Below are 288,358 nucleotides of genomic sequence, written 5' to 3' on the forward strand. Positions count from 1 at the left end.
TTTTTTTTTTTAACATCTTTATTGGGGTATAATTGCTTTACAATGGTGTGTTAGTTTCTGCTTTATAACAAAGTGAATCAGTCATACATAAACATATGTTCCCATATGTCTTCCCTGTTGCGTCTCCCTCCCTCCCACCCTCCCCATCCCACCCCTCCAGGCTGTCACAAAGCACCGAGCCAATATCCCTGTGCCATGTGGCTGCTTCCCACTAGCTATCTACCTTACTGCGTTTGTTAGTGTGTATATGCCCATGACTCTCTCTCGCCCTGTCACAGCTCACCCTTCCCCCTCCCCATAACCTCAAGTCCGTTCTCTAGGAGGTCTGCACCTTTATTCCTGCTTTACCCCTAGGTTCTTCATGACATTTTTTTCTTAAATTCCATATATATGTGTTAGCATACGGTATTTGTCTTTTTCTTTCTGACTTACTTCACTCTGTATGACAGACTCTAGGTCTATCCACCTCATTACAAATAGCTCAATTTCGTTTCTTTTTATGGCTGAGTAATATTCCATTGTATATATGTGCCACATCTTCTTTATCCATTCATCCGATGACGGGCACTTAGGTTGTTTCCATCTCCGGGCTATTGTAAATAGAGCTGCAATGAACATTTTGGTACATGACTCTTTTTGAATTTTGGTTTTCTCAGGGTATATGCCCAGTAGTGGGATTGCTGGGTCATATGGTAGTTCTATTTGTAGTTTTTTAAGGAACCTCCATACTGTTCTCCATAGTGGCTGAACCAATTCACATTCCCACCAGCAGTGCAAGAGTGTTCCCTTTTCTCCACACCCTCTCCAGCATTTATTGTTTCTAGATTTTTTGATGATGGCCATTCTGACTGGTGTGAGATGATATCTCATTGTAGTTTTGATTTGCATTTCTCTAATGATTAGTGATGTTGAGCATTCTTTCATGTGTTTGTTGGCAGGCTGCATATCTTCTTTGGAGAAATGTCTATTTAGGTCTTCTGCCCATTTTTGGATTGGGTTGTTTGTTTTCTTGTTATTGAGCTGCATGAGCTGCTTGTAAATTTTGGAGATTAATCCTTTGTCGGTTGCTTCATTTGCAAATATTTTCTCCCATTCTGAGGGTTGTCTTTTGGTCTTGTTTACGGTTTCCTTTGCTGTGCAAAAGCTTTGAAGTTTCATTAGGTCCCATTTGTTTATTTTTGTTTTTATTTCCATTACTCTAGGAGGTGGGTCAGAAAGGATCTTGCTTTGATTTATGTCATAGAGTGTTCTGCCTATGTTTTCCTCTAAGAGTTTGATAGTTTCTGGCCTTACATTTAGGTCTTTAATCCATTTTGAGCTTATTTTTGTGTATGGTGTTAGAGAGTGATCTAATCTCATACTTTTACATGTACCTGTCCAGTCTTCCCAGCACCACTTATTGAAGAGGGTGTCCTTTCTCCATTGTACATTACTGCCACCTTTATCAAAGATAAGGTGTCCATATGTGCATGGGTTTATCTCTGGGCTTTCTATCCTGTTCCATTGATCTATCTTTCTGTTTTTGTGCCAGTACCATACTGTCTTGATGACTGTAGCTTTGTAGTATAGTCTGAAGTCAGGGAGCCTGATTCCTCCAGTTCCTTCTTTCGTTCTCAAGATTGCTTTGGCTATTCGGGGTCTTTTGTGTTTCCATACAAATTGTGAAAGTTTTTGTTCTAGTTCTGTGAAAAATGCCAGTGGTAGTTTGATAGGGATTGCATTGAATCTATAGATTGCTTTGGGTAGTAGAGTCATTTTCACAATGTTGATTCTTCCAATCCAAGAACATGGTATATCTCTCCATCTATTTATATCATCTTTAGTTTCTTTCATCAGTGTCTTATAATTTTCTGCATACAGGTCTTTTGTCTCCTTAGGTAGGTTTATTCCTAGATATTTTATTCTTTTTGTTGCAATGGTAAATGGGAGTGTTTTCTTGATTTCACTTTCAGATTTTTCATCATTAGTATATAGGAATGCCAGAGATTTCTGTGCATTAATTTTGTATCCTGCCACTTTACCAAATTCATTGATTAGCTCTAGTAGTTTTCTGGTAGCATCTTTAGGGTTCTCTATGTATAGGATCATGTCATCTGCAAACAGTGACAGCTTTACTTCTTCTTTTCCAATTTGGATTCCTTTTATTTCCTTTTCTTCTCTGATTGCTGTGGCTAAAACTTCCAAAACAATGTTGAATAAGAGTGGTGAGAGTGGGCAACCTTGTCTTGTTCCTGATCTTAGTGGAAATGCTTTCAGTTTTTCACCATTGAGGATGATGTTTGCTGTGGGCTTGTCATATATGGCCTTTATTATGTTGTAGAAAGTTCCCTCTATGCCTACTTTCTGCAGGGTTTTTATCATAAATGGGTGTTGAATTTTGTCAAAAGCTTTCTCTGCATCTATTGAGATGATCATATGGTTTTTCTCCTTCAATTTGTTAATATGGTTTATCACATTGATAGATTTGCGTATATTGAAGAATCCTTGCATTCCTGGAATAAACCCCACTTGATCATGGTGTATGATCCTTTTAATGTGCTGTTGGATTCTGTTTGCTAGTATTTTGTTGAGGATTTTTGCATCTATGTTCATCAGTGATATTGGCCTGTAGTTTTCTTTCTTTGTGACATCCTTGTCTGGTTTTGATATCAAGGTGATGGTGGCCTCGTAGAAGGAGTTAGGGAGTGGTCCTCCCTCTGCTATATTTTGGAAGAGTTTGAGAAGGATAGGTGTTAGCTCTTCTCTAAATGTTTGATAGAATTCGCCTGTGAAGCCATCTGGTCCTGGGCTTTTCTTTGTTGGAAGAGTTTTAATCACAGTTTCAATTTCAGTGCTTGTGATTGGTCTGTTCATATTTTCTATTTCTTCCTGATTCAGTCTTGGCAGGTTGTGCATTTCTAAGAATTTGTCCATTTCTTCCAGATTGTCCATTTTATTGGCATAGAGTTGCTTGTAGTAATCTCTCATGATCTCTTTTATCTCTGCAGTGTCAGTTGTTACCTCTCCTTTTTCATTTCTAATTCTATTGATTTGAGTCTTCTCCCTTTTTTTCTTGATGAGTCTGGCTAGTGGTTTATCTATTTTGTTTATCTTCTCAAAGAACCAGCTTTTAGTTTTATTGATCTTTGCTATTGTTTCCTTCATTTCTTTTTCATTTATTTCTGATCTGATTTTTATGATTTCTTTCCTTCTGCTAGCTTTGGGGTTTTTTGTTCTTCTTTCTCTAATTGCTTGAGGTGCAAGGTTAGGTTGTTTATTTGAGATGTTTCCTGCTTCTTAAGGTGGGCTTGTATTGCTATAAACTTCCCCCTTAGAACTGCTTTTGCTGCATCCCACAGGTTTTGGGTCGTTGTGTCTCCATTGTCATTTGTTTCTAGGTATTTTTTGATTTCCTCTTTGATTTCTTCAGTGATCTCTTCATTATTAAGTAGTGTATTGTTTAGCCTCCATGTGTTTGTATTTTTTACAGATCTTTTCCTGTAATTGATATCTAGTCTCATGGCGTTGTGGTCAGAAAAGATACTTGATACAATTTCAATTTTCTTAAATTTCCCAAGGCTTGATTTGTGACCTAAGATATGATCTATCCTGGAGAATGTTCCATGAGCACTTGAGAAAAATGTGTATTCTGTTGTTTTTGGATGGAGTGTCCTATAAATATCAATTAAGTCCATCTTGTTTAATGTATCTTTTAAAGCTTGTGTTTCCTTATTTATTTTCATTTTGGATGATCTGTCCATGGGTGAAAGTGGGGTGTTTAAGTCCCCTACTATGAATGTGTTACTGTCGATTTCCCCTTTTATGGCTGTTAGTATTTGCCTTATGTATTGAGGTGCTCCTATGTTGGGTGCATAAATATTTACAATTGTTATATCTTCTTCTTGGATCGATCCCTTGATCATTATGTAGTGTCCTTCTTTGTCTCTTTTAATAGTCCTTATTTTAAAGTCTATTTTGTCTGATATGAGAATTGCTACTCCAGCTTTCTTTTGGCTTCCATTTGCATGGAATATCTTTTTCCATCCCCTTACTTTCAGTCTGTATGTGTCTCTAGGTCTGAAGTGGGTCTCTTGTAGACAGCATATATAAGGGTCTTGTTTTTGTATCCATTCAGCTAATCTGTGTCTTTTGGTGGGAGCATTTAGTCCATTTACATTTAAGGTAATTATCGATATGTATGTTCCTATTCCCATTTTCTAAATTGTTTTGGGTTCGTTATTATAGGTCTTTTCCTTCTCTTGTGTTTCTTGCCTAGAGAAGATCCTTTAGCATTTGTTGTAAAGCTGGTTTGGTGGTGCTGAACTCTCTCAGCTTTTGCTTGTCTGTAAAGGTTTTAATTTCTCCATCAAATCTGAATGAGATCCTTGCTGGGTAGAGTAGTCTTGGCTGCATGTTTTTCTCCTTCATCACTTTCAGTATGTCCTGCCACTCCCTTCTGGCTTGTAGGGTTTCTGCTGAGAGATCAGCTGTTAACCTTATGGGGATTCCCTTATGTGTTATTTGTTGTTTTTCCCTTGCTGCTTTTAATATGCTTTCTTTGTATTTAATTTTTGACAGTTTGATTAATATGTGTCTTGGCTATTTCTCCTTGTATTTATCTTGTATGGGACTCTCTGTGCTTCCTGGACTTGATTAACTATTTCCTTTCCCATATTAGGGAAGTTTTCAACTATAATCTCTTCAAATATTTTCTCAGTCCCTTTCTTTTTCTCTTCTTCTTCTGGAACCCCTATAATTCGAATGTTGGTGTGTTTAATGTTGTCCCAGAGGTCTCTGAGACTGTCCTCAGTTCTTTTCATTCTTTTTTCTTTATTCTGCTCTGCAGTAGTTATTTCCACTATTTTATCTTCCAGGTCACTTATCCGTTCTTCTGCCTCAGTTATTCTGCTATTGATCCCATCTAGAGTACTTTTAATTTCATTTATTGTGTTGTTCATCGTTGCTTGTTTCATCTTTAGTTCTTCTAGGTCCTTGTTAACTGATTCTTGCATTTTGTCCAATCTATTGTCCATTCTATCTCCAAGATTTCGGATCAACCTTACTATCATTATTCTGAATTCTCTTTCAGGTAGACTGCCTATTTCCTCTTCATTTGTTAGGTCTGGTGCATTTTTATCTTGCTCCTTTATCTGCTGTGTGTTTTTCTGTCTTCTCATTTTGCTTATCTTACTGTGTTTGGGGTCTCCTTTTTGCAGGCTGCAGGTTTGTGGTTCCTCCTGTTTTTGATGTCTGTCTCTAGTGGCTAAGGTTGGTTCAGTGGGTTGTGTAGGCTTCCTGGTGGAGGGGGCTAGTGCCTGTGTTGTGGTGGATGAGGCTGGATCTTGTCTCTCTAGTGGGCAGGTTCACGTCTGGTGGTGTGTTTGGGGGTGTCTGTGGCCTTATTATGATTTTAGGCAGCCTCTCTGCTAATGGGTGGGGTTGTGTTCCTGTTTTGCTAGTTGTTTGGCATAGGTTTTCCAGCACTGTGGCTTGCTGGTCGTTGAGTGAAGCTGGGTGCTGGTGTTAAGATGGAGGTCTCTGGGAGATTTTCGCCGTTTGATATTATGTGGAGCTGGGAGGTCTCTTGTTGATCAGTGTCCTGAAGTTGGCTCTCCTACCTCAGAGGCAGAGCCCTGCCTCCTGGCTGGAGCACCAAAAGCTTTTCATCCACAGGCTCAGGATAAAAGGGAGAAAAAGTAGAGGGAATTAGTAGAAGTATGAGGAAAGAAAGAAGGAAAGGAAGGTAGGAAGGAAGGAAGAAAGAAAGAAAGAAGCAAAGAAGGAAAGAAGGCAAGAAGGAAAGAAAGGAGGGAGGGAGGGAGGGAGGGAGGAAGGAAGGAGGGAAAGAAGGAAAAAAGACAGAAAGAAAGAAGATACAGTAAAAATAAAATACAGTATAATAAAGTTATTGAATTAAAAACTTCTTATTTAGAAAAAAAAAAAAAAAGGGACGGAAAGAACCTAGGACAAATGTTGGAAGCAAAGCTATACAGACAAAATCTTACACAGAAGCATACACATACACCCTCACTAAAAGAGGTAAATGGGGAAAAATCCTAAATCTTGCTGTCAGAGACCACCTCCTCAATTTGGGATGATTCGTTGTCTAAAGGAGGGAAGGAAGGACGGAAAGAAAGAAAGAAAGAACGAAGGTAAAGTATAATAAGGTTATTAAAATTAATTATTAAGAAAAAAAATTTAAAAAAAAAAACATGGACGGATAGAACCCTAGGACAAATGGTGGAAGCAAGACTATACAGACAAGATCTCACACAGAAGCATACACATACACATTCACAAAAAGAGGAAAGGGGAAAAAATCATAGATCTTGCTCCTAAAGTCCACTTCCTTAATTGGGGATGATTGGTTGTCTATTCAGGTATTCCACAGATGCAGGGTACATCAAGTTGATTGTGGAGCTTTAATCCGCTGCTTCTGAGGCTGCTGGAAGGGATTTCCCTTTCTCTTCTTTGTTCTCACAGCTCCCAGGGCTAAGCTTTGGATTTGGCCCTGCCACTGCGTGTAGATCGCTGGAGGGCGTCTGTTTTTTGCTCAGACAGGATGGGGTTAAAAGAGCCGCTGATTGGGGGCTCTGTCGCACTCAGGCCGGCGGGGACGGAGGGGCACAGAGTGCGGGGCGGGCCTGCGGTGGCAAAGGCCGGCGTGACTTTGCACCAGCCTGAGGCGCGCTGTGCGCTCTCCCGGGGAAGTTGTCCCTGGATCCCGGGAACCCGGCAGTGGCGGGCTGCACAGGCTCCGCGGAAGAGGGGTGTGGAGAGTGACCTGTGCTCGCACACAGGCCCCTTGGTGGCGGCAGCAGCAGCCTTAACGTCTCCCGCCCGCCTCTGGGGTCCGCGCTTTTAGCCGCGGCTTGCGCCCGTCTCTGGAGTCCGCGCCCTCAGCCGCGGCTCGCGCCCGTCTCTGGATTCCGCGCTTTCAGCCGCGGCTCGCGCCCGTCTCTGGATTCCGCGCTTTCAGCCGCGGCTCGCGCCCGTCTCTGGGGTCCGCGCTTTCAGCCGCGGCTCGCGCCCGTCTCTGGGGTTCGCGCTTTTAGCCGCGGCTCGCGCCCGTCTCTGAAGTTCCTTTAAGCAGCGTTCTTAAACCCCTCTCCTCACGCCCCAGGAAACAAAGAGGGAAGGAAAAGTCTCCTGCCTCTTCTGCTGGTGCAGGCTTTTCCCCGGACTCCCTCCCGGCTAGCTGTGGTGCACTAACCCCTTCAGGCTATGTTCAAGCCGCCAACCCCAGTCCTCTCCCTGCGCTCCGGCCTCAGCTCTCAGCCCCGCTCGCCCCGGCGGGTGAGCAGACAAGCCTCTCGGGCTGGTGAGTGCCGGTCGGCACCGATCCTCTGTGCGGGAATCTCCCCGCTTTGCCCTCCGCACCCGTTGCTGTGCACTCCGCAGCTTCGAAGCTCCCCCCTCCGCCTCCCGCAGTCTCCGCCCACGAAGGGGCTTCCTAGAGTGTGGAAACTTTTCCTCCTTCACAGCTCCCTCCCACTGGTGCAGGTGCCGTCCCTATTCTTTTGTCTCTGTTTTTTCTTTTGCCCTACCCAGGTACGTGGGGAGTTTCTTGCCTTTTGGGAGGTCTGAGGTCTTCTGCCAGCCTTCAGTAGGTGTTCTGTAGGAGTTGTTCCACGTGTAGATGTATTTCTGGTGTATCTGTGGGGAGGAAGGTGATCTCCGCGTCTTACTCTTCCGCCATCTTCCGCCTTCTCGGTACATGACTCTTTGAATTTTGGTTTTCTCAGGGTATATGCCCAGTAGTGGGATTGCTGGGTTGTATGGTAGTTTTAGTTTTAAGTTTTTGAAGGAACCTCCATACTGTTCTCTATAGTGGCTGTATCAATTTACATTCCTACCAAAAGTGCAAGAGGGTTACCTCTTCTCCACACCCTCTCCAGCCTTTATTATTTGTAGATTTTTGATGATGGCCATTGTGACTGGTGTGAGATGTTATCTCATTGCAGTTTTGATTTACATTTCTGTAATGATTAATGTTGTTAAGCATTGTTTCATTTGTTTGTTGGCAATCTGTATATCTTCTTTGGAGAAATCTCTGTTTAGGTCTTCTGCCCATTTTGGATTGGGTTGGTTTTTTTTTTGATATTGAGCTGCATATGTTGCTTGTATGTTTTGGAGATTAATCCTTTGTCAGTTGCTTCATTTGCAAATATTTTCTCCCATTCTGAGGGCTGTCTTTTTGTCTTGTTTATGTATAGTATTATGTCTTCTGCAAACAGTGATAGTTTTATCTCTTCCTTTCCAATTGGGATTCCTTTTATTACTTTTCCTTGATTGATTACTCTGGCTATGACTTCCAGTACTATGTTGAATAAAAGTGGTGAGAATAGGCATCCTTTTCTTCTTCCTGATCTTAGAAGAAATGCTTTCAGGTTTTCACCATTGAGTATGTTAGCTGTGAGCTTGTAATACATGGCTGTTTCTTATGTGGAGGTATGTTCCTTATATACACACATGTTAATAGTTTTATCATAAATGGAGATTGAAACTTGTCAAAATTTTTCATTTATTTCTGCTCTGATTTTTATGATTTCTTTCTTTCTAGTAAATTTGGGTCTTCTTTTATACTTCATTTAGATGTAAGGTTAGGTTGATTATTTGAGTTTAATTTTTTCTTGTTTCCTGACATAGGCTTTTATTGCTATAAACTTCCTTCTTAGAACATCTTTTCTGCATCACATATATTTTGGATTATTGTGTTTTTCTTTTAATTTGTCTCCAGGTATTTTTGAATTTCTTCTTTGGTTTCTTCAGTGATCCACTTGTTGTTTAGTGACATATTGTTTATCCTCCACTTGTTCATGGTTTTGTGTTTCTTTTTTTTTTTCTTGTGGTTGATTTCTAGTCTCATAATATTGTGGTCAGAAAAATATGCTTGATATGATTTCAGCTTTCTTAAATTTACTGAGATATGTTTTGTGACCTAGCAAGTGATCTATCCTGGAGAATGTTCCATGTGCACTTGAAAAGAACATATATTCCGCTGACTTTGGATGGAATACTCCCTCTCTCTGTCTCTGTCTCTGTCTCCCTCTGTATATATACACATATATATATATAAATGACATCTGGTATATGTTGTTTAAGTCAGTGTTTCCTTATTGATTTTCTCTCTGGATGATCTCTCCATTGATGTAAGTATTAATGTACCCTATTATTATTGTGTTCCTGTCAGTTTCTCCCTTTATGTCTGTTAATATTTGCTTTACATATTTACATGCTCCTATGTTGCATGCATATATACTTAAAATCGTATATTATTCCTGGATTTAACCCTTAATCATTATGTAATATTCTCCTTTGTCTCTTGTTACAGTCTTTGTTTTAAAGTCTATTTAATCTAACATAAGTATTGCTACCTTGGCTTTCTTTTCTTTTCCTTTTGCATGCAATACATTTTTTTTCCATCCCCTCACTTTCAGGTGGTGTGTTTCTTAAGATCTTAAGTGAGTTCCTTATAGACAGTATATATATACATATATGAGATTGGTTTTTGTATCCAGTCTGCTACTCTATGTCTGTTGATTGGAGAACTTATTTCATTTAACTTAAAGTGATTGTTGATAGGTATGTACTTGTTGCAGTTTTGTTCATTGATTTTTGTAATTTTTATAATTCCTTTTTGTTCCTTTCTTCATCTTTTGTTCTTTTCCCTTGAGATTTTATGACTCTCTCTAGTGTTATGCTTGGTTTCCCTATTCTTTTGTTTGTGAGTGTAGTACAGATATTCTAAAAATATTTATTTATTTATTTATTTATTTATTTATTTATTTATTTTGGCTGTGCTGAGTCTTAGTTGCGGTACACGGGATCTTCATTTTGGCATGTGTGCTTTTTAGTTGTGGCATGAGGACTTATAGTTGCAGCATGCATGCGGGATCTAGTTCCCTGACCAAGGATCAAACCCGGGCCCCCTGCATTGGGAGCATGGAGTCTTACCCACTGAACCACCAGGGAAATCCCTATTGTAGATTTTTGGTTTGTGCTTAACATGAGGTTAATATATAGCAATATATATGTATATGTATTATTTTAATTTGCAGATCTGTTAACAACTCTGCATTTTTACTCTCCCCTCACATGTTTGCTCTTTTTTGACATGATATTTTAAATCTTTTTTGTATCTCCCTTAACTACTTATTGTGGATATAGATGAATTTACTGCTTTTGTCTTTTAACTTTCCTACTTTATACATGGTTGAGTTACTATCTTTACTGTATATTTGCTGTTATAAATGAGATTTTTTTCCTTTTGTAATTTCCATGTTTCTATTTGTGGCCTTTTCTTTTTCACTTAGAGAAGTCCCTTTAACATCTCTTGTAAAATTGGTTTGGTGGTGCAAACTCTTTTAGCTTTTGATTGTCTGTAAAACTTTTGATCTCTCCCTCAAATCTAAATGAAAGTCTTGCTGGGTAGAGTATTCTTGGTTGTAGGTTTTTCCCTTTCATCACTTTAAATATATTGTGTCACTCCCTTCTGGCCTGCAGAATTTCTGCTGAAAAGTCAGCTGATAGCCTTATGTGAGTTCCCTTTTACATAACTTGTTGTTTTTCCCTTGCTACATTAAATATTCTCTCTCTTCAATTTTTGTCATTTTGTTTACAATTCGTCTTGGTGTGTTTCTCTTTGGGTTTATCCTATTTGGGACTCTATGTGCTTCCAGGAATTGAGTGTCTGTTTCCTTTCTCAGGTTATGGAAGTTTACAACTATTATACCTTCAAATGTGTTCTCTGCCCATTTTTCTCTCTCCTCCTTCTGGGATCCCTATGACATGAATGTTAGTACTCTTGATGCTGTCTCAGAGGTCTCTTAAACTGTCCTTATTTCTTTTTATAATTGTTTTTGTTTGTCTGTTCAGCTCTAGCTATTTCAACTACTCTGCCTTCTAGCTTGCTGATTCATTCCTCTGTATCATCTAGTCTCTTGATTCCTTCTAGAGTATTTTTTATTTCACTTATTTTATTCTTCATTTCTGGTTCTCCTTTATATATTTTAACTCTTTGTTTAAAACTTCTAACTTTTCACAATTTTCATCCAATCTTCTTCTGAGTTCTTTGAACATCTTTACAATAATTGCATTGAACTTTTTATCTGATGTATTGCCTATCTCCACTTCATTTAGTTCTTCTTCTGAGGTCTTATTGTGTTTCTTCATTTGGAACATATACCTCTGCCACCTAATTTTGCTTAATTTGCTGTTTTTATTTCTATGTATTTGGTAGGTTAATTATGTTTCTCATCCTTTGATAAGTGGTCTTTTGTAGGATACATGTTATGCATACCAGCAGTATACTTGCCTCTGGTTGCCAGAGCTTTATTCTCTAGTGGTGTCCCCTAATTGGGCTATGTGGGTCCTGCTGTTGTGGTGAACTAGCAACTGTGGGTTTTCTGGTAGTCATGGCTAGACCCTGGTCCAGTTGGTTGCCTGGAAATGCCCTGTGTAGGGACTGCTGACCACTAGTGAGTGGGGCTGTGTCACGAAGCTGCTGGCTGTGGGGCCCCAGGGAGTCCTGGGTCTAGTGCTTCCCCACTGGTGGGTGGAAACAGATTCTGGAGTGAGTGGTTTGGGGTTAGGATCCCAGCATCTAGTGCTGGACTTTTGCTGGGTGGGGATGGTTCCTGACACAGGTGGCTGCAGTGTGTGGGGTGTCCCCAAAGTTGGTGTTTGTCCACTGGTGAATGAGACTGGATCCTGGGGTAGCTGGCTGAGTAGTCCAAGGTGTGTCACAGCTGGTGTCAGCCTGCTGGTGGGCAGCGCCCTGGGCCAGGAGGTCCAAGGTTAGTGCTGGCTCACTGGTTGGTTGAGCTGCATTCCTGGGTCTCTGGCTACTTGACCCTTAGTTTTCCAGAACTGGTCTTGGGCCACTGCTGTGGGGCCATTACTGATACAGTGGCTGTGGAGCCTGGGTGTCCCAGGGCTGGTGCTCGCCTGATGGTGTGTAAGCTGGGTCCTGATATGTCAGTCTGTGGGGCTGCAGTGGTCCTGGGGCTGGTGTCTGTCAGATGGTAGGTAGGATTGGAGCCAAGCAGATCCTGGAGCTGGTTGCTGCCCATTAGTGGGTGAAGCCATGTACTGAGGCTAGTGTTAGTTCACTGGTGGGTAGAGCTAGTCCTAGTGTTTCTGGCTTCAGGTGCCTGGGAGTCCCAGATTGGGTGTTTTGGTCCACTAGTGTGTGGGGCTGGGACCCACAGGGTCCTGGGGCAGATACCTATTTACTGGCTGATAAGGCAGGTCCTAGGGCTAATGCCATCCCTTTGGTGGGTGGAACTGAATCCCAACATCTTTGGTTGTAGGGCCCTGGGGATCCTTGGGCTAGTGCTGGTGCACTGGTGTGTGGGGATAATTCCTGGGCTCTGGTGGAAAGGGCTGGGTCCTGTAGCAACTGTGGGTTAGGGGGATCTTAAAGTAGCAGGCCTGCTGGTGGGTGGAGTTGTGTCTCCACCCACCTGGTTGCTTGACCTGAGGTGTCCCAGTACTGGTGCCAAAGACTGGTGGGAAATAATGTCATTTGCAGCAACATAGATGGACCTAGAGATTATCATACTAAGTGAAGCAAGTCAGACAGAGAGAAACAAATATCATATGATATCACATATATGTGCAATCTAAAAATATATATACAAATGAACTTATTTACAAAACAGAAACAGGCTCACAGACTTTGAAAACAAACTTATGGTTACCAAAGGAAAAATGTGGGAGGGGAGGGATAAATTAAGAATTTAGGGTTAACATATATACACTACTATATATAAAATAGATAATCAACAAAGACCTACTGTATAGCATGGGGAACTCTACTCAATTCTGTAATAGCCTATATGGGAAAAGAATTTTTAAAAATGTATATATGTATATGTATAACTGAATCATTTTGCTGTACACCTGAAACTGACACACTATTGTAAATCCACTATACTCCAACATAAAATAAAAACTAAAGTAAAAAAAATTAATTAAAAAAGGCTTTGTGAAACGTGTGGGAAAAAATAAAAGACTGGTGGGCAGGCCTGGGTCCAAGTGTTAATAAGCTAGAGGGAAGATTCCAAAACAGGGCTTGCCAGCATCAGTGTCCACATGGTAGTCCAACCTCTCAAAACTGGATGCTGCCAGTGTCTGTTTCTAGGGTGAGCTCCAGTTGTCTCTTGCCTTTCTGAGAGACCTCTAAAGTGGTCTGACCAAAGTTTCTTTCAAATTACTGCTTCTGCCATGCATCCTGGAACATGTGAGATTTTGTGTGTGTCCTTTAACAGTGAAGTATCTATTTACCACAGCCCTTTGGCTCTCCTGAAATTAAGTCCTGGTGGCCTTCATAACCAAATGTTTGGAATTTCTCTTTCCACCGTAGGACTTCCTGGCTGTGGAGCCCAATGTGGGATTTGGGATACTCACTCCTTGGGGTGAAACTCTGCAACTGTAATTATCCTCCTGTTTGTGGGTTGCCAACTTGGGTTACAGTCTTTACTATACAGTGTCTCTGTCCCTTCTACCCATCTCATTGTGGTTCCTTCTTTATATATTTAGTAGCAGAAGATCTTTTCTGTTATTCTTCCAGTTTTTCTCATCAACTGTTGCTTTGTTAATAGTTGTAATTTTGGTGTGCTCATGGGAGGAGGTGAGCTCTAGCCCTTCCTATTCTGCCATCTTGTTTACCCACCTTTATCTCTCTTTTAATAGTCATTGCATACATATTTTTCATCTCTTTGTTTCTTTGTGCTGTATTCTAGAAAATTTCTTCTGACCTATCTTCAAGTCTACTAAGGGCATCTTCAACTATGCCAAATATGTTTGAAATTAATCCACTGATTTTAAACATTTCTGATATTGCATACATTTTTTCCTACCAGAGTTCTACCTGTCGTGCTTTCAAATATCTAGGTCATTTAAAAAGATCTCATTCTTTGTAGCATTTTATTTTGTTAGCATAAGTTATAATATTTGTTTTATAGTCTGTCTAATAAATTAAATATTTGAAGAATTTGTCTGTTTTTGTTTGTTGCCTATTATTTTTGTTGGTCCTATTTCTTGGTACTTTCTTTTCTTACATGTGTGTTTATTTTTGAATGGGCGATGCTTTTTGTTCTTGAAAATTAGTCCTAAGGATTTGAGGTCTAGAGCAAAATTCCTTCCTCCCAAGAGGATTTATGGTTACTTCCATCATGTGCCTAAGGATACAAAACTCAGGATCACTTTATACTATAATAACAGCCTGAGATTTTTGGACCCACTTTGGTGATGTGAATTTAGGCTATAAATTTACAGGAGTGCTAACTTGTATTTATAACTTCTCAGGGATGCCCTCTAACAAACCTTGTCAACCTGCTCACCTGGGTACCAAGGGAAAAAAATTTGTGTTCCTCTGGGGAGTGGGTAATAGGTTAATGTCTAGGGAACTTTTACTCTCAAAGCATAGATTTTTGGAATTCGGATTTTTATTTGGAAATGGTTTTCACATTAGACCCTATAAAATAGGGAAATGCTGGAGTTCTATCTCTCTTAGAAGCTCAAGTTCATCAGAGAAGTCAAATCCCTCAGAGAAAAAAATAATTTCAGTGTTTTACTTTCTTTTCTGGGTTCTCACTGTGAATATATTTAGGCCTTTTAATTCCTTATTATCTTGCTGCTCCTTAATACTTTTAAGATTTTTGAAATGTATTTTATTTAAGCACTTTGAGAGAGTATTTCAAGGATTCTTAGCTTTCAAAATAACATAGCTTATCATCCACCTCATCTAACTCTATATTAACTCTGTATCTAAATATATATTGAATCATATAACCTATAATTCACTATTGTAATACTTACTTCTTATAAAGTCAACTACCAAATACTGACTTTAAGAAAATATAGGAAAGTAATGTCTCTTGACTGTTTCAAACCACAGCTTTATCCTCTTGAGGTCTTCATCCAAGTTTGATTAAAGTGACACTTGCTCCTTTTAAAATCTCTCTGAATATTATCTCAAGGTGTTAAGGACCCCTCAGATCCATTCTCTTCAAAGCAATTTGTGTGATCTTCCAAAATCTAATTTCTAATCATGTCATTACTCTGCTTGTAACCCATTAATGCCTTCTCATTGCTCTTTGGATAAAATTCAAATTAATAATTGACCATGGCCTTCCAAGACATGCATGACCTCAGAATTAGGTTGTCTCTTTTCTACCACCTCTCCATTTTACTTGCCATGTTCCAGGCACTTCCCTTTTCTCTATGGAAATGTCTTTTTTGTCTTAGGGTCATCACAAATACTATTTCCTTTGCTGCCTGTAGCAATTTCCTCCTCCTTCATCTGACTAATTCCGATTTATCCCTTAGGTCTCAGCTAAAATGTCACTTCACCAGAGAAGCCTTCCTTCACTACTCCAATCTGAATTATATCTACAATTACATGTTTTCATGTAACTGTGTAATTTTCCTTCATCAAACACAATTAAATAATTCTTTAGATAATAGTTTAATGTCTATCTTGTCTGCCAATCTATATGTTTCTTGATGTTAGGAACTCGGATTTTTATTCATGAGTAAATTCAGATCAACTTGATTGTTCAATTTATTGCACATCACCTTATCTGTGATTACTCCCTTTCATAGGATAATACTGAAATTGTTCATAGTAAGTTTTAGACTCCATTTGTTAGAATTCTCTTAACTCCTCTGAACTCAGCCAGAGCAAGAAGCTACATTGACAGCATAATCTCAGTGCACCTTGGTGATTTGATTCTCTCCACTCATAAAGAAAATAATTTGTACTTTTGCTTTGTAGTTATAATTTTTTTTTGCAGTAAGGAGCAGTTCTTATAAAAGTCTTAGCTTTGATATTGATATCTGAAACTTCCACAAACTGTTGCAGGAAAAAAGTTTTCCACAAACATTTTGGAAAAACCTGTTTCTCTTACACCATGTAATGTATATTGAATACTATTTCTGAAGAGCAGCACAGGTAGCTTCATGACAACAAGACTCTATTACTGGGAGTTGGGGCAAAGATGGCAGAGTAGAAAGACACTAAGCTCATCTCCTCACATGAAAACACCAAAATAATAACTATCAGTTGAACAACGATCCATGAAAAAGACTGGAAACTACCAGAAAACATCTATAAATAAAGACATAAAGAAGGAACAACATCAAGATGGGTAGAAGGGGTGGAATTGCAATATGGTCAAGTTCCAAAACACCAAGTGAAAATATAAAAAAATAATTACACTGCAGATCTTTGGGGGAAGATGACAGAAGAGTAACATGCAGAGATCACCTTCCTCCCCACAGATACACCAGAAATAGATCCACACGTGGAACACCTCCTACAGAACACCTACTGAACGCTGGCAGAACACCTCAGACCTCCCAAAAGGCAAGAAACTCCCCATGTACCTGGGCAGGAAAAAAGAATAAACAGAGACAAAAGAATAGTGATGGGACCTGCACCAGTGGGAGGGAGCCGTGAAGGAGGAAAGGTTTCCACACACTACGAAGCCCCTTCATGGGCACAGACTGTAGGTGGCAAATGGGGGAAGCTTCAGAGCCATGGAGGAGAGCACAGCAACAGGGGTGCGGAGGGAAGAGTGGAGATTCCCTCACAGAGGATCGGTGCTGAACAGCACTCACCAGCCCGAGAGGCTGGTCTGCTCACAAGCTGGGGGGTCAGGGCTGGGAGCTGAGGCTCGGGCTTTGGTCAGAGGGCAGGGAGAGGATTGTGGTTGGCAGCAGGAACACAGCCTGCAGGGGGTTAGTGCACCACAGCTCCCCAGGAGGGAGTCTGGGGAAAAGACTGGACATGCCAAAGAGGCAAGAGACGTTTTCTTCCCTCTTTGTTTCCTGGTGTACAAGGAGAGGGGATTAAGAGCACTGCTTAAAGGAGCTCCAGACATGGGCGTGAGCCACGGCTAACAGCGCACACCCCAGAGACGGGCATGAGACGCTAAGGCTGCTGCTGCTGCCACCAAGAAGCATGTGTGTGAGCACAGGATACTATCCACACAACCCTTCTGGGGATCCTGTGCAGCCCGCCACTGCCAGGGTCCTGGGATCCAGTTACAAATTCCCCAGGAGAACACAGGGTGTACCTCAGGCTGCTGCAATGTCGCGCCGGGCTCTGCTGCCGCAGGTTCACCCCGCATCCGCACACCTCCCTCTCCCGGGCCTGAGTAAGCCAGAGTCCCTGAAATAGCTGCTCCTTTAACCCCGCCTTGTCTGAGTGAAGAGCAGATGCCTTCCAGCGACCTACACGCAGAGGCAGGGCCAAATCCAAAGCTGAGCCCCAGTGAGCTGTGAGAACAAAGAAGAGAAAAGGAAATCTCCCCCAGCAGCCTCAGAAGCAGTGATTATAGCTCCACAATCAACTTGATGTACCCTGCAGCTGTGGAATACATGAATAGACAACGAATGATCCCAAATTGAGGAGGTGAATTTTGAGAGCAAGATTTATTATGTTTTCCAGTTTTCCTCTATTTGTGAGTGTTTATGTGTATGCTTCTATGTGAGAATTTGTCCGTATAGCTTTGCTTTCACCATTTCTCCTAGGGTTCTATCCGTCCGTTTTTTCTTTTTTTTTTTTTTTTGCTGTTGATTTTTTTTAAAAAAATTTTCTTAATAAAGATTTTTTTCTATTTTAATAACTTTATTTTATTTTACTACTTTATTTTATCTTCTTTCTTTCATTCATTCTTTCCTTCCTTCCATCCTTCCTTCCTTCCTTTTCTTTCTTTCTTTCTTTCTTTCTTTCTTTCTTTCTTTCTTTCTTTCTTTCTTTCTTTCTCTTTCTTTCTTTCTTTCTTTCTTTCTTTCTTTCTTTCTTTCTTTCTACTTTTTCTCCCTTTTATTCTAAGCCATGTGTATGAAAGGGCCTTGGTGCTGCAACCAGGAGTCAGTACAGTGACTCTGAGGTGGGAGAGCCAAATTCAGGACACTGGCCCACAAGAGACCTCCCAGCTCCACATAAAATCAAATGTCGAAAATCTTCCAGAGATCTCCATCTCAACACCAGCACCCAGTTTCACTCAACGACCAGCAAGCTACAGTGCTGGACACCCTCTGCCAAACAACAAGCAAGAGAGGAACACAACACCACCCTTTAGAAGAGAGGTTGCCTAAAATAATAATGAGCCCACAGACACCCCAAAACACACCAATATTCATGGACCTGCCCACCACAAAGGCAATACCTAGCAGCACCCACCAGAACACAGGCACTAGTCCCCTCCACCAAGAACCCTACACAACCCACTGAACCAACTTTAGCCACTAGGGACAGACACCAAAAACAATGGGAACTACGAACCTGCAGCCTGCAAAAAGGAGACCCCAAACACAGTAAGATAAGCAAAGTGAGAAGACAGAAAAACACACAGCAAATGAAGGAGCAAGATAAAAACACACCAGACCCAAAAAATGAAGAGGAAATAGGTAGTCTACCTGAGAAAGAATTCAGAATAATGATACTAAAGATGATCCAAAATGTTGGAAATATAATAGACAGAATGCAAGAAACATTTAACAAGGACCTATAAGAACTAAAGAGGAAACTAGCAATGATGAACAGCACAATAAATGAAATTAAAAATATTCTAGAAGAGATCAATAGCAGAATAACTGAGGCAGAAGAACGGATAAGTGACCTGGAAGATAAAATAGTGGAAATAACAACTGCAGAGCAGAATAAAGAAAAAAGAATGAAAAGAACTGAGGAGAGTCTCAGAGACTTCTGGGACATCATTAAACGCACCAACATTTGAATTATAAGGGTGCCAGAAGAAGAAGAGAAAAATAAAGGGACTGAGAAAATATTTGAAGAGATTAGAGTTGAAAACTTCCCTAATATGGGAAAGGAAATAGTTAATCAAGTCCAGGAAGCACAGAGAGTCCCATACGGGAAAAATCCAAGGAGACACATGCCAAGACACATATTAATAAAACTGTCAAAAGTTAAATACAAAGGAAACATATTAAAAGCTGCAAGGGAAAAACAACAAATAACACACAAGGGAATCCCCATAAGGTTAACAGCTGATCTTTCGGCAGAAACTCTGCAAGCCAGAAGGGACTGGCAGGACATATTTAAAGTGATGAAGGAGAAAAACCTGCAACCAAGATTACTCTACCCAGCAAGGATCTCATTCAGATTTGTTGGAGAAATTAAAACCTTTACAGACAAGCAACAGCTGAAGAGTTCAGCACCACCAAAGCAGCTTTACATCAAATGCTACAGGAACTTCTCTAGGCAGGAAACATAAGAGAAGGAAAAGCCCTACAATATCAAACCCAAAACAATTAAGAAAATGGGAATAGGAACATACATATCGATAATTACCTTAATTGTAAAAGGATTAAATGCTCCCACCAAAAGACACAGAATGCGGAATTGATAAAAAAGTCTCATATATATGCTCTCTACAAGAGACTCACCTCAGACCTAGAGACACATATAGACTGAAAGTAAGGGGATGAAAAAAGATATTCCATGCAAATGGAAACCAAAAGAAAGCTGGAGTAGCAATTCTCAAATCAGACAAAATAGACTTTAAAATAAAGGCTATTAGAAGAGACAAAGAAGAACACTACATTATGATCAAGTGATTGAACCAAGAAAAAGATATAACAATTGTAAATATTTATACACCCAACACAGGAGTACCTCAATACATAAGGAAAATGCTAACAGCCATGAAAGGGAAAATCGACAGTAACACACTCATAATAAGGGACTTTAACACCCCACTTTCACCAATGGACAGATCATCCAAAATGAAATTAAATAAGGGAACACAAGCTTTAAAAGATACATTAAACAAGAGGGACTTAATTGATATTCATAGAATATTCCATCCAAAAACAACAGAATACACATTTTTCTCAACTGCTCATGGAACATTTTCCAAGATAGATCGTATCTTGGGTCACAAATCAAGCCTTGGCAAATTTAAGAAAATTGAAATAGTATCAAGTATCTTTTCTGAGCACAACGTTATGAGACTAGATATCAATTACAGGAAAATATCTGTAAAAAATACAAACACATGGAGGCTAAACAATACACTACTTAATAATAAAGTGATCACTGAAGAAATCAAACAGGAAATCAAAAAAATACCTAGAAACAAATGACAATGGAGACACTACAACCCAAAACTTATGGGATGCAGCAAAAGCAGTTCTAAGAGGGAAGTATGTAGCAATACAAGCCTACCTTAAGAAACAGGAAACATCTCAAGTAAACAAACTAAACTTGCACCTAAATCAATTAGAAAGAGAAGGACAAAAAAAATGCAAAGTTAGCAGAAGGAAAGAAATCATAAAGATTAGATAAAATTAGAAATAAAAGAAAAAGAAATGAAGGAAACAATAGCAAAGATCCAGAAAAATAAAATCTGGCTCTTTGAGAAGATAAACAAAATTGATAAACCATTAGCCAGACCCATCAAGAAAAAAAGGGAGAAGACTCAAATCAATAGAATTAGAAATGCAAAAGGAGAAGTAACAACTGGCACTGCAGAAACACAAAAGATCATGAGAGATTACTACAAGCAACTCTATGCCAATAAAAGGGACAACTTGGGAGAAATGGACAAATTCTTAGAAATGCACAACCTGCCAAGACTGAAACAGGAAGAAATAGAAAATATGATCAGACCAATCACAAGCACTGAAATTGAAAATGTGATTAAAAATCTTCCAACAAACAAAAGCCCAGTACCAGATGGCTTCACAGGAGAATTCTATCAAACATTTAGAGAAGAGCTAACGCCTATCCTTCTCAAACTCTTCCAAAATGTAGCAGAGGGAGGAACACTCCCAAACTCATTCTACGAGGCCACCAACACCTGATACAAAACCAGAAAAGGATGTTACAAAGAAAGAAAACTACAGGCCAATATCACTGATGAAAATAGATGCAGAAATCCTCAACAAAATACTAGCCAACAGAATCCAACAGCACATTAGAAGAATCATACACCATGATCAAGTGGGGTTTATTCCAGGAATGCAAGTATTCTTCAATATACGAAAATCAATTAACGTGATACACCATATTAACAAATTGAAGGAGAAAAACCTTAAGATATTCTCAATAGATGCAGAGAAAGTTTTCGACAGATTCAACACCCATTTATGTTAAAAACCCTGCAGAAAGTAGGCGTAGAGGGAACTTTCTACAACATAATAAAGGCCATATATGACAAACCCACAGCCAACATCGTCCTCAATGGTGAAAAACTGAAAGCATTTCCATTAAGATCAGGAACAAGGCAAGGTTACCCACTCTCACCAATATTATTCAACATAGTTTGGAAGTTTTAGCCACAGCAATCAGAGAAGAAAAGGAAATAAAAGGAATCAAAATCGAATAAGAAGAAGTAAAGCTGTCACTGTTTGCAGACGACATGATACTATACATAGAGAATCCTAAAGATGTTACCAGAAAACTACTAGAGCTAATCAATGAATTAAGTGAAGTATCAAGATACAAAATTAATACAAAATTAATGCACAGAAATCTCTGGCATTTCTATACACTAATGATGAAAATCTGAAAGTGAAATGAAGAAAACACTCCCACTTACCATTGCAACAAAAAGAATAAAATATCTAGGAATAAACCTACCTAAGGAGACAAAAGACCTCTATGCGGAAAATTATAAGATACTGATTAAAGAAATTAAAGATGATAGAAATAGATGAAGAGATATACCATGTTCTTGGATAGGAAGAATCAACATTGTAGAAATGACTCTACTTCCCAAAGCAATCTACAGATTCAATGCAATCCCTATCAAACTACCACTGGCATTTTTACAGAACTAGAACAAAAAAAAATACAAAATTTGTATGGAAACACAAAAGGCCCCAAATAGCCAAAGCAAACTTGAGAACGAAAAATGGAGCTGGAGGAATCAGGCTCCCTGACTTCAGACTATACTACAAAGCTACAGTAATCATGAGAGTATGGTACTGGCACAGAAACAGAAATATAGATCAATGGAACAGGATAGAAAGCCAGGGGTAAACCCACGCACATGTGGTCACCTTATCTTTGATAAAGAATGTACAGTGGAGAAAGGACAACCCCTTCAATAAGTGGTGCTGGGAAAACTGGACAGGTACATGTAAAAGTATGAGATTAGATCACTCCCTAAAACCATACACAAAAATAAGCACAAAATGGATTAAAGACCTAAATGTAAGACCAGAAGTTATCCAACTCTTAGAGGAAAACATAGGCAGAACACTCTATGACATAAATCACAGCAAGATTCTTTGTGACCCACCTCCTAGCGAAATGGAAATAAAAACAGAGATAAACAAATGGGACTAATGAAACTTCAAAGCTTTTGCACAGCAAAGGAAGCCATAAACAAGACCAAAATACAACCCTCAGAATGGGAGAAAATATTTGCAAATGAGGCAACTGACAAAGCATTAATCTCCAAAATTTACAAGCAGTTCATGCAGCTCAATAACAAAAAAACAAACAACCCAATCAAAAAATCGGCAGAAGACCTAAATAGACATTTCTCCAAAGAAGATATGCAGCCTGCCAACAAACACATGAAAGAATGCTCAGCATCATTAATCATTAGAGAAATGCAAATCAAATCTACAATGAGATATCATCTCACACCAGTCAGAATGGCCATCATCAAAAAATCTAGAAACAATAAATGCTGGAGAGGATGTGGAGAAAAGGGAACACTCTTGCACTGCTGGTGGGAATGTGAATTGGTACAGGCACTATGGAGAACCGTATGGTGGTTTTTTAAACAACTACAAATAGAACTACCATATTACCCAGCTATCCCTCTACTGGGCATATACCCTGAGAAATCCATAATTCAAAAATAATCATGTACCAAAATGTTCATTGCAGCTCTATTTACAATAGCCCGGAGATGGAAACAACCTAAGTGCCCATCATCAGATGAATGGATAAAGAAGATGTGGCACATATATACAATGGAATATTACTCAGCCATAAAAAGAAACAAAACTGATCTATTTGTAATGAGGTGGATGGACCTAGAGTTTGTCATACACAGTGAAGTAAGTCAGAAAGAGAAAAACAAACACTGTATGCTAACACATATATATGGAATTTAAGAAAAAAAAGTCATGAAGAACCTAGATGTAAGACAGGAATAAAGACATAGACCTACTAGAGAACGGGCTTGAGGATATGGGGAGGGGGAAGTGTAAGCTGTGACAAAGCAAGAGAGTGTACACTACCAAACATAAAATCGATGGCTGGTGGGATGCAGGTGTGTAGCACAGGGAGATCAGCTCTGTGATTTTTGACCACCTGTCGGGGTGGGATAGGGAGGGTGGGAGGGAGGGTGACCCAAGAGGGAAGAGATATGGGAGAATATTTATATGTTTAACTGATTCACTTTGTTATAAAGCAGAGGCTAACACACCATTGTAGAACAATTATACTCCAATAAAGATGTAAAAACAATAAAAATAATTAAAAAATAATAATTACATTGCAGAGCTTCTCCAACAGGAATGAGACCTCCAAGCCCCACATCAGGCTCCCCAGTATGGTGGTCTTGAACTAGGAAGATGAGCCCCCAGAGCATTTGGCTTTGTAGACTAGTGGGGCTTAATTTTGTGAGCCCCACAGGATTTGGGGGAATAGAGTCTTCACTCTTAAAGGGTGTACACAAAATTTCACATGTATTGGGACCCAGATCAAAAGTAGGAATCTGATTGGAGCCTGGTCCAGACCTACCTGCTGGTCTTGGATTTTCCTGGAGTGGCAGTGGGTGGCTGCTGCTCACCCTGGGGACATAGACACTAGTGGCATACAGTCTTGGGAGCTTTCTACCACAGGGATGCTGGTGTTGGTGGCTGCCATTTTGGAATCCTCTATCTAGCTCTTTTTCACTAAGACCTAGCCTTACCCAACAGACTGTAGGTGCCAGTGCTGGTATACCTCAGGACATGGAACTAACTGTGTGGGGACACAGTCCCATCCATCATCAGACAAGTTGCCTAAAGACCTCTTGAACCCACAGCTGTCTCTTGACATACCTTTAGACATGGCCCTGCACAACAGAGGGCATAGGACACAGATCCACCCATCAGTGGGCAGGCACCAGCTCCAGAATCCCCTGGGACTCCACCCTACCCTCCAGAAAGCTTTGTCTAGCCTCTGGATCAGCCTTACCCAACAGGGAGCAGACAAAAGACACAAGAAAACCACTTTCTTACTGTCTGTGGATACAGCCTGACTATAGAAGACCAGACCCTGCCCTGAGACCAACTGGACCCTGGTCCTGCCCATTAGCAGGCCAAAACAAGCTTCAGGGTATCCTGAACCCTATACCCAAATATGTCAGGAATCAGCCTCCTCATCAGCAACCTGAAACCAGCTATGTAATGTCTGAGCCCTGCAGCCAGACTCTAGGACCTGGCTTTGCCTGACTGTAGTGCAGGGCTAACCCCAGGACCTGGATTCACCCACCAATGGTGGGAGAGAGCTCCAGAGTCTCCACAACCCTGACTCCACTGACCAGTGAGCCAGTGTAAGCCCCAGGACACCCTGGCCTTACTCAGTCAGCCACATTGTGACCCAGTACCACCAAATAGTAGCTGCAAACCCCACACAAGGCAGGGCCTGGCAACCAACCAGACCATTGGCCTCCAAGCCAACCAGACTGCCCACGTAGTCAGCAAACCATAACAGAAGGACAAAGTGACCTTATTACAGAGAACCCCTCTAATGATGCCCACTCTCACCACTTTTAGTCATAATAGTTTTGTAAGTCCTAGCCACAGCAATCAGAGAAGAAAAAGAAATCCAAATTGGAAATGAAGAAGTAAAACCATCATTGTTTGCAGATGACATGATACTATACATAGAAAATCCTAAGGAAATCGCCAGAAATCTATTAGAACCATCAATGAATTCAGTAGTTTCAGGATACAAAATTAATATAAAGAAATACGTTGCATCTCTATACACTAAGAATGAACAGAAAGAGAAATTAAGGAAACAATCACATTTACCATTGCATAAAAAATAATAAATACCTAGGTATAAACCTACTAAGGAGGTAAAAGAACCATACTTGTAAAACTAGAAGACAACAGTGAAAGAAATAGAAGACAACACAAACAGATGGAAAGATATATCATGTTTTTGGATTGGAAGAATTAATATTGTGAAAATGACCATATAACCCAAGGCAATTTAAAAATTCAACGCAATCCCTATCAAAATACCAATGGCATTTTTTTTTTACAGAACTAGAACAAATAATCTTAAAATTTGTGCTGAACCACAAAAGACCCCAAATAGCCAAAACAATCTTGAGAAGGAAAAACAGAGCTAGAGGAATCACACACCTTGATTTTAGGTTATACTACAAAGCTAAAGTAATCAAAGTACGTTACTGGCACAAAAACAGACATATAGATGAGTGGAACAGAATAATGAACCCAGAAATAAACCCATGCACTTATGGTCAATTAATCTATGACTAAAAAGCAAGAATATACAATGGAAAAAAAAGATATTCTCTTTAATAAGTGGTGCTGGGAACAAGGGACAGATACATGTAAAAGAATGAAGTTAGAATATTCTCTAACACCATATACAAAAATAAACTCTAAATTGTTTAAAAACCTAAATGTAAGACCAGAAACCATGAAGCTCCTAGTAGAAAAAAATAGACAAAACTTTATTTGACATAGATTACAGCAATATCTTCTGGTTCAGTCTCCTAAAGCAAAATAAATTAAAGCAAAAATAAACAAATGGGACCTAATTAAACTTAAAAGTTTTGCACCATGAAGGAAACCATCGATGGAACGAAAAAACAATTTACAGAATGGGAGAAAGTATTTGCAAATGATATGACGAATAATGGATTAATATCAAAAAATATACAAAGCTCATACAACTCAACATAAAAAAAAGAATTTAAAAATGGGCAGAAGACTTGAATAGACATTTCTCCAAAGTAGACATACAGATGGCGAATAGGCATATTAAAAGATGCTCAACATCACTAATCATCAGGGAAATGCAAATCAAAACCACAATGAGATATCACCTCACACCTATTAGAAAGGCTATTACCAAAAAGACAAGAAGTAACATGTTGGTGAGGATGTGGAGAAAAGTGAACCCATGTACACAGTTGTTGGGAATGTGAATTAATGTAGCCACTGTTGAAAACATTATGGAGGTTTCTCATAAACTAAAAATAGAAATACCATATGACCCAGCAATTCCACTCCTGCATATATATCTGAAAAAATCCACTAATTCGAAAAGATACATGCACCCCAATGTTCATAGCAGAACTGTTTACAATTGCCAAGATATGGAAGCATCCTAAGTGTCCATCAGCAGATGAATGGATAAAGAAGATGTAGTATAGATACACAATGGAATACTACTCTGCCATAAAAATAATGAAATTTTGCCATTTGAAGCAACATGGATGGACTTGGAGGGTATTATTCCAAGTGAAATAACTCAGACAGAAAGACAAATACTGTATGATAAAATTTATATGTGGAGGGCTTCCCTGGTGGCACAGTGGTTGAGAGTCCACCTGCCGATGCAGGGGACATGGGTTTGTGCCCCGGTTCGGGAAGATCCCACATGCCGTGGAGCGGCTAGGCCCGTGAGCCATGGCCGCTGAGCCTGCGCGTCCAGAGCCTGTGCTCCGCAATGGGAGAGGCCACAACAGTGAGAGGCCCACTTACCGCAAAAAAAAAACAAAAAAAAAAAAAAAACAACTTATATGTGGAATCTAAAAAATACAACAAACTGCAGGATATATCAAAAAAGAAACAGACTCACAGATATGGAGAACAAACTACTGGTTACCAGTGGGGAGAGGGAAGGGAGGAAAGGCAATATAGAGGAAGGAGATTAGGAGGTACAAACTATTATGTATAAAATAAGCTACTAGGGTATATTTTATGATACAGGGAATATAAACAATATTTTATAGTAATTATAAGTGACGTATAACCTTTCAAAATTATGAATCACTATACTGTATACTTGTAACATATAATACTGTACATCTACTATACTTCAATAAAAGTCTACCTCTGAACAATTTAAACTTTCACCTGTCCCAGGCATTTAGATGTTTAAATACTCTAGTTTAGAGCTTCTCAAACTAACTCTGTTGAAGAATCATTTTTATTTTTAATACCCAATCTGTGATAAAAGTATAATTTTATTAAATAGAATAAAATGTTACTGAAAATGTGAAATTAAAAAAGCAAATATATATAAAATTCAAACCCACTGGTCACATTTGAATGTTGCAGCAATGTCGTTTCTATAAATATTTCTAAATGCTTTTTCTTTATTTCTATCTTTATCTTGCCATTGATCATTTCAAAAACCAGTTTCAGTCCTCAGACACTTAATGAGTAACATTGATAGAATGCAATGATCAGTGCTTCTCAAATTTGTGTGCATGTGAGATACCTGGGGATCTTGTTATATACAGGTTCTAATAGTTCTAGAATTGGGTCTGAGATTTGGCAGTTCTAGCAAGTTACCAGGTGGAATCTATAGAGCTAGTTTGTAAACCACTATTCAGCCATAAATCATTAGGCAATAAGTTCCTTGTGGGAAATGATTGTGTATACTAATTTCTATATCCTCAGTATCCATCACGATACCAGCCACAGAGGAGGTGTTTAAGAAATGTTTGTTTCATAAAGAAGTGATCCACTAGATTTTCCACTTCCATGTATCCATCGACTTTTTTTATTTAAAAAAATATATATCCTTAACCATTTGATTATGAGAGTAGGAAGGGGAGAAGATTCTTTTTTCAAATATCCAATCTATTGTAAAGATATGCTTTTGTAAAATACATTAAAATTAATTGCTAGAAAAATAACATTAAAAAATAAATGATACATGAAATTAAAGTCCATATTTGGATGTTGCAAAGATGTCCAATTCCATTCTATCACTTACTCTAAATTTATGGAGATGTCTCAAGAAACAGATCGGTTGAATCTACATGGTCCACTGCCACACTGATTCTACAACATTAATGAGGATGGTGTTTCTTATAATAGGTAAAGGATTCATTGTTTTCAGTGTTCTTTTAATTCAAGTACCACTTTGAATAGATGTTGCTGGAATTTTCTATCTTATTTGTGGCTTTTTTTTTCTTTCACTGAGCTGAACACATTAACTGGTTTAACTTGTGAAGCTAGTTATACATGCAGAATAGAATGAGTAGGATGGGGTCTGAGCAACTAGGCAGCAAAGCTCCATAAAAGCTTCTCTGGGTATTGTCTTAATAATTTCAATAAGACATTATCTTTTAGGCATGGCATTTTACCAAGTTTGTGACTCATACAACTGTCATCAATTTTTTCTCTGTTTTATATCTACTTTAGCTTGGCAAATTGTGACATAGTTGTTCTGGCAAAAGAAATTTCAAAAAGCTTATAAAAGGACTTGGAGTCTTCTCCAGCTTCAAATAATTCTGTCAAAATCTGATTTGATGTGTGCCACACAAATGAAACTGCTCTTTGAATTATAACAAATGGCTTTTAAAATTAGGTGGGAGAAGGTTTGTATTCAACTGGTCATGTAAGAACTCATCAGTGATTTAAATGACAATGTTTGTTGCTTGCATACTTGCTGGAGGTGTTCTTTAAAAATATCCATGTGTCCTTGATGCCATGGGACTCCTCTATACAGCTTTCCTTTTGGAGCCTGTGCATTTTTGCTTATCAGGACACTACGGAAACCAACAAAAGACCTAGAGGATCCAGAGTGTCAACAAAAAAAAAGGAGCTTTAGACTTCCTTAGCGGACCATCAGGGATTTGCCTATTGGTATCTGAATCAATCAATATCACTTTTGATCCTTGTGACATTTATGCTATTGTTGTATATCTCTTTTCTGTAAATTCATCACTCAAGTGTCCAATTCTTTCTTTATCACTTTATTTTTGGTAAATGTTGACTACTTTAGGGAATGTTAGGTATAGTAGTAAGGTAGTCATAGAAATTATAATGATGTGTATGTCCTTTTCAGATTATTTCAAATCTGCCTACCCCCAAGTAGATGTAAGATCCAGGAAGGCAGGGATCTTGCCTTTTTTGGTTATTGCTGCAATTTCAGCATCTAGAACAGTGTCTGGCTCATAGAGGATGCTTAATAAGTATTTGTTGAATAAAAGTTCAATTATTATTTCAAGCACTACACTCAAAAATATAGACACAATTAATTGATATCTATAACTGTATCTCAAGATAAATAGACAGAAATAGAAAAACAAATCATGTAGTCTGTCTTTTTAATCTTGCTGAACTTAAAGAACATTAAAAAAATAAAGAGAAGCTAGTCAACACATGCTTTTAAAAACATGTTCACTTACATCTAATATGTTACCTTTCTTACTAATCTTTAATAAGTCACTCATAGCTTAATCTAACTCTGGTTTAGCCACATATTACATTACAATACACTTTTCCCCAACCCATTCTGAGGATTATCTTAGAGCCAAATCTTTCCTGTCGCTGGTGGTACACGTCTAAAACTTATCTCAGGTCTATTTGGGAAGAAGGGCCCTCCACTACCAGTAGTGGGTTACTTAGAACAAATTATTTTCAGAATTCTCTGTTTCATAGCATTAACTGAAGTAGACCTTAATATTACAATGGGAAAACGAAAGGCACCAAAAGTACCTGTGACATATTTTATTCCCACTTACATCCCCACTGCTAATCACAAAGACATTTTCTATCTAGTCTTCTCTCAAAAAAGATCACTATCTTCTCCCTTCTCAAAGCAATCTCTACTTGCAATTAGTTAATAGTGGTTAGCAATATCCTGGCAGCTTATAATTTCTACTGTTTGTCATGGATGCACACTGCTTTCTAAAATGATATTTATTGCCATAGAACAATCCACCTTGAACAGAAATCTGAAATATCAGTGACCTTACTGCTTTCCTTCCTTCCTCACTTTGCAACAGCCACAGTAACCTCATTGCTGTCCCCTAGAACATCCCAGGAACATTCAGGTCTTCCTTTCGTAAAATGGGAGATAAAACATGGTCACCTATGCCAAGAATTTTAAAATGTAGCCATGAGGCCATTAAAGAAGTGAACCTTACACATATCTTCACCAGGTGGAACCATGAACTTTTGAACTAGGCCAAACCACAAATATTCCAAGGACTCTGCAAGAACACCTGCAGCTTGTCATGGTAAGGGACTTTTACCTCCCTTTAGTGGTAGCCTTAGCACTTAATCATGTTTAGCCAAGACTAGCTTCAATTAAAATTCTTTGTAATACAAATTTCCCTTCTTTGTCTTTAAAACCCCTGACTTTTTTTTTAACATCTTCATTGGAGTATAATTGCTTTACACTGGTGTGTGTTTCTGCATTATAACAACATGAATCAGCTATACATATACATATATCCCCATATCTCCTCCCTCTTGTATCTGCCTCACACCCTCTCTATCTAACCCGTCTAGGTGGTCATGAAGCACCGAGATGGTCTCCCTGTGCAAAGTGGCTGCTTCCAACTAGCTATCTATTTTACATTTGATAGTATATAAATGTCTATGTCACTCTCTCCCGTCATCCCAGCTTACCCTTACCCGTCCCCTTGTCCTCAAGTCCATTTTCTACATCTACATCTTTATTCCTGTCCTGCTTCAAGGTTCTTCAGAATCTTTTTTTTAGATTCCATATATATGTGTTAGCATATCGTATTTGTTTTTCTCTTTCTGACTTACTTCACTCTGTATGACAGACTCTAGGTCCATCCACCTCACTGCAAATAACTCAATTTTGTTTCTTTTTATCATTGAGCAATATTCTATTGTATATATGTGCCACACCTTCTTTATCCATTCATCTGTTCATGGACACTTATGTTACTTCCATATCCTGGCTATTGTAAATAGAGCCACACTGAACATTGTGGCACATGACTCTTTTTGAATTATGGTTTTCTCAGGGTGTATGACCAGTAGTGAGATTGCTGGGTTGTATGGTAGTTCTATTTTTAGTTTTTTAAGGAACCTCCCTATTGTTTTCCATAGTGGCTGTATCAATTCTCATTCCCACCAGCAGTGCAAGAGGGTTCCCTTTTCTCCACACCCTCTCCAGAATTTATTGTTTCTAGATTTTTTTGAAGATGGCCATTCTGACTGGTGTGAGGTGATACCTCATTGTAGTTTTGATTTGCATTTCTCTAATGATTAGTGATGTTGAATATCGTTTCTTGTGTTTGTTGGCAATCTGTATATTGTCTTTGGAGAAATGTCTATTTAGGTCTTCTGCCCATTTTTGTATTGGGTTGTTTGTTTTTTTGATATTGAGCTGTATGAACTTCCTGTATATATTGGAGATTAATCCTTTGTCAGTTGCTTCATTTGAAAATATTTTCTTTCATTCTGAGGGTTGTCTTTTCATCTTGTTTATGGTTTCCTTTGCTGTGCAAAAGCTTTTAAGTTTCCTTAGGTCCAATTTTGTTTATTTTTGTTTTTACTTCCATTTCTCTAGGAGGTAAGTCAAAAAGTATCTTGTTGTGATTTATGTCATAAAGTGTTCTGCCTACGTTTTCCTCTAAGAGTTTGATAGTGTCTGGACTTACATTTAAGTCTTTAATCCATTTTGAGTTTATTTTTGTATATGGTGTTTGGGAGTGTTCTAATTTCATTCTTTTACATGTAGCTGTCCAGTTTTCCCAGCACCACTATTGAAGAGGCTGTCTTTCCTCCATTGTATATTCTTGCCTTCTTTATCAAAGTTAAGGTGACCATATGTGTGTGGGTTTATCTCTGGGCTTTCTATCCTGTTCCAGTGATCTATATTTCTATTTTTGTGCCACTACCATACTGTCTTGATTGCTGTAGCTTTGTAGTGTATTCTGAAATGAGGGAGCCTGATTCCTCTAGCTCAGGTTTTCTTTCTCAAGATCACTTTGGCTATTTGAGGTCTTTTGTGTTTCCATACAAATTGTGATTTTTTTGTTGTTGTTGCTGTTCTAGTTCTGTGAAAAGTGCCATTGGTAGTTTGATAAGGATTGCATTGAATCTGTAGATGGCTTTGGGTAGTATATTCATTTTCACAATGTTGATCCTTCCAATCCAAGAACATGGTATATCTCTCAATCCAAGAACATGGTATATCTCTCCATCTGTTTTTATCATCTGGAATTTTTTTCATCAGTGTCTTATAGTTTTCTGAATACAGGTCTTTTGTCTCGTCAGGTAGGTTCTCCTAGGTATTTTATTATCTCTTTTTGCAATGGTAAATGGGAGTGTTTCCTTGATTTCTCTTTCAGATTTTTCATCATTAGTGTATTGGAATGCAAGAGATTTCTGTGCATTAATTTTAAATCTTGTTAATTTACCAAATTCATTGATTAGCTCTACTAGTTTTCTGGTAGCATCTTTAGGATTCTCTATATATAGTATCATGTCATCTGCAAACAGTCGCTGTTTTACTTCTTCTTTTCCAATTTGGATTCCTTTTATTTCTTTTTCTTCTCTGATTGCTGTGGCTAAAACTTCCAAAACTATGTTGAATAATAGTGGTGAGGGTGGGCAACCTTGTTTTGTTCCTGGTCTTAGTGGAAATGGTTTCAGTTTTTTACCACTGAGGATGATGTTAGCTGTTTGTTTGTCATATATGGCCTTTACTACATTGAGTTAAGTTCCCTCTATGCCTACTTTCTGGAGGGTTTTTTTTTAATCATAAATGGGTGTTGAATTTTGTCAAAAGCTTTCTCTGCATCTATTGAGATGGTCATATAGTTTTCCTCCTTCAATTTGTTAATATGGTTTATCATATTGATTGATTTGCGTATATTAAAGAATCCTTGCATTCCTAGCATAAACACCATTTGATCATGTTGTATGATCCTTTTAATGTGCCGTTGGATTCTGTTTCCTAGTATTTTCTTGAGGATTTTTGCATTTATGTTCATCAGTGATATTGGTCTTTTTCTTTTTTTGTGGCATCTTTGTCTGGTTTTGGTATCAGGGTGATGGTGGCCTTGTAGAGTGAGTTTGGGAGTGTTTCTCCCTCTGCTATATTTTGGAAGATTTTGAGAAGGATATGTGTTAGCTGTTCTCTAAATTTTTGATAGAATTTGCCTGTGAATCCATCTGGTCCTGGTTAAAAGCCCCTGACTTTTAATCCCTAGTGGGACACTGTTTGGATTGCTACCCATATTTATGTGCCCTGCATTGCAATTCCTTAATTGCAAATAAATGCTGTTTGCTTTATTATTGCCTGCTAGGTTTATGTAGGTTGACAAACATGGAGTCAGGGGTAGGACCTGAAGCGATCTCATTGCTTCATAATGGGTGTCTCCTGGAATTGGGTGTGGTAGCCATAGAGCCTTTTGTACTCAATGTTTTCTTGAAACTACCATCTCGACTATGAGTCCTCCTAGGCTCAAACCTCCTTTCTTTTGGCTGAGGTCTCAGTCACTAGCTTTCTTTGGGGTCAGGTGGGCAGTTGCACTGTGAGATGATTATTTCAAAGTGCCAGCTCATGGCTAGGCCACTGGAGGGGTTTTCCTACTACTGAATCCTCTTATTTCTTGGCGTGCTTCTTTAATTGTGGGATTGTCCTCTTCTAAGTTCCACTGAGAGTGTTATCCTACTTTGGGGACCAGAACTGGTTTTATGTTTAAAAACTATGTCTACCTTCATCTTGTACACTTCTTTCTTGATGTACTAATAACATAAAAGATGATTTAAATTTACAGTGGCCACAATGGAGCTCTCTGGAAGTCTCTAAACTTATTTTTCTGTGCAATAAACTTGAAAACTATGGCACTAAGCAAATTGAATAGGACAGTTACTTTAATTGGTACTTAGAGACCCCTAAATGAGTCCAGGACTTCGAAATCTGTTCCCTCCAAGATGCAAATTCTAAACTTTCTGAAAAGATTGCTCAATTACAAAAGACTTATAACTCTTCTCTGTCCCCCCCTCCTGCTCCTCAAGTCTGTCCCCAGTATTTCCTTCTTTATCCTTCCCTTCCTAACTCTCTCTTTCTCCCAAAGGCCCTGGGGTTCCCCTTGAACCTCCAGCCTCAACCTCTTCCATTTAGCCAGTTCAAATTCATCCCTTTAAATTGAAGTCCAATAATGAAGGCACCCTTTTAAATGTAACGTACACATCTTGGACTAATGCAGAATTGTGAGCTATAACCAAAGAATCTCCCAAGGTTACTGAGAATCCTCACCATTTCTCAGAGGAAGTTAACATTGTATTTTCCTGATTTTATCAATTAGTCCACAAGCTACTGGGAGGGAGGAGGTCAGACCCAACATTGGATGACTAAAGACGCCTGGAGTCATCCTTTAGAGGATCTTTAATGGATCATGCCAGCTAACAAATCTAAAGCCTAAGAAAGAGAAAAAAAAAATCTTATATGAAGCCATCCCTTGGACCTTCCCAAAACCTATTGATTCGAATCAAATCCAAGCATGCATTCAAAGGACTGATGAACTTATGCATGATTATTACAACAGAGTTGAAATTGTTTTTAAGGAAAACTCTGGACTCACTTTAGTCACAGAGTCCACTAAGGTGGTCTTTAAACCCATATTCATAAATGTCCTAGATGAAGATCTCACAATTCTAGTAAAGTGAGTACAACTTAATTGAGAAACCAGAGAAGCTCCTGATTTGGTTAATCTGGCAAACCAATTGGCCTGGGCTATTCAAAATTCAAATAAACACAAGGCCACTAAAATCATGAATTTACAGCTTCAACAGCTATCAGCTTCTTCCCAGAGGCTTCAATAAACTAAATCAAAGCCTTCAAACTCTAAAAATGCTTTCCATTTTTGTGAGAAAACTGGTCATTGGAAAAAGGAGTGTCTTAATCTAAAACACTTTAAAAATTCTCCCACGTTAAGCCTTCAGATCCTGTTATGTACTGAGGCTGCTCCAAGGACAAACAGGGTTTTTTTCTGATTCTTTCCATTAATTATCTGGGAGAAACATTCTTCATGATTGGAAATGATCTTATTACCATCTTAACTGGTACTTGAGCCACACTTTCCATGCTCAACCACAGCACCTTCAAACAACCATTTCCTCAGAGTACTGAGAAAATTCAAATGGTGGGAGTATCTAATAAATCCTTTATAGCTTAAGAGTCCCTTCTCTTACCTTTCCAATTGGACCCCTGCCAGAAAAACCATTCCTTCTTATTGGTCAGTTCTGCTTCTGTCAACTTACTGGGATGAAACATTTTAGGAAAAAAAAAAGAAAAAATATATACATACATATATCACGCTGCCATTGCTTTTTTCAAAAGGGGGAAATTATCCTTAAAATTTATTTAACTCCCTCAACAATTGATGGCATTCCAAACTCCTCAACCTTATTAGCAGGTTTTGCAGTTAATACTAGCTTGGAAGCTTGGAAGATAACATAAATATAAAACACCTCAAAGAAGTCCCTGAGAAACTCTGGGCAATGTCCACAATTGACATTGGGTGGATTCATTCATCTCTCCCAATTGGAATTCAAATTGACCTTGATATGCCTTTTCCTAAAGTTAAAAAACATCCTTTAAAACCTGAGGCCTTAGCAGGAATTAAAACAATCATAGAGGAATATAAGACACAAAACCTCATAGTTTTTTGCTCTAGCCCTTGTGATACACCCATTCTCTCTATTAAGAAACCTCATGGAAGAGGATGGAGATTTGTCCAAGATTTGAGGACTATTAAAAACAGTTTCATCCCTTGTCATCCAGTTGTCCTTAATCCTCATACTCCTTTATGGTAATACCAATAGAGAATAATTTTTTTCACTGCAATAGACCTCCGTAGCATCCTTTTCACAGACCCTAATAGCAGATTTAGCAGATGTCATTTTTCCACATGGGTCGATCCTTTTACAATATGTTGATGAACTTCTCTGCTCCTCTTCCAAGGAAGCAAATGAGCAAGAGAGCATCCAGCTCCTCAAGCTGTTAACAACTAAAGATCAGAAAGTCTCTAAATAGAAATTACAACTTATTCAAATGCAGGTCAAATACCAAGGACAGCTGATCTTAAATCAAAGACTCCTTTTAGACCCTAATAAGATACAAAATGTCTCAAATTTCCCTTGACCAAAGACAAAAAAAAACTTTGAGGATTTTGGGGTCTGGCCAGGTACTGTAAGAACTGGATACCTAAATTTTCCTTAATTGCCTAGCCTCTATACTTTGCTCAAAGCTGAAACACCAGATTCCTTAGATTGGGAAGAAAATACCTTTATGACTTTCTAGAAACTGAAAAGTGGACTTCTCAGTTCCCTTGCTTTATGACATCCTAATAATCAGCTTGGCTTTTTCTTCTTAGTGTACAAAAGGAAGGAGAAGGCCTTAGGAGTGCTTACTCAAAAGAATAGAGGTCAACACTGCTTCCTTGCCTATTATACTCAACAATCAGACCCTGTAGCCTGAGGTCTTCCTCCATGAATGAGAGCTATTTTAGCAGCAGCAGTCCTTACAAAGTCAACTGAGGAAATAGTTGTGGCTCTCCAGTCATCATTCATGTTCCACATTCAGTAGAAACCTTGCTCGATTCTCATCCCACTCAACATCTTTCTGTAAGCTGTCTTACCTTTTCTGAAATGTTACTAACTTCTCCGCATATAACCCTTTCCCACTGCAACAACCTCAACCCTGCAAAGCCTTCACCATTTACCTGATGATGAAACTTCTCATGGCTGTTTGTCCCTCACTGATCACTTATTAATTTCTAGATCTGAATTACAATAAACCTCTATTGCTAATGCTGAGATTTCATGGTTTACTGAGGTTTTTTATTTGAAAAGTGACAAAGGAAAACACTGATCAGATATACAATCACCTCCTCCTTTGAAATAATTGAGGCAGCTCTGCTGAACCACTACTTCAGCCCAACAGGCAGAACTCCATTCTTTAACTAGAGCTTCCACCATAGCAGAAGGTAAAACTGCAAATATCTATACAGATAGCTGCTATGCCTTTGGGGTAGTTCATGACTTCGGCATACTTTGGAAACAAAGAGGATTCTTGTCCGCAGGAGGAAACCAGATTAAGAATGAAAATTGGGTCAATAAGTCATTGGAATTGGTCCAATTTCCATCTGCTCTAGTCATCATCAAGGTGCATGGGTATTCAAAACTAAATTCAGATGAAATCAAAGGAAACAATTTGGTTGACAAGGACAGCTGCCTTATGAGCCACCGAACCTGAAATTCTTACAGCAAATTTTGATTGTATTCTAAAAGAGGATCTAACGAAAATGTTCAAAGGTGTCCAATTTTAAGGCACTGCATAAAGAAAAGTTTTGTTGGGATGATAATGGCTGTATCTTTAGCCCATTAAATAATGGTATGGCCCAAATGGAAGACATGTCTTGCCAGAGTCCACAAAAAATTTCTGATGGAAATGACTCATCAGATGATCCACTGGGCAGCAAAAAAAAATTGTAAATTTCATGAAACAATATTGGCAGGAAAATATTTCTAAGGCCGCCAAGGAGGCACAATTAACTTGTGTTGAATGTCCTAAATACAACCCAGGGAAAACTATCCAAACTTCCCCTGGACATTTTGACTTCCTAGTTTAAAGGGCCTTTAGATGTATGGCAAATGGATTTTATCCAGTTGCCTCCTTTCCAAGGCTATAAATTAGTTTTTGTTATGGTTTGCATGTTTTATCACTGGATTGAAGCATTCCCTTGCCAACATGTTACCACTTTGACAGTTGCAAAATATTATTTAAAAATTCATACCCACTTGGGATGTGCCCTCAGAACTGCATAGTGACTGGGGAACACATTTTACTGATCATGTTACAAAATAGGTTTGTGAGGGTTGGCCTATTCTACAAAATTTTCAATGTGCTTATTACCCTCAGTCCTCTGGACTTTTGGAAAAAATAATAGCATTATTAATACTCAATTGGTAAAAGTTATGGAGACCTTGAAATTAGTTTGGGCTGAGGCACTTCTTCTTGTCCTTCTGAATTTAAGAGCTACCATGCTTGAGAAGCACAAGCTATCACCATTTGAAATTATTACTGACTGATTTATGCATTTGGCTTTCTCTGCTCCTGGTATTCTACTAACTAGAGGAGACATGCTTCAGTATTCAAAGGACCAATGAGAATGTTGCATAAAAAACATACCCTGGTAGAACAGCCTTTCCACTGTTGTGCTCTTAGGAGATAAGGACAACAAAAATCAAAATCTACAACCAGGTGATTTTGTCTGCTGAGAATGACATTTTAAAAAAGATTCTTTACAACATATTTGGAAGGGACCATATCAGGTACTCTTTTCTAAAATTGAAATGTAGTTTATGGACAGTATCATATCAGTTACTCTTTACTAATCCTTCTGTTGAAAAACTTAAAAGGGTTTATTCTTGAATCCATGTTTCTCATTTAAATAATTTTCTAATACCCAATTGAACTTCTTAATGGACTAGAGAATTAAAATTAAAATGAACTAAGAAGTGAAGCAAAGAGCATCTGATGCTGACAACTTTCTCGAGACTCAGGACCAGGTCGGTATATATATATATATATATATATATATATATATATATATACACCATGCTAACTTCATTACTGATCCTTTTCATAATAGATCTGCTATATTGCACTGATGCATTTACTGAGTTTAATACAATAGTCTTGCTAGGGAAGGTCCACTCATTTGACTGGTGGTTTCAGAATATCACTTAATGATTTCCTTTTATTATGTACAAGATGGTGATGAGTCAGCATTTTATTGAATTACATTTAATCTTGACTCAAAATTTTACATTTCCTGAGGGTACTTCTTTTGGTAAATGTAAAGGTAATGTTCTAGTAAACGATTCGCAAACTGTAGCACATGAGAAACATCTGTCTTAGTGCTGGATATGTCTCCAAAGACCACAATCACCCAGCTCTAAGGAGCCCCTAGTTACCCCCGTCACCAATTTCTTCTTGGTTCCCAATGTTATGGTAAATTTTAGGCACCCAGCCCTTAAAACTACCCTACATAATAAAACTGTTTGATTTGGTAGCTCCACTTTGCTTTTGGTTGACACCACCACAGAACGTTTCTCTAAAATCCTACTCCTCTAACATTCCAAGCATCTGGGTCTTCCCACTTTTTCCTTTGCCTCCTGCATCATGGAAGTGGTTGACAAAAAAACTGTAAGAAATGAGATCTGACCCATCCATGTCAAGCTTTTTTTGCACCAGGACCAGATGATTGTCAACTGGCAACTTAAAGGCCTTTAATGGCTGTACTGATCCTTGGCCATAATTTCATACCTAGCAATGAAACTGTGAATAACCACACTCTTGGCAGGATACTATGTGCTCCTTTCAGGTACACTTTTGTATGTGTTACAGAGGGAACTGTGGGCTTATGAATGTCTAGACCTTGTATATGACAGGACACTGCTTTTGGGGATACCATAGCATTCCATTTCAAGTTTTTGTTAAAGAAAATATTCTAGCTGAAATCTTATATAGGCCTAGGAGAAAATTGGTGGCTCTCTTTTTACACCCTATCTACTTTCCATTGCTTATCATTGCCAAAGGATTTGTTCCTTATATTGGTGAAATCCATAAGGACCTGTTGATAAAGAATTTATCTCTACCCATAACTAAAGTAGCAAATTCGATCACTTTAGACTTGGGTCAACAACAACAATCCCTGGATTCCCTAGAGAGAGTCATATCAGATAATTGAATAGTGCTCAGTTATCTCCTTATACAACTGTGTGGTATCTGTGCCATAGCCAACACCTGCTGTGCCTGGAGCAACAGTTCTGGTGAAATTGCATTAGAACACATGAAGAAAGAAATATTGCCCAAGACCTTTTTGGACCAATGTTTTGGATGGCACCCTCTGGTCCACTACTGACGTTTTTGGCTGGCTTCCTTCTATAGGGACTTAGATAAGGATTACAAATATTGCTCATGAATGTTATTGGAATTTTGCTATGTGTGCTCGTATTTAAACTTTTCATGGTACTTCTTACTCTGATCTACTCTAAAACTTCTACAAACACCAAGATTAACAGATTCAAATGATAGATGGAGCTTATCCAACTGAACTTTCAGGTAAATAGATTAAATTCCTGGATGAGGAGACTACCTGAGTCATTACCTGAATGCCTCATTGTTCCTCAAATGTGGCCTAACCTGTATGACACAGACTTCTTGAAATAACCATTAGAGATTTAAAATATCCCCAGCTGTGGATTGCAACTTTCTGGGACTGCTTCATCTCAGTAATGTGGGACATGACTTTCTGGGACAAATCATTCCCAGCGATGTTAGACAAAGTTAATCTATAAGTTGATCAGGGATATTTTCAGAGAAAGATCTTGATCAAATGGGGAAATGTAAAATGTGGAAATATTAATAAAATGGAGTCACCTATTTCAAGAGGTTTTAAAATCGAGCCAGGAGGCCATTACAAAGGCAAACCTTACACAGGTCCTCACCGGGTAAGACCATGAACTTTTGAATGGAGTCAAGCCACAAATATCCCAAGAACTCTTCAAGAACACATGCAACACAATAATGAACTTTTACCTCCCTCTAGTGATAGCCTTAGCACTTAATCATGGTTAGCCAAGACTAGCTTCTGCTTCCAACTCCAATTAAAATATTTGTAATGCAAACTTCTCTTCATTGTCTTTAAAAGCCCCTGATATTTACACCTAAGTGGGACCCTGTTTAGACTGCTACCCACATCTGTATGTCCCAAATTATAATTCTTTGGTTTCAAGTAAATGTTCTTTGCTTGATTATTGCCTCCTAGGTTTATATAGATTGACGTATGCCTTATTTTTCTTAGTACTTATCACCATCTGTCACACTATAGATTTTACTTATTCATTTATTGTCTGCATCCTCCCACTATTTTTAATTTAACAAACACCTATATTGCTCATTATGTTCTTTATTTCACAAACATTTACTCTTTAATTATTATAATCATTGTGGAAGGTAGGTACTATTAATGTATCTAATTTGCTCTTTTCTATTCTTTTCTTCACTTCTATTTCATATATTTCTGCTCTGATCTTTATGATTTCTTTCCTTCTGCTAACTTAAAAGCTGATTCATTGAAAGGATAAACAAACTTGACAAACCTTTAGCCAGACTCATTAAGAAAAAATGGGAGAGGGCTCAAATCAATAAAATTAGAAATGAAAAACTAGAAGTTACAAAAGACACCACAATACAAAGGATCATAAGAGACTACTACAAGCAACGATATGTCAATAAAATGGACAACCTGGAAGAAATGGACAAATTCTTAGAAAGGTACAATCTCCCAAGACTGAAACAGGAAGAAATACAAATATGAACAGACCAATCACAATTATGGAAATTGAAACTGTGATTTTAAAAATCCCAACAGACAAAAGTTGGGAACCAGACGGCTTCACAGGCAAATTCTGTCAAACATTTAGTAAAGAGTTAACACCTATATTTCTGAAACTATACCAAAAACTTGCAGAGGAAGGAACACTCCTAATCCTACTCTATGAGGCCACCATCATCCTGATACCAAAACCAGACAAAAATACCACAAATAAAAGAAAATTCCAGGCCAATATCGCTGATTAATACAGATGCAAGAATCCTCAAGAAAATACCAGCAATCAAATCCAACAACAAATTAAAAGGATCATACACCATGATCAAGTGGGATTTAACCCAGGATTGCAAGGATTTTGCAATACCTGCAAGTAAATCAGTGTGATATACCATATTAACAAATTGAAGAATAAAAACCATATGATCATCTCAATAGATGCAGAAAAAGCTTTTGACAAAATTCAGCACCCATTTATCATAAACAAAAAAAAATCTCCAGAAAATGGGCATAGAGGGAACCTACCTCAACATAATGAAGGCCACATATGACAAACCTACAGCTAACATGAAACTCAACAGTGAAAGGCTGAAAGAATTTCCTTTAAGAACAGGAACAAGACATGGATGTCCACTCTTTCCACTTTTATGCAACATAGTTTTGGAAGTCCTAATCACAGCAATCAGAGAAGAAAAATAAATAAAATAAATCCAAATTGGAAAAGAAGTAAAACTTCACTGTTTGCAGATGGCACGATAATATACATAGAAAATTCTAAAGATGCTACCAGAAATCTACTAGAGCTCATCAATGAATTCGGTAAAGTTACGGATACAAAATCCATACACAGAAATCTGTTGCACTTCTATACAATAACAATGAAGGATCAGAAAGAGAAATTAAAGAAACAATCACATTTACCATTGCATCAAAAAGAATAAAATACCTAGGAATAAACCTACCTGTGGAGACAAAAGACCTCTACTCTAAATATGAGAGCTACCATACAATCCAGCAATCTCACTCCTGGACATATATCCAGAGAAAACCATGGTTTGAAAGGATACATGCACCCCAATGTTCGCTGCAGCACTGTTTACAATAGCCAAGACATGGAAAAAATCTAAATGTTAATCGACAGAGGAATGGGTAAAGAAGATGTGGTATATATATACAGTGGAATATTACTCAGCCATTAAAAAGAATGAAATAATGCCATTTGCAGCAACATGGATGGATGTGGAAATTAAATGAAATAAGTCAGAGAGAGAAAGACAAATATATGATATCGCTTATATGTGGAACCTAAAAAATGATACAAATTAAATTATTTACAAAATGGAAACAGACTTAGAGAATGAACTTTTGGTTACTGGGGGGAAGTGTGGGGGGGAGGAATATATTGGGAGTTTGGGTTTGACACGTACACACTACTATATTTAAAATAGATAACCAACAAGAACCTACTGTGTAGTACAGGGAACTCTGCTCAATATTCTATGATAAGTGGAGTATTCCCAGTAGTGAGAAAAGTGTCTGGTTCATGGTAGAGTCTCAATAAATATTTGTTAAATAGATTAATGTATTTGTTTGAGGGTTAAGACATAAGCAACTGTTTCTTTATACACCCTGGAGTTTCTCTTGGTAGCTTGAAAAGATGGTATTTATCAGCTACTTCATGGAATTTATCAAGTGCTAACAGAGAGAGGTCCATTGATAGGGACTGACGCTTTGGAAACATTCAGTGAGTTGCACAACAGTATAGTGTTTTTCAGTGCTCATCAAAGTGTGTGATGAGGTTCTTAAGAGGGCCCTTAAAGTTGTGAAAGGAACTATATAGAGAGTGAAGTGAGGTTATGGTTCTGAGCCCACAAATTCTTCTGCAAAAAAATATTTATGCTTGTATTTGTTCTTTTTTTATCTTTGGATTTTGCTAAGGATTTTATTTGAACAAAGAAATAAAAATTTTTGAAAACTATTTTTACAGTGGAAAGAACACTGCCTGGTGTCAGGAGACCTGGGATCCAGTTATGTTTCCTCTCGCTTACAGGCTATGACTCTTTCCCGGCCTTCTTCAATGGGTTACTGTGAAAATCAAACAAGATGACTCAAACAAATATATTTTGGTATGCACTGGACTGGCTCTACTGTGGGAAGAATAGGTGGTCCCCTATCTAGTCGAGTTAGGGAACCCCTAATAACTCATCCTGCCACTAAATAAAATATTTTCCCATTAGTCTTCCACAATGCCTGTAATTCTCAACATCCAATTTAGTACTTTTGACTGAATTCTTCAAAATGCTCCTGCTAATATATTCCAAGCGAGAAATTAATCAACCACCACCAATTAACACCCTAGTATAGAATCATTTATCAGATTAGCAAATCATATTCCCTAACAGAAAGTTCCTAAAGAAATGAGAAACTGGAATGGCATATATCAAGGAAAGAGAAGAGGAAAGAAGGGCTTTGAGGGAGCAAAAATAATAATCCTTCATATTATTTTACTTCTTTACAGTTTCCAAGTAATTTTCACATCTTCCATCTATTTTATATTGACAAGTATACAGAGAAGATATATTTATGCCAATTTTACAGATAATGAAATTGAGGCTCAGGAAAATCAATCTGACCTGTACTAAACTACACATTTACCTTGAAATGTCCTCTCTCTAATGCATATATGACTCACAACTCATTTTTCTCAATCCATCTCAGTTTATACTTTTCCTCTAAAGAACATTCTTTAGTCCCTATAGACTTGATAAGACACTCTCTTCCAGAACATAGCCAAGTGAAATGTTATTGTGATTTCCTGTTCACTTGATTGTTTATACTACTAGATTTCCAGCAGGCTTGATGGAAGAAAACCTGTGTATCTTGCTCACTGTTGTTTTCTTTGTGCCTAAATTAAGGCCTGGCACATATATAGTACTTGTTCAGCAGATATTTACTGAATAAATAAATGGTTGATAAATGTTCACAGGCAATAGTCTATGCTATTGAGTGGAAGTTAGGCCCTGGCAGACCTTGGCAACCATTCAAAAAGGAATAAGTGATCTTTGGATAAAACTATCTCAAATCCTACAAGTTGTTCAAAGGTAATGCCATTTTCCTTTTCTAAAGGCCAACTTTCATATTCTTTCTAAAGAACTCCAATTTAAAAAAAATCACTTATACTTCATACTTGTCACAACTAAAATCAAGTAGATTGATGTTGTATGGTAGCTCAGTTTCAGAAATCATTTTGTTTTTCTGTTTTCTTCCACTGCTCCTTTTCATATAGGGACTAGATTTTATTTCAATTTTTGAAAATGTGTGATATTAGTAAAAATTAATTTACTCAGTTAATAGTCTTAGAAGCTACTCAGACAGATAAAATGTACCTCAAATACATTCTTGATTTCTTTATTAAAACTCAATTTTTAAAGTATAATACAAATTTAAATCTACCCTATCACTATCCTATTGATCAGCAGATATATTTATTTTTTATTATTTAAAAATTTTATTGGAGTATAGTTGCTTTCCAATGTTGTATTAGTTTCTACTGTACAACAAAGTGAGCTACATGTATACATATATTCTCTTTATTTCCCATTTATTTCACCACAGAGCATTGAATAGAGTTACCTATGCTTTACAGTATGTTTTCATTAGTTATCAATTTTATACATAGTATAAATAGTGTATATTTGTCAATCTCCATTTCCCAATTCATCCCAAACCCCCCTTTCCCCTTGGTAGCCATACGTTTGTTCTCTACATCTGTGCCTCTATTTCTACTTTGCAAATAAGATCATCTATACAATTTTTTTAGATTCCACATATGTGCTTTAATACACGATATTTGTTTTTCTCTTTCTGACTTACTTCTCTCTGTATGACAGTCTCTAGGTCCATCCACGTCTCTACAAATGACCCAATTTCATTCCTTTATGAGGCTGAGTAATATTCCATTGTATATATGTACCACATCTTCTCTATCTATTCATTTGCCAATGGACATTTAAGTTGCTTCACTGTCCTGGCCATTGTAAATAGTTCTGCAATGAACATTAGGGTGCATGTGTCTTTTTGAATTATGATTCTCTCTGAGTATATGCCCAGCAGTGGGATTGCTGCATCATATGGTAGTTCTATTTTTAGTTTTTTTTTTTTTTTAAGGAACCTCCATAGTGGTTGTATCAATTTACATTCCCAGCAACAATTCAAGAGGGTTCCCTTTTTTCCACACTCTCTCCAGAATTTATTGTTTGTACACAGTTTGATGATGGCCATTCTGACTGGTGTGAGATAATACCTCATGGTAGTTTTGATTTGCATTTCTCTAATAATTAGTGATGTTAAGCATTTTTTCATGTGCCTCATCTGTAGGTTTTCTTTGGAGAAATTTCTATTTAGGTCTTCCACGCATTTTTTTGATTGCATTGTTTGTTTGTTTGTTTTGATATTGAGCTGCATGAGCTTTTCATATATTTTGGAGATTTGTTGTCAGTTCCTTTGGTTGCAAATATTTTCCCCCATTATGAGGGTTTTCTTTACATCTTCTTTATGGTTTCCTTGCTGTGCAAAAGCTTTGAAGTTTAATTAGGTCCCATTTGCTTATTTTTGTTTTTATTTTCATTACTCCAGGAAGTAGGTCACAAAAGATCTTGCTGTGAATTATGTCAAAAAGTGTTCTGCCTATGTTTTCCTCTAAGAATTTTATAGTGTCTGGCCTTACATTTAGGTCTTTAATCCATTTTTAGTTCCTTTTTGTGTATGGTGTTCGGGAGTGTTCTAATTTCTTTTTTTTACATGTAGCTGTCCAGTTTTCCCAGCACCACATATTGAAGAGACTGTCTTTTCTCCATTGTAAATCCTTGCTTCCTTTGTCATAGCTTAGTTGACCATAGGTATGTGAGTTTATCTTGGAGTTTTCTATCCTGTTCCATTGATCTATACTTCTGTTTTTGTGCCAGTACAATGCTCTCTTATTTACTATAGCTTTGCAGTATATTCTGAAGTCTGGGAGCCTGATTCCTCCAGCTCTGTTTTTCTTTCTCAAGATTGCTTTGGCTATTCGGGGTCTTTTGCATTTCCATACAAACTGTAAAATTTTTGTTCTTTTTCTATGAAAAATGCCATTGGTAATTTGATAGGGATTGCATTGAATCTGTAGATTGCTTTGAGTAGTAGAATCACTTTTACAATATTGATTCTTCTAATACAAGAACATGGTATATCTCTGTATCTGTTTGTGTCATCTTTTATTTCTTTCATCAGTGTGCAGAAGTTTTCTGAGTACAGGTCTTTTGCCTCCCTAGGAAGGTTTATTACTAGGTATTTTTGTTGCAATGGTAAATGGGATTGTTTCCTTAATTTGTCTTTCTGATTTTTTCTTTCTTAGTGTATAGAAATGCAAGAGATTTCTGTGTATTAATATTGCATCCTGCGACTTTACTAAATTCATTGATGAGCTCTAGTAGTTTTCTCATGTTATCTTCAAACAGAGAGAGTTTTACTTCTTTTGCAATTTGGACTTTTTAAATTTCTTTTTTCTTCTCTGATTGCCATGGTTAGGACTTCCAAAACTATGTTGAATAATGGTGGCAACAGTGGGCACCTTTGTCTTGCTCCTGATCTTAGAGGAAATGCTTTCACTTTTTCACAATTGAGAATAATGTTTCCTGTGGGTTTGTCATATATGGCCTTTTTTTTTTTTTTTTTTTTTCGTTACACAGACCCTTCACTGTTGTGGTCTCACTGTGCAGGCTCAGTGGCCATGGCTCATGGGCCTAGCCGCTCCGCAGTATGTGGGATCTTCGCAGACCGGGGCACGAACCCATGTCCCCTGCATCTCAACCACTGCATCACCAGGGAAGCCCCAATATATGTCCTTCTTTATGTTGAAGTTGTTTCCTTCTTTTGCACTTCATGGAGAGTTTTTATCATAAATGGTGTTGAATTTTGCCTAAATGTTTTTCTGCAACTATTGAGATTATCATATGGTTTTTATTCTTCAATTTGTTAATATGGTGTACCACATTGATTGATTTGTGTATATTAAATATTCCTTGCATCTCTGGGATAAATTCCACTTGGTCATGGTGTATGACCCTGTTAATATGTTGTAGGATTTGGTTTGTTAGTATTTTGTTGAGAATTTCTGTGTCTAAGTTCATCAGTCATATTGTCCTGTAATTTTCTTTCTTTTCTTTCTTTTTTTTTTTTTGGTGATATCTTTGTCTGGTTTTGGTATCAGAGTGATGGTGGCCTCATAGAATGAGTTTGAGAAGGATAGGTGTTAGTTCTCAAAATGTTTCATAGAATTCACCTGTGAGGCCATCTGGTCCTGGACTTTTGTTTGTTAGAAGATTTTTAATCACAGTTTCAAATTCATTACTTGGGATGGGTCTGTTCATATTTTCTATTTCTTCCTGGTTCAGGCTTGGAAGGTTGTACTGTTCTAAGAATTTGTCCATTTCTTTCAGGTTGTCCATTTTAATGGTATATAGTTGCTTGTAGTAGTCTCTTATGATCCTTTGTATTTCTGTGGTGTCAGTTGTAACTTTTCCATTTTCATTTCTAATTTTATGGATTTGAGTCCTCTCCATTTTTTTTTTCTTCATGAGTCTGGCTAAAGGTTTATCAATTTTGTTTATCTTCTCAAAGATCCAGCTTTCATTTTTATTGATATTTGCTATTGTTTTCTTCATTTCTTTTTCATTTATTTCTGCTCTGATCTTTATGATTTCCTTCCTTCTACTAACTTTGTTTTTTTTTGTTGTTGTTGTTCTTCTTCTTCTTCTTTCTGTAATTGCTTTACTTGTAAGGTAAATTTGTTTATTTGAGATTTTTCTTGTTTCTTGAGGTAGGATTGTATTGCTATAAACTTCCCTCTTAGAACTGCTTTTGCTGCATCTCATAGGTTTTGGGTCACCGAGATTTCATTGTCTTTTGTTTCTAGGTATTTTTTGATTTCCTCTTTGATTCTTCAGTGATATCTTTTTTTATTTAGTGGCATACTGTTTAACTTCCATGTGTTTGTGTTTTTTTACAGCTTTTTTCCCTCTCTGGAATTGATTATCAATCTCATAGCTTTGTGGTTGGAAAGTTGTTTGATATGATTTCAATTTTTTAAAATTTACCAAGACTTCATTTGTGCCACAAAATATAATCTATCCTGAGGAATGTTCCATGTGCACTTGAGAAGAAAATGTATTCTGCTGCTTTCACATGGAATGTCCTATAAATATCAGTTAAGTCTATCTGGTATAATGTGTCATTTAAGGCTTCTGTTTCTTTATTAATTGCCTGTCTCAGTGATCTATCCATTGGTGTAAGTGGAGTGTTAAAATCTTTCTCCATTATCATTTTAGTGCTGATTTCCCCTTTTATGGCTGTTAGCATTTGACTTAATTATTCAGGTGCTCCTATGTTGGGTCCATAAATATGTACAATTGTTATATCTTCTTCTTGGATTGATCCCTTGATCATTATGCAGTGTCCTTCCTTGTCTCTTGTAATAGTCTTTATTTTAAAGTCTATTTTGTCTGATATGAGAATTGCTACTCCAGCTTTCTTTTTATTTCCCTTTGCATGGAATATCTTTTTCCATCCTCTCACTTTCAATCTGTATACATCCCTAGGTCTGAAGTTGGTCTCTTGTAGACTGCATATATATGGGCCCTATTTTTGTATACATTTAACCAGTCTGTGTCTTTTGGTTGGAACACTTAATCCATTTACATTTCAAGTAATTATCAATATGTATGTTCCTATTACCATTTCTTTAATTGTTTTGGGTTTTTTAATAGGTCTTTTTCTTCTTTTCTGTTTGCTTCCTAGAGAACATCCTTTAGCATTTGTTGTAAGGCTGGTATTGTGGTGCTTAATTCTCTTAGTTTTTGCTTGTATGTAAAGCTTTTGATTTCTCCATTGAATCTGAATGAAATCCTTGCTGGGTATACTTATCTTGGTTGTAGGTTTTTCCCTTTAATCAGTTTAAAATTATCCTGCCACACCCTCCTTGCCTGCAGAATTTCTGCTGATACATCAGCTGATAACCTAATTAAATTTCCATTGTGTGTTATTTGTTGCTTTTCTCTTGCGGATTTTAATATTTTTTCTTTGTGCTTAATTTTTGTTAGTTTGATTAATATGTGTCTCAGTGTATTTCTCCTTACGTTTATCTTATATGGGACTCTCTGTGCTTCCTGGACTTGATTATTTTCTTTCCCATATAAAGGAAGTTTTCAACTATAATCTCTTCAAATATTTTCTCAGACCCTTTCTTTTTCTCTTCTTCTCTGGGACCCCTATAATTCGAATGTTGGTGTGTTTAATGTTGTTTCAGAGTTCTATGAGTCTGTCCTTATTTCTTTTCATTCATTTATCTTTATTATGCTCTGTAGCAGTTATTTCCACCATTCTATCTTCCAGGTCACTTATCAGTTCATCTGCCTCAATTATTCGGTTTTTGATTCCTTCTAGTGTATTTTTGACTTCAGTTATTGTGTTCTTCATCACTGTTTTGTGGTTCTTTAGTTCTTCTAGGTCCTGGTTAAAATTTTTCTTGCCTTTTTTCAATCTGTGTTTCCATTGAATTTCTGAGATTTTGGATCATCTTTACTATCATTATTCTGAATTATTTTTCTGGGTAGACTGCCCATTTCTTCTTCATTTTTTTTTATTTTGAGTTTTTACCTTGTTCCTTCATCTACAACATATTTCTTTGTCTTCTCATTTTGTCTAACGTACTGTGTCTTATGTCTCCTTTCCACAGGTTGCAGGTTCATAGTTCCTCTTGCTTCTGGTGTCTGACCCTGGTGTGTGAGGATGGACCAGTGGCTTGTGTAGGCTTACAGTTGTGTGGGACTGGTGCCTGCATTCTGGTCATTAGAGCTTGATCTTGATGGGCACTGCCATGTAAGATGGTGTGTTTTGGTGTGTCATAAGCTTAATAGGAGTTTAGACAGCTTGTCTGCTGATGGATGGCTTTGTGTTCCTGCCTTGTTTGCTGTTTGGCAATAAGGCATCCAGCACTGGAGCTTGCAGGAGTTTGGGTGGAGTTCATTCTTGCATTTGAGATAGAGACGTCTGGGAGAACTCTCATTGAAAAATATTACCTGGGGCCAGGAATTCTCTGGAGGTCCAATGTCTTAGACTCTGTGCTCCCACGCTAGAGGCTCAGGCCCAACCTCCAGCCGGGTACTTAGACCCTGCAATTCACACGTCATGGCACAATAGAGGGAAAAAAGAGAGAGATAAAAACAAACCAAGAAACAAAGCCCGAGACAGATAGCAAGCACAGAAACAAACAAACGGCAATAAAAAAAGCCCCAGACAAATGGTAGAAGCAAAAACAAACCAACAAAAACAAACAAAGGAACACACACACAAAAGAAACAAAATCAAAACCAAAGAACACAAAAAACAAGAGAACAACCAGAAAAGCAAAAGAACACAAAAATGAAATCAAAGAATTAGAAATAAAACTGAGAAAAACACAAAACAAAACCAAAGCAAACCAAAGAATAAAGCAAAGAAAATGAAACAAACACACAAAAGCGATTAAAAACAGTTTCTCCTTTAACCCTCTCCTGTCTAAGCAAAGAACAGACGTCTTCAGGCGACCTACACGCATAGGCAGTACCAAATCCAAAGCTGAAACCTGGGAGCTGTGCGAACAAAGAAGAGAAAGGGAAATTTCTCCCAGCAGCCCCAGGAGCAGCGGATTAAATCTCCACAATCAACTTGATGTACCCTGAATCTGTGGAATACCTTAAGAGACAAAAAATCATCCCAAATTGAGGAGGTGGACTTTGGGAGCAAGATATATATATATAATTTTTTCTTTTCTCTTTTTGTGAGTGTGCATGCTTCTGTGAGTGGTTAGCTCTGCGTACCTTTGCTACTGCAAACCAGGGTTCTGTCTGTCCATTTTATTTTATTTTTTTTACTTTTTAAAATTTCTTTCTTAAAAATTATTTTTTATTTTCTATTTTAATAACTTTTATTTTATTTTATCTTCTTTCTTTCTTTCTTTCTTTCTTTCTTTTTTTCTTTCTTTCTAATTTTCTCCCTTTTATGTTGAACCGTGTGGATGAAATGTTCTTGGTGCTACAGCCAGGAGTCAGTGCTGTGCCTCAGAGGTGGGAAAGCCAATTTCAGGACACTGGTCAACAAGAGCCCTCACAGCTCCACAAAATACTAAATGGAGAAAAACTCACAGAGAAATCCATCTCAAGGCCAAGAGCCAGCTCCACCCAACGGCCAGCTAACTCTAATGCTGCACACCACATGCCAAACAACTAGCAAGACAGGAACACAACCCCACCCATTAGCAGAGAGGCTTCCTAAACTCATAATAAGGCCACACACACCCCAAAACACACCACCAGACGTGGACCTGCCCACCAGAAAGACAATATCTAGCCTCAACCACCAGAACACAGGCACTACTCCCCTCCATTAGGAAGCTTACACAACCCACTGAACCAACTTTAGCCACTGGGGACAGACACCAATAACAATGGGAAATACGAACCTGCAGGCTGCAAAAAGGAGACCACAAACACAGTAAGTTAAGCAAAATGAGAAGACAGAAAAACACACAACAGATGAAGGACCAAGGTAAAAACCCACCAGACATACAAATGAAGAGGAAAAAGCAGTCTGCCTGAAAAAGAATTCAGAATAATGATAGTAAAGATGATCCAAAATATTGGAAATAGAATCGAGAGAGTCCGAGAAACATTTATCAAGGACATAGAAGAAGTAAAGAGCAAACAATCAATGATGAACAACACAACAAATGAAATAAAAAATTCTCTAGAAGGGATCCACAACAGAATAACTAAGGCAGAAGAACAGAGAAGTAACCTGGAAGATAAAATAGTGGAAATAACTACTGCAGAGCAGAATAAAGAAAAAAGAATGAAAAGAACTGAGGACAGTCTCAGAGACTTCTGGGACAACATTAAACACACCAATGTTCGAATTATAGGGGTCCCAAAAGAAGAAGAGAAAAAGAACGAATGAGAAAATATTTGAAGTGATTATAGATGAAAAATTCCCTAATATGGGAAAGGAAATAGCTAGTCCAGGCCAGGAAGCACAGAGAGTCCCATATAGGATAAATCCAAAGAGAAATACACTGAGACACATATTAATCAAACTATCAAAAATTAAATACAAAGAAAACATATTAAAAGCAGCAAAGGAAGAACAACAAGTAACACACAAGGAAATGCTCATAAGGTTAACAGCTGATCTTTCACCAGAAACTCTGCAAGCCAGAAGGGAGTGGCAGGATATATTTAAAGTGATGGAGGAGAAAAACCCACAATCAAGATTACACTACCCAGCAAGGATCTCATTCAGATTTGATGGAGAAATTAAAACCTTTACAGACAAGCAAAAGCTAAGAGAATTCAGCACCAGCAAACCAGCTTTAAAACAAATGCTAAAGGAACTATTCCAGGCAGGAAACACAAGAGACGGAAAAGACCTATAATAACAAACCCAAAACAATTAAGAAAATGAATATAGGAACATACATATCGATAATTACCTTAAAAGCAAATGGATAAAATACTGAAACCAAAAGTCATACACTTGCTGAATGGATACAAAACCAAGACCATATATATGCTGTCTACAAGAGAACCACATCAGACCTAGGGACTCATACAGACTAAAAGTGAGGGGATGGAAAAAGATATTCCATGCAAATGGAAATCAAATGAAAGCTGAAGTAGCAATTCTCATTTCCAAAAAAAAAAATAGATTTTAAAATAAAGACTATTAAAAGCAACAAAGAAGGACACTACATTATGATCAAGGGATCAATCCAAGAAGAAGATATAACAATTGCAAATTTTTATGTGCCCAACATAGGAGCACCTCAATACATAAGGCAAATACTAACAGCCATAAAAGGGGAAATCGACAGTAACAAAATCAGAGTAGGGGACTTTAACACCCCACTTTCACCAATGGAGAGATCATCCAAGATGAAAATAAATAAGGAAACACAAGCTTTAAATGATACATTAAGCAAGATGGACTTAATTGATCTTTATAAACATTCCATCCAAAAATAACAGAATACACATACTTCTCAAGTGCTCATGAAAAATTTTCCAGGAGAGAACATATCTTGGGTCACAAATCAAAGTTTGCTAAATTTACGAAAATTGAAATCGTATCAAGTATCTTTTTTTAACACAACACTCTGAGACTAGGTATCAATTACAGGAAAGAACCTGTAAAAACTACAAACACATGGAGGCTAAACAACACACTACTTAATAACCAAGAGATCACTGAAGAAATCAAAGAGAAAATCAAAAACTACCTAGAAACAAATGACAATGAAAACACAACCACCCAAAACCTATGGGATGAAGAAAAAGCAGGTCTAAGAGGGAAGTTTATAGCAATAAAATCCTACCTTAAGAAACAAGAAACATCTCAAATAAATAACCTAATCTTGCACCTAAAGAAAATAGAGAAAGAAGAACAAAAAAATCCAAATTTAGCAGAAGGAAAGAAATCATAAAGATTAGATCAGAAATAAATGAAAAAGAACTGAAGGAAACAATAGCAAAGATCAATAAAACTAAAAGCTGGTTCTTTGAGAAGATAAAGAAAATTGATAAACAATGAGCCAGACTCATCAAGAAAAAAAGGGAGAAGACTCAAATCAATAGAATTAGAAATGAAAAAGAAGTAACAATTGACACTGCAGAAATATAAAGAATCATGAGATTACTACAAACAAGTCTATGCCAATAAAATGGAAAACCTGGAAGAAATGGACAAATTCTTAGAAATGCACAACCTTCGGAGACTGAACCAGGAAGAAATAGAAAATATGAACAGACCAGTCACAAACACTGAAATTGAAACTGTATTTAAAATTCTTCTAACACACAAAAGCCAGGGACCAGATAGATTTACAGGAGAATTTTATCAAACATTTAGAGAAGAGCTAACACCTACCCTTCTCAAACTCTTCCAAAATATAGCACAGGGAGAATCACTCCCAAACTCATTCTACAGGGCCACCATCACCCTGATACCAAAACCAGACAAAGATATCACAAAGAAGGAAAACTGCAGGCCAATATCACTGATGAACATAGATGCAAAAATCCTCAACAAAATACTAGCAAACAGAATCCAACAGCACATTAAAAGGATCATACACCATGATTAAGTTAAGTTTATCCCAGGATTGCAAGGATTCATCAATATAGGAAAGTCAATCAATGTGATACACGATATTAACAAATTGAAGGAGAAAATACATATGATCATCTCAATAGATGCAAGAAAGCTTTTGACAAAATTCAACACCCATTTATGATAAAAAACTTGCAAAAAGTAGGCACAGAGGGAACTTTCCTCAACATAATAAAGGTCATATATGACAAACTCACAGACAACATCATCCTCAATGGTGAAAAATTGAAACTATTTCCACTAAGATCAGAAGCAAGACAAGGCTACCCACTCTCACCATTATAATTCAACATAGTTCTGGAAATCTTAGCCACAGCAGTCAGAGAAGAAAAATACATAAAAGGAATCCAAACCAGAAAAGAAGAAGTAAAACTATCACTGTTTGCAGATGACATGATACTATACATAGAGAATCCTAAAGATGCTATCAGAAAACTACTAGAGCTAATCAATGAATTTATTAAAGTAGCAGCATACAAAATTAATGTACAGAAATCTCTGACATGCCTATTCACTAATGATGAAAAATCTGAAAGTGAAATTAAGAAATCACTGCCACTTACCATCACAATGAAAAGAATAAAATGTCTAGGAATAAACCTACCGAAGGAGACAAAAGACCTGTATGCAGAAAATTATAATACACTGATGAAAGATATTAAAGGTGACATAAATAGAGGGAGAGATATACCACGTTCTTGGATTGTAAGACTCAACATTGTGAAAATGATTATACTAACAAAAGCAATCTACAGATTCAATGCAATCTCTATCAAACTACCACTTTCATTTTTCACAGAACTAGAACAAAAAATTTCACAATTTGCATGGAAACACAAAAGACCCCGAATAGCCAAAACAATCCTGAAAACAAAAAACGGAGCTGGAGTAATCAGGCTTCTTGACTTCAGACTATACTACAAAGCTACTGTAAACAAGACAGTATGGTAATGGCACAAAAACAGAAATATAGATCAGTGGAACAGGATAGAAAGCCCAGAGATCAACCCACATACATATGGTCACCTTATCTTTGATAAAGGAGGCAAGAATATGCAGTGGAGAAAAGACAGCCTTTTCAATAATTGGTGCTGGGAAAACTGGACAGGTACAGGTAAAAGTATGAAATTAGAACACTCCCTAACACCATACACAAAAATAAACTCAAAATGGATTAAAGACCTAAATGTAAGGCCAGACACTATCAAACTCTTAGAGGAAAACATAGGCAGAACACTCTATGACATAAATCACAGCAAAATTCTTTTGACCCACCTCCTAGAGAAATGGAAATAAAAACAAAAATAAACAAATGGGACCTAATGGAACTTAAAAGCTTTTGCATAGCAAAGGAAGCCATAAACAAGACCAAAAGACAACCCTCAGAATGGGAGAAAATATTTGCAAATGAAGCAACTGACAAAGGATTAATCTCCAAAATTTACAAGCAGCTCATGCAGCTCAATATCAAAAACACAAACAACCCAATCCAAAAATGGGCAGAAGCCCTAAATAAACATTTCTCTAAAGAAGATATACAGATTGCCAACAAACACCTGAAAGAATGCTCAACATCATTAATCATTAGAGAAATGTAAATCAAAACTACAAATGAATATCATCTCACACTGGTCAGAATGTCCATCATCAAAAAATCTAGAAACCATAAATGCTGTAGAGGGTGTGGAGAAAAGGGAACCGTCTTGCACTGTTGGTGGGAATGTAAATTGATACAGCCACTATGGAGAACAGTATGGAGGTTCCTTATAAATCTACAAATAGAACTACCATATGACCCAGCAATCCCACTACTGGGCATATACACTGAGAAAACCATAATTCAAAATTCATGTACCAAAATGTTCATTGCAGCTCTATTCACAATAGCCAGGACATGGAAGCAATCTAAGTGTCCATCAGCAGATGAATGGATAAAGGAGATGTTGCACATATATACAATGGAATATTACTCAGCCATATAAAGAAATGAAATTGAGTTATTTGTAGTGAGGTGGATGGACCTAAAGTCTGTCATACAGAGTAAGTAAGTCAGAAAGAGAAAAACAAATAGTGTATGCTAACACATATATATGGAATTTAAGGGAAAAAAATGTCACGAAGAACCTAGGGGCAAGACGGGAATAAAGACACAGACCTACTAGAGAATGAACTTGAGGATATGTGGAAGGGGAAAGGTAAGCTATTACAAAGTGGGAGAGTGGCATGGACATATATACACTACCAATCGTAAAATAGATAGCTAGTGGGAAGCCACCGCAAAACACAGGGAGATCAGCTCAGTGCTTTGTGACCACCTAGAGGGGTGGGATAGGGAGAGTGGGACAGAGGGAGGTGCAAGAGGGAAGATATATGGGAACATATGTATATGTATAACTGATTCACTTTGTTATAAAGCAGAAAGTAACACACCATTGTAAAGCAGTTATTCTCCAGTAAAGATGTTAAAAAGAAATGATTTTAAAAATAGATGAGGGCTTCCCTGGTGGCGCAGTGGTTGAGAGTCTGCCTGCTGATGCAGGGGACATGGGTTCGTGTCTCAGTCCAGGAAGATCCCACATGCTGCGGAGCGGCTGGGCCCGTGAGCCATGGCTGCTGAGCCTGCGCGTCTGGAGCCTGTGCTCCGCGACGGGAGAGGCCACAACAGTGAGAGGCCCACATACGGCAAAAAAAAGAAAGATGAAAACAAAACAGAACAAAGAGAAAAAAAGATAAAAACAACATAGAACAAAAAAGAGGATGAAAAGGAAAAAACACAGAACAACGAAAAAGCAAAGTAAAAACAGAAATATAAAAAAATAAAAAATATATATTTAAAACATTTTAAAAAAGTAACAAAACAAAGCAATCCAAAAAACACCCAAAAAAAACTGAATAAAAATAAAATAATAATAATAAAAATGAAAACCAACAACAGAATGAATCAAAACATAATAAAAATCATAGTAATAATCATATTTCCCTGGGTTCTCAGCTGTCATTATCCTTGCCCACTCTGTGAGCCTCAGCTCACCTCCATGTCCCCAGTAGGCTCTCCAGTGCCTCTGGGTTGGTCTCTGGACCCTCTGTGGGCCCTGTGGGGGCAGCTCAGCCTCTGATATGGCCCAATTCCTGCATGTGCTTGCCTCTAAAGTCCTTGGTTGCTAGAGGTAGACCAGTTTAATTTTTGGGAACACTCATTGTCCATTCAGATATTCCATAAATGCAGGGTCTGCCAAACCAATCAAGGGGATTTAATCTGCTACTTGTGCAGCTGATGGAAAGATTTTCATTCCTTTTCCTTTGTCGCCCCACCCCTGGGGCTCAGCTCTGGTTTTAGACACACTTCTGTGTGTGGGCCACCAGCAGAAGTCTGCTCCTACGGCTGTCCTGGAGCACTCAGGTCTGCACCAGTCAGGACAGGGCATGGGGATGGCTCAGCTGTCTGGGTCGTGGGAGCCCCAGCAGTGACAGGTGTGTGGGGAAGCCAGTAGCCACAGATGCAAGAGATCTGGCCCTAGTGGGAGCATTTTCTAGTGCCTAACAGCAGACTTGTGATGGTCAGCCCTGGCGGGGGATTTTTCTAGAGCCCAGCAGCGGGCTAATGAGTGCCAGCCCTGGTGGGCCCTTTCTTAGCACCTGGGGGAAGAGGGACTGGCAGGTGCAGAGAGAGAGCTTGGAATGGAGGCTTCACCCTCTGCATATTGCTGAACAGTGGTGCCTTGTTTCCATGGCAGTCCAGGTTTCCTCCACAGACATTCTCATTTGCGGATTTCCTCCCTCCCATCCCCTCAGGCTGTCTCCTTGTAGACAACAGTAGTCCTCCCCCTGGGTTTGCTCTCCTATCCCCACACTCCAGCTCCCAGCCCTCGTGCACCCTGGTAGACACATGTCCCAGTCGGGAGCACAAAGGGCCATGGCATGGACTTTCTGTGTAGTTCTCACTCTGTCTTGTCTGCCACAGACTGGCTGTTTCACCCTCTTCTGACAGCCTCACTTGCTTCCCTTCTGTCCCAACCAATTTCTCCATTGGTGAAGGGGCTTCCCTGGATGTGGTAACCTCTCCTCTGCTTCAGCTCCCCCCCTGGGGTGCAGATACCATCCCGCTTCCTCTCCTCTTCTTTCTCCCTTCTTTCTTTCATCCTACCCAGTTATGTGTGGATCTTTATAGCTCTTTCCAGTGCCCAAAGTCCACTGCTAGTGTTCAGCCAGTGTTCTCTGAGTATTATTGCATATGTAGCTGTAATCTTTATGCATTTATATAGAGAGATGAACTCCATGTCCCTCTTTTCCTCCACCATCTTGAAAACCGATCAGAGGATATATTTAAATGTTGACCCCTGTAAGAGACATTCTTGAGCTTAATTTTTATTGTTATTACTTTTAACAGCAGATTGAAACTACTACATAACAAAATGTCTTTTGTTCCTTTTTCCCTTTTTTATTGAAGTATAGATGATGGACAATATTTTATAAGTTATAGGTGTACAATATATTGATTCACAATTTTTAAGTTTAGTCTCTATTTAAAGTTATAGAATATTGACTATATTCTCCATGCTGTGTAACATATTTTATACCTAATAGTTTTTTCCTCTTAATCCCTACTCCTGTATTTCCCCTACCTCTTCTCTCTCCCTACTTGGAACCACTAGTTTGTTCTCTGTATCTGTGAGTCAGCTTCTTTTTTGTTATATTTGCTATTTTGTTGTGTTTTTTAGCTTCCACATATAAGTGATATCATACAGTATTTTTCTTTCTCTGTCTATTTCACTTAGCATAATAACCTCTAAGTCCATCCATGTTGCTGTAAATGGCAAAATGTCATCCTTTTTTATGGCTGATTAGTATTCCATTTTTACATATATACCACCTCTTCTTTATCAATTCATTTGTTGATGGGCACTTAGGTTGCTTCCATAACTTGCAAATTGTAAATAATGCTGCTATGAACATTGGGGTGTATGTATCTTTTTGAATTAGAGTTTTTTCAGATATATACCCAGGAGTGGAATTGCTGGGTCATATGGTAGTTCTGTTTTTAGTTTTCAAGAAACCTCCATAATGTTTTCCACAGTGGCTATACCAATTTACAGTCCCAACAACAGTGTGTGAGGTTTCCCTTTTCTCCACATCCTTGCCAGTATGTGGGCTCTTTTTTTTTTTATGATAGCCATTCTGACAGTTGTGAAATTATATCTCATAGTTTGATTTGTCTTTCCCTAATAATTAGTACTTTTGAGCATCTTTATATATGCCTGTTGGTCATCTGCATTTCCTCTTTGGAAAAATGTCTATTGAGATTTTCTGCCCACAGTTAATAGAGTTTTTTTATTTTTTTTATTTTTTTGGTGTTGAGTTGTAAGAACTGTTTATATATCTTGGATATTAACCCCTTAATAGTTATATCATTTGCAAATATTCAGTAGGTTGTCTTTTTATCTTGTTGATGGTTTCCTTAGCTGTGCAAAAGCTTTTACTTTTATTAGGTCTCATTTGTTTTTTAAAAAATTTAGTTCAACATTGTCAAAAGTAATTTTTAATTGGTGATTGTGTTTGGTTAGCAGATTTTATTTTCATATCTTTAATAGGGATTATATATTTTATATGTCTCATAGTGATTATTTCATTTATGAATTACTTTCTATGTTCCTATGTCATTCCTAGTGAAAAGTGAAGTTGGAGAAAAAATCTGGGAAGTTCAGTCCACAAAGAATGATTTTGTTTTAATGACCACATCAAGAAGGGATTTACCTTCTTCCTGTAGATAGTTTTACCCTATTAGTAAAATACAAGTACCACATCTACAGAATGCTGCCAGTGCTCAAGAAAACACTTACATTTTCAGTAGATTAACAAATATTTTAAACTAAAGTATTAAAAACTGATGTCAATAAATAAATTCCTCAACTTCACTCTGAATCTTTCAGATTGTTGCAATTATATAAAATTAAAAGTTCAGATGTTGTACTTACATATATATTCACTTATATTTGATAGTGTTAAATGTATACTATTTAATGCTATCAACAACTCTAAAGATTGGGGGAGAAAGAGTATAAGAATATATTATTCTTTAATGAATAATTATGAAGTAATCCATTGATAGTGAGGAAAAACCAAGAAAGGTTAAATAAAAATGGCAGTACCTGCAGTCTTTCTCAGAGTAGTGTCCTGCAGCTTGGAAGCATTGCTCTTGGGGTGTAAGATTTGATTTTCTGACCTGGGCATTAAATATTCACTTCTAATTGTAGTCTTATGTGATACAAAAATTAATTTGCATTATTAATGATGCACAAAATGTGATGTTTATTCTCTTAAGATTGGTAACAAAGAGAAAAGATTTGTTTTTCTCCTTTGAAAGTAAGTTAGAATAATAAAACTTATTGAATTAACTTCTCAGTAATTACATGTTTCTGACAAGTAGAATATACAAGGTTGTATTGTCTGAAATGGAACTAGGACTACAAAGTTTTCATTTTCAGTCTCAGAGTCTCCAGGGGGAAATCAAAAGGTTTCTGTCTTTCAACAGTTTGGGTGAGATGATATTTTGAGATGTTGAGAGCTGCCAAACTACAAAAACAGTAAAGGAACTCCCCCAAAGAAATTTGTTTTTATCTACACAAGTGTTTCTGCTTGTTTGTTCCTTTATTCTCTTATTGAGTTACAAAAAAAAAAAAAAGTGGAGGAGGGTCTAAGAATATTTGCCATTCTTCTCAGCCAGAAAGGAACAAACTAGTGTTTGTAGTAATCATTCACCAAGCCATGCCTTCCCCAACCTTCTCTTCACATGTAGTTTTACCTGCTTGATGATAGACAACCCAATATGAACCAACCTGAAAACCTAACTTTCATGCAAATAAAAGGGAGATTACTAGAGGACTCACTACTTTAATCTGATGGAATTAATCGCTTCTCCTACCATTCTTTATCTTAAAACTGTTCCTTAGCTCCTTTGAACTGAAAACTGTGGGAAGACATATTTGAGGTGAAAAGAGGTAATATGATTTGGACAGTGATGTCCCATATAAATCCGGTCTATGAGAGGTGAGGTGATTTTTGGTCTTGTTTCCTGAAATGTTAAGTGTAGGAAAGCATTCTGTCCAGCTAATCTTGGGAAATAGGTGCTTTATATGTCCCTTTGAGGAAAAGGCTTAACATGGAAAGAAGGCAGATGTGAGAGGTTCGTTTAAACATTAGCCAAAATCTGGAAAATAGAAGTGAGATAACAGAATAATGAAGTCCTCAAGGAGGCTTGGGATTCCAAGCCTTTGGAGAGCCTAGCCATGAAAATTAGCAACTTGTATTCATTCACTTGTCCTGACTCTAAAATGTTTGTGAGGAAGGTTCCCTTTATTTTTATTTTTTAACTGCTGATTTTGCAATAATTTCAGACTTACACAAAAATATACAAAAGTAGTACTACAAAGAATTCCTGTATATCCTTGACCCAGATTCCCCAAAAGTTAGCAAATTACATAACCACATTACAATTATCAAAATCAGGAAATTAACATTGATACAGCATTCTCATCTACAGACTTTATTGAAATGTTTCTAAGTGTCCCAATAATTTCCTTTTTCTGCTCGAGGAGCTTAGATCACATGATGCACTAATTATCATGTCTGTTCAGTATTCTTTAATCTAGAATAGTTTCTCAGTATGTCTTCATCTTTCATGATCTTGACATGTTTGAAGAGTAAAGGCTATGGAATTCCCCTCATTTTGCATTTGACTAATGTTTCCTAATAACAAAAGTTAGGTTATCCATTTTTGACAAAGATATCACAAAATAATGTTTATTATTTTCTTATTGCATCATATTAGGAGGTCCATGATGTTGGTATGCCTCATTATTGATGGTTAGCTTTCATCATTGAGTTCAGGTGATATCTGCCAAGTTTCTAAAGTGTAAAGTTAATATTTTCTCCTTTGTAATTAATAAGTATTTTTAAAGAGATATTTTGAGGCTATACAAATAACCTGTTTCTCATAGTACATTTACTCACTAATTTTATCACCCGTTGTTAGTTAGCGACTGAAACAATTACTGTGGTGTTTAGCAATGGTACTTTTCTATTTCCATAATTTTCTACAATTGTTTGAATTACATTTTCCCTTATTAATGTATTTATTCAATTGTTTGTTTGTGTTAGTATGGATTCATTTATTCTTATTTTACTCTGTAGATTGTAGTCCATTACTATCATTATATATTTTTGCTAAAGTTTTCCTTTTGGTGGTTGGGAGCTGCTTCAAATTAGATCCTATAAACAGGTCTTAATTTTAGTCATCATATTTTTAGAAAACAAAAAGCTGTTTCATTAAACAATATATACATGGTGGAACTTAGTTTTATTTGGGCTATTTTTAAGTGCCACAAATGAGGAGATGTGATAATCTTAACTTTGAACAAAGCAATTAGATTTCTTGTCTCAGTTTAGCCAGAACCAGTTGTCAGTAAGTTATTTCTCATTCCTTCATCTCAGTGATGTTTTATCAGTAGCAAGAGCATAGGGTAGTTTTAACAGTAAGGGATATTTTGAATATAAAAATCTTTGACTCTTATCTGACAGAAAGAGGTGCTGGTAGTTAGTTGACAGATTTTTTTTCAGTAACTTGATGGGGATGGGAGGCACTTAAAAAGAGTGAGGAAAGGTATTCTTGGAAATTCCTAAGGGAAACAAAGTTGACCAAGAAGTGCACAAGCAAAGCAAGAGGACTTCCAAAAGAAGATTTGTTGTATATCTCTAAAGAAGTGATGGGGTTCTTGGCCTTCTATGGCATGTACATTTCTCTAAATGTTACATCACCTCAAAAAGACAGCATTGATGAAATTCTACTGTTCAAATCAAGAAATGGCTGTAATACTACAAATATACCAACTATTGCTTCACATGCAGAATCAAAGGAAAAGCAACTCTTGGATTCAGGAAAAAAGTATTGATGAATTGCAAAAGTGAGAAAAAACTGAACACTCCTCTACAGGCAAATAAGATTTAAGGCTGGTAGATATAAAGTGAATAGGACTTAAGGTCGATATAAAAATCTCCTTTAAATAATGCTTTGCCAGATTTTTTATGGTGGAATAATTTTACTTACAAATCCTTGTTATATGTACTTCAGTATTTTTCACTCTCACTGCATATATTTCTACATTACACACAAAGTACATTTTCAGAAAAAGTTAAACATACATGAAACATCTGGTATCTTGTGGGAGAAAACCATCATATTATTTGAAGAATTATGTTTTTATTCCAACCAAGATAGTATTGTTTTAATTTATGATTTCTCAACTTTACTTATAACAAAAACAGTCTTTCAAAATATATTTTCTTCACTATTGCATTCAGAGCAACACCTTTTAAAATTATGGCCAAACACAACAAATTGATGTTTAATTGTTATTAAAATTCTTCACACCCAAACAAATAATTCTTCATTGGTTTATATTAAACACACACAATATTTGTAGATTTTCCTTTTTTATCCATTTTAATGACAATATAGACATCAACATCAATTGTTTAAATAAAAAGGTACTGTACAATGTTCTCCTTATATTCCAATGGATGTAACCTATAAGACAGTCACCCATTAGTGTCTCACATCAGTTCATTTCATGAAAGCTAAGATGTTTAATTGAATATTAGTTTTTTTTAATACAGTGCTGGTTTTTGCTAGAGTATAGGGTAACAGAGTCATTAATCAACTTCTTACAGGACATAAAATTAATTTTTCTATTGAGGCAGATGTGACTTTCATGTGCAATCAGATCCTCATTAACAGTATATGGGAAATCTGAAATCATACTTATGCCTATGTGTGATCTCTCACAAAGTGGACTGACCTAATTTAACTTTGAGTTATTTAGAGGGCTATGCAATCCACCCTGAATTTAAAATGAAACCTAAAGGTCTCAATTCTCAAAGCTCTCAAGAAGTTTAATTTAACATAACAAGCACTGTTTCCACTAACTGGTTTCATTTTCAGGTGCCAGTGAAGAGCGTTACGGGAGCAGAAAGTGTACATTTGCCAGGGCTCAAGCCAGTACAAGCCTGGATTTTAATTTGTTCTCAGTTGAAAATTATAATGAATAAATTCATGACAACTTTGTCCAAATGGAAGGATTTTCACATCTGAGTGTCCACAGCATAGTAACCAACTGATCAGCAGTACACGAAAGCTTCAATCTTCATGATGTAAATATCCAAAAGTAGGAGCTCTCATATTATACCAAATCCACCACATATTTCCAGCCTAGTAAACAACATCTGGAGCCAAAGGAAGAGAAGAAAGGGGAGGAATTTGCATCTGACTCAGGCAACTTAAAATAAATGGATAGAAAAAGAGAGAGCAATGGCAAGCTATGTGTGGTCAGCAATGATGGAAATAACAAATGAGCATGTATAGTCACCATTATACACATTTTACACTATCCACTTCCCTTGTGAACCAACATTTCTGTGGATTAGAGCAGCTGCCCATTTTTCAATCAGGATGACTGAGGCATTGTTAAATTTCAACCATTTGTCCAAACATTTTTCATGAGGACTGAGAAATAGAATTGTGCTTCATAGATGGAAATTCCTAGGAAAATTCTGAGAGGGTGGGGAAAGGAGATGTGGAGACTGAAATTACAAAATTTCTACCAGCTGTTCAGTAAGAGTAGTAAGAAACTGGAGTTTTCAGATCTACAGTTACCAATCTTTAGCCCTTTGATCTTGCTCTGCTCCCTTGAAATTTTGAAAGCATTTTAGGACCTTAATATGAAGACCAGAGTAGATTATTTCTAGAATAAAAATGTTTGAGACAGTCCAAATCCTACTTACCCTTCAAAACCAGTTCCAATTCCTTCTCCCTCAAGAAAGACTTTTCCAGGGCACTTTAACCCAAATGCATATGCCTTCTTCCGAACTTCTCTGGAGCCTATTTCCTTTATTACTCATTGTGATACAAGTGATTAATCACATTGCCTTATAGCAATTCACCTTTTCCTAGATTTCTGTTCTTTTGTATTATTTTAGCTTTTCACATGTTTACATATTTTATAGCTCTAGATGATAAGCTCCTTGAGTCTATAGACTTTATCATGCTTCTTAGCATCTCTCCTGATACTTCCCAAATGCCTTTCATATACAGAAGCTCTTAGTATAAGTGTGTTAAGTAATTGGGGATAATCAGGAATTAAGAAAAATGGAAACCACTAAGGAGAAAAATTCCACTGGGAATTCTAAACACTCCATTAATTGATTATAAACTCTATTTTAATCATCCTAATGCTTTTCTTTTCCCCAAATCATATCAATGTCTTAAATATTTACTCTTTGCAATTTAAATGAACTGTTTTATCTCCTAAATGCATTATTACCTGTGTGTGGAGACTGCGGTTATTATTTGGAAAATCCTTAATTCTTTAGGTAGAGAAAATTCTCTAGTCCAAAGCAAAATGTGGGTTTCCCTGGTGGCACAGTGGTTGAGAGTCTGCCAGCCGATGCGGGGGACACGGTTTCGTGCCGCAGTCCGGGAAGATCCCACATGCCGTGGAGCGGCTGAGCCCGTGAGCCATGGCCGCTGAGCCTGTGCGTCCGGAGCCTGTGCTCCGCAGCAGGAGGGGCCACAACAGTGAGAGGCCCGCGTACCACAAAAAAAAAAAAAAAAAAAAAGCAAAATGTATTTTTTGTTTTTAAATAAATTTCTCTTTTCCACAGACAGCTTCATTTGTTAGACCAAGAATATTAAAGACAGAACACAATCCGATGGAGTTCAATGTTCAATAAAAACACTGAACTTGAGTTTAATATTATCCAGCACTTTTAAACTCTTGCTATATGCCAAGTTTGTGTATGCTAAATACTTTACATGTAAAATTCTTTTCATTCTCATTATATCATTGTGAAGATAATTACTGTTATTAATCTCATTTTATAAATTAAAAACTGTGCAAGATTATACAGCTAGAAAATCCTAGAGCTAAGATTTGAATTTCAGTCTGTCTAACCAGAGATACCAAACCCTTAGCTATGTTATCATTCTAGAAAGACAAAACGGAGATCATGTTCACATGTCAGAACATAGCTATCCATGGCCTGATTGAATGAATGATTTTGGACAAGCTCAGAGCAGCAAAGACATGAAGCTAGACCAACCACTAATGGGACACATGGTAGTTGAGGGATTGGGACAGAGGAGACAGACTCACTTATAAGTGTTAAGAAAATCTAGTGTAGAAACAGAATGTGTACCCAAAGGATATGGTCATAGACAACAGGAAGTTCAGGCAAAATAACATTACTTATCTCAGGCTTGCTGTGAGGTATATATAATTTAATACTTTGAAAGTACATAGGCTAGACATTAGAAAATAGTTAGCACTCAATAAATGTTATCCATTTTTATTAGTATTATTATTTAAATCCAACCAATACAGCTAGCAGAGCAGAAAAGGGAATCCAATTTGTTGTGAATTCTAAAGTCCAGGTAATAAAATCAAGAAAATTCTGTGAGTAGCTAGCAAGGTCTCAACTAGTATTCATATGGGATCCAGGGACAAGAACCATAGACTTGAAAGAAGTCTAGAAGAAGTGAATCAGGATTCCAGTTCTAAAAGAACAGGGGCATTAAAACAAGGGTTCACACATAGGAAATGAAAACAAGAGCCCAGGCAATAGTTCAGTTAACAAAACTGGGGCCCAAAAATTGGGATCAGATAAATAGCAAATGATACACGATGAAGCTTTATAGTTCCCTCCGGTCTCTGCCCATGACTGCAATTAGGGATTAGGGCAGGTATGAGTCCATGGGCCAAGCGATTCCTGCTATTAAGAGCAAGGAGATGTAAGGGCTAGGATTCAGACTAACAGCGATAACTTACTTATGGAATTTTTTTCTCCAGTCAGCATTTTTGGACTAACTAGTCCCTATGATCTACCATAGTTTAAACTGAAAATATAAACCTGACACATGTCAGAGGCTGAGTTGACAGAACTACAGTTATTATTCAAGACTACAAAGTGAACACTGGTAATTACAGGGAAGTTCATTGAAGAGCCTGAGAGGGAAGTCCAAGCAGTAGACCAGAAAACTAGCCAAGTATAATGTGTTGGGAGGTCAGGCTGAAGCAGACCAAGGAAGCCAGTCCAACTAGGAGCTAAAAATGTAAGCCAAGCTTGGAGAGTCTTAGGAGACCAGTTCAAACAGGGACTGGAAGATTTGAACCCATACCTGGAGGTAATCGTGTGGGCTTGAAATTTCTAGAGTCAGATTCCATCAAATGGAGCTCAAGTTAGCCAAGAAAGCAGAAAACTTAGTCACAGACTGGTAACAAATTTTACTGATCAAACAAAAACTAAATTCAGAAAGTCAATTTTACCCCCTGAAGTGTTGGACATAGAAGATGCTATTATAAAAATAAAGATCTTGTATCTGACAGATTAAATGATTTTTCTCCAAGGAGCAATGAGAGTTTTCATAAATTTATAAAGAGGCAATCAGCCTTCTTTTCTTTGAGGAGAGAAGCTATCTGATTTAAAAAAAAAAATGAAGAGAAAGAGAAATGGAATCAAGAGTCTGTAGTTCTAATAATTTAATTTTTGCTATAATGCTATGACCTTATGCAAGTCATTTAACCTCTGCTTCCCTGCTATGGAATAAGAATAATAAAACCTGAACACTCACTTCTATTGAAGGATATTATTTAAAATGAAAGAATCTAATATAAGTATCTGATTTTTTAAAAAGTCTAACCATAAATGAAATAAAATATCAGAATGTTGATAATGTTTCAAGCTTTGTGATGAGTACATGAGGAAGGGGTTATTATATCTCTTCTATTTTACAATTATCTATGATACAAGTTTAAACACAAAAGTTCAATTCTCACAGAAAAAAAGAAGGATCATTTCTCCAGTGGCAAAAGATTAACTGAAGTTATGGATATTCTGGAAGAAGTAAGTCAGTGGGAAATAGCCAACCATTCAAAGAGCATCCAATTCCATCTTTCTCAGGGCAGGAGATTTTCCTGCCAAGAACTGCTAAGAGAAGTAAATCCTTTCAACTACAAGGTATCAGTATGACTGAGGTGCATTTCAAAAATTATTAGGGGGAAAATGAAGATGAGCTATGAGCTTCCTTCCATAATTGGATATGCATAACAGTTTTGTCTTAGGCTCAATAGGGAGAGTTCAACTCAGTCACTCTCAATTACAAATCTTTGATTCTAGAATGACATGTAGCTCTCTAGAGACTCATATGCAGCCCTTAAAGAAAGACAGACAATAAAAACTGGATTTTATTATAATTTGTATTGATGCTTTGAATGAGTAATACCATGTCCTTTGGAAATCCCAAAGCACTATTATAAAGTGGAGTAAAATATTTTAAATGCAGATAAACAAATAATGTAGATATCTTTCATTTCTTTTCAGTATATGGTAATGGTTTTCACCTTGAGAAACTCATTGTGTTCAATTTGGGATTCAGATATACATCAATGGGAGACTTATGGCTAAGACTGACATTCTGTCTGCTTTCATAAAGTACTGAAGGTTCTACTGGGAAAAAAGGCTTATCTCAAGGAAAGAGATAGAAAAGGCATAAAATTTTGACTAAGGACAATGAACCAGCATAGGATGAGAGAGACGATTTTATATGCAACAGGTGACTTGTTCAGATTTTCCTCCAGTTAGTCTAAGATGAGGAGTATCTCTGAAGTGTTCTTCCTCACCCACCACCTCCACTTCCTTTGACTTCATATCGCTTCCTCAAGGAAGATTTTTCTGATTTCCTTTCCACTGGTAATGAGGGGGCTATGTTCTACTTTGGTGGGAATAGGACTGAGTTGACGCCCTGCATTCAATTTGTGCTTTTCCTGGAGTTTCTTTTCTGTTCTTTCCGGAGGAGAAGGGCCGAAAAAGGACCATTCCAGGGCGCGGCGCTGGGCTTGCCACATTTGGGAGCGCCGCCTGAAGTTGGGCGCACAGCCTCCCGCCGCCCTGCCGTTGGGCTGGTGGAGGCCGCAGCACTGCTAGGGTTGCATCAGTCCTCCTGTTTGCACTATTTCTTTTTGCGACCATGGCCCCGCCTTAAGTATTTCCAATTGAGAAACAAAACCTCAGGAAACCGAAACTTAACCAGCCGCTCTCGCTTCTGTAATTATGCTTGCTGACCCTCCCCCCCGCAACCGTCCAACCAATCAGACGGCGACTAGTGTCTCTGTTTAAAAGTCAACCAATCGGCGACTATGTTTGTACCGGCCTATAAAAGAGCTGTACTAAACTCCGCCAGGACCTCTTAGCGTCACCGGCAACGAGTGCGCGGAGGTCCAGGTTCGAACCTGCAATAAATGACCCTTGCCGTTTGGCTTTGACTCTCGACTCTGGTGGTCTTGTGGAGGGGCCTCGCGACCTTGGGCATTTCAGTATCACTCTCATAGCACCAGTCTTCTCCACAGTCTTTGTCATACTTGTAATATGGAATTTATTTGTGTATTTCTTTTATTAATGTCTGTCTCCCCCGCTAGTATGTTGCTCCATGAGGGCAGAAACTATGTTAGATACTGTGTCTCCAGTATCTAAAGTAGTGCCTGGTACTTCTCAACATTCATTTAATTAATAAATATGTCAATAAATTTTAGAAGGTAAAAGTTAAAGAAGTAATTTCATTAAAATCCCACTATGTCATTAGAAACTGTAAGGTAATGGCAGTGTATTCAGTAGTAGGGGTAATACTACTGAATTGGCAACATAACCTGAAAACAACATTCAGCATCTTTGACTTCCAGATATCAGCAGACTTAATAAAACCTGGGAAATTAACACCTTGGATGGAGACACTGGTGCCTTAGGCAGTAGACATAATGAACATGAAGTAAATCAAGAGAGAATAAAATTTGAATTCTACGTGGAATCAAGTAAACTAAGTTCATGGATACCAGCATGTCATTCTTCACGTTGTCCATAAGTAGCTGGGAAACAACATTAAAAGTTGAGTTTGTGCTCCTGAAATTGCAGGTGGAGTCATATTCAGAGAATTACAGCTTTATTATCTTTATTATGGCCCTATTTTTTGCCTCCCAACTGGTGGTGTTTTGGAAGCTTGAGTTACAAGTATAAGAAACGTAGTTAGCTATGAAAATGATCAACAGAAATTTGACTGCACTCCTTTAAAAGCAATACTAGTGAATTTAGTTAATTCCTTGACCATATTGTCTTTATTAAGTATTCTGTCTTTATTGACAGAAGTGACATATGTGTTCGTAAGTACTGTGAACCCATAAATATACATGATGTATATGATTGAGTTCACCAGATATTACCAGGATTAATTTGGTACTTGATGTCTGTATGTAGCTCTGGATAGCACATATTTTCTCTGAGCACTCTATTAAGTTTTCTGTGTTACACACTCTTATTTTCAACTAAGAAGCCTAAATCCCATGTTTAAGTCTTATATCCAAGGATTTTGAAGAAAGGAAATAAAGCTTTTGTGCTTTTTCTAAAAATATATTACACTGATACCAACAGGTTAAACATAAGAAGTATAGTGTAACCAATAGGAGGAGCCTGAATTTATGGGATCAGAAAATGGGCAGAAGACCTAAACAGATATTTCTCCAAAGAAGACATACAAATGGATAACAGGCACATGAAAAGATGCTCAACCTCGCTAATGATTAGAGAAATGCAAATCAAAACCACAATGAGGTATCACCTCACGCAGGTCAGAATGGCTATCATCAAAAAGTCTACAAATAATAAATGCTGGAGAGGGTGTGGAGAAAAGGGAACCCTCTTACACTGTTGGTGTGACTGTAAATTGGTGCAGCCACTATGGAAAACAGTATAGAGTTTCCTTAAAAAAACTAAAAATAGAGCTCCCATATGATCCAGCAATCCCAACCCTGGTCATATATGTGGAATAGATGAAAACTCCAATTCGAAAAGATGCATGCACCCCAATGTTCATAGCAGCACTACTTACAATAGCCAAGACATGGAAGCAACTCAAGTGCCCATTAACAGACAACTGGCTTAAGAAGATGTGGTATATATACAATGGAACATTACTCAGCCTTATAAAATAATGAAATATTGCCATTTGCACCAACATGGATGGACCTAGAGAATATTATACTAAGTGAATGAAGTCAGACAGAGAAATACAAATATTATGTGACATCACTTATATGTGGAATCTAAGAAATAATACAAATTAATCTATATACAAAACAGAAACAGACTCGCAGACATAGAAAAAACCTTATGGTTTCCAAAGGAGAAAAGGAGGGGGGGAAGATAAATTAGGAATATGGGATTAACAGATACACACCACTATACATAAAATAGATAAGCAACAAAGATTTACTGTATACCACAGGGAACTATATTTGATATCTTGTAATAACTGATAATGGAAAATAACCTGAATATATATACATATAAATAATCTGAATATATATATATATATCATATATAAATCACTTGCTGTACACCTGAAACTAACAGAGTATTGTAAATCAACTATACTACATTTTAAAAAGTGTTATTGGAAACTGGTCTAATTAATTTTTATTCAGTGATTGTGATTCTAAACTGAACTGACTTATCTTTGTTTCTTTTTCCACAAACTATTTATTTGTGTTGAAAGTTTTAAAAAATTGAGTGTCTTTTATCCTTCAGTGGCTTTATGCTTACTTTTCAAGAATGCTTAGTTGCTTTCAAAGGGCCCAGGGAAAATTTGTAAACTACTTTCTGGGCGACTCATTGTCTTTTATGTTTTAAGGTAAAATTTTAAATTCCTGCTGAATATTTAGCCATCAACAATTTGAGACAGAAATTTACAATAAAACTGATATCTAATTTTAGTGGAGTGATGATCTTTTCCTGAATATTAGATGGAATAATTTTCCCTTCATTTACATTTTAGAAATATAAGATCCAACTTTACAAATTTTTCTGTCTTTGTCTCCAAATTAATAGATTATTGACTAGGAAGTTTCTGGGGAAAACCTAAATAATTTCTTTCAGAGTCATATAACAAATGAAACAACAGCTATCATTCGATTCTGGATTAGAAAATTAATGAGTTTTGAAAATTAATGAGATTAATGAGTAATACTTGTACTTTAAGAATGTCAAAAGGAATTTCATGGTCTCCATTACATTGGAGGTGCCTAATGAGTGAAAACTTCCAAAAGGTATAAGTTCTGTTATTTCAAAATAAGATGAAAAAATGTTTGGTGATGCCTTGGTGTAAGATGTATCAGTAACTCATGCTTTTTAATGTCTATATAGAGAGATGTATACAGAGATAAACATAGATGTGTGTATTTACATACATGTTAGTAAGCACACCTATATTTCCTAGCTCTGTCCACTGAGAGGGTCTAGAAGCAATGGCACTCAAAGTAGTAATAAGCATATTAAGCACCCAGATCTTGGTTTCCAAACATTCCCCAATAAAAGGAGCCAAGGCTCCTTGATGATGTGGTTGATTTCAGGACTGAGGGTAAGGAAAATACAAGATGAGCCTGGAGCATCTTGTGGTCTCATACAGTAAGGAAATGCTCATCAAGTATAATAATAACAACAAAAATGAAGGGCTATGTTAAAAAGACAAGCTGATCTAAAGAGCTCCCAATGACCAAAGCTGGAAGAGTTTGAACAACAAAATAAATAGTGATAACATTAGATTATAACCCAAAGAATAAATATCTATTAAATTCATAGTGATATAAACAAATGATTAGATAAATAAAGGAATGAGGGAAAGATACAACCTTTTTTAAAGAAGTACTTCAATTTTTTTATTGGAGTATAATTGCTTTACAATGGTGTGTTAGTTTCTGCTTTATAACAAAGTGAATCAGCTATACATATACATATATCCCCATATCTCTTCCCTCTTGTGTCTCCCTCCCTCCAAAATGAGAAACACAAAATCACCATCAGAACATCTGAGTAGGAAATATTGTAAATAAGTATTAAAGTTAGTGAGGAAACATTTAAAAGAAACAAGATATTAGCATAACCTCAAAATATTTCTCCAAACATATTTACTAATTACAAAAGGGGAAATAGTCACTTTACAGTGGAGAAACCTGGCTGACATCAACTTAATCATGTGATTAAATTTAACATCACCACTAATAAGACATAGTAACTTCATATACCTACTGATATCATGCACTGAGAATGGCACAATATCATTTCTGTGGCATTCTTGCCCAAAATACATAACCTCAATCTAGTTATAAGAAAACATAACACAATCCCAGATTGAGGAATATTCTTCAAAATATGTGATTAGTACTTCTAGTGATCATCAAGTTTATGAAAAATAAGAAAAGAATGACAAATTATCACAGACCAGAGGAGACTAAGGAGACATGATAATTAAGTACATTATGGAAAGAATCCTGGAACAGATAAATGGAAAAACTGGAAAATCCTAATAAAGTCTGTAATTTAGTAATTTAGTTAAATTACTAATGTTAATGTCTTAGATTTGATGGTTGTAGCAGGGTTATGTAAGATGTCATCATCAGGAGAAGCTGAGTGAAAGATATGCAGCAACTCTCTATAAGCCTAACATTATTTAAATTATTTTTTGAAATGTGAACTACATTTCATTAAAAAAAATATTTTCTCATATCAATAGAATTTTCTCAAGTATTGAAGACTTTGTTGCATTACATTCCTAAAGACAATTTTCTTTTAAAAAATCACAAAGTACATTTTTTGAAAGTCAAAATAAGATTTCCTCTTTTATCATATTTTTTTAAGTATTGCAAAAAAATTTTGTTTTTGTAAAATTAAGAAGAAAAGCTGTTCAAGGCTTTCAAAAACTCTAAACTCAGTACAAATGGAAGGAATAAGTATTCTTTTATGTATCTTATCTCTAATGAGAAATGGAAATATGTCTACCAGCACCACTATGGGCACCACTATGACAAAATAAGCACAGGCTGATTTGTGGCACATTGTATGCTGTGTCATTTTTGCTGCTAGCTTCTACCATTGAAGGCAGATGTTATATGTCCTTAAATTAACCATGCAGGATTCATTGCCATGAACAATGGGGGAGGTCCACACCAAAGAAACACACCAAAGAATCACTATTTGGGCCTGAGCAGTTCTCTAACATCTGTGAAGTACTATCTGAAAGCAAACAGTCCAAATTCTTATTGATTTATCAATTTGATTACTGCCCATCAATCACACTGAAGCTGAAGATTTGTAAGCAGTGGGCACAGGCTATATGTTTTGGGTACATGAAGTTCAATATTAAGATTCCTTTTGCACACAAATTCTCCTCCAGTCTGGATCTATTGCCTGAACTTCCCACCATCATTGGATGATTACTTATTGACATAAAAGTCATGGAATTTTATTTAGGTTAATTTTGTCTGTGATATATATATATAACATATATATAAACATATATATACATGCATATATACATGTATGCATTTACTATGGTAATATATATGGCAAAGATTTTATAGTTTATAAAAGTATATATAAAGCCTATATAAAAATAAAGAATTTACAAATGTCCCAAAGCATATATTTGAATGATTGATCTTCACAAAAATCGGGTATTATTATCTAGGTTTCACAGATAATGAAGCAAAAGATTAAGGAGGTAAGGTGAATTGCTTAAAGCCACATTGTATGAAATTTAACTGGGACAAATGTTCAGGTATTTGGATGACAAGCTTATTACAATGGAACAGAATATGAGAAAATATTTTCAGAGCCCCAACCTTGTACTTTTCCATCTTGAAGTGAACTCAGTTCCTCAAGTAAAGCATGTGAAGAATGACTGATATATGAAGGTAATTTCTCTGAACCAGTGTTAGATAGTTACCAAGTTTAATATCCAGGACTACTTCTTTCCTTCTCTCCTCACTGCCAAAGATATTCTTCACAAGTGACAGAACAAAAGGAAAAAGAGGACTAGGCAAGAAGCTCCTGATCATGCTATTTTTCTTGTCCAAGCTAAAGATAAAAATGCTTTTCCCACAATGCATTTCCTCAACTGAATGCTCATTAGTATTTGTACTATAATTCAAAAAATAATGAGTTATACTGACTTCTGGGAATTCACTGGGAATCCTAAATGTGACCTAAATTTACATTCAATAAAATAATGTACTCTAGAACTCAAACAATTGTCCAGTGAACAAGGTTTTATAGGAAAGCCCTTTGGCACATTGGAGATAATTTATATGTATTTAAATAGCATGTTTTCTTACTACTTACATCATCTACATTATTATTATCCACACATATATTTAGTTCTCAGTAATATAGTTATTTTGTCATTGAACAAGTTTGTAATTGCAAATGCCCAACTAAATCCAAAATGATACTTTTTTCCAGGTAGCTTTGGTTCTGTCCAAATCAAATGTGCTCTGGTTTTACTTTTGAACATATTCAAAAATAGGTTAATCAAATAATAACAACTACCATTTATTAAAAGTTTACTATGTGCTAGGAACTTTATAAATTCTGGTTCAATTGATCTGAGTTGGGGCCTAATTATTTTCAAAACTCCTTAGCTGATTCAGCTGCTTACTGAATGGCTGAGAACCAAGGACCTAATTTATTTAAGGCATGCCTTATTCATGAAGTTTTCTTTAATTATTTTAATTCATATGGCTCAATATCTTTAGAAATAATGGTTTCTTATAGTTGTCCCCATACAATAATGAACTATATTTTAATTGTCTCATGTATATTGATGTGTTCATCCTACCTAGAATATAAGCTTTCTGTGAATAAGAATATTGGCTTACTTTTTTTTCTCTCTCCACCATAGGACTTAGATAACTTACATGCATTAATTTCCTAGTGTGTGCCAGATGCTGTTATAGATGTTTTATTTATGTTATTTTATTTTATTTAATCCATGAGAAATTATGTGAGATAATTATTATTGTCCCCAACTTAAAAAATGAAGATTCTGTGGCTTAGAGTTTAAATAAGTTCACCTAAGGATATACAGAGAGATTCTAGGTCACAGAGAGTTTAAACTAAAATTTCATCTAAGGTTTGTCTGGCTCCAATTCCCAAACCTGCTCTTTGCAGAATAGCATTGATTTTCACCTCTTTTCCTTAGTAGTGGATCCCTTTCTTCAAGAAAATATCTAACACAAAAGACCAATGCATAAAACAGAGAAAAATAGGCCTATTCTGATTCAACAGAGTTGGTGACTCAGACTCCATCCACTTAGCCACACGTTTCCCCTTCCATTCAACTCTTACAACCCACTCTCAAGTTGGTTCTGAAATGATACCTTGGAACCTCCTCAGACACTGAGAAACACAATTCAAAAATAATACCATGCTGTTCCACATACATGGCACATTGTAAGAGCTCAAAAAATATTGACTATATTTAGATGATCACTGCCCTATGGAGAAGTTTAAATGAAGAGCATAGAAGAAAATCTTTATCTTACAAAGGTTAAGGTAAAAAGATAAACAAATGAAAAGGAGTAGAAGATATCAGCTTAAAAAAAAAGAAGTAGGTGAAAGGGAAAGGAAAACATGAGGCTTTTTAGCTCTATAGAGTCAATAATAAATGAAAAATAAGTGGCCTAGCTCCTCTGAAGACCTCTGGGATTGAATCAGTCCTTGGGAGGTTCTAAGCAACTCCAATCACAAATTATTGGCATAGTCAATTATGTCAACAACACTTAGTCATCAAATGTTTTAGAATAAGGTAGAAAAAGTCACTCCAGGTGTTTCTTAGGCTACCAGAAAAGGAAATGGCTAGAACTAGCAGCCATATATATTTCTTTCTGACAACTGCTAGGAGGTCCTGTGTGTACAGATGTACATAGTTTTTCATTTGCCATCAAAAATAACTAACCCTTTTGGCCATGTCAAACAAATGCCCAGTCTAAGTTGCCATTTGAACACATCCTTGACAATATGTGATAGGAGAAACTGATCCAACTTAAACTTTTATCTCTGACAAAGAACACAATAGGCTGAGGAAAATTTTGTAGAGTGCCAGACAAGAGACAGTACTATTGTCAACAGCAAAAAATACCACTTTAGACTAGTCTTGTCTATCACAAACTTTTGGTTTTTCATGATTAGACAAGAACAGGGATATCTAGTTTGGGATTTAGTGTTGTTTTTAGCTCAGAAAATATTAGGTAATTCTCCATTTTAATTCACTCTAATTACTTAATAGATTTAATATGATATTTTCCTAGAGAGATGATTTTCACAAAATATAAACATCAGGACATCAAACAGAGATCCAAAAATGAAGTAGAATGAGTGTTTTTAGATTAAGAGGTTTGTTTTCAAATTAAAGCCTTTGTATGCCATAGCTTTGGCTTAAGGCTTTTATTATGTCATTGTCAGAGTTACAAATACTACATTTTAGCCTAATTAGAGATCTCTCTTTTGGTTTGGATATTAAATTATAAGTTCCACCCTACCTAATGTAAGGCAATAAATTTGTCTTTTCTTGAATTATTCAAAAGCCCTTGGCTTATCTGTAATCATTTATTTAGCATTCTTTATTGAGTGCCTACAGTGTGCTAAGCACTGTTCTACAGCAGATAATTAGACACAACAAAAAATGAGACAGACAAGGTAACTGCTCACAAGAAACTTTTATTTTAAAAAGGCAAGACAGACAATACACAAATAAAATACTCAGATAAACTTCTAGGTCATGATAAATGGCAATAAAAAGGAACAGAGATAGAAAGTTGAAAGCTACTTTGGATTGTCAGAGGAGACTACTGCAAAGAAGTGATATCTGAATAACAAAAGAGCTTTCCAAGTAAAGATCTTGATTAAGAGTAGTCCAGACAAAGGGAAGATAAAGTGCAAAGGCCCTAAGGCAAGAACAAGTTTGATGTGTTTGAGGAAAAACAAGAAGCCTGTATGGTTGGAGTACAGTAACTGAGGGAGAAGGTAGGATGAAATGAGACAGGAGAGGTAGGTAAAGGTTAGATCACTTAGGGACATGATATACTGTTTACATTTCATTATAAAAGCAAAAGACAAAGTGCAGAGTTTAAAAAAAAAAGAAGTGAAAAGTCTTGTTTACAATGTTAAAAGATTGATTGATTCCTTTGTGGGAAAAAAAGAGTATTTTTATGCACTAACAATGAAAGATCAGAGAGGGAGATTAAGGAAACAATCACATTTACCATCACATCAGAAAGAATAAAATACCTAGGAATAAACCAATTTAAGGACACAAAAAACTTGTACTCTGAAAACTATAAGACACTTTTGAAAGAAATCAAAGATAACACAAACAGATGGAAAGATATACCATGTTCATGGATTGGAAGAATCAATAATTTCACAATGACTATACTATCCAAGGCAATCTACAGATTCAGTGAAATCCCTATCAAATTACCTATAACAATTTTCACAGAATTAGAACAAAATATTTCAAAATTTGTAAGGAGGCACAAAAAGAACTGAATAACTAAAGCAATTTTGAGAAAGAAAAATGGAGCTGGAGGAATCAGGCTTCCTGACTTCAGACTATATTACAAAGCCACAGTCATCAAAAAAGAATGGTACTGGCACAAAGAATAACAAAAAATATAGATAAATGGAATAGGATAGAAAGCCCAGAAATAAACCATGCACCTGTGCTCAATTAATCTATTACAAAGGAGGTAAGGATATACAATGGAGAAAGGACAGTCTCTTCAATAAGTGGTGCTGGGAAAACTGGACAGCTACATGTAAAAGAATGAAATTAGAACATTCTCTAACATCACACAAAAATAAACTCAAAATGGATTAAAGTTCTCAATATAAGATCAGATACTATAAAACTCTTAGAGAAAAACTTAGGCAGAATTGTCTTTGACATAAATTGCAGTGATAATTTTTCATTCCATCTCCTAGAGTAATGAAAATAAAAACAAAAATAAACAAATGAGACCTAATGAAACTTAGAAGCTTCTGCACAGCAAATGAAGCCATAAACAAAATGAAAAGACAACCCACAGAATGGGAGAATATATTTGCAAATGAAGCAACCAACAAGGGATTAATCTCCAAAATATACAAACAACTCATGCAGCTCTATGTCAAAAATACAAACAGCCAAATCAAAATATGGACAGAATATCATAATAGATATTTCTCCAAAGAAGACATACAGATGGCCAAAAAGTACATGAAAAGATGCTCAACATCACTAATTATCAGAGAAATGCAAATCAAAACTACAATGAGGTATCACCAGTAAAAATGGTCAACATAAAAAAATCCACAAACAATTAATCCTGGAAAAGATGTGGAGAAAAGTGAACCCTCTTACTCTGTTGGTGGGAATGTAAATTGGTACAGTCACTATGGAGAAGAGTACAGAAGTTCCTTAAAAAACTAAAAATAGAACTACCATATGATCCAGCAATCCCACTCCTGGGCATATATCCAGAGAAAAACATAATCCGAAAAGAATAGCCAAGACATGGAAGCAACCTAAATGTCCATCGACAGAGGAATGGAAAAAGAAGATATGGTACATATATACAATGGAATATTACTCAGCCATAAAAAAGCACGAAATAATGCCATTTGCAGCAACATGGATAGACCTGGAGATGACCATACTAAGTGAAGTAAGTCAGACAGAGAAAGAAAAATATATGATATCACTCATATATGGAATCTAATTTTAAAAATGATACAAATGAACTGACAAAACAGACACTTTTTTACAGATATTGAAAACAACCTATGATTACTACAGGGGAAATGTGGACGGGAGAGATAAATCAGGAGCTTTGGATGAACATACACACACCACTATGTACAAGATAGATAACCAACAAGGACATACTGTATAGAACAGGGAACTCTACTCAATATTCTGTTATGACCTACAATGGAAAAGAATCTAAAAAAGAATGAATATATGTATATGCACAACTGAATCACTTTCCTGTACACCTGTAACTAACACAAAATTGTAAATCAACTGTATATCAATACAATTAAAATTATTTTTAAAAAGACTAGGGGAATAGGATAGAAGTAGGAATACCTCTTTGGAAGCTATTACTGCCATCCTGGAAAGGATGGAGGTAGTCATACAGATGATGACAAGTTTTGAAATTAAAGCAGACTAACACAAACCAAAATTATGCAAATCTGTACAATGGCAAAACAATAGGATGTATTTATTAAGTAAAAAGCCCAATCCAAATTAAATCTTAATATTTATTAAATGCAAGTTATTTAAGTAAAATTATTATTTATCTCCTACTTATTCTAAAAAGGTATGACTTAAGATGCTTTACAATTAAAAATTAAAGATACAATTTTACTACTCTATTGGCAACAGGACAGGATCCAAAAAAATACAGGCAAAATAAAAACTGGATTAAAAATTGTTTGCTGAGGGAAGGGGATCAATATGGTGGAGTAAGAGGACTTACAGCTCACCTCCCCCCACAATCACATCAAAAATACACCCACATGTAGAACAATTTTCATGGAAAACTAACTGGAAACTGGCAAAAGAACTCCTGTACAACCAGTAAAGATCTCCATATAACCTGGTAGGATGGACAAAATGGCATCAGGTCGAGACCTGTGCCCCTAGGAGGGATCCAGAAGGAATAGAAGGTCTATGGGGTAAATCTTTGACCTGGGGAGCTAGCAGGTGAAGCCAAAATAAGCAGCCCAGTTCTGGGGTCCTGCATGGAGACCAGTCCCCTTGTCTGCTGGGAAATCCACTGAGACAGACAAAAGGGCTGAAGAAGCCTAGACTCTACACATGGGGAATATGTGTATGCTGGTTTGCAGACAGAGCTGTACACTGACAGTGGCTGCCTCGCTACACTTCCCAATCCTAAGAAACAAACATCTTGGTCCAGCTCACTCTACACCACAGCCTGGTGTAAGCTCTGGGCAAGGATTCAGTCCAGCTATACAGAGACAGACCAGGGTGCCTGGGGTGTGATCTGGGAGGAGCTGCAGAGACCATTGTCAGTGCACACACAGGGTGGAGCCAAAAGAACATATAGCAGCTAAGCACTGAATCCTAGCAGACAGACCCTGGGAAAGGACACATTTAGCTATGCAGAAATAGCTGGGAGGGCCTGGGGTGTGGTCTGGGTGGGGCGGCAATAGCCATTGTCAGTACCCTGAGGAGTTATGGTTCATCTATCAGGGAGAGTGCCCTGGATCTGCCCACTCCATATTGCAGTTTAGTACTACATCTGGGGCAGAAAGGTCCTGGGAGAAGACTGCCACAGAGGCATCCCCAATCCCAGGTGGCAGCGCAATTACCTCAATTTATGCAGCCTCAACATGTCAAATCCCAGCCCCAGGCTATTCCACACCACAACTTTGCAGTAGGTCTGGTACAAACACCACAGAAAAAGGGACATGACTTTGGGCTGCATCTGAGTGGAACTGTGGACACCTATACAGGTGGCAAATAGGTTCTCTGTGACCACACTGACCTCACATCTTGCAACAATCACCTCCCTTGGGACAGGGCAGGCACTCAAGGGTAATGGAGCCTGATCAAATCTAACCCTCAGGGCTTCTAATTCAACAAATGGAGAGAATACCTTGCCCACAATAGGGCCATGAGAGCCAAAGAAGAGGCCCATCCAACATTCAAAGCAGACTCTGGACACCACAACACCAATCACACTCCTTATCATGCAGATAACAGTCAGCATACTTTGAGGAAAGATGTGGCTGGCATCCAAACTAAAACCAGTCCTTGTATCAAAAATATTGGATTCAGGGCTTCCCTGGTGGTGCAGTGGATGAGAGTCTGCCTGCCGATGCAGGGGACACAGGTTCATGCCCTGGTCCGGGAAGATCCCACATGCTGCAGAGTGACTGGGCCCGTGAGCCATGGCCACTAAGCCTGAACGTCCAGAGCCTGTGCTCCACAACGGGAGAGGCCACAGCAGTGACAGGCCTGCGTACAACAAAATATATATATATATATATATATATATATATATATATATATATATATATATATATATATATATATATATATTGGACTCAGTCTACCCAGGGATGATTCCACATAAATATAGCCCTTTAAGACCACAGTAGACAATTTCTCCTAAATTCATAGAGACAAAGAAAGTTAAATAAAATAAAAAGCAGAGGAACTACTCCCATTTAAAAGAACAAGAGAAATTCCCTGAAAGAATAATGAAACAGAGCCCACCAGTCTACTAGACCCTTAGTTAAAAAATGAGGTAATAAGAATACTAAAGGAATTAAGAAAGATTATTGATAGAAATGCTGATCACTATAACAAAGAACTGGAAACTATAAAGACGAACCAATCAAAAGTAGTCAACTCAATTGCTGAGATAAAATCCAGTCTAGAAGCAATGAATAGCAGAGTAAATAATGCAGAAGAACAAATAAGTGATCTGGAAGATAGAATAATGGAAATCACCCAATTAGAGCAACAGACAGAAAGACAAATGGAAAAAAAAAATGAAAGCAACATATGAGATCTATGTGATAATATAAAGCATACCAACCTATGCATAATAGGGGTTCCAGAAAGAGAAAAGAGAGAGAAGGGGATTGAAAATGTATTTGAAGAAATTATGGCTAAAAAATCCCAAACTTAAAGAAGAAAAGTGATATCCAGGTATAGGAAGCACAGAAGGTCCCAAACAAGATGAAACCAAACAGACCCACATCAAGACATATCATAGTTAAAATTGCAAAAATTTAAGATAGATGATTCTAAAGGTGGAAAGACAAAAACAGTCAGTTACAAAGTCTTCCCCATAAGGTTATCAGCTAATTTCACTGCAGAATCTTTGCAGGCCAGAAAGGAGTGACATGATATATACAAAACCCTGAAAAGGAAAAACCTGCAACATAGGGTGCTATACCAAGTAAGAATATTATTTAGAATAGAAGGAGAGATAAAGGATTTCTCAGACAGGAAAAACTAAAAGAATTCAGCAGTACTAAACCACCCTAAAATAAATATTAAAGAGTCTTCTCTAAATATAAAAGAAACAAGAATTGATAGGAAAGGGAAAAATCACAATATGAAAGACAAATATATTAAAGGATTGAAGGTCACTTAAGCCAGTCAATAGATGTAAAAAATCACAAAAATTTGTAAGAGTGATTATAACAGCAATAAACAGTAAAATGATAAGCATAAAGATATAAAATATGATATCAAAATCACAAAATGTGGGTGAAGAGAGTTTAAAAATGTAGTTCTCTTACACATACAGACTGAAAGTGAAGGTATGGAAAAATATATCATACAAATGGAAATGATAAAAGAGCAGGGGTAGCAATACTCATATGAGACAAAATAAACTTTAAACCAAAGTCCATAAAGACAAAGGTGTGCACTATAAAATGATAAAGGGATCAATACAAGAAGAGGATATTGCAATTGTTAACATATATGCACCTAGTATGGGAGCTCCTGAATTTATAAACAAATAATAACAGACATAAAGGGAGAAATTAACAATAATACAATAATAGGAGGAGAATTTAACACCCAGCCAACATCAATAGGCAGATCATCCAGACAGAAACTTAATAAGTCATAAGAGTTTCTAAATGATACTGTAGACCAGTTGAATCTAATTGATATCTACAGGACACTACATCTCCAAAACACAGAATACACATTCTATTCAAGCAAGCATGGAACATTCTCTGGGTAGACCACATACAAAGTCACAAAACAAGCATCAACAAGTTTAGGAGGACAGAAATTATTTAAAGCACCTTTTCTCACCACAATGGTATGAAACTAGAAATCAACCACAGAAAGAAAAACAGGAAACGAATGAACATATGGAGACTAAACAATATGCTCCTTAGAAATAAATGAGTCAATGATGAAATCAAAGAAGAAATCAAAAATACCTGGAGGCAAATGAATATGAAAACACAGCATTACAAAATTTATGGGATGCACCAAAAGCAGTTCTAAGACAGAAGTTCATAGTGATACAAGCCTTCCTCATGTAACAAGAAAAATCTCAAATAAACACTCTAACCTACCACCTAAAAGAATTAGAAAATAAGAACAAACAAAACTGAAAGACAGTAGAAGGAAGGAAATAATAAAGAACAGAGAAGAAATAAATGAACTACAGATCAGAAAACAATAGAAAAGACCAATAAAATGAAGACCTGGTTTTTTGAAAGATAAACAGAATTGACAAATATCTAGCCAGTCTCACCAAGATGAAAAGAGAGAGGACTCCAACAACATAAGCAATGAAAGACAGTAAATAAGAAAGGATATCACAGAAATGCAAAAAAATAAAATAAGAGAATAATATGAACATTTATATGTTGACAAATTTGACAACCTAGGAAAAATGGACAAGTTTCTAGAAAGAGCCTATCAAAACTGAGTCAAGAAGAAACATAATTTGAACAGACCAATCACCAGAAGTGAAGTAAAATCTGTAATAATAATAATAATAAAAGTATCTGCAAATAAAATTCCAGGACTGGATGGCTTTACTGTGGAATTCTACCAAATATACAAAGAAGAAGTTACACCTATTCTTCTCAAACTATTGCAAAATATGGAAGAGGAGGAAACACTCCCAAACTCTTTCTATGAAGCCACCATCACCCTGATATGAAAACCAGAAAAAGACACTGCAAAAAAAGGCAATTATAGGCTAATATATTTGATGAATAGTAGGAGCTTCAGCATGGTGGAAGAGTAAGACGTGGAGATCACCTTCCTCCCCACAAATACATTAGAAATACATCTACATGTAAAATAACTCCTACAGAACACCTACTGAACACTGGCAGAAGACCTCAGACCTCCCAAAAGGCAAGAAACTCCCCACACACCTGGGTAAGGCAAAAGAAAAAACAGAGACAAAAGAATAGGGATGGGACCTGCACCTCTGGGAGGGAGCTGTGAAGGAGGAAAGGTTTCCACACACTAGCAAGGCCCTTTGCGGGCAGGGACTGTGGGTGGCAGAGGGGGAAGCTTCAGAGCCATGGATGAGAGCACAGCAACAGGGGTGCAGAGGGCAAAGCGGAGAGATTCCCACACAGAGGATCAGTGCCGACCAGCACTCACCAGCCCAAGAGGCTTGTCTGCTCACCCACTGGGACAGATGTGGTATGGGAGCTGAGGCTCGGGCTTCTGGGTCAGATTCCAGGGAGAGGACTGGAGTTGGCTGTGTGAACACAGCCTGAAGGGGGCTAGTGCACCACAGCTATCCAGGAGGGAGTCTGGGAAAAAGTCTGGAGCTGCTGAAGAGGCAAGAGACATTTACTTGCCTCTTTGTTTCCTGGTGCATAAGGAGAGAGAATTAAAAGTGCCGCTTAAAGGAGCTCCAGAGATGGACGAGACACAGCTATCAGCCTGGACCCCAGAGACAGGCATGAGATGCTAAGGCTGCTGTTGCAGCCACCAAGAAGCCTTTGTGCAAGCACAGGTCACTATCCACACCTCTACTCCCAGGAGCCTCTGCAGCCTGCCACTGCGAGGGTCCCATGATCCAGGGAAAACTTCCCTGGGAGAACACACAGTGTGCCTCAAGCTGTTGCAACATCACACTTGGATCTGCTGCTGCAGGCTCGCCCCCATTCCTTACCCCTCCCTCCTCCCAGCCTGAGTGAGAGAGAGCCTCCTAATCAGCTACTCCTTTAACCTCGTCCTGTAAGAGCAGGAACAGAAGCCCTCAGGTGACTCTACACATAGAGGTGGGGCCAAATCCAAAGCTGAAACCCAGGAGCTATGTGAAAAAAGAAGAGAAAGTGAAATTTCTCCCAGCAGCCTCAGGAGCAGCGGATTAAATCCCCACAATCAACTTGATGTACCCTGCATCTGTGGATATCTGAATAGACAATGAATCATCCCAAATTGAGCAGGTGGACTTTGGGAGCAATGATATATATATGTTTTTCCATTTTCACTCTTTGTGAGTGTGTATGTGTATGCTCCTGTGTGTGATTTTGTCTGTATAGCTTTGCTTTTACCATTTGTCCTAGGGTTCTGGCTGTCCACTTTTTTTTTTTTTTTTAGTATACTTTTTAGTGCTTGTTATCATAGGTGGATTTGTTTTTCGGTTTGGTTGCTCTCTTCTTTCTTTCCATTTTTTTTTAGTTTAAAAAATTTATTTAATAATTATTTTTATTTTAATAACTATTTTATTTTATTTTATCTTCTTTCCTTTTTTTCTCACATTTATTCTGTGCAGTGTGTACGACAGGCTCTTGGTGCTGCACCCAGGCATCAGGGCTGTGCCTCTGGCGTGGGAGAGTCAAGTTCAGGACATTGGTCCAACACAGACCACCCAGTTCCACATAATATCAAACAGTGAAATCTCCCAGAGATTTCCATCTCAATGCCAAGACCCAGCTCCACTCAATGACCAGCAAGTATCAGCACTGGACACCCTATGCCAAACAACTAGCAAGACAGGAACACAAAGGCACCCATTAGCAGAGAGGTTGCCTAAAGTCATAAGGTCACAGTCACCCCAAAACACACCACCAGACGTGAAGCTGCCCACCAGAAAGAAAAGATCCAACCTTATCCACCAGAACACAGACACTAGTCCCCTCCACAAGGATGCCTACACAACCCACTGAGGTAACATTAGCCACTGGGGAAGACACCAAAAACAACGGGAACTATGAACCTGCAGTCTGAGAAAACGAGACCCCAAACACAGTAAGTTAAGAAAAATGAGAAGACAGAGAAACACACAGCAGATGAAGGATCAAGGTAAAAAGCCACCAAACGTAACAAATGAAGAGGAAATAGGCAGTCAACCTGAAAAAGAATTCAGAAAAATGATAGTAAAGATGATCCAAAATCTTAGAAATAGAAGGGAGAAAATACAAGAAACATTTAAAAAGGATCTAGAAATAAAGAGCAAACAAACGTGATGAACAACACAATAAATGACATTTAAAATTCTCTAGAGGGGATCAGTAACAGAATATCTGAGGCAGAAGAACGGATAAGTGAGTAACCTGCAAGATAAAATAGTGGAAATAACTACTGCAGAGCAGAGTAAAGAAAAAAGAACGAAAAGAATTGAGGAGAGTCTCAGAGACCTCTGGGACAACATTAAACACACCAGCATTCAAAACATAAGGTTCCCAGGAGAAGAGAAATAAAAGGGGCAGAGAAAATATTTGAAGCGATTACAGTTGAAAACTACCCTAATATGGGAAAGGAAATAGTTAATCAAATCAAGGAAACAGAGTGAGTTCCATACAGGATAAATCCAAGGAGAAACACACCAAGACACATATTAAACAAACTATCAAAAATTAATTACAAAGAAAAAATATTAAAAGGAGAAAGGGAAAAAACAACAAATAACACACAAGGAAATCCCCATAAGGTTAACAGCTGATCTTTCAGCAGAAAATCTGCAAGGTAGAAGGGAGGGGCAGGACCTACTTAAAGTGATGAAGGGGAAAAACCTGCAACCAAGATGACTACCCAGCAAGGATCTCATTCAGATTTGACAGACAAATTAAAAACTTTACAGACAAGCAAAAGCTAAGACAATTCAGCACCACCAAACCAGCTTTACAGCAACTGGTAAAGGAAATTTTCTAGGCAGGAAACAAAAGAGAAGGAAAAGACCTACAATAACAAACCCAAGAAAATTAAGAAAATGGTAACAGGAACATACATATCGATAATTACCTTAAGTGTAAATGGTTAAATCCTGCAACCAAAAGACATAGAATGACAAAATGGATACAAAATCAAGACCTGTATATATGCTGACTACAAGAGACCCACTTCAGACCTAGGGGCACATACAGACTGAAAGTGAGGGGTGTAAAAAGATATTCCATGCAAATGGAAATCAAAAGAAAGCTGGAGTAGCAATTCTCATATCAGACAAAATAAACTTTAAAACAAAGACTATTACAAGAGACAAAGAAGGACACAACATAATGATCAAGGGGTCAATCCAAGAAGAAGATATAACAGTTATAAATATTTATGCACCCAATATAGGAGCACCACAATACATAAGGCAAATACTAACAGCCATAAAAGGGAAAACTGACAGTAACACAATCATAGTAGTGGACATATCACCCCACTTTCACCAATCGATGGATCATGCAAAATGAAAATAAATAAGGCCACAAAAGCTTTAAATGATACATTAAATAAAATGGACTTAACTGATATTTATAGGACATTCCTTCCAAAAACAACAGAACACACTTTCTTCTCAAGGGCTCATGGAACATTTTCCAGGACAGATCATATCTTGAGTTACAAATGAATCCTTGGTAAATTTAAGAAAATTGAAATTGTATCAAGTATCTTTTCCAACCACAACACTATGAGACTAGACATCAATTACAGGAAAAATTCTGTAAAAATACAAATGTATGGATGCTAAACAATACACTACTTAATAATGAAGTGATCACTGAAATAATCAAAGAGGAAATCAAAAAATACATAGAAACAAATGACAATGAAAACACGAGGACCCAAAGCCTATGAGATGCAGCAAAAGCAGTTCTAAGAGGGAAGTTTATAGTAATATAATCCTACCTTAAGAAACAAGAAAGATCTCAAATAAGCAACTTAAACTTACACCTAAAGCAATGAGAGAAAGAGCAAAAATACACCAAAGTTAGCAAAAGGAAAGAACTAATAAAGATCAGATCAGAAACAAATGAAAAAGAAATGAAGGAAATGATAGCAAAGATCAAGAAAACTAAAAGCTGGTTCTTTGAGAAGATAAACAAATTGATAAACCATTTGCCAGACTCATCAAGAAAAGAAGGGAGAAGACTCAAGTCAATAGAATTAGAAATGATGTGAGCCATGGCCGCTGAGCCTGCGCATCTGGAGCCTGTGCTCCACAACGGGAGAGACCACAACGGTGAAAGGCCCGCGTACCGCAAAACAAACAAACAAACAAAGAAATGAAAAAGGAGAAGTAACACCTGACACTACAGAAATACAAAGGATCATGAGGGATTCCTACAAGGAACTGTATGCCAATAAAATGGAAAACCTGGAAGAAATGGACAAATTCTTGGAAATTTACAGCCTTCTGAGACTGAACCAGGAAGAAATAGAAAATATGAACAGACCAATCACAAGCACCAAAATTGAAACTGTGATTAAAAATCTTCCAACAAATAAAAGCTCAGGACCAGATGGCTTCACAGGTGAATTCTATCAAACATTTAAAGAAAAGCTAACACCTACCCTCCTCAAACTCTTCCAAAATATACCAGAGGGAGGAACACTCCCAAACTCATTCTATGAGGCCACCATCACCCTGAAACCAAATCAGACAAAGATGTCAAAAAGAAACAAAACTACAGGCCAATATCACGGATGAATGTAGATGCAAAAATCCTCAACAAAATACTAGCAAACAGAATCCAACAGCACATTAAAAGGATCAAACACCATGATCAAGTGGGGTTTATCCCAGGAACTCAAGGATTCTTCAATATATGCAAATCAACCAACCTTATACACCATATTAACAAACTGAAGGGAAAAAAAACATATGATCATCTCAATAGATACAGAGAAAGCTTTCGACAAAATTCAACACCCATTTATGATAAAAAAGAACACTCCAGAAAGTAGGCATAGAGGGAATTGTCCTCAATATAATAAAGGCCATATATCACAAGCACACAGCCAACGTCTTCTCAATGCTGAAACACTGAATCATTTCCACTAAAATCAGGAACAAGAAAAGTTTGCCCATTCTCACCACTCTTATTCAACATAGTTTTGGAAGTTTTAGCCACAGCAATCAGAAAACAAAAAGAAATAGAAGGAATCCAAATCATAAAAGAAGAAGTAAAGCTGTCACTGTCTGCAGATGACATGAAACTATACACAGAGAGTCCTAAAGATGCTACCAAAAAAGCTAACCAATGAGTTTGGTAAAGTAGCAGGATAAAAAATTAATTCACAGTAATCTCTTGCATTCCTATACACTATCAATGAAAAGTCTGAAAATGAAATCAAGAAAACACTCCCATTTACCACTGTAAAAGAAACAGTAAAATATTTAGGAATAAACCTACCTAAGGAGATGAGACCTGTATGCAGAAAATTATAAGACACTGATGAAAGAAATTAAAGATGATACAAACAAATGGAGAGAGATACCATGTTCCTGGATGGGAAGAATCAACATTGTGAAAATGACTATACTAACCAAAGAAATCCATAGATTGAATGCAATCCCTATCAAACTACCACTGGCATTTTTCACAGAACTAGGACAAAAAAATTTCACAATTTGTATGGAAACAAAAAAGACCCTGAATAGCCAAAGCAATCTTGAGAAAGAAAAATGGAGCTGGAGGACTGGGGCTCCCTGAATTCAGACTATACTACAAAGCTACAGTAATCAAGCCAGTATGGGACTGGCACAAAAAAAGAAATATAGATCAATGGAACAGGATAGAAAGCCCAGAGATAAATCCACACACATATGGTCACCTTATCTTTTTAAAGGAGGCAAGAATATACATTGGAGAAAAGACAGACTCTTCAATAAGTTGTGCTGGGAAACTGGACATCTACATGTAAAAGAATGAAATTAGAACACTCCCTAACACCATATACAAAAATAAACTCAAAATGGATTAAAGACCTAAATGTAAGGCCAGAAACTATCAAACTCTTAGAGGAAAACATAGGCAGAACACTCTATGACATAAATCAGAGCAAGATCCTTTTTACCTCACCTCCTAGAGAAATGGAAATTTAAAAAAAAATGAACAAATGGGTCCTAATGAAACTTCAAAGCTTTAGCACAGCAAAGGAAACCATAACCAAGACTAAAAGACAACGCTCAGAATGGGAGAACATATTTGTCAGTGAAGCAAGTGACAAGGGATTAATCTCAAAATTTACAAGCAGCTCATGCAGCTCAATATCAAAAAAACAAACAACCCAGTCCAAAAATGGGCAGAAGACTTGAACAGATATTTCTCCAAAGAAGATATACAGATTGCCAACAATCACATGAAAGAACGCTCAATCTCTTTAATCATTAGAGAAATGCAAATCAAAACTACAATGAGATATCTTCTCACACTGATCAGAATCACCATCATCAAAAAATCTACAAACAATAAATGTTGGAGAGGGTGTGGAGAAAAGGGAACCCTCTTGCACTGTTGGTGGGAATGTAAACTGGTACAGCCACTACGGAGAACAGTATGGAGCTTCCTTAAAAAACTAAAAATAGAACTACCATATGACCCAGCAATCCCACTACTGGGTATATACCCTGAGAAAACCATAATTCAGAAAGTGTCATGTACCACAATGTTCATTGCAGTTCTATTTACAGTAGCCAGGACATGGAAGCAACCTAAGTGTCCATTGACAGATGAATGGATAAAGAAGATGTGGTACGTGGATATAATTGAATATTACTCAGCCATGAAATGAAACGCAATTGAGTTATTTGTAGTGAGGTGGATGGACCTAGAGTCTGTCATACAGAGTGAAGTAAGTCAGAAAGAGAAAAATAATACATACATACAATACTGTAAGCTAACACATACATATGGAATCTAAAAAACAAAACAAAAAATGGTCATGAAAAACCTAGGGGCAAGACAGGAATAAAGACGCTGACCTACTAGAGAATGGACTGCAAGAGATGGAGATGGGGATGGGGAAGTGTAAGCTGGCACAAAGTGAGAGAGTGGCATGGACATATATACACTACCAAATGTAAAACTGATAGCTAGTGGGAAGCAGCTGAATAGCACAGGGAGATCAGCTCGGTGCTTTGTGACCACCTAGAGTGGTGGGATTGGGATGGTGGGAGAGAGTGAGATGCAAGAGGGAAGAGATATGGGGATATATGTATATGTATAAGTGATTCACTTTGTTATAAAGCAGAAACTAACACAGCATTGTAAAGCAATTATACTTCAATAAAGATGTTAAAATATATGTATATATTTGATGAATATATATGCAAAACCTTCAGCAAAATATTAGCAAACCGAATCTAACAATACATAAAAAGCATCATACACTGTGATCAAGTTGAATTCATTCCAGTGTCTCAAGGATGGTTCAACCTACACAAATCAATGTGATACACACATTAACAAAAGATAAAAACCACATAATCATTTCAATACATGCATAAAAAACATTTGACAAAATTCAACATCCATTCATGATAAAAAAAAAACTCTAATGAAAGTGGGTAGAGTGGAAACATAACTCAACATAATAAACGCCATTTATGACAAACCCAGTGCCGGCATAATACTGAATGGTGAAAAACTGAAAGCCTTCTCACCAAATTCAGGAACAAGACAAAAAGGCCCACTCTAAACAGTTCTATTCACCGTACTATTGGAAGCCCTAGCCACAAATAGGACAAGGAAAAGAAATAAAATATATCCAAATCAGAAGGGAATAGGTAAAACTACCAGTATTTTCAGATGAGATGATACTCTATACAGAGAACCCCAAATTCTCCACACAAAAACAATTAGAACTAGTAAATGAATTCAGCAAGGTAGCAGAATACAACATCAGTATACTGTAATCTATTGCATTTCTTTACATTAATAATGTAATATAAGAAATAGAAAGTTAAAGAAATCCTGTTTAAAGTCTCATCAAAAAGAAGTAAAATACCTAGGAATAAACTTAACCAAGGAGTTGGAAGAATTATACACTAAAACTATAAAACTATAAAAAGGAATTTGAAGATGATTCAAAGAAATAAAAAGACAGCCAATGCTCTTGCATTGGAAGAATTAATATTAAAATGGCCATACTACCCAAAGCTGCATACAGGTTTAATGGAATCACTATCAAAATACCCATGACATTTTTCAGAGAACTAGAACAAATAATCCTAAAATTTATATGGAACCACAAAAGACCCAGAATTGCTTATAAAATCCTTAGGAAAAGGAACAAAGTTGGAAGTATAACCCTTACAGATGTCAAGCTATACTACAAAGTTACAGTAATCAAAACAGCATGGTATTGGCACAGAAACAGACATATAGATCAACGGAACAAAATAGAGAGTCCAGAAATAAACACACACACCTACGGTCAATTAATCTGTGACAAAGAAGGAAAGAATATACAACTGAAAAAAGACAGTCTCTTCAACAAGTGCTGTTGGGAAACCTGGACAGCTACACGTAAATAAATGAAATTAGAAAACTCCTGCACACCATATAAAAAATTCAAAATTGTTTAAAGACCTTAATATAAAATATATTATCATAAAACTCCTAGAAGAGAACATAGGCAAAACAGTATTTGACATAAATTATAGTAATATTTTGGGGATCTGTATCCTAAGGCAAAAGAAATAAAAGCAAAAGTAAATAAATGGCAGCTAATTAAACTTAAAAGCCTTCACACAGCAATAGAAATCATCCACAAAACTAATACACAAACTACAGAATGGCAGAAAATATTTGCAAATGATGCAACCGACAAGGGGTTAATATCCAAAATATGTAAACGTCTCATATAACTCAATATCAAAGAAACAAACAACGCAATTAAAAATGAACAAAGACCTGATATAAATTTTTCCAGAGAAGACATACAGATGGCTGACAGACAGATGAAAAAGCGCTCAACATTGCTAATTATTACATAAATGCAAATCAAAACCACAATGAGGTATCACCACACTCCATTCAGAATGGCTTTCATCAAAAAGTCTACAAATAATAAATGCTGGAAAGGGTGTAGAGAAAAAGGAACACTCTTACACTATTAGTGGTTATGTAAATTGGTGCAGCCACCATGGAAAACAGTATAGAGGTTCCTTAAAAAAAATAAAGTAGAGAGAGCTACCATATGATCCAGCAATCCCACCTCTGGGTATATATCTAGAAAAAGCCCAAACTCTAATTCAGAAAGATACATGTACCCCAATGTTCATTGCAGCAGTGTTTACAATAGCCAAAACATGGCAACAAACCAACTGCCCATAAATATATGATTGGCTTAAGAAGATGTAATACACACACATGCAGACACACACACACACACATATATACAATGGAATATTACTCAGCCATAAAAGAGAATGAAGTATTGTCATTTGCAACAACATGGATGGACCTAGAGAATATTATACTTACTGAAGTAAGTCAGAGAAAGACAAACACTAGGTAATATCACTTATATGAGGAATTTAAAAAATAATACAGATGAATCTATATACAAAACAGAAACAGACTCACAGACACAGAAAATAAACTTATGTTTATCAAAGGGGTGAGGAAGTGGAGGAGAGACAAATTAGGAGTATAGGATTAATAGATACAAACTATTATACATACAATAGATAAGGAAAAAGGATTTACTGTATAGCAGAGGGAATTATATTCAATATCTTGTAATAAACTACAATGGATTATAAGCAGAAAAAAAACCACTAAATTACTATGCTGTATACCTGAAACTAACAGACTGTTGTAAGTCAACTATACTGCAATAAAAAAATTTAAATCAAGAACATGTGAAGAAGTCCTGAAGATGGGGGAAGACTAAGATGCAGAGATCACCTTCCTCCCCACAGATACACCAGAAATACATCTACACGTGGAACAACTCCTACAGAACACCTACTGAACACTGGCAGAAGAACTCAGACCTCCCAAATGGCAAGAAAGTCCCCATGTACCTAGGTAGGGCAAAAGAAAAAAGAATCAACAGAGACAAAAGGATAGGGACGTGACCTGCATCAGTGGGAGGGAGCTGTGAAGGAGGAAAGGTTTCCACACACTACGAAGCCCCTACATGGGCAGAGACTGCGGGTGTCAGAGGGGGAAAGCTTCAGAGCCGCGGAGGAGAGCACAGCAACAGGGGTGCAGAGGGCAAACCGGAGAGATTCCCGCACAGAGGATCGGTGTCGACCGGCACTCACCAGCCCGAGACGCTTGTCTGCTCACCTGCCAGGGAGGGCGGGGCTGGAAGCTGAGGCTCGGGCTTCGGTCGGAGCACAGGGAGACAACTGGGGTTGGCAGCGTGAACACAGCCTGCAGGGGGTTTGTGCACCACAGCTAGCCAGGAGGAAGTCCGGGGAAAAGTCTGGACCTGCCGAAGAGGCAAGAGACTTTTTCTTCCCTTTTTGTTTCCTGGTGCGCGAGGAGAGGGGACTAAGAGTGCTGCTTAAAGGAGCTCCAGAGACGGGCATGAGCCAAGGCTAAAAGCACGGACCCCAGAGACGGGCATGAGACGCTAAGGCTGCTGCTGCTGCCACCAAGAAGCCTGTGTGCGAGCACAGGTCACTATCCACACCCCTCTTCCGGGGAGCCTGTGAAGCCCGCCACTGCCAGGGTCCCGGGATCCAGGAATAACTTCCCCAGGAGAACGCACGGCGCGCCTCAGGCTGGTGCAACGTCTTGGCGGCCGCTGCTGCTGCAGGCTCACACCGCATCCGCACCCCTCCCTCCCCCCGGCCTGAGTGAGCCAGAGCCCCCGAAGCAGCTGCTCCTTTAACCCCATCCTGTCTGAGTGAAGAACAGACGCCCTCCGGCAAACTACACGCAGAGACGGGGCCAAATCCAAAGCTGAGCCCCTGGGAGCTGTGAGAACAAAGAAGAGAAAGGGAAATCTCTCCCAGCAGCCACAGAAGCAGCGGATTAAAGCTCCACAATGAAATTGATGTACCCTACATCTGTGGAATACATGAATAGAAAATGAATCATCCCAAATTGAGGATGTGGACTTTGAGAGCAAGGTTTATTATTTTTTCCCCTTTTCCTCTTTTTGTGAGTGTGTATGTGTATGCTTCTGTGTGAGATTTTGTCTGTATAGCTTTGCTTCCACCATTTGTCCTAGGGTTCTATCCGTCCATTGTTTTTATCTTTTTAAAAACTATTTTTTTCTTAATAATTAGTTTTTATTTTACTAATTTTATTTAATTTTATATTCCTTTTATTTTATTTTCGTTCTTTCTTTCTTTCCTTCTTTCATTCCTTCCCTCCTTCCTTCCTTTCTTCCTTCCTCCCTCCCTCCCTCCCTCCTTTCCCCCTTTCTTTTCTTCTTTGTTTCTTTCTTTCTATCTTTCTTTCCTTCTTTCTTTTTTCTTTCTTTCTTTCTTTCATTCATTCGTTCGTTCCTTCTGTTTTTCTCCCTTTTATTCTGAGCCGTGTGGATGAAAGGCTCTTGTTGTTGCAGCCAGGAGTCAGTGCTGTGCCTCTGAGGTGGGAGAGCCAACTTCAGGACACTGGTCCACAAGAGACCTCCCAACTCCACATAATATCAAATGGCGAAAATCTCCCAGAGATCTCCATCTCAACACCAGCACAGAGCTTCACTCAACGACCAGCAAGCTGCAGTGGGGGACACGCTATGCCAAACAACTAGCAAGACAGGGGCAAAACCACACCAATTAGCAGAGAGGCTGACTAAAATCATAGTAAGTCCACAGATACCCCAAAACACACCACCAGACGTGGGCCTGCCCACCAGAGAGAAAAGATCCAGCTTCATCCACCAGAACACAGGCACTAGTCTCCTCCACCAGGAAGGCTACACAACCCACTGAACTAACTATAGCCATTGGGGAAAGACACCAAAAACAATGGGAACTAAGAACTTGCAGCCTGCAAAAATGAGACCCCAAACACAGTAAGATAAGCAAAATGAGAAGACAGAAAAACACACAGCAGATGAAGGAGCAAGATAAAAATCCACCAGACTTAACAAATGAAGAGGAAATAGGCAGTCTACCAGAAAAATAATTCAGAATAATGATAGTAAAGATGATCCAAAATCTTGGAAATAGAATAGACAAATTGCAAGGAAAAATTAACCAGGATTTAGAAGAACTAAAGAGTAAACAAGCAACAATGAACAACACAATAAATAAAATTAAATATACTCTGGATGGGATCAATAGCAGAATAACTGAGGCAGAAGAGTGGATAAACAACCTGGAAGATAAAATAGTGGAAATAACTACTGCAGAGCAGAATAAAGAAAAGGAAGGAAAAGAACTGAGGACAGTCTCAGGGAACTCTGGGACAACATTAAACGCACCAATATTCGAATTATAGGGGTTCCAGAAGAAGAGAAAAAGAAAGGGACTGAGAAAATATTTGAAGAGTTTATAGTTGAAAACTTCCCTAATACGGGAAAGGAAATACTTAATCAAGTCCAGAAAGCACAGAGTCCCAAACAGGATAAATCCAACAAGAAATACACCAAGACACATATTAATCAAACTGTCAAAAATTAAATACAAAGAAAACATATTAAAAGCATCAAGGGAAAAACAACAAATAACACACAAGGGAATGCCCATAAGGTTAACAGCTGATCTTTCAGCAGAAACTCTGCAAGCCAGAAGGGACTGACAGGACATATTTAAAGTGATGAAGGAGAAAAACCTGCAACCAAGATTACTCTACCCAGCAAGGATCTCATTCAGATTTGATGGAGAAATTAAAACCTTTACAGACAAGCAAAAGCTGAGAGAGTTGAGCACCACCAAACCGGCTTTACAACAAATGCTAAAGGAACTTCTCTAGGCAAGAAACACAAGAGAAGGAAAAGACCTAAAATAACGAACCCAAAACAATTAAGAAAATGGGAATAGGAAGATACATATTGATAATTACCTTAAATGTAAATGGACTAAATGCTCCCACCAAAAGACACAGACTGGCTGAATGATTACAAAAACAAGACCCATATATATGTTGTCTAAAAGAGACCCACATCAGACCTAGAGACACATACAGACTGAAAGTAAGGGGATGGAAAAAGATATTCCATGCAAATGGAAACCAAAAGAAAGCTGGAGTAGCAATTCTCATATCAGACAAAATAGACTTTAAAGATTATTAGAAGAGACAAAGAAGGACACTACATAATGATCAAGGGATCGATCCTAGAAGAAGATATAACAATTGTAAATATTTATGCACCCAACATAGGAGCAACTCAATACATAAGGCAAATACTAACAGCCAAGAAATGGGAAATAGACAGTAACACATTCATATTAGGGAACTTAACACTCCACTTTCACCAATGGACAGATAAGCCAAAATGAAAATAAATAAGGAAGCACAAGCTTTAAATGATACATTAAACAAGATGGACTTAACTGATATTTACAGAACATTCCATCCAAAAACAACAGAATACACATTTTTCTCAAGTGCTCATGGAACATTCCCCAGGATAGAACATACCTTGGGTCATTTATCAAGCCGTGGTAAATTTGAGAAAATTGAAATTGTATCAAGTATCTTTTCCGACCACAACACTATGAGACTGGATATCAATAACAGGAAAAGATCTGTAAAATATACAAACATTTGGAGGCTAAACAATACACTACTTAATAACGAAGTGAACACTGAAGAAATCAAAGAGAAAATGAAAAAAATACCTAGAAACAAATGACAATGGAGACATGATGACCCAAAACCTATGGGATGCAGCAAAAGCAGTTTTAAGAGGGAAGTTTATAGCAATACAATCCTACCTTAAGAAACAGGAAAAATCTCAAATAAACAATCTAACCTTACACCTAAAGCAATTAGAGAAAAAAGAACAAAAAACCTCCACAGTTAGCAGAAGGAAAGAAATCATAAATATCAGATCAGAAATAAATGAAGAAGAAATGAAGGAAATGATAGCAAAAATCAATAAAACTAAAAGATGGTTCTTTGATAAGATAAACAAAATTGATAAACCATTACCCAGACTCATCAAGAAAAAAACGGAGAAGACTCAAATCAGTAGAATTAGAAATGAAAAAGGAGAAGTAACAACCTTCACTGCAGAAAAACAAAAGATCATGAGAGATTACTACAAGCAACTCTATGCCAATAAAATGGACAATGTGGAAGATGTAGACAAATTCTTAGAAATGCACAAGCTGCCAATACTGAATCAGGAAGAAATAGAAAATATGAACAGACCAATCACAAGCACTGAAATTGAAACTGTGATTAAAAGCCTTCCAACAAACAATAGCCCAGGACCAGATTACTTCACAGGCGAACTCTATCAAACATTTAGAGAAGAGTTGACACCTATCCTTCTCAAACTCTTCCAAAATATAGCAGAGGGAGGAACACTCCCAAACTTGTTTTACGAGACCACCATCACCTCAATACCAAAACCAGAGAAGGATGTCACAAAGAAAGAAAACTAGAGGCAACTATCACTGATGAGTATAGATGCAAAAATGCTCAACAAAATACTAACAAACAGAATCCAACAGCACATAAAAAGGATCATACACCATGAACAAGTGTGGTTAATTCCAAGAGTGTGCAAGGATTCTTCAATATACGTAAATCAATCAACGTGATACACAATATTAACAAATTGAAGGAGAAAAACCACATGATCATCTCAATAGATGCAGAGAAAGTTTTTGACAAAATTCAACACCGATTTATGTTAAAAACCTTGCAGAAAGTAGGCATAGAGGGAACTTTCCTCAACATAATAAAGGCCATATATGACAAACCCACAGCCAACATTGTCCTCAATGGTGAAAAACTGAAAGCATTTCCACTAAGATCAGGAACAAGACAAGTTTGCCCACTCTCACCACTCTTATTCAACATAGTTTTGGAGGTTTTAGCCATAGCAATCAGAGAAGAAAAGGAAACAAAAGGAATCCATATCAGAAAAGAAGAAGTAAAGCTGTCACTGTTTGCAGATGAAATGATAATATACATTGAGAATCCTAAAGATGCTACCCGTAAACTACCAGAACTAATCAATGAATTTGGTAAAGTAGCAGAATACAAATTAATGCACAGAAATCTCTGCCATTCCTATACACTGATGATGAAAAATCTGAAAGTGAAATCAAGAAAACACTCCCATTTACCACTGCAATGAAAAGATTAAAATATCTAGGAATATACCTATCTAAGGAGACAAAAGACCTGTATGCAGAAAATTATAAGACACTGATGAAGGAAATTAAAGACGATACAAATAGATGGAGAGATATACCATGTTCTTGGATTCGAAGAATCAACACTGTGAAAACAACTCTACTACCTAAAGAAATCTACAGATTCAATGCATTCCTATCAAACAACCACTGGCATTTTTCACAGAACTAGGACAAAAAAATTCACAATTTTTATGGAAACACAAAAGATCCCGAATAGCCAAAGCAATCTTGAGAATTAAAAATGGAGCTGGAGGAATTAGGCTCCCTGACTTCAGACTATACTGCAAAGCTACAGTAATCAAGACAGTATCATACTGGCACAAAAACAGAAATATAGATCAATGGAACAGGATAGAAAGCCCAGAGATTAATCCACACTCGTATGGTCACATTATCTTTGATAATGGAGGCAGGAATGTACAGTGGAGAAAGGACAGCCTCTTCAATCAGTGGTGCTGGGAAAACGGGACAGGTACATGTAAAAGTATGAGATTAGATCACTCCCTAACACCATACACAGAAATAAGCTCAAAATGGATAAAAGACCTAAATGTAAGGCCAGAGACTATCAAGCTCTTAGAGGGAAACATAGGCAGAACACTCTATGACATAAATCACAGCAAGATCCTTTTTGACCCACCTCCTAGAGAAATGGAAATAAAAACATAAATAAACAAATGGGACCTAATGAAATTTCAAAGCTTTTGCACAGGAAAGGAAACCATAAACAAGACCAAAAAACAACCCTCAGAATGGGAGAAAATATTTGCAAATGCAGCAACTGACAAAGGATTAATCTCCAAAATTTATAATCTGCTCATGTAGCTGAATAACAAAAAAACAAACAACCCAATCCAAAAATGGGCAGAAGACCTAAATAGACATTTCTTCAAAGAAGATATACAGACTGCTAACAAACACATGAAAGTATGCTCAACATCATTAATCATTAGCGAAACGCAAATCAAAACTACAATGAGATATCATCTCACACCAGTCAGAATGGCCATCATCAAAAAATCTAGAAACCATAAATGCTGTAGAGGGTGTGGAGAAAAGGGAACACTCTTGCACTGCTGGTGGGAATGTGAATTGGTACAGCCATATGGAGAACAGTGTGGAGGTTCCTTAAGAAAGTACTAATAGAAATACCATAGGACCCAGCAATCCCTCTACTGGGTATATACCGTGAGAAAACCATAATTCAAAAAGAGTCGTGTACCAAAATGTTCATTGCAGCTCTGTTTACAATAGCTCAGAGATGAAAACAAGCAAAGTGTCCATCATCGGATGAATGGATAAAGAAGATGTGGCACATATATACAATGGAATATTGCTCAGCCATAAAAGGAAATGAAATTGAGCTATTTTTAATGAGGTGGATGGACCTAGAGTCTGTCATACAAAGTGAAGTAAGTCAGAAAGAGAAAGACAAATACCGTATGCTAACACATATATATGCAATTTAAGAAAAAAATAATGTCATGAAGAGCCTATGGGTAAGACAGGAATAAAGACACAGACCTACTAAAGAATGGACTTGAGGATATGGGGAGGGGGAAGGGTAAGCTGTGGCAATGCAAGAGAGTGGCATGGACATATATACACTACAAACATAAAATAGATAGCTAGTGGGAAGCAGCCGCATAGCACAGGGAGATCAGCTCAGTGCTTTGTGACCATCTGTGGGGGGGGGGGGGATTAGGAGGGTGGGAGGGAGAGAGATGCAAGAGGTAAGAGATATGGGAACATATGTATATGTATAACTGATTCAGTTTTTTATAAAGCAGAAACTAACACACCATTGTAAAGCAATTATACTCCAATAAATATGTAAAAAAAAAGAACGTGAGAAATATTTTTTGTTTCAATTGAGCACACATTTTTTTTTCAAACTTCTGTTAGTCATGGGTAATTTATCAGGCAGAATACTATTTATCAGTAGGACTACATTTTACCTCTTCGTGCTAAACTTTAAGACAATGTTTTCTGGTGAGTCTTTATACATAAAGGCAAACTAATAGGTGATGTTAGTTTTATTTTTGGTAGTATTCTTAGTGCAAGTATTTCTTTGTACCTTTTTGGATAAAAACGCTATTGTTACTGAATATGAATGCTGACTCCCTCTCTCATATAATGTATTTCCACAATATCTACTAAAAAGAAAATCTGGTCATATTGTTCAGCTGACCTTTTAATTCTCATGCAGTAACCTTTCCCTTATAATGAACTACTTGTCTTTTTAATATCAGCATAAAATAATAACAGTGATACTATGAATAGCTGTTACTTTTACTAAGCACTTACTAAGGTATGTACCTTATATAGAATAGTAAATGTATTACCTGTATTTTGTAAATGGCAGATTGAAAGTTAGAAATATCAAGTGACTTGAATACAAGGTCACAGTTAATAAGTGATATAACTGGCACCAAAAATCAGGTTTGAAATTTAAATCCGTGATCTTAATAATTCTTGTATCTAGGAGGAGAGCATTTTTAAGATTAGAAAAGTTGGGGTTCTATGAAGTTAGCCAAAGTAAAATGATGATAACCTCTACAGAATCACTTTGCTTTTTGTCCCCACCCACATGTGGATATCTGAGTCAGATGGCTCTACTCTACCTTCTTTAACACTTGTGTTCCATCTGTTTTCAAGGATTACCATGTTTGCCTGGGCCAGTCCCAGTTTTTGTCTCTTGTCCCAGTAAAAGTATTCCATAGGAAACTCTTTCAATCTCACAAGTGGTCAGGTTTGGATATAAGTTACCCGGCCACTTAGATTTGGCCTATAGGAACGCAAGTGGTTATTGGAAATTAAAATAATTTCACCATTTGGACTTTCTCCTACTTAGGTAAGAATGGAATTGCCTGAATAGTTCGGCATCAATTTCTCTCCTGTATCCTTTCCTTTAACAAAATGTTCCTTAAGTATCTCAGAAGAAGGAATAAGGCACAGAAAGAGGGAGGGAGAGGTTAATAAAGATTCACCTTGCTGACACATGTTTGCTGAAGGCTAGAGCCCCAGTTGGATCTCTTGCTGTTAACCTACCTCATCAGCTTCTGCTCCTCTTTATGTTTTGCCTGTACTTTCAAGTACAGTAGTTTTTTCTCCTATTAGGAAATCCTGTTATAAATTTAAACACCAAATTGGAATTCTGCTTCTTGAGCCCTTGTGGATCTTATCATCTTCAGATAGAATCATTTTAATTCACAAGTGGGTTGTAAAGAAAAAAAAAGACATTGTTTAACACAAGGATAATAATGAAAAAATGAATTACTGGCCAGGATACATTTTAGTAAATGGCATTCATTAGGAAGCAGCATGGTCCATGCAGCAGGAGGCAGGCTGCTCTGGAATGTGGGAGATCTGGGATCTAGTCCTGGTGCTACCCTAAACCTGCATGTCCTCTGTCAAGTCACATTCTTGCTATGAGCTTCAGTTTCTCCATCAGTAAAATGAGGGCTTTGGGCTTAGTGATCTCTGAGCTATCCTAAAGTTCAAACTTTGATTTTACTCACAAAAATTCATTCATGTTCATTCTCCAAGTGGAAATTGTGATTTCAAGAGCTTTGTAAATGAACTTGAAATAATTCTATCAGAAATAAAAGTTAGACTGCCTGGCTGAGGGAGGAATGGAGGAGGGATGAGTAAAACCATGCAAACAGTATTACCAGGGACAGATTTATCCCCCTTAAAAGAACAAACTGTTTTCAAGCACTTTTGAAGCATCTATTTACATAGAAATCCATTTACATACACATTTCTGATGACAAGTAATTCTCAATTCATTACACCCGTTCCCAGAGGCCCTATATTGGCAACACTTTTTTACTTTGGTTTGGGTTGCTGTAGCTCCTTGACTGTAATAAAATTACCTTTCAAATATTCTATCATTTTTAATTTAACACTTTTAATTAAAATTATTCAGGTCCCCAATTAGACTGGATTAGCAAGGTTTTGCATTACCACATTTTTGTTCATTAAGATCTGCCAAGGCTCTTGCCATAGAATACCTATCTACAGCTGTGCCCTGGACTTTTCTCCAACTCAGTGAGTCTGAGAAGCACTGTTGCCCCCTGAGTGACTACCGTGCTCGGGCAGCCACATGTACCTAACTGGAAAAGGTCTGCTCCCGTCCTTCTCAAATACTTTCTTCCCTTGGTATCTATTAATCCTTCCTTCCCACCCTGGCTGACTTTATGGGAATCTCTCCTAGACTTTTCTTCTCGTGGGCATGACAGCTGGATTGGAAGGAGCCAGGATACACATGGTAAAAACAATCCAGAAAACCACTGTATCCCCAGAAGGCACCTGGCAAGACTGTCTCAGAATATGGTCCAAGAACTACATTATTTGTACCACCTAAGACACTTGTTTAAAATTCAGATAATTGGAAGCCACTTCTAGAACTATTGAGTTATAATCTTTGGAGATGGTCCCAGGAGGTATATTTTTTAGAAGTTCCTCAGATGATTCTGACACATACTAAATTATGAGACTCACAGTAATTCTGTCACCAGACACAGAATGGCTCACAATGTAACAAAGAAGAAAGAGTATTGGGAAAACCTCTGGGATAGCTAATGCTGGTATTCATTATGGCAAGGTAATCCTCTTAGGACTCACAAAAGCTACAATTATGTCAGTAATAATTGCTTATAATAGATAATATTTATTGAGTACTTACCATGTGCCAGGCATTTTGCTAGGTGCTTTATCATTGTCATCCCAACTAATAACAGGCACCATTTACAGGACTCACTTTATCCTCTATCAGCTTTATCCCACGGAATTCTCTCAACAGTCCTATGAAGTAGGCATTATTGTTATTATTATTATCTTTTTCCAGATGAGAAAACTGAAGCTCAAAGAAGTTAAATGACTCTCTAAATGTTAAGTACCTAGTATAATGGCCAAGGCTGGAAGTAAAGTGTTTTCCTCACTAGGCAGTGACGTTCAGAAAGGCAAGGACAAAGCTTGCTTTAACTGTGAATCTCAATTTCTTCATAACCTGGAGCTTGTACAGAGCAGCGATCTAGCTAGTGTTAAAATAAAATGAGGCTGACTGTCCTTAAATGCAAGGGAGAAGAAGAGGAGATGGGGACCTCAGGAAGACCTAAAACCTCTGAGACCAATTTCTCTCCCTGACCACCGTCCAATAGGCTCAAACACTTTGGTTCTCAGAATCTCTCTCCTACTCTCTCTCCCATTGATTTTGTGATCCCATGTTAATGCCTTTCTTATTTACTTAATGCTTCCATTTGCTGAGAACTTCAGTCTGCATCCTCTATCTGACTCAATTGAGTGATTCTCTCCCCTTACTAATATTATTTCTCCATCCTTTCACCTCCTCCCCCCTCCTGGGAATGTGGAATTAATGTGGTAAAATAACCAAAAGAAGATATTATAGCAAATAAAGAAAAAATATGTTAATCTTCTCCTATATGTACAAAAACCTTTCAAACCTTTAATCCAAAAAGTAACTAATGTTGGGAATTTCAGACACTTTTGTAGCCACTAGCATGAATACATTTAGTCCCAGATGGAAGGGCAAGGGCACTATGTAGATGCATAAACTACACCAATAAATTATTTTTTTTATTGAAGTGTAGTTGAATTACAATATTAGTTTCAGGTGTACAGCACAGTGAATTCGTATTTTTACAGATTATACTTCATTAAAATTTATTACAAGATAATGGCTATAATTCCCTGTGCTATACAATATATTCTTGTTTCTTAACTATTTTATACATAGTAGTTTGTATCTCTTAATCCCATAACCCTAATTTGCCCCTCCCCCTTCCCTCTCCCCTTTGATAACCACTAGTATGCTTTCTATATCTGTGAATCTATTTTTGTTTTGCATATACATTCATCTGCATTATTTTTTAGATCCCACATATAAGTGATATCATGCAGTATTCGTCTTTCTCTCTCTGTCTTATCTCACTGAGCATAATATTCTCTAGGTCCATCCATATTGCTACAAATGGCAGAATTTCATTCTATTTATGGTTGGGTAATATTCCACTATGTAACTATTAACACCTGATTTCTTTCCAAAGTAGAAAGGTTGTCCATATATGAGATTCCAAATAGTATAAAATTAATTTTCTAAGATCCAGGTTATTCATCATCTTCTTAGCTTCTTATGATTAAATAAAATGTTTGGCTCATTTGTTTGCATACATTAAGGGGCCCCCACAGTGTCAGTAAACTCAGAAGTGATACCTTTCACCTTATGAGGCTTAAATCACATGATGATGGACTCATGAGAAACCAGGATTCTTAAGCTGTCACAGGTTAACATCATACAGTGAATTTCAAGAAGACAGATTTTTTTCTGTAATATATCCTTGCCACAAGTCAGCAATATGAAGAGAATGCAATTTGTGACAAAAAAAGGCAATCAAACATCAATTAAGTAGAGCCTAATTATATTTATTAGGGACAACAAAAGTGGAGTAAGTAAAACAGGAAAAAGCAGACATTCTTCCCTGGCTGTGCTCTGACAGGGTCATATTCTTGCCTCATGCTTACAGCATCTGAGAAATACATTGGTTCTGAAGGTGCAAGCGTATAATGTAAGGTAAAGGTGACAGTTTAGGGATTATTTATCTTGTTCTCACACATTGACATTTTGCCGCTGAGGATCCCTTGTAAGGAACCCCCAGTTTTAGGAGGTGAAAAGTGCTAAATACTGACTGAACTTGGTAGCTTCATCACTAAAAATAAATTCTTCTATGACTCTAATGAAAATGGGCTTTAGTATCTTTATCACTTAGAGCTCTTTAATCTGCTTTTATCTTTCTTTTTTAAAAACTGCTATTTTAATTTAATTTAATTGTATAACTGGGTTCCAACTAGCAATAAGACATGATTAATAAGAATGCTTGCTGCTCTTTGGTCAGGAAAAGTTGAATAAATTTCAGAAGATAATAGATCACATCCTTTATCGGGTTGAGGAAGTTCCCTTCTGTTCCAGTTCATATTTTTTATTAGAAATGGGTATTAGATTTTGTCAACTGTTTCTTCTAAGTCTATTGAAATGATTCTGTAGATTTTGTACTTTATTCTATTAATGTGGTGTTATTTTTTTGGATTTTTGGGTGTTAAACCAACCTTGAATTCCTAGGATAAATCTCACTTGATCTTCGTATATATCATTTTTACATCTTGCTGGATTTGGATAGCTACTACTTTGTCAGGATTTTTACATCTATATTTGTGGGAAATATTGGTCTGTAATTTTCTTCTCTTGTGATATCTTCGTCTGGCTTTGGTATGAGGGTAATATTGGTTTCATAAAAAGAGTTGGGAAGTATTCCATTCTCCTAAATTTTGGGGAAAAGTTAGGTAAGTGTTGTGATTATTTCCTATTTGAATATTTGATAAAAAGGAAATTTGGGTTTCAGCTAATTTTTAAGGAAGGTTTTTAAATTACTAATTTAATTTCATTTATTATACTTTATTTAGATTTTCTATTTCTTGTTCAATGAGCATTCTTAATTTGTGTCATAGAAACTTGTCCGTTTCATCTGTTGTTAAATTTGTTGACATAAAGTGTTTCATAGTATTTCTTTATAATCATTTTAATTTTTTGAGGAGTCAGAACTAATTTACCACTGTCTGAATGTTCTCATTTTCTCTTGATTAGTCTTTGTAAAATTTTCTCAATCTTGTTGATATTTTCAAAGAACCAAATTTTGATTTTATTTTCTCTATAGCTTTTTGGTTTTCCACTTTAAAATAAATTTATTTATTTATTTTTGGCTGCATTGGGTCTTCTTTGCTGTGCACAGGCTTTCTCTAGTTGTGGTGAGCAGGGTTTACTCTTCATTGCAGTGCATGGGCTTCTCATTGTGGTGGCTTCTCTTGCTACAGAGCATGGGCTCTAGGCGTGTGGACTTCAGTAGCTGTGGAGCATGGGCTCAGTAGTTGTGGCTCACGGACTCTAGAGTGCAGGCTCAGTGGCTGTGGTGCACAGGCTTAGTTGTTCCACGACATGTGGGATCTTCCCAGACCAGAGTTTGAACCTGAGTCCCCTGCATTGGCAGGTGGAATCTTAAAAACTGTGCCACCAGGGAAGTTCCTGTTTTCCATTTTATTAATTTCTGCTCTAATCATTATTTTTGTCACCTTGCTTACTTTCAGTTATTTGCTCCTTTTTATATTTTAAGGTGTTGTCTAAGACTATTAATTTGACAATTTTCTCTTTTTTGATGTAGGCATTTACAACTATAAATATTCCTCTAAGTATCACTTCAGTTGCATCCCATAAATTTTGACATGTGTTTTTATTTTCATTCTGATCAAAATTCTCTTCTCTATACTTACCCTAATTTCTATATTTATTCTAATTTATAATTAATAAGTATATTCCTAATGAAATAACTCTTTTATCATTATAAAATGTCTCCTTCTCCCTCTGAGACAACCTTTATGCATGTGTTGGTAAACTTCATGATGTCCCATAGGTATCTGAAGATCTGTTCATTTATTTTTATTGAAATATAATTGACCTATCATACTGTGTAATTTTAAGCTGTACAACATATTGATTTAATAACTTTACATATTGCAATATGATTATCACTGTAGTGTTAAATAAAACCTCTATCACATCACATATTATCACTCCTTGTTTATAATTAGAACAATTTAGATCTAGTCTCTTAGCAACTTTGAAGTTTATGATATAGTATTGTTGACTATAATTTCTCTACTGTCCATTATGTCTCCAGGACTTATTTACTACAAGTTGCAAGTTTGTACCCTTAAACAACATCTTCTAAACTCTCCCACCCTTAAGCCCTTGGTAACCACCAATCTACTCTCTGTTTTTATGAGCTCAGCTTTCCTAGACTCCACATATAAGTGATTACATACAAAGTTTGTCATTCTCTGTCTGAGTTATCTCAGGATAATGTCTTTAATTTCCATCCACGCTGCTGCAAATGGCAGGATTTCCTTCTTTCTCATGGTTGAAGAGTGTTCCATTCTGTGTGTGTGTGTGTGTGTGTGTGTGTGTGTGTGTTTATGGATAGAGACAGAGAGTAAGAAATAGAGATATTTATATCTACATCTTATATATATCCTCTTTATTCATTCATTAGTTGACATTTAGGTTGTTTGCATGTTTTGGCTAGTGTTAATGCTGCGATGAATACGGCAGTGTAAATATCTCTTTGATATATATTTTTTAACTTCCTTAGGATATATACTCACAGTGTGTTTACTAGATCATAAGGTAGCTTCTATTTTTACTTTTTGCCAGAACTTTAATACTCTTTTTCCTAGTGGCTGAACCAACTCACAATCTCAATAACAGTATACAAATATTCCCTTTTCTCCACATCCTCACCAATATTTACCTCTTGCCTTCTTGTCATTCTAACAAGGGTGAGGTTATATAGCATTGTGATTTTCAGTTTCATTTCCCTGATGATTACTTTTATTGAGCACCTTTTCATGTATCTGTTGACTATTTGGGTATCTTATCTGGAAAAGTGTCTATTTAGTTTATCTGCCCATTTTTTAATTGGATTGCTGGTTTTTAGGTTATTGAGTTGTATAGGTTATTTATATGTTTTAGATATTAACTGCCTATATGATGCATGGTTTGCAAGTATTTTCTCCATTCCATAGGTTGTAAGGTTTGGTTAACTTTTATTCATTCCTTTTTTCTTTTGTTTCTCAAACTGGATTAACTTGATTGGTCTATCTTCAAGTCTGGTGATTCTTTTTTATTGCTGGTTCAAATTTGCTGTTGAGGCTATATAGTAAATTTTTCATTTTAGTTAAATGTACTTTTCAACAGCAGGAATATTTTGGTTCTTTTTTTAAAAAAAAAATCTGGTCTTTTTACCAATTATTTTCTATTTGGTGTGATGTTATGTTTATACTTTCCTTTATTTTAATGAATATGGTTCATTTTGACCATATTACATTTAGATGATATTAAAGTCTTTGTCTAGTAAGTTCAAAATCTGGACTACCTAAAGGGCAGTTTCTATTTTTTCCCTGAATATGGGCTTTAATCCCCTGTTTCATTGCATATATCTCAATTTTTTTAATGAAAGCTCGATATTTTTAATATTATGTGACAATATAATGCGGCAATTATGGAAATCATAAATCCTCACAAATTTCTTATCATTGCTGGGTTTTTTTCTGTAGTTGTTATTGTTGCTGTTTATTTGTTTAGTGACTTTCCTGGACAACTTCTGTAAAGTCTGTATTCTTTATTGTGTGTGTCCAGTGAAGTCTCTGCTTGATTAACTTATTGGTCAGATAATAACTGAAGAGATATTTCTTACCTGGAACTATGCATAGTCCAGCAAATGTGTGTGGCCTTCTAGTTCTGTAGAGCTTTACAAAGCCTTCTATGGGCATTTTGTTTCCTAGAACTTCATTTTAATTTTTTGGTCAGGCACTTGTTAACTCCAACGGGTATCATAGTCTCAGGCATATGCAATGTTAAACAACTGCCGCTGATTGCTTTTGACAAACATTGTGGGAATACAGCTTTTTCTGCAGAATTAGCTATGAGTTAAGTGAAAACAAAACCCCTCTGAATATAGGACTTTTCCAAGCAGCTGGGAGACTGTTCAAATGGTGATAAAATTCTGAGTATGGGCCATTTTCAGGATCTCCAAGCTTGTTCTGCTTCTTACAGTGACCACAGACTGATGATTTTAACATCTACCATAGTTTCAAGCTTGTTGGTTTTCAGTGCTACTGTGGAACTGAGAAGAGGAGGATAAATGTAAGCCAACTTGAACCATTACAAATCCTATTTTCTTACCAAGGTTCAGCAGTATTTTTCTTGAACAAATACCTCTCAGAATTTTGCAAGCCTTTGCTTGTTTACAAGAGTTCTGTAAAAGTTGATTTTGACAAAATTTGTCAAGGCTTTTGGTTATTTTCATGGATGAGTGTATTTACAAAGTCCTCACTCTGTCATGTTAGAAGTTCTATTCTCTATGTAATTTAATTTTACCACATAAGAATTTCTTTTTGCAGAGGTTAAGTATATAAAATACTATGCCCATTTTCTAAATGAAACCTCTATTTTATTACTCATCAGTATACATTGGGCATAAAAATATACACATTAAACTTTGAACCTGGGAGAAAATTCATTCTGAATCATAGCACTTGCAATCACATTACCCTATAACATTGTATTCTACAAAATTATACTGTGCCATTTCATGACTAAGTTGACTAGAATACAACAGTGAATGTACCTAATTCTCAATCAGTAAGATGTCTTCCTTTTGAAAGTGAGAGCTACATATATGCAAAGGAAGAAAATGTACTCACCCACAGGTTTCTGTATTGTATGTTTACCTACTGTCTTTTGGTTTAGCCTTATTGACATTAAGGCTGAATGTCTTATACCCTTGGTTCAAAATATACCTAACAAAATATGTATCTTGTCATTTACTATTTTATTCTCTTTTAAATTTTCAGTGGCGAATATTCTTATTGATTCACGTTTTCCTGAAAGAAAACAAAACTTTCAAGTGCATATTGAAACTTTCAAAAGATGTTGGAAGATGGAGTCGTGACATACATGCTGGGCTATTTTTCTATGTAAATGATGGACTTTGTTCATCCACTTGGGGAATTACCCATTAGTGGTAGTGCTGATGTTACAAAGCTGTGAGTCATGAAACAAACCAAAATACCCTTTTAAAATGTGCAAAACTCTATGACAATGTACTATTTAATGAAGATGATGATGGAACTGCACAGTTTGTTGGCATGAGGAAGTGAAAATTCTTCTTTACCACTGGGTGCCTCAACAAATTTTTGACAAAGCATGGCCTTTCTTTGAAAAGTTGAGGAATCAGGCTCTGATAGGATTTACTTATCTAGAGCACACCAGCCCTAAGATGGGCTTCATAGTTCAGGTTTATTTTACGTTCAATAATTTACATATGCATCCCTAGTATTCAGCACTTTTAGAATTTGTAGTTTACATGTTTATAACCATCATTATCCATGAGTCTTTTTTTTTTTTTTTTGCAGTACGCCAGCCTCTCACTGTTGTGGCCTCTCCTGTTGCGGAGCACAGGCTGTGGACGCGCAGGCTCAGCAGCCATGGCTCACGGGCCTAGCCACTCCACTGCATGTGGGATCTTCCCGGACCAGGGCACGAACCCGTGTCCCCTGCATCGGCAGGTGGACTCTCAACCACTGTGCCACCAGGGAAGCCCCCATGAGTCCTTTTGAAAAAGTGAGCAAGTGCCATGTTTTTTCTTTACCTCCAATGCATATCAAGCTGTCTACCACATAAGAGGTGCTCAATACATAGTTCTTAAAAGTAAATGAAGTTGTCATTCATGAATAAAAATGCTAAGCAATGGCTAAACACCAGAATACTGAATAAAGGAGAAGGACTTATTGAGTGCTTACTAAGTACCAGGCACTGTTGTAAGCACTTTACATGCAGTAACTTATTTAATCTTTTTATAAAAGAAACAACTAGGAGATAGATGTTTAATGTTTGCAAGCACTGAAACAGAGAGGTTAAATATCTTGTCCCAAATCCCCACAGTAATTGTTGGATAAAGAAGTAAATCACAGGCAGTAACGTTAAGTACATCAGTGGTTCATTTACTGATGGTAAAATTCTGTGGTAAGTTTCTTTGCTAATTGAACCCCAGGTCAATTATTCATCAATAAACCTTTCTGGGGCCTTGGATACCCTTTGAAGTTATGTTGCAGAGGCTGAAAGGGAGCATAATCTAACAACCATTTTCCTGGTTCAATTGATGGTATCCTTGAAAATTAATAATACTAAAGATAAAACATGTGATTCTGAAAAAAATCAACTAGCTCCACTACGCATTTGAATAAGAACATCTCCCATACCACATGAAAGTCACTGGTTTTACTGGATAGTTGGGAACTTTATCAATTCTTTTGAATTAGATATAGAGAAATTTTAAGAGGAATAAAAACATATAATCATTTTCACATAAGGAAAATATAAGAGAAGTAATTACTGTAGTAGCTGCCTAATGACTCTCCTTGTCACCATCCTGTTCCCCTATAGTCCATTCTCCTGCTTTGCTCCTACCACTCCCTCTGTTGCTCATTGTGCTCTACCCATGTTGGTCTCCTTGCTGTTCCTTCAACAGGCAAGGTTATTTAACCATCCCTTCAGGAAGGAACAGATAAAATATGGTGCTGCAAATAGCAGAGTATTTTGACAGAAGTCAGTAAGGACAAATTTACTGGTCAGCTTTACCCCATCATTGGATAGAAACGGTTTCCACAAAATAAAAATGCACCAGACTGCCTGGGTTTCTATTGCGGCTGTAAAATTTTCTAGCTGTGCGATGTTCAGAATTTTTATTTAATTTCACTCTACCTTAGTGACCTCATAAGTAAAATGGAAATAATAATAGTGTTTGTCTCATCATATTTTTTGTGAGGATTATAGGACATAAGCAATGAAAAGTACTTAACTCAATGCCTAATTCATAGTAATCCATGAGTAAATGCCAAGAACTGTTATTATTCTAATCATAATTATTACTTAAAAAGATTAAATGCAATGACATTTTTTTATCTGACATCTTATTATCTGGCTCATATCATACAACCTGAAACAAATCTCATTATTTCATTTAATCATTAAAACAACCTCATTAAGTAGTTATTCACTTCCCCAGTTTTAGATGAGGAAACTGAGGTACAGAAATGTTACTTAGTTTAGCAATTTGGATCTGAAAGCATGGAAAATTCGATGAGGAAAACCTGTGTTAAGGTCACATTTATAATAATAATAAATTATAGTTTCATAGATATATTACAGTTGGAATATCCCTCATTTGTCTGGTATAATGGTTAAACACCTGAGTTCTAAAGTCAGATTACTTGATTCAAATCCTAGCCTCACCATTTATAAAAGCTAGAATCTTAGACAACTTACTTAATCTCTCTGAGCCTCAGTTTCCTCATGTATAAAATGGTGACATGTGAGTATCTGCTTTATATGTTTTATTTAGATTTTTAAATTATAATTATATATGCAAAATGCCTAGCATAAGACCAAGCACATAGAAAGTGTTCTGGAAAGTTTAGCTACTACTTATTATAAATGAGAAATACACATAGCCCATATGCTATGATTTTCACCAGCAATTATCTTACCAGGCATATTTTATAGTTTAGAATCATGACATGCTGACATTGCACACAAAGCTGACACACTAGCCCACCCAAAGTACAACATGTGCTTTGAATTGTTTTCCTCCAGTAGTAGCAAAGGATTTGCAGGAAAACATCTTCATGGCTTCATCTAGTCTTGTAAATAAGGTCTCCTTTTGCCAGATTACCAGCCAGGATTAAGAAGGCCTACCTTGACCCTCAAACAGCTGATCTCCTGAATAAAACATTTCTAGGTTATCCTAACAAGCCATGGATACAAATAAACAAAAGCATAGTCAGGCAAATTGACTTAGCCCTTGTTTTTAGAGCCATTCCTTGAAATTCAGCTTCTCATTAAATTTCAGTCTTTACTGATATTTTATCAGAATTAAAATATCTATTTTGCAAACAGAATAGGTGAATTTGTAATATGCTGGAAACTCCATGTATAAAAAAATCAAATTTGTATCATGATTTTAAATAACACATAACTATAGATAGTTGGAACACTTACCTTTTTTCCCCACATATCTGCATTTCCAGTACTATTACTGGATAAAATCTGTTTGTAAAAGCATAATAAATGAATGAATGAATGAGCTTTTCTCAACAATAACAAAACAGTAGTCAATAAAATGTCTAGTTAAATAGTAACTCTCTACTGGGTTTCTTTTTTAGCTATTTATTAAGAGTGGTCCCAAAGAGGAACAGAAAACCATGTGGTCACTGTTACCACTAAATAAGCAACATATTTCTAATTGATTTTCCTTTTTTTCACTAAGCATTATATATGCATAGAATACTTTTCATGAAAATTCAAGTAAAATTAAGTTGAAATTTCTTATTTACATTTCCTCTTTATTTCTACTTTTTCAAGGATGTGTGTAATTTCTGGTTTTGTTAGTATTTTTAGTTCCTTCAATTTTCAGAACTTTCTATAAAGTTAGCCTCAAATAATACTATATCCTCTAAGATATTTTAGCAGTAGTTAATGTACAGTCTCCTTACAAAAAATCTATAGTTGGGGGAGTTTTCAAAATAACTTTTCAACCTCCTATTTTCAAACTTTTCAAACTCCTATTTAAGCATAAAAGATTTGCCCCTGTGAAAAGAAAGTTCTATAGTAAGTACCTTCCTCAGGACTTACCACAGATTTCCCTATTACTGTTATTGTTTAAAAAACAATAATTTTTATAATTATACACTAACAATTTTACATGAATAAGATAAATTTTACCAGTTCCATAAAATTATACAAAAGAGAAGAGAGTAGATTTGAGGAAGGAGGTAGAATCTATTGCATTTAATAAGGCTTATATGTAAAAATAAGTGTAGTTGTCAATTAGCAAAAATAACTCTCTAAATTCAGAAGAAAAACTATATTCTCTGCTTTAAGCAGTAAAAGAAAAACAGTAAAAGTGTCTTGACTCCCATAAGTGAGCTTGAAAATAAATGTGTTAATTGAAAAATACTACTTTATTGACCTAATTAAAATGAAATTAATTAAAACCAGTTAAAATTAGATTTTGTTAACTTCTTTTAAATTGTTTTTATATAGTTAAAATATTTTATTCTTATTATTACTATTATTATTTTCCTTTACAATCATGAAACAAGCTTTCTCCATGTTTGGCGAGGCCTTGTCTGCCAGTTTATAAATGGACCCTGTAAAGTTCCTGGGCCCTGACACACATAGAGGTAGACAGTTCATATCTATACTATGTATAATTTTCACTGTTACCTGGCTAGGAAACTACTCTCCACCTACCATATTTACTATACAAGTGGAAAAGAAATAAATTGACATAGAAACATAACTAACTCAGCCAACAGTGAGCTAAAATACTAGACCTTGAGGAGAGTAAATCATTAAAGAAACATCAATAACAGAGCAACAAATATGAACTGGCTCTTAGGCATAGTTTTCATTTGTTTCATTGAGTGGATTTTCAAATTTCAAGATAGAGAAAAGGAACTATGTAATGCATGGATAAACACATGCCTAGAAATGATAGACACATTTCAAACATTCTTATAAATCCAAAATATCTAAAAATATTTTATGCCAAGTGAAATATCTCCTATTAATCAACTACAGTTCACAGCAGTACAACCTAGCTGAGATACATTATTTTGCTCATTGGACATTCCCAAGGACGAAACAATGATTTAAGGGGAAGCCTCTTAGTCCAAATGTTGAGTATGGGTTTGAATTTTAATTTTGAATTTTTTGCTTTGTCTCCACCAATAATACAAATCAAATGATACAGAAGTTTGGAATATATAGGCTTAGAAGTAGTTGATGTTTTTGTTTTGTTGCAGTTTAATAGCTTTCAAAAAATATATGGTTTGGCTCTGGTTCAAACTAAGGTGTGTGTGTGTGTGTGTAAAACATTCGGTTCATAACTCATTAGAAAGTATGCCAATCAGCACAGTTCATTTTGGCTACAAGATATTGGTCTAGTTCTAGTACTGCTCCTCACCAAAAAAAAAAAAAAAAAAAAAAAAGGCCAGCAGCTAAAACTTTCCTAAATAAAGGCTTTCATTAAATCATTAGTCCAATCATTTCCCTTACCCCGCTAACAAAGATACGCCAGGCCCCAAGTGTACTTTAATCTTGCATCCTCTGGACGCAGAAAAAGGGCTGCACATCTGGAGAAGCAAACCAGAGCAGTTTCCTGTGAGACCACCAAAATTCATAAGAAGCAGCAGAGCTCTATATGATCTAGTCAGAGGACAAGACTTAGGCTGAGAAACTGCAAAAGCCAGAAGGCACAAAATGGCAAGTAACTGAACAGTAAGTAACATTATTATATACAATTTTGTTACTGAGCAAAGAATGCTTGTGACTTGGTGGAAGAAAAGGGGAAGAAATTAGCATAGGTTGAGAACACACTATATGCCAAATACGTTGCTGTGTGCTCTCATATATACAATCTCACTTATACTTAAAACAACCCAATGGCATAGGTATTATCAATTCCCTCAGTTTTAGATATGAATAAACTCTTGGCCCATATAGGTTAAGTAACTGTTCCAAGACCACACAGTTAATATATGATAGAGCCTAGATTTGAACCCTCCAAGGCCTATAACCTTCCTATTTCTATAAGGACTGAGGGTAGGGGCAGGTGAAACGGTATTCTGGCTTTCATAATGGCAAGGTGACCTGCAAATCAAACTTTCCTTCTTCCTTTTAAGGAGTAGCATCCTTAGTATTGACAAAGACAGTTCTCACCAAGTCTTTTTGTGCAGTTCTGCATATTATCTCTTATACCCCTCTCCTTCTACTTCACTAAAGAAAGCAGTGACCGTTAGCAAAGGCAACAGGTAGGAATTAAATAATATACCCATTCCTTAATGAAAAATAGTACACATACATTTGCTCATTTATACACATAGGTAGATCCTTCTGGATATAAACACAGAAAGTTCTAAGACAAATTATAAATATTCATTTTATTATTGCCTGCACTGATGAAAGGAAATCACAAGTTATCTAATCTAAAATAAGAACTTCAACTGAAAAAAAAAGCCAGCAAATATTTGTTAAGAAATTAGGTACTAAGTGCTGAGCTAGGCATTAATGTGGTCATTGTCTAATATTCATAGAAAATATCCTGGGAACATGTTTTAAAATGCAGATTCCTAGCCCTTTTCCACTCAGACATTCTGAGTCAGTAGACCTGGGGTGGGGTCAGGTATTTGCAATTTTAATTAGCACTTCAGGTGATTCTAATGTCAGTAGTCCTTTAAACAAGTTTTGAAAATAAATATTCTAAAATAAATCACATACTTGGGGTGGGGGTGGTGGTGGTATGGAAGATAATTTGAATCAGCTGTTACATTTTACATTTTCTTATTTATTTAGTTAATATAGGACAATGTTGTTGAATCTTAAGCAACTATACTTGGCAAAGATGTTTCCAGAAATGTTCTTGTTTGTTAATAAGTGAATATAAACAAAATATGCAAGTTTCCAAAGAGTAAAGGTGGGGGAATGAGGAAACTTAACCAAACCAATGAAAGATAAAAAAGGAGGAGAATTAAAAAAATAAAAAATACATAAATGGGAGATATAAGAAGATGGCATAAATAATTCTAATATATCATTAATCATAAGAATCATGAATGGGTTGAGTGTGCATATTAATGCTTAGGTTGGTGTTGTTTTTAATCCATCTGCATACTATTTATAAGAAGTCAAATTAAAGCAAAACTACACTACATTGGATACTTAAGAGTAAAGGGATGGAAATATATATATCAGAAAAATACTAACAAACAATGCAGACTCTTCAGTATTGCAATCTAAGATTTTGATTCAGAATTTACTGTTTTAGCAGGTGCTCCAAGTGATTCTAAATTGCAGGTGGTCCTGAGGTCATACTTTGAGCAAGACTTAAGCACAATTGAAGAGAATGGCTTCTCTGTTTCAAAAAGCTTAAAAGTAATTTCTACCTGGATTTTGATATACATTTTCGCATGAATATGTTTCTAATTATGGGAATTTATTTTAATCAAATAATGGTGCTTTACAGGAGGACCTATCTCCAGGAAACCTGAGAATTTTTCAAACCCCTTCATTCTGAAATTCCCCCTTTTTAAATGTAAAGCTGCCTAAATTAGAAACAGGGAAATCAACTGTTAGACTGATACAAGGTATCATCTTAAACTGAAAGTCCTTCTCTTAAAATTCTCAGAGAAGAGTTCAAGTGAAGCTGAGAAGATACATCTTAATGCCAAAATCAATTTAATTAATCACTACATGCCTCTTCCAAAATCAGCCATAGATGTTTGGGGATAGAGATTTGTTTCCATCAGCTAATGATATCTTGGACATTAATAAAGAACAGATATTATAGAATGGAGGATCTGGCATTCACAGTATTGGTCACATTTATCTCATGTGCAGATTGATTGGTTGATCCCAACACTTGGGATAGGGCATTAAGATAGGTATGATGCATTTCAGGAAGCAGAGATGAGTACTACCTTTTCAACCTCCTCTTTCATCATTTCCCTATATAAGTTGTGTGTGCCAATAAAACCATACTACTAAGTATGTTTGATTTTTAAAAGAGGCTGCTAAGAAAATTAAAAGGCAAGACTTAGGGGTAAAATTGTATTAAAATATATGTCAGTATATATAATATAAAGGGCTTGTATCCATAATGTATAAGAAGCTATTATGACAATAATAACAAGAAAACAACCTGAAAATAGCCAGTGCAAACACTCTAAGATGGAGATATGCCTAGCATGTTGAAGGAGGCTACTGTTACAAGAGCAGAGTGACTGAAGGAGAGAATAGTAGAAGTGAAGATAGAAGTAGGAGCATTAATCATTAGGACTTTATGTTCTAATAAGAACTTGTCTTTTACCATGAGTGAGATGGGAAGACACTAGAGCAGGAGTTCTTGACCTTGAAGTCCTTTGGATAGAATTTAGGAGGTCTACAAAACTAGACAAGAAAAACAGTTACATCTTTGTTTTCATTAAACTTTAACTGAAATTTTTCATTTCCTTCCATCATGAACGTAGCAACAAACCACAGTAGTATTAACATTATCTTTAATTTTGTCAGCAGTAGAAATCAAAACAGTTTTATATCATATTATAGTTGTTTCAGATATATCAAAATATTATTCACACTTATTACTACTTGGGATTATGGTAGTTATTAGACCTGACCCTAGAGCTTGTTATTTAACACATTAATTAAGAAATGCATACATTACTATATTATAAATTTGGTTTATAAAATATTTTGGTTATGTACTTCAGAATGATTTGTTCACTCTCTACTCCTTTTTAAATTTCATTGATTTAAAAATATTCTGAGAATGAATGCACAAGTTTCACCAGACTACCAAAGGGGATCCTTATACAAAAAATGTTAATAACACCTGGGCTACAGAGATTAGGGCAGAGTAATAATGTAATTTACACTTGTAAAGTATCACTCTGGCTACTGTGTTGAGAATAAACTACTGATGGGTGAGATAAATTAATTAGGAGTTTATTGTAGTGATCCAGGTAGGAGATTATGGTGGCTCAGACCAGGATTATAGCAGAGTAAGAGATGAATTGTTTTGAATTTCATTAGACTTAAATTGTCTTTGATATAAGGACTGGAGGTTGGATTCTTGTATTTTTGAAGATATAGCCAATAGGCTTAGCTGATGGATTGAATGTGGGGTATGAGAGAAATGGATGAGAAATGGATGTGTCAACTCTAAAGTGTTTCTGCAAACCTTACGTTCTCTTATGGATTTAGAACTCTAAAAACAAAGTGAGAAATTCTCAGACAATTCCATGCCACATACTTCTCCAGAGACAATGAAATTGAATATGAGGGACGTAAAGGGATGATGGCAGAGAACAAATTGTTATCTCAAAGTAATATCCAGCCATGTCTATTTTGATATTTTATTGCCCTTGGGAATTTTATTAAAAGATAAAGAACCATAACCTAATGCAACAATGAAAAACAATTTACAGACCTACTCTTCAGAGCTATAGAATTTCTGTGGTGTGTCCAACTTTGTCTGGGTACCCCAAAGTTGTAGGATAAACAAGAATGGGAAGAAGCTGTGCATACTTCAGACCAAATTGTGTTTTAGGTCAACTACTATAGTAAACTAAATATGTGGTCTATTTAAGTGATAGATCAGCTCAAATTTAGGTTGAAAACAGTAAAAGCACCAAGACTTTCCTATAAAATGACACTGAGACAAATGTCCTTGTCAGAAATGGAAATCTGGCCTTGATGAACCATAGGACTACCCATGTGACAATTTCTACGCCTAATATGTCTTTTATTAACAAAGGATTCAGAAATTTTCATTGCTATTGTCATTGTGCTGCTTTTTAATGGGGGTATGGGAGTAACAGGGGAGTGGCATAAATTTTATTTATATCAAAGACAATTTAAGTCTAATGAAATTCAAAACAATTTCAAATAGTGAATTGGTTTTCTATCCAACTATTTTAAGTACATGATTCATCTCAGTGAAGTATGTAATAATCAATGCAGCCATTTAATTTCTAAACCCTCTACTTATTTAATGTAGAAGATTTGACTTTTATAAGATGCTTTGGAAAGATCCAGAATATATAATCAAATAATTATTTCATTCCAAAGAATAGTAAGGCAAACAATGATTCATTCTTCTTTTATTCTTACCATCATCCTTTTCTGGGCTCATTTTCATCAATGATATTGCATTTTTTGAAAGACAATCCCAAATGGGAGAAATTGAGATAGAGCTGCCTGGGAATGTTTATTGTTAGATTTGGAACACTTTCATCTGACCATGGTTCCCAGAGAGGCCAATTAAGATTGACTTGTGTGTTAGTGTTTGCTGAGACCTTGCTACCTTGGATGTTATTTGTTTTTTAGCTCATTCTGACTAATGTCTCCAGTCCTCTTGCAACTTGCTAGTAGAAAATAAATGAAAATTTATAAGATGAGTGATTAATGTTGAGTTCAGTCAATGTAGTTGGTCTTAAATCATCCAAGTCTATCATTCCCCCTCTTTCATTCACTATTACAGGTATTAATAGATAGCATGGGGGGACTGAGTTAACTTCAGGGATAGGTGGATTTTTATCCCTTTTTGGATTCTATCTGTGGGAACTGGCAACATTTAAAATAGATTTACTCCACTAACATCACTATGAAGCTCAAATTCATGTACTCACGGAAGGGGTAATAGAACTTATCACTCCTATACAAAAACTCCTATAGTACTTAAAGGCTGAACTACTTAGTACCGTGTCATATGATGTATTGTTTGGTTTGCACTCTAATGATTACACTACATGTCTTACCTTCCCTAAGGGTCTTATAAGTAATTAAAAGACAAATATGTTCAAAATCTAACTTACTCACTACCCAGTCCCCTCCATAAGAGAAAGTCTTCATCTCTTCCAGCATTCCCTGTCTCAGGAACCTCCTTTCTGCTTTTAAAACTTGAAACTTTACCTCCTAAGTATCTCTCTAATGTGTGAGCTTCTTTCTTCCACTGCCAGAGCCATTGTTAATGCCATTATCTCCCACAAGGGCTAGCACAGTAATATCCTAATTTGACTTTCTGCTTCATTCTGGCATCCACCCATCAGTTCTCTACACCTCAACCAAAGTAATATTCTAAAAATACAAATCTATTATATCACTTCACCAATGCTTGCTTAAAACCCCTTAAAGGCCTCTCTTTTGTACCTGTGTGAACTGACCTATATTTAACTCTCTTGCCTTATCTCCCATGTCTTCCTTGTAATTTCCATACTCCCTCCATACTAGATATTCAATTATTCAAAAGTACCATGTTTCCTCCTACTACAAACTTTTTCTCTACTTAGGACATTATTAACCTTTCCTCCTCAAAACTTTAGCACCTACTTATTCCAAAGATCTCATCTCAAGGAAGACATCCCTTACTCCTCAGAGCAGGTAAAATCCCTCGCTTATATGTTTTCATAACACTACGGACCTCTCTGCCAGTTGGAATTTTACAGTTATTTATGTGATTCTTTGATTAATGTATGCTTTCTAGCCAACAACAAAAAACATTTAAGTTCCAGAAGGGAAATATAGTAACTGTTTTTGTTAGTACAGTGCCTTGCATATAGTAAGTGCTCAATAAATATTTGTTGAATTAATGAATGAATCAAGTGTTTAATATTTATTTTCATAGTGATCAGGATTATCAAGCACAATGCTGCAAACATAGTAAGGGCATTATCAATTCATTTGAACCCATGGCTTGATGTTGGACCTTAGTTTGAACAATGACAACAAAATGGTCAGGATTTCCACATTTGCTTTGCAACCAGAAATTGAAATTTGGAGTTTTAAATTTTAAGAAACAGGAAATTCAAGAGAATATAATGTCCAGAAGTGTTGAAAATGTAGATAAATGAGAACGTCAAATCAGATACAGTAGACGTCTTTTTACTCAAAAAAAAAATTGAAAAGTGGAACATCTGGTTTAATACATCCTTGGTAAACGATGAGTTTACACATTTAACATACATGAATTCCCAAGTCTCGAAGACCTAGAATAGGATAAGTAAAAAGAAAACATGCAACACTAAAACTATACTGTATACCTACATTTTATTTTGAAGATTTAGAATATACTTTAAGATCTTGCAGTGCCCCAGAAACATCACTATAAACACTAGTTATCACTGCCTTCCAGACTGCCTGTTTAGAGCTATTTAATGAAATATTCCAGTTAAGAGAGCATATCTCAAAGCTTTCCCATAGCAATAGGTCTAGTTATGACTGGAAGGAAGGATCTGAGGGTGATCTTCATTCACATATATGCATGTTCCTTCATTCACAGGTGTCAAAACAGAATACGCATGGGTGTGTATTTGTATACATTCATATTTACATTTGGCAGAAAGATGGACAACCTCCAAAAGGTCTGGTCTGCAGATGGTTATTGCATTTCTAGTTGCCAAACCCTAATGGTCAGGCATTATGAGAAAAATTTTAATGTCTATTCTGATTTTTATACAGTGTTAGGGTGTCTCCTTCCTCCATTTACTACTCTAAAGTAATCAAATTCAATATGGTTTCGTTTAGTTATCATTTCCAAAGCTATTAATAGAGAATGTGAAATGTATCAGCTGAGCCATGAATATGAAAAAAAATGTAAAGGAAGACCAATGTTTAATTAGGACCAATTAAAATGAAAGAAAACCTAGTATAGTATCTTTCATTTGATGTTTACTTAACATACAACACTGTGTAGAAACATTGACAAAGGAAAGACATTTTGAGGCAGAAAATGTATTTCAACAAACACATATGAAAACTTATTATATAAACAGTTTGCAGTAAATGGGGCCAGTGTTTCAGCAACTGAATTGTGAGTATTAGATGAAATATTCAGGTTTAACTGAGGTAGAATTCATTTTGTTTCCTTCCACAATGGGACTTTAAAGAGTTGATTAGTTCATCTAAAGAGTCACAGTGATCTATCTATCTACCTGGATTTTTTTACCCCCTCCTTCCAGGTGGCTCTAAGTATTGGCTACTTTATATTCTTAGCTGAACCCATATCATGTGTTCTAATACACAATGTTGCCTCATTTGCCCAATATCCCCCAACCCACTCTCTCATCAGACTAGTTGGAACCCCCAAAATGAATAGGCATGGGACTTCCCTGGTGGCACAGTGGTTAAGAATCTGCCTGCCAATGCAGGGGACATGGGTTCGAACCCTGGTCCGGGAAAATTCCATATGCCGTGGAGCAACTAAGCCTACACAGCACAAGTACTGAGCCTGCACTCTAGAGCCCATGAGCCACACTACTGAACCCACACGCCACAACTACTGTAGCCCACGCACCTAGGGCCCATGCTCCTCAACGAGAAGCCACTACAATGAGAAACCCGCACACCACAATGAAGAGTAGCCCCCACTCGCCGCAACTAGAGAGAGCCTGCATGCTGCAATGAAGACCCAGCGCAGCCAAAAAACAAAAAGAAAAAATAGGCGTAATAGTGTGAAAGGAGTGATATTGTGTCATCAGAGTGGAGTGAGGCCTAGAGCCAGAGAGTAGGAGTAGTGTTGGCAGTGAATGGCAACAAGGTTAACTAACCTTACTTCTATGGAAGAGACAAATGCAAGACTTCCACATAGAGTTTACAAAACTATTTTGGTCATTAATATCTCCTGACCCACACACACACCCAGAGACCACTGCCATGGTCTGAATGTTTGTGTCCACCCGAAATTCACATGTTGAAATTCTTAGGGTGGAACCCTCATAAATTAGATTAGTATTCTTATTAAAGAGATCCCACAGAGATCCCTCTCCCCTTCCACCATGTGAGGACACAGCAGGTAGGCACCAATTACAAACCAGGAAAAAGGACTTCACCAAAATGTGACCATTTTGGTGCCATGATCTTGGACTTCCCAGCATCCAGAACTATGAGAAATAAATTTCTGTTATTTGTAAGGCACTCTGTCTATGGCATTTTGTTATAGCAGCCCAAATGGAGTAAGACAACCAACCAAGTAAGCTATTAACTTTCTGGGACCTTGTAGATTTATGAAGATCTGCATTCATTTTTATGTAGCAGTTACAGTAGCTTCTGATATATTGGGTTTGATAATATTAGAACTGAGGACCCTGAATTTATTTTGCTCTTTAGAGAATGCTGAAAGCCCTGATAAAGATTTTGAACTTTACTCACTATGTTACTGTTTTTCAAAGTGTGGTAAAGGAAATTCATACCTTAGGGTCTCCTGAAAGCTAGTTAAAATTCAGATAAGTGAGCTTTATCTCATGTCATAAATCATAACCCTAGGGGTGGGGTTGAGTCATCGACATTTTAAAAAGCTACTTAGGTGGTACTGATGCATAGTAGAAGTTAACTACCTCTTCCTGGCAATTGGTGGAGGGTAAATAGAATATTCCCAACCAGATTTTGACTTTGATGTGAAGAAAAAATTGGAAAGGGGAGAGATTGGGATCATGGAGACCAGTTAAGGGGCTATTTCAATGATCTAAGTGAGAGATTATGAAGGCCTGAACATTGCAGAGGTGGAATCAAAACAATTTTGTAGTGTAGTTTGACCATGGTTCAAATTTTCATAGAAATAAAATCATGGATTAAATCATATCTGAGTATATGTAGTAGTATCTTCATACAGCAGAATAGGGAAGGATTGTTCAACTAAGTGTCTCCTTGAGCCACACATCATTCTAAGTACAACAATTGCACATAAAATACAGTAACAGATTCAATTCAAAGTATTTGAGGCAGAAGATCTTAAATCCCACGCTCCTATAATCTACATTAATGACAGGACTGGGTATATGCATAACCAGTAAAAGAGAACAGGACACAAGTAAATTGTCCATAATCTCCACTCTTAATATCAATCTTGATTTTGAATAGACTATAGCTCGTATCTACCCTTAAGTTCTTTGCAGGTGACAGCATGGCTCTATTCACTTTAAGGACAATTTTTTAAAACTAAATTACTACTACTGGACTGGCTAAAACTTCCTTAGAGTTAAGATCAACAGACTTCCTTAGAGGAAACTCACGGATTATTACAGCTGTGTAAATCTGTTCTATAATCTGTGTAAATTATCTTCTAATGTATTGTATTTTACATACATTATGGAAAAACAGGCAGTAGAGAAGAGCTGCTGCCCACCACAAAACTGTACTACTAGATTTCAAGTGGTACTACCTAAAATCTGGTAAACAGTGTCCTTTATTTGCTTCCAGTCCTATTTATCTGAAAGAATGACTTTCCTAAAATCCAATTGTAACAGTGATGAATTTTGCCATTTCTCCTCCAGGACATGAAATCTCTTCCCTGAACACTAGATCTTTGCCAAGACCCTAATACCTATAGATTACCTTCCCTGAGGCCAGATTTCTAACTGCTTATTTGGATCTCCAAATGTCAACTGTTCCCAACTTCCCCACTGCTGTGGTCAGGTGACATACCAAGGTACACTGTTATTCCATGTTGTATTTCTCTGTTGCCAGCTGCCTTATTAGACTCTTCCCCCTCTTTAAACAACTTTTGCCAGGAGACTGGATTTTCTCTGAAGAATTTTTCCTTTTAAATGAGTATTGCAATGTGGTGCTGGGAAAACTGCACAGCTACATGTAACATAATGTAATTAGAACACTTCCGAACACCATACACAAAAATAAACTCAGAACGGATTAAAGACCTAAATGTAAGGCCAGACACTATAAAACTCTTAGAGGAAAACATAAGCAGAACACTCTATGACATAAATCACAGCAAGATCCTTTTTGACCCACCTCCTAGAAAAAAGGAAATAAAAACAAAAATAAACAAATGGGACCTAGTGAAACTTAAAAGCTTTTGCACAGCAAAGGAAACCATAAACAAGACAAAAAGACAACCTTCAGAATGGGAGAAAATATTTGCAAATGAAGCAACTGACAAAGGATTAATCTCCAAAATATACAACCACCTCATGCAGCTCAATGTCAAAAAAACAAAAAACCCAATCCAAAAATGGGCAAAAGACCTAAACAGACATTTCTCCAAAGAAGATACACAGATTGCCAACAAACACATGAAAGTATGCTCAACATCACTAATCATTAGAGAAATGCAAATCAAAACTACAATGAGGTATCACCTCACACCAGTCAGAATGGCCATCATGAAAATGTCTACAAACAATAAATGCAGTATAGAGGTTCCTTAAAAAACTAAAAATAGAACTACCACACAACCCAGCAATCCCATTACTGGGCATATACCCTGAGAAAACCATAATTCAAAAATAGTCATGTACCACAATGTTCATTGTGGCTTTATTTACAATAGTCAAGACATGAAAGCAACCTAAGCGTCCACTGACAGATGAATGGATAAAGATGATGTGGCACATATATACATGGAATATTACTCAGCCATAAAAAGAAATGAAATTGAGTTATTTGTTGTGAGGTGGATGGACTTAGAGTCTGTCATACAGAGTGAAGTAAGTCAGAAAGAGAAAAATAAATACTGTATGCTAACACATATATATAGAATCTAAAAGAAAATAATAATAATAAATTGTTCTGAAGAGCCTAGGGGCCGGACAGGAATAAAGACACAGATGTAGAGAATGGACTTGAGGACACGGGGAGGGGGAAGGGTAAACTGGGATGAAGTGAGAGTGGCATAGACTTATATATACTACCAAATGTAAAATAGATATCTAGTGGGAAGAAGCTGCATAGCACAGGGAGATCAGCTCGTTGCTTTGTGACCACCTAGAGGGGTGGGACAGGGAGGGTGGGAGGGAGATGCTAGAGGGAGGAGATATGGGGATATATATATATATGTATAGCTGATTCACTTTGCTATAAAGCAGAAACTAACACACCATTGTAAAACAATTATAGTCTAATAAAGATGTTAAAAAAATGAGTATTGCATGTTTGAGCAGCTAATACTATAATAATAGTAAAACCTGATTTACTTATTTCCTTACTACAGACTTAGATACATTGGCCTTTTTAACTCACAAACCACCAAATTGTGTAGATACTTTTATTCTGAGTTTATAGATGAGAAAACGGATACTTATAGAGTTTAGCTAGTTAGTATAACTAACAGAACTAAGAATTAGTCTAACTTCAGCTTCCATTTCCTTCTAGTCAGCCCCATTCCATTTTGGTAATTGTGGCATTCCCATCTTGTCACAAGATGTGATGGGTAAGTATTAAATCTTAAGTTTAATATCATCTGGTATCCCTAAACTGAAATACACACACGCACACACACACACACACACACACACACACACACACACACACACTTTTCTGAGTTCTTTAGTTTAGTGGACCAATTAGAACACTCAAACATCCTTTATTCCAATTTGGAAATTGGGACCTCATTGTTTCCTGTCTTGATATTTTATTATATTCATTCTAAGATTTAGACATTTCCTGGAGAAAAAATATAAGACTTGGCTAAATAATACAGCTATCTTAAGAATAAATGCCCGTGACCCCAAGAGTAATCCAACTGTATAATTGCTATGAATTACAAAGATGCCTAAAAAGTTCTGACCCAGATTCAAATAAGAATATAGGTCTCCAAAATAAAAGTGAGTGCATATATCAACAATATATAAATGTGTATTTGGGTGGGCTCAAAGAAAATAATTAAAGTTGGTATATGTATATATGGAGAAAAAGAGCTAGCATCTTCTAAAATCCAAACCAAATTCAGAGTCCTCACTGAATTTGAAAAAAACATTTCAGATAGTGGCGTTTCTAGTTTTGCATTCTTCTGCAATTGTGCTGCTGAGTCACAGCTACATCCAACCACTCCAATTCTGCTATTTGTTTGGCCCAGTTATTTTGTGTGACTTTTCTTTGTGAAGTGAACAATAGCAATTATTATAATTTTTCAGCAATATCTATGAATATGCATAGTAGGTGATAGGTTTATGGTACTTCTAGACCAAGGTTTCACAACAGTGTCACTGATGACATATGGGGCCAGACAATTCTTTGTTGTGGGGAGTTGTCCTCTACATTGTAAATGTTTAGCATCATCAGTGGCCTCTACCCATTAGAAGCCAAACAACATCTTTCCTCACAACTGTGATATTCAAAAATGTCTCTAGACATTGCCAAATATCCCCTGGAAGACAATATAAATTCCAGTTGAGTATCACTGCTCTGGACAGAAAATTATCAGTCACCTACATTTCTTAAATTACTCCTTCAACAAATTCTCTCTCCATTCCAATGGAGTAATAGGTTATCTATGGCCCAATACTGGTTGCTGTTTGGAAATTTTGGAGTACAGTTAAAGAATGAGAGCTTTGCCACTCTGTGGAGTGGATCTTTCTTACTATTAATTCAACTTGAATTTTAAATAAAGCCATAAATATTAATTTGAGTGTTTATTCTATGTTCCCAGACATGAACACACACACACACACACACACACACACACACACACACACACACACACACAGAATCAATAAATATACAGTTTATGTCTTCTATGCCCATGGCCACTTCTCCATTCATGACTGCATTTGTGTGATTCAAAAACAACTATTTAATATACTAAAACATATTAAATAAGACATTTAAAACTATTTATTTGTTTCTTCCCTTATCTTTTTATCTGACAAATACTTCCCTGAGATTCAACTGTGGCGGGGATGGAGAAGGGAATCCTTCATGGGGAACTCATTCAGCTGCTTAGCCCAACAGCATAAATTTGATCTTGTAATTAGTATTCAACTCAGCATCTTGGACAGAAACCAGTGTTACAGCCAAGAGGTGGTTTAAATCACATAAATCATAGATCAATGACAGAACTTGAAGCACTGGATAGATTACAAACGTAAAGCTTTAGTTAAAAATAGATTAACTGTTTCCCTGCAGGAATCCTTTAATCCTCCCAAAATATATAAACAAATAATATTAGTTCTAATCATTTTGGGGAGCATATGCATATAATGTAAGTTGAAATATACTTTCCCTTCACAGCCACATTGATGCTTTGGAAATGTAGAAATGTATGTGCACTCCCTACCCATGAAAATAACCCACATTTCTAAGAATTTGGTTTTGCATAAGAGCCACAGAATACATTTGTTATAGTAGCAACTGTACAATAGTGATGTGAAAGCTGTTTTACATTACTTTATGAGCATCAGATTTTTAACTTAAAACTCAAACCAAAAAATGTGTTTTTATTTCTTAAGAAACAATGGATATATTTCAGTCTGAATCTTTTAACTACCAAAGTGTATATAGATTGTAAGTTTACATAAATAAAAGTACTAAAAATGGTAGGTTGTATGAGTTGTATGGTAAGAAATAATCCTATTACTAAGTAATCATCTCATTAGCTCTTTCCCCTAATTCTTCTTTTAGAATTCAGAATTATTCAAACCTATAAAAAATAACTTGTAATAATTTAAATATATACATCTTTAAATATATCATATTATAAAGTACCCAGTAAAATTGACAATTCAATTTTAAGTGTCATTAAACATTCTTTTTTTTTTTTTTTTGAAATCTGAGCGCTTCTACTTTAAACTAGAAATAGCTTTTCTGATACTGAGGAACATACCCACAGTAAAAAAGGAAAGTTTTTGTAATACAATTCCACACCACCAAAATAATTAAATAGATAAGATGCAGACAGAGTTTAAATAATTACCCTGTCACTTTAGACACTCTTTCTTATAGTAGGTAAATTAGGTTGCAGATTAAATTTGCTGCAAAAATGAGCAAATATAATGAAAAAAGGCAAAATGATACAACTAAATTTTACAAATGTTACTCTAAATGAATGAAAATGAATTAAAATTTTCTGGTATGTACCAATTACAGAATTAGTATCAACATATTAAAAATGTCTTTGTGTTAAAATGAAAACATGTAAGTAATTTTTTTTCACTTGTTTTCCTCTCTAATTTTATACTTAGGAAATATTCTTGTGGCTTGTCTTTATAAGGAAAATACAAATACCTCCAGATCATAATTACATTACTAAATGAAGGTTAAAAAAAAAAAAACTCTACCTTCAGCAACATAGCTTTCTGTGTGTGTGTATTTTAAAAATATCTGTACTCAAAGGGGGATATTCAATTTCACAGTGTTTCTATTAATGGCTACATAAAAATAAAATGTCTAGAAGTCAAAGTTGGTAAGAAAATATGCTGCTATCTGCTGCTTCACTAAATGTTGTTCGCTACCTAGGCAAGTTAGATTTATTGTTCTATATTTATGTTTCTGAAAGAATCATGTGAAATTCAGAGCATATCCCCGATGTTTGTTTTATGTAAATCCAAAATTAATAAATAAGAATAGAATGAGTATTTTCATATGAAATTGTATATTTTCTTTTTGCATCCAAAGTGCCTGAGCCTGCTTGTGGTTAACTTATTCCCAATTATATCAGTTTTCAATCTGTGTACAGTAATCAAAATTTTAACATTCATCTAAAAGTACAGTGTATACAAATAGATTCATTATATTAGAAATCTTCGGTCATATTACAAGAGATCCACTTAAGGAATATTAAATATGCACAGGGTACTCAATGCTCCATCAATGGGTCACAAGTCACAAAATCTTCTTTTGATAATTTTAGATGGTAATTTTTCAAAGTCTCTACTGTTTAGATATATTTAATGGACAATGTAAACAATAGAGACTCAAATTCAAAAGAAAAAATAATTTTCCAAAAATGCAAGTAACATCTAAGATAAAAGCGAAAAAATCCACAGTAGAATAGAATCTAATATTTCAAGGCGTGAACAGACATTCAGAATTGGCACTTGAAATATTTCTTTTCAACCATTAGGAATGAATGTTCTGGAGTGACATAAGTTTATAGCACTTAAGTCTTCTTTCAATGTAGTGTATAAGAAGTAAAAGAATGTCACACTGCCTTCAGTATTCACCTGATGAAACATGTGATACATTAAATGAATGAAGCAGAAAATGCAGCCATAAAAGTTCATCATTTCATCCAGTGATGTTATTGTGTCAGTTTCTAAGTCAAAAATTTTATTCAAAATGAAAATAGCTAATATATCATTGAGAAAAAGTTTCAAAGGGATTCAGACTCTCAAATATGTGTGCATTTTAATGAGTCTGGAAAACAAATATTTTATAAGGAAAAAATAAAAGAAGAGAGAAGAGTTTGGGACACTCTATCAGATCTGTTGCAAACTAATGGAATTTTTAAATACCACCTAATGCAAAGAGCACTCTATAGCTAGTCATAAGATTAAAAGCTTTTCAAGTTGCTATTTGGGAAATTTATTTCAAGGAAATTACTACAAAGCCTTGTTTTAGTACGTTCCCCTACTGTGCTTCCCACTGTGTTTTTTTAATAAGGAAAGCTATCCATCCATAGAGGTGTATCCTGTTCTCCATGCTTCAGTGTCTAACAGCAGGCAGATACAGTAGACACTCGGGTGTTTTGACTCTAATTTTCACTCCATAATGTTGATGCCTGCTTTTGCTGACTGATGCATTCATGGTTGTTTAATTATGAGTGGGCACAGATTTTCCCCACCCCATAAACTCTCCTTTTTCCAGTCACCCTCAGCCTAAACAATATATAATCTAGGGTGTCTCTTTGTAAATAAGGTAATCATAACAAAAAAAGTCAGCCTGTATAGTTCAAATTATTGAAAAACAAATTCAATTATATATAATCAAATTATTTTATTATTAATATATCAAAAGTAAATGTCAGAAGTTATTTTAAAATTCTAAATTATTAATTTTTATTCTATATTTTCAAATTATGCAGAAAAATGACTGTCAAATAAAAATAATCATTGAAAAAGTATTATGAAGAACTCTTAGAGTATCTTATCAAAATTTACTCTCATAGCATATAAATTCAGATTATCCTAACCAAATTAACAAAGAAGGAAAATATTATCTTTAATACATAAGGATTTCTTTGCTTGTTAAAGTTGAAACACAAATTGTCTTGTTTTGGAAAAAGAAAAAAGAATATAGACCTCTTTTATGAAACAAAATCACAAAATAGTTTTTTACTCAAAACAAGAACAAATAAATGTATACTGACAAATAAGGAGAACACCTATTGGACATTACACTTTCTAGGCAACCAACTATGGATTTGGCTATTTGCAGATTAGTTTATCCTGTCCTTAGAGATACTTTTTGTTATTGGATAACAAAATCTACATTCTTTATAAATTCTAAAATTCCCACATTCTCTAGAGTTGAGTATTGTTTTTAAAGGCCCAGGTATGGCCATCAAGACTGGGGCAAACTTTCTTGTGATCAATTATTTTAACTACCATGATGAGTTACAGCAAGAAGATGTGTACTTATTCTGATTAAATAAGTTCTTTAGAATTGATGCATACATTTTGTATAGAGACCTACAAATTTGGAGAATTGACATGCTGCTTTCATAAATTGCTTACACATACCCATAAATGAGTATATACTGACTCACTATCCAATCAAGAAAAAAAATAATCTCTTGATAATTATAAAGCAATATTTTTCATGATTTTTTTCTGATTTTTATAATCAATAATAACAGAAATACTTTGCTTAAAAAGAGTATTAAAATATTATCACATTCAAAGATCATCAATTGATTCTAATATTTTAATGCTTCAAATATCAAATAAGTAGCAAGGTTTTTGTTTCTTTAAGTATAGAGATTGAATTTTGCATATAATGAAATTAAAATTGGTTGATCAAAATGAGATTGTACAAACACTAGTGGTATCGTGCTACCAGTATTGGGTTGTGCTGCATCCATGACAACAGAATGGAAGGTTGCTTTTAATACTATTATCTTACATACTCACAGCTGAATGCTAATGCAGCTATACTGAGAAAAATCGTTTCAGATCTGAAGCCACTGAACTTACTTACACTTTAGAGTGTGTACATATAGATTTGCAAATACAGAAAAGAATAGAAAGACATAATAGAGCATGAAAATCTTTCAAAATGTCATTATTTCTAAATGTACTTAGGTGTGCTATGTACATCATCAAACATTCAAGGAATATTTATTAATGCAAAAACAAATTCAGTAAAAAGGAACATTTTGCTACTAGTTTGTTTTTGAGACCATAATCAGCAATGTAAGAGAATATTCAATTTTCTTCTTCAGTGAAACTGAAAATCTATTATTTCTTCCAAATGAACAGTAACTCAAGAGAGTATTGTCTGATCTATCTTCAAAAAAAGCCTGAGAAAAGGGGAAGCAAAATGTAACTATGTAGCTTTTACTGATTTGATAAAATAATGCCTAGTTGTCTTTTTAAAAATAAAACAAGAGGAATACAATACCTAAATTTTAGATTTCTCTCTTCTCTTATTTTAAAGATGAGACTCTATTACTATATATAAATAGGTGATGATGATGATGATGAAAATGACAGATAGGTAGATAGATGATAGATAGATAGATAGATATAGAGTCCCTTGTCTGAAGCAATCCCATATTGAACTCGAAGTATCCAGGTGGCAGTAACTTACTAACTTCCATGACGAAACTTGGCTGCCTTATGATGGATACTCTAATTACATTACTCTTAGCCATGCCATCTTCTCAGAAACTAGGAGAACCCTTCTGGAAATCCCTTTCCTATATGGTACTTCTTTTTTCTTCTCTAACAGAATGATTTCTGTGTCTACGCACAGGCAGTGTGAAATAGAAATTAAGGTTAATTCTATCCATTATAAAAGAAAAAAGAGACTTGGAAATTAGCCAACTAACTGGAATAATGCCTACTGTCAAATTAGAAAATCCAGTACAGATAGAGAAGCAAAAAGAAATACACACACATATTATGAAGTAAAGCTTGAATTATGCAGTATACAGCAGTGTTTCCAAACAACAACCTCATGAATTAGCTCAGAAAGTTAAATGTTAAGTTCCAAGTTTTCTTTTCACCTTGTCTACCTTGACAGTGGTTATACTGACATATTTAATAATAAATTTAGGTTGCCCTGGCCTATGGAATAATTTGAAATGTGAACTATTGGTCTTGAGTTCGGTATCAGATGAATCTGAAATTATCCCTTTTTCCTTTCACTTTGTTTTAGGAAATCCTTATTGTGTGGTTTAGGGAATTAGAAGAATAACTCAGGAAAAGAAGGTGTTACTGAGTCAAAAGTGAGCAATTTGTCTTGCCTGGTCATTTATACGGATTATGTGTAAAGGATAATTACCCAGATTTTTCCTTCACTACTATACTAACATGGTCAGATTGTCCTATAAATTTAGCTCACATCCACATTAATTCATTCATTTTTCTCTCATTGATTAAATTAATGTTTATCAAGCATTTATTGTGTGTGTCACTTAACTCATCAGCTACTAACCTTTGTAATACTAAGTAGCACACTATAGTATCATGGACTCTAGTGCCAAACTGTCTGAGTTCAAAATCCACTTCTACCACTTAACAGAACTGTGTGGCTTTGCCTTATTTGCTTACCTTCTTTGTGCTTCTGTTTTCTCATCTGTAAAATGAGGAAAATAATATTACCTATTCATAGGGTGTTTTAAGGATTAAATTAGGTAATTGGTGTAAAGCACTCAGCCCAAGAATTGTTATATAATAAATGCTAGAAGGTATTTTTTAGCATAATTATTCTTTATCCAGATGAATCACCAATAAAACATGTAAAGATTGGAACAACTCTACAGCCCAAAGATAACAAAGTTCACAGTCTTAAATAAAATTTTGATACAGGAAAGAACTGGAAAAAAAATAAGAAGGGAATATGAGTCTCCCATATAAGAGAGACTGTAGGAAGGGTGGATTCAGATGGCTGATCTTTTCAATCTTTAAATCTTATTACTATAAATGACTAAAAAAGACTAATTGGAACAACAACAACAACGAGAAGCCTAAATTATAACATTTGATTGTCAAAATGTCACATTACTAAATAGAATGCTTTGTCTATTGTAACAAATAAAGCTTCAGTTTTCACATCACAGTTAATTTTGTCTTTTTGTACGGGTCTTCCCCTTTCCTCCTACCTATCCACCAAATTTATATTTTCCTTCCTTTAATTCATTTTTCAAGACATATCTCATTTGGATCTTTTCCTCTCACTAGATTTACCTATTCTCCATCAGCTCAATTCTACACTCTCCTTTCTACCTCAGTGTATCATTTTATTGAATTAAACAAAGATATTTTTCTGGTTATACTATTAATAGCTAATATTCATAGAGCACTTGCTGTGTAGCAGAATCATTGCTAGCAATTTATAATTATCTTATTTAGTGTTTATAATGCCTCTATGGGATAAGTACTGTTATCATCATACTCATTTTATAGAAGAGGAAATTGAGGCTCAGAGATGATAAGTGATTGCACCTTTAGTGTTGAGAACATGTTTAAAAGTTAATAAATTTTATGTGCCCCAATATAGTGAACTGTCCTTGTGGTATCTTAAGAAACGCTTAAAATGTTACTGTACTTTTGCCATTATCTTTTCTCAAAAAATATGTTTATACCCTTATCTACATCCTGTTGTATATAATGAACTAAATAATCTTTAATGTTGCCAAGATTATTTTTTTAGCTTTTGATTTGCTCATGAGTTCTCAAAGAACACATTATATTAAGGAGAGGGACATGGATAGGAAAAGCAACTATCAGATTCTAAAGATATCTGGGCTTCTTCTATAGTACACAAAAACATCTGGCTTATTGAAGTTATTCAAACGATTTTCAAAATATTTTATAAAGTCTGCCAATATAATTCCTCACCTTTGAACCAGGACACATGATCCTATAGATATGAGTGTAATTTAGGGACAATGGGACACAATATTTGAAACTAGAACTGTTCTGGAAAATTTAGGGCATATGGTCACTACATCTGTATAATAAAAAAACAAGTGGGACTGAATTGAGCAGATGTTTTAGCATCACGCAGACCCAGGCTTAATTTGTAAAGATTTTATGCATGTTTCAGGAAAGCACTGTATAGCTGGGTTTTAAAATTGTTCTGTTCTGTCTGTTTTAAAGTGTTTAAAATATTCAGAACAACAAAAGGGAAGACCCCCCTGTGAGGAGCGATAGAGTTCTGAGAGGAAGTGAGATTGGAAAATGTAGAGTTTGGTTAAAGTGATCCCTTATGATGTAAATTACCCATAAGGAGAAGGAAATGCTCCCTGAAGTTACTGGAAAAGAGAAATCCTAAAGTAGCCAATTCTCCCCAGTTTATGGAGAAAACTTATATTTTTGAGCACAGAATATCAGTTCTCTAAAGTCCAAGGCATTAAGCCTGACAAATCGACTTACTCTAGATTACATTATCAAATATCCAACAAGTGGTTCCAACAGAAAAGTATGTCTAAGGTTTAAGCTTTCTAACTCAGGTTGAAGTGATCACCAAGATTTAGCATGGGTTCACTAATAGGTAATCCTGCCAAATTAAGAAAATCTCCCTTTTTGAAGGGTCTGTAGATTAGTAATCATTGTCTTTCTTGTCACAAACTGGAATCAACCCTTCCTTCCGTTGACCCATCCAACTCTATTACCTAAACTTTTTAAACACTGTTTATTGTGCATTAAAGTCAATCATATTATAGTTTTTTTATTAGACTGTAGGGGCTTTAAGGTCAGTAGTCATCTTTGTATCCCATTGTTGTCTAGTAAATGCTAAAAAAATGGTTGTTGAATCAGTTGGAGGATGCTGTAGCTACAATGTAGCTTTATTTTAGCAAGGTCTTTGATAGTTTTCCACAATGTTCTTGTGAACAAGATGGAAAACATAAGTTATATGACAGTACTATTAGGTGAGGTTGCACCTGGTTGAACAATCCTACAAAGAATATGATTTAATGAATCCATATTATCCTGGAAGAAATTCCCTGTCCTGTTCAATATTTATAGATAATTTAAGCAAATATATTAATAGCTTGTTTTTCAACTCAATGGATGAAAATAATCTAAGAGATAAAGCAGTGTTCAAAAATCTAGAAGCTTAGACAAAGACTAACAGGTTGGAAAATGGACAGGAAAGATGTAAGTTCTCTACTAAAGACTGATTAAATGTCAGTTGTGCAAGTACAGACTAAATTTAATTGTTATTTGTGTAAAATAGAAGACCTCAAGATTATATACAAGATTAAAAGGAGCCAACAATAGAAGAGAAGACAAATAAATCACTCAGGTGGTATGGGAGTCAGCATAAAGCAGAAGTTTATATACCCATTTTTGAATTAAGCAAGCTTGAGTTCAAATCTGCCATCTATTAGTTATGAATACGTGAACATCTTATTCAATATCTCAGGTTCTCAGTGTCTTAATCTATGAAATGGGAATAATAAAAGTACCTACCTCATAGTGTTGTGTTGAGGATTAAATTTTAGGTAATCCATATAAAGGGCATAGGAGTTTTTGACACATAGTAATCACTCAAAATAATGATAGTCCAAGGCAGGAAAAAAAGTATGTCTGGACAAAAGTTATCCTTCCTCAATCTGCACTGCTCAGAAAAACAAACAAACAAACAAAAAAAACCTCTAACATTATTCCTCTTTTTGATTCATTTTTTGAGGAACGTTGACTCACTGGGGACCATGTAGGAAGAGCCCATTTAATGGATTCTAAAGGATCCGTTAACGCTCTCAGATAAAGAATTAAGAGATATTGGAAGGCAGGGGAGCATGATTGTATTTTCTTAAGTGTTGAAATACCATCTTGTAAAATAGGAGTTAAATTTGTTCTATATGGTGTCATATGGAAGAAAAATAAAGAACTATAGTTGTGAATAACAAGGAGGCAAATGCTTCCATATTAAGGCACATTTTAAACAATGTTATCAGTTAATAAATTAGGCTGCCTTATAAAAAATGAATGAGTTCCTCATTTTGAAGGTATCCAAGCAGAAGCTCAGTAACTTCTTTTTAAGAATGCTGAAAAATAGATTCCTATACTGGTAGGGCCAGGACATTTCCAGTTCTAACATTCTCTGACTCTATAGAACAGACTGTTTTCATATGAAGAAAAAAAAATATTACTTTGAACTACAGATTTTTTAACTTCCATATTATTTACCCATACAACCAAACTGACCAATAAGGGCTAAGGGTGGCAAGTGGCTAAAGATAACACAGGGTTTGACCTATATACATCTGCATAGTATAGTGGAAGGAACACAGGTCTGGGAAAACTACGTATCAATTACCTCTTTGTCTTTAATGAGATATCTGTTTTTATGGGGTCTCAGTTTTCTATCCCTAAAAGCAGTTTGGACTATATGATCTTTAAGGGCCCTTTCATCTCCTATAGCACCCTATTCAATCTTGGAGCATCATTTACCTATGCATCACTGATAGCCAACAAAAACTATTTAAAAATTCAAAATCAGTCAAGTATTTGACTAAACTATATCCTTCATTAGTGCTGAACCTATTCATTTCAACATACATGTCAAGGAAGAATTTTTAATAGTGAATGGTGCTACCAAAAACTCCTAGTCACATAGTTGCCATACTTGTTTTGCATTACTGAGATATTATGTACCATTAGTGTGTGGGGAGTAACTTTTTCCCAGTCACAACACATCTCTGCAGGAATTCAGAAAGCAAACATGAAAAACATAAATGCTTCCAGTGTTTGTAATATGAGTCAAAGAACAGCATGATGATAAACATAAAAAATTCTATTATTTAATATTAGAAAAATAAATTGTAAATTTGAAGATATCCTCTATTACATATTCTGCACATATTTGTTCTCTCTTTCTCTCTCAAGTTCCTTAAAACATATATTAGTTGCAATCAGTTCTGCAACCAGGTGTCCCATGGTTTCTTTCTTCTTTGGGAAAAAAAAATGGCAGCTTTTCTTGTCCCTCACCTACCTCTAGTAGCAAATTAATCAGTCACTGGGAGTCAACAGGGATTTTTATTTTCCATTTTAAAAGATTTCGACCCAAGGAATTAGCACTTTGGACTGTTGCCAAGGGAAAACCAATCTCCAAGAAAACAAAAGAAGGTCTAGAGGTTGGAATAAAGGCTTTAGTTTTTGCTAAATGGCCCAAGGTGGCACAACATTTGACCTTCTGATGACCCCATTGAGGACAGATGGATTGTAAGTGAAGGCATCTTCTATCTATACACTCTGGCTACACTCATATTTCTAAATGAGCACCATGAAGAAATGCCATTATTGTTAATGTTCTTTTTCCAGATCTACATTGCAGATAATACCCATCCTTCCGCTTGATCTGTTCTACAAAGAGAAATTTGAAGCAGGAAGCTGGTGAGCTCATTTTCCAGTTCAGAAATTCTTAAAAGAAATTAGCCCCTAGTTAGGTAGATATTTTACTGTAAATTAATTTTAGATACTGTAAGAAATGACCTCAGATACTGCCCCATCTGTTTCTTTTGACAACAGTCTCGCTGTTTGAAGTAGTTCCTCAAATTTCATCAGCTCAAGGAGAAGAGTTTCTTCTTGGAGAGTTCCCAAAAGAATCTCCACACCAACAAATATTGTCATTAGCTCTCCAGAAGTTATGAAAATTCATCAGGGATTCCTCCTTCCAGCTGGGTAAAACTTGGGAGGTGCATATATTAAAACACTGCCAAGTCTATAAATCTAAACATTTTTGTTAAGTTTCAAACAATATTGCAACCACTTTCTGTACAATAAATTTCACTTTCAGTCTTCTTAAAATCTGAAGGATATTTAGGAACATAAATATATTTCTGTTTGTTAATGTAGTAAAAATGTAAATGTGAATAAGCAGAGAGTGTGGGAAAATCGTGTAATGGGAAGTTAGTCATTCTATCATTTAGTCTGTGGCCAGTTCGCTCTGTTGACTAAATCATGACATTAATGAGACTATGGTGACAACTCTTATCTCTACGAGGGCCAATTAGCATCACTTCTCTTCAATAACATAAATTGCAACTATCATCTTAGTGAACCAAAGGCAAACACCTAAATTTGTCACAAGAAAAACCAAGTTAGTGTGACTGGTTCAGTGCAAACTCAGGCCCAGGACCAGGAAACTTCTTTCAAAGTGCAGGCTCTGCTGACAAACTCCCTGGGTACAAAAACCAGCATAAATAGGTGGAAACCATTAACATTTGTATAACATATTTTTGTCTGTAAAGCATATTCATATATTATGGTACTTGAGCCTCACAACAGTTTTATGAGAGGGAGGTTATTACCTTCACTTTACAGAGAAGGAAACATTTGCTATACCTTTTTTTTCAGACTATGATGACCCTATTAAGCACTACCAGGAAAAAGAGGGAATTTTACAGCTTTAAGTATTAAAAAGTTTAAATAAAAGTGTGTTTTTTAGCTTTGAAAGTTTTTATATGAGAGTAAAAATTTATTTCTGATAGAATATGCATAAAAAGAAAGGTAAATGTAAAGCTGGCTCAAGTCACAACAAGCATTTCCTTTAAAATCATCTAAGACTAAAGGGAGTTTTCTACCTAGGTTCTCTGGACAATTACTTCAATTTACCACATTATGGTGTACATATACAAAGGCTCCCAATAAGATAAGACTTAAAATTCTTTCTTTACATTCTAACACAATAACCTTATGAAGTAAATATATATTATTTGCTCTATAATATATTCGTTACAACATAGGTAATGAAACAAACTAAGAGATTATAAGACTTGTTCATTTTCTTTAGGTACATTATGCATTTTCATTTAGGGGTTAAACAATTAAAGATCCATAAATAATGAAACCACTCCTCAGACTACATTAAATTATTGGCCATCAAATAAGACCTGCCTGTCTGTTTTTTAGTTTCACTTTAAGTCATCCATAATTCCACAAAACCAGCCTAAATTATAAGCACTTACCATAAATAAGCATAAGGTACTCTCAGATTATTTTCTTAGCCTCCTTTTTGACTAACCTTCCCTTCTGTAATCCCGATAGTTCTAAATATCAAGATATTCTAAGCAATGTCTTTTCTCTTTGTCTAAATGTAAGAGAGTGTTTACTTTTTCACCACAAAATAGAAGAAAAATGAGTAATAGAACCATGCTAGAAGCAAGACTAACAGCTGGACATTTTTCCTGGGCGTTTGGCTTGATTTTTTTGTTTTTACTAAATTGATAGTCTGTTTAATTAGGTTAACAAATACTCAGTTATTCTGGTGTCCTAAAATTCTTTAAAAATCCCCATTTTGTCATAATACTCTACTTTTGGCAGCATCCTCTAGGTGATATACCAAAGGATTTTATGTGGGGAAAATATAGATTCTAGAGATATTAAAATACACTAGTTACTTTTATGCTGTACATGTCACTAGTTTTGTTTTCTGTCACAAGGGGGAAAATTCAAAAGAGAAAAACAGACTTTTACAGAGGAAGAAACTTGGCAAAGTTACAGTAGAAACACCGCTTTTATTCATTTTTATACTTTTGCAGGTCCACTGAGGTATAAAATTCATCAGTTTTGCTTCGTATGAAAGGCTTTCTGTTCCTTGTAATCCATTCAGATTAAGTGTGCAAAGACCCACCAATGTGTCTTCAGATAGATTGCCTTGCAGTTATCCACGTTAATACAAAAAAAAAAAAAACATCTTCAGAAGATCTTATTAGAAAACTAATGTGATAACTGTTGGTGATCTAACACTTTTAGAGAGTGGGAAAAGACTTATTTTTTGTCGTTAATTATCAATAAAGTGGAAATTTAACCTCTTCTTCCTCTTCTGGGGTAACATATTTGGTGAAAATAAGAATAGAAAAAAGTCCTTGCCCCACAACCACAAAAACTCTAAATACAGACACACCTTGTTTTATTACACTTTGCTTTATTGTACTTCGAAGATACTGTGTTTTTTACAAATTGAAGATTTGTGGCAACCTGTGTCAAGCAAGACTATCAGCACATATTTTCCAGCAGCATTTGCTCACTTCACATTTCTGTGTCAAATTTTGGTAATTCTCACAATATTTCAAGCTTTTAAATTATTATTATTTTTGTTATGGTAATCTATGATCAGTGATCTTTGATGTTACTATTGCAAAATCATTATGACTCATTGAAAGCTCAGATGATGGCTTACATTTTTTAGCGATAAAGTATTTTTAAATTAAGGTGTGTACATTTTTTTTTAGTTATTGCATACTTACTAGACTACACTCTAGTGCAAGCATAACTTTTATATGCACTGGGAAAAAAAAGTGTGACTCACTTTATTGCAATATCCTCTTTATTGTGGTGTTCTGGAACCCAACCTACAGTATCTCTGAGGTATGCCTTGCAACATTAATTGCATATAGTCAAATGAAAAGAAAATATGCTGTCTTACTTTGAGGCAGTTGTCTTAGGCAGTGACATAGTTACTAAAAGTTGATTCCATCCTGTTAAGTCAAAGTAGTACCAAGTGATTGTTGCAGAAACTAAATGTAGTTAACAGATTTCTTTTTTAAAGGAGGAAGCTCTTCAATCTTAAAACATCTCTTTTAGTTTGTTTATTTATTTCATTTTTATTTTATATTTTATCTAGAAATAGTAGAGTGAAAAACAGTAAAATGGTGGTGAATTAAAATTTAATTGGACATTCTTAACCACTGCAATATTATTTGAGAATGTACCTAACAATCTACTTGAAGGATTTCTTAACAAGGAATTTCCATTTTGTGGGAATAAACCATTTGTATGTATAATAAGCTGACATAATAAAAGACATTTCTGCTCAAATCCTCAGTTTCCAGCTAAGTGTGTGTAGAAATCTGTCATTGTCTATTTCTAAATTTTTTTCTGGACCTAATTATTTTATTCTAAAAATTCAGCATATTTTCATTTTAATATTCCCTACAAATTCTAAATATGTAAAATATTCTGTTTCAATATTCTCCTAAAATTCATCCTGATTCCAAGCCAAAAATGTAATTCGAATACCTCTACACCTCATAGCTAATCTAATCTACCTAATTATTAAATTAAAAAATTCTAGTTTGAAGCAGAAATACAGGCAGAAATCCAAATCATAAGAATAAAAGAGTCATCTAATTTTATAAAACTGTATCTATGGAACCTAAGTTGCAATGCTGTGTGTGTGAGCATGCATGCCCAGAGGCACATGCTCGAATGTGTGTTTGTGTATGTAATGATTAAAAATTTACCAAAAGCTATGAATGCCATTTCATTGTCACTTCCTTTGATTAACCTTCACCTGACCTCACTCCTTAAGGCAATCTCAGATTCTTTTGTTTCTGCACTTAAATTCTTCAGTCAAGCAGGTGCGTTTATAAAAAATCAATCATCAAAAAGAATTCCTTGGAAGCAATTTTTTTTCTGATTTTTCACAGATGTTTGTTATAAAAATGAAATTATTTCCCATTAAATATAACAACTGGTTATGATTATTCAATTGGTAAGGCAACTTAGTTCATTGAAAACAGACCTAAACTACATAGTTCTGCAGTTTTAGCAATTCTTCCTAAGTCACTGAAATCAGTGCAAATGATAGATAAATATAAGGAGAGGAAGGACATTATTGTAATCATAAAAGGGCTTTGCTACAACTAAGCTGGAAAAAATGTATAAGCTTTTATAGAATTTAATAGTATACTGTGAAATGAAAAGTGGTAAACAGCAACAAAATCTTGTTTTAAAAATTTTTCTAAAATATTTTCTGTCCTACATCATGGTCATGAAAATCACTATTTTCTATTAAAACAGTTGCCTGACAAAATGGACTTTTAGGTAATTTCCTATTATTTATTACCATAATTAAGTGAAAATATTTAAATTTTCTTTATAAGTTCATTTCTAGAACAATATATCACCAGAAACTTGCCAATATTTTATAGAGAAAGCTAGCATATAGGAAAGGAGAAAGGACAGCCTTAAGCACCAAAAATGAAAAAGAGTCTTTGAAAAGAATTAAGAGGGTAATAAAACATTCTGGTGTTCTATTACACTTCTTATCTTTACTCTCACTTTCATGCTTTAAAGCTTGCATGGTCAAAAGTATTCTACTTGCTAGTTGCGAGAGAGAAAATAAAACTTTACGATGGAGGGACCAAGTTGTTACCACTCTAACCAACAATCACTCACCATCACTAATAATGGAACAGCTGGACAGTATATGCCTTTTGATAAAATGCAATAAGAAGTATGCAGCAGCATCTATGCAACATACATGCCAAAAATCCAGCCTTTAAGCCTAACTTTCAGTTTACTGGAAATAAAGGGATGTGAGGAATTAATTAAACACCACAAGACAGGAAATAACTAAATTCAGAAGATCAAATATTCTGTATAACCAAGATCTATATCTATTTAACTGTTCAAGCTTGTAAAGAAAAGAAAAGGGGATTCTGTTAGATTAGAAAAATTATGTATGATGTTTGATTGGATCCTGATTTTAGTTAGCATTAAAAGACATTTTGTTGACAATAGGGGACTTGGAATACAGACTAGAAATGAAATTATATCTAGGAATTATAGTCCATTAATAAGTGTGATAATGATAGTTTGATGATTTAGAAAAATGCCCTTATTTTTCAGAGATGCATATGGGTAAAATATCATTATGTCTAAACTTAAAATAATTCACAAAAGTAGATGAAACAAATATGGCAAAATATTAATAAATCAGTAGTGAGGATATGGAGTTAATTATTTGATTCTTTCAGTTTTTATGTATGTTGAAATGATTTTATAATAAAGGTTTTAAAACTAAAAAAAAATACACACTCAAACACCTTAAAGAAACCAGAAACTGCTTCAGCCAACATTAAAATTCTAAAACAGTACTAGTTTCCTGTTTTCTCTCCTCTCCACTTGCACTTTAGGTAGTGTTCAATCCCCTCTCCCCCACCCCCAATTTCAGGATCCAGAGCCTAAGATTTACTGTTTTCCTACGCCTGAAACTGCTTTCTACTTTCTCATTAAAAAAAAACAAAAGTGTTTTCAGGATAGGGTCCTGGTATATGTGAATCTTATGGCCCTGATACAAAATGCTACTTCCTTGCAGAAAACTGGAGAGTAGGTCTCAGACAAGAACTGCTTTGAGACATTTTTAGGCCTTATATACGCTTAGATTTGGAAGCCCTCTCCCACATCATATCAAAAATATTAAAATATATCTAACTGTATATTAAATATACTTATTGATAAAAGTCTAAATAATTTTATTAATATTATAATTTTGAGTTTTATTAAGAAAAATATGTTGTGATTTAAGCTTCATTAATTATATATATAATTATTTAAGAATTGAGTGACAATTAACTAGTTGATGTGTTATATTATCTAGAAATCTAAACAAGTGTTTAAATTTTGATATTGTCATTTTCTTTCCATATTTTAAAACTAATAGATTTTTTTTCAGGTTTTGAGCATGTTTATAGGTTCTTGAAAAGCTTGAAGTCCCTAGCCTGGACATAAGAACATGAGACCATCAAAGGGAATAATAATCCTGAGGAATAGCCTTGCCTGTCCCAGGTTTTAAATATATTGACTGGGTAGTCATCTTCATTAGTATGCAGTGTGCATAAATAAATTGTACTTAATTGAATTAGAAAAACATAGAATCAAATTTTGTTAGAGCTGAAAGAATATTTGCTGCAGAGTTCTTAAACTGGAGTCTGTGTAAGAGCTTTAGGAGTACACAAATCTCCACAAACTGTAGGTAAAATGATGTATTAATGTTTGTGTCGGTGAGGGTGGCTCTATGACTGCTATTTTCTGGTGAGGGGGTTCCTGAGTTTTCATCACAGTTTAAATCTTTTTGTAACTACACTGCCCCACCTCCACAAAGAATCACTAATTCTAGTCTTACTTCCCCCTATTCAAGATAGGAAAACTAAGAGCAGAAAGAGGAAGGAAATTGCCCAAAGTCTCACAGCTGGTTAGGGTGTGGAGTTTGTTTCATAACTTAAGTTCTCTCTCCTTACCATGAAGTCGGTTCTGAAGTCCATCTAAGACTGTTGTCCTGTCCCTGTATTACTTTAGGCCAAAGCGTCTCAAGGGGGCTCTCCAATTCTCACACGGTTTAAGCTGCTGTAAATTTGAAAATTTTGAACAGTTTGAAATAAAGAGCCTCCTTACTTTTTCTATGTTGAATCATAATCTAGTGGTTTCTGGCATTAAAAGAGATCTTTTCTGACTTTATTGTGCAAACATTCTTAGCAACAGGGAAGTGGTTTAACACAGGAGTCTGAAGATCTGAGTTTTCTTTTTCATTCAGTTACTAAAATATAGAAAAGAATCACAGGGCTGGGTAACTATCTTGGGGGAGTCACTAAACCAGTTTGTGAATCAGTCTCTTTCTCTGGAAAATAACAATATTGGTTCTGGCTCACCTACCTATGGCCCTGTGGCCCATGAAAATTACTACATGTATAGAAATTTTCAAGATTTTCAGACAAAAGACACCCCATCAATAATAAAAAAACACAAATACAATACAGTCTAATGTGATGTCTCCTGAAAAGCAACATCTCTGCTACTTAATTTGTTTTTTAATATAAAATTATTTTTGATAGTTTTATTCCCTGGGCCTGCTTTCAACTTCATCTCCCAATCATGTAAAGGAAAAATAGAGATTTTGTATTAAAAAAATTCTATAAACAAATCTATAAACTAAGCAGTTGCTTATTTATTTATTTTTGCTTTTGCTTATTTTTTTCTGTAATGGCAAGGGTCTTCTGTTAAGAATTACAATAATGAAATAACATAGTAGATTTTAAAGTGTGCCTTCCTCAGGCTATAGTTATATTAAAGGTTATATGGTGCAACAGTTATTAATCCTTCTTCACTTTGACAATTGATTTGAATACAGGGCTTGTTGTAGACTCTTTATAATATAAGATCATAAAAGTTCAAAACTAATTTATTACTCTTTGTTCCACCCAGCAAAAAGTACACCTTATGCAAACTATTACTGTCAGATCGATATTGTGCTGAAACAAAAATGCAGATTAGCTGTAAAAGGATTCTCTTTTTAACTGCATACATGAATTACTTTGTAAAATGCAAGCACTATGGTGGTGGTGGGGGGAGAAACTTCAGAAGAGAATTTTAAAATAGAGTTGAGAGGCAAGTAGGAAAAAAGGTTCAATAAAGGCTCCATTACTAAAATTAACCGGTGTAAATATAAGAAATTTACATATTTAAATGAAACACTGATTGTAGTTAGTATGTGAGATATTGAATTTGAAACTGGAAACTAGTTGTAGAGAAGACATCCGTTGCCATTTGGACCAGTTTCCAGTTCAATAAAACCTGCATGTGCAGAACATATATCCCAGCAAAGTTCTGCTCAGATGCCAAAATCAAAAGTATTTGAACAGACTGGAATGTTTTGGCTCACGTTAATGATGCAAACCTATTGAATTTAGAGGCTAACAAATTTCTAGTTAAAGTATAAAGCGCTCATTGATTTTAAAAGGAAAAATATCTCTAACCCCACTCTGTTCAAGGAATGTTTACCAGGAAGGATAAAATGTAGCTAGCTTTGTTTTTCAATTAGGCCGATTCAGAAAATTCATCAATCTTTTTCTCTCCCTGCCCTTCTCCATTATCACCTTACCTCTGGAGGTCAAAAGGGTGCACAACCCCACACAGGGTTAGATGAAAGAAGGCAGGAAAGAGGAAATATTTGACCGCAACTTTATTTGAGTAAAACTGCAAAAATCCTGAAAATAGAGGCTGAAATAGACAGTGGGTTTTTATGCTGCCCTCAGGCATTAATACCTTCAACTTGTATGCATATTTCCATCTACGTATTCCACTGTTAGGTGGGAAACAGTTACCACAGCAACCTCCAATTCACTTGACAGATTTGTTATTTCAATAAAGCTATGAGATTCTTTCTCATATGAAAAAATAGATGTATATAGCAGTAAAATCAGTGTGTTGTATATGGCACCTTTACAGTGGAGGGCATTCATCTCACATCATCCTTATTCATGCCATCTAGTTGGTTAGTGGTAGAACATGAAGATGTATTCCAGGTCTTTCGAATCTCCATCTCTTCCCATTTTCCACTCTATCCCCACTGGAATTTATAAAATTTTCAGTGAGTTAATACTGGCTAAAATTTACCCAGTTGTCAATACACGTAGAAGTAGAGGGCTTATACATATGTATATTCTATTCTTCATTTGGGCTTTCAACTTTTACTTTACCATTATGAAAATGCTTGCTTTAAATATTATGTGTCAGTAATGGTGCATTTAACTTTAATGTTTACACAGATAGGGAAGATAAAAGAATTGGGTTGTTAGAAGAATAATCTTACATAATTCTTTTCAGAGGAGCTTAGTTCATTTATTACTATCTAGGTTTCAAATCACCTTAAGAACTGCAGGCTTTCAAATGTAAAGTATATCCAATAGCAGCCTTCAGTTAGTTTCAAGTACATAATCTCATCCCACTGATGCAAAAATACAATTGCAACGGCAAATAAAAATTTCCCATTTCTTAATAATTTTATTTATTTCTGTGAAACTGTTTTTAATTGTTTGGTAGTGAAGGCTTGTCTTTTTGTGTTTTTATTATCTGCAGTGTTTGTATTATCTGTAATTCCACTCTGCTATAATCTAGATATCTATATACCAACTTCTTTTAGACATTTAATTTACAAGGTACACCAATTAACAGGAAGGGTCAAATAGTGGGGTAAGTGATTTCAATTTCCAGCTAATTTTTGGAAAAGGGGGTAGTCTTTATTGTCAAATATCTTTCTAATCCATATTGAAATATATATGGGTAAAAGTATATTATGTCTGAGATATACTTTAGAAGTCTCCAGGAAAAAAAATGAGAGATGATGAAAATGGCAACATGCTGGTAATTATTGTAACTGGGTATTAAATACATGGGATATAGTTGTTACTATTCTTTCTATCTTTGATATATCTGAAATTTTTCCTAATAAAAGTAAAAGCAAAGTCTGAAATGTACTAGTTCCAGGATTTTGCCTCATCAGTTTGCTAAATATAATTTAATCTTTTACTTGTCTGAAGAAGCAGCCAGATAAATACATGCCTGACACTTTACACATGTTATCTCATTTAATTTTCACAACAATCATTTTTTATAGATATTACCCAAATTTACAGACAAGGAATTGAAAGTTGAGAATTAGTGGCAGACAGGTCTGTCTGACTACAAAACCCACTGGGTTCTAACTAGCTTCACTTTAATAAGGATCTACCTCTCACCATTTGGGCCAGGATACACTAGTAAGTATGGGAGAGCAAGCTAGATGTGTTCCAAGGTCTAGAATGTGGTTGTTCTGTGAAAAGCAGAGAATAACATTAAAGTCCAGGCTATACAACTGCAAGTTAAAATACAGGACAATATTTGAGGCATACTTATACTAAAAAATTAGCTAATTTAGCTGGACATTAATTAACATTAATTTGTTAAATCTGACAACCCTATGTTAGCAACATATTCTACTTAGTTGGATGATAGTGAATTGAAGTTTTAATAAACACTGACAGGGGTATGTGAACACTGAACCTGTTACAATGGATAGGCACTCTCAAATCTGCAATATTACTGAAAAGTGTGCCTTCCTTCCAAAAAATAGCTTCAAAATACTCAGTAGAAATGACCCAAGAATTCCATAATGAATAGGCACTGCTTTTGTAAAAAGAAAAAAATCATTTTTAATTTTAAAATAAATGGATTTTCACTTTAAAATATTTAACTGAGTATTTTTGGATAAGATTTTGTTGTATTGTTTGTTTTTGTAGTGATGTCCAGCATTGAGGAATCTTAGACCTTTCTGAGACCCCCAAACAAATTAATTACATTATTCTTATTCAAAAAAGGTATTAATTTGGCTCATTTACATTTGTTTCTGGTACCCATTCAATCATGTTATTAAAATATTATATGCCTGAAAAAAGAGAAGATGTGCACACATTATAACACACATACACACACAAACACGTTCACAGGGACATTTACAAAGAATTTTTGCTTCTTTTTAATAAAAATAGAAATCTTTTCAAACACTCAAACCCACTGGGAGTTTAAAACAAATCAACAAAGAAAAATCAAAGTATTAAATAAAATCTTAAGTTCTTTGGGGCTATTTTTTCTGCTATAAAATTTTTAGCTGTGTTTAATTGTGGAATGGGAAAGGGAAAGGGAAAGGGACCAATGATAATCACCAAGGAATGAAAACAGACAATTCATTCAATTCAATCAACTTGTCAATTCATTTGTTGGGGTGGGGGGAGGAATGAGTCTAAATTGTTATTTGACTGACAACCATAAAAGAATGACGCAACTGTATTTTCCATGTAGTTTGCTTGCAAATATTGCTTGCCTCTAAAACTTTATAAGCAAACAAAGTCAGTTAAGAAAAAAACATGGGCTTCTACACTCGATCCAGGAAAGTTATCAAAGCTCTTGCTTGTTTTCTTTCAAACATGATTCTTAGAAGATTGAATGAATTATTTAATTAAATAAGAAAAAAATTCAATAACTGAATCTGCTAAAATGATGTTTCTATGTATGGATGGTTTGCTATCTGTAAATATGCTTCCCATTTAATAAACCCATGTTTGTGTTTCCCCCTAATTTGTAATAAGATTTTAGAAAGTGCTAATTAATAATTTTTATAAACAATGAAGGGTCTTAATTTTACTGAGCATTTTATTTCCACTAGGTGTTAATATTTCACTTTACCTTCAAAGGTTCTCACTTGTTTATCTTCTTAGGAGTCATTTTCAGGCTGCCTGATTCTATACTCATATCCCATCTTATACAGTTAGTTTATCTCCATGATTCTTCTACTCTGTAATCTTACACCAGACCTTTTATTTTTTTCTTCCATATACCTAAACATCCTGAACATCTTGGTCCATACCAAATCTCAATCTTTATGGCTCCAGCTTAAATCATACTTTCCCTATGAAGTCCTGCCCAACCACACTAACTCACACAAATTGTCCCATTTTCTATACCCCCAAAAGTGCTTTTTAAAGAATGGTTCAAGGAAGCTTGGGATGTCTAAGACCCTTTCATGGAGTCTGTGACATTAAAATTAATTCTATAAAAATATTAAGCTTAGACTGCCTTTTTTACTGTGTAGGCATTTGCACAGATGGTGCAAAAGTAATGGGGATTTAAAAGTGCTGGGTCCTTAACAAAAATCAAAGCAGTGACATCAAATTGCTAGTAGTTTTTGTACTATTCATTGCCACACACCTGCAGGTAAAAAAAAAACTGGCTTTACTTAAAAACACCCTTGATGAAATAGTAAAGAATATTAATTTTATTAAATTTTAATCCTTGGATACACAACTTTTTGATAATTTTTGTGATAACATGACAAATATACATAAAATATTTTTGTTGTATACTGAAGTATGATGGATGTCTCCAGGAAAAAGAGTTGTCTGTCTTTTAGAGGTACAATCTGCTAGTCATTTTTCAAGATAAAAACCTTTTTACTTGAAATAATGACTGACAAAGTTTGGTTATTTAGACCTGAGTATTTGGCATATATTTTCTCAAAAATAAAGGAAGTTAGAGTTACTTCACTGAAAAAAAAAAGACATTATTTGTTGCCAATGCTAAAATTTTCAATTTTCTTTTAAGCAAAATTTATATTTTTGAAAACTTACATCTGCCACCATGAGTTTGGCAGCTTCCCAATATTTAAAATTGTTCTTATGACATGGGTGGTGAAGTTAAGGATTATGATTTTTAGATATTGTATAATGAAATGTATCAATATTTAGATATTTATGCAACTAAGTGAACAAATATTCCCTAAATGTCAAATTTATTAACATGGTTTCATATTGCATATTGCAACTACTTTATCTATAGCAACTAATGCTTATTAAGTTTTGGAATAATATCAAAGAGGAATATCCACAGTTATCTGAAAATGCTATTAACGTGTTCCTTTTTCAAACTACATATCTGTGAAATGTTGCAGTTTCTTTACATATTTCAACTAAAACAACATATCACAAAAACTAAATGTAGAAGTATATAAGCATATGAAAAGATGCTCCACATAATTTATCATCAGGGAAACAAAAACTAAAACAACAATGAGATACCACTACATACCAATTAGAATGGCCAGAACCTAGAAATCTGACAACACCAAATACTGGTGAAGATGTGAAGCTACAGGAACTCTCATTCATGCTGGTGGGAATGCAAATGGTACAGTCACTTTGGAAGACAGTTTGGCAGTTTCTCACAGAACTAAATGCACTAAACACACCATACAATCCAGCAACCATGCTCCTTGGTACTTACCTAAAGGTGTTGAAAACTTTTGTCACATAAACCTGCACAAGGCTGTTTATAGCAGCTTTATTCATAATTGCAAAAATTTGTAAGCAACAAGGTGTCCTTTAATAGGTGAATGGATAAAAATAAAAAATAACAAACAAACAAAAAAACTATGACACATACAGAAAATAGAATGTTATTCTGGGCTAAAAAGAAATGAACTGTCAAGCCATGAAAAGATATGGAGAAACCTTAAAGACAAATTACTTAGTGTAAGAAGCCAATCTGGATAGGCTACATACTGTATGATCCTAACCATGTAATATCCTAGAAAGGGAAAGTATATAGAGACAGTAAAAAAATTAATGCTTGCCAGGGGTTTGGGGGAGGGATGAATTGATGGAGCACAGAGGACATTTTAGGGCAGTGAAACTACTCTGTATAATTCTATTATGATGGATACATGTCATTTTGCATTTGTGCAAATCCATAGAAAGTACAACACCAAAACTGAGCTATAATGTAGACCATGGACAGTGAGTGATTACAATGTGTCAACGTAGGTCCATCAGTGGTAACCAATATTTTCTCTGGTGGAGAATACTGATAATTGGGAAGGCTGTGCATGTGTGGGGACAGGGAGTCTATAGGAAATCTGTATCTTCCTGTCAATTTTGTTGTAACCTAAAACTAGTCTAAAAAATAAGTATTTAAAAAAAAAAGACTAAATGCAGTGTAGATATCAGAATCCAGCTGTGTTATAGAGAGACCAAAGGGATGAAATTGACCCTATACTCAAAATTTGGTTTGGATGTCTCCACATGTACACCAAAAGAGAATGCAAAGATTTATTAATAACATTATGAGGTTTTCTGAGGAGAGCAGAGAAGGCTCAAAAGCAGGTCCACAAATGGCTTGAGAAAGCAAGAAAAGATGAGTGGCTTTGGATTTGATTTTGTTTAGGAGATGGTGACAAACTAGGGCTTGTGTGTTTTAAACTTCCCACAGGAGCCAAAGGGGTAGAGTGCATGCTTTATTATCAGCTGGCACAAATGAGGGACAAGAAGGGAAGAGGGAGGAAAGTAACTTGAAAGTTGTCAATAATCAAACCTCAAAAATAGAATCAAACACTTTATTACAAGCTATTTTAATTAGATAAAACATACAAAACATTTGCTAAAAGTGTAAAGCAATGCTACTCTGCTCAGTAATATTTTTTGTTCATAAAAATGTAATTTTATTTTTTTTAAATCTTATTTACACTAATGTGTAATAGGTTTATTATTGGAGACAAGATGGCAGAGTAGAAGGACATGAGCTCACCTCTTATGGAAACACCAAAGTCACAACTAACTGCTGAACAACCACTGACAAAAAAATGCTGAACTTACCAAAACATATACCCTATATCCAAAGGTAAAGAAAAAGCCACAAGGAGACAGAAAGAGGGGCACAATCATTATAAAATCAAATCCTATACATGCCAGGTGGGTGACCCACAAACTAGAAAATAATTATACCACAGAAGTTCTCCAACAGGAGTGAAAGTTCTGAACCCCATGGTGGACTCCTCAGCCAGGGGCTCTGACAATGGGAGGAGAAGACCTCAGAGAATCTGGCTTTGAAGGTCAGTGGGGTTTGGTTACAGGAACTCGACAGGACTGGGGGAAACAGAAACTCCACTCTTGGATGGCACACACAGATGTTGTTTGCACCAGGACCCAGGGATAAAAAATGGTGACCTCATCAGAGACTGGGCCAGACTTATCTGCTAGTATTGGTGGGTCTGCTGCAGAGGCAGGGAGCAGCTGTGGCTCACTGCAGGGACAAGGACGCTGGTGGTGGTAGTTCTGGAGAGTACTCATAGACAAGAGCCTTCCAGGAGGCCATCATTTTCTCACCAAGACCTGGCCCCACCCAAATGCCTGTAGGCTCCAATGCTGGGATGCCTCAGGCCAAACAACTAACAGGGTGGGAACACAGCCCCACCCATAAGCAGACAGGCTGCTTAAAGTCTTCCTGAACACACAGCTGCCTGATAAACACCCACTGACACAGCCTTGCCCACTAGAGGGACAAGACCCAGTTCCACCCATCAGTGGGCAGGAACAAGTCCATCCCTCCAAGAAGCCTGCACAAACCTCGTAGACAGCCTCATCCACCAGGGGGCAGACAGCAGAAGTGAGAAGCACTACAACCCTGCAGCCTGCAGAAGAGAATTTTCAATCACAGAAAATTAGACAAAACGAGACAGCAGAAGAATATGTCCCAGACGAAAGAACATGATAAAACTCCAGAAGAACAACTAAGTGGAGATAGTCAATCTATGTGTTATTTTTTAAACATAGTCTTAAATGCTTTTAAAGTAAGTATATTTAAAAGAGACAAAGAGGTCATTATATTATAAAAAAGATGTCAATTTATCGAGAGAATATAACAATTGTAAGTATTTATGGACTCTGAGGGGGATCAAGATGGTGGAGGAGTAGGACATGGAGTTCACCTTCACCCACAAAAACATTGAAAATACATTTACAAGTGGAATGATTCACACAGAACAGCTACTGAATGTAAACAGAAGACCTCAGACATCTGAAAATAAAAGAAAACTTTCCCATAACCAGGTAGGAAAAAAGAAAAAAAGGAATCAGAATGGGGCCTACACCCGGGTGAGGGAGCTGTGAAGGAGGAAATGTTCCTGAACCTCAGGAAGTCTCCTCACTGGTGGGAAAATCAGCCTGGATGGAGGGGGAGCTTCGGAGACTAAGAGGAGAGAGCAGCAACCAGTTTGTGGAAGGCAGAATGGAGATTAACCTGCACAGAGGTTTGGCAGTGTTTCCCTCTGCTCTCCAACCTGAGACACTCCTCTGTTGGTGAAAAGCTGAAAACATTCTCTCTAAGATCAAGAATAAGGGAAGGGTGCTCATAGTCACCACTTTTATTCAACATAGTTTTGGAAGTTCTAGCCACAGCACTGAGAGAAGAAAGAGAAATAAAAGGAATCCAAATCTGTAAAGAAGTAACTAAAACTGTCACTGTTTTCAGATGGCATGATACTATACACAGAAAATCCTAAAGATGCTACCAGAAAACAACTATAGCTCATCAATGAATCTAGTAAATTTGCAGGATACAAAATTAGTACACAGAAATCAGTTGCATGCCTATACATTAACAATGAAAAATCAGAAAGAGAAATTAATAAAACAATCACATTCACTATTGCATCAAAAAGAATGAAATACCTAAGAATAAAGCTATCTAAGGAGACAAAAGAACTCTACTCCAAAAACTATAAGATACTGATGAAAGAAATCAAAGATAACACAAATAGATGGAAGGATATACCATGTTTTTGGATTGGAAGAATCAATGCGGTCAAAATGACTGTACTACCCAAGGCAATCTATAGATTCAATGCAAACCCTCTCAAATTACCAATGGCATTTTTCACAGAACTAGAGCTAAAAATTTTTAAATTTATATGGAAACACAAAAGACCCCAAATAGAAAATGTAATCTTGAAAAATAAAAAAGGAGTTTGAGAAATCAGACTCCCTGACTTCACACTATAGTCTGAAGACTATACAAATCTACAGTCATCAAAACAGTATGGCACTGGCACTGAAACAGAAACATGTATCAATGGAATAAGACAGAAAGCCCAGAAATAAACACATGAATCTATGATCAATTAATCTATGACAAGGTAGGCAAGAGTATAGAATGGAGAAAAGACATTCTCTTCAATAAGTGGTGCTCAGAAAACTAAACAGCTACATGGAAAAGAATTAAATTAAAACATTCTCTAACACAATCCACCATAAAAAGACTGAAATGTAAGGTGAGACACTATAGGATTCTTAGAGGTAAACACAGGCGGAACACACTTTGACGTAAATTACAGTAAAATCTTTTTGGATCCACCTCCTAGAATAATGAAAATGAAAAGAATAATTAAAAAATAGGACCTAATTAAACTAAAAATCTTCTGCATAACAAAGGAAACCATAAACAAAATTAAAAGACAACTCTCAGAATGGGAGAAGATATTAGCAAATGACACAACTGACAAGGGATTAGTCTCCAAAATTTACAAACAGTGAATGCGGCTCAATATCAAAAAAATAAACAACCCATTCAAAAAATGGGCAGAAATTCTAAATAGACACTTCTCCAAAGAAGACATACAGATGGCCAGAAAGCACATGAAAAGATGCTCAACATAACTAATTATCAGAGAAATGCAAATCAAAACTACAATGAGGCATCACCTCACATGGTTCAGAATAGCCATCATCAAACAGTCTACAAACAATAAATGCTGGAGAGTGTGTGGATAAAAGGAAACCCTCTTGCACTGTTGGTGGGAATGTAAATTGATACAACCACTATGGAGAACAGTATGGAGGTTCCTTAAAAACTTCAAATAAAACTATCATATGATCCAGGAAACCCACTCTTGGGTGTATATCCAGAGAAAACCATAATCTGAAAGGATACATGCACCCCAACACTCATTTCAGCACTATTTGCAATAGCCAAGACATGGAAGCAACCTAAATGTCTGTTGACAGAGGAATAGATAAATAAGATGTGGTACATATATACCATGGAATATTGCTCAGCCATAAAAAAGAATGAAATAATGCCATTTGCAACAACATGGATGGACCTAGAGATTATCATACTAAGTGATGTAAGTCAGACAGAGAAAGAAATGTCATATAATATCACTCATATATGGAAACTAATCAAAAAACAAAGATACAAATGAACTTATTTACAAAAGAGAAGCAGACTTTTTATATGTCAAAAACATGGTTACCAAAGGGGAAACATGGTGGGGAAGGATGAATCAGGAGCTTGGGATGAACACATGGACAATACTATATATAAGATAGATAAGCAACAAGGACCTACTATATAGCACGGGGAACTCTACCTAATATTCTGTGGTAACCTATATGAGAAAATACTCTAAAAAAGAATAAATATATGTATATGAATAGCTGAATCACTTTGCTGTATACCTGAAATTAACACAACAGTTTAAATCAACTATACACTAATAAAACTAAAATATTAAATAAATAAATAAAAATTTAAAAATTATTTATACATTCAACATTAGAGCACCTAAATATATATACTGAATACTACCAGGTCTGATATGAGAAATAGACAGTAGTATAATAATAGTACAGCACTTCAATACCTGACTTTTAAAAATGGATTGATCTTCCAGACATGAAATCATTAAGGAAAGCATTGGACTTAAACAACACTTTAGACTAGATAGAAATAAACGTTCCATCCAACAGCATCAGAATACACTTTCTACTCAAAGGCATTTGAAACATTATTTAGGATAGGGAGGGTGGGAGGGAGGCTCAGGAGGGAGGGGATATTGGGATATATGTATACATATAGCTGATTCATTTTGTTGTACAGCAGAAACTAATGTAACATTGTAAAACAATTATACTCCAATAAAGATTAAAAAATCTTAGGCAATAAAACAAGTCTTAGGGAATTTAAGAATATTGAAAGCATATCAAGAACATTTTCTGACCAAAATATTATGAAGCTAGGCATTACCTACAAGACAAAAACTAGAAAATTCACAAATATATAAAGATTAAATAACATGCTTCTGAACAAGCAAAGTGTCCAAGAAAAACATTTTTAAAAAATCAAAAAGATATTGAGACAAATAAAATTTGAAAGAAAATATATCATAACTTATAGGTTGCAACAAAACAGTTCTAAGAGGGAAGTTTTAGCAATAAATGCCTACATTAAGAAAAGAGAAATATCTCAAATAAGTAATCTCTTTTGACCACAAGGAACTAAAAAAAAAAAAAAGAAAAGAAAAGAAAAGAAAAAACTAGGCCTAAAGTTAGTAGAAAGAAGGGAATAACAATGATCTTGGTGGAAATAAAAGAAACAGAGACTAAAAAGACAATAGAAAAGACCAAAGAAACAAGGAGCTGGGGTTTTGAAAAGACACACAAAATAGACAAACAAATGTACCAAGAAAAAAAATGAAAGAACTCAAATAAATAAGAATTTCTACTTCATCAGAAATCAAGTAGGAAATATGACTACTATAACCACAGAAATCTAAAAGATCAGATGAGATAACTATGAACAATTATTCTCCAAAAAATGGACAAACTAAAAGAATTGCATAAATTCTTGGAAACATACAACTTACTAAGACTGAATCATAAAGAAATAGAAAGTCCAAATAGACCAATAATGTGTAAGGAGACTGAATCAGTAATCAAAAACCTCCCAACACAGAAAAGCCCAAGACAAGATGACTTCACTGGTGAATTCTATAAAAGTTTAAAAAAGAATTAACACCAGTCCTTCTGAAACTGTTCAAAAAAGTTGATAAGGAATGAGCACTCCCAAACTACTTTTTATGAAGCCAACATTTCCCTGGTACCAAAGCCAGAAAAAGACACAATAAGAATAAACTATATAATATCCCTGATGAATATAGATGCAAATATTCTTAACAAAATGTTAGTAAACCTAATTCACCAATACATTAAATGGACTTAACAACATAACTAAGTGGAATTTATCCCTGGGATGAAAGGGTGGCTCAACATACACAAATCAATAAATGTGATACACTGCATTAATAGAATAACAAATTAAAGTCATATTATCATCTCAGTAGATGCAGGAAAAGCATTTGACAAAATACAACTTCCTTTTTATTATAAAACCCTTAACAAATTGGGAATTGAGGGAACATACTTCAACATACTAACAGCTGTAAATGACAAACCCACAGCAAACATTACAGGCTATGGTGAAAGGTTAAAAGCTTTTCCTCTAAGAAGAGGAGCAATAAAAATGTGCCCATTATCACCACTCTTATTCAACATGGTACTGGAATCCCTATCTGGAGCAACCAAGCAAGGAAATGAAAATGTCATTCAAACTGGAAAGGAAAAATTAAAACTGTATCTGTTGCATAAGACATAATCTTATATCTAGAAAATCCTAAATTCTCCACTGAATAACTCTTAGAACTAATAAATGAATTCAGGTAAAAAATCAATACACAAAAATGAGTTGTGTTTCTATATACTAGAAATGAACTATCAGAAAGAGAAATAAAGAAAACAATTCCATTTATAATAGTATCAAAAAGAATCAAATACATAGGAATAATTTAACCAAAGAGGTGAAAGCTTAGTACACTGAACAATAAAACATTGTTGAAGAAAAATGAAGATGAAAAAAAATAAATGGAAGAATATTCAATACTAATGGATTGGAAAAATTAATATTATTAAAATATCCATACTGCCCAAAGCAATCTACACAGCCAATGCAAACCCTATCAAAATTCCAACAGCATTTTCCACAAAAATAGAAAAACAATCCTAAAATTTATATGGAACCACAAAAGGCCCCAAATACCCTGAGCAACCCTGATAAAGAACAGAGCTGGAAGCATCACACGTCCTGATTTCAAGCTATATTACAGGGCTTCCCTGATGGCGCAGTGGTTGGGAGTCTGCCTGCCAATGTAGGGGACACGGGTTCAGACCCTGGTCTGGGAGGATCCCACATGCCGCGGAGTGACTAGGCCCGTGAGCCACAACTACTGAGCCTACGCATCTGGAGCCTGTGCTCCACAACAAGAGAGGCCACGATAATGGGGGGCCTGCGCACCGCGATGAAGAGTGGCCCCCATTTGCCGCAACTAGAGAAAGCCCTCGCACAGAAACGAAGACCCAACACAGCCATAAATAAATAAATAAATAATTTTTTTAAAAAAGCTATATTACAAAGCTATGGTAATCAAAAGAGTATGGTATTGGTATAAAAAAAGAAATATAGATCAATAGAACAAAATAGAAAGCCCAGAAATAAACCTATGCATAGGTAGTCAATTAATTGTTGACAAATGAAGCCAAGAATATACAATGTAGAAATGACCATCTTTTCACTATATGGTGTTGAATAAACTGGACAGCCACATCCAAAAAAATGAAACTGGATCCCTATCTTAATCAACTCCAAATGGATTAAATAATTAAATATTTAATTAAGACCTGAAACCATAAAACTTCTAAAAGAAAATATAGGGGGCAGGTTCCTTGACATTGGTCTTGGCAATATTTTTTTTTTTGTATTTGACAACAAAATCAAATACAACAAAACCAAAAATAAACAAGGGAGACTACACCAATCTGAAAAGTTTCTGCACAATAAAGAAAACCAGCAACAAAATGAAAAGACTATCTAATGAATGAGAATAAACTATTTTCAAATAGCATATCTAAGATGCTAATAACTAAAATGTATTAATAACACATACAGCTCAATAGCAAAAAAGCAAATATTCCAATTTAAAATAGACAAAGGACCTGGATAACCAAAGAAGACACACAGTTGGCCAACAGGTACATAAAAAGGTGTGAAGCATCAATAATCATCAGGGAAATGTGGATCAAATCCAAAATGATATATAGCCTCACAACCCTTAGAATGTCTATTATCAAAAAGACAAAAGATAACAAATGTTTGTGAGGACTTGGAGAAAAAGGAATAATTGTAACCTTTTGGTAGAAATGTAAACTGATTGAGCCACTATGGAAAACAATATGGAAGTTTCTCAAGAATTTAAAGGTAGAACTACCAAGTGCTCCTGCAATCCCTCTTCTTTGTATATATATCCAAAAGAAAAGTAACCACTATCTTGAAGAGATATCTGTACTCTCATATTCATGGCAATGTTATTCACTATATCCAAATTATGGAAACAACCTGTCAATGGATTAATGATAAAGAAAATGTGATATATATGGAAATATATTATATATGACTATAATAAAATATTATTCATCATTTAAAAAAAAGGAAATCCTGCCATTTGTGACAACATGAACAAAACTGGAGAGAATGATGCTAAGTAAAATGAGCCAGACAAATACAGTATGTATTCTACTTATACGTGGAATCAAAAAACTAAATTTGAATTCATAGAAACATGGATAGAAAATTGGCTGCCAAATACTGGGATTTAGGGAAAACAGGGAGAGTTTGGTACAAACATTCAATTTTACTATGAATAAGTTCTGAATATCTGATGTATAATATGGTGACAAGATTTAATAACTATATATTGTATAATTGAAATTTGCTAAGTGAGTAGAATTTGTGTTCTCACTAAAAAAACAGAAGGTAAATATGAGAGGTGATGATGTGTTAATTAACTCAATTGGGGAGAATCTTTCTCAATGACTATGTACATCAAATCAACATGTTGCACACCTTAAATATCTTAAAATTTTATTTGTCATTTATACCTCAATAAAGCTGAAGAAATGAAAAAATAAAGAAAAAATAAATATCTCAAAAAGTCTAACATTGCACTGCAATAATCCAGGAAAAGAGTGTTATACAAATATGTTTTCTTCTGATTTTTAGCTTTTAATAAGGTAAATGTCAATAGATAGGACTCACAATATGAAAATTCTTTACAGTACTCAGTATACCCAATAATATTTTAAGAGAGTAAATGCTCTTAGACAAAAACATTTAAAAACCAGTTCTATAACTTTCAAGGGTGCTACACTTCCTATAGAATTATATTTTTTTCTTTACTAACCAACCAGCAATAGAACCCATAAAATAAAATATCATGTTGATTCCCATTATATATTAAAAAAATTTAATATGAACTGCTCTGGTTGAAGCTGGTAGTGAGAATTGCCCCTTTTCTAGTCTTTTGTGTTTTATGAAACACATTTTGAAAGTCGCTGCTCTAGGGTTTCAGAAAATAAAAGTACTGTCTGAGCTTAATTGCTTTATGCAACATTCCTAACCCTTCAAATTATCTTCCACAAGTAGCCTCCATACATTATGTATAAGTTAAATTTATCACCATCCACTTTTTTTTCTGGAGAGGGCAGTCTCCATGTTTTAATATATTTTTGCTCTTCTTCCTGGAATGGCCTGATTACTCACTCCTCAAGTCTCAATCAACTTCCAATAATGAAGATCTATTGTCTCCTATAACTTGGCTATGTTTCCTAAGATATTTAATTCAACTACACTTAATATACAATTCCACTACTATAAATTTATCCTCTGAATATACTTAATCATAATCATTTACATAAAGATAAATGTACTAGAAAGTTCATTGCTTCAATGATTGCTATAGCAAAAAGCTAGAAACAACCTAAAGTTTATCAACAAACGACCAGTTAAATAAAATATAGCATATCCAAATAATGGAAAGCTATATGAATACTAATAAGTAAGCTCGACATATGTACCCTGACATAGATACTATTAAGAAGATAAATCACATTGTAGAATAACATGCACAATAAAATTCTAAATCTTTACTAATTAAAAACTTATATGAGGAAAATCACACCATAATTAAAGTTAGAAGATCAATGAAAAACTAGTTTAAAAATTTGTGCTACATGTGACAAAAGGGCAAACGTTCTCAACATATGAAGAATTCTCGGGGTGCTAAGGGAAGATGGTGGAAGATTAAGATGCGGAGATCACCTTCCTCCCCACAGATACACCAGAAACACATCTACACGTGGAACGACTCCTACAGCATCCTACTGAATGCTGGCAGAAGACCTCAGATCTCCCAAAAGGCAAAAAACTCCCCACACACCTGGGTAGGACAAAAGAAAAAAGAATAAACAGAGACAAAAGGATAAGGACAGGATCTGCACCAGTGGAAGGGATCTGGGAAGGAGGAAAGGTTTCCACACACTAGAAGCCCCTTCGCGGGTGGAGACTGTGGGTGGCGGAGGGGGGAAGTTTCGGAACCGCGGAGGAGAGCGCAGCCATGAGGGTACGGAGGGCAAAGCAGAGAGATTCCTGCACAGAGGATCAGTGCCGGCCGGCACTCACCAGCCCGAGAGGCTGATCGGCTCACCCGCCGGGGTGGGCGGGGCTGGGAGCTGAGGCTCGGGCTTCGGTTGGAACGCAGGGAGAGTACTGGGGTTGGCAGCGCGAACACAGCCTGAAGGGGGTGAGTGCACCACGGCTAGCTGGGAGAGAGTCTGGAAAATGTCTGGACCTGCCAAAGAGGCAAGAGATTTTTTCTTTCCTCTTTGTTTCCTGGTGCGTGAGGAGAGGGGATTAAGAGGGCTGCTTAAAGGAACTCCAGAGATGAGCGCAAACTGCGGCTAACAGCGTGGACCACAGAGACGGGCATGAGAAGCTAAGGCTGCTGCTGCCGCCACCAAGAAGCCTGTGTGTGAGCACGGGTCACTATCCACACACCACTTCCGGGGAGCCTGTGCAGCCCGCCACTGCCAGGTTCCCGAGATCCAGGGACAACTTCCCTGGGAGAACGCACGATGCGCATCAGGCTGGTGCAATGTCACGCCGGCCTCTGCCACCGCAGACTCTCCCTGCATTCCATGATCCTCCCTCCCCTGGGCCTGAGTGAGCCAGAACCCCCAAAGCAGCTGCTCCTTTAACCCCGTCCTGTCTGAGCGAAGCACAGACTCCCTCCGGCGACCTACACACAGAGGCGGGGTCAAATCCAAAGCTGAGCTCCTGGGAGCTGTGAGAATAAAGTAGAGAAAGGGAAATCTCTCCCAGTAGCCTCAGAAGCAGCAGATTAAAGCTCCACAATCAACTTGATGTACCCTGCATCTGTGGAATACATGAATAGACAACGAATCATCCCAAATTGAGGAGGTGGACTTTGAGAGCAAGATTTATGATTTTTTCCCCTTTTCCTCTTTCTGTGAGTGTGTATGTGTATGCTTCTGTATGAGATTTTGTCTGTGTAGCTTTGCTTTCACCATTTGTCCTAGGGTTCTATCTGACCTTTTTGTCTTTTAAACTTTTTTTTCTTAATAATTATTTTTTATTTTAATAACCTTATTATATTTATCTTACTTTTTAAAATTTTACTTTGTCTTCTTTCTTTCTTTCTTTTATTCCATCCTTTCCTGCTTCCTTCCATCCTGCCTCCCTCCCTCCTTTCTTTCTTTCTTTCTTTCTTTATTTCCTTCTTTCTTTCTTCTTTCTTTCTTTCTTTCTTTCTTCCTTTCTACTTTTACTAATTCCTTCTATCTACACTTTTCCCCTTTTATTCTGAGCTGTGTGGATGAAAGGCTCTTGGTGCTGCAGCCAGGAGTCAATGCTGTGCCTCTGAGATGGGAGAGCCAACTTCAGGACACTGGTCCACAAGAGACCTCCCAGCTCCACATAATATTAAATGGCAAAAATCTCCCAGAGATCACCATCTCAACATCAGCACCCAACTTCACTCAACGACCAGCAAGCTACAGTGCTGTACACCCTATGCCAAACAACTAGCAAGACAGGAACACAACACCACCCATTACCAGAGAGGCTGCCTAAAATCATAATAAGGCCACAGACACCCCAAAACACACCAACAGACGGGGACTTGCCCACCAGAAAGACAATATCCAGCCTCATCCACCAGAACACAGGCACTAGTCCCCTCCACCAGGAAGCCTACACAACCCACTGAACCAACCTTAGCCACTGGGGACAGACACCAAAAACAATGGGAATTATGAACCAGCAGCCTGCAAAAGGGAGACCCCAAACACAGTAAGATAAGCAAAATGAGAAGACAGAAATACACACAGCAGATGAAGGAGCAAGACAAAAACCCACCACACCTAACAAATGAAGAGGAAATAGGCTGTCTACCTGAAAAATAATTCAGAATAATGATAGTAAAGATGATCCAAAATCTTGGAAATAGAATAGAGGAAAAGCAAGAAACTTTTAACAAAGACCTTAGAAGAACTAAAGAAGAAACAAGCAATGATGAACAACACAATAAATGAAATTAAAAATACTATAGGTGAGATCAATAGCAGAATAACTGAGGCATAAGAACGGATAAGTGACCTGGAAGTAAAATAGGGGAAATAACTACTGCAGAGCAGAATACAGAAAAAAGAATGAAAAGAACAGAGGAGAGTCTCAGAGACCTCTGGAACAACATTAAACACACCAACATTCGAATTATACGGGTTCAAGAAGTAGAAGAGAAAACAAAAGAGACTGAGAAAATATTTGAAGAGATTATAGTTGAAAATTTCCCTAATATGGGAAAGGAAATACTTAATCAAGTCCAGGAAGCACAGAGAGTCCCATAAAGGATAAATCCAAGCAGAAATATGCCAAGACAAATATTAATAAAAGTGTGAAAATTACATACAAAGAAAACATATTAAAAGCAGCAAGGGAAAAACAACAAATAACACACAAGGGAATCCCCATAAGGTTAAGAGCTGATCTTTCAGCAGAAACTCTGCAAGCCAGAAGGGACTGGCAGGACATATTTAAAGTGATGAAGGAGAAAAACCTGCAACCAAGATTATGCTACCCAGCAAGGATCTCATTCAGATTTGATAGAGAAATTAAAACCTTTACAGACAAGCAAAAGCTGAGAGAGTTCAGCACCACCAAACAAGCTTTACAAATGCTAAGGATCATCTCTAGGCAAGAAAGAGAAGAGAAGGAAAACACCTACAACAAACCCAAAACAATTAAGAAAATGGGAATAGGAACATACATATCGACAATTACCTTAAATGTAAATGGATTAAAGGCACCCACAAAAGACATAGACTGGCTGAATGGATACAAAAACAAGACCCATATATATTCTGTCTACAAGATACCCACTTCAGACCTAGAGACACATACAGGCTAAAAGTGTGGGGATGGAAAAAGATATTCCATGCAAATGGAAACCAAAAGAAAGCTGGAGTAGCAATTCTCATATCAGACATAATAGACTTTAAAATAAAGACTATTAGAAGAGACAAAGAAAGACACTACATAATGATCAAGGGATCAATTCAATAAGAAGATATAACAATTGTAAATATTTATGCACCCAACATAGGAGCACCTCAATACATAAGGCAAGTACTAACAGCCATAAAAGGGGAAGTAGACAGCAACACATTCATAGTAGGGGACTTTAACACCCCACTTTCACCAATGGACAGATCATCCAAAATGAAAATAAATAAGGAAGCACAAACTTTAAATGATACATTAAACAAGATGGACTTAATTGATATTTATAGGACATTCCATCCAAAAACAACAGAATACATATTTTTCTCAAGTGCTCATGGAATATTCTCCAGGATTGATCATATCTTGGGTCACAAATCAAGCCTTGGTAAATTTAAGAAAATTGAAATTGTATCAAGTATGTTTTCTTACCACAATGTTACGGGACTAGATATCAATTAAAGGAAAATACCTGTAAAAAATACAAACACATGGAGGCTAAACAATACACCACTTAATAATGAAGTGATCACTGAAGAAATCAAAGGAGAAATTAAAAAAATACCTAGAAACAAATGACAATGGAGACATGACGACCCAAACCTATGAGATGTAGAAAAAGCAGTTCTTAGAGGGAAGTCTACAGCAATAAAATACTACCTTAAGAAACAGGAAACATCTCAAATAAACAACCTAAACTTGTACTTAAAGCAATTAGAGAAAGAAGAAGAACAACAACAACAACAAAGTTATCAGAAGGAAAGTAATCATAAAATTCAGACCAGAAATAAATGAAAAAGAAATGAAGGAAATGATAGCAAAGATCAATAAAACTATAAGCTGGCTCTTTGAGAAGAAAAACAAAATTGATAATCCACTAACCAGACTCATCAAGAAAAAAACAGAGAAGACTCAAATCAATAGAATTAGAAATGAAAACGGAGAAGTAACAACTGACACTGTGGAAATACAAAAGATCATGAGAGATTACGCGACAAGTAACTCTATGTCAATAAAATGGACAACCTGGGAGAAATGGTCAAATTCTTAGAAATGCACAGCCTGCCAAGACTGAACCAGGAAGAAATAGAAAATATGAACAGACCAATCACAAGCACTGAAATTGAAACTGTGATTAAAAACCTTCCAACAAACAAAAGCCCAGGACTAGATGGCTTCACAGGAGAATTCTATTAAACATTCAGAGAAGAGCTAACACCTATCCTTCTCAAACTCTTCCAAATTATAACAGAGGGAGGAACACTCCCAAACTCATTGTACGAGGCCACCATCACCCTGATACCAAAACCAGACAAGGATGTCATAAAGAAAGAAAACTACAGGCCAATAACACTGATGAACATAGATGCAAAAATCCTCAACAAAATACTAGCAAACAGAAGCCAACAGCACATTAAAAGGATCATACACCATGATCACGTGGGGTTTATTCCAGGAATGCAAGGATTCTTCAATATATGCAAATCAATCATTGTGATCAACCATATTAACAAATTGAAGGAGAAAAACCATATGATCATCTCAATAGATGCAGAGAAAGCTTTCGACAAAATTCAACACCCATTTATGATTAAAACCCTGCAGAAAGTAGGCATAGAGGGAACTTTCCTCAACATAATAAAGGCCATATATGAGAAACCCACAGCCAACATCGTCCTCAATGGTGAAAAACTGAAAGCATTTCCACTAAGATCAGGAACAAGAAAAGGTTGCCCGCTCTCACCATTCTTATTCAACATAGTTTTTGAAGTTTTTGCCAGAGCAATCAAAGAAGAGAAGGAAATAAAAGGAATCCAAATCAGAAAAGAAGATGTAAAGCTGTTACTGTTTGCAGATGACATGATACTATACACAGAAAATCCTAAAGGTGCTATCAGAAAACTACTAGAGCTGATCAATTAATTTGGTAAAGTAACTGGATACAAAATTAATGCACAGTAATCTCTGGCATTCCTGTACACTAATGATGAAAAATCCGAATGTGAAATCAAGAAAACACTCCCATTTACCATTGCAACAGAAAGAATAAAATATCTAGGAATAAACCTACCTAAGGAGAAAAAATACCTGTATGCAGAAAATTATAAGAAACTGATGAAAGAAATTAAAAGTGAAACAAATAGATGGAGAGATATACCATGTTCTTGGATTGGAAGAATCAACATTGTGAAAATGGCTCTACTACCCAAAGCAATCTACAGATTCAATGTATACCCTATCAAACTACCACTGGCGTTTTTCACAGAACTAGAACAAAATTTTTCACAATTTGTATGGAAACACAAAAGACTCCGAGTAGCCAAAGCAATCTTGAGAATGAAAAACGGAGCCTGAGGAATCAGGCTCCCTGACTTCAGACTATACTACAAAGCTACAGTAATCAAGACAGTATGGTACTTGCACAAAAACAGAAATATAGATCAATGGAACAGCATAGAAAGCCCAGAATAAACTCACTCACATATGGTCACCTTATCTTTGATAAAGGAAGCAGGAGTATACAGTGGAGAAAGGACAGCCTCTTCAATAAGTGATGCTGGGAAAACTGGACAGGTACATGTAAAAGTATGAGATTAGATCGCTCCCTAACACCATACAGAAAAATAAGCTCAAAATGGATTAAAGACCTAATGTAAGGTCAGAAACTACCAAACTCTTAGAGGAAAACATAGGCAGAATACTCTACAACATAAATCATAGCAAGATCCTTTTGATCCACCTCCTGGAGAAATGGAAATAAAAACAAAAATAAACAAATGGGACCTAATGAAACTTCAAAGCTTCTGCACAGCAAAGGAAACAAGACCAAAAAACAACCCTCAGAATGGGAGATAATATTTGCAAATGAAGCAACTGATGAAGGATTAATCTCCAAAATTTATAAGCAGCTCATACAGCTCAATAACAAAATAAACAACCCAATCCAAAAATGGACCGAAGACCTAAATAGACATTTCTCCAAAGAAGATATACAGACTGCCAACAAATACATGAAAGAATGTTCAACATCATTAATCATTAGGGAAGTGCAAATCAAAACTACAATGAGGCATCACCTCACACCAGTCAGAATGGCCATCATCAAAAAATCTACAAACAATAAATGCTGGAGAGGGTGTAGATAAAAGGGAACCCTCCTACACGGTTGATGGGAATGTCAATTGTTACAGGCACTATGAAGAACAGTATAAAGGTTCCTTAAAAAACTAAAAATAGAGCTACCATATGATCCAGCAATCAAACTCCTGGGCATATAACTGGCGAAAACCATAATTCGAAAAGATACCTGTTCTCCAATATTCACTGCAGCACTATTTATGAAAGACAGGACATGGAAGCAACCTAAATGTCCATTGATGGAGGAATGGATAAATAAATGTGGTATAGACCACAACTGACGAGGTAACTTCCACTTTGGGTCTTTTTCCAGGCTCCTTGTTGCAAACTGCTTGTGACTAGCAACCATCCAAGCAAGAAACCTGTGTAAGTTGCTGCAGAAATGACTGTGCACAGCCCGTGGGGGACAGTCACAAAAGAGTTTCTCCTTGGGATTATATGACCTCTTTTCAGTTTTGAAGTTAGACATGGGAGAAGGAAGATCTGCTCACAAGAGACCAAGGTACCCAATCTCAGGTTTGGGTTTTCTGGACTCTGTTTTTTTCTGGTAAATAAACCCTGAGGACTGATCAGCTCTTGCAGGTCTAAAACCATGGCCTATGAAGCAATAACTTTCAGGGATGTGGCCAAAGAGTTCTTTCAGCATGCGTTGGAATTTCTTGATCCTATTCAGAAGAAGTTGTACTATGATGTGTTGATGGAGAGCAATAGTAATTTGGTCTTAGTGGACCATTCCATTTATGAGCCAGACATAATTGTGTTACTGGAGCAAGGAGAAGAACGCTGAATGGTTGTGAGAGAAGAAACAAGAAGCTGGATTACAGATTTGGATTCAAGTTATAAAATAATCAGCATTAGAAAGACATTTATATCCAGAAAAAGCCATCACTTTTTTTGCGTCGGAGAATTCATAGTGGTGAGAAACACTATGAAGATGAAGAATGTGGGAAGGCCTTTAGTTATGCCTCAAACCTTGCTCAACATGGAAGAGTTCAGGTTGGAGCAGACAGCCAGGACTCTAAGATGACATCAGTTGTACCACTGAAGGAGAAGAAGCTCCTGGATATCAAATTAAAGGAGCTGCCTAGCTGGATAATAATGTGGGGTTTCATCCCTAAAGGCATTACTGGAGCATTTCAAATAGGTTATTACTGATATTACAACAAGTATTTCAACGTGAAGAAAGGGAGCATCACTGGGTTTTCTATGGTGCTGGCAGCTTATGTGATTTTCAACTACTGCTGTTCTTACAAGGAACTTGAACATGAGCAGCCAAGTGAGTACCACTGAAGAGGGTGCACTCTGCATTCTTGACCATGACCTTTGCCGGGCACCCCTGAATCCTTTCATATCCTAATGGAGAATTAACACTCAATAAAAGATGACTGGTTAAAAAAAATCTGTCTTAGCAACTTTCAAGTATGTAATACAGTATTATTAAGCATACTCACCATGCTGTACATTATACCTCCATGACTTATTTATTTTATTATTGGAAAATTGCAGCTTTTGATCACCTTTACCCATTTCACTCACTGTTTCTGGCAACCATCAATCTGTTCTCTTGTATCTATGGCTTCAGTTTTATATTTTTGTTTTTGACTTTTTTTTTTTTTTTAGATTTCACATACAAATGAGATCATACAGTATTGGTATTTGTCTTTCTCTGTCTGACTTCACTTAGTATAATGTTCTCAAGATCATCTATGTTGTCACAAATGGCAGGATTTCCTTCTTTTATGACTGAATAATATTTTATTGTGTATATGCCACACTTAAAAAAATTCATTAATGTCTTGATGAACCCTTGTTGTTTTCATGTCTTGGCTATTGTAAATAATGTTGCATTGAACATGGGGATGCAGGTATATTTTCAAGGTAATGATTTTGTTTCCTTTGGATAAATACCAAGAAGTTGAATTGCTGTGTTATATGGTAGTTCTAGTTTTAATTTTTTGAGGAACCTCCATACTGTTTTCCATAATGGCTACACTAATTTGCATTCCCTCTAGCAGTACATAAGTGTTCCCTTTTCTCCACATCCTCGCCAACACTTGTTATTTCTTGCTTTTTAGTAATAGCCATTCTTACAGATGTGAGGTGATATTTTATTGTAGTTTTGATTTGCATTTCCCTGATGATTAGTGATGTTGAGCACCTTTTTTAGTGCCTGTTGGTCATTTGTATGCCTTCTTTGGAAAAATGTCTATTCAGAGCCTCTCCCCATTTTTTAACTGGGTTGCTTGTTTGCTTTTCTATTAAGTTGCATAAGAGTTTTTAAAAAATATATTGTGGATTGTAAATCAACTATAATGTAAAATAAAATTTTTAAAAAGAAATGTGGTATTATATATAATGGAATATTACTCAGCTATAAAAAAGGACAAAATGATGTCATTTGTAGTGACATGGTAAAATAGATAACTAATAAGAATATACTGTATAGCTCAAGTAACTCTACTCAGTACTCTGTAGTGACCTATATGGGAATAGAATGTAAAAAGGAGTGTATATATGTATATGTATAACTGATTCACTTTGCTGTATAGCAGAAATTAACATAGCATTGTAAATCAACTATACTCCAGTAAAAAAATAATTTAAAATAAATAAAAAATTAAAAAAATCCCACTTTATTTGCCCACCTACATCTATATAGATATATATAACACAGATGGGCTGTGTTAGAAGGGTAAGAGGAATGGCTACCCTTTGGCCACACTGCTCCTCCCCTAAGCCAGGGCAGCACTACTTTTCCTCCAGTGGGAAAAAGAGAGCCCAGGGTAGACATCCCCAAGCATTGTGGGTTGTTTCTGAAGAGAGTCACTCTGGACTTGCCTAATGGGGATTGTGGGGGACTCTATGGATCTTGACCATTGAGAACTGGACTGTGATGGAGAAGCAGGCAGGTGGCTTGTAGCAACCAGCTCTCAGACCTTGGCAGACTGTATTTCTAGCTTTGGCACACAAATAGAAGTCCAAACCAAGTGGGTTTGATCATCCGCAAAACCAAAATGGTGGTCCAGTCTGACCAAAGAACTCAGCAGGATGCAGGCCTGCTTGATATGGGACCACAAACAAAGAGCCTTTTTGGTCCTGGAACCTGGTCTTCCCCTCTGTCAAAGAAGGAGAGTTAAGTCATAACCCCTATCACTGTTAAGTGTTGCTCCCAGCCCTGTTCAAGAAAGAAGCCTGGTTGGAAATCTTGTGAGGTTGATTAGCCCAGCACAGTTGAGTGGAGAACTCATCAGGCAGTGCTGACTGTCTAAAGAGCAAAGCCAATGGTCCCATTTGACTAGAGAACTTGTATCACAGTACTGCTGAAGTCAAGACCACATACAAAGAGTCTTGCTAGCCTAAAACTAGTTCTAACACTGTGCCTTTCTAGAGGAGCTAATTCACAGGCCTGCCCATTGCTGAGGGAACCTCCTGGCCCACATGTCCAAGAAGCCTGTCCTGAGAACATGGGAACTGCTTTAGAGCCTGGCCAGCAGCTTTGCCTATCTGCAGAGCCAAGCCAGCAACCCTATATGGCCAGAGAGTTTGGTGCAGTTTTGCCTGATTAGCTCTTGAAACAAGAGTCTTGCTAGCCTTGGGACCTATTTTGTGGTTCTCCCTAGTCAGGGAAGCTAATCTGTAGTCTTGCATGCTTCTGAATACAGCCTCTGACCCTGCCAACCAGGAAACCTAAATGGAGCTCCCTGGAATCTCAGTGTCCCATCCTGCTGCCCAGATTCAGCAGCACTTGACCAAAGAGCCCAGCAAACAGATCTGTATATACAGAGACAAGACAGAGGTCCTGTATATCCAAGGAGCTTAGCACACAGTTCTGTTGAATTTGATTTCCAAAGAGCCATGCAAGCCCTATGGCCTTTTCTGCAGCCCCACCCAAGCAGGAAAGCTAATTTATAGCCCTACCGAAAGCTGAATACAAGGTCCAGCCAGCCCTGACCAGGAAATCTAACCAGAGTTTCTGGAAATTTGTATAGCTGATCCTGCAACTTCAGTTACAACAGTACTTAAGCAGAGAGCCTGTCTAGTGAGCCTACCCATATGTAGAGCTAGGACAGTGGTCTGTCAGACCAGGGATCTAGGTGTATAGTTCTGCCACATTTGATCACCAAACAAGAGTCATTCCAGATTTGGGGCATACATGGGCACCTTCCTGGGCAGGGAAACTAATTTGTAGCCCTGCTCACTGTTGAATCCAGTTATCAGTCTGCTTGACCAGGGAACCTAATCAGATCACTGTGGAAGCTGTGGAGCCCACCATACAGCCCTGCTTACAGTCTCATATGAACAGAGAGCAGATCCCATGGATTTCCCCATCTTCAGAACAAAACTTGTGGACCTGTCTGGCCAGGAAATGCAATGCACATTCTTGATTAATTTGGGTCACCAAACAATGAGCAATGCAGGCCTTGGGGCCCATTCTTCTCCCCTACCAGGGTACGGAATCTAAGTCATAGTCTTGTCTACTTATGAGTATAGTACTCAGTCTGAACCATCTAGAAAGCTTGACCAGAGAACACAGGCAAATGTGGAGCTCATCTTATAAACTTATTTGTGCAGGGAATAAAGCCAGCAGTCCTAGCCAACAGTTCTCAGCCAGCAGCACAAGTCTGCCCAACCTCAGAGCTCATTATGTAGCCTTGCCCAAAAGTATGCCCTAATAGTAAGCTTCGTCCACTCAAGGACACTACCAGCTGACCTGTACAGAATTCCACACTAAGTGAACTGGTGAAGAACTGTTAGTGCAAAAGTAAACCTGTAAAGTCTGGAAGATGAGACTGCTTACAGAAATGCACAAATACAAACATAAGGAATCAAGGATCACAAAAAATCAGGTAAGCATCATGCCACCAAAGTAAACTAATAAAACTCCAATAACTGATCCAAAAGAAATGAAGATCTATAAACTATCAAAGAATTTAAAATAATCCTCTTAAAGGACTTTTGTGAACTACAAATATACAACTAAACAAAATTAGGAATAAAATACATGAATAAAATGAGAAGTTCAACAAAGAAATAGAAACTGTCAAAAATAAAAAAAATCCTAGAGCTGAAAAATACAAGTGAACTGAAAACTTCAATAGAGAGCTTCAAAAGCAGACTAGACCATGCATAAGAAAGAATCAGTGTCCTAGAAGACAGGGCATTTGAAAATATGCAGTTGGAGGCCATAAAGAAAAAGAATTAAAAAGAGTGAAGAAAGCCTACAGGACTTATGAGACATGATCAAAAGAAACAAGATCCACCTTATGGGAATTCCAAAGGAGAAGATAAAGAGAAAGGAACAGAAAGTATATTTAAAGCAATAATGGTGGAAAACTTCCCAAACCATGGGAGAAAAATGGACATCCATATCTATGAGGCCCAAATACCCCAAATAAGTTAAAACAAAGTAAGGCTATAAAAAGGCACACTATAATAAAATTTTCAGAAGTCAAAGACAAAAAAGCAATTTTGAAAGTGGCATGAAAAGAGAAATAATGAATACAAGGGAAACCCCATAAGACCATCAGTGGATTTCTCAAAACAAATGTTTCAGGTTGGAGAGAATGGGATGATATATTCAAAATATTGAAAAAAAAAAAACAAAAGTCAACCTAGAATACTATAACTGGCAAAACTGTAGTTCAAAAATAAAGGCGAAATAGACTTTCCCAAACAAAAAATAGAAGAGGGAGGTCATCAACAGTAGACCTACCTACCTTATAAGACATGTTAAAGAGAGTTCTTTGAGCGGAAATAAAATGATGCTAATTAGCATGATAAAAACATATGAAGGTAGTGTAAAACTTATTGGTAATGGTAAATATATAGTCAAAGTCAGATAATCTCCTATGGTAATGGTAGTGCATTATTCATTTAAATTTATATTAAAATTTAAAAACAAATGTACTAAAAATAACCATAACTACAATAATCTGCTATTGGTTACAAAATATGATAAATATGTAAACTGTAACTTCAGTAACCTAACGTGAGGGAAAGGAGAAACAAAAGTATAAAGTTTAGAAATACTGTGAAAGTTATCATTTTAAAATAGGGTGTTACAATTTTAAGACATTTTTAAGATATGTAAGCCTCATGGTAACCACAAGACAAAAACATGCAGTAGTTACACAAAAGAACATACTAAAAAAAGTCAAAGATTATTGATGTCAAAAGTCATCAAATCACAAAAGAAGACTGCAGATAAGAGAGAAACAATGATCTACAAAACGGTCAGACAACAATTAAGAAAATTACAATAACAAGTCCTTACCTATCAATAATTAGATTAATCATAAATGGATTAAATTTTCCAATCAAAAGACATAGAATAGCTAAATGGAATTTTTAAAAAGATCCAATGATATGCTGCCTACGAGAGTCCCTTGAACCTTAACAACACACATAGATTGAGTGTGAAGGGATGAAAAAAGATATTTCAAGCAAATGGTAACCCCCTCCCAAAAAAACGGCAGAGCTAGTTATATTTATATCAAACCAAAAGACATTAAACTTAAAATGGTATAAAGGAAGAAGGTTATTATATAATGATAAAGAGGTCAATCCATCAAGAAGATATAACAATTGTAAATATTAAAACACTCAATATCAGAGCACCTAAATATATAAAGCATACACTAACAGAACTAACAGGAGAAATAAACATCAACAAAAAACTGTTGGTGATATTGATACCCCACTCTTAACAATGGATAGATCATCCAGACAGAGAATTAATAAGAAAGGTGTGGTTTTGAACCTTCGTCCTTGAGTGGACAAAGCTTACTATTAGGGCATATTTTTGGAAAGGCTGCATAATGAGCTCTGAGGTTGGGCAGATTTGTGCTGCTGGCTGAGACTGTTGACTAGGACTGCAGGATTTATTCCCTGCACAACACTATAGGCCAAATGGCCCTAACAGACATACACAGAACATTTGATCTGACAATAGCAGAATACACATTGTTCGTGAACACACATCAAACGTTTTCTAGGATAGAGCATATGTTAGACCACAAAATAAGTCTTAGCAAATTTAACATTTAAATAATAACAAGTACATTTTCCAACCACAATGGTATGAAACCAGAAATCAATTAAAAGAGAAAATGAATACATGAAAAACCAAGGAGTCAAAGAAGAACTAAAGGGAAAAGAATAAAAGTATCTTGATACAAATAAAAAGAGAAGCACAACACATCAAAAGGTATGTGATTCAGCAAAAGCAGTTCTAAGAAGGAAGTTTTTAGCTATATATCAAGAAAACAGGGAGATTTAAAATACACAACATAACTTTACACTTCAAGGAAACAGAAAGAGAAAAATGAACCAAACCCAAAGCAGCAGAAAGAAGGAAATAATAAAGACAGCAGCAGGAATAAATGAAATAGAGAACAGGAAAACAATAGAAAAAATTAACAAAACAAAGAGTTGGTTATTTGAAATGATAAATAAAATTGAAATTATTTTAGCTAGACTAACCAGAAAAAACAGGATTTAAATCAAGAAAATTATAAAGAGGAAATAATATAACATATCACAGAAAACTGAAGGATCATAAAAGGCTACTATGAATAGTGATACACCACCAAACTGGACAACCTGTGAGAAATGGATAAAATCATAGAATCATTCAACCCACCAAGACTAAGTTAGAAAGAAATAGAAAAACTGAAGAAACCAAATACTAGCTTGGATTGAATCAGTAATCAAAAATATTCCAGCAATTCTATCAAACATACAAAGAAGAATTTATACCTATCCTTCTCAAACTCTTCAAAAAGATTGAAGAGGACTGAACACTCCCATGGTCATTCTATGAAGCAACCATCACCCTGACACGAAAACCAAAGACACTACCAAAAAAGAAAATTACAGGCCAATATCTTTGATGAAGACAGATGTAAAAATTCTCAACAAAACATTACCATACTGAATCCAACAATACATAAAAAGGATCATACACCATGATCAATTTGGATTCATTCCAGGGTCACAAAGGTGGTTCAACATATGCAAATCAAACGTGTGATACACCACATCAACAAAAGAAAAGACAAAAACCACATGATCATCTCAATAGATGCAGAAAAAGCATTTGATAAAATTCAATATCCATTCATAATAAAAACTCTTGCCAAAGTGGGTATAGAGGGAACACATCTCAACATAACAAAAGTCATTTTTGACAAACCCACAGCCAACATAATACTCAATGGTGAAAAGCTGAAAGATTTTACTCTAAAATCAGGAACAGGACAAGAATGCCCACTCTCACCACTTCTATTCAACATAATATTGGAAGTCCTAGACATAGCAATCAGACAAGAAAAAGAAATAAAAAGTATCCAAATTGGAAGGGAAGAAGTAAAATTGTCCTTATATTCAGATGACATGATATTATATATAGAAAAGCCTAAAGACTCCACACAAACACTATAAAAACTGATAAATTAATTAGCAAAGTAGCAGGAAACAAGATTAATACACAGAAATACATAATATTTCTTTACACTAACAATGAAATATCAGAAAGAGAAAGTAAAAAAAAATATACATAAATTAAATAAAATGCCTAGGAGTAAACCTAACCAATGAGGTGAAAGACATATGCTGAGAACTATAAAACTTTTATAAAGGAAATAGAAGGTTATTCAAAGAAATGTAAAGATATTCCATGCTCTTGGATTGGAAGAATTCATATTGTTAAAATGGCCATACTACCCAAAGCAATTTACAAATTTAATGTGATCCCTGTCAAATTACCCAGACATTTTTCACAGAACTAGAACAAATAATCCTAAAGTGAATCCTATATGAAACCAGAGAAGACCCAGAATTGCCAAAGCAATCCTGAGGAAAAAGAACAAAGCTGCAGAGATAACCCTTCCAGACATCAGAAAACACTACAAAGCTACAGTAGTCAAAACAGCATGGTGGGCTTCCCTGGTGGCACAGTGGTTAAGAATCCACCTGCCAATGCAGGAGACACGAGTTCAAACCCTGGTCCAGGAAGATCCCAAATGCCACAGAGCAACTAAGCCCGCATGCCACAACTACTGAGCCTGTGCTCTAGAGCTCTCGAGCCACAACTACTGATGCCTGTGTGCTTAGAGCCAATGCTCTGCAACAAGAGAAGCCACCACAATGAGAAGCCTGTGCACCACAATGAAAAGTAGCCCCTGCTTGCTGCAACAAAGACCCAATTCAGCCAAAAAATAAACAAATAAAATAAATTTTAAAATTAAAAAAAAAACAGCATGGTATTGGAACAAAACCAGACATATAAATCAATGGAACAGAATACAAAGCCCAGAAATAAGCCCACACACCTATAGTCAAATGATCTTCAACAAAGGAGGCAAGAATATACAATGCAGAAAAGACAGTCTCTTTAGCAAGTGGTGTTGGGAAAGCTGGACAGCCACATATAAATCAATGAAGTAAGAACACTCCTGCACACCATACACAAAATAAGCTTAAAATGGCTTAGAGACTTAAATATAAGACATGACACCATATAATTCCTAGAAGAGAATATAGGCAAAACAGAAATCATACCAATGTTTTCTTAGGTCATTCTCCCAAGGCAATAGAAATAAAAGCAAAAATAAACAAATGGGACCTAATCAAACATAAGTTTTTGCACAGCAAATGAAACCATAAACAAAAGAAAACCTACAGACTGGGATTAAATACTTGCAAACAATGAACCCAACAAACAAGGGCTTAATTTCCAAAATACACAAACAGCTCACAAAGCTCAATAACAAAAAAAAAAAAAAAAAAACAAGCAAACCAATCAAAAAAATGGGCAGAAGATCTAAATAGACATGTCTCCGAAGAATACATACAGATGGCCAGCAGGCATATGAAAAGATGCCCATGATTGCCAATTATTAGAGAAATGCAAATCAAAACTATACTGTGGTATCACATCACACCAGTCAGAATGGCCATCTTCAAAAAGTCTACAAATAATGAATGCTGGAGAGGGTAAGGAGAAAAGGGAACCCTCCTACACTGTTGGTGGGAATGTAAATTGGTGCATCCAACATGGAAAACAGTAAAGAATTGCCTCAAAATACTAAAAATAGAGTTACCATATGATCCAACAATCCACTCTTGGGCATATGTCTGTAAAAGACAAAAGCTCTAATTCCAAAAAAATATATGCACCCCAATGTTCATAGCAGCATTATTTACAATAGGCAAGACACAGAAGTAACATAAGTGTCTATCAACAGATGAATGGATAAGGAAGATGTGATATATATATACACACACAATGGAATATTACCCAGCCATAAAAAAGACTGAAATATGAAATAATGCTATTCACAGCAACATGGTTGGAGCTAGAGATTATCATACTAAGTGAGGTAAGTCTGACAGAGGAAGACAAGTGTTATATGATATCACTCATAGATGGAACCTAAAAATTAATACAAATGAACTTATTTACAAAACAGACTTACAGACATAGAAAATAAACTTATGGTTTATAGGGGGAGGGATAACTTGGGCATGTGGGATTAACATATGCACACTACTATATATATAATACGTAAACAGCAAAGATTTACTCTATAGCACAGGGAAATATATTCAGTATCTTGTAATAAACTATAATGGAAAAGAAAATCCTAATTACTTTGCTGTACACATGAAACTAATACAATAACGTAAATCAACTGTACTTCAATTTAAAAAATCTCCCAATGAAGAAGAAAAGACCATATATGACCAGCCCTCAGCTAACATCATACTCAATGGTGAAAATAAAATATTTTCCTTTAGATCAGGAAAAAGCCAAGGATACCCACTCTCTCCACTCTTATGCAACATAGTACTGGAAGTCTTAGACAGACCAACTGGGCAAGAAAAAGAAATAAAATATATCCGAATTAGAAAGGAAGAAGTGAAATTGTCTCTATCTGCAATGACATTAATTTTTATGCAGAAAATTCTAAAGACTCCCCCAGAAAACTGTTAGATATGATCAACAAATTCAGCAAAGTCACAGGGTACAAAATTAACATACAAAAATCAGTAGCATTTCAATACAAAAGCAATGAATTTTTTAAGAAGAAATTAAAAATCATTCCCATTTCAATAGCATCAAAAACAATTAAATACTTAGGAATATATTTAACCAAGGAGGTGAAGGATCTCTACACTGAAAACTAAAGACATTCATTAAAGAAATTGAAAAAGACAGAAATAAATGGAAAAATAAAACATGTTCATGGATTGGAGAAAATTAATATCGTAAAAATATCCATATTACCCCAAGCTATCTGTTGATTTAATGTCATCCCTACTATGATTCAAATGGCATTTTTTACAGAAGTAGATAAAACAATCTTAAAACTTGAATGAAACCACAGAGTATTTGGATGCCAAATATATGAAGAAATTTTAAGAAAGAGCAAAGCAGGAGGCACCACACTTTCTGATTTCAAGCCATATTATGAAGCTATTGTTATCAAAACAGTGTTGTGCTGGCATAAAAACAGAAAAATAGACAAATGGAACAGAATCAGGAGCCCAGTAATAAACCCATGCATATGCAGTCAACTAAGACTTGACAAGGGTGCCAAGAATACTCAATGGAGAAAAAAATGGTTTATTTAATAAATAGTGCTAAGATAATTGGATATTCAAATATAAAAGAATGAAACTAGACCCTACATTACACCACTCACAAAAATTAATTCAAAATGGATTAAGGACTTAAATGTAAGACTGAAAACCATAAAACTCCTAGAAGAAAACATATGAAAAAACTTCTTGCCGTGGGTTTTGGCAATGATTTTTTGGATATGACACATAAAGCACAAGCAACAAAGTAAAAAAGTTAACAAGGGGAACTAGATAAAACTAAAAAACTTCTGTTCAGCAAAATAAACAATCAACAAAATGAAAGCCGACCTACAGATGGGATAAAATAGTTGCAAATCATATATTTGATAAGAGATTAAAATCAAAAATATATAAAGGACACATATAACTCAATAGCAATCATCATCGTCATTATCTTCTAATTAAAAAATGAGTAAAGAGCCTGAACAGATATTTTTATAAAGAAGATACTCCAATTTCCAACAGGTACACGGAAAGCTGTTTGACATCACTAATAATTGGGGAAATGCAAATCAAAACCACAATGACATAGCACCTCATGCCTATTATAATGACTATCATCAAGAAGACTGGCAAGGCTCGGTGCTTTGTGTTCACCTGGAGGGGTGGGATAGGGAGGGTGGGAGGGAGGGATATGCAAGAAAGAAGATATATGGGAACATATGTATATGTATAACTGATTCACTTTGTTATAAAGCAGAAACTAACACACCATTGTAAAGCAATTATATTCTAATAAAGAAGTAAAAAAAAAAAAGGAAGACTGGCAAGGATGCAGAGAAAAAGGAAATCTTGATACTATGAGTGTGATCATAAATTGGTACAGCCACTAGAGAAAAAAAGAATGGTGGTATCTCAAAACCTAAAAATAAAACTAACATATAATTCAGCAATTCCACTTACAGGTATATATCAAAAAGAAAACCAAATCACTATGCTGAAGAGATTTGTTCACCCTCATGTGAATTGCATCATTATTTCCAATAGCCAAGACGTGGAAACAACATACATGTCCATTGATAGAGAAATGAATAAAGAAAATGAAATATAAACAAACAAACAAATAAATACATATATATTTATATATATAATGTAATACTCTTCAGCCATGAAAAAAATATCTGCAAAAACGTGAATGGACCTTGAGGGCATTATGTTAAGTGAAATAAGTCATAGAGAGAAAGACAAATGCCACATGATCTTACATGTGAAATATAAGAAAAAAACAATAATAGAAAACAGGATTAGATTTTCAGTTATGAGAGGTGGGGTGTGGGGTGTTGGGAGATGTCATATACAACATAATGACTAAAGTTTACAATGCTGTATGGTATATTTGAAAGTTACTAAAAGAGTAAACTTGAAAGTTCTCTTCACAAGGAAAAAGAAGTCGTAATAATGATTTTGCAATACATGTAAGTCAAGTCATTATACCGCATACCTTAAACTTATACAGTGTCGTATGTCAATTATATCTCAATAAAACTAAGTCAGATAGATGATAGATACATACATACATACATAGATAAATCAGAGAGAAGTAGAAATCATTGTGTTCTCATAATCAGAAGCCCTTTCTTTGTTGTTGTTATTTTAATAATTTTTGTCCTAACCAAAATTACATTTCAATAAAAGTACCTCTTATTTCCTCAGGGCATGGGGACAGGAAAGACTTTTACTACTTTTATACTATTAACCAAAAATCTTTAAACAAAAAACAATACCCATAATTTAAATTATCTGCTATTTAAGAAACTATATTAGATATCTACTGGATCATTACAAATTATGATTCAAGAACGTGGTCCTTATGTTTGTCACACGGATTACAGAATTTTCCAAAAATATAAAAAGCCACTGATTTTTGCATTGTTATATGGACATGCAACCCCGTATCAATATTAAAAATAAAATGGTGAGAGAAGATTCCATAATTCAGTGGTCCCCAACATTTTTGGCACCAGGAACTGGTTTCGTGAAAGACAGTTTTTCCATGGAGGGCGGGGGAGAGGAGAAATGGTTCAGGCATTAATGCAAGCGATGGTTCTGATGGTATTGTGAGCGATGGGGATCGTCAGATGAAGCTTCACTCGCTCGCCCGCTGCTCACCTCCTGCTGTGCAGCCCGGTTCCTAACAGGTCACGGAACAGTACCGGTCCACGGCCCAGCAGTTGGGGCCCCTGCCATAATTAGAGGTCTTAGAAATAGTGATGTAGTCAGAGGACACCAGAATATGAGAAATCATATACTTGGTAGCAGCTTGCTCTACTAGAGGGCATAAAGAAACTACTTTAGCAATAAAAATAGAGATGACCAAAAATATCAATACCTGTGTGTTTTAGGCACCAACTGGTGTGCAAGACAAACTGTAGGCATACGAGTTTTCATCAATTATTATTGATAGTGCATCTTACAGTCTGTTCAAATCTCAAGCAGTATATATCAGTCGCATCACCAGTTGTCATCAAGTGAGTTCCAGAAAAAGCCAGAAAAAAATTATCTGTCATTTATCTATAAACATCTGTGTTTTGATTCTATGTTTATATTGTTGTTGCTGTGTGTGTGTGTGTGCGTGTGTGTGTGTACTCACACATATTACCAGGATTAAGGAGGCTGGGGAAATGCTGCAGAAAGATAACATTATATGAGAATGATAACTATACCAACTGAAGGTTCATAGAGAAAAAAGTAACATTATGGGTTGGAGATTAGACAAATTTAGAGAAGCAGATGAAAATGATGTTGCACACTTAACTCACTTGGGAGCATCTGATATATGGCCACAAAATATGCTGAAGTAACTCTCTGAATAACAGAGGTAAGAAGAAGGGCATGGCAAAAATTAAGACAGGAAAGCAGGCTTGCATTTTTTTTTAAAACATCTTTATTGGAGTATAATTGCTTAACAATGGTGTGCTAGTTTCTGCTTTATAACAAAGTGAATCAGTTATACATATACATAATTTCCCATCTCTCTTCCCTCTTGTGTATCCCTCCCTCCCACCCCGCTAGGTGGTCACAAAGCACCGAGTTCATCTCCCTGTGCTATGAGGCTGCTTCCCACTAGCAATCTATTTTATGTTTGGTAGTGTATATATGTCCATGCCACTCTCTTGCTTTGTCACAGCTTACCCTTCCCCCCTCCATATCCTCAAGTCCATTCTCTAGTAGGTCTCTGTCTTTATTCCTGTCTTATCCCTAGGTTTTTCATGACACTTTTTTTCTTAAATTCCATATATATTAGCATACGGAATTTGTCTTTCTCTTTCTGACTTACTTCACTCAGTATGACAGACTCTAGGTCCATGTACCTCATTACAAATAGCTCAATTTCATTTCTCTTTATGGCTGAGTAATATTCCATTGTATATATGTGCCACATCTTCTTTTTCCATTCATCCGATGATGAACACTTAGGTTGTTTCCATCTGCTGGCTATTGTAAATAGAGCTGCAATGAATATTTTGCTACATGACTCTTTCTGAATTATGGTTTTCTCAGGGTATATGCCCAGTAGTGGGATTGCTGGGTCATATGGTAGTTCTATTTGTAGTTTTATAAGGAACCTCCATACTGTTCTCCATATTGGCTATACCAATTCACATTCCCAACAGCAGTGCAAGAGTGTTCGCTTTTCTCCACACTCTCTCAAGCATTTATTGTTTCTAGATTTTTTGACGATGGCCATTCTGACTGGTGTAAGATGATACCTCATTGTAGTTTGATTTGCATTTCTCTAATGATTAATGATGTTGAGCATTCTTTCATGTGTTTCTTAGCAGTCTGTATATCTTCTTTGGAGAAATGTCTGTTTAGGTTTTCTGCCCATTTTTGGATTGGGTTGTTTGTTTTTTTTTGTTATTGAGCTGCATGAGTTGCTTATAAATTTTGGAGATTAATCCTTTGTCAGTTGCTTCATTTGCAAATATTTTCTCCCATTCTGAGGGTTGTCTTTTGGTCTTGTTTATGGTTTCCTTTGCTGTGCAAAGACTTGAAGTTTCATTAGATCCCATTTTATTATTTTTGTTTTTATTTCCATTTTTCTGCGAGGTGGGTCAAAAAGGATCTTGCTGTAATTTATGTCATTGAGTGTTCTGCCTATATTTTCCTCTAAGAGTTTGACAGTTTCTGGCCTTACTTAGGACTTTAATCCATTTTGAGCTTATTTTTATCTATGGTGTTAGGGAGTGATCTAACCTCATACTTTTATATGTACCTGTCCAGTTTTCCCAGCACCACTTATTGAAGAGGCTGTCCTTTCTCCACTGTAATTCCTGCCTCCTTTATCAAAGATAAGGTGACCATATGTGCATGGGTTTATCTCTGGGCTTTCTATCCTGTTCCATTGATCTATCTTTCTGTTTTTGTGTGAGTACCATACTGTCTTGCTTACTGGAGCTTTGTAGAATAGTCTGAAGTCAGGGAGCCTGATTCCTCCAGCTTCGTTTCTCATTCTCAAGATTGCTTTGGCTATTCGGGTTTTTTTGTGTTTCCATACAAATTGTGAAATATTTTTTTCTAGTTCTGTGAAAATTGCCAGTGGTAATTTGAAAGGGATTGCATTGAATCTGTAGGTTGCTTTGCGTAGTAGAGTCATTTTCACAATGTTGATTCTTCCAATTCAAGAACATGGTATATCTCTCCATCTACTTCTATTATCTTTAATTTCTTTCATCAGTGTCTTATAATTTTCTGCATACAGGTCTTTTGTCTCCTTAGGTAGGTTTATTCCTAGATATTTTATTCTTTCTGTTGCAATGGTAAATGGGAGTGTTTTCTTGATTTCAATTTCAGATTTTTTGTCATTAGTGTATAGGAATACCAGAGATTACTGTGCATTAATTTTGTATCCTGCTACTTTACCAAATTCATTGATTAGCTCTAGTAGCTTCCTTGTAGCATCTTTAGGATTCTCTATTTATAGTATCATGTCATCTGCCAACAGTGACAGTGTACTTCTTCTTTTCTGATTTGGATTCCTTTTATTTCGTTTCCTTCTCTGATTTCTGTGGCTAAAACTTCCAAAACTATGTTGAATAATAGTGGTGACAGTTGGCAACCTTGTCTTGTTCCTGATCTTAGTGGAAATGCTTTCAGTTTTCCACCATTGAGGATGATGTTTGCTGTGGGCTTGTCATATATGGCCTTTATTATGTTGAGGAAAGTTCCCTCTATGCCTACTTTCTGCAGGGTTTTTATCATAAATGGGTGTTGAATTTTGTCAAAAGCTTTCTCTGCATCTATTGAGATGATCATATGGTTTTTCTCCTTCAATTTGTTAATATAGTTTATCACATTGATTGATTTGCGTATATTGAAGAATTGTTGCATTCCTGGAATAAATCCCATTTGATCATGGTGTATGATCCTTTTAATGTGCTGTTGGCTTCTGTTTGCTAGTATTTTGTTGAGGATTTTTGCATCTATGTTCATCAGTGATATGGACCTGTTGTTTTCTTTCTTTGTGACATCCTTGTCTGGTTTTCATATCAGGGCGATGGTGTCCTCGTAGAATGAGTTTGGAAGTGTTCCTCCCTCTGTTATATTGTGGAAGAGTTTGAGAAAGATAGGTGTTAGCTCTTCTCTAAATGTTTGATAGAATTCGCCAGTGAAGCAATCTGGTCCGGGGCTTTTGTCTGTTGGAAGATTTTTAATCACAGTTTCAATTTCAGTGCTTGTGATTGGTCTGTTCATATTTTCTATTTCTTCCTTATTCAGTCTTGACAAGTTGTGCCTTTCTAAGATTTTGTACATTTCTTCCAGGTTTTCCATTTTATTGGCTTAGAGTTGCCTGTAGTAATCTCTCATGATCTTTTGTATTGCTGCAGTGTCTGTTGTTACTTCTCCTTTTTTATTTCTAGTTCTATTGATTTGAGTCTTCTCCCTTTTTTTCTTGATGAGTCTGGCTCATGGTTTATCAATTTTGTTTATCTTCTCAAAGAACCAGCTTTTAGTTTTATTAATCTTTGCTATCATTTCCTTCATTTCTTTTTCATTTATTTCTGATCTGATCTTTACGATTTCTTTCTTTCTGCTAACTTTGGGGTTCTTTTGTTCTTCTTTCTCTAATTGCTTTAGGTGCAAGGTTAGGTTGTTTATTCGAGATGTTTCCTGTTTCTTAAGGTAGGATTTTATTGGTATAAACTTCCCTCTTAGAACTGTTTTTGCTGCATCCCATAGGTTTTGGGTTGTCGTGTCTCCATTGTCATTTGTTTCTAGGTATTTTTTGATTTCCTCTTTGATTTCTTCAGTGATCACTTCGTTATTAAGTAGTGTATTGTTTAGCGTCCATGTGTTTGCATTTTTTATAGATCTTTTGCTGTAACTAATATGTAGACTCATAGCGTTGTGGTCAGAAAAGCTACTTGATACAATTTCAATTTTCTTAAATTTGCCGAGGCTTGATTTGTGACCCAAGATATGATCTATCCTAGAGAATGTTCCATGAACACTTGAGAAAAATATGTATTCTCTTGTTTGGGGATGGAATGTCCTATAAATATCAATTAAGTCCATCTTGTTTAATGTATAATTTAAAGCTTGTGTTTCTTTATTTATTTTCATTTTGGTTTATCTGTACATTGGTTAAAGTGGATTGTTAAAGTCCCCTACAATGAATGTGTTACTGTCGACTTCCCCTTTCATGGCTGTTAGTATTTGCCTTATGTATTGTGGTGCTCCTATGTTGGGTGCATAAATATTTACAGTTGTTATATCCTCTTCTTGGATCGATCCCTTGATCACTATGTAGTGTCCTTCTTTGACTCTTCTAATAGTCGTTATTTTAAAGTCTATTTTGCCTGAGATGAGAATTGCTACTCCAGCTTTCTTTTGGTTTCCGTTTGCATGGAATACATTTTTCCATCCCCTTACTTTCAGTCTGTACGTGTCTCTAGGTCTGAAGTGGGTCTCTTTTAGACACTGTATATATGGATCTTGTTTTTGTATCCATTCAGCCAGTCTGTGTCCTTTGTTGGGAGCATTTAATCCATTTACACTTAAGGTTATTATCGATATATATGTTCCTATTCCCATTTTCTTAACTGTTTTGGGTTTGTTATTGTAGATCTTTTGTTTCTCTTGTGTATCTTGCATAGAGAATGTCCTTTAGCATTTGGTGTAAAGCTGGTTTTGTGGTGTTGAACTCTCTCAGCTTTTGCTTGTCTATAAAGGTTTTAATTTCTCCATCAAATCTGAATGAGATCCTTGCTGGGTAGAGTAATCTTGGTTGCAGGTTTTTCTCCTTCATCACTTTAAATGTGTCCCAGTTCCTTCTGGCTTGCAGAGTTTCTGCTGAAAGGTCAGCCTTAACCATATGGGGATTCTCTTGTGTTTTATTTGTTGTTTTTCCCTTGCTGCTTTTAATGTATTTTCTTTGTATTTAATATTTGACAGTTTGATTAATATGTGTCTTTGCATGTTTCTCATTGGATTTATCTTGTATGGGACTCTCTGTGCTTCCTGGACTTAATTAATTATTTCATTTCCCATATTACAGAAGTTTTCATCTATGATCTGTTCAAATATTTTCTCAGTCCCTTTCTTTTTCTCTTCTTCTTCTGGAACCCGTACAATTCGAATGTTGGTGCGTTTAATGTTGTCCCAGAGGTCTCTGAGACTGTCCTCAAAAAGAAAGAAAGAAAGAAAGAAAGAAAGAAAGAAAGAAAGAAAGAAAGAAAGAAAGAAAGAAAGAAAGAAAGAAAGAAAGAAAGAAAGAAAGAAAGAAAAAGGAAAGAAGGAAAGAAAGAAAGGAAGGAAGAAAGGAAGGAGGGAAGCAGTGAAGGAAGGAAGGATGGAAGGACAGAATGAAGAAAGAAAGAAAACAAAGAAAAAGAGGAAAGAGGATAAAATATAATAAAGTATGATAAAATAAAATAAAGTAATTAAAAATAATTATTAAGAAAAAAATTTTAAAGAAAAAAAAGAAAGGAAAGAAAACCAAAAACAACGGACAGATAGAACCCTAGGAAAAATAGTGACAGCAAAAATATACAGACAAAACCTCACATAGTGGCATACACATACACACTCACAAAAAGAGGCAAAGGGGAAAAAAATAGTAAATTTTGCTCTCAAAGTCCACCTCCTCAATTTGGATGATTTTTTGTCTATTCATGTATTCCACAGATGCAGGGTACATCAGGTTGATTGTGGAGCTTTAATCTGCTGCTTCTGAGGCTGCTGGGAGAGATTTCCCTTTCTCTTCTTTGTTCTCACAGCTCCCGGGGCTTAGCATTGGGTTTGGCCGTGCCTCTGTGTGTACGTCGCTGGAGGGCATCTCTTCTTCGCTCAGACAGGACGGGGTTAACGGAGCAACTGCTTCGGGGACTCTGGCTCACTCAGGTCGTGGGGAGGGAGGGGTATGGATGTGGGTCGAGCCTGCGGCGGCAGAGGCCAGTAGGACGTTGCACCAGCCTGAGGCACGCCGTGCGTTTTCCGGGGAAGTTGTCCATGGATCCCAGGACCCTGGCAGTGGCAGGCTGCACAGGCTCCCCGAAAGGGAGGTGTGGATAGTGACCTGTGCTTGCACACAGGTTTCTTGGTGGTGGCAGCAGCAGCCTTAGCATCTCATGCCCATCTCTGTGGTCTGTGTTGTTAGCTGCGGCTCGCACCCATCTCTGGTGCTCCTTTAAGCCACACTCTTAATCCCCTCTTCTCGTGCACCAGGAAACAAAGAGGGAAGAAAACGTCTCTTACCTCTTCAGCAGGTCCAGACTTTTCCCCGGACTCCCTCCTGGCTAGCCGTGGTGCACTAACCTCCTGCAGACTGTGTTCTCACCACCCACACCAGTCCTCTTCCTGCACTCCAACCAAAGTCTGAGCCTCAGCTCCCAGCCCCACCCACCCCAGTTGGTGAGCAGAGAATCCTCTCAAGCTGGTGTGTGCCAGTTGGCAGGGATCCTCTGTGCGGGAATCTCTCCGCTTTGCCCTCCGCACCTCCGTTGCTGTGCTCTCCTCCGCAGCTCTGAAGCTTTCCCCCTTTGCCACTCACAGTCTCCGCCTACGACAGGGCTTCCTTGTGTGTGGAAACTTTTCCTCCTTCACAGCTCCCTCCCTGAGGTGCAGTTCCCATCCCTGTTCTTTTGTCTCTGTTTATTCTTTTTTCTTTTGCCCTACCCAGGTGTGTGGGGAGTTTCTTGCCTTTTGGGAGGTCTGAGGTCTTCTGCCAGCGTTCCGTAGGTGTTCTGTAGTAGTTGTTCCACTTGTAGATATATTTATGGTGTATCTGTTGGGAAGAAGGTGATCTCCACGTCTTACTCTTCCGCCATCTTCCCGATCTCTGAACGTTGGCATTTAATATGTACAATCTGGCCCGCCGTCCACACGACTGTCACGGCTTCGGCCACCGGGGCCCCTCCAGAGCCAGCAGTCGAGGGGGAAGTTCTGTGACGGCGGAGGGAAGACACCCGGAGCCGGGAGTTCCATCTCTGTGGAAACGCGGGCCGCCGGCTTGGTTTTGAATGCAGTCCATAATGGTTGCAGGAGGTTGAGAGAAAATCAAACAAGCTAGAGAGAAAAGATCTAAAATTCTAAGAATAGGTAAGTCAAGAACTAGCCCCTGGTAAGGATAAGCGGTGGGATAAAGACTGGCTAGTGAATACCAGACTTGAAAATTACCCATAGGAATTGAGTCAACAGTACCACCAGACCCAGGGTCTACTGGTGACACCTAACTAAGGAAAAGAAGCTATGTCCACAAAAAGAAGTGATAAAGTATTTGTATGACACCTTCCAAGAGCCATACACTATATTAGATGATTTGCATGCATTATTTCATTTAATCCTCACAGGTATTCTTCAAGATGAACATTATCATGAAAAACATGTTTCACCTAATTCCAAAATCAATGCTCATGAATTTTTGCTAAGCTAACTCTCTATTCCCTCCAAATGGGAATGAGATACAGTTAGAAAGAGTAGTTGAGGTGGTAATCAACAACATCTCAGAAGACTGAAACATGCATTATGATTTATCCAAAATTTAAATTAGGATGTTAATGTACTGAATTATGCCTTACTAAAATCCGTATGTTCAAGTTCTAACCCCCAAAACCTCAGAAAGTAACTGTATTTGAAGATAGAGTCTTTAAATGGGTAATTATGTGAAAATGAGGTAATTATGGTGGACCCTAATCTCATATGACTGGTGTCTTATCATAGACAAAATTAGGATACAGACAGGTAGAGAGGGAAGACCATGTGAACACACAGGGAGAAGATGACCATCTATACGACAAGGAAAGAGATCTCAGAAGAAAACAACGTTGCTGATCCCTAGATCTCAGATTACCAGTCTCCATAATTAAGTGAGAATTTCTCAAAATATATTTCTATTGTTTAAGTTAGACAGTCTGTGGTACTTTGTTATGCAGCCTTAGCAAATTAATACACAGAAGTTACTTAAATTCACAGCTATTGTTGAAATGAAAGAGCTGATAAGATACACTTTGCAACTTCTTAAAGAATAGTATTTCCTAATTCCTCTCAAATCATGTTGTTCTATTTTTATAATTTTTTTTCTGTATTACACTAGTTAACTCTGTAAGCACTTTAAATCCTTTTGAAAGTAGGTAAGATATAGAAAAGATAGAAAATGCTATTTAAAGCATAATACAAACAAGCCAGAACTGAAATAACTGTAAGAAAGCTTTTATATTTGTCAATATTGATTCCCCCAGTAGACAGTTTTATAGTGAATATTTCCTAAATAATATATTTTAAAATAAGCAGTACAAAGGAAATTTTGTCCTACCAGTTTTTCAAGGTAGACATAGCATATGTCAATGAACAAGGTAGCAGAACCAGTCAAACTTAAGTTTTAGTTCAATTGGTACACTGTGGCCCAGAAGCCTTGGCGGAGGCTTAGAAAAATGAGTTATTCTTGTTAGTAGATAAAAGTTTATTGATAAATTGTATTTTGAAAGGTTTTAAAATGCAATGTTTATTAATACATTACAGTAGTATAACACTAGAGTTTATAAAGTATGTTCTTATAATAAGTGTTAACTTTCAAAACCATATTAGGGAAACGGTTGAACAGTGTCTTATAAAGTTAAATGTATAATAACCATATGACACAGCAATCCCACTGCTAGGTGTTTACCCAAAGGATACAGCAACTTAAGTTCATACTAAGACTAGTACGGAAATTGTTCTTAGCAGCTTTGTTTATAATTGTCAAAAATGTTCAAATGTCCATCAACCAGTGAATAGATAAAACAACTGTGGTATATCCATACAGAGGAATACTACTTGGCAATAAAAGGAATTATCTCCTGACATACAACGTGGATAAATTTCAAAATTTTATGTTAAGCTAAATAAGCCAGACACAAAAGACTACCTACTGCATGATTCCATTTTTTTAAAAATTTAGGACAGAAAAAAATAATCTTCCATGGTAAAAAGCATATCAAGGTTTGCATGAGGCTGAAGATGGGGGTGGAGTGTTGACTGCAAAGCAGACAAAGGATATTTTGGATAATGTTGCGTATCATGATTGTGGTGATGGTTACATAACTGAGTATATATTTTTAAAACTCATCAAATTATACAGTAAAAAATCTGAATTTTATTCTATGTAAATTTTATCTCAATAGAACTGATTTTTAAAGCATATTAAATAGTCCTGCATAACAGTTACTTTATCCTCACTTTACATATTTAGGAAATAAGTATAAGGATTTCCAGTTTGAGAAAATAATGGAGCAAATTCTTCCAATTAAAAACAGCTAAAACCCTTAAGTATAATATCAATATATAAAATAAATATCTGAAAACTCTAAAAAGTGGAGAGAAGACACACAGGCCAAGGACTTTGAGATATGAGGAACAACACAGTGTTAAGTTTCCTGTGTTATCTTTTCTTTCTCCCGTATTCCATACTTGGTGCTGAAGAAGTCAACAACCAAGAAACACCAACAAGGGCAGATAAAAATTGTCCCATGATAAACCTGCTCTCTCTAGCCAAAAGACCAGGAAAGGATAACATACCAAGACAAGAAATATTTTGACAATATCAATCCTACTCCAGCCAACACCATAGAAAACAATTGTTCTCCACATCCCCTACAACCAACAAAGTCAGAAGAGGGAACCTGAACTTCTATCCCCACCTAACAATAACAAGGACATCTACCCCCTCCCCACAGTCAATGGAAGCCAAGTTTGAGTCTGGACCTCCATCCCCACTTAGCAGTAAGAAGGCACCCTTCCTCTTCTCTGTGGGACAGCAGAGGCCAAATGAGGAAACTGAGCTTCCATTTCCACTTGGTGGTGAGAAAGCATTCTTGCTTCTCTGTAAGTTGAAGAAGGTTCATCAAGGTTCTTCTCTCCCATAACTTGTCAAGTGTAAGTGGAGGCTGAGTGGAAAACCTTGACTTCTACCCATCCCTGACAATAATGAGACAACACTCTTCACTTCTCCCATGTATGCAGTATGAGTGGATTTCTGCTGAATTATATAATTTAAATAGGATATGTAATCTCAGAATAACCAAAATGTACATATTACAATTTAAAATCTTTAATTATATTAAGAAAAAGAAAACTCTTGAATGAGAAAAAGCAATCAATAGATGCCAACTATAAAATGACAGAAATGTTGGAATTACTTATAAAAATTATAAACCAACCATCATAAAAGTGCTTCCACAAGCAATTTAAGAAATTAAGGATAAACATAGTTATATGACTCACTCATTATCATACTGGCATGCTGAGACTATAACCTCTCTCCTGACTCACAACTTTGCCACAAACATGAAACCTAAAATAAATCCTAAAACTAGTCACTTAATAAAATTAGTTTTGTATATTATTAAAATAGGTAGATTATTTTCAAAAAGAAAAGTTTTGGTGTGCCCAAAGTTAAATTTGTGAGAACCCAGGTCTGAAAATTGGCACATTTTCATCAGTTTACTTAAAAGTATACTTGCCTTTTCTCCACTAACAGACTATAAGTTACTTGAGGGCAGAGACAGTCTCTCAAGACACACACACACATATTATATATATATATATATATATATATATATATATATATATAAATGAAAAATGAGTGTTAAATAAGTGTTTATTGAATATAATTAATATATTACATTTTATGGCAGGTTAAGATAGTATTTACCTGCTATAGGCTGAATGTGTATCCACAAAATTCATATGCTGAAATCTTGATCCCCAGTGTGATGGGGCTTTGGGAGGTAATTGGATTTGAATGAGGTCATGGAGGTGAAGCCCCCACTATGGAATTGGTGACCTTATAAGAAGATGAAGAGACCAGAGCTCTGTCTTTCTAGCATGTGAAAATACAACAAGAAGGCATCCATCTGCAAATCAGAAAGGGGTCCTCACCGGACACCAAATCTGCCAGCACCTTGATCTTTGACTTCTCAGCCTCCAGAACTGTGAGAAATAATGTTTGTTGTTTAAGCCATCCAGTCTACAATAACTTGTTATAGCAGTTCAAAGTAAGACAGTACCACCAGACCAAAAGAAGTCAATTAATTAAATATTTGGAAAATTAGGAATTAGTCAAAAGTAAGGAAGCAATTTGTTGACTAACTTATTTACTTCTATTATACACAATGTAGACCTAATGTTAAAATATATCCATTTAACATAAACAAATTAATACTGAGTAATGACATGACTGTTACATGAGATATATGATCCTTTACAATGTACATCAACCATTTCAAATATTTTACAAATGATAGATTAGATAAATAATTGAAGTCAGATCATTATATATTAATATTTCTATATAGAGTCATAAACCATTAGAACTGAAAAAGACTTTGAGATAACATAGTCTAACTTTTCATTTCACAGATTAGAAAACCCAGACCCCAAAAGTGATATAGTTTACTGACATCACACAGTCTGTGAGAGAGAACTAGAATAGAAGCAAGATCTTTGTATCATACACAAAGATTCTTTCCATGAGTCTTGGAAGCTTTCCTTTTAAATATTTTAATAGGGAATAATATGTACATGGGAATATCATGTAGAATTAGCACAACAAAGAAAAACCCAGGATCAAATGGTTTTGTTAGAGAATTTTCCCAAACATTTAAAGAAAAATCTAGACCAATCCTCCTCCTCAAAATTTTGAAAAAATATGAAGAGGAACAAACACTTAGAAACTCATTCTCTAAGGCAAGCATTACACCAAAGGCAGACAAAAATGCTATAGAAAATAAAACTATAAACTAATATGTGTAATGGATATTGATGCAAAAAATTTTAACAAAATACTAGCAAACAGAACTCAACAACACATAAAAAAGATTTTATACCATGACAAAATGGAGATTATTTCTGGAATGAAAGAATTGTCCAAAATATGAAAATAAATCAATGTAATATATCACATTAACAGAATGAAAAGAAAAGAAACACATGATCATCTTACTTGATTGAGAAAAAGCATGAGATGAAAGTTAACAAAATTTAATTGTAAAAATACTCAACAACTTAAGAACTGGAAAAATTATTCAACATAATAAAATGTATAAATAAAAGGCTTAACAGCTAACATCATACTCAATAGTGAAGAACTGAAATATGTTCCTCTAAGATCAGGGAAAATACAAGGATGTCTCTTTGGCTATCTCTATTCAACATTTTACTGGAAGTTCTAGCCAGATCCGTTACACAAGAAAAATATATGAAAGGTACCTAAATTGGAAATGAAGGAGTAAAATTACCTCTGTTCACAGAGGACATGATCTTATATCTAGAAAACACTTTAAAAATCATAAAAACCTGTTATCACTAATAATCAAATTCAGAAAATTTGCAAGATACAAAATCAATAGACAAATCAGCTACTTTTCTGTACACTAACAACAAAAAATCCAGAAAAGGAATTAAGAAAATAATCCAATAGCAATAACATCAAAAAGAATAAAATAATTAGCAATAAAATTAACTAAGGAGGAGAAATACTTGTATAATGAAAACTACAAAACATCACTGAAAGAAATTAAAGAAGACACAAATAAATGGAATGATATTCAGTGTTCATGGATTGGAACACTTAATACTGTTATGATGTCAATACTAATCAAAGTAGTCTACAGATTCAGTGAAAGTCTTATCAAAATCCTGATGGTGCTTTTTGTAGGAATAGAAAAATGTGTCCTGAATTCCACATGTAATCTCAAAGGATTCCAAATAACCAGAACATTCTTTTAAAAGGAGAACAAAGTTAGAGATCTTGCACTTCTGATTTTAAAACTTACAATAAACTACAGTAAGAATAAAACGGTTTATTACTGACATAAAGACAGAGAGGTAGACCAAAGTAATAGAATAAAGAGACAAGAAAGAAACCCTCTTATATATGGACAAATAATTTTGACAAGAGTTCCAAGACCATTCACTGGGGAAAAGACAGTCTTTACAGTAAAGGATGTTGGGAAAAAAAGATATTTCCATGCAAAAGAATGAATTTAGACCTTTAAGTGAAACTCTTAAGTTAAACCACATACAAACATTAACTCAGAATGGATTAAAGACCCCATATGTAAGAGTTAAAATTAGAAAACTTTTAGGGAAAAATCTCCATGACACTGGATTATGACAATGATTCATGGATATGACACCAAAGCACAGGGAACAAAAGTATAAGTAGATAAATTGGAATACATCAAAAGTAAAAACCTGTGTACATTAAAGGAAATAATCAAAAGAGTGAAAAGACAGCCCACAGAATGGGAAAAAATATTTGTAAATCATATATCTGTTAATGAGTTAATATCCAAGATACATAAAGAACTTCAAGTCAACAACAAAAAGAAACAAAATTGGGCAAAGGACTTGAATAGATATTTCTCAAAGAAGATATATAAATGGTCAATAAGCACATGAAAAATGCTCAACATCATTAATCATTAGAGAAAAGCAAATCAAGACCACAATGAGATATCACCTCATACCCATTAGCATTTCCACTATAAAAAGAAAGAAGAAAGAACGAAAGATAAAGAAAGAAAGAAAGAGAGAAAGAAAGAAAGAAAGAAAGAAAAAAGAAAGAAAGAGAAAGAAAGAAAGAAAGAAAGAAAGAAAGAAAGAAAGAAAGAAAGAAAGAAAGAAAGAAAGAAAGAAAGAAAGAAAGAAAGAAAGAAAGAAAGACAAGTCATGGCATGGCTGTAAATAAATTAGAACCCTTGTACACTGTTGGTGGTAATCTTAAATGGTGCAGCCACTATGGGAAACAGTTTGGAGGCTACTCAGAAGATAAAAATAGAATTATCATATGACCCATCAATCCCATTTGTGAATATATATCTAATATAATTGGAAGCAATATCAAGAAAATATTGCATAACCACGTTTATTGCAGCATTATCCACAATATCCAAGATATGGAAATAACCCAAATGTACATTGATGGATAAATGGATAAAGAAAAATTTTATATATATATACACACACACACACACACACATATTGGAGGGCCAAAAGTTTCTTTCATTTTTGTTTCGTAAGATGGGTCTAGCAGCACTTATTTGTCTTTAACTTCATTCAAAACAATTTTGTCAGATTGTATGTGACAGCTATCATCATATCAACATGCATTTAAAAAAGACATCAAAATTGGTGACTTTTTGTGTAGCCATTTTAATACTGAAGATGGAGAAAAAAGCAACATTTTTGTCATATGCTTTATTATTTCAAGAAAGGTAAAAACACAACTGAAACGCACAAAAATATTTGTGCAGTGTATGGAGAAGGTGCTGTGAGTGATTGAACAAGTCAAAAGTGGTTTGCGAAGTTTCTTGCTGGAGATTTCTTGCTGGATGAAGCTCCATAATCGGGTAGACCAGTTGAAATTGATAGTGATCAAATTGAAATAATAACTGAGAACAATCAACCTTATACCACATGGGAGATAGCCAACATACTCAAAATACCCAAATCGAGCATTGAAAATCATTTGCACCAGGTTGGTTATGTGAATCTCTTTGATGTTTGGGTTCCATGTAAGTTAAGTGAAAAAAACCTCGACCATATTTCCGCATGGGATTTTCTACTGAAACATAATGAAAACATTCAATTTTTAAAACAAATTGTGACAGGCAAAGAAAAGTGGGTACTGTACAACAATGGGGAATGAAGAGATCATGGGGCAGGCAAAATGAACCACCACCAATCATACCAAAGGCCGGTCTGCATCCAAAGAAGGTGTTGTGTATATAGTGGGATTGGAAGGGAGTCCTCTATTATGAGATCCTTCTAGAAAACAAAACAATTAATTCCAACAAGTACTGCTCCCAAATAAACCAACTGAAAGCAGCACTTGACCAAAGTGTCCAGAATTAGTCAACAGAAAATGCATAATCCTCCATCAGGATAATGCAAGACCACATGTTTATTTCATGACCAGGCAAAAACTGTTACAGCTTGGCTGGGAAGTTCTGATTCATCCACTGTATTCTCCAGACATTGCAACTTCAGATTTACATATATTTTGGTCTTTACAAAATTATCTTAATGGAAAATATTACAACTCCCTGGAAGACTGTAAAAGGCACATGAAACTGTTCTTTGCTCAAAAAGATAAAAAGTTTTGGGAAGATGGAATTACCAAGTTGCCTGAAAAATGGAAGAAGGCAGTGCAACAAAAGGGTGAATACATTGTTCAATAAAGTTCTTGGTGAAAATGAAAAATGTGTCTTTTATTTGTACTTAAAAAACTGAAGGCACTTTTTGGACCACCCAATATATAATAATATTTTTAAAAACCTAATATAATTCAGCTTTAAAAATTTAGGAACTAAGAAGTTCTCCATACCATATGGTCTTCTATATCATACTCTACCATACATAATTAAAGAATAAATTAAAAATCGATTAAAGACCTAAATGTAAGGAGAGACACTATAAAACTCTGAGAGGAAAACATAGGAAGAACACCCTTTGACATAAATCACAGCAAGATCTTTTTTGACCCATCTCATAGAGTGGTGAAAATAAAAACAAAAATAAAGAAATGGGATGTAATGAAACTTAAAAGCTTTTGAGCAGCAAAGGAAACCATAAACAAGACAAAAACACAACAGACAGAATGGGAAAGACTATTTGCAAATGAAGCAACGGACAAGTAATTAATCTCCAAAATATACAAACAGTTCATGCAGCTCAATACAGAATGGACTTGAGGACACGAGGAATGGGAAGGGTAAGCTGGGATGAAGTAAGAGAGTGGCATTGACATATATACACTACCAAATGTAAAATAGATAACTAGTGGGAAACAGCCACATAGCACAGGGAAATCAGCTCGGTGCTTTGTGACCACATAGAGGGGTGGGATAGGGAGGGTGGCAGGGAGACTCAAGAGGGAGCAGATATGGGGATATATGTATATGTGTAGCTGTTTCACTTAATTATACATCAGAAACTAACATAACATTGTAAAGAAATTATAGTCCAATAAAGATGCTAAAAAAAATGGGTGGAAGACCTAAATAGATATTTCTCCAAGAAGACATACAGATGGCCAAGAGGAACATGGAAAGATGATCAACATCACTAATTATTAAAGAAGTGAAAATCAATACCACAATGAGGTATCATCTCACACCGGTCAGAATGACCATCATCAAAAAATCTACACACAATAAATGCTGGAGAGGGTGTGGAGGAAAGGGAACCTTCTTGCACTGTTGGTGGGAATGTAAATTGATGCAGACACTACGGAGAACAGTATGGAGGTTCCTTAAAAAACTAAAAATAGAACTACCATATGACCCAGCAATCCCACTACTGGGCATATACCCTGAGAAAACCATAATTCAAAAAGAGACATGTACCACAATTTTCATTGCAGCACTATTTACAATGGCCAGGTTATTGAAGCAACCTAAATGTCCATCAACAAATGAATGCATAAAGACAATGTGGTACATATATACAATGGAATTTTACTCAGCCATAAAAAGGAATGAAATTGGGTCCTTTGTAAAGATGTCGATACACCTAGAGACTGTCATACAGAGTGAAGTAAGTCAGAAAGAGAAAAACAAATATTGTATATTAACACATATATGTGGAATCTAGAAAATGGTACAGAAGAACCTGTTTGCAAGGCAGAAATAGAGACAGAGATGTAGAGAACAAACATATGGACACCAAAGAAGGAAAAGGGGGTGGGAAGAATTGGGAGATTAGAATTTACATATATACACTAATGTATAAAATAGATAACTAATGAGAACCTGCTGTATAGCACAGGGAACTTTACTTAATGCTCTTTGGTGACCTAAATGAGAAGGAAATACAAAAAAAAAGGATTAATATGTGTACATATGGTTGACTAACTTTGCTGTACAGCAGAAACTAACACAAAATTATAAAGCAAATATACCCCAATAAAAAAAGAAAAATAAATAAATAAAATAAAATCATATAAAATCAGAAAGCATCTTTACAGCCAAAAAAAAAAAAAAAAAAAAGGAGTCACTCACATAACCATGAACATTCACCAGTATTCTGAGGCTTTTTCCCTACTAACATCTGCGTTCTATATCCAATCTTAAATCTGCATATTGTTTTCTTAATGCTGGATTCTTCTGGAATGCTTGAATTCATCTGGTTGAAAAATAAAATATTGCTCATTAAAGGAAAGAAAAAAGAAGTCCTGTCACTTTCCTGTACAGCAAGAAGCTAACACAACATTGTAAAGCAACTATACACCAATATAAATAAATAAATGCTTGTAGAAAATTAATTAATTAAATAAAAAGATACTTTACTCAGAAAAAAAAAAAGTCCTGTCACATGCTACAACATGAAGAGCCTTGAGGACGTTATAGTAAATAGAATAACCTAGTCACAAAAGAAAAATATCCTATGATTCCACTTGTATGAGATATCTAAAGAAGTCAAACTCATAAAAACAAATAGTAAAATTGTGGTTTCAGGGCCTGGGGGGGAGGGAGAAACGGGAGTTTTTCCTCAACAGACATGGACTTTCAGTTTCGGAAGAAGAAAACATTCTGGAGAACTGTTTCACAACAATATGGATGTAACTTTAAACTACAAAACTATTCACTTAAAATAGTTGAGAAGGTAAAAAAAATGTCACAGAGATCATAATATTGAAAATAAGACTACACTGGTTCAGAGATGTATATATAAAAATTAAGAGAGTAGAAGATTTCTACCTCTGTATCTATTTAATATTTTAGCACATAAATATAAAGAAAATATTATAAACCAATGGATAAAGGAGAATTTATCCATAAATAATACTGCAACATTAGTAATATTTTAAAAAGTGAGCAACAGATCTTAACTGCCAATTCACAGACATACAGATGACAAAGAAGCATAGGAAAACATGCTTGTATCTTATATCATTAGGAAATTTCAACTCATAACAGCAATGAAATCCGACTACACATCTATTACAATGGTTAAAATCCAAAACAAGCCCAAATATACTGAGGATATGGAGTGATAGAAACTTTCATTGCTAATTAGAATGCAAAATGGTACAGCCACTTTGGAAGAAACTGTGGCAGTTTCTTTCAAAACTAAACATAGTCCTACCATATCATCCAGCAATTGAGCTCTTAGTTATTTAGCCAAATGAGCTGAGAATGTATATCCATACAAAAATCTAAACATGAAAGTTTATAGCAGCTTTATTCATAATTACCCAAACTTGGAAGCAATAAAAATGTCTCTCAATAGGTGAGTGGATGAACAAACTATACAACATCAATACAAAAAAAATTATTTAGCAATAAAAAGAAACGAGCTATCAAGCCACTAAAAGACATGAAGGAAACTTGAAACCATATGGCTGAGTGAAAGAAGCCAAACTTGAAAAGCAACATACTGTATGATTCCAACCACATGACATTCTGTAAAAGGTAAAACCATATAGATAATAAAATGATCAGTGGAGCTATTAGGGAGTGGAGGGAAGGAGAGAAGAATAGATGGAACACAGGGCATTTTTAGGGCAGTGAAATTATCCTGAACAACACTGAAATGATGTATACATGACAGTATGCATTTATCAAAACCTATAGAAATGCACAACGCAAAAATAAACCCTAATATAAATTATGTACTTTAGTAATAATAATAATAAATATATCAACTTGGCTCACCAATTGTAACAAACGTACTACACAAATGTAAGATGTTTATAATAAGGAAACTGGGGAGGGTGAGAAGTAAAAGGGAACTTGCTGCTCAATTTCTGTGTAAACTAAAACTGCTTTAAGAAATAAAGTCTATTAATTTATAAACAAACCAAACAAAAATGATAAAGCTTTCTGTATATTGATATGAAAAATCACCACACGTTTGTTAAATTGAAGAAGTAAGATGCAAAACAATTTGTATAGTAATCTTCCATTTGTGTCAAAAGTAGATAATTAAATAATAAATATTTTATGAGCTTTTACATAAATATAAAAGTCTCTGGAAGGATATACTACACAGGAAATTAGTAATACTGGCAATCTGTTATATTTGTGGGAAATTTTAAAATATTTTAAAAAGTAAGATGTTCTATTATCTTGTTGAAAGTTTGAACCACATAAATATATTTTTTTCTAAAATATTAAACTTTTTTTAAACTTGGAACTTTCAAGACTCAAGACTTAAGGCATTAACATCCAAACTCCAATCATTCATATGTAAACTTCACACTTTTTCCTACATTTGTATAGACTACTTTCTAGTATTTTCACCTAATATTCAAATATATTTTTAAATTACTATTCACTTTATCAATGCTCTAAGCAATAAATTCCATTCAATCATGGGTTTAATATACTAATTATATTTTTCTAATAACATTAAAATGCATCAATAATATTTTTGAAAATTTTCTTTGCACTACAAAAAAATATCATCTAGCAAGCAAGTCACTAGTGTCAAGCACACTACACTTTAGGTGAAAAAAACTCTTTTGTAGAATGCCATTTGGACTGCTTGGAAGGTAACTCTCAGAGAATGAGCTTATTAGCATGGTACCTCAGGAGTCTGGGACCACAGAACAAGGCTGATTTCTAGAGACAGGAAAAGGAAGTTTCTTGCCTGTTGTAGTATTTATTTATAGAGGTGAAAAAGAAGTATTAAAAATACTCTAGCATAACATTTTCTAAGTCTTCCTAATATCAACTAATTTCTCACATCAAGTAGATTGAAACTCAGGAAGAGCAAATGTCTCTATCTTGTCTTCATCTAGGAAAGTTATGCTGACCTTGTAGCATGTGGTTGGACATTAGCAAGACTAAATCCTCATCTGTGCAGAAAGACAAAGGCAAAAATTTAAACATTTTCTTCCTGGCCTCATCTTTCCCCATGGGAATTGTTTAAAGATACATATCAGATTTTGCTGAATGCACTAGAGCAAGATTTTCATGCTGAGGTCTAGATTGGGAAGGCAGAGTCCAACTATATCTGAGAATAATAAGTAGCAAATATTGGTGGGAATATTTATGACAAAACAAGCAACAGGCATGTAGACCAATGAAAGCAAAACCTCTCAGAAAACAAAGGGTTATAGCAACAGGGAACACATAGCCCAGAAAAGGAAGTAAACAACTAGCCATGTCAGAGACCTTCAATCCAGAGTACATTGTTATAAAGGCAACATATAAGCAGGAATTAAGAAAAAGCTCAAGTATTATACAATTTATTGGGCAAAAACTAAGATTGTCCAGAGATTGATATCATTTACCCAAGTGATGGATCCACAGTGGTGAGATGCAGAATTGCATTGTATTCAATAGCTTGGAATATGGAGTTACAAAGACCTATGTTCAAGTTGAACATTTCCATTTTTGTGCTCTCTGACTTAATGCAACTTATTTAATCTTGAATTCTCAGCTTTCTCTTCTTTAATATTTAAATAGTAATATTATCTAGTATAGAGTATAGCAGGAGTTATATGAGATAATGCACATAAAACATTTAGGACAGTGTCTGGACAAAGTATTACAAGTCCTCAATTAATAAAGAATATAATATTTTATTACTTTTACTTGGAACACAGTATTTTTTTTCCAGTATCAAAAATGGCTTAAGCGTACAAGTTAAAGAAACACAGAAAAGTAAGACAGAAAGTAATGTTGCTCATTTAGGTAAAATCTAAAACATCAGCTTTTGATCAATTGACTAAAACTACTCAAATTACCCTGTCAGAAATTACCCTCCCAGAGTTAAGGTTAAATCTTGTTTTAAATATTGTGGGGATAGGGGGGGTTATACAACAATTCCTTTCCAGTTTTTTTTTTTTCTGTATTCCCATTATTTGAGTACCATGTAGAAAAGGGATGAATTGTTCTGTTTCCTGAAGAACAACATAAGAACAAAAGCAATTTCTGATTGCGTTATCTTTTATGTGTGTGTGAAAAAACTTATGATCTACTCTCTTAGCAGATTTCAAATATACAATATAGTATTATTAACTATAGTCATCATGCTGAATTTAACCAGAGTCTAATGTTCAGGGATCTTAGAAGAGCCTAACTGATCTGAGGGGAAGGACATACATATGTCCACCCCCCTTAAGCTTCCACATGGGAGAAGGAAAACACCCAATGCATGCCCAATCTATCCATCCTGTCCCATTTTAACAGGGGAAAAACCTAAGAAGCATATCTGAAATTCACAGTTTAGAGCATAGGCTCACTGAATGACTAAGACATAATCATAGGACAATAGAATGCTTCCTTCCCCAACACCTTACAACCACATTACTAAAGACATATTTACAGTAGATCCTTTTACCCAGAACATGTCTGGCTATCAAGAAAAAAATTCCAAGACATACTGAAAGGTAAAAAAAGACACAGTTTGAAGAGACAGACCAAGAATCAGAACCAAACTCAGATATGGCTGCGATGCTGGATATATCAGACAAGGAATTTAGCATATGATTAATATGCTAAGGAATCTACTGAATAAAGTAGGTATCATGAAAAAACAGATAGGCAATGTAAACATAGGGGAAAGGATTCCAGAAAGAACCACAAAGAAATATGAGAGATCAAAAATACTGTAACAGAAGTATGAAGAATGTCTTTTATGGTTTCATTAGTAGACTGGATAAGGCTAAGGGGAAAAAAACCCTCAAACTTGAGTGTAGAATTCGCCTGTGAATCCATCTGATCCTGGAAGAAGAAAAACAACAAAAATCTGGAGACTGATACTTCTTGACTTAAACACTTATTATAATTCAACAATACTTGGTGAAAGAATAGACAAATAGATGAGTGGAACAGAATAGAAAGCCTAGAAATAGATACACATGGATATAGTCAACTTATCTTTGACAAAGTAACAAAAGCCATACAGTGGAGCAAAAATAGACTTTTCAACCAATGGTACTAGAACAGCTGGACATCCACTTGCAGAAAAGAATTAATCTAGACACAGACTTTACACTCTTCATGAAAATTAACTCAAAATGGATTATAGACCTAAATGTAAAACTTAAAACTAATAAAGCTCCTAGAAGATAACATAAGAGAAAATCTAGATGACCTTGGATTTGCAATATCATACAAAGACCAAAGATATGATCCATAAAAGAAAGAAGTGACAAGGTGGACTTCATTAAATTAAGAATATTTATTCTTAATTTTTAAGAAATTATTAGAAAGACATTTTGAAGAAAATGACAAGACAAAGCACAGACAAGGAGAAAATATTTGCAATATATATATATATATATATATATATATATATGGAAAAAGGACTGTTATCAAAAATATACAAAGAGCTCTTAACACTCAACAATAAGAAAACAAACAACTTAATTAAAAAGTGAACCAAAGACCTCACCAAAAAAGGTACAGAGATGCCAAGTAAGCATATGAAAAAAATGTTCCACATCATATGTTATCAGAGAAATGCAAATCAAAACAAGATACCCAGGCTTCCCTGGTGGCGCAGTGGTTGAGAGTCCACCTGCCGATGCAGGGGACACGGGTTCGTGCCCCGGTCCGGGAAGATCCCACATGCCGCGGAGCGGCTGGGCCTGTGAGCCATGGCCACTGGGCCTGCACATCCGAAGCCTGTGCTCTGAAACGGGAAAGGCCACAACAGTGAGAGGTCCGCGTACCGCAAACAAACAAACAAACAAAAACAAGATACCCTTGCACACATATTAGAAAGGCCAAATCCAACACCACGTGCTGGTGAGGATGAGGAGTAACGAATTCTCGTTCATTGCTGGTGGGAATGTAAAATTGTGCAACCAATTTTGAAGACAGTTTGGCTGTTTTTTTACAAAACTAAACCGACTCTTTCTATACAATATAATAAAAGGGAGCAATTGTAGTCCCTTTTATTTACTCAAGGGAGTTGAAAACTTATATCCACCCAAAAACCTACACATGGATATTTATAACAGCTTTATTCATAATTACCAAAATTTGGATGTAAACCAAGATGCCTTTCAGTAGGTGAATAGATAAACTGTGGTACATCCAGACAATGGAATAGTATTCAGCACTAAAAAGAAATGAGCTATCACACCATGAAAAGATATGGAGGAAAAAAATGTGTATTACTAAGTGAAAGATGCCAATCTGAAAAGCCTACATATTGTATAATTCCAAATGTACTGCATCATAGAAAAGGCAAAGCTATGGAGACAGTAAAAGGATCAGTGATTGCCATGGGTGAGGGAAGAGTTAGTTATGAATAGAATGGGGGATTTTTAAGGCGGTGAAACTATTCTGTATGTTACTATAATAGAGGCTATATGTAATTATATCTTTTTCCAAACCCATAGAATATACAAAACTAAGAGTAAGCCAGAATTTAAACTATAGGCTATGGATGATAATGATGTGTCAATGTGGGTTCATCAGTGTAACAAATGTACCACCCTAGTGGCAGATGTTGATAATCAGGGAGGCTATTTATGTGTGGGGAGGAAGGGAAGTATATGGAAATTCTCTGTAATTTCTGCTCAATTTTGCTGTGAAACTAAAACAGCTCTAAAAATAAAATATATTTTAAAAACGATTGACAAAATAAACATTTTAAAAGGCTGTAAATAATATGTAAGATTTTTTATGGAAAATATATACATAAATGTACACTTATGGCTAGAACAAATGTAAAAGACTGTACATTAAAATACTAGTAGTAGTTAGCTTTGAATATGTACAGTTTTATTTTCTTCATGATTTTATGCATTTGCAACTTTTATACAAGTTACCTAAAAATAAAGCTATTTTATCTTGGAAAATAAAGATCAGTAGGTAAAAATCTTTCAGACATCGGTGACATATTTCCTTTTTCAAACAGTATATGTTTGCATTAATAATCTAATGATTGAAGATGTTCTACATTTATAAAAAAAGAAAGCTGGCTTGTATTGTATTCACTTAGTCTCATGAAGCTAAAAATCAATACCAAGCTGTTTCTACTGTTGTTTTGGCCTGATCTCCATGAATTGAGACCATATTTTGCAGCATAAAATGTACAACAAATCCAAAGAACCAAATATGATCCCTTCAAAATAAAAGGGATACTTGTGTTATTTTCCATCCTTCTTCAAGATTAACGTATAGAATCTTTAGTACTTAGTATAAAGGTTCAGAAGATGAAATAGTTCAAAAAGGTGCTATGTGTCCAAAATTATAAATGGAACTATTACACAAAAATTCTGGCATCTTTGATAGAGAAGAGCAGATAAAACCATGTTTTCCTTCTCCCTGAGACTTTTCAGAGAAAATTCTAAGATAGAAGTTGGAACTCCTTGATTCAATGAAACTATATGTACAGATAGGAAGGATTTTACCATGAGAAGGAGAGACACTATTTTTGAAAGCAACAGATGTCCATAGTAATTTCTTCATGAAGTATAAGTCAACATTTAAGTCACAGGCTAACTGTTATTTATATATTCACATTATTGAGGATATCCATAGAAGTCTAGTCCAACTAGTATATCATCATTTATTAACATGTGCTCCCTCTGCTGGACTACTGCCATACAACAAGAGAGAACACTGGGCATGGGTAAATAATTTCACTGTTATTCGTCATTTATCCATGTTGTGTGGAATATAAAATTATTTATGATTTTAAGTTTGAAGAAATATAAGTAAATGTCATCACTTTGTGGAAGCCATTTTAATGCTTGGCTTGTCTATTGTTTTACAAAAAATCATGAAATATGTATTTAGTAATTCAGGATGCATTTTGTATTGGATATTTGTAAGTGTGATATTTTTATTACATATCCGCAATAAACTTTCCTAGAGGTTGATAATTTCCTTTTTACTTGTAATTCAAACTTCTGTTTGGAGATATGCTTCACACTTGCATTTTGGTTTTCACATTCTTCTATCTCCAGGTAGCTATAGTCCTGCTTTTCCTGGGACAGTTACAGGATATATAATGTGTTTGTAAAATTATTGTATAGGAAATGGCTACCCTAGATGACTTACTCATAACCTGCTTGTCACTACCTACCCGGCTATCAGCTTCATATGTTTGCTTCTTTGACAAGGTATAAACTGGTGGATTTCACCTATCCCATTCATAGTCCCTTATCTTCCCTTAGAGTAAAATTGATCTGTAAACAAAAGCTAAAAGATTTGGTGATTATGATAAAAGGCAGAGCTATTTTCTACTGTTGAGAACTTTAATAGAGTAACTGATGATGGCAAAGTGATGCACACCTTGCTTGCTTACAAACTCTGAGATCTTTCTGGGAATGATATGCTTTGCTTAACCAAGAGCTACTCCTAGGCCTTTGTTCTTTACTGCTGTTATTTGTCCCTTGTGTGCAGTTAAAAGAACTGCTTTATTCCTGATTATTTTTTCTTGATTATGATGACTATGGAAACAAAGGGTATTAATGAATAAATAAAAAGCATATCCATGAATAAAATAAAAATGACTGCATTAAAAACAAAATGTACTTCCCACCTCTGAATTCTATCTTTCTGATGTAATAAATCAGTTACTAAAATAAATTTAATTGAAAATGGACAAAGCAGATTCCTGTTAAAAAATTATTTGAACTCTAGTGCCTATAACTGAGACATTATGCATTCAGTTTGCTCTAGGATGCTCAAGTTGCATCAGCAAAAGAATTATTTATTTAATTAATTCAGATAACAATAATAATGGTATATATTAGTAAATAGAAAACCTAAGTCCCAAAAGACTACTGAAGAAACATCTTGGACTTTATCTAAAGTGAGATAAAATTTAAGGCTCTATTTTAAAGCAAATTAAAAAGTACAAATTGAATGAGAAAAAAATCACCAAGATCTAATTTGCAAGTAGAAAATAGAGATAGATTACATGGTTTCCATTAGTAGTTTAAAACCAAGTAAAATGCAAGAAATTCACCTTATGGATTTCTACATAGAAAAATTGTTAGTGGCTAGAATGTACTACATGTATTAGCCATTCATGTACCTTGTATTTGAAATATACTCTCTTTTCATGTAAATGTTCAATTCCCAAATCATTCAAATGTGGTTCTTATAATTGCTAAACTAGCTTCCTTCTAGACTTAGTCATAAGCCAGATTTAACAACAAAGATCATTTATACATCCAACAAGCTTGAAATAAAAACAATAGAAATAACAGGGTGGGCATGAAGCTCTCTGAAGATGGGGGTCTTTTGGCAAGACAAGTAGAATTATGAGCAGCAGGAGAAATTTGAGTAATTAAGGCAACAGTATCTCTATATCTTATGGCTGACAGAGGGAAGCTACAAGTTAGCTCTGGGCAACAAAACACCGAGCTTAGTGTTCTAATGTTGTTGAAAACCAAATGAGAAGGGCTAAAGGGGTAATTTCATTAAAAACAAGAAAGTCAGTTGCTTTAAGACTCCAGTTATTCCCAGTCCTGTAAACATTAAAGGACAAAGTCAACAATAAGACAAGTAAGCATTTGGGAACTAAATTATTAATACATAGGAGGGGTGTCTTTTGAGGGAAAGAAGGGAAAGGGATGGAGGACAAGAGGGAGTGGGGAAAGGAGGTGGGGGATAGATTATAAATAATCTTTCATTGGGATTTAAAGTTGCAAAGTGAAGTGAAACAGAACATTTCTATCAAAGGGCTCTAGACAAAGAAAATAAGGGGAACTCTGATAAATTTTCTTAGAAATTAATGTTTTTTTTCAGGTTTGCTGATAATTTTTCAGACCTCTCCCATTGTAACTATTCCCAATTATAATGTATAACTCATCTTTCAGATGGATTTCAAGTGTCCATAAAAATATTTTGAAAGAAAATGTACTAGAAATGAAAAAAATTAAACACCTGAAATGGTAATCTAACCATTTCAGATATTTTAATGCTCTAAAGCAGAGGTCAGTAATATTTCAGAAGTGAGATGCCTAATTAACAACCTTGTTCTTCTTATGTGCATTGCACATGCACAGGGACAGGTGGTACAGGCAAAGGACTCGAGGGAGGTACCTACATTTAAATAGCTCCCCTATTTCTTCCAAACAATTATAAATTAATTGGATAAACAATCTTAAAGGCTCTTCCTTTAAAATGAAAAAAATCCTAACCATTTTAGATATTATAACTTAGTCATTCATTCATTCATTCAACAGTCATTTAGTAAGTGCCTATTATGAGCTAGGCATTGTGCTGAGCCCTATTGATACAATTAGAGGGAAAACAGGCATGTCCCCTGCGTTAATTTTACTTGAGTGAATAGAGATAATTCCTTCCGGCAGCTCTAAGTTTCCAATAGTTTAGATTCAGGATGAAATTAGAAAAGATACTATTTGCAGGCCATGGGGCAATAAGTGAAAAGAGGGCTATTAAAACAAAATGCTCTTGTTTCCCCAAGTTTAACAATCACATTTACTGAGAAACAACAAATAAAATAAGTTGTGGAAGTCTGAAAAAGAAAAATTGCCTTCTGGTTGACCTATACTTCTCACGGGAGATTCTGGTCAATTACCATTCTGAGAATTCTAAAGGAGAGTTGTTGAATAAAGAGATTAAAGATATCGTAACTCTTTATTTATCAATATGTCTCTAATTATACCATCAAACTTGAGCTCACTAAGGGAAGGTCCACTTCCTATTCATCTTTGTTTCCCCAGTATATAGACTGGAGCATAGTACAGAGTATGGGCTTGATAATTATTGAAGGATTCATGGAATATTGAATTCACCACAATCTAATAGATGTATTTTGTACTTGTGCATGTGAAACATTCAGGCAAGAGCTGAAAGCATAGTTGTATAAAAAGGACATCTCGGGAATTCCCTGACAGTCCAGAGGTTAGGACACCATGCTTTCACTGCCAAGGGCCTGGGTTCCATCCCTGGTCAGGGAACTAAAATCCTATAAGTAGTACAGTGTAGCCAAAAAAAAAATGACATCTCATGAGGTTTAAACTACATCAATTTTAAAAAAAATAACAAAGAAAAGGATTATATGTGTAGTAAAACAGCAGTGTCACTGAATTTCATTCTGGTTCTTAATTCTCAGTTGGTCAGCTTTTTCACTACTTTGTGGTGTTACCAGCTGGTGGATCATCACCTGATAAAAAATACAATAAAACTTGAATGTGTCAGCTTTTAACAGATGGGATTTGGGGAACATTTTTAATAAGTGAAATAAAATTTCCACTTTAACTTTCAAACATTTTCATTAGCATTTTTGTGAAGAATAAAAGGTAAATGGGTGGCTTCAAAATATTGAATAGTTGGAAAATTTCTGCTTTTGGAAAGTGTCTCAGGGAAGTAAATTTAGTTGTGGAAGTTTTATGCATCTAGACTGTCCATCTGTGGTTACCGAGTTCCCTCTCTTTCATTCATGGGAAACTCAACACATAGGACTTTTAGTGATGTTGTCACATTCCTATCTGTCCAAATAGAGTCATTACATAAAATGTATTGGATCAAACTAAGTTTACTTAATGTCTACTATTTAAAAATTACTGAGTAAAGAGCTTTGAAGCTAAGTTTTGTTGAGTGACAAGAATTTTCATATTTGAAGCATTTAATATATATTACATAATTGTTCTTCATAAACTATCTTTAGAAAAATATTTTAATAGACACTACCTTGAGATATTTTGCCTCATCTTTTAAGGAGAAAAAAGGAACTGAACTTTTTAAATGAAGCTTTCTGACAACCACAAACATATCACACAATCTTAGATTCTAACTTGTGTGCATTTTGAGTAAGAAAATAAAGTTTTGCTAAAATCATAGGTAGCATTTACTTAAGAACCAGAAACAGTAAAATATCCTACTTTTGTATCATTAATCAAATCGACAAATAAAAGCAGTGTATGTATTTATGAGGTTCTAAAAGAACTTCGTGTTGCTGTATGTGAAAACTAACAATTTAATAGAAGTAAAGTATTTGTAAAGTATTAACAATTTAATAGAAGTAAAGTCCATGTATGAAATTCTCAAAAATTTTTACATGTAGACCACAAATAGGGCTCTTATATGGGAAGTGGTTATGACATTATGAGGACAGTGCATTCAATGCAATGAACTGCCAAGCAAGAACACAAGGTTTTAAATAAAACTGAGGAAAATAACCATTGTAAGACTCTGATATCACAAATACAATTCCACAAATGACTCCATTATCTACATGAAATCATTCACTCACTAGTAACACAGACCCATTTTCTCATGATACCTACTAATTAAATAATTATTTAAAATAGTAGAGACATCAATGCAGAAAGATACTTCACAGAGAAGTTCAAAGAGACATAGTAAGACAGTGAAGAAGAACAATAGAATATAGCTAGCAATAGCAAAATTTTGAAGCAGTACATGTTTAACTTAGATATGCCCTGCTTCCTTTGCCTCTCTTTGCAATACCTCTTTTCCTAGCTAGATGTTTAGGGCCTTCAGATGGATCAAGCATAGCCTGAAGATGAAAAAACAATCTGATAAGTTCATTCATACAAATCTATTAATGACTGTAAAGAGACTTCCACCTTGTTCTGTCACCATCTCAAATTTTTTAATCATAGGCACTCAACATAGGAAAGAATCTTGAGAGTCATCTGGCCTAGTGCTTCTATTCCACAGACCAGTAAATTTCCTTTTATTTTGTAAATGTTTATCGGGAGACTAACAGTGTTGCCAACTTGCTTTGCTAAGTAAGAACATTAAAAAAATTTTTTCCTATCCAACAGCATCATTTCGAAAAGGAAAAGACATTTTAAAACAAAAAATGAATAAATTTAGCTAAATGAAGATTTAGCTACATTTTCACATTTTACTTTTCTTATTACGTCAACATTTGATTCTTCTCTCTAAAAGCCCAAGATCTTTGAAAATCTCGATTGATCGAGAATCTGCTATCTTCTGAGACAATCCATTCCACTTTTAGTCAGCTGTGACTGTTAAAATGTTCTTACTTGAATTTATACAATGTTTGCCTCCCTTTAAATTCCATCTATTAATTTAATTCTGCCTCTTGGAGTTATAAAAATCAATTTAATCCTTTCTCTACATCATAGCCCTTTGGACATTTGGAGACCTCTATTTTGCTCCATCCCGCCCTGCCCTAGCCTTTGTTACACAAAGTAATATTTTCCCAAGCTAAATATTCTATATTTTCTTTAGTTGCTTCTCATGTGATGTGGACTAGCTTCATCTTCATTATCTTGTTCACTCTTTTACCACTTCAATCCTTTTTTATAACGACTGACATGACTGATTGACTGAATACTTATACCCCTTTGGATAGAATTCAATTTATCAATGACTCTCTTCAAGTGTGGCACTAATAACTGAATCAGACCTTTAGAGACCCTACCTATCGAGAAAATTATGGTTCCCTTCCTCCATAACTATGTATGTAATAAAAAATGAAGGAAAACCAAAGAAGAGATGAAAAATATTTTTTCTAAATGATGCAAAATTACATGAGTGCTGAAATTTAAATGTTATTAGGCACATAATGGTGACACCCAGAACTGAGCCCAGTACTCAAGGTGTAACCTAATATGCATGGAACAAAACAAAGTTTGTATTACCTCCCTTAGACACAATGCCTTGACTACAAGGGGCAGCCAAAAATTGTTTCCTTAACTAGTAAATCCAATCAGCAATATAGTCAAGTCTGTCAAATAGCTTAATTGACTAATTATTTTACTGACTAGGACAGTTGTTTGAATCCACAGACTCTGCCACAGTTGTAACATAATTAAGACACAGTAGCAGCCTTCTCCATGGTCTCATTCCTTGCAAATGCTGAATAACTCATCTTTATCCACTTTATAAAGTTAGCTATGAAAAAGAATAAATCTACTTTCAACTTTAACTTTTATTCAATGTAGTATTGATTTATCTCACCTCTGGCCCTGCTGGTGATTTTTCATCACTATGAACACTTTGGTGTGGGAGAAACTATTGTTTCATTGAGTAGGGTTCTCTTTTGACTTTTCAGTCAAGTTTGCAATGAATAAGGAAAAGGAAAGAACCTTTCCACTGGTCCTCATCCTAACTTCTGTCGTCTACCATTCTAAGTGCTGCAAAACAAAACAAAACAAAATATCCTACCTCTTTGGGTTTGTTTGTTTGTCTGAATGTTTTGTTTTGTTGTCTTTTGCTTTTTCACAAGGTACAAAAATCATATCATTTTTTATTCTGTTTTATTGCATGTTCTACTTTTAAGAGACTGTGTTTGGAGAGTATATATCATGGGAGAAGAAAGGTAAGGTACAGGAAGAAAATATTTTACTTCATTTATGCAAATATTATAATTATTTTTTGAACCTGGACTTTATTTCTTTCATAAAACCTAATATGAGAACTTAAAGATCCAAATCCAGATCCAATGAATCCAAAGATTCATTCATTTATTCCATCAATATTAAACATTATTAGTAACTGAATAACATAAGTGAAGATAGCTTACTTATAGCATAAGATATTAAGCTGAAGATATGATTTGAAAAATGGAAAAACAGCTTCTGATAGCATACAAATCTTTCAGTAGTAATTTTAGAGGGAATACAGTATATTATTCAATTGCCATATTATTGCTGTCAGGAAGGGAGTATGGTGTAGTAAAAATTTTAAAGATCTAGGTTTGAATTTTTATCTTGCCACTCACTTTCTTTGACCTCAATTAGTACATGTTTAAAATAGGGATAATAGTAGTACTGGCTTTTACTACCTCATAGAGTTTGTAGGTTTCAATAGGTAGGAGATGCTTTTCCTGACCACCCTCCAAGCAACATAAGGCTCCCAGATTACAGTCTTATGAAAAGCACCTCGTATTTCTTTTCTGTGGTATTAGTTTTTATTTAAATTGATAATTTATGTTATTGTTTTTCAATGCCTGTCATTTCTTTTAAGACTACACTCGTTGAGAACAAGAAATGCCCACTGTCTTGTATACTACTATATCTTTGATAAAGAGAACAGCAAATGACACTAAGTAGCCAATGTATAAATATTTGATGAATGAATGAGAACACTTCATAAACTTCATAGCAATTTTCTGATTTTGCTATCGCCATATTCTGTTAAAAGTGATGACAGAAACATAATCATACTGTGTTCTTACCACACAAAAAAAGAAAAATTTTGGTGGTGATGTATAATTTTAGTACCTTGATTGGTGTGATAATATCATAGGTGTGTGCATATGTCTAACTCATCAATGTATACACTAAAAATGTGCAATTTTTGCATATCAATTATACCTTAATAAAGCTTAAAAACAAAAAAATAATCATACTAAAAGTCAAGTTAGCAATCTAAGTAGAATTATAATCTTATCACTTTTAGCATTAAAAATATCAAAACAACCAGTTAAATTGGTGAATTCAAGTAGATTGAATTATTAATAAACATTCTTATAAATATCCTGATTTGATAGGGTATCAAATCCCTATTACTTTTTTTCTATCATGAGAGTATAAGCTCTTCTCAAATATATACTGTGCTACAGTCCTTTTGGATTTTAACTCACTTCAAAGAGTGGTACCATTCAAAGGACTGAATCCCTGAACTATGGTAGGAACTTATTTTCTCTTCCTGCATCCTCACTTTCTTCCCTGTTTGTGGCTTCACGTACTGGGACTTCACTTTTGGTAGCAGCTTAAAGGGCTCAGTGACCAAATTTGAAAGATTAACTTCTTTTACTTCTGAGAAGAGTTTTACAGAAGCTATGCCTATCAGCCACCATACTCCCTCTATATTCCCTCTCCGCCCTTCCCTTGCCCCCCACTATCATGTATACCCAGATGCACCGTACTTTCATAAGGACTTTAAGGGGCTCAACTGCCAAACAGGTTTTAAAATCACTGTGTCTGTTTACAATTTGTTGAGTTTCATTATTGTAGAGTATATTTTCACAATGTGCACCATTAATATTATGTAGTAATGTAAATATTTCTCATTTTTTATAGAGAATTACTTTCTCACAAAGTTGTTAGAATATGGTTATTTATTTTAATTTGCACAGACTGAAAAGGGCTTTCAAAACTTGATCTGAATAGAGGATCATGATGACCTCTGGTAACTAGTTTGGTGGCTTACAGAAAAATATTTTTATTGTTTATAGGAAAACACATATAGTCATAAACCATATTCAACTAGGGAATGTCTAAGGGATTTATATATGATATAAGGAGAGGAAATGTAACTTCCTTATTTAAAATTAAATCTGATGGAATTAGTAGTCATGTTATTAGAGACAGGATAAATGTCAAGAATTCATTACTTTGTTTCAAACTTAGTTTATCATAAATCTACCCTATGACATATAAATAGCTTGTATTGTTTTGCAGGTTATTTGATAGCAAGTTCAACAGTGTAGATGAGTGACAATGTGAGCTGCATGATAATAACTCTCCAGGGAAATCAGATTAAAGGACACAGAGTTAGGCATATATGGACCTTTATACAAATGGAAAAAAATCATATTAAAAAGTTGATTTTTTTGCTCTCATAAGACCATCAGCTAAAATACAGAAAGTCAATTCTAACAGATAAGTAGTCTTGGAAAAATAACATAACAGAAAAAAATATATTGACTCTTCTATTTTAAACTGAAAACATTTAGCACTTTATGTGCTGAAAGGCATGTGTTGATTGTATATAACAGAATTTATATTATGTGTTTTTGGTCTGTTGCAGAAATAAGTGTTAAGGAATGGGAATACAATTTGATTTGGTGTAAAAAGATAGAATAATTAGAAAGCACAGAAAATAATTGTTTTAATTGTTCCCTATACAATAAACACATCAAAGTATGAATATGAACAGCACTATTTCAATGGTTTGCTAAGTACATTGAAATATATTAACTTTTCCACACAATTCATTGATAGATGTTAATATACAGTATTTTTTTTCTCCAAGAAGATGGATTAAGTTTGAAATTTCAAATTTAGTAGATCCCTCATTATTTTCCAGTATATGGAAAATATTTGTATTAGACATATGTAGACATAAATTTCCATTTAAACATATGCATCATGCTTCTCAAATGCTAGAGACAGCCTTTTCAAGCCCTTAGCTATGGAGATGCTGGCAAACTGCCACCCACCCTTACATAGTGATATAAAAACTCCCACAACATGACCCTTCCTCCTGAGTTGTTGCTGTGTTTTGGAACTTTGGGTCGGTTTAGTCTCTCTTTTCCCTAGGATCTGCAGATTTACAAATTTAATATTTTTGCTAACAAGTCATGTATGTTTTCCTTGAAAAGTTTGTGTGAAGAAGGACAAAGTATCTTTTGAGAGGTTTACAATGGTTGTGTTAAAGAACAGAACCAAAATTCATTCTAAATAAAAACTTGAGATGGTAGAGATAATCGTATATGACTCATGGAATTAGATACATCCTTCTGCTTGTCAAACACTCTACTTTGCTTCTAAAAATACATTCACATATCTCTTTGTGTGCATTAACTGTCTGACTCAGAAGACATCCCTGGTCACTGAAATAAAAATTAGATATTACTATCAAATGTTCTTCTTGTGTTTTAAATATTATCATCCACAAATCTCAAATATCATTACTTACTCTATTATACACGTTCAGGATAAAGAAGTAGAAAGTTCTTGGCAAATTTTATCACACATAAAAAGAAAATCATGGGACTGAAAGGGACCTTAGAGGTCAGAATAAACAAAGAATGGTGTTTTCATACATGTAATGGCAATGACATATTTCCAATATTTCCAATAACCAATTTGTGTTGTTTTCTTTTCCTTCACATGATGGATTAGCCATTTAAAAAACAGAAACAAAAATTAGTGCAAGCAGTATATAATACATGTAGTATAAATGTAGTCCAAACAACGTGAACCCTAGGAAAAACAATGCCCTTTTAATAGCTTAGCATGTGAAAAACAGTGTAAGAATAAAACTGCAGTAATGGTATCATTCAGAGTTTTTTTTTTTTTCCTTGCGGTACGCGGGCCTCTCACTGCTGTGGCCTCTCCCGTTGCGGAGCAAAGGCCCCGGACGCGCAGGCTCAGCGGTCATGGCCCACGGGCCCAGCCACTCCGTGGCATGTGGGATCCTCCTGGACCGGGGCACGAACCCGCGTCCCCTGCATCGGCAGGCAGACTCTCAACCACTGCGCCACCAGGGAAGGGAAGCCCTCACTCAGGTTATTTTTATCCTCACTAAGTATTCAAAAAATGTTACTTACATGAGTTATTTAAATCAAATTCAAAATTTGAATGGAAAACTGCGTAATGAACATAAGTGTTGCTCTTTATTTTCTACTACTATACTACTAGTAAGTGATTTGTGAATTGTTATTTACAAACGTCGAATTTCCCTTAAAACTTTCTAATAAGGATAAACATTGTTATGAAATTTGAATGACAATTGAATATTGAAAAATTGTTCTTGAAGGTTCAAATATTAAAAATAAATGAATAACTATTACCCAATAGACGTAATGGACTCTTGTTAACTAATTAAGTAAAGTTATTATTTATTCTTAAATAATTGGTTTGAAACGTAAGTTTGTAGTATCTGCTGAATTATGTAATGTGAAAAATTCATAAATTAGCATGTACAAATCCTACCAAGCATAAAGCTTCTACAAGCTAGTTTAACAGAAGTATTCACAGATATACATACAGCAAGTCTATTCTTGGTTCTTCTGTGTGGTCTTTTAGAGCTGTCAGTATCAGTTTTCTGTTTATTATTGTTCTCGGCTTAAAGGGAATTTTCCAAGTGATCCCTGGACTCCAGGTTTTAGGTCTGTTGTCAGGACAAATTAATTTCTGTGGGAACCCACTCTGCCTCACGTACCATCTAGCAAATGTAAGATTAATGGAGACCCTGCACAAGTATCTCTGTACAGCTTGCTGGAGATGGAGGAACAAGGAGTACCTTGAAGAAGTAAAAATTTACCATACAATAAAATCAATATGTTTTTGATTTTATGTAATAACATTCAAAATAAAATAATAAAATATCATGTATAATAAATTAGTATGGAGCAGTAGATGTCAATAATTTTGTCTACACAGTTACACTGCTCTGCACATGGATATGAAATATTTGTTTAATTATCTACCGGTCCCATTTCCTTATTAGACTAAAACAGTATATTATATATAAAAAATAATTGTTTACCTTGCTATGAAAAATTAATTTAAATTATTGAATTTTCAACTAAAATTAAAACAACGTTTGCAATTGCTTTGTCTATTTTTGGTAATCAGACATTGTTTGCTATTAGAAATTTTAGGGGTTAAAAGGTCCTTGTATAGATTAAAGCCTAAATAATTAGAGACTGGGCTTATACAAAATTACCCAGACACTTCAAGTTTAAATCCCTAATTTTGTTATTTTTTTCATGGATTTTGTGGGATGGAGGTGGGGGTATCCCTGGAGGGTGTTCAGGAGCCTGAAATACCCAGATAGAGCATATGAGGAACCTGAATTAATCAGATAATTGTCTTTCCCTTCACAGATATCTATAGGAAAATAAACTTGTATAAAAATATTACCCAACCAGTCTGTCACTAACACACAATTTTACATTGGTTAAAAGAGTAATCAGTTATCTGTAGTTTTATTGACTCATCATTAATAAAGGCATAATGATGCTCATTCTATTTGCCTCAGGAAAAGTATCTGAGAATAAAATTGGATAATATAACCAAAGGAGAAAAAAACACATTGAAATAAACAAAGGTTTTTTTTCTGTTATCTCTTGGATCCAAAAAAAACTATAATATTTTCTTAATTTCTCATATTTTGAAATATGAAAGCATAGTATATTAGGGAAGCAATATGCAAGAACACTCTTCTCAGAATTTCTTGGTCTAGCTTTATGTTCATAGAAATCAGCTGGAAATGTTAACATGCAGTTTCTGGAGCAGTAGATCTAGGATGCACGTGAAATACTGCATTTTGCATTTTTAACAAGATCAAAAGTGATGGGATGCTCCTGCTCATCAAAGAACCAGACTTTAAGTAGCAAAAGTGTATATATAATTTAACCTTTATGGGTCTCATTTTCTTATTGGCCAAACAGAGCAATTAATCTTGACCCTATATCCTTCAAAGTTTGGAAGATCAAAATGTATATTTGGGAATTTTTTATATGAATATAAGGTAAAGGCTTCCTTTCAGGTAAGAATCACTGTTTATAATTTATAGAGATTAGCTGAGTGGCTTCCATGTGTTCAGCACTGTGCTAGATGCTGCATGACCAAAGAAATAAAATTTCCTGACCTCAGAATTTATAATCCAGCTTTGTTCAAAACTGGTCCAAATAAATGCAGTATAAATCTGTACCTTTATTTACATTGTTTCTTCAGTACAACAGTAGATTGTGATTGTTTTATACTCTATCATGCTAGTACATTTTTTGTTGTGTTTGTTGGTGAATGACTCCTATACTGAGTTGGATAATAATTCTCAAATACTTAAAGAATAGTTTTTAAAATTTTTGTGCTACTCATAATGTCACAGCTACAAACTATAATTTTAACTTGACTTATAAACATTCTCTCAACCATATTCTTAAATTTAGACCAACAGTTGGCAAATTTTTTTTATGTAGGGATAGTGTAAATATTTTGGGTTTTGCAAGCCATACAGTCTCTGCTGCAATTACTCAACTCCATCATTGCAGCACCGAAACTGCCTATATTCCAGTAAAACTTTATTAGCAAAATAGATGGCAGGCTAGAGTTGGCCCACGGACTATAGTTTACTGACTCTTAGGATAACAAAACACAACAAAACAATAAATCAAATCATTATTTGTAGCACTTGCCAATTTCCATAGTGCAAATACTCCCACCATGGCCAGTTTCAAGCTAGACATGTAGTATCATTAAAGGCAGAAATGGGAAGCAATGTACAGTGGTGCATCATTATATAGTATTCCCACTATACAGGTGAAATAAATGTAATAACCTTAAAAACATATATAATAGTAAAATGTATTAAAATAAGGAAAGACAAATACTTGTTACCTTTTTACTATAATTTACTTAATTCTAAATTTATATAATTTAATTTTTAATAATGGATGGTTTAATATCTAGCTCACAAAATTCCTGAAAAATTAACAATTGGCTCTTATGAGCCAATAACACAACTAATTGACAGAAATAGATTTTAATTGTGCATTTTCATATTTTGGCTACGTGTGTTAATAGCATGCAGATGAAGGCTTGGAGTAGAGAAAAAAAAACTGCATATGCTTTCTATACACCTCTTATCTCATCACCAACTTCCTGCTTCTTTAGACTACAGAGAACAGAAGTATTGAAGAAGGGGAAAATGGAGATAAAGAAAAGAGCATAGATGAAGGGGGAGAAAAGTGAAAGTTGGTAAAGTTGGAAGGCCTACATTCCAAGTTTTCTATCCCACCACAAGCATAAAGGCAACAAAATTAACTGGTAGCCTGAGTATTTATACGTACATAAATGAAGCATGGAAAAACCTATCTCTCCATAAGAAATGGCTTACAAAATCAGGGTGTTTTGCATTAAAGGGGAAAATGCAAGAAATAAGAGATGATGACTAAATAGTCTTGGTCCAAACCCAAGTAAATTGTAATGAGGTGAAAGGAGGTGGGGAGAGGGAAGAAATAGCACCATTATCTTGAGGCCAAAGTCCATAGGGAAGTCAAATCTTGCACCAAAGGATGTAAAGAACACACTCTTAAATTGTTAAGGGATATTTGCAAGAAATTCCTTTTATTTTCTTATGCAGCACTGTCATATGTTTCAGTCACGTAAGACTAACTTGGGCAGATGAACTTGTAAGTGCAACGATTCTTACCAAATCAGATCTATTGGCAAATATTTAAATTCCTTCTTTTTTCTTTACAACTCAATTTGGAAAGCCAGAACAACCCATGGCTTTGTGTCTGGTACAAATTTCTTTGTGGCCAAGTATTTTTAAACCACATTCATCAGCAAAGCAAGGAAATCCTCACACTTGTCTTCTTTCTGCATCAAGCTTCTTGGACAGGAATAAAACCTAAAAACTAAAAATAATTATGAGCCTATATATTTAGTTAAGTATAAGGTTCTGACAATATAGGATATAAAACAGCCTAAAATAATAGTAACTAAAACGGACTTCAAAGAAAATAATATATAAAATATATGATATATAATATATAAATCATGTTATTTAATTTATGAGAACTATAAATTAGATCATGTATTCTAATGGATTTTCTCACTGTCCTTCATATACATCCCTTACCTTATGGAAAACAAATAAACCCGAAGAGTGCTTTAGCACACAGGAAGGTATACATATTGTATCTAGTCATGCTGTGGGACACTTCTGAGAAATACAATAAAAGTGTGTGTCATAGAACCCCTGTATTGTTTTGCTGAATTGTTGCTTCTAAGTAACCCATTACAAAGCAAAGGACAAGATCATAGACCAATCGGGAGCCCTTTAAAGTTTATGAATAATACTTGAAAAGGCAACCAGGAAGAGACTGCCAAGTTATCAAAGTATCAAATCAAATTTTAATTTTCCCTGTGAAAAATCCCAACATATAATCTATCTTGCTGAGAATTAGGGTATCCCTACCTGAATAACAAATAATCAGATAATAATGAATCACTTCCTTTATCTTCCCTCAATTCATAGTGAGGAGCTACTTTGCCACAAGAATATAAGTTCAGACCCACCTCATTTCTTTCTGCGACAACAACCTCCTAAACGACTTACTTTCTTTCCTCTAGCCTTTCTGATGCTCCATTCCATTCTATACCTTGATGTCAGAATCATCTTTTGAAAATACCAATTTGCTTGCAGCACTCTACTGCTGAAAATCTTTCAATGACTCACTTTGCTCACAGGTTAATGTCCAAGTTCTTTCGCTATAAGAGGCCGAAACCACTCTTCTACAATCATCATTTTCTTCCTCTATTACTTCTGCAGTTCCACTCCTCTCTTCTGTGCCTGAAGAATGTCTGTTTTTCAGTCAAGGTCCAGCTGGAATGTCACCCCCCTTATGAAACATTCTATGACTTCTCCCAAGTGAATTAGTCACTCTCTCCTCTGGTCTCCCATAAAACTTTGCCCATAAAATGTGTGGGGTGGGGAAGTTGTTGGAGGGAAAAGGAGTGCTTGTACAGCAATGGATTTGACCAAAGAGGTATCTAAGATGTTGCCAGTCATAGCCCCTACTTGAACCAAAGCACATTAAATCTTATATTTTATGTATAATTATAAGATTGCATTTCAAAAATATTCTGCCTTAAAAAAAGAGTCATAATAAAACACAAGTATAGTGGAAAATTATAGTATTTGGAGCCAGAAAGAACTAAATTTTAAATAATCACTCTTCCACTTACAAGATGCATGACTTTAGGCAAATCGATTCTCCTACCTAATTCTCCAAAAACATCATCTGTCACTTACTTCCTTGCAACTTAAATTCTGATTGAGCTGAGAAATTTGAGGCTTCCTAAACATTTCACACTATTTCATACCATACTTAAGCCAGTTCATGTTTCTGGAATGCCTTTACTCTATTACTTTCATGTCAGATGCTTGTTCATATTTCGAGACCCAGTTGAAGTGATACTTCCTTCATGAAGTCTAACTCCAGGTAGAGCTCAATACTCTTGTGTCTTTGACCTCACTTCGTGATATACAAACTTTTATTATATGTTGTAATTTTTTGCATGTCTTGTATCCAGGGCTATGTAAGCCTCAATATGATCCTATTAATTGTTACAATGTTGAAATAATATGTACAGTTTCATAAAGATCCAGTGTCCCATGTTTCATCTCATGTACTTACTGCCATCTCAGTTCTCCTTAAGACACTGGCTTCAAACTTCCAGTAACCGAGCAACTAAGGGATTAACACTTGGAACATCAGGGAACCTCCAGAACTCTGCTCTACTTAAGGCTTGTATTCATTTTGATCCATCAGTTCTTGTGTTGTTCTGGTTGTTAATATATAAATATAGTTCTTGCTTATCTTCCTATTAGAAGGTGAATTCCCTGAGAGCACAGATTGAGTTGTTATTCATCCTTGTTCCCCTGCAGTTCTAGTTGTTATTATCTAGCTAATCCTTCATTTTGGTACTTCTCTCCTTTCTGGTATCAACTACTCCTTACCGTCAATGTGTTTTCAATAATCTTATGTTGTCATTTTTAGTTGTCAAGATATCCCTACCTGGTCCTACCCTACTTGGACCCATGATTGGGTCTTACTCTTCCTTTATCCCTACACACCAAAATTAATTCCTTTTCTCATAGATACACAAGGACAAGTGGAAAGGTAATTTCATGAATGAAAAGAATACAATTGAGTATGTATTGTTAACTATAAACTGTCCTAAATATTAATATGGTTTACAAATGCATCTCACATAACACAGATTTTTAAAGAATGGGTTGCCTTCAACTTATCAATAAGTGCTCTTTTATCCCTCTGTACTTTTGAATAAATCATTCCAGAAGAGTAAATCTTTTAAGGGTCCTTCCCACTCTTACACTCACCCATTATATATTGTACAAAATGTTACTACTGACTACTCTATACAACACCTAATGAACTTTCTGAAAAGATCATTCTATCTCATATAGGAAGCACTGACGAGTACAATGCTTATATTCATGCAACTAACAAAATATTCTTTGGAAAGATAACTGCTGTGAATAAGAAAATAATAATCTATTTAATTTAAATTAATGCCTACATGTAAAAAATAGGTTGCAACAAGGGACTTTCTAAACAAAAATAATATGGTCAATCTAGAAACTTGAAGTAGAATTTGATTTATATCCAAAAAATATAATTACAATCATGAGATGATTCTGGTGGATGTTAGTTTCCACTATAGAATTACTCTATCTCTTACATCACTTTTTAGAAAAAAAAATTATCTATAGTTATATTAGACCAAAACCAAAATAAAATATGATTATTGTAATAGTAGTAGAATATTAATTATTTGAAAGTTGTTTGCTAGGCTGTTTTTATTCATTAATTGACTCAATCATTAAACAAACATGCATTAAATGCCATATCTGTGCCAGATACTAAGAATACAAAAACATAGTGTCTAATACTAAAGTGCTCACATTAGCAAGCCAAATGTCTTTTTTTAAGTTTATTTATGTGAAAGTCAATTAACAGTTAAGTCTTATCTTTCCAGAGCATAGTCAAGAAGAAGGAAAAAGGTGAAAATAAAAATGTTCTCTAAAGACTTGTGCTACTTATAATGACAGACAAGTTGATTTAGACTAATTTCTCTCTGGCTCCTAGTGATCACAACTGAAAAGCAATATTTTTTGATATTTTTAAAAGAATGAAAAAACCTAGGAAGCTAGTGAAGAATTACTGAGATGAGATATGGTAAAGAACAGATATGGTAGAGAAACCAAAGTCACTTTTACCCTGGGAGTATTTCCAGATTTAAAGAGGATGTTGACAGAACTGAGTGCTCAGTGGCCTCTTAAGTTTAGGCAGAAAAAAATTCAAAGACCTGGGTTGACGGTAAAGTATGAGGATCCAATATATTTTTTTCTTGATTTTGACTGAGAACACAAGAGATTAAGCCCTAGGTATAAGAGCAAGTCAAAGGAAACTAACCCTCTCAAAAATTTGACTTTTGGGGCACTCTGAATTTGAAGCCCAGAAAATAACAAGTTTTGAACTTGCTGATTTGCTACTATCTCCAGGAACCTAACAAAAGCAAACTGAAGACATCATTGGAGAAAAATATAGTAATCTTAGACTTCATATTATTTAGACTAAATGTATTTAATGTCTAGAACCCATTCACAGAAAACTAGACACACAAAGAAGTAAGACCCTATAAACTAGAAACAGAAGAAACAGTAGACAACAAAACAGACACATGAAGACTCTAGATATTGATCTTATGAAACAGACTGTAAAACAACTACAATCATTTTATTCAAGGAAATAACTGTCAAGCTTGAATTTTTTAGCAGGGGAAATGAAAAAACAGAACACATATATAAAGAATGAAATCAAAACCCCAGACTTGAAAAATACTATGACAAAATTAAGGACTGATTGAATAAATCTTACAATAGAATACATGGTGCTGAATATCAGCTTAGTGAACTGGATAACAGGTCAGAATAAATATCCAAGATAAACTCCAAAGAGATATTGCAATGGAAAGTGTGGAAGAGAGGATAAACCATAAAAGATACAATGTGATGATATCTTTAATGGAGTCCGAGAAGGAAGAGGGAAAATGGGACATAATCAACTTTAGAAGAAATTGTGGCAGAGAAGTTTCTGTAAAAAATACCAATTCACAAATTCAACCAGTCCAAAAATCTCAAGCAGAAAATAAAAAGATAATAATAAAAAAATCACAGCTAGACATATCATAGAGAAACTATAGAAAACTAAAAAGTATAGATTTTAAAATTTGTCAGAATAAAGAATACAGTTTGCCTTCAAGGAACCAGCAACTAAGAAGACATCTGTTTTCTCAGTAATTTCAGTGAAAGCTAGAAAACAAAGGAAAGTTATTTTCAATGTACCTTTAGAAAATAACTGCCAATCCTAGAATAGTACTCAATGAAAACATCCTTCAAGAATGAAGACAAGGGAATTCCCTGGTAGTCCAGTAGTTAGGATATTGCACTTCTATTGCAGGAGGCCTGGGTTCAATCCTGGTCAGGGAACTAAGATCCTGCAAGCTGTGCTGCATGGCCAAAAAAAGAAAAAAAAAAAAAAGAATGATAACAAAATAATGACAATTTTGAAAAAAAAACTGAGAAAATTTGCCACAAGAAAGCACACATTAAAAGAAATCCTAAAGTGTTCATCAGTTAGGAGTAAAATAATTCCAAACAGATGATCATAGATGCAGTAAGAAATGAAATGAAGAGAAGCAACATGATAAATATGTGGGGAAATCTATATAAATATTGGATGTATAAAACAATATATTTTGTGGAATATTTATGTGTAGAAAGAGAGGGAGGGAAAGAGAGAAAAGCAAGAAGAGGAAGAAAAAGGAGGAGGATTAAAATACAGTACACAATTAGCATGTAAGTTAAGAACAGAGAGGCAAAATAGAATTAAAGTGTTATAAGATCCTCACATTGTCTTAGAGGAAGATAAAAGTATCAATCAACATTCTGTTTCTGTAACTCAAGGATGCATACTGTACTTTAAAGGAACCAAATAAAATGTGTATGACTTCCAAATAATAGAGGGGAGAATGTAATAATAAAAATTACTAAAGAAATGAAAAACAAGAAATGAAAGAAAAGGAAATGGAAAATCAAAGAATCAAGACATTAAAATCAGAAAATAAGATAATAGATTTAAACCTGTATATACTATTAATTACATTAAATATAAAAGGAATAAATGCTACCATTTAAAAATATATATTGTCAGACTGAATGAAAAAGAAAAACTCAGTTATATGATGCTGTTTTTTTTAATATATTCATTTAACTTTATTTATTTTTGAAATTTATTTTTTGAAGTAACAATGTTTTATATTATATTTCTACTTCTATATACCCAACAATGTGCTCAGCACCAAAAATTCAATTTCTATGCATCACCGTAAACTTGATCCCCTTTACCCACTTTATTCTCCACCAACCTCTCCCCTTCTGGAAACTCTGTATCTAAGTGCCTGTTTTTGTTTAGTTGGTTTATTTATTTATTTTGTTTGTTTGTCTCTTTAACAGTTTCTTATTCCACAAATGAGTAAATCATGCTTTTCTCTGTCTGACTTATAAGCTGTTTTCAAAAGAGAGATCCTATAAGCATACAGAAAGGTTGAAATAAGAAGATAGAAACACATATTTAAAGCACTAAACAAAAGAAAACAGATGCGGCTATAAAAATATCAGACAAAATAAACTTTAGAGGAAGAAGATTACTAGAAACCAAAAGGTCAATATACAATGATAAACCTTTATTTCGTCAGGATGAAATAAAAGCTATAAATAAGTGTATGCCTAATACCATAAAGCAAAACTTGATAAAACTATAGGATAAGTTGACAAATCCATAGGCATGTTAGAGATTTTAACACACCTATATGTGGAATTAATAAAATAGACAAAAATTATGGATACAGAATTGAATATTATAATGGAAAAAGTCTGACTTAATGTTGATATGTTTATATCCATGAACCCAAAACTGCAGAATATATATCATTTTCAAGAACACATGGAATATTTTTTAAAAATAATTACCGCAGAGCAGAATAAAGAAAAAAGAATGAAACGAATAGAGGACAGTCTCAGAGAACTCTGGGACAGCATTAAATGCACCAAAATTGGAATCACAGGGGTCCCAGAAGAAGAACAGTAAAACAAAGGGACTGAGAAAATATTTGAAAACATTATAGCTGAAAACTTCCCTAATATGGCAAGGAAACAGTCAGTGAAGTCCAGGAAGCACAGAGAGACCCATACAGGATAAATCCAGGGAGAAACATGCCAAGACACATATTAATCCAACTATCAAAAATTAAATACAAAGAAAAATATTAAAACAGCAAGGGAAAAGTAACAAGTAACATACAAGGGAATCCCTGTAAGGTTAACAGCTGAACTTTCATCAGAAACTCTGCAAGCCAAAAGGTTGTGGCAGGACATATTTAAAGTGATGAAAGGGAAATACCTACAACCAAGATTCCTCTAGCCAGCAAGGATCTCATTCAGATTGGACAGAGTAAGTAAAACCTTTACAGACAAGCAAAATTTAAGAGAATTCAGCACCACAAAATCAGCTTTATGACAAATGCTATGGGAACGTCTCTAGGCAGGAAACACAATAGAAGGAAGAGACTTACAATAACAAACCCAAAACAATTAAGAAAATAGAAATAGGAACATAAATATTGATAATTACCTTAAATATAAATGGATTAAATGCTCCAACCAAAGGACATAGACTGGCTGAATGGATACAAAAACAAGACCTGTATATATGCCATCTACAAGAGACCCACTCCAGACCTAGGGACACATACATACTGAAAGTGAGGGGATGGAAAAAGATATTCCATACAAATGGAAATCAAAAGAAAGCTGGAGTAGCAATTCTCATATCAGACAAAATAGAGTTTAAATAAAGGCAATTACAGAGAAAAAGAAGGATACTCCATAATGATCAAGGGAACAATCCAAGAAGAAGACATAACAGTTGTAAATATTTATGCACCCAACATAGGAGCATTCAATATATGAAGCAAATACTAACAGCCATAAAAGGGGAAATCAACAGTAACATATTCAGAGTAGGGGACTTTAAAACCCACTTTAACCAATGGACAGTTCATCCAAATGAAAATAAATAAGGAAACACTGCTTTAACTGAAACATTAAATATGATGGATTTAATTGATAATTATAGGACAGTCCATCCAAAAACAACAGAAGACGCATTCTACTCAACTGCTCATGGAACATTCTCCAGGATAGATCATATCTTGGGTCACAAATCAAGCCTTGGTAAACTTAAGATAATTGAAATTGAATCAAGTATCTTTTCCAACCACAATGCTATGAGACTAGATATCAATTACAGAAAAAAAGGCTGTAAAAAATACAAACACATGGAGGCTAAAAAATATGCTACTAAATAACCAAGAGATCACTGAAGAAATCAAGGAGGAGAGCAAAAAATACCTAGAAACAAATGACAATGAAAACACGATGACCCAAACCTATGGGATGAAGCAAAAGCAGTTCTAAGAGGGAAGTTTATAGCAATACAATCCTACCTTAAGAAACAGGAAACATCTTGAATAAACAATCTAAACTTGCACCTAAAGCAATTAGAGAAAGAAGAACAAAAAAACTCCAAACTTAGCAGAAGGAAAGAAATCAAAAATATCAGGTCAGAAATAAATGAAAGTTCATGACGTAATGGTATAGGATTGGTCAACGTAGTGAAGCAAGGCTACTGAAACAATTCTTGGTAAGCAACTTATTGTACTAATAAGTAAGCTGTTCATCCAGGTAAGCAAACTGTTTGCCCAGATGAACTGATTTGTAAGAATTTCCTAAAGTAAACAGTAAAGTTATTTATTGATTGTTAGTTTTATCTTCCTGGGCAAGAAATTTATGGAACAAGCAGTTAAATTATGTTGACACAGGTGGTCTCAATTCTTACAATATTGTTTAATATTTTTAGAGGCCTTTCCCATTTTAAAATTATTTTTCAAATATTTAAAAAATCATTTTTTTCTAATAATTTTATAATTTCCTCTTTCTCTTCTTCTGCTCCTCTTCATTCATCTTCCTAAGTTAATTATTTTTTCCAACTGGAATTGATAATAAGAAATGAGGTTGCAGTATAAACTATTTTTAATGTGCCTAATCAATTGCCCTAAATCATTGCTAATTAATTTATATTTTCTCCAATAATATAAAATGTCACTTTTATCATGTACTAAATTCTGAGACATATTTGCATGAGGAAAAAGAAGAAAGAAATGAAAAAGAAATGAATGACACAATAGCAAAGATCAATAAAACAAAAGCTGGTTCTCTAAGAAGATAAAATTGATAAACCATTAGCCAGACTCATCAAGAAAAAAAGGAAGAAGACTCAAATCAACAGAATTAGAATTGAAAAAGGAGAAGTAACAACTGATACTGAAGAAATACAAAGGATCATGAGAGACATCTATAAGCAACTATATGCCAATAATATAGACAACCTGGAAGAAATGGACAAATTCTTAGAAAAGCACAACCTTCCAAGACTGAATCAGGAAGAAAGAGAAAATATAAAGAGACCAATCACAATCACTGAAATTGAAACTGTGATTAAAAATCTTCCAACAAACAAAAGCCCAGGACCAGATGGCTTCACAGGCGAAGTCTACCAACATTCAGACAAGAGCTAACACCTATACATCTCAAATTCTTCCAAGATATAGCAGAGGGAGGAACACTCCAAAATGCATTCTAAGAGGCCACCATCACCTTGATATCAAAACCAGAAAAAGGTGTCACATAAAAAGAAAACTACAAGCCACTATCACTGATGAACATAAATGCAAAAATCCTCAACAAAATACTAGCAAACAGAATCCAACAGCACATTCAAAGGATAATACAGCATGATCAAGTGGGGTTTATCCCAAGAATGCAAGGATTCCTCAGTAGAGGCAAATCAGTCAATGTGATACACCATATTAACAAATTGAAGGGGAAAATCCTTATGATCATCTCAAGCGATGCAGAAAAAGCTTTCGACAAAATTCAACACCCATTTATTATAAAAACCCTCCAGAAAGTAGGCATAGAGGGAACTTACCTCAACATAATAAAGTCTGTATATGACAAAACCACAGCCAACATCGTTCTCAATGGTGAAAAACTGAAACCATTTCCACTAAGATCAAGAACAAGACAAGGCTGTCCTCTCTCACCACTATTATTCAAAACAATTTTGGAAGATTTAGCCACAGCAATCAGAGAAGAAAAAGAAATAAAATTAATCCAAATTGGAAAAGAAGAAGTAAAAGTGTCACTGTTTGCAAATGGAATGATACTATACATAGAGAATTCTAATGATGCTACAAGAAACCTACTACAGCTAATCAATGAATTAGGTAAAGTAGCAGGATAAAAAAATAATGCACAGAAATCTCCTACATTCCTAAACACTAACAATGAAAAATCTGAAAGAAAAAATAAAGAAACACTCCCATTTACCATTCCAACATAAAGAATAAAATACTTAGGAATAAATCTATGTAAGGAGAAAACATCTGTATGCAGAAAACTATAAGACACTGATGAAAGAAATTAAAGATGATACAAACAGATTGAGAGATATACCTTGATCTTGGTAGGGAGAATCAACATTGTGAAAAAGACTATATCATCCAAAGCAATCTACAGATTCAATGCAATCCCTATCAAACTACCACTGGCATTTCTCACAGAACTAGAACAAAAAAAATTCACTATACATATGGATACACAGAAGATGACAAATAGCCAAAGCAATCTTGAGAAAACAAAAACAAAAACAAAAGCAGAGGTAGAAAAATCAGGCTCCCTGACTTCAGACTATACTACAAAGCTACAGTCATCAAGGCAGTATCATACTGGCACAAAAACAGAAATATAGATCAATGGAACAGGATAGAAAGCCCAGAGAAAAACCCACATACATATGGTCACCTTATCTTTGATAAAGGAGGCAAGCTATACAATGCAGAAAAGGCAGCCTCTTCAATAAGTGGTGCTGGGAAAACTGGACAGCTACATGTAAAAGAATGAAATTAGAACACTCACTAACACCATATACAAAAATAAACTAAAAATGGATTAAAGACCTAAATGTAAGACCAGGCACTATAAAACTCTTAGAGGAAAACATAGGCAGAACACTCTATGACATACATCATAGCAAGATCCTTTTGGACCCACTTCCTAGAGAAATGGAAATAAAAACAAACAAATGGGACCTAATGAAATTTCAAAGCTTTTGAACAGCAAAGGAAACCATAAAAAGGCGAAAAGACAACCCTCAGCATGGGAGAAAATATTTGCAAGTGAAGCAACTGACAAAGGATTAATCTCCAAAATATACAAGCAGCCCATGCAGCTCAATATAAAACAAACAAACAAACAACCCAATCCTAAAATGTGCAGAAGCCCTAAATAGACATTTCTCCAGAGACGATATACATATTGCCAACAAACACATGAAAGGATGCTAAACATCACTAATCATTATAGAAATGCAAATGAAAACTACAATGAGGTATCACCTCACACTGGTCAGAATGGCCATCATCAAAATCTCTACAAACAGTAAATGCTGGAGAGGATGGGGAGAAAATGGAACCCTCTTGCATTGTTGGTGGGAATGTAAATTGATACAGCCACTATGGAGATCAGTATGGAGGTTCCTTAAAAAACTACAAATAGAACTGCCATATGACCCTAATCCCACTACTGGGCATATACCCTGAGCAAATCATAATTCAAACAGAATCATGTACCACAATATTCTCTGCAGCTCTATTTACAATATCCAGGACATGTAACCAACCTAAGTGTCCATTGACAGAATGGATAAAGAAGATATGGCACATATATACAATGGAATATTACTCAGCCATAAAAAGAAACAAAATCGAGTTATTTGCAGTTAGGTGAATGGACCTAGGTTCTGTCATACAGAATGAAGTAAGTCAGAAAGTGAAAAACAAATACTGTATGCTAACACATATGTATGTAATCTAAAAAACAAAATGGTTCTGAAGAACTTAGGGGCAGGACAGGTATAATGACACAGATATAGAGAATGGACTTGAGGACACAGGGATGGGGAAGGGTAAGCTGGGACGAAGTGAGAGAGTGGCATTGACATATATACACTATCAAATGTAAAATAGATAGCTAGTGGGAAGCAGCCACATAGCAAAGGGACATCAGCTCAGTGCTTTGTGACCACCTAGTTTGGTGGGTTAGGGTGGGTCAGAGGGAGATGCAAGAGGGAGGAGATATGTGGATATATGTATATGTATAGCTGATTCACTTTGTTATACAGCAGAAACAAACACAATATTGTAAAGCAATTATATTCCAATAACATTTTTTTAAAAAAATCATATATGTGGCCTAATAGTAAATATCAACGTATATGTAAAAACACAAGTAATACAGAATGTATTTTCCTGTCACAAGTATGCTCAGAAACAGTAACAGTAATATAATCAGAAGCATCTCTTTATGCTTGGAAAATTAAGAATATACTTTTAAATAATATATTAGAGGATAAAAGAAATAATGGAAAAACAAAATATTTTTAAACTAAATAATGATGAATTTACTAAATACCAGAACTTGTACAGAGTCCATGCAGAACATAAGAGAAAATCAGTAGCCTTAAAAATTCTTATAAAGGGAAAAAATGGAAATTAGCTAACAGTTTATTTTAAGAAATCAAGAAATGGGTATCAAATAAACTCAATAAATTATAAGGACATAAGAATAAAAAGCAGACACGTTTCAAAATTCATTTTTTGAGACTACCAATATCAATGATACCAAAATGCCAAAAAGAGCACAATGACATCAGCAAGATGGTAGAATAGGATTCCCAGCTGTTGCACTCCCATAGCAATACCAATATAACAAAAAAATACAGACCAAAAACCTATATGAGATTTCCAGAATCCAAATAAGAAGATGCTATTCTCCAGGAAAGCACAAAACTAAGAATAGCTGCACTGAAATAGGTAGGAAGAGGCATTTCAAAGTTACCCTTGTCAGCCTCAGGCCAGGACAAATCAGCACTGGGAATGAATGTTCCAGCTTGTGGCTTCCACCTTAAGAGAGAAAGAGAAGAATGGTGTGTGTCCAATGTTCCATCTTTTCAGAGGACTGCCAAAGGACTGGTATCTCCCATCTCATCTCATTTGGAGTGCTGATGAAACTGACATAGTTTGGAAGCCTATGGGCCACTGACAGCGAAGAAGAATTCTTGATGAAACCAGCATGATTCAATACAAAAGTGAGAAGGCACACAACATGAGGCTTCTCCTTCAAGAGGGAGGCAGAAGAATTCAATATTTGTCCGGCATTCTGAATTTTTGGAGAACTGCCTAAGAGACTAATATAAGTCATTCTTGACTTAGGGTGTTGATGTGGAACCGGCATAGTTTGAATGCATGTTGGTCAGGGCATCCAAAGAGAATGCGGATGCTTCCTCTGGTAAAACCAGAAAACTTGCAACAGAAATAGCAAGAGATTATGAGCTTCTGAAAAAGAAGCTGTAATAATTAGTGATGTTCAGTATCTTCTCATGTGCCTCTTGGCCATCTGTATGTCTTCCTTGGTGAAATGTCTATTTAAGTCTTCCACCAATTTTTTAATTGGACTTTTTGTTATTTTGATATTGAGCTCCATGAGCTGTTTGTATATTTCAGAGATTAATCTTTGTCCATTGTTTCATTTGCAAATATTTTCTCCCATTCTGAGGGTTGTCTTTTCATCTTACTTATGGTTCCCATCACCTCACACCAGTCAGAATGGCCGTTATCAAAAAATCTAGAAACAATAAATGCTGGAGAGGGTGTGGAGAAAAGGGAATACTCTTGCACTGCTGGTGGGAATGTGAATTGGTACAGCCACTATGGAGAACAGTATGGAGATTCCTTAAAAAACTAAAAATAGAACCACCATATGACCCAGCAATCCCACTACTGGGCATAAACCGTGAGAAAACCATAATTCAAAAAGACACATGCACCACAATATTCATTGCAGCACTATTTACTAGAGCCAGGACATGGAACCAACCTAAATGTCCATGGACAGATGAATGGATAAAGAAGAAGTGGCACATATATACAATGGAATATTAGCCATAAAAAGAAATGAAATTGAGTTATTTGTAGTGAGGTGGATGGATTAGAGTCTGTCACACAGAGAGAAGTAAGTCAGAGAGAGAAAAAAAAATACCCTATGCTAACACATATATATGGAATCTAAAAAGAGAAAAAAACTGGTACTGATGAACCTAGGTGCAGGGCAGGAATAAAGACATAAACATAGAGAATGGACTTGAGGACATGGGGTAGGAGGGGGAAACTTGGGGAAAGTGAGAGTAGCATCAACATATATACAGTACCAAATGTAAAAGTTTAGTTAGTGGGAAGAATCAGCATAGCACAGAGAGATCAGCTTGGTGCTTTGCAATGATCTAGAGAGGTGGGATGTGGAGGATGGGAGGGAAGCTCAAGAGGGAGGGGATATGAGGACATATGTATGCATATGGCTGATTCACTTTGGTGTACAACAAAAACCAACACAGTATTGTGAAGCAGTTATACTCCAATAAAGTTCCATTAGAAAGAAAAAGAAACTGGAAAACTCCTATAATTAGGAAATTGCAACCTCCCAAATGGTTTCAGTGTCCCTCAGAATCGCTAGCCAGGGTGATTAGTGAGTCTTCTCCTGTATGAAGCCACTCCATAAAGACTGGGAGAGATAGCTCTTCAAATGGACAAATTCCAACACATAGTTATAAGACACATGACAAAACAGAGAAATATGTCTCAAATAAAGGAACAAAATAAATTTCCAGAAAATGACCCTAAAGGAATTACACAGAATTCAAAATAACTGTCATAAAGATGGTGTACAAGATTTTTTACAAGGAAACAATACATGAATAAAATGAAAATATAAACAAAGAGATATAAAATATTAAAAAAAACAAGTTAACAAATTTTGGAGCTGAGGTATAAAAAAACTAAATTTAATTCTCAGGAGTTCAACAGTAGACTTGATTTGACAGAAGAAAGAATCAGCAAACATGAAAAGAGGGCATTTGAAATTATTCAGTCAAAGGAATAAAAAAAAAGAATGAAAAAAGTGAAGAAAGGCCAAAGGCCTTATGGGACACTATAAGCTGATCAATAGAAGCATTATGGGATATCTACGGTCATACCACCCTGAACATGCCAGATCTTATCTCATCTCAGAAGCATTATGGGAGCTACAGAAGTTCTCAAAAGAAAGAAATGTGGTTAAAAGATTTACCTAAGGAAATAATGGCTGAGAACTTCTGAAATCCAAGAAAGAAAGTAGAAGTCCATAGCTGAGAATATGCAGACTCCAGCTAGGAGGAATCCAAAGAAATCCATGCCCAAATATATTCTAATCAAATTGTCAAAAGTCCAAGAAAAAGACAGAGTTTTGAAAGCAGCAAGAAAAAAGTGACTCACCACATACAAACAAAACAAAACCCATAAAGCGCTCAATGATTTCTCAGCAGAAACACTGCAGTAGAGAAGGGAGTTGAACCACTTATTTAAAGTGCTGAAAGAAAAAAATGGCAACCAAGAATACTGGACTCAAAAAAAAATTGTCCTTAAAACAATGAGCGATAAAGACTTTCTTAGACAAAAAAATAAAAATAAGCTTAGAGATTTTATCACCACTAGACCTGCCTTAAAAGAAATGCTGAAGGAAGTCATTTGAACTGAAATGAAAAGATGTTGAACAGCAACAGGAAAGCATATGAAATTATAAAGTTTGCTGGTAAAGGTAAATATATTGACAAATACAGAATACTGTATTACCAAAGTTGTGGTGCAAAAATTACTTTAATTATGGTATAGAAGTAAAGATAAAAAAGTATAAAAAATAATTATAACCAACAAAATCTGTCAATAGATGCACAATATAAAAAGATGTAATTTGTGACATCAGTAACAAAAAGCACGGGAGAAGTAAAACGTACAGTATTTTTATGTGACTGAAGTTAAGATATGAGCTTAAAGTATGTTGTTATAAGAAGTCTTATGTAAGCCTTATGGAAACCATAAAAAAATACTTATGAATATACACATAAGAAAATCAGAAAAGAATCAAAACATGTCATGACAAAAAAAATAACAAAACACAAAGGCAAACAGCAAGAGAGGAAAAGAAAGACAAATAAGCTACAGGGCATAAAGAAAATAGGTAACAAAGTGGCAAGAGTAAGTCCTTATGTATCAATAATAATTTTCAATTTAAATGGATTAAACTCTCCAATCAAAAGACATAAAGTTGTTGAATGGATAACAAAACAAGTAGATCTCTTCTAAGTATCTACTGTCTAGAAGAGACAGTTTAGATTTAAGGACACACATAGGCAATAATAAAAGGACAGGAAAAGATATTCCATGCCTGTGAAAACCAAAAAAGAACAAAAGTGGCCATACTTATATCAAACAAAAGAAACTTTAAGTCAGTGTTGAAAGACACAAAAGACATTATATAATGACTAAAGGGTGAATTAACCAAGAAGGTATAATAATTATAAATATATATGCACTCAACATCAGAACACCCAAATATATGAAGCAAACATTGAAAGAACTGATGAGAAAAATAAACAACAACACAATAATGCTAGAGGATTTCAATAGCCCATGTTCAATAATGAATTAGATATCCAAACAGAATATCAATAAGGAAACAAAATTTGAACAACTTTATAGAACATAAGAACATAACAGACATATACAAAACTTTTCACCCAACAGAGGCAGAATGCACATTCTTCTCAAGCACACATGAAATGTTTTCCAAGATAAATTGCACGTTAGGTCACAAAACAAATCTTAACAAATTTTAGAAGATTGATATTATATCAAGTATCTTTTCTGACCACAATGGAATAAATTAGAAATTAATGGCTGAAGAAAAACTGGAAAATTCAGCAATATGTGGAAATTAATCAACACACTCTTCATAACTAATGAGTCAAGAGGAAATCAAAAAGGAAATTAGAAAATATATTGAGACAAATGAAAATGAAAACACAATATACCAAATGTTATGGGATACAGCGAAAGCAATATTGAGAGAGAAGTTTATAGTGTTAGACACCTACATTAAAAAAAAAGGAAAATCTCAAATGAACAATCTAACTTTACAACTCAATAAACTAGAAAAAGAAAAACAAACTAAACCCAATATTTATAAGAATGAAGGAAATAATTAAGATTAGAGAAGAAATAATGGAAATTGAAGAAAAGCAATACAAAAATCAAGAAAACAAAATAACTGTTTTTTTTTAAATATAAACAAAATTGACAATATCCACCCTCACCACCTCTATTCAACATAGAACTGGAAATTCTACCCAGAGCAATGAAAAGAAAAATAAATGAAAGGCATCCAAATCAGAAAGGAAGAAGTAAAATTATCTATTCACAGATGGCATGGTTTGTAGAAAACTCTAAGGATTAAAAAAAAAAAAACTGTTCAAAAAAATTTAGCAAACTTGGGACTTCCCTGGTGGTGCAATGGTTAAGAATCATGCCTGCCAGTGTAGGGGACACAGGTTCAAGCCCTGGTCCAGGAAGATCCCACATGCCGCAGAGCTACTAAGTCTGTGCACCACAACTACTGAGCCTGTGCCCTAGACCCCGTGAGCCACAACTGCTGAGCCCATGCACCACAGCTACTGAAGCCCACACATTCTAGGGCTTGTGCTTCACAACAAGAGAAGCCACCACAATGAGAAGCACATGCACCGCAACGAAGAGTAGCCCCCGCTCACCACAACTAGAGAAAGCCCACGTGAATCAATGAAGATCCAGAGCAGTCAAAAATAAATAAATTAAAAACAAAAAAAATTAGCAAACTTGCAGAATACAAAATCAATATACAAAAATCAGTTATATTTCTGTACATTGATACAACAAAAAATCCAAAAAGAAAATTAAGAAAAACTCATTTATAATAGCCTCAAAAGAATAAAATAATCAGGAATAAAATTAACTAGGGAAGCAAAAAACTTATACATCAATAACTACAAAACATTGATGAAATAAAGAAGACACAAATAAATGGAAAGACACCCCATTTTCATGGCTTAGAAGACAATATTTTTAAAATGCCCATACCACACATAGTAATAAACTGATATAATGCAATTCTTATCAAAATCCCAGTGGAATTTTGACAGAAATGGAATTAAAAAATCCTAAAATTTGTATAGAATGAAAAAGGACCCAAAATTGCCAAAACAATCTTGAGAAAGATAAACAAAGCTGTAGTCTGTATACGTGCATTTCAAAGAATATTTCAAAGCTACAGTAATTAAAATTGTATGGTATTGGCATAAGAACAGACATATAGACCAATGGATCAGAATAGAGGGACCAGAAATTCACCAATACATATATGATAAAATGATTTTCCACAAAGGAGCCAAGACTGCATAATGAGGGAAAGATGGTACCTTCAACAAATGGTGATGAAAAAACTGAATATTCACATGCAAAAGAATAGAATTGGACCCTTATCTTACATGGCACACTAAAATAAACTCAAAAAAGAATTGGAAACTTAAACATAAGACATGAAAATACAATATCCCTGAAGAAAACATAGGGGGAAGTTGCATGACATTGGATTTGGCAATGATTTCTTGGATATAACAACAAAAGCACAGGCAATAAAAGCAAAAATAGACAAGTGGGGACCATCTCAAACTAAAACGCCTCTGCACGATAAACGAAGCACACAGTGGAGTAAAAATGTCAGATATGAAATGGGTGAAAATATTTGAAAAACATATATTTTATAAGGGATTAATATCCAAAAGATATAAGGAACTCATAACTCAATAGCAGAAACAAATAACTCAATTAAAAATGGGCAAAGGGCTTGAATATTCCTTTCTTTGAAGAAGACACACAAATGACCAATTGGTATATGAAAATATGCTCAATTCCTCTAATAATCAGGGAAAAGAAAATCAAAACCATAATGAGACATCACCTCACATTGGTTAGGCTGGCCATTATTTCACAAAAAGAAAAGTAAACAGAAAATACGTTGATGAGGATGTGAAGAAATTGGAACTCTTGTGCACTGGTGGTAGAAATGTAAAGTTGTACAGCCACTATGGAAAACAGTATGTAGGTCTTCAAATAATTTTATTAGAATTACCATATGATCCAGTAACTCAGTTCCGGGGTTTTATCCAAAATAATTAAAATCAGGATATCTCGATGACATAGTTGCATTCCCATGTTTATTACAGAGCTATTCACAGTAGCCAATAGGTGGAAACAACCTAAATGTCCATTTGTGGATGAATGGATAAGAAAATGTCATATATGCATAACTGGAACATTAGCCATAAAAAAGAAGGAAATACTATCACACGCTACAACATGGATGAATCTTGAAAACATTATGCTAAGTGAAATAAGCCAGTCATAGATGGACAGATACTGCATGATTCCTCTTATATGAGGTATCTATAATATTCAAACTCAGAAACAATGTAGAATGTTGGTTCCCAGGTGGAAGGTAAAATGGGAAGTTGCTGTTCAATGTGCATAGAGTTTCAGTAATGAAAGATGAAAACATTCTAGAGATCTAATGTACAACATAGTGATTATATTAACAATACTGTATTGTACATTTAAATTTTTGCTAAGAGGGTAGATCTCATGTTATGTTTTTATTACCACACACACAGACACACAGCAAACAAAGACAGAAAGCCAGAAAATCACCAGCTAATCTCACTTATATCCTAAACAAAATATTTGCAAACTAATTCCAACAATATATACAAAGGATACTATATAATGACTGAGTTGGTTTTATCCAAGGGATACAATGTTGTTTTAACACTCAGATACCCACAGCATCAGACTAAATAAAAAATCATGATTATTTGAATATATGGAGAAAATTCAACTTCCTTTAATGATAAAAAAAAACTTTTAGTAATCTAGGAGTAAAAAGAAACTTTCATAATGTTTATTAGAAAGGAAATACCAAAATCTACTTCAAAATTACATTTTTATGACACAGTGAATGGTTTCAATTTGATATGGGGATGAAGCCTTAAACTAGAGGTCCTAGACAGCACAGTAAGTCAAGAAGATGGTTAACTTAGAGATAATTTAATAATATGAATTTGTTAAATTGGTATTAAAAGACTGAAAAGGCAAATTAGGAACACTGAAGTAACAAGAAAGTAATTTTAGGAACAGATACCACCCTTAGGGCTGGGAGACAAAGGTAAGCGTTTAGGGTTATCAGAACTTAGAAGCTTGGAGGAAAAACCTTGAGAAGCTGGGACCTAGATATCTATGAGGGCTGCTGCTTAGCTAATGATGGTACTCAGGAGCTTGAAGTGGGGCCTCGTGGAGCTGGGATTCAGAATTTGGTGAAGGGTTACTGCTAATATCTCCAACTTTTGTTAATGTGTCCAAGGAAGCACAATGAGGCTGGTTTGGGGACTTTGAAAAGCTACTGGACATTGGAACCAATGGCTACTGGCACCAAATGCTACTGCTGGGGTAAAATACCATTGCTGGAGTGATGCTCACAGGAACAGGAAGTAAAGGGAAAATTCCTTCTACCCCTCCTTAACCTTAAAATCTCCCTCTAATACCAAACTTATTTACAAGAGGGAAACAGATACACAGACTTAGAGAAATAACTTATGGTTACCAGGGGGAAGAGTGGGAAAGAGGGTAGATTGGGAGTTTGGGATTGACATGTACACACTGCTATATTTAAATAGATTTAAATAGATAAGCAACAAGAGCCTACTGTATAGCACAGGGAACCTTACTCAATACACTGTAATAACCTAAATCAGAAAAGAATTTGAAAAAAGTAGATACATGTATAACTGAATCACTTTGCTGTACACCTGAAACTAACACAACATTGTTAATCAACTATGTTCCAATATAAAATAAAAATTAATAAAAAAGAAACCATCTAATGCAGAACTAGTTTGCAAAGAGTAATGTACTGTGTTTTAGTCCCAGCACCACAAAGCAGATTATAGAAAGGTGAATTTGGAACAGAAAGACAATAGCTTAATAATTGGCAAAAAGTAAAAGGTATAAAGATTATTTTTATTTCAGCTTTTAATATGGTAATAACTCCAATATTTCAGCAACATTTATTTCTTACATTATGTGAAGATTGTGGGTTGGGCATATTTCTACTCAGTTCTGCTTGGCTTCACATGTCTTCTTATTCTTAGTCCCAGGTTAATCACCCACTCCTATCTAGAATATACTCCTGTTCAGACAGAGGTCACACCAGTGCAGGAACGTTTAAGCCTTGACTTACATTTCTCTAATAACTAGTGATGTTGAGCATCTTTTCATGTGCTTTTTGTCCATTTGTATGTCTTCTTTGGAGAAATGTCTGTTTAGGTCTTCCACCCATAGAAAAATGCAAATCAAAACTACAATGAGGAATCACCTCACATCAGTCAGAATGGTCATCATCAAAAATCTACAAATGGATAAAGAAAATGTTGTTCATATATATAATGGAATATTACTCAGCCATAAAAAAACAAAGAAACAATGCCATTTTCAGCAACATGGATGGGCTTAGAGATTGTCATACTGAGCAAAGTAAGTCAGACAGAAACAGGCAAATATCATATGATATCACTTATATGTGGAATCTAAAAAATGGTACAAATGAAGTTATTTACAGAATAGAAATAGAGTCACAGATGTAGAAAACAAACTTAGCATTACCAAGGGGGATAGTGGGAGGGATCACTTGGGAGATTGGGTTTGACAGATACACACTACTATGTATAAAATAGATGACTAATAAGGACCTACTGCATAGCACAGGGAATTCTACTCAATGCTCTCTAATGACCTATATGGGAAAATAATCTAAAAAAGATTGGGTATATGTATATGTATAACTGATTCACTTTGCTATACAGCAGAAACTAATACAACATTATAAATCAACTATATTCCAATAAAAGGGAGGATAATCTGCTTTACCAGCTCCACCAATTCAAATGCTAATCTCATCTGGAAACACCCTCACAGACACACCAGAAACAATGTTTAATCTGGCCCCTGTGACCCACTCAAGCTGACATACAATTAGCCATGACACTCTACTAGGAATTTATGTAGAAAAGTGAGAAGAAGATATTGTTTATATCCTTGTAATAACTATTTTGCATTGTAATAAGATCAATATCATAAAAAGTCCTGTGAAATTACTTTTTGAACAACCCTGGTAGAGTATAAATATTTATATTTAGAATAAATATGTTAGTAACCAAAAATAAATAAATAAATAAATAAAAGAAAGCCTAAGCCAATCTACAAGGTGGCATTTAAAGCTTTGGTCCAAACATGGCAAACATATTAACTCACGTGCCACTGGCCAAAGCATGTCACATGTCCAATTCCCAAGTCATTGATGTGAGAAGTGTAGCTGTCCCACAGGTATTAAAGGTTGGAAAGAGATACACAAGCAAGTCATATGACAATAGAATAGGTTGTATAATCTTATTACACAGAGGTAGTGAGTAGTTGGCAAAAATAACCCAGTATTCTACAGATTTGAAAGGAGCAAGTAAAACATTATTTATAGGTTATATGGTTATATGATTGTGTTCCTAGAAAATTCAAAAGAATCTATGTATAAAATATTAAAATTCATAAGTGTTCAGCAACTTTGATGAAAATACAACAAATTGAAAAAATCAATTATATTTCTCTACAACAGTAACAATTATTTATAAAATATTTTTTTATAAAAGAGTGCCCTATACAAAAAGTCAACAAATAAAAAGCAAAATTTCTATGGAAAAATATAAAACTTTATTGATGGAAATTAAAGACCTAAAAATACATAGAGATACTATGTTTATGGATTAAAAGACCCCCATATAATAAAAACGTGTATGGACTTCCCTGGTGGCACAGTTGTTGAGAGTCTGCCTGCTAATGCAAGGGACACGGGTTCGAGCCCTTGTCTGGGAGGATCCCACATGCCGCGGAGTGACTAGGCCCATGAGCCACAAGTACTGAGCCTGCGCGTATGGAGCCTGTGCCCCCCAACAAGAGAGGTTGCGATAGTGAGAGACCCACACACCACGATGAAGAGCAGCCCCCACTTGCCACAACTAGAGAAAGTCCTCGCACAGAAGAGAATGTGCTTTCAAAAAAAAATGTATAAATTCAACAAAATTCCAATTAATATGCCAATGGTCTTTTTGTGAAAATTGGTAAGTTATTTTAAAATTTATATGAAAATGCAAAAGGCTAAGAATAGGCAAGACATCCTTTATGAAGGAGAACACATTGGAACAAGAGTATTGACAAGATTTATGAGGTTATAGTAATAAAAAGAATATGGTATTTGCTCAAAAATATACAAATAGACCAATGAGACATTTGAGAATCTTGAAATAGACCAATGCTTATAGGGCCTTTTGATTTATGCAACGTAAGCACTGTAAAGTAGTCTTTTAATGGTGAGTCAAGCAAGTATCCATATTAGAAAAAAGGAAATTGTAGCCCTACCTCATACCATCACAAAAATTAATCCCAGGTAGATTATAGACCTAAATGTGAAGCACAAACAATACAGTTTTCAGATCATTATATAAAAGAATATCTTTATGCGCTTCGGAAAAGAAAATGTCTTAATACACGAAAAGCACGAACCATAAGAGGAAAAAATGAATAAATTTGACTTTTAAAATTAAGAATTTATATTCATTAAAAGATACATTAAAGAGTGAAAAGGAAAGGCAACGAATGGGAAACTAAAAATGGGATCCTTTTCAGAACACAAAAAGAATTACTATAAAACCATAAGAAATAGGAAACTCAATAAATATGTGCAGATGACTTAATGAGAACTTTACAAGAAAGGAAATTTACCTAGCCAATAAATATATTAGAAGTCCCTTAACCTTAGTAGCAATTAGGTAAATGCAAATTAAAACCATTAAATACCCCTACACATCCTCCAATTTGGCTAAAATTGAAGTCTAAGGAAATCAAATATTGTCAACAATATGGAACAATGAGAAATCACACACCCTAAATGTGGTACGGAGTGGGGGTGTTAATTGGTATAATCATTCTGGAAAAGAATTTGGAATAATATAGTAAAATTGGAGATATTCTACAGCTCAACAATTCCAGTCTGTACGTTACAGAAATATGAGTTTATGTGTACCAAGATACATGTAAGAATTTCTATAACATTGTTGCTTATAGCCAAAACTAAAAACAACACAAATGTCCAACATCAATACAAAGAGATAAATAAATAATAGTATAGTCACACAATGAAATACTCTACAGCAATGTCAATGAATATTCTACAATTAATAAAATAGGGTGACTGAATCTCACCAATATTATATTGAGCAAAAGCAGCCAGACACAAAATAGCACATACTGTGTGATTCCACTTATATAATGTTAAAAAAGAGACAAAATGAAGCTATTTAGGAAGTAGACTTGTGTGGTAAAATTACTAAAGAAACCACAGAAGTCAGAAGAACAGTAATCTCTTAATTGGGTTGAGGGCTATAACCCAGAAAGAATACACCAGGGACTTCTAGAATATTGACAATGTTTTATTTCTTGACCTTGGAAAAATTACACATGAAGTTACTTCACAATCATTTTAAAGTTGTATATTTATAGTTTATACATGGTATTCAAGTTATACTTTATAATAAAAATGTAAATACAGGTTATTTGATTAACCAGAATAAATTTTACAAAATCTTTGTTCAAAACATTTAGACTTGATTATGGACTGTAAAATCTTTGGAAGTTTCTTAACTTTTCTGCACCTCCATTTTTCCGGCTCTAAACTGAGAATAATTACGTTTATTTACCAAAGTGTCAAGTGGGATCTTGGATATAAAATTGCACTGTAGACCATAAAGCACAGTACGTATCAGCAGCCATAGTTATATGTTTTCTGAGCCTACTGTAGGTTAGGGAAAAAGAAGAAAGAAAATGAAGTCCAGGCTACCTACTACAGGCAAGTATATTTACAGTATCTTGTAAGCATAAAAGTTTTAAAAAATAACCAGAAAAATCAGGTAAGATCTGAAAAAGTACAGCTCGGAATAATTTAGAGGATGGGACAAACACTGCTCTTAATACATCAGTAGCCCAAGGGCATCACCACATAAGTGCAAACATAAACATGAGAATTCCTTGTGATTACCTAGGACCATTAAGAAACATGTCAGTTATGTTCAATATAGTCTACTAAAAGAATCAGAGAATGAAGTATAAATTTTTCCATCCAAAATAGATAAATTTTTAAAGTATTTTTCCATCTAGAGGTAAAACTGTTAATGTGGCAAATATATTTATATGGAAAAAGTTATATTAATAAAAATACCTTTTACTGCAGGGTACATATCTAGAAACTATCCAGATATTACATTATTTAATATTTAAGATAATCTTGCAAACCAGGTCCATTTGTTATCTCCATTTTACAAATGAGGAAATTGAGGCTTAGGGGGTTTCAATGGTTTTCCTATACATCTGAGGAGGGGCAGAATTGATATTTGAATGCAAATATGATTCATTCCAAATCCTGGACTCCTTCTACTATCATAAAAGCTATCTTTCATTATTTAGGATGATAGATAAATATGGTGGAGCAAACATGTTTTTGGCCAGTCACAAAATCAATTGCTTCTACATTCATTTAGCTATATACAGCAATGTGATCACACAAGCTTTTTATCAGTCATATTAAAGTCTTCACTTCTTAAACCATTGATTCTTTTGTTACTTGCAGATATGTCATTATCATCTAAAGTGAGCCACACAAGGCATTTTCTCCAGGCAACTTAAAATCCAAGTCCATCATTTCCATAGGTATGTCAATCAGCACACACATTTGTAGATATTTCTAGTTTTTTATAAAATAATTAAAATTCTAGTGGATAAAGTTTTAAGCAGCTTTCAAAAATACATTTGGGATCTTTGAACATTATAATTATTTTACAATTTGAATTTTATATCCTAAATACTGCTGCTTTAAAACAACGGATATATCGAAATTTATTTATTTTTTGATAAAACCTGAATTTGGTACTTTAAAAGATTTCTAAAGACAAAATCCTTAAAATTCACTTTATAACAATCTATAATAGAATAGCATGTCTTAATCTGAGAAAAATTTTAGCAAATAGTTTTTAGAGAATCCTGGAATTGAAGAATATTTTAAAAGTCATCTGGTCTAATCTCATCCCACCCTCTCCTATTTCTATTCAGGCTTCACACATCTCGTTATTATAATATCTCAAATGAAGGAGGCAGTAATTCTTGTAGATTCACTCTTATTGCTAACTCTGTAATATATTTACACCAAAACATTGTTGTTTATTAGCATATAAAATTATAATTCTGTAATTTCAGCATATTATTATTGTAAGTAAGAGCCAGTCAACTGGCAGATAACAACTGAATCTTAACTAGAGAGCAAAGATAGATTCTAGAAAATATAGACCATAAGCTTAACATTGATGACCAGTAAAATTCTCAAATAGTTTATTAAAAACTTTTGTGAGAAATTAAAAAAAAACAGCATGATTAAGTCATCATAGGTTCACCAAAAACAGGTTATGTTGAATCAATCCCATTTTTTTTTCTGATAGAATTACTAGATGAGATTGCCACACACAACGTGGCTTTTTAAGAGTCATTAAAAATTTCAGGGACTTCTCTGGTGGTCCAGTGATTAAGGCTCCACGCTTCCACTGCAGGGGCACGGGTTCTATCCCTGGTCTGGGAACTAAGATCCCATATGCCTTGCAACACAGCCCCCCAAAAATAAAATAAAATAAAGTGATTAAAAACTTTTCATGTTAGGGACCTGGAATATATGATTCTCCAAGGTCCCTTTTGGCTTTAAAATCCCATGTGTTTCACCTGATAGACATAAGGTAAATTTTTGCTGTATGATAATGGATTCGTGATTTGATATACAAGTTTTCTTAAAGAGTGCTGATTAATGGATCTTTGTAAACCAGAACAGAAATCTCAAGTGGTAAAACTATGGCTCTGTCTTTGACCTTTATCCTTTTCAACAATTTTTTTCAAAGCAGACCAAGATATATAAGGATCCTAAATTTGTTCATGACACAATCCTAAGAAGGATAGCTATTATTTGAGATAACAAAACCATGGTGTGTGTGTGTGTGTATGCGTGCATGCCCACAAGATGAATTTAAGAACAAAAAAATCAAAACATTTTACAAATAACTTAGGGTTCAAGTATAAATCTCACTGTGCTTACAGTATTTGAAAAGTCAATAACAAAAAAGAATGCTTATGTAAATTATGGCACATCCTTAAGAGGAAATAATATGCAACATTTTAAAATATTTATGAAGAGTTTTAATAACATGGGGAATTCATGTAATATAATGTTAAGTTGAAAATTTCAGCACATAAAATTGCCTATAAAGTATTATTACAATTACATTTATAGACATGTAAAAGCAAAGGAAAAAATGGAGAAAAGTCACCAAAAGGTTAAAGGTGAGTGGTGGGGTTGTTATTTTTTCATTAGGCATTATGTATACAACATAAATAGCTACAAAAAAAGTAAATACAGTCTTAGGTCATATCAGCAAAATAATGGCGTATTGTCCAAAATAGTCCCATTGTGCTTTGCACTGCTCAGATCTCATCTGGATTACTTTAGTTCACTACATTTTAAGAGTAATTTTGACTATAACAAGAGTGCTAAGTTTATGGAATCCAGGATTGTGAATGCTATGGACTGAATTGTGTTCCCCTCACCCCCAAATTCATATGTAGAAGCCCAGTCCTCCAATGTGACTATATCTGGAGATATGGTCTTCAGGTGGTAATTAAGGTTAAATGAGGTCATAAAGGTGGGACCTTAATCTGATAGGACTTATGAAGAAGATCTCTCTCTCTCTCTCTCTCATTGTCTCTCTCTCTCTCTCTCTCTCTCTCTCTCTCTCTCTCTCTCTCTTTCTTTCTCTCTCTCTCTCACACACACACACACACACACACACACACACACACACACACAGTGAAAAGAAGGCCATCTACAAGTCAGGAAGAAAGCCCTCACAAGCACCCAACCATATTGGCACCCTGATCTTGGGCTTCTGCTCACAACTGTGAGAAATATCTTTCTGTTGTTAAAGCCACCTAGTCTATAGTATTTGTTATGGCAGACCAAACCGACTAATCCAGTGACTGATCTTAAAATCACTTCAGTGATGAATAGGTAGAGTAGCTGAAGATATTAAGAATGGAAAAAAGAAATAATGTGGGGCAAATAAATTGTTTTCAGATATTTAAAGAGATGTCATGTGGAAACAGTCTTCCCAAACTAAGATAGAAGAAGTTGGGTTCAATGTAAGATATAGCTTTCTAACAAAGCTCTGCCAAAATGGAATGAGCTGTTTCTGGACATTGTAAACTTACCAGTATACTTGTCCCAATAAAGAATAGAAGACAATTGTTCAGGAGTGCTATAGAAGAGATTTCTGTATTAATTTAGATGACTTTTGAAGTCTCATTTAACTCCAACTTTCTCTACCTAACATTCCACACTGTTGAAATCTTTCAAAATTTTAATTCCGATACAATATATTAATTATCCCTGAAAATTCTGTAAGTATGGTTTCTATGCTTTCAGTTTAGTCATTCATTAAAACTGAAAAATGGGGCTTCCCTGGTGGCGCAGTGGTTGAGAGTCCACCTGCCGATGCAGGGGGCACGGGTTTGTGCCCCGGTCCAGGAAGATCCCACATGCCATGGAACGGCTAGGCCCGTGAACCATGGCCGTTAAGCCTGCACGTCCAGAGCCTGTGCTCCACAATGGGAGAGGCCACAACAGTGAGAGGCCCACATACCGAAAAAAAAAAAAAAAGAAAGAAAGAAAAAAAAGAAAAATGGAGCAAGACCTGATACAGAGCTCTACCCCACATTCTTAGAAACCTCTGATTCATTCATTAATCCTTAATCTTTTACATGGTATGATTGTTCTGTAGGTGACTATTTTTGCTGGTTCTCTATACTTGTACCTGTGTTACTTGTTTAAAATTCACTTTGACCTCATTATTAGGTAAGTTAACATTCTCACCTCATTTGATCCATTTATTGGACTAAACAAATTTTCTGTCAATGTGAATGGTAACAATGAAAACCATGGTAAAATAAGAATTTTAAAATGTATAAATCTTTAATAAAAACACATTTTTCCTCCATAAAAAGCAAAATAAAACACTGCACATTGTTTATAGTACCAGACTTTAACTACCATTTATAACTTTATTTGTATGGAACACTATTTCTGAATTTAAACTCAGGACAACGAGACATGTTTTTTTCCACTTCAGTATTAGAAACAGACTCAGTTTTGGCAGATGTAGCAAGACCTGTGCTCGGATCTTACTCTTGTCACATTTTCTCTGAAAGGGGTTCCTGGATGAATTACAGGAAAAAGAAACAGCATACAGATGCTGTGGTTCCAGAGGAGACTCCACATGCCAAGGATATAAGTTGATATGTTTGGGAAAAGCCCACAGGGGTTCTTCTATTAAGGAGAGAAATTTTCATCAGTGATGACTAGATTCCAGAAGAAATGTCAGAATACAAAACAAGAAAACAGGATTTGGGATGCAGAAGGGACAATTAAGGTGGCAAGTGAGTGGTGTTAAGGGCACTAGTGATAGTAGTTTCTGAGTAGTACAATGGGGTTCATGCTCATACATAGTTGTTCAAAAACTCCATATTGGGAGAGACATGCAGTGTGAAACTGATGTTTAAATAAAACCAAATTAAGATAAACTATGGAAATCTCACAATAAAATAATAGAACAAATATTTACTAATATAATTAACACTTATTGAGCATTACTATAAGTCAGCTACTGTGATGAGAATTTTATATATATTGTCATTTAATTCTGTTAACAATCCTATGAGGTGGGTTCTAATGCTATCCTCATTTTCCTAAACGGTAGTCAGAATCTCAAATGATGTGGGATTTAAGGTCACTTATTAAGTGGCGGGTCTGAGATACATACCCACGTCTGCTTAACTCTCAGCTCAACTCAATTAAACTCTATTCTTTAAAGGCTTCCATATTTAGGCCCAAAAGCTTGTCACAAATAGCATAATAATTTAATTTATACATTGAAATATTTACTGATAATAAAGGAACATCTTTAGATTTCTATTTGAAATAAACCAAAATTAGAATATCTGTCTTTTTTAAAAATCACTTTTGTGTTTTTAGTTTTTTTAGGCATTCCTGCTTTCAGATTCACCTACCACTATTTTCATTGATCATGTACATGTATTTTTCAAAGATGAAATCTAGTTTACAAGTTGTGCAGTTGCTCTCACTGAGAAAGAAGTACATGGCTTTTCCGCATGATCATGTCTCCCAATTTGAGGAAACTAGAGTCAGTCAATGTGTTGAACATTAAAAAGTACATTTCAATACTCAATACTGTCTATAAATCATTTCATTCCTTCTATGCCCCTCAATATTTGACAAAACATTTTACTCTAAACAAATTTGGGGGCCATTGTGTGATTATTCTCACTTGGAAAATATACTGTTTCCCCTCCATGAAACTAGAACAGAAGGTCTGAGAGAAAGGAAATTATTAAGCATTCTACTGAGTTTTTACCCCCAACAAAAACTAAGATAGAGGTCAATGAATAAGTATGTGCAGACTGGAACTTGAATCCTCTAGGGTGACTGTAGGCTAATTAATAATTAATGCCAGAGCCATGGTGTTTGAAATGCAGATGTGATAACTGGAGGCCTGGCAGTACTGTTCAGAGGAAGCAGATTTAGATGCTATAGGGAATAGGCACTCCCTTGCCGGCTGGCTCAGAGAGCCAGCCTGGGTGCAAAGCAGGGCCTATGGTTTAGATTATATTCCCCTCAGCTGTTAATTACCTGAACCTACTTTGAAGTTGTTCTCTTTTTATCCTCTGCATGAAAAGAGATTGGTTCAGCCAAGGGACTTAGAGAAATGATCAAATACATGGGGTGGAGGGAAGGGGGTGGGAATAGAACTTCAGATATAAGAAGATAACGAAGAAAAACACACAGTAGAACATACAAGAACATACATTATTAGGAAATGTTGAATTGTGGTTCATTGTTTCAAACACATTGTATTTCTCTCAGTTATAATAAAGTTGATTTTAAGTGAATATGTAAACTTTTTCTGAATAGGTATAACAAAGAATTTCCATCTCTATTACTATATAAAGTAGTGATTTGGCAAGAGACACGTGCTTTGTAATGCCATATTTAATTTAATAAAGTCACTTACTCCTCTTCATATTTGAAGGTACTTACTGATAAAGGCAATATTAATAGAATCAGCCACAAACTGCTTCTATATAACCTGTTTGTGTTCCAACCACTCATTCTCACAACACAAATAGAAGGTGCCATTGCTCAATGAAGAAAACTATAGGATATTGGAAAACTGGAAATAGGCTTCAGTTGAAAGGATTCTGAAAATAAAGGATGGTAGGTTTAACTGCATTAAAAAGCACCCCGGTTTTCAATTATGTGTATGTATGCATCCAACTTAAAGAAGCATGGCCACTAACTATCTAGCAAGTGGATTACAGCATGCCTGGATGAGATGTAAATGCTGAGTTTTTTTTCCCCCATTTTTAAATGTTATTTTTAGTGCAACTACTCCAGGCAAAGCACCTGAGATACATGCTACTCACACATGAACAAGTTTTTCTCTTTTGGTGAAAAATCATGAAGTCATGAAATAGCTAATTTCAACTGTGAGAAGTATCTCTGTATCTTTTTGACAGGAAAATAGCACTGAAAGCACCATCAAAGGAAAACGTGTATCTACACTGAAACTGACACCTGTGGATGCAGTATCTTCTAACTAAGGTGACATCAAATGCATACAACCATATGAGTGAGTGATGAACATTCAGCTCAGACACAACACATAGACCATGCAGTGATCTACATTTGGAGTTCTATATTATTTACTGTCCATTTCTACTTAAAGGACCACTTCTGTGAACAAGGTCCTTAAAGTCAGGAGAAAAAAACAGAAATTTTCTCCTTAGAAACTATTGCTCAAAATGCAAATTCCAAAATAATGTAGGACTTGCATCATTGTACATTTTAAATTACCTTAAGCAAGTAAATAGTCATGTAACTAAGGGTCTCCTATCAAAGGCAAATCACATTGGGAATTTTTACAATTTGTCTGTGACAGAGATTTTCCAGTTGTAGGTTTCATTCTAAGAACATGTGTACAGCACTAAGATTATGTAAAGATAACAACAAAAAACAAAGCCATTTTCATGCAATTTCAATTTTGTTATACCGACAAAAAGCAGCAGGGCCAATTCACGGAAAGTAGGGTCTACTTTCATACTGATTTTTATCACCAATCAGCTGTCTCTGCAGTATTATATTGTTAGAGTCCAAGGTGTTAATGAATATGTAGCAAATTTTCCAGGCTTTAAACATAAACTTTGTATGTTGAGTTCCCTGCTACTAAGAAAAAGGAAAAAAAAAAGTGCTTGAAAAGTGTAAGCTGAAAACCAGAGGAAAATTTTTAAAAATCAACCACTTAGATCAGCACCTAAGGTTTTCATACCCATAGCTCTTTTCCACTATGGGCATTCATGATTATTCACCTGTGGTGAATAACACTCAATTTTACAACATAAACACAGAACAAAACACATTTCCTATCCTACAACTGCAGTTATCTTCCAAATTTGAATTCCAAACATTTGATTCATTGTTCCTCAATAGCAAATGAAACTACATTTGAGACTGGTGACATTCAGACTTCATTTATGCATTTTTATTTTTGTTATATTAAAAATATGCTAACAAATCAATTGATGTATATATATTTTCTATTTTATTTTTAACACTTCCATCAATTGGACAATTCAATTTAAGGAGAAGATATTTGAAAACATCATCTACAGCTTAATTTCAGTGTGAACAAGTTTTAGTTTAGAGATATATGAACAGAGATATAAACTAAAGAGCAAAATAGCATCACCACAAGCATTAAGTTCAGCTTTCCACTTTATTTCAACCTGTATGTTTACATCCTCACTGCTCTTAACCCCACATGACTATCTCTTAACACTAACAATTACCTGTTTTGTAAAGATTTACTCAATTTCTTAAAGCACATTTTTAAAAGTTTCAAAGGAAAAGGTTCAATGTAATCTATTGGCATAATCTTGCATTAATCTCAAGGTCTTAATATATTTTAGAAAGCAGTGTAAAAAATAACTGCATAACAACCAATATTTAAGTCATAGAACTTTGAAGCCATACTTTATATGCTTTTTATATTAATTTGGAACAACTAAAGCATTCTTCTCTGTGTCAACTCTATTTTAAATATTTTTTTCTTCTTGATAATATGCTTTCCACGGTTCATTTTTGATCATATGTTCATATTGTAAAACTGCTTGTGACTAGAGCCTCCTAAACACGTGCACAATATTCTCTCTCCACTGCAATCTAAAATGTGGTTAGATTATCTAGATTGTTTTGTATCCTTTTTACCCGCAGCTACAGAGAGACTGAAATGAAGTTCTCAGCTCTTTATTAGTAAAAAGCATTGGAAAAGTGAAAAAAATCTTAACAAAATTATCTTTCTGCCTCCAGTATGAGTGATGTATGTTGCATGAGCTATGCACTGCAAAGCGGAGGAAGACTTCTTTACCCTGCAAAAGGAAAAGTAAAACATTGAAAAAGGATCTTAATGAAATCATAACATTAAAATAGTTTTATATTAAATCCTGCTAATTTTCTAGGTGAAGGCTGTGAAGTAAATGTGAGGAAACATTAAAAGGGAATTGAATTTGCATTCCTTATGCTACAGGCACATGTTTACATGACCTTTAAAACAGAATTAAAGCTGTATCATCTGCAGCTGTAGGCAATTCACATTACTAAGGCAATCAAATCAGAATGCTAAACTAACTATAAAACATATATTAAACTGATAGAGAATAATCTCAATTCACTAGGTTTACTTGCAATCTACTTACACACTACTAGTCATTTCAAAGCAGTTTGCAGATCCACCGAACCAGAAATACTCCAACATGTTTGAAAACAGTGTCCAGCTGTAAGTATGTAAGCTAAGAGCACTTTAATATATCTTTCTCAGCAAACCTTCATCATTCATCAGAACTAGCTTATTTATGATCATTATTTACTTTCAATAATCACCTCCAAAAGTATTATCCCATGAAGACACAGTGCTTTCTGATATGTTGTACATGGCAGAGAAAATTTTTATTTCCGAACAAGTATTTGGAAGAGTTTATAAAAAATGCTTAAAGGCTAATGAAAAGTTAACGACACTCCTTTCTACTCTAAACTTCATTGTATTGTTCTACAACATCCCCCACAATTTCCAGTAACTGTATTCTGATTCCCTTCCATAACAGGTACAGATATCACACCTTTTAAAATATGATAGGATGGATAATTCAATAGAGTTTTACATACAGTTGTCTGGGATGAGACTTGCTCTAAAGACATGAAAAGAGAAGAGTAAATATGTTTATAATGCAAGTCATCATCTCACTAGAAGTGTTTTTAGAAAGCTTGGTCTCTTTCCATTTTTAGTAGTAAAATTTCAGAAAAAAAGCATATTATATCTTTCCCGAAGTGTTTCTATTTGTGTGTTGTGACTTATTTTCCTCCTCTTTAGAAAACTTTTCAGACTCCTCAAGAATAGTGAAAACATGCAGAATGTGTTTGAAAATGCAGTTCTTCTACTTTGAGGGGCAAAGAAAGGGGGGAGAACTCAAATGCTTCTCTCTGTCACCACTGTGGGTGTTTGTATAGGACAAATTTCAGTTCTTTACAAAGCTGTCAACTAGCAGTTAAAGGAAAACCAAACTTCCACAGTTCTAAGACTCAGCTTCTGCAGAGCTGAGATCCATACACAGAGACACAGAGCTCAGATCATTTTTGAATTCAATATACACTCAAATAAAGTTGTACTTCAATATGCAAAGTTCAGCCTTGTAAACTCTCTCTCTCTCTCTCTCTCTCTCAGACACAGACACAGACACAGACACAGACACACACACACACACACACACAAAGGTGCACGTGATCCATTTCAGGGGGAGTGCATATCTAATGTTTACATCAAGCACCTGGGGAAATATTGCATTTAAAGGTAAAGATGAGAACAGATGTGATTGAATTATAGTTTAACTGCAAACAGGAACCCCAATCTCTCTCTGAAAGTATAAGTAGTAAGAAGAGGGTAGGTGGGGGAAATGAGAGAGCCTCATTCTCACTATTATTTGACTAAGTTAAAAGGAATATTTAGGATGTAAAAGAAAAATTTGAGTGTTGATATTTAGATTGCCCTGTGTGTTTCCTTAGAAGCCTAAGTTTTCTCTTGCCCCTGTCAATTGTTATAAACAGGAAATTTGTTCTTTCTAAAGAGGATTAGGGAGGTTTAAATCCTGCTGCCTTCAGTGTGATATGAGTTAACATCTGAGTGCCTGGATAAAATAGTTTAGGGTGACTATCAGCCCCAACACATATGCACACAAGAAGAATCATGGGGTCACTGCTCTCCTAAGCACACCTCCAAGGGAGAGTGTCACTGAGGCAGAATTGTGATAATATAAAGTGTTTGGCAGTAAAGGGGCTGGGTCTTGCCTCCCAAGAAAGAGTTACCTTAAACATCTTACCTTTGTTCAGGCCTAGAGAGGGAGATATTGGACTTAGAAATGTTTAAGGGGCCCACAGAGCAAGGAACTGTGGCTATTAAGGGGCAAGTGTGCTCAGCCTGGGTCTAGGGGATCCCGAAAAACTAACTACTGGTTGGCCCCTGGGCTCACACAGCTCACACAGCTGCCTTGGCACTGGCTATTCTAAATCCTGGCCACCTCCCTCCACTTCCAACCTGGGAAATTCAGCCGCCTCCATCCTATGGAACCTGTTCCAAATAGAGGACGAGAGCTTGGGGAGAACAGGACAGTGAATGCCAGGAGGCTGGCAAAATAAGTCCCTCTCACTGGCTGCTCAGTTGTCCAAACAGGACGCATTCAGCCCAAGGAATTATCATCCACTGAGTTATCTTAACACAGAATCTCTCATTTGAACGCCCCCACCCTTGTCCTGGCCCAACCGCCTCTTTTCAGGATGCATCTCAGAGGCTATCTCAGGTCAAGCTGCTTGGCTTCATCCAAGCATCTCAGCCAGGCTACCCCGGAGATTAGAGATAGTGTTGCTGCCCAGATCACGCTCCCTCCCACCAAGATCATGTACAGGACTTTGGGACAGCTCTTTGATTCTCTCTGGCTCTGACTTTCTGCAGGTTGTAGCTAAGGGACTTGAGTTCGTAGCAACACCAGAATTGAGAGCGGGCTAGCTGCAGACTCGTGATTAGGGGAGCGGACCCACCAAGAGGAAAGACCTGGTGGGGGGCTGGGTTCTTTGGCTGACCGCCTGAGCACTTGTGCATTGAAAAGAGACTCCAAAAATTTTCTTGGATATAAAATGTATACACACACACACACACTGTGGAATGCATCCACAGGCAGCTGGAAACCGAAATACCAGATCAAATAGATCTCTTCCCCAAGCAGGCAAGCCAAATTGATTCCCCCAATCGAGAATGGGGCAAAGTGCAAAAGAAGTGGCCCAAAGTTACAGAATATGTAGATTTTTAAGAGCACTCAGGAAAAAAAACACCCCTCCCCCCAGAACTAGCACAACAATCACAACAGAGGAAGCGCTTATATTCTTGTAAAAAGTGGGTTTCCCAAATGTCCTTGCATAGTGGACTATTCCCCCAATACTTCTCTCTCTCACATATATCAATTATATATTTATATTTGATATATAAAACTTGAGTTTACAATACTTTTTAGTACATTTTTCTCATAATCATCAGCCTGCTTACCTACCCTATCCCTCTGGGAAAAAAATAATAGAAATTTCTGAATAATGATAGCAGGTTAAATCTGGTCACTTGCTTATTTTCAAATATGACATAGATTCTTGCCAACCATAGGACCCACAAATAGTAACGTGAGCCCCGAATACTCAGCTGATTACTTACTAAAAGTCTTTTCCTAGAAAGAGCGCATATTTTGATCTGTAATCAAGTTTCCCGTAGTCCCATTACCACACGGGGACGCAGAATGCTAGCCATTTCAGATAAGTACTATTCACTAAGGAAGGGAGACGGAGAACAAGAGTGCAGGGGAAACACGATCTCAGTTATGAATGAAGCCGGAGTATTCTTACAATTTTGCATGTTAAAACCTTAATCCGTCCATGAAGAAGGAAGTGAATTGCAATTTGGGGCGGATCTTTTAACCAAGGCAATGATTTATAAACAGCGTCTAATGGTAAACTAGATGGACTTATTGATGCCCCGAATACAGATCTGCAGAGTTTAAAGTAATAGATAATCTCTCCAAGCCCTCTGATCAATTATGCGGCTGGAAATATTTTTTCTTGTTTTTAAATGCTCCCACCACTTCTGATTTTAAGAAAAAAGTCAAAGTAAAACTAAAAACCACCACTGCAATTTAAATTTATAAACATTCTGCTACTCCATTATAAAGAGAGACACAGAGAGAGGGAGACAGACACACACACAGAGGTAATTCCACATGGGGTCTGTATTTTGTAGAACTGTTAACTGGATTCCTAGAAACTAGTCTCTAGCTGCAGTGCAAAAAAAGTGACTGGCAAATGCCCACAATGATTTCTAAACACCCTAAATCCTAGAACCGGGAAAAATGATAGCCACGTAGAATACTGCACAATAGCTCTGTCCCGGTAGAGTTCTTTCCCTGGGACACTGTAAGATAGAGCAATGGCAAGGGAAGAAGTAAACTCTAAACTCAGAAGAGAAACTGAGCCGGAATCAACTCGACCTTGCCTACGAAGTGGCAGGGTGGGAGCCAGCATCCTTTCCCTCCGCAGTGAAGGTCTCTATTGTCCTTATCCTCTAACCCTCCTGTTGAGGCTCCAGCCACACAATGCCTCAGCACTTCCCCACTGACAGTGGATTTTGCTAACAAATAACTAGTGTTCTTGAAGATTGTGGTATTTGTATTAAATTTTTCATGATGAATATTTTATTTTATAAATAACCCTGTTTATGCTGCGGCATTTGCTATATGCTGTCACTCCTCCCTCTCCCCTTTTCTCTGAATATCCTTTTCTTCACGTTCAAGGAAAGCCAACAGAGATCTTTTTAAAATAAACTAATTGAGCTTGAATCAGTATTGGCTAATGTCTGCTAATGCCATCTAATTTTTTTTTAATTCTCCCTCAGAATATTGAGCCCTTAACCTTCCCCCATGCAGTTTGCCAAGAAGAAGAAGAACAACAACAACTATAAGAGCAGGTACAGTAGACTGGCTCTTTGTAGGGCAGCTGTGTCTCACACTGAGAATGTCTCATGAGCTCAGTGTACATACATCAGGGAAAAGGTTTCTTATTTCCTTTCAGAGGCTGTTCAATTGTTTCCCTTCCTTCATGAGCTCCCTGGTTATAAAAAGAAAATGTGTATTTGTCCTCACCAAGCCCAACGTAACTCATCCTGCTTCCAAAGTGAACTTGTGTTGAAGGTGAAGTTTCCAATTTGAGGTCATGCCTATGTGCCATGTCCTACCTTCTGGAGCTTCATGCTGCATTATACACATTCAAATCTGGCCGTTTGGACTTCTTTCCTTAATCCCCTCCTCAACCCCATCCATCCTCAGCCACAGACAGTCTCCCCCTCTTCCAATTTGTATGGCGAGAACACTTCATAATCTACACTCAAATATGAAATCTACAAGCAGCATAAGCCCCATGGCCGGAGCACTTTCTGAACCAGCCTGGGCACAGGCTGCCCAACTTTGACCACGCTCGGAGGCTTCCACAGGAACGGGCGACATGAACTACATTAACCTGCTTAATTTCTTTTGTGAGTCCTTTCTTGCTTCGAAAGGGAAGGGAGGGGGGCATAAGGTCTGCAAAGACTCTCAGGAGTTGTTTTATATCCTTAAATATTGTGAGGGAGGAAAGCCACTGTGAACCCCCAGGTTACAAATAAATGAGTACAAGTAAATCAAGCTGATCTGACTTGCTTTTGGAAATTAACTGAATAGTCCTCTTAGAAATCAAGCAAAGTGATGAGTAGGGAGGGGTAGCGAGTTGGGGTGTGAAGGCAACCCTAGGAGGAATGAAGTTGGTACTGTGTGCTGGCCAGGCATGGTAATCGAAACCTGTGTTGCCTTGCTGGAGATAGGTGTGCAGACTTGCTAAAATTAGTTTCTCCAATTCTAAGTCTGGATCCCCTCCAGGGCAACTTTTAGCTGCCCCAGCCTGGCAGGGTTTGACAGCTATTATTATATTCAAACCATAGCTCTGAAGGGGGTGGGGTAAATCAGATCTGAGGATCTGGTAGTGGACTTCAAGATCTCAGTGAGGAGAACACCAAGCTGTGTATTTAGCCCAGCTACCCAAGATAGCAGGTTTACCAGTGGTAACTTTTGAGTTTAAGGCAAAATGCAGTCTATGAAAAATTAGTTACAAACTCTTTGCAACAGTAGCTTCTCATGGACTTATTTTTCTCCCATGTCCAGACAGGGTCGTATATTGAATGAGGCTCTTTTATTTTGCATGGGGCAGGGGATTTGTGACCATGGTCCCCTCTTTTATTCCTCTCTCTATGGAAACCCAGATCATGGGGAGAAATATGCAAGGCTGAATAAAGAGAAGCCGCAGAAAGGAGTGCTTGAGAGCGGCATCTGTTACACTTGGGAAGTTAGACTGACAGGAGAAGGCGAAGGAAACCTCTCCAGCAGATTAGTTAGAACAGCAAGAAGATTTGACTGTATGCAGATATTTTCTTCAAAAACAAAGCACCTAACGTGCAAGAGATTCTATCTCAGCTGCTAAAGGACATGATTCCACCTGAATTCAATAGGCAGTATCTATATTCATGGGAACTAATTATGAAAACTAAAGAAAGAAAGAAAGGAAGGAAGGAAGGAAACAGAAAGAAAGAAAGAAAGAAAGAAAGAAAAAAAGAAAGAAAGAGAAGGAAAGGAGGAAGGAAGAAAGAAAAAGGAAAGGAAATAATGGAAAGGAAAAAGACAACTAACATCGGTTTTTGTTCCTGACAGAAGCTATTCTTATATTAAAAGACTGAAAAGCAACGGTGTGGAAAAGCCTGTCGCTGGGTGCAGATGCCCCGTCCTCAACACCACCGCCCCCCACAACCAGCCTCGGGGCAAAATGTCTGAACCACTTTGCCGCGGCTGGCCTTACCTCTTCGCTCAGAGCCAGAGCCGAAGCCACAGGCAAGAGGAAGGTTTTTTTTTTAAGAACTCAGGCAAGTCAGAATTGGAAGAGGACCCACTTCTTCTTCATGCAAAAGTCTTATCAATTGATAATTGCCTTAACTCCCTGAATGGCCAGGCTAAGATTAACAACTCTTTCAACCAAACGCAGCTGCAATGGTGGGGGTGGGGAACCCACCGACAACAACAACATGGCAATGATCATGATCTTTCTGCTCGTATAGTTTCTTCAATGTGTTTCCCTCTGACCTCTAAACTGACCCAACCCAGACTGGCAAATGGATCCTTGAACAGGCAGTCTAACAGAGCGCCGGAAAACTTTTATTTTTGTTTAATTTTAACAAGTTATTGTTTTCTTCATGAAGCAAAAGTTCGGGCACAAATGAGATTGCATTCTTGCAACGGAAGATACACACAGTTGGCAGTAAAGAAAGGACGTTCCTGGGCAGAAGGAGAAGAGGAGAGGAGAGGACAGGAGAGGAGAGGAAAGGAGGAGAAAGGAGAGGAGGGGAACGGAGGGAAGGGAAGGGAAGGGAGGGAAGGGAAGGGAAGGGGAGGGGAGGAAAGGGAAGGGAGAGAGGAAAAAATCAATTTCTAGGTTAAAAGCAGATAAACCTTTACAATAGGACACCAGCAAATGAAAGCAGTTTCAATGAGGGAGAAGGGGGAGGGCAGAATATGGCAAATGATTCTCTCTACCAATAATTACTAAGTGTTTATTCTTTTTTTAAGAGAGAAAGAAATAGATCTCAACCAGATGCCAGACTTTCCTGCATAATAGACACAGTTTACATTTAACAACATAAGCTCTTGCTGCTCTGTGCTCTCATAAGAAATTACTCATTTCACAGGAAATATACGCTCTTTAGCTATATAAAGGAATGTCAGAATAAGCTCACCTTGTTTTTATTTTTTTCTCATTTTCTTGCATTTTCTTCAGATCTGTCTTCTTAGAGAAACTAATGCCTTAATGACTTTCTGGTAGCTGCAAGCCCTCTTTTATTTCTGCTAAATATATGAAAATGTATGCAAATTTAAATCAAGCTTAACCTAGGAGCTCTTGTAATATATTTAATGGAATTTTAAACCAATAAGGGAACTCTGATGCCGTCTTCTGTAAGTGCAAATATAATTATGCAACTAGGTTACGTTCAAAATTATGCAATGAAAGGTCATTTTTAAACTTCAGAGATCATGCTAGGTATCCGATGTTGCCTTTTCCCAGCTAGAGCAAATCTAAAATATTTGCATTTCACCCACTCTGCTTACAAGCAACGCATTTGCACTGGGCTGTGGAGCACATAGACTTGTCCTTCCCGAACTTATAAAAGCTTAGGCGGAATACAAGTCTTTGCTCTATTTTCCTCTAACCAAAATGTAAAAACAGTCCCATCTTCCCAAACTGAAAGTAAATTCAAGCTTGATGGGAATGGGGCGGGGGGAGGGGGGCGTTGGGGTTGGGGGAGGCGGTACTTAATGCCAAACAACCCTCCAGTCATCTCTCTCTCTCTCTCTGAATTTCCAGGGTACACTAAATGATTCCCATTTTCTTCAACTTATGTGGAATTGGTGGTGGGTTGAAGAAGTGTGTGTTAAAAACAATTTTCCTAGGGGACAACACTGGGCGCAGGTAGTCATGAATATTCTCCTGTGTACCTACTGGGAATGGGTTCGCTGAGTGTCTGGGGTGAGTGCATAGGAGGATTACCCACTTCAGCAAGACTTGCCCCTGACAAAATTTGTGGGACCTCTGATGGGAGCTGACACGGAGCAGTAAAAAAAAAAAAAAAAAAAAAAAAAAAAAACTCAAATCTACCAATTAACCAACTGAATTCGGAGACAAACTTCAAAATAACTGGATTTTGCCAGTATCACATTAGATTTTACAATACTTTCTCCGAATTTTCCAGTGCTTCATGCCCTAAATCAATCTTTTCAGAAGGATCTGGGCATCTCTCTTAGATGCTTTCTGACCTTGGTATCGAGTTTCTTATAAATGATAAAATGAAATTAAACACATTGAAATAGCTCTTATTGGAATCATGGGCTTCAGTCTCACAGATTTAGGGTCCTATCGAAGACGTTCATTGCTCAAAGTTTGCAGTGGCGTTTTGTTTTTCACTCCCCCTCACACAACTAACCGAGAACGCCACATTAATCTGAGGAAAATCCCTATCCGCTAAAATCTATAAGACATTTAAACTGGTTATATTGTTTTCTTAATATTCTTCTTTATTTAGGTTAATCTAAATAACCTAAAAAGTTCTAAAACCAGTTTGCCGCCTCACCCCTATCCCCCACCAAACACACAGACACACACACACACACACACACACACACACACACACGAACGCACATCCCTCTCATCCTTCCCCCTCCTCTACTAACATCCTCGATGTCCGAGAGCGGTGGGAGGTGGGGGGAAGGGTTAACCAAATAAGCTCCTGTCACTCAGCACTAGGCAGCCAATGGAGCCGAAAGATTGATTCACTTCCTGCTTGGGTCTCACAGAAACTCTCGAGCTTCGCCAGCCTAATTTGGAAAGCTAGCCCGGCCTCCCGTGCCGCCATTGGCCGAGTCCGCGGAAGGCCAGGCCGAGACGCGCTGCAATTGGCCTCGGCGGGTGCCGGTAACTCGCTTTCGCGGCTTTGGCTCCCCTGTACCATAGATGTCAAAGGCTGAAGCTGCTCCCTTTGCCACATTATAACTAGTAGGGGATCCTCACCGACCATGGCCACAGCTGCCTCGAATCCCTACAGCATTCTCAGTTCCAGCTCTATGGTCCATGCGGACTCTGCGGGAATGCAGCAGGGGAGTCCTTTCCGAAACCCTCAGAAACTTCTCCAAAGTGATTACTTGCAGGGAGTTCCTAGCAATGGGCACCCCCTCGGGCATCACTGGGTGACCAGTCTGAGCGATGGAGGCCCATGGTCTTCCACACTGGCCACCAGCCCCCTGGAACAGCAAGACGTGAAGCCTGGGCGCGAAGACCTACAGTTGGGCGCAATCATCCATCACCGCTCTCCGCACGTCGCCCACCACTCTCCGCACACTAACCACCCGAATGCTTGGGGGGCGAGCCCGGCTCCGAATCCGTCCATCACGTCGAGCAGCCAACCCCTTAACGTGTACTCGCAGCCGGGCTTCACGGTGAGTGGCATGCTTGAGCACGGCGGGCTCACTCCACCGCCGGCCTCTGCCTCCACGCAGAGCTTACACCCAGTGCTCCGGGAGCCCCCAGACCACGGCGACCTAGGTTCGCACCACTGCCAGGACCACTCGGACGAGGAGACACCAACCTCGGATGAGTTGGAACAGTTCGCCAAACAGTTCAAACAAAGAAGAATCAAGTTGGGCTTCACGCAGGCTGACGTGGGGCTGGCGCTGGGCACACTGTACGGCAACGTGTTCTCTCAGACCACCATCTGCAGGTTCGAGGCCTTACAACTGAGCTTCAAGAACATGTGCAAGCTGAAGCCGCTGCTGAACAAGTGGCTGGAGGAGGCTGATTCGTCCACAGGGAGTCCGACCAGCATTGACAAGATCGCGGCGCAGGGCCGCAAGCGCAAGAAGCGAACCTCTATCGAGGTGAGTGTCAAGGGCGTACTGGAGACGCATTTCCTCAAGTGTCCCAAGCCTGCCGCGCAGGAGATTTCCTCGCTGGCAGACAGCCTCCAGTTGGAGAAAGAAGTGGTGCGTGTCTGGTTCTGTAATCGAAGACAGAAAGAGAAAAGAATGACTCCACCAGGGGATCAGCAGCCACATGAGGTTTATTCGCACACGCACACGGTGAAAACAGACACGTCCTGCCACGATCTCTGACTGCAGGAAGCGAGGAAGCAACCGGCCGCACTGGGAGCAGCGCGGATTTCTCTTTCTCTTCCACTCTCTTCCTTTTACTCCAGCTTTTTAATTGCTATTTCTCTAGCTCTCCGTCTCTCTCTCTTTTTTGTTGTTCGTTCTTTCTTTTCCCCCTCTCTCCAATTTTTTTTTTAAATAGGGGACTCTAACATATTAAGAAAGAAAACACACACACGCATTCAGGCTTCTCAACGCGGATACACAGTTGCCTTAAACGGTCCAGGCGGGGACCTCATATCCCCTGTGCCAGGCAACAGCTCCCTCCAACCTTTTCTGCTGATCAATATATATTGTTTACTTTGAGTAAGGTTTTTTGTTGTTTTTGTTTTTGTTTTGTTTTGTTTTTGGTCGCTCCTCTCTAGGAAGAGAAAGGAGTGGGGTAACTTGGGGGCGGGGTAGGGATGGGGGACGGGGGTGGGAAGACAGATGTGTGCCTCTGAATAACCTTTCAGCGCCTTGGTTATAGCAGCTGTATTTCAGGTGAAATCTGTTTTACAATAGACTAGTTTTGCATTTTTTAAAACTTCTATAGCGTTTCTAAATGTCTGCGGTGTTTTACTATAAGATGTACACAATATTTGTGAGACAATTTGTATCTAATCGACCACTCCATATTATTATTGCTATTATTATTCCTTCATTGAGCAGATGGTCTTTTAATTGCTTAGAAAAGGAAGAGGGGGAGAGATGCCTACCCATCCACCGATCCCCTATCCCAAATCTGTATGGAGAAGAGAGGATACAGTGGAGAGAGTTTGTTGATGATGTTGGAGATACATACATATATATGTGTGTGTATATATATATATATGTGTGTGTGTGTGTGTGTATATGTGTGTGTATATATATATATATATATATATATATATATATATATATATATACACACACACACACATATATATATATTTTTTTTCCGGGGGGTAGCCGAGTTCCTAGGGTAGGCAGAATAGGCAACCGATTCTCTTTGCAAACTAGTACGAAGGAGGAGAGGCGATTTCGAAGCTTTCTGCCCTCCTTCCCGCAACTGTGGAGCCCCCACAGGCTTCCACAGCGCATCTGGGTTCCCTGGAAGGATTCCGCAGCTGCGCTGGGCAAAAGAAGTCGTCCTGAGGAGTGAAGAGTGCTCCTCACCTCCCGAAGTCCTTAATGCCTGCACTCGGAGCTCTCCACCCGCCCCGCGCCTTGCCAGGCCGACTGCCAGCTCGATCCCACCTTGGCCTTTCTAGGCGAAGGACTTTGCCTTCACACCCGATTGCTTTAGCTGGAGACGACGACCCGACCCGGAGACGCTGGCGACAGACTGGGTCAACGCTTTCAAGTTCGTTTCACCTCCAGTTTACTGCCTGTTCCGTGAGTGAGAAACCCTCCGGGAAGGGTGGCGAGGGGGTGGTGGACCGGCGTTCTCTGCTCTGTGCAGAAGGACAATGAAATGATTGGCAAAGGTCACAGGGATTCTGGTCTAGCCGCGTACCACCTCCTCTCCCGTATATACGGCTGTCTCTGAGTGGGCTCATGGGGAGCCATCTCCGTGCCTCCAACAAGCACAGCTGGTAGAAGCCCATGGCGAAGATTGAGCTAGCTAGCGAGCGCCTGGGTGGCTGGGGTTTTTTTCCCTCTTCTTCTTCTTTTTATATCTCTCTGTGTGTATGTGTCTCTGTGCGTGTGTGCGTGCGCGTGCAAACGTGTGTGTGTAGATAGCTGTGTGTATCGTATTACTATTTACAAAAAAGAAAAAACTACAAAAAAATTTCGCTAGTCTGTGTAGAGATCCAAAAATTATGCAGTTGCTGTGGCTTTATTGCTAGCTCTCATGTCCACATGCCAGGTCCGGAGGCTCACCTCATTCCCAAGGAGCACACATTGCTTGGCCGGACATGCACCCAAACACTCAGCCGCTGCTCGCCAGACCTGGCTGGGGGCTCCGTAAACCCGGGCCGGCCTCCTGGCCCGACCTCCAGACGCAGCTGCGGTAGACAAAGCTTCAAACTACCTATAAGGACCTGAAAGCCTATGGCCGCTTTTTGAGGATGCGCTAGTAAGGGCTGCCAGGGCCCCGGTCCACCACACTGTATCCCCCAGCTGTCGGTCGAAGAGCATGTGTTAATTAAAATCCCGGATCCTTTTTTTCTTTTTTTGCCAAGCTTCTGCGTTCTGTTGGTAGTTGTGTTTCAGTTCTGGGATTTTTTTCCCCCACAAGGAGTTCATGTTTTACAACTGTTAGGGTTTTCTTTGTTTGTTTCGATATTTTTTCTTTGCAGTTAAGCGCTATGATTCAAACCTGAGTTAACCCAAATATTTCTGCCGACTTTATAATTGTACAGTTTTGTATAAAACGTTTTTGAAGTTATTAATTTAAAGAAAGATCATTTAGTTTATTCATTTAGTAACCGATGTATAATAAACGCTATTTTCATTAAGAGTTGCTTTTTCAACTATTTTATTCAAATTGCCTATTGCAGTTGCCAGCAATTATTTATTTTCAATAAATTCTGCATTGTGTTTAAAAGGAAACTTTCAAATATGAGTTGGGTGTCAAAAGTAAAACAATTCGCTGTAATATTTGATGTGAACAGTTTTAGTCAAGGGGTTTATATTGACGCAATATTTTATTGTTGTAAAAGATTAAAAAGGTTTAAATAAAACATTTTTCCAAAAAAAAAAAATCTGTCTTCTTCTCCTGGCTTTATTGTGTGATGTGTGAAGTGAAGCGTTTAAACAGAGGCAGGTTCCGGGTGAGCATTGCATGTGCTTTGCTTCAGGTTAGAAATCATTAGTCATTGTATTAATTTTTTATTTTCTCTCACTGACTTTTGGCCTTTCATACACTCACACAGCGTGGCTTGTTATCACACCCACGATCATGCAAAACACACCCGGAATGTTGGGGAAGGCTGCTGGGGCAGGGTGTTCATTTCAGGAGGTGAAGTCTTATTAATGTTCTCCAAAAGGAGTGTGTCTCACTCTAGTCCAGCAGTTAGACCCTTCTCTGGAACTGCTCCTCTTGAAACTGGGCCCAGATCTTCTCTGAGGCTTTCATCTCAACTAGCTGCACCCACCCCCCTTCCTCTTCTTCCCCATTCCCAGCCGATGATCTTCTGGTGAGCCCCCATTCCCCTGCCCCATTCCCCTGATGAGGAATGTAAAGATGACTATATGCAAGGAGAAGTGCACTACTTCTTAAGGCTCTTCCAAGGCCCATAAACTTGGGTAAACTCTTGTCCACTTAGTGTTCCCCAATAAGGCTGAATTCTGTCCATTCCTATCTGAGTTTTGGGGGAAGAAAAATAGATTACATGGAGACATTTGGAGTAAAAGTTTGATGTATTACTCTTCTTCCCACTCCTACATACAATTTCACCTCTATTATTTTATCAAATACCCTAAATAAAATAAGGGACAGTTACCTGTAGTGATGGCTGAGGAGTAATTTACTAAATCAGAAGTAGTTATATTTTAAAGCTTTATATGTACACACATGCCTTAACCAACTTTTTTTGTAGATGTATTTTTAGTAACAGAAAAGAAATTTAAGTATAATTTTCCAATAGTAAAACTCTCTTCAATTTATACTCTGAAGTTTTTTGTTAGACAAAGCAAAATTATCTAATGATTTTAAAAAGTAAAGATTATTAGTTTTGCAGGTTGTCTAATCATTTACAGTTGCACAGTGCACCATACACATGTGAGTGTTGTTTATGAAATATGCTACATGTTGTGTGCATACTCATGGGACTATCTCTCTTTATAAGTAATACTGATTTTATAGAGATGTATCGACAAGCACAAAAGCCATAGTCTTAAACCCACTGGTTCTATTTCCATTCATACCACCTAATCTCTTTCTCTTTCAGTATCCTATGAAAAAATTTGAATTGATTAAAAAGTTATACCTTTTCTTACTAAAGCACACAGAAACCAACTAACAGTGTATTCTCCATTCTTTAATGGAACCATAAGCGGATATTTTAGGAGATACTACTTCTATAAATATATACATACAGACACCTCTCTATCAGTATTTTACTATGTATTAGTGACTACATATATTTTGTACATATTTATGAGACTCGTTTCCTTTACTGCCTCTTTTCTTTGTCTTAATATATAACCAAGGCCTAGTTGGCTTTTATGATGACCTCCTTATCAACCTTGTTATATAATTAACATGACGTTTTCATTAAAATTCAGGGGATGTTGGTGCCTCTGCCTGGGACATTCTTTGTATTGATGTTGTCACCACCCAATTCTCAACCAAGTCCTTTGTAGGAGAAGCAGCTTTGGCCTCAGTTTCTCTCGGTTCTTCACAGCAGTATCTCTCTCTCCCAAAAAAGATTCCGTGGGCTCAAAAGGAAAAATAATACTTAACCATATTTAATGGTGTGAAAGCAAAAATAATTTTCTGTTTTTATTCAAAATATATTTTTTAGTAAGGAAGTAGGAGAAGAAGGGGGAGAATGGAGAAGTAAAAAATGATTAGAGGTTTAAACATAGTTTTCCAAAGAAAAGAATGTATTTTTTCCACCTGTCAGATATTTTTAAAGATGCATATGGCACCTCAGAATTGTGAAAGTTATTTCTATGATTTGGTATTTAAAAATCCAAACATGTGACCCTTTCAAAAATGTCTTGAAAAGAAGAAAAATTAACAATGCAAAACAATACCCTGTGAATTGATACCACTCAATACTCATCCATTCTGTAAAATAAAAGGATAAAACATTCTTTATACATACCCCCAGATAGTTTTAGAAATAGCAATCCTACAACTTTGTAGATGTTAATTTTTTAAGCATTAAGAAAAATGAATATAAATATATATTTGAAATCAATTATTTTTTTAAGATGAAATAAAAGTATCTCCTCTTAAGAGCCCTGCTAGTGGAACATTTCAAAAATTAGAGGATTATTTAAAGAAATGCAGTCTCCAAAATAAAATCCAGTTAATTTCTGTTACCTCTAAAAAGATGGAGACAGAAGGATCACATACAATGACCCTAGACTATTTTTCTAGTAAACAGAATCCACAAAATTAAACCCTTGCACCTTCCAGTGAAAAATACATTAGATCACTATGCTTTCTTTCATAAATATGATTGTAGAACTTATACCTATGCACACATTATCTTACTCACTAGCTGGGACACTGGGTTCTCTTATCAAGGAAGATTTAGTATAAGATGGGTTCATCTTGGATGCTTTTCAAGGGAGCTTGTTAACTATCAAAAAGGCCTTATTATGATGTGGCTTCACTCTCTAAGGGAATCATGGGACAACTTGCTTTTGGGTGAAACTCTACATTATTTAATATATGTGCATAGACACACTCACAACTGTAAACATGCCCCCTCTCCCTACACCCTCCCTCTATCCCTGTACTTGCACACAGACTAGATGATTTAACAGAAAGCAGACTGTGCTCAAAGACAGGAAGGAAATCAACTCATTGACCAATTCATTAAGTATGTCTTTTCATCTTTCCAGCTACTCAGACTGTGTCCATACTATTCTGGTATAGCCAGTTGGAAAGAGAAAAAAATCACTCTTATCAAACTTTCTTTTTCCTATGTAATGTAAAAAAACAATAACTACTTTGAGTGATCCTCCCCCAAACTCTGACACAAACACACACAAACACACACACACACACACACACACACACACACACACACGGAACTGACTGCTTGCATGCATTGTCATCTTGTAAACAATGTCTATCAGCATAGATTTTTGGCAGGAATGGGGGTCATAAATGTTTTTAATATTGATTGCTTCTTATCTTCCCAGTTATTTTTCACATACAGGAGAATCTCATTATAATGTGGCTGATTATCTCCCAGATTTGACTAGATCTGAGATCAGTCTTTCCTCTGACCCCTTTCATAGAAATGGAAAACCCTCCTATAAAAGTGAGCATGGAAAGTAATGTATCTCCCCACCAGACGAATATTAAAAAGAGATTTATTACACAGAATGTATATCTGGTAAAAGATTATTTCTTCCATAATACTTGCATTTTGAGCACAGAAAACCACATAGATACCCATTCTACCTGCTAAAATCACTGCTTGATGTCATATTTTTAAAGCACAGAAAATAGAGGATTATGGACCAGGGGCAGTAGCTTATTTGGCTTCAAATGACACATGATTCCAAACTGCAGAAAAACGTTATCTAGGTGGACATGTTGCACAGAGGTATATATTGTTTTAATGTTTTACTATTCAGTCTACCTGTGGTGCTGTTGGTAATATTCATGTTTAATTAACATCAGTTTTTCTTCTTTGTTCCCACAGAATTGCATGTATGTACACCTGTAGAAAAGACAAGAATCAAAGACAGAGGTCTGTCTTGAACCTGTGGTGGCCTAGAAAAATAACAAAAAAATCAGATTAGTGATATCTATTGTCATAATCAGGGACTGTGTTCAAAATAGTGTACAATAGCCACTGTTAAGTGATAGGGGTTGACTTGCTCAACAGTAAACAGCAATTTTCAACAGATGAATTTCTTTCATCATAGGAAGAAGAGCCAAGTATATTTAACCCAAAATTCTGAATGCTGAGCCTTAAGGGTGAGAGTAATTGAAATTCTAGATAAACATATTTTCCTTAATAACTTTCATTTTTCATGTTTTATCCTGGGAGAGAAAAGCCTAACTTCTCCAGATTTTACATTAAAAGTGAAACTAAAGTAACATTTCAAAGTAGCTCTTTCATCCACACTGAGTCCTCCCTCCATCACTGTCCATGGATTCGTTGATGATATTGGCTCTTTAGGTGCTCCTCACTGACCTCCTTAGAGAACTAAGGAGTAGTTATAGAAGTGATTGCACCCATAGTGGAAGTTCAAATCCTATACTCCCTTCTACCCCTTAGTGCTATGCTTCTTCAAGTCCTGGCTTGATGTCGTCTGTCAAATTAGAAAATGGACTAGCTTTGTTTTCAATGGATTAAAAATACTTCTACAATTGGATAATTTCAAAATTGCTGGTTTAAAAAAATATTTTTGGAGTTTTCTCTGCACATCTGATTTGCACTTTGTACTGTATTTATGCATGATTTAGAGAACTCACAAATAGAAGAATTTAAAATAAAGGCAATAATAATCTTTTCAATTTATGCACCACCTTTCCTCTGTAAAGATCCCTAGGCACTTTAGAAATGATATATACATTATATCCTGCAGCAACCAATATGCAAATCACAGCAAAATGACCACTTCAGGCCACATAAAATGACCACAATTAGTTTGGGCAAAACTCATTAATATCAATAGGGTTTCTGTGGACAATTGAAGGGCAGTATATGCCATGGGTCTCATTCATTGCTGTAGGAGAGCATGAAAGTATCTGGGCTCACATTGTAAAGGGATAAAGTCTTACATTTTAAACTCATGTCTTATAAGTGGAAAAAAATGAATTCTCATACATTTGATAATTTTGCTTAAATTTGTCTTCAAGACTTTTGTAGAAAAATAAGCTATTCACTAAGTGACAGACCAGTGATACTCAAAAGTAATTGTGCATTTAAATTATGTAATATTTAAAATTAGAATTGTTACACATATCTGTTAAAAGTGCTTAAATGGAAGAATAGCCAATTTTAAAATCACAGTCTCTTGGTTGTTTTTAATTATACACTCATGCAAGTGTGCGCACGTGCACACACACACACACACACACACACACACACAGCACACACTCTGGAGTAACTGTTTTAAAAGTAACCATTGAATGGTTTTTAAGCTATAAATCACCATGCCAGTAATTCCTCCCATGCCTCCACTAACACCACCCACATATGTCTGTATTTTGTAAAAATGACCAAGCTGATCAGATGAAGAGAAATGGATTTGATAAGTCTTAAATATTGGGCTGGCCAAAATGTTCGTTCAGGTGTTTCCATAAGATGTTATGGAAAAACCCAAATGAACTTTTTGTCCAACAAAATATATTAAGCTAAAGGGGACTTTCAGGAGAGAGACCATTAATACTTAAATAGAAAGTCATTTATTTTCTGGCTCACTTTTAACCCTTTTGACAATGAGATATATGATATAAATAGCAACCCCTATTTTAGTAAAAGCAGCACAAACTATATTATCATTACCTCCTGATAGTATGAAAGCATTTTTCTTTTAAATTTTCTGGAAAATACCAAAAAAATCAACATACCTGCAAAGGAGCTGTGTATTTCCTGGAAAATATGTGTTATTTTAAACTCTTTGTGCCTGCCCTGACCCTATTCCATGCCTCTGGCTGTCAGAATTGTGCAGTGCCTGCTCAAAGCTCAATGTCAAATTAAAAAGTGACAAGAATGAGGCAGCATAATAATAGCTTAAAGCTATTCTCCACCTCTCCATATACAAATATATGAATTTCAAAACCCAGTAATTTTTTAACTGAATAAATATGTTCAGATTTTATATGTAACTGGTAGAACAGAAATAGTAACAACATCCAATTTACAAACATTTATTGAGTGCATACAATTTTCAAGACATTATTGGGGTGGGGAGTGAAAGGTGTGGAGTATGTACCTTGCTTTGAGGAGCTAATAATCCCTAGGGAAAATAGGAATAAGATAGAAATATACACAACTAACTGTTAATTAAATGAGAACTGGGAGTGCTGGAGATATGTACTATTTGCCAAATTGGGTCTCACTACTCTATATTTTTATTGTTCCTTCTTTGTAATACACTTTCATACTCAAACACAGCAGTTGTTTGTGCTCTTTTGATAATATTGCATATCTTTGTTGAACCCCAGTAGATGCAATTGTTAGTTGACTTACGTGTATAGACTCTGAGTGTCATAGCAGTATTTGCAAATTCCTAAAACTAAATTCAGCTCTGATGAGCTTGAATTATTTTTGTAAGGAAAATTTTATACAGGGACAAAGTACAGAAGGAAAAGCACATTGCAAGCTTCTAAAACCCTCTTCCTGTCCCTCCTTTCCACACTTAAAAACCTGGGATAAATGGCAGGTAACATGAGTAACGCAAAATGCTTCCCTCCTCTTATTTTCACCTCTTCCACTATTAGAGGATTAGTCTATCCACAGTTCTGCAACTAGTAACTTGTGCTTGAGTTAAGGAGTGAAAGTCTCACCAGCAGGTGCTGAGAATCATACTCCAAAATGAGATTCTGTGTATTTGTTCTGCTCCCACTATGGATTTCATTGTATAAGATTAATGACATGGTAAAAACAATAGGCAAAGAAGAACATGGAAAATACATTTCCAGACTGGAAATTTCTGTTGGTAAGCTTAAGGGTATGGCGATTTAAACGGGGAAGGAAAAAAACTCCACGAGTGTGGCAAGCACTTTTTGTAATCAAATTGTTCCCAGCTAAAAGCCAGCCTCATTGAGATTTCCTGCAGTGCCTTTTTGTTGACAAGCAATGGATGAAATAATTTCTATGAATTCAGAAACCTGTGGGAAAATGGCAGTGATGTTTAAATTGTGACTGTTTAGTTAACTTGTTAGGATAATTTTCAGAGTTGAAGGAATCTGAATCTCTAACAAAACCTCATTAAGTGTGGAATGTACACTGTCTTCTTTTTTTCTTTAATGCAGTTTTCCCTCTTCCAAATGCATTCAACAAAGTGAGGTTTGTAGCACTACTTCAAAATTTCCAATTATCTGGGGGGAAATATGGTCGGTGTAAAATACATTCCCTAGCACTGATAAAATAATCAGAGGACTAAAAAATTTTTTCCCAGTGGTCCTGCATTTGCATTCATAAGCACAGAGTAATGGGAGGCAGGAGCATGATTATCTTAAGGGAAAGGGCTAGAAACACAGTGGACAATCATATGACCATGTTCTTTTCCTACCTAAGTCTTCTAGGACACACTGCCACTGCTGTCACTCATGCTCTTCAGGGAACAGAGATAAACCTTAGTTAGAGTCATATAAGTGCAATAACAAGCAATGCTCCAAAGGTACCTTAATTGACTGATCAAATGCATTTTGAGTTTGTCAAAAGTCAACCCAGATGTATTTATGTCATATTGTTGGATTAAACCGGGTTAAGGGTACACCAGTCTTTCTATATTATTCCTTACGATTTCATATACATCTACAATTATCTCCATAAAGATTTTAATTTCAAAAACCAAGGCACAATTTTAATAATTAAAACAGCTGGTACAAATTCTATTCCTGTCATTCAGTAATTTTCATGAATCTAAAGTTTGATTTTCTGGTTTTTCTCTTTTTTTTTTCAGCATTGTGGGCAGCAGTGTCTGAATAAAACCAGTCTGTTCTGAGCTTTTCTTTAACTAGAATTAATCTCCTGTCTCTGGTGCTTATAGCACCCCTAAACCCACACTGTGACTATGGAAACTCTGGTTATCTACCTGAGTTGCTTTCTGGTTTGATTTATAGTCTTCTCCTGTAAGATGCTTGTTCACAAAGCCAGCCCCAGATCCACCCAGGGAAAGACAATGCAATTAAGTGGGTACCCAAGGGATAATCCCCTAAAAACTAGGTATGGGCTTCCTGGGGAGATATGGTTTTAATGATTCAAGAGCTATTCACTAGTTGAACAAACATTTATTGAGTACCTGCCACATTCAAGAATTTTAAAATCACTACAGCTTTTAGAGGTTTTTTTTTTTGTACTCTGGATTTTGACCCTGTTTTGAATTCCAGGTCTTCAGCTTAACTACCTGTGGGACATTGAACAAGTCCTTTAAATTCTGTGTTTAATTTTCTCATTTGTAAAATGGGAATGATAATAATTGCACATATCTAATAAGGCTGTAAAAATTAAAAATACAACCCATGCTAAATGCTTACCTTAGTGCCTGACACATAGGAAGTACTCATTTGATATTAGCTCTTATTGTTTTGTTCATTCCTCCTCCTTTTACATATTCTATACTACAAGGAACATGTTAATATGGTTGAAATTTATCTGAACAGAGTGGAAAGAAAATTCCCTTTTTAGTATCTACTATTGCAGTGCTTCACAGCACCTTTTCCGTCCACTGCAATGTACATGACAGTTGACACTTAAATGAGCAACAAACTCAATGTTTTTCGCCAGGACTATGTAAAATTCCCTGGGCATTAACTATAATGCAAGAACTTGAGAGTGATATCATCAAGACAACCTGGAATCTATTCTGACTTATTTTTTATTTATTTTTTAAAGAGGCAAATAATGTTACCATTAGTAACATTCTTTGTGACACCCCTCACAATACATAAAAACACAATAACATGTTGTCACAACGACTTTGAAAATTGCTGGCACACAAAGATGTGCCAGGATTTCCTAACCTAAAGCGTAGGCAAATAGTAATACCATTGTCTTGGCTTAAGCATTTTAACCATTAATATGTCTTATCTTCATTAAGAGAAATCCAAAAGTAACTCCACTATAATAATGCAGGAATTCATAGAAAAGCCAGTTAAATATCTCCTTTGTGCTCACCACCACTTAAAAAACATATTATCCTATGTCTATACCCATCACCAATTAAATCCAAGAAAGCTTCCTTGAAATTATGAAACCTTATATATTCCAGGTGAAAGAATAAGTTTGACCTTTTCAGGGTTTGTGCAGTATGATTCAACATCCATTCCTATTCTTCCTGTTTACAGTCTCAGTGACCTGTAAGGATAAAGTAGTATGAGCAGCCAATCAAAATGCAGAATATTGAAAAGGTTAAAGTCTGTGTTTATGAGTCTATTAAATGTTTATAGCCTTTCACAGACTGAACTGGGCATTAAAACTAGTGTATCTCATTCTGGCAATTAATATTGCAACAAGAAAGAAGTGGGCAAAATGATTCCATTCTTAAGGCAAAATTTGTAATAAGATAATAAAATGGCATAATATGTATTAATTTGTTCCCATGACAACTATAAGAAAAATAGAAAATAGTACAAACCTAAACACTGATTATGGTGGAGATAGAAATTGTTAAGGAATTGTAAAAAACTCATAGAGTCTAGTTTAGTCACTAGTGACAACTTACCTTTGATGCTTTGGAGAAAAGTTAGATACTTCTGAACTTCCATAAATGCATAACCATGAACCAACTGGCCCCTTTATAGCCAGACTGATAACAGATCTGATTTTCTTTTGTCATGTAACTGATATAGTTACATGTGCTATTATTTACATGTCTCTTTTATATTTGAAAACTATTATTATTTGCTTGGATAATATCTTGAAGTATCTAGAGTTTCATAACATAATTATATGTTATGTAAAAGCATGTTGTTTTTGTCTGATCATTAGGTCAGATATTAGTCCTTATTATATATTATCCTTATCCAAATTAACTATATTTAGAATTTCTCCTTCAATAAAAGTTAAAACATCTTATAAATCAAACAGACTGCTAGATGTCAGCTGTCATCATACTGGCCTTGGTTAAAAGATATTAATCCATCTCTTTTGTTTTGAAAGTGAATTTAGTAAGATTTTTCAGTATTACTACAAACCCCAGCAAAAACAGCAATAGAACACTACTGTTACAAATGAGGTTTCTTCTGCCAGAGAGAAAGAGAAATGAAGGGACGTTTTAGGTGCTCTGGAACTATGATTTCTATTATATAAAGCTAGTGAAAAATATCTGTTAGCAGTTTGACCAACACCCACATTTAAAATTATATCATTTTGAGAATCATCTTTGCTATCCTCTTTCATTTTGGAAAAAAAAATGAGTACTGAGTATTTAACACAATTTAATCTAGTGATTAATAAATAATTTCAAAGATAGTATTCTAAGCTGCTTTTAAATTATGTCAATTTTTTTTCTGTTTCCAGCAGTTTTTGAGAAAGCAACCACTCAAGTCAGAATAGAAATTGGAAAGAAAATGAAAATTAATCTATGACTATCATAATGACTTAATTTTAACTCATAGCTGTTTTCTAGAACACCTCCAAGTTTAGAAACTTAACTCTAATAGAAAAATATTTAGTATATTGAATGAATGAATAACAAAATTTTCATACTAAAAGCCAATAGATTCCCCTGATAGTGGTTACCAGTGGGGAGAGGGAAGGGGGAGGGGCAATATAGGGGTATGGGATTAAGAGATACACAATACTATGTATAAAATAGATAAACAACAAAGATATATTGTACAGCACAGGGAATTATAGCCATTATCTTATAATAGCTTTTAATGGAGCATAATCTGTAAAAATATGGAACCACTATGCTGTACACCTGGAACTAACATATTGTAACTCAACTATACTTCAATTTTAAAAAAATGAAAGACATTTTTAAGAGGGTAAAATTCATCTTAGGCACTTATCTCTGGGCTTGTTGCACAGTTACTCTTGCCTGCCCAAGCCCTAGAGCAACCTACCAAGGCTTATCACCTAAATGTTTCTTCCCCTCTCCTCACCACTCCATTGGAAGACCATTCCCTCACTGGATCTACTCACCATCTATGAATCAGATATTCTCTTAGTATTGTGCCCATTTACAAGAAAGATTTCCTATATCTTTCTGCTCCTGCCTCACAAGCCCACCTGCTCTCCAATTAGAAATAGTCAGAAAAGATTCCAATTTTTCCACTTTAATATCAGATATTTATCAGAGGGTTGTGGATTTAATTAAGTCATACTTACCTTATGTTTCTTATATAACCAACAATAATAACTGGTGATTATGTAACACATTATGTACCATTATTTTAAGTACTTTACATATATTAACTCATTTAATCATCATAATAATCCTAAAATGTAGGCATTATTAGTTTCATTCTCATTTCACAGATACAGAAAATTATGTCAGAGAGGCTGTTGAAAATGCCTAAGGTCATATAGCTAATAAATGCTAGAGTGAGCTTCAGACTTGGACATCTGGCTCTAGAGTGTGTGCTCTTAAACACTGTACTATTCTGCCTCCCTACAGTAAGTGTACCCCCACCAACTAGATGAGTGTGGTTTGAGTCTTCACCTGTCCTTGTTGATGTTTTATTTGAGTGATAGTATTTCCCTCATATATGCACATTATGTGAGTATGTGTGTTTCTTATAATAGGGTATCCTAAGTTTCCAGGATCAAGAAATGATGTAATGAATTAAAACTTAGAAAGTTCCAGTGCTTGATATCCATGATGACAGCCAAAGCCTAGAAGTTTGGGGTTTCCCAAAGTCTATATTGTAAGGAATGGCACCAAGAAACGGGGGAGAGCTTAAACAAGCTTTATTTGGGAATGCTCCCAGGTGAGGTTCACTGGTCCGAGAGAAAGGGGCCAGAGAAGTCGCGCCCGGGCGAGGGTTTGGGTAGAATTTATAGGGAAAGAAGGGAAAGGGGTGTGGTGAATCCGGGAGGGCACAGGTTATTCCTTATTTGGTGGTCTCTTCGGGTATCGTGGAAATATCCGGTGCTGGTTGCATCAGTCTTGGGACCGTTAGTCCCGCCCCTTGAAAGGTGGGAAGGCTGGGCCGGGTGGAAAGTTCCCAGGTCAGTTCCTGGAACCGGGTGGTCCAGAAAGTCTCCAGGTCAGTTTCTGGAACTGGGTGGTCCGGAAAGTTTTGGTCTGATGCAACCTGTGAGTCTGATTGCATTCCCCTGCCTCGGGCCAGTTGGTCTTACATCCCGACATCTTTGGTGTAATGAGGCAGCGTTCCGATCTCTGGCTACTTCCTGCTGAATGGGGGCATCAAAAGGGGAGTCTGGCGACCAGAGATCCGAGGCTTAAGGGAGACCAGTGGGGGGTTCTGTAGGAAGCAAGATGTAAGGGCCGAGGAGCATTTGGTTTGTGGCCACCCGAGAGACTTCCTCCATGCGCCTGTGAAGGAACCTAACAAAACAGGGAGCAAACATGAGCAAGATACAGATGAGAATTAAGGGGCCTAAGATTGTTGTTAGCCAGGTATAGAGGGTGGATTGCCACCAATCGGGAATTGGGGAGCCAGACTGTTGGTGTTTGCATTGGAGTTCTTCTCTTAAGCAATGGAGGGTGTTTACGTTGTCTTCAACGAGTCCTGTTTCATTGATGTAATAGCAGCATTCCTCCTGTAGGAAGAGGCAGGTACCTCCTTTGTCGGCCGTCAGGGGATCCAGGGCTCATCGATTCTGGAGAGCGACTCGGGCTATGGAGGTGATTTGGCGCTGGAGAGAGGAGATGGAGGTGGTGGAAGCTTCAGTGGCTACCTGGAGTTTATGTTCTAAGTTGTGGGATGTTGAAACACTATGTGTTAGAGCCCCCCCCCCAGAGGCCTGCAGTGACCAGGGAGGAGGCGAGAGAGATGCCTGTGACCAGAGGAAGAAAGATAGCTCTTTTCCATCGGGTAAAGGGCGGTGTGATTAGCGAGGAAATTTCGGCTTGGCTATACAGTGTGAGTTGTGGGACGAGAGTAACGGGGATACACGGGAAGGGGGAGGAAGAATTGATCTTTTTTGTGAGGGACCATTGCACCACAAAAACATGCCTGGTGGTGCTTCAATTGATGTGTTTACTGTGAGGGATGAAATGCAAAGAAGCCCAGTATCAGCTAGATTTGGGCAGCTGCCATAACAGATGGTGAGATTTTTTGAAACAAGGAATATGGGGACTTTTAACGGAGAAAAAGGTGGATTTTGGGAGGTGTAGGAAGTAGAATTGAAGGGCTGGTCGAGTGGGACAGCAGCGAAGGGTGGCCAGCCAAGCGAGGCACATAGAAATCAGTCGGAGATGTTACCTATTCCTGTGTGGTTGAGTATCTGTACTGCTTGACGGACGAGGGTCAACCAAGAAAAAGGATCCTCTTTGTGTTCAGGGTGGGGTAGTTGATGTCCTAGGGCTTGTTCTGTTTCCTGGATGGCAGTGGCTTGTTTGCTCAACTGTTGGATAACTTTGGGAATCAAACTGATATATGAGCGAAAGACCCTGTTAGCCCCCACAGGGTAGGAAGCTTTTTTGGTTCGATAGTTTTCCTTCTATTCCTTGTGCCCATCTAAGATCCCAGGGACCCTTGATGTTGAGAAATAGGTGGCCCTTCTTATCCTTTGTGAATAGATAGGATTGTCGGAGTGAGTTTGTGGTGTCTAATTTAGCTTCATGAATGTTGCATGAGTGGTATGGACATCCCCCATAGGTATCAGCCCACCATTGACAGTAGTCTTTGGTCTGATCATAAGTAAAACAGACAGAGGGCTTTTCTGGGTACTCTACCCAGAAATTTTGAAAGAAGGGGAAAGAGAAGGTAATGGTTACCATGGCCTGACATCCACCTGGTTGGCAGTCTCCTGTCCCCAGGACCTGGGCATGAACTCGACCGTCAGCTTGCCATGTCCCGTGGATGTAGAAGCGCCATAGGGATGTCTGATGAGTCCTGGGTGGCAGGAGAAGTAGCAGGAGGAGAGGCAGGGCGGCAGATAAGCCATAATCTTGTGGGACCCAGAAGTTGGGTTGACCAGTTTTCTGAAATTGGGGCCACTTTAAGACGGGAGACATGGTACCAGGAGGAGTGTCCTAGAAGTTTGGCAACTGGGGGGGTGGTGAGGACCACTGTGTGAGGGCCTGTCCACCGTGGCTTAAGGAATTGGGGGTGTAAGTCCTTGAGGAGGACACTATCTCCAGGTTGTAGAGGGAGAGAGGAAGTTTCAGAGACAGTCACTTTCGGTAGATGACAGTCAGCATGTTCGCGGAGAAGACGGCGAAGCAGGGAGAGGTAGGGAAGGTAGGAGGCTAGAGGTGGACTCTGGGTTGGTAGGTCGTGAAGGAGGAAAGGACGGCCGTAAAGTAGTTCAAATGGACTGAGGCCAGTAGGAGTCCGAGGTGAGGCTCGGGTTCGGATAAGGGCTAGAGGAAGCAGGTTGTGCCATGAGACACGGACCTCAAGGGACAGTTTGGTGAGGCGGGTCTGTTATCCGACTGGATGGAGACTGGCAGACCAAATCAGGGGATGATGTGTTGAAGCAGGATGGTGGCAACCGTGTCTGCTGTTTCTCGAGTTGTTGGATAGGCCTCTATCCAACCTGAAAATGTGTCAATGAGAGTGAGCAGATATCGGAAGTGTTTGCAGTCGGGCATATGGGTAAAGTCGATCTGCCAGTCTTCACCAGGCTGATGTCCACGCATCTGGTGTGTAGGAATTCAGGGCCGTAGGCATCCTTGTGGGGAGACGGATGCACAGGTTTGGCAGGCCATATGAATCTTTGAGATGGCCTCTCTAAGTCCTGGCAGATGAAAGAGGGGGTCCAAAAAACGGAACATTGCTTTTGGACCAATGTGTAAGGATTTATGGATGTCTGATAGGAGGCTGGCTGCTTGGGCCAGAGGTAGGGCAATTTTGTTGTCTATAAAAGTCCATCCTTTGTTGTCTTTGTGTCCCCCTTTTGATAGTAAGGCAGCTTCCTCGTGCCGGGTATATGTGTGTTGGGTAGGACTGGTGAAAAATAGGAGTGGAGCTGGAGGATCCCCTTTTGTAAGCTCTCGGGCCACGGAATCGGCCTTCGAGTTACCTTGTGCTATTGGGTTGGATGGAAGTTGATGACCCCTGCAATGGATAATTGCTACTTCTTTAGGAAGCTGGAGGGCCTCCAGGAGTTTTGCAATGAGGGAAGCGTTGACCACTGGGGATCCCTTAGTGGTCAGAAATCCGTGTTCCCTCCATAGTGCTGAATGGCTGTGTGCAATGAGAAAGGCATACTTAGAGTCTGTGTAGATGTTAACCCTTTGGTCTTTGGAAAGGTTAAGGGCTCGTGTAAGTGCGATCAGTTCAGCCTTTTGGGAGGTCGTTCCTTCTGGGAGGCTGTTAGCCTCGATAATAGTTGAGATAGTTACCACCGCGTAGGCTGCCCGTCAGCGTCCATCAGGACCGAGTATTGAGCTGCCATCTATGAAGAGGGTGCGGTCCGTGTTTAACAATGGAGTATCAAAGAGTCCCTCCCTCGGCGGGCTGAAGGCCTCTACGACTTGGGGGCAGGAGTGGGAAGGGGAGGTCCCGGTATTGGAGATAGGCAAGAGGGAGGCCAGGTTTAGGCAGGGGGAGAGGTCGAGGGAGATAGCAGGGTTTTCAATGAACAGTAGGTGGAATTCCTTGATGTGGGAGGGGCCCAGGAGGGAGAGAGACTTGTGGCCTAGGAGGTCGACCAGCCGGTGGGAGGAAAACACGGTCAGTGGGTGGGCCAAAGTCAGTTTGAGTGTTTGTTTGGTCAGTTCGGCTGCCACTGCTAGGGCCCGAAGGCATGGTTGCCATCCCCGAATGGTTGGGTCTAGCTGTTTGGAGGTAAGCCACGGGGTGGTAGGAAGGCCCTACAGGCTGGGCAAGGAGTCCAGTGGCTATTCCGGCCCGTTCATCCACAAAAAGGTGAAAAGGTCGGTTTGGGTTGGGCAGAGAAAGGGGAGGAGAAGTTATCAGAGCATTATGGAGTGTGAGAAAGGCCTGTCGAACAGCAGAAGGAGAGGTGAGGGGTCCTTGAGGGGTTTCTTTAGTGGCTAGATATAAGGGTTTAGCGAGGAGAGCAAAGTTAGGGATCCAGTGTCGGAAAAATCCTATAAGGCCCAAAAAGGAGAGAATTTATTCTGCTGTTTCCAGAGGCTGGAGTTCACGGATAATCCGGGTGCGGTCGGCTGTTAGACCTTTTGTGGTAGGGGTAAGGTGGAGCCTCAGGTAGGTTACAGAAGATACAGATAACTGAGGGTTGGCTGGGGAGACCCGATAACCGCGAGAGCCAAGGTAATTGAGGAGATCTGCAGTGTGTTGTCTTGAGAGGCTGAAAGATGGGCTACAAAGGAGGAGGTCATCTACATATTGAAGGAGTGTGCTAGGGGTAAGGGAGCAGGAAGTGAGGTCTCGTGCCAGCGCCTGACCGAAGAGGTGAGGACTGTCGTGGAAGCCCTGGGGAAGAACTGTCCAGGTGAGCTGACTGGAAGTATAAGTATCCGGATCCGTCCAGGTAAAGGCGAAGAGGAAATAGGAGTCGGGATGTAGGGCGATAGTGAAAGAGGCATCTTTGAGATCCAGAACCATAAAGTGAGTTGTGGATGGGGGGATATGGGAGAGCAAGGTGTATGAGTTTGGCACTACTGGGTGGAGAGGAATTATGGCCTCATTGATTAGTCGGAGGTCCTGGACCAGGTGATAATCCCCAGAGGCCTTGCAGACAGGCAGGATGGGGGTGTTGCAGGGAGAGTCAGTGGGGATAAGGAGTCCCTGGTTTAGGAGTCTGGTGATAATAGGTTGTAGGCCCCTAAGGTGAGTCTTAGAGATGGGAAATTGGGGCCTTGATGGAAATTTGGAGGGGTCCTTTAGGTGGATGAGGATGGGGGAATGGTGTGTTGCTATTATGGGCTTAGAAGTATCCCAGACTCGGGGATTGATTGGGTTCGGTGTGACTGGAAGAGGGGAATAGGAGGGGGAGGGCTCTAGAGACAGGCCGAGAAGAGGAAGCAGGAGTTGGGAGGAGGGGACCTTAGGGTCAAGTCTAACCAGCTGGAGGGAGGCCCCTAAGTGGAAAAGGCATCTTGGCCTAGCAAGGGAACTGGGCAGGATGGTATGACTACGAAGGAATGAGTAAAAGGGAGTCCTTTGATATGACATGGGGGTGGACCGGTCTGGAGTGGGAAGGATGGTTTGCCATCAATACCCATGACCGAGATCTGGGAAGGAGAAACTGGCCCAGAATAGGTAGGCAGGACCGAATAGGTAGCCCCCGTGTCCACCAGAAATGAGATGGACTTACCCGCTACCTGTAGCATTACCCTGGGCTCGGCGAGGGTGATGGGGGTCTTCGAGTCCGGGTGCCGTCAGTCGTCAGCCAATCCCAGCAGTTCGAGTGGTAATGCCGTTGGGTCAGCCTGCCCCCCGCGTGGAGACGCTGAGGGAGGGCCAGTCGTAGGGCAGTCACTCTTCCAGTGGTCCGTTAGCCCGCAACTGGGACAGGGCTTAGAAGGAGGTCAGGGATTGGGACATTGGCAAGCCCAGTGGTCTTCTTTTCTGCATTTGAATCAGGCCCCCGGCGGGGTTGCCTTTTGCGGACCCCGTGGATGCTTTGATCCATGGGAGATGGCCAGCCTTAGGGCGGCTACAAGAGCTTGGGTTTGGAGGACCACCTTCTGGTGCATCCGAGCCTGTCGGCTGGATTCTGCCAAATTCTCACGGCCATTGTAGACTTTAAAGACCATCTTTACCAGATCTCGAATAGGGGTTTGAGGGCCGTCTTCTGCCCGTTTTAATTTCTTTCGGATGTCCAGGACTGATTGGGTAATAAAATGGGTGGCTAGGACCGCTGCCCCTGCCGGGGTGTCAGGATCCAGCCGGGTGTAGAGAGTTAAGGCCTCTGTAAGGCGATTGAGAAAGATAGCTGGATTTTCGTTAGGTTTTTGGGTTATCTCTTTTAGTTTTTCAAAATTGACCACCTTATGAGTGGCAGCCTGCATGCCAGCCAGGAGGCATTGGATCATGAGGTTGCGTTTACGACGGCCATCTTGGTCATCCTGATAAGTCCAGCCTGGATCGGTGCCGGGTACGGCAGTCGCTTCGACAGGCATGGAGTTGTCGGTAAGGTGAACCTGATCTGCATGGTTTCGGGCAGCAGTTTGAATTCTTTCCCTTTCGTCAGGCGTTAGAGTAGAAGATAGGATCACAAAGATGTCGTGCCAGGTTAGATCGTAAGCTTGAGAGAGGTAGCAAAAATCTTTGATGTAGCGGCCAAAAAGGAGGCTAATTGCTTTTCTATTTGAGAGAGATCTTGGAGGGAAAAGGGAACATGAACTCTAACTAATCCTTCCGCTCCTGCTACCTCCCTCAGAGGGCA

At 36.1% G+C, this 288,358-nt stretch overlaps 1 protein-coding gene and 1 pseudogene across 2 annotated transcripts; both read left to right on the forward strand.

Moving 5' to 3' along the window:
- Positions 1 to 171,991: 171,991 nt before the first annotated feature.
- Positions 171,992 to 172,258, forward strand: LOC309817552 (ATP synthase subunit f, mitochondrial-like; annotated as a pseudogene). The gene has a single exon. The product of its transcript is annotated as an ATP synthase subunit f, mitochondrial-like (transcript).
- A 94,234-nt stretch (positions 172,259 to 266,492) lies between these two features.
- On the forward strand, positions 266,493 to 267,584 carry POU3F4 (POU class 3 homeobox 4; the record flags this gene model as incomplete). The annotated part of the gene is made up of 1 exon (XM_082681348.1): positions 266,493 to 267,584. The coding sequence occupies one exon, from the start codon at positions 266,493 to 266,495 to the stop codon at positions 267,582 to 267,584; it is 1,092 nt and encodes a 363-aa protein (XP_082537474.1).
- Positions 267,585 to 288,358: the final 20,774 nt, after the last annotated feature.

This window comes from Grampus griseus, assembly GCF_964374135.1.
Source record: "Grampus griseus genome assembly, chromosome: X".
NCBI classification, from domain to species: Eukaryota; Metazoa; Chordata; class Mammalia; order Artiodactyla; family Delphinidae; genus Grampus; species Grampus griseus.